This window comes from Prionailurus bengalensis, chromosome B1, assembly GCF_016509475.1.
Source record: "Prionailurus bengalensis isolate Pbe53 chromosome B1, Fcat_Pben_1.1_paternal_pri, whole genome shotgun sequence".
Lineage (NCBI taxonomy): Eukaryota > Metazoa > Chordata > Mammalia > Carnivora > Felidae > Prionailurus > Prionailurus bengalensis.
The window spans coordinates 73125141-73413498 of record NC_057344.1 but is presented as its reverse complement, the minus strand read 5'-3'; the positions used below and the strand labels follow the sequence as shown (position 1 = coordinate 73413498).

Here is a 288358-nt window from a genome sequence, read left to right as displayed (position 1 = left end):
AAATGCCAATAAATCGCCAGTCGCAGGTTTCGCTGCAATTATCCGTAATGATAGGTAGAAATTGATAAATGGCCTCTAATAAAGAATGCCTGAGGAAGGACTCTCTGCCTTCTTGAGAATGGCTGGTCGTATTTAGCAAATGGTTTCTGCAATTTTGCATTTAAGCCGAAGGGAAGAATTAATTTCCTAGTTACCGTTACTCTCCTTTAAGGAGAACCAAGAGCTCTGCGTGGTGGTTCCTGCCAGCAACAGTAAAATGCCTTTTTAATATACGATGGAGTTATATATAACTGCTAATCTACACCATTATCACTACCTCTGACAAAATAATAATAAAACTATTTTATAGCAGATATGTTGCATGTAAATGGAGACATCATTAAAATAAATCCAGCTGCCTTTCACCAGTGAAGTCCCCTTACCAGTAAGGAGAATGGTTATGAGCCTTTAGTTTTCTTTCACCTCAACCTTTGCGATCTTGAACTGGTTCCTCGGCCTCCACTCTTACCCCCCATAAGTAACTCTCAGCCATGCCTCTGGATTGTTTTTTTTGTTTTGCTTTGTTTGTTTACAGGTTTTTTTTTTAATGTTTATTTTTGAGAGACAGAGAGAAGGAGGGAGGGACAGAGAGAGAGGAGAGAGAATCCCCGCAGGCTTCACCCCCACAGGCTTCACGCTGTCGGTGCAGAGCCCAATAAAGAGCTGGAACTTTCCAACTGTGAGGCCATTACCTGAACAGAAATCAAGAGTCGGATGTTTAACTGACTGAGCCACCCAGGCACCTGGATTGTTGTTTTTAAAGCTAATTCAAATCGTGTCTCCCCCTGCTTAGAACCTGCCAATATATTTCCATTATACTTGGATTATAATTGAGACTCCTTCCAACTGTACAAAACTAACATGGCCCTTCTCACCTTTCCCACCTCATCTCATACCTCCACTCCGGATCCACTTCTACTGCTTTTTTTTTTCTAATCTTGGTATTTGTTACAGACTGAATGTTTGTGTCTCCCTCAAAATTCTTATGTTATAGTCCTACCACCCAATGTGATGATATTAGGAGGTGGGGTCTTTGGGAGGAGACTAGGATTAGATGAGGTCATGGGAGTAATGTTATGAGAGTCATGAGAGAGCTTGCTGCTCTCAGTCGTCCGCCTTGTGAGGACATAAAAGCGAGCAGTCCACAACCAGGAAGAGGGCCCTCCCCAGAACCTGACCAGGCTGATACTCTGATCTCAGACTTCCAGCTTCCAGAACAGCGAGAAATAAATTTCTGCTATTTATGAGTCACCCAGTGTGTGGTACTTTCTTATAGCGGTGTGAACAGACCAAGACAGTACATTCAAATTGTTAGAAACTTTCTCTGCCTGGGAGTTATTCTTATGCTTTGTGAAGATTTGTCTCTTTCCCATTCAGGTCTTTTTTTTTTTTTTAACATTTATTTATTTTTGAGACAGAGAGAGACAGAGCATGAACAGGGGAGGGGCAGAGAGAGAGAGAGAGAGAGAGAGACACAGAATCAGTAGCAGGCTCCAGGCTCTGAGCCATCAGCCCAGAGCCTGACGCGGGGCTCAAACTCATGGACCGCGAGATGGTGACCTGAGCCGAAGTCGGATGCTCAACTGACTGAGCCACCCAGGCGCCCCCCATTCAGGTCTTAATTCAAATGTCAACTGTTTGGAATCCTCCATTGACCCCTCTACTCAATAGTTTCTCCACCATAAACCATATATCCTCATATTGTGTTTCAGTCACAGCACCTACCGGTATCTGACATTAGTTCGTTTTATAAATTTGCTTATTAGTTTACTGTGACCTCAACCTTCTTCATGAACTTTAAGCATGGCTTTCTCCCAGAACCCAGATCAGTACCTGACACATAAATGGGTCTCCATTAACTAAACATGTGTTAGAGGACTGCATGGATAGTTGGTTTAGCTGATGGATGGATAAGTCCATTTAAGGAGGTGTTGGAAGCCATAGTTCAGAATTAACTGATCATGAAATCCTTTATTGTGATGAATTCTATCTTCACAACTTACTCCTTCTAATCATTCCATGGGGCTTCTTGAACTAATTTTTGAACTTCAACTTATTTTGCAAAGTGTATCGTTACCAAATATTTACTTGAGTCTAAAAATAAAGGAAAAGCAGCTAGTCATTCTACATCTTTCACTGACATTCTTTGTAAACAGTGGTTTGGTTTAGAAACAAATGAAAATTCAGAAACTTCAAACATCTATTTTCCCATTAGTTTTTAGGCTTTATAATTCAAGCATATGCAGTTCAAGGTCTCCTGCCCACTTCACCATACACTTCATTGAATGCCCTGGGCAGCATTCTAGATTGAGAATTCAATTTGGTTGGGGGAGGGGGGGGGAGCATTTCTCACATAGGTAAAAAAAAAGTAACTTTATTCTAGCACAGAAGCCAATAGCCTGCAAGAAATAGGTCAAGGTCTGACTCTCTGGAGAGAAGCATCATGGTATAACTCGCGAGAGTTGGGTTTTGAAGCTGGGTGACCCTGGTTCTGCTCTATAATTGTAGGCAAATTATTTCAACCGTGTTAGGTCTCTTGTTAGTTTCCTGCTCTCTAAATTGAGGGTTATACTATCTCATTTACAGGATGTTATAAGTACTAAGTGAGCCAATGTATGGGCTAGCACACAGAAGGCATCAGCAAACATTATATTTTTTGCCCATGTTGTTTGTGTGATTAAATATTTTAGGGGTGAAGTGTTTGGGGGTTCTCTGTCATATCAAACTCTGGCTTCTTAGCCCCACTGAATGTGTGGAGAGGGAGATGACAACTTCCTAGTATCACAGACAGCAGCTATCATGGGCAGAAAAGCCCAGAGGTAAATCTTCACCCAGTGTTACATGGTTTGAGTAGTACAGATAGTTCATCATCAAAAAACATTTTCTCCCAGACTGTAGATAGTCCTTAATTTCATAATAGTTAATTTAAATGGTCTAAATAGTTACTAAGTGCTCAAAACAGTGTTCAACGCATCTCATATCAACCCTTTAGGGAAGGAATTATAATCATTATCCCATGTGAAAGATGAAGAAACTGAGGTTCAGGGGCATTGCAAGTAACTTGGCCAAAGTCGCATCGGTGTAAGTGGTAGAATCAGAATTTGAACCCAGACAGTCTTGCTTCGGTGTCCATGGTCTGTGGAGCTTTTCACTGGCCATTTATCTTCTCTGAGATTTTCTGCATAAGGCAAACTGTCTTGCTTCTAAACTGCAGAAGGAAGAACTCTGGACAGCATGTTTGTGTGAATGGTAGGATGACATAGGACAATAGCCACAAGAAGTCACTACTAGAGAATGCAATGAAGAGAAATTATTTAGAAAAGTTTCCTAAAGCCAAGTGAGGAGGAGGCTCCTATGAAATATGGAGGGTTTCTTCTCACCTCCTCTCCCAGAAGAAAGACCCTTCGAGCTTAAGAAGGACACCTTTCCAGCAGGGAGTAACCCTGCTATTTTTCATTTATATGTTATCTCTCTGAAAAGATGAGCTAAGAGTGTTTAGAACTCGTGATGGTTACATTTTATGTATCAACATGGCCAGACTATGGTGCCAAGCTTGACAGGTACTACCAAGTACTAGTCTAAATGCTGTTGCGAAGGTAATTTATAAATACAATCAACATCTACGATGAGTTGACTTTAAGTGAAGGAGATCGCACTTGATAATGTGGTGGCCCTCACATAACCAATTGAAGGTCTAAGAGCAAATGGAGGCTTCCCACAAAAGAAGGAACTGTGTTTCAAGACTGTAACATAGAAGTCCTGCCTGACTTTCCAGCCTGTTGGTCTACCCTACAAATTTTGGACTTACCAGTCCCCACAATCATGTGAGCCAATTACCATGTATAGATTGGATCTGTTTCAATCAATCAATCAATCAATCCGTGATTGATACAGAGCTTTATAAGAAGAGATGATTTAATGTCTAATATCATAGTCTGTTATATATATATATATATATATATATATATATATATATATATTACAGTATTAAAATCAGAATCCTGGACATGATGGGGATCTCGCCCAGATAGGTAATTACATGATAGGTAATCAAATCTACTTCCTTCCTTAGGATCTAAGTGTCCAAAAGAGATGATAATATTTTCCCTATTTTTCATTTTGAGAACAGATTGTGTACACATCCATTGTATTTTCTGAGCCCAACAGAATATGATTAAACTTTATAGAGTATTAGTCCCTATCTTTGATATCAACATATAGTTATTTCCTCTGACTCTTTGAAAAGACGTAGAAAAACTTTATCTCAAGATTTCATCATATAGTTGGAGAGAAATAGGACATGGCTTATCATTAAGTAGTTTTAGATATACTATACCCAATCGTATTTTTCCAATCCAGTAGAAGCTGAAATGTAAGGGTTACGTAGACAAAAATTCTTGCTACATTTGAAGATTATAATATAAGTAGGTCTGAGACAGAACCCCTAGCTAAAGTAATTCCTGCCTGATTCTGGCCAAGTCCCCCCCTCTCTCTCTTAAATTGCTTATTCTCCTTCCCAGTAATTGGTAAGGCAGACCAGCTTCTCCTCACTCCCTCCACCAGACTCCAGATGGCCTACAAAGGCCAATCAAACCTGCTCAAACACATAGCCTTTAAGATTTGGCTTCTCTGACTCTGTCTTTGGCACACACACATGCACACTCACACATACACCATCTTGCTTTCCCTGAAAGCTTTTCTTCAGATAAAATAATCCCAGCTCCTTATTTCCCCAACCCTTTAATCATTTTGTTTCTGTTCTCTGAACTCCTTCCAATTTCCCTATATATTGTATAATGTGGAAACCAAAACCACACACCATTTTCTAACAGGGTCTACGAGTTGCCAAATGTAGGGGGGCTCACTTACTTCTTCAATCAGAAATCAAAGCCAAGTCCAACAGGTTCTTAACAAGTGGACGTTGGAACAGGTGTGACGCCCTCATTCAATAAAGCAACACCTTCTGAGTAGATAATTATTCAGTGTGGAAAGGAAATCGACTTGCTTTCACTGAAAGGGATTTTTAGAATATTCATGTATTTGTATAAAACAGCATGAAGGATAAAGTTAGTGAGGAAAAAGATAAATAGCAGTTAATTCAGGCCATGTTTTTCTAGGTGTAATTGCTCTTTGTGTGAAGTAAAGGAAACTGATCTGCTTCCTGGGACAAAGCAAAGTTCACTGAAATACATATACATAATATATGTTATAATAATTCCAAGCAAGAGAAAGCAAAGGAAATACCCAGGACCCTGCCAATCCCACAAATATTCAGTGAGAAAAACACCTGGATTCTCCCCAAGCCACAGCTGTTCAGTTGGAAAATGCCTGGATCCCATTGAATCAAGGCAGTCAGGGAAAAGAGCCACATCCGGCCCTGTGTGTCTCCTCAGTACGACAGGCACACATGAATCCTATTTGATCAAGACATAGTTATTTTGGAAATAAATAGATCCTGCTGGATTCAAGTGCAGTTCGCGACTAGCACACACAGATGGGGATGTACTGGGTACAGATACTATCTACAAGAAACTCCTTCAATACACAGACATTTGGTAAGAAACCTTATGCCACAGATTTTTGGTCATGTCAATATCTCGCTTATTTTTCTCGGGAAACATATGTGGATCTGGCAGCACGGCTCCCCGATTAAGTTTGCCTGGATCACACAGGATCTGAATGTCTTGCCCTGATGTCTTAGGTCTAGCAGGGTGTGTATGTAAAGAGAAATGCAAAAGTGAATCAGTCAGCTCTGTTTTTCCTAGTGCGATCACAACAGCAGCATGATCACAATAGGAGTGTTCCAGGCCTTTTGTTCCTTTCTTTCTTTTTTTTTTAAATGTTTTTATTTATTTTTGCGACAGAGAGAGACAGAACATGAGCAGGGGAGGGCCAGAGAGAGAGGGAGACACAGAATCGGAAGCAGGCTCCAGGTTCTGAGCTGTCAGCACAGAGCCCGATGCGGGGCTCGAACCCACAGACTGTGAGATCATGAACCTGAGCCGAAGTCGGACGCTTAACCGACGAGCCACCCAGGCGCCCCGTTCCAGGCCCTTTGAATGCATGTGAATTGAGAAAAAAATCCTATCTCTCTATTATCACAATTTACACTATCTACCTATTTCCATCTTTTTTTGACATAAACTTCTTTTGTATCTAACACAACATTTTCACTACACTTTCCAAATAACTTCTCAGCAATTCATGACAAAAATATCCCTACTGACTCTGAAACTAACCTAAAAATTAGGCAGATATTTACAACAATTAAATAATCATTGTATTTATCTGCTTTAAGTCATGCAGACATTTCCTATAGCTATTATAACTTATGAGGATGATAGCAATGCTCCATCCTTTTAAAGATATTTTTATTTTGCAATCTAAGCTAATCCTAAAGAGAGAAACTGTGCTTTGAAAAATCACAGAATTGGAGTTTGAGTGCCCTAAAATCCTTAGGTCTTGGGAGAGTCTCTTCCACCCAATAATTTCTCCCATAAAACAGGATTGCCATACCTGGAGAGGCAATACTAGAAACTGCTTAATGAATTCAAGTGTCCCTCAGATTTCCTCTGATGATTGCCAATTTCTTGTTTCCCATAACTATTCGCATCCATTATAAAAAAAAAAAGAGAGAGAGAGAGAGAAAAACAGAGGAATGAAATTCCAGAAGCTCTTGGCCTGGCAAGATGCATTCAATTAATAAACCACAGTCTTGCAGGAAAGCAGGCCTAAATCCCATGGTCAACGATATCCTTTCTGACCACTGCACACTGAGTGTTTTAGACATCAAACTGAGCTCCAGGGTATCTACAGTAAGGAACATTACTGAATTTGCAGAAGCTTCTCCTTGAACACAGCTTCCTGTGTCTGCAAATGTATGTATTCTTTTCCTCTGCCTTCACAGGCTTGTATCTGTGACCCTTTATTTATAAATCCAGCTTCCGAGTTTCTGCCACGTGCTTTATATTCAAGATCTTTTTTGAAGGCCTTCAGCCTCTCAGGTATTTTTATCCCCAGCTCACCTACTTCACCTGTGGGCTTTATACACCATTCCTTCTTCCCTTTAAGCCCCAGCCTCTCCAATCCAGGCAGAAGGGAGAAGCTTAAATTAACAGCGATAAAAAATGCAGTATAGAGGACATGCTTTAAGGACCCAACTGGATAAAGACCTTCTGAGGCACAGATGAATATTAAATGCCAAGAAGCACTCACCAGCAAACAGAGAGGCATGCCGCCCGTGAGGGAAAAGGCAGGCCTGTACAAAGCTGCACGGTGGCCACAGCGGCCAACCCTTGAACTCTTCAGGTGTCAGAGTGAATGATTCCAGTATCTCGGCCCTTCCTCTGCAAGCATGTCACCAGCATCAATGCCGTAATCACAAATCAAGGTAATCTGAAGGATTATTTGCGACCTCATCTTCCCTTGCTCCTAGACCTGCATCATCACGGGAGGTAAAATAATCCTGCCCCTCAAAGATGTCCACATCCTAATCCCCAAAACCTGAGAATGTGTTACCTTACATGACAAAAAGGACTTTGCAGATGTGATCAAATTATGAATCTTGAGATGGATCTTTAATGGGTCCTTATAAGTGAAAGGAGAGTCAGAGTCAGAGAAGGAGATGGGGCAAGAGAAGGAAAGGTCGGTGTGAAAGGGCCATGAGGGAAAGAATCCAGTCAGCCTCTATTAGCTGGAAAAGGCAAGCAAATGTATTCTTCTCAGAGCACCCGGAAGGAACACAGCCCTGCCAATGCCTTGATTTTAGCCCAGCAAGACCTGTGTCAGACTTCCAACCTTCAAAATTGTAAAATAATACAGTTGTACTGTTTTAGGCCACTAAGTTTGCAGTAATTTGTTGCAGCAGCGATAAGAAACTAATATTTCCCTCGAAAGTACCAAGGTCAGCATGACTTCTTTCCAGCATTCTCCCTAGTGAATACCTTTGTTCCCAGAGCCTCTGTTGTCTCTCAGACACCTGAGTTCTCAGTTGCAAAGAAGGCGGAAGTTATCACAGTGTTGGTTTTGCTTCCAGCCAACAGCATCTCCAGGGATTAGTTCCAGCTAGAAATGTGGGCAGGTTCATTTCAGAGAACATTTCTTACAATGTCAAGATGATTTTTTCTTTGATTTAAATGAATTATCCAAAGTTTTATCTTTGTATAAAATGTTTACAAAAGTATATCTGCAGCAGAAAAGCAGTCCTGTTGAAGGTTTAAAGGAACACTGTGCAAATAAAACACAATCATGACGGCTAAAACCTTAACTAGATGTGCATTTGGGGTACAAGTGAGAGGTAGCCGCAATTTATCTGGAGAAGGTAAGAGTCTTCGGGAAAGGACACAAAGGTTACTTTTAAAGCAAAACACATGACCCCAAAGCCAGAAAATGGGGTTCTGGTTGCATTGTGGAGAGAAATAAATCCTGGCTGTGGAAACAATGTAAGTGTTATATAATGGGCCATGAAATCTACTCAGTGGGGAGTCACCACCCAAGAGGCAGGAAACTTGCTAATGCGCACACAAGGAATGTTTCTTTTCATCTCCTCATACTCAAATGTAAAGGCAGTAGTTTTCAAACTTTTCTGACCTACTATAAGAAATACATTTTATATCATATGCCAACACACACACACACACACACACACACACACACACAGACACTGTAACTGGAACAACAGTTTCATGACACCCTACTTACCCTTACAATGTGAGATGTTCTCTGATATTTCCTAATTTTTATTGTTATGGTTCATTATTTTTTTAAATGCTGGCCGGGGGGCGCCTGGGTGGCTCAGTCCATTAAGTGTCTGACTTGGGCTCAGGTCATGATCTCATGGTTCGTGGGTTTGAGTCCCAAGTCGGGCTCTGTACCGACAGCTCAGAGCCCGGAGCCTGCTTCAGATTCTGTGTCTCCCTCTCTCTCTGCCCCTCCCCTGCTTATGTGCGCACGCGCTCTCTCTCACTCTCTCTCTCTCTCTCTCAAAAATAAACATTCATTAAAATAAATGAATAAAATAAATAAAATAAAAACACACCTGCAACAGTACACATTATTGAGCACTAAAATCAGTATTTTCTTCCCAATTAGTACTAACAGTTTTTTTCATTATTACCTAGTAACTTTAAAATGAAATACTGGTTTGGAACTGACTACCTTGAAGGTCTTTTCCAACTTTATGATTTCATAGTTTTTCCTCAAAAGGAACATTATTTTATCCAAAGTTTCATTTTTTTTTAATAGAATGAAGCTGGGACTGACAACGTGGAACCTTCCCTCCAGTAAGTTTGTTTAATAAATAAATGTTTTTCTTCTTCTCTTTTCTTTTAATAAATGTGTTTTTTTTAAATAACTCTGATACTTCTTGTTTTTCAATGATTAATTCCCAATCAAAATCAGAAATTATTGAAAATATTGTCACAGTTTGGCCACATAGGCATTTAGTGTTTGTGAATTTTGATTTCAGGAATTAGGGAAGCAGAATCACTGGTAAGGGAGAAAGCATTGTGAGTCATTCCCTGAGAGAGTTTTGATTTATGATCCTAGCCACCATCACCTTGAAAATCCCCACCTCTCCCCATTGCTAAATTTGCTCAAGGCAGGTAATGCTAGAATCCTAAGACTCACAGAAAACCGCTCACCTTCACTTTGTTTTCAACAATTATGCTTCACAACACACATCTCAGATTCTTGCCTGTAAAATAGGAGTAACACTAAACTCTCAGGGCTGAGGAACAGCTAATAAACTATGCTAACCCTACAGAGATGCAAAACAATAGCAATCACTCATCAGTTTGCTAAGCGGTGACAGATTCCAATTTCCCATTTTCCAGAGACACTCTCCTTATTACCAAGCAAAATCGGACCAGTTAACTTGCCCAAGATCTATAGCTTGCTGTAGTGATCTCATCGGTCTGCGTCCCTGATGGGGACTCAAGCAGGTGGTGCGGAGAGCAGAGAGCTGACATATGGAGACATATTGCCTAAATAGGCTGATGCACCAGACCAGCTAATTTTCCTTCTATTTTGAGAAGAGCAATTATTTTAAATTGCCATATATCAAAATGACTTTGCACTTGCTCCAAAATACAGCGAGTCAATAAACTGTAATGTAAATGAGTGACTCCAGCTATTTTGATTCTTAAAAATTAAAGGAGAAAAAAAAAAAAAGGAGAAGCAGAGTCCATATTGCTTCATTTAGAATTGAAGCAGGATGACAATTCAAGGCTTTACAATATTACACTGGTATGTTTAATGCATACTATTTTAGAAGTCTTTTGCCTATACAGTATAGAAAACTACTTTGTAACTTTGTTTTTAAATCCCATCAAACTGTTGAGAGTTTTTGTTTTATGGGAAAAGACACGGTCTCTTTTATGGAAAGTGATAGAAGGATATAAGGACAAAAAAGGGCTAAAAAATAAACATTGGCCATTAAGACGCAGCTGGGAAGACACCAAGAAATCTTTTGCCTATGTCCCACATTTACTTGAAGTCAGCAAAATACCAGTTGTGAGCCAAGGAAAAAACTCACCTGCCAGCTCTGTCCAGAATCAGATTTAAGTGATTCAAACGCTCCATTAAAAATGGGGCTTATAAAGAGAAATGCATTCAGAATTCCAAATAAGGATTTTAAAGGAAAATTTTAATATCTATATTTAGACTTAGCAGCTCTGAAGGGACACAGGGTGTTGATTTATGAAGCTGAAAGAAATTATGAGCAGCTGGAACATTAAGGACACATTGTCAGAGGGGGGCTTTCATCTCTAATTTGGACTGAAGCTTCAGAATCTTCCAGAGCTATGATTTGGACTCATAAGATCTTAGAAGTCCTTATCTAGTCAATTAAAAAAAAATTTTTTATGTTTATTCAATTTTGAAAGACAGAGAGAGACAGAGCACAAGCAGGGGTGGGGCAGAGAGAGAGGGGGACACAGAATCCAAAGCAGGCTCCAGGCTCTGAGCTGTCAGCACAGAGCCCCACGCAGGGCTCGAACCCACGAACTGTGAGATCATGACCTAAGCCGAAGTCGGACGCTCAACCGACTCAGCCACCCAGGCGCCCCTTACCTAATCAATTTTAAAATGAAGGTGCTATACCCAACCTTTGGACTCTGTGATTGATAGATCAGTTGAAGACATAGCAGTTAAAGATCAATACAAAAGGTAGTTAAATTTTGTTAATGTTATAGTTTTCCTCTTTAGAGGTAACTTTTTATTTTTTTAATTATGATGAATGAGTTTTGAAATCAAAAGACATTTAAAAGAATAATTGAAAAAAAAAAAAGGAAGTCTGAAATCTCTTTATTAATTCCAGAAAGTCTGGCTATTAGACTACAAAGCTGTTCCCAAGGCAAAGCATCTAAATGAATATAAGCTTCCTCTTGTGGGCTGAGCTTGCAGACAATTGGCGTAAAACAATAAGAATAATGTCTGAGGGTAGAGAAATACATAATGATCTTCTATATTATTGAATGAATAAATTACTGAGTGGTAAATTATCATAGCCTCTTTTTCTTCAGATTTGGCTAAAAATTATTTTCCTCACTTCTTGCAGAGGGCTCCCATGTATGCTGAATCCATTCCTGTTTGCCTTTTGGTTTCTTCCAGTAATCTTTAAACCAACAAAAAGATGACCGTTTAAATCACTGAATTCTGTTTTGTTGTTTTTTGAGGATTTCTCTAACATGACTCTTTGTATAGACAAATAAGCCTGCTCTTTTGGGGGGATCCGATCATCCACTCCTCACACAAGAAAATTATTGGGGGGCTGCTGTGGTACCCCAAGGTGGGGAGACAGTCAGATTTTTCCAACTGGCATTCCAGAAACCAGACAGACCTATTAAGTAGAAGGTATGGAGCCCATGGGTGGCTCAGTAGGTTAAGCGGCCTACCCCTGATTTCGGCTCAGGTCACAATCTCACGGTTCATGAATTTGAGCCCCGAGTCAGTCTCCACATGCAGCGTCTGCTTGGGATTCTCTCTCTCCCTCTGCCTCTCTCTCTCAAAATAAATAAACAAACTTTATTTTTTTTAAAAAGTAGAAGGTAGTAGGAATTCAAGGAAGAATCTTGTAGGACAAAATCCTTTGCCTAGAAGAATCCACAATCTCGTCACGGAAGCAGACAAGCATTCAAAAAATGAATGACATTGCAAGATAAATGATGCTACACGAACGTGTACGAACAAGCTTGCGGAACTCAGAGAACAGCTTCACTTTCGTTCAGATCCAGTCTGGCTAAGAGAGTCCATCGCTCTAACCATCTCTTAGCGATGACCATAACATCCTTGGCCCTTGATCCATCTGAGGTTCCAGGCTCCTCCATAGCCTTCTCCTTCCGCACCCCCTTGGGGATTAATACAAGTGCTGTTTAGCTTTGCTTCGGTCTTCCTTGAGCTGTTAACTGCCTGCCACATCACACTGCATGTAATCCTCTATCACTCGGGATCACATCACTGCTTGCGTCCTTATCACTTTGTGAAGTTAACATCTTTATTTGGTTACCTGTTTACTATTTGCTTTTCCTCTAACACGTAAGATTCTTCTGCATTGTATTTGCTTTTCCACCCCCAGTGCCTGCAACAGTACTGAATAACTGTACGAAGGAATGCAGATTGACACCATTGCAAATCTATAGGTTCCAACCTCAGCTGGGTCCCCATAGCTCTTCAATGAAGCTTTTCATTAGAAGAACCACGCCCCTCCCTCCCTTCACTTCAGTTAATGATCTGGTCCTGGCCACACTCCAAAGGCAATGCTCCTATGAGGGCTTCAGGGGGTTTCTAACAGACACATTTAGGGCACTGTCTGGTACATAATCTTATTTGACCTCTCTGCTGCATTAGACAAGGTTGACCAGTCCCTCCTTCAAATGTCTCCTTGTGGCTTTCTGTCCTGGTTTTGTTTCCTCAAACCTACTGAGTCAAAATCTCCATGTGTATTTTTTTTTTTTTTAAAGTCATAGGTAATTCTGGTGCACAGACGGGGTTGACAACCACCTCCCCTGGCTTTCTTCTCTTCTCATTTTCTCGTCCAGGGATGGCTTTCAAACTTAGGTAGGGAGGGCACGCCTGGGTGGCTCAGTCAGTTGAGCATCTGTCTGACTCTTGGCTCTGGCTCAGGTCATTTATCTCGAGGTTCAGGAGATCAAGCCCCGCAATCTGGCTCTGCAAAGATATCGCGGGGCCTGCTTGGGATTCTCTCTTCCTCTCTCTCTGCTCCTCCCCTGCACTCACTCTCTCTGTCTCTCACACACACAAATAAATAAATATAAATAAATAAATAAATAAATAAATAACATTAAAACAATATCCTAGATAGGGAGGACGTAAAGGTGACTGTCAGGATGGAAGGGGCTGGGGGGATTAGACAATTTGCCTTAAAAACGCTTTTGTATGCCAAACACATCATTTTTACTTAGATGACACGTTTTCAGAATGCTACAAATAGAAAATTGTAATCTAGAGGCCCTTGTACCCAATTTACATAAAAGCAATTACTGGAAAATACATGTATTCATGATTTACATAAAATTCAGAAAGTATTAGTTGCCATATAGAGAATATTGTTATTACCATGATGATTATTATTTGGGTGATAAACTGTCCCTCATTCTTGACACTCCCTTCACTTTCCCACTCGTGTGGTATCAGCCTTCTACCTAGACCCTGTGATGTCCCAAACTATAACTTTACGATCACACACTGTCCCAAGGACTTTAGGATAACTACTAAAGGTGTCACGGATACATAATGGGATTGCCAAAAGGAGAAGAAAAAAAAGAAAGGAACAGAAGAAATATGACTGAGAATTTCCCTCAAATTAATTTTGGACCCCAAACCTCAGCTACGGGAAGCTCAGAGAATATCCAGCAGCATAAATGACGAAAGAACTATGTCTAGGCATGTCATTTTCAAACTACAGAAAATCAAAGTTAGGAAAAAACTCCTGAAAGAAGCAAGAGAGACTGAGAGAGCTAGAGCGAAAAAGGGGAGATAGGCTAGTATGGGAAAGGAGAAAAGATAAGAGGGAAGAGGAGGAGAAATGGGGTAATGTCATGGCTGGAAAGAGAGATGGCCACAGACAGAAGAGATGGAATAAGGAGGTGGGAAAGAGGAAGACTAAGGGAGAGGGAGTTTAAAATGCCCTGACAAAGAAGGCACAGTGGCAAAGTCAAACCATATGGTTTTTAATGCCTTATCTCCTCCATGGCTCCTTGAGGTTCAGGGATTAATTTTTTCTCTTCAACGCCTGGTTTTGTGGTTGGCATATTATAGGTATTCAATCACTATGTGATGAATCAGTAGATGTTGGGAGATTGAGCTGGCTTTCTTACTGTTTCCTGAACATGTCAAGCACCCTCCTTGTCTTGTCATGCTCTCCCTCAGAGATCTACTTGGCTCACTCCCTCACCTCTTAAAAAAAATCACACTCTGTTTCTTCCCCCAAAATGAATTCCTCATTCTCAACTGATGACTGACTAGTCTCCTCCAGATGATATTATACAGACACCAGGCACCTCAATCCCCAGGTACCATTTTCTCTCTCTTACATATCTCATTTAGTTATAATGATGTGACTATCTACCCACTCAACTAATTTAGGAATCTCTCTCTCTCTCTCTTTCAAGGCTCCAAATAATCACTGAGTCCTATTGACTACATTTTTAAATATTGTTCAAATGTCTCCTCCACCTCTCTGACATTATTTTCATCTAGATAATTATGTCTTATTTAAATGATCGTACTGCTTTCTGACTAGCTAGTCTGCCTGCAGTACCTAATTATTCTCTCTCCCCTCCATTGGCAACCTATGAAATACCACCACAGTTATCTTTCCAAAGCAGAACCTGATTATTCCTACCCCTCCCCTTATTTAAAAACCCTTCAAATAATATAAAAACAGAGAGGGGGACAAAACAGAAGAGACTCATAAATATGGAGAAGAAACTGAGGGTTGCTGGAGGGGTCGTGGGAGGGGCGATGGGCTAAATGGGTAAGGGACGTTAAGGAATCTACTCCTGAAATCATTGTTTCACTATATGCTAACTAATTTGGATGTAAATTTTAAAAAATAAAATTTGAAAACCCTTCAGTGCCTCCTCAGTGAGGACCAGAATCAAATCTCCTTAGTTCAGGATGCAGTGCCCTTCATTATCAAATCCCAGCTTACTTCCCAACCTCATCACCTTTCTTTCCTCTTAAGGCCTCTACCAACTCTAATCTTTTGAGAGTTCCAGAAAAGGTCACTAAATTGTAAACATCCAAATATATACAAGACCTAGGCACAAGCTCACTCCTCCAGAAATGCAAATTCCTGAGCATCGGTTTGTTTTTCTTTGCTAGTTGGTTTTATTTTACATGCTAAGGTTCTTCCACATCATTTATTCTGACTTCCCTACAGCAATTCTGCCCAATACCATTTTAAGGAAAATTATTACAGCAGCAAAGCTCAGAAACACTGCCATCTTGTGATCGCAAGAGAGGGTGAAAAGCAAAGTGATCTTCCCTTTATAATTTATATATAAATACATGAATAAACACAAAAGCAACTAAGGATTGGAGAAATTCTCCTAATATTCCCTTTTCCAAGTCTTAAAATGAACAGCCACTCAATTGCCACTAGCAACCCTAATAATTTAGAGTTTTGTAATCAAAACTTTGTTTTCAATGTCTCTACTTTTAGCGACTCTTTTGTAGAGAGTTCTATTGATTTCCCTTAACCAGATTATTTGAGGATATCAAAGAACACATTTATTTAGGTGCCATTTGTAGGTTTAGGTCTCTTACTTGTTCAGAGAACTTTTTAAAGTCATTTGAGAAGCTAGTATGAGCTCCAGACTGTGGCTATCAGTTCTACATGGGCAGTAATATATTGACTCTATTTGCCAATATAAATGCAAAGCAAGACATGTAAAATGTCCTAGAGAACTAGTTGCTGAAAAAATAAGTGAATAACTAAGTGGAGAGCAGGTATGGTGACAACTTCAAAAGTGGAGGCACATGTTCTCTAATATTTTTTTAAAGCAGTTACTTTACTTGGAAATTTCAAGTCCATGTTGAAACGATGACATATTATATAATCTTGCTTAGCCAAGAGCCAGCGACACCTGGAAACATGCTACTTTTAAGGGGAGGTTGAAAAAATTAATAAAGGTGCAGAGAGGTGAAGTGACCAATTCAATAGCACACCAAAAATAGATTTAAAGCCATCGCTCAAGGGCATTGAAAAGAGCAAGTAGGTGTGAATGGCCATAAGGTAGATAAATGGAAACCTTAGAAATTCACAAATTTTTTGATATAGCTTCAAACAAAACTGCTTTGTTACGCTCTTGTCTTTCCTTGTGTGACTCTATTTCTCAGCTATTATTTCACTGCATGTACTAGCTTATTTTTTTTTTAAGCCTGTTCTAGGAATGATTTTTTTCAAATGACTTAGAACTGGATTTCTTATAAGAAGCCTGGTAGCCACGGGGGCCTGTTGTACTTAGGAATAAACTCAACTGTTTTGAAAAGTCATCGGTCATTCTAAAGCTCATTTGTATCATGTAACATCATAGAATAAATGCTTTATAAATAATTTGTTTTTCACAGAGTCAATAACTAATTACCAGTTCGTGCCCTATAAATAAATCAATATTGAAAAGTAAGTCTAAGTAGATTCATCATGGAAACGATTGGCTGACTGACCGGACAGCAAACTCTGGGATGGCTACTTGGCTTAGTTGCTTTCTTTATGGTTTTTTTTTTTTTTTTTAAACCACCTCCCACACCTCCATCATTACAATGATAAAGTGTGAAAATGGAAAATGTGAGGCAAGGGTAGTCAAAGATGTGAATTTAAAAATCACTGATCCTAGAAACTGTTTGTATCTTTTAAGTTGTGAAGACAAAGCAGGTTCTGTGACACAATAGAATTCACACTCACGGCAATAAGCCAAAAAGACATTTGAAGACTAAAATCATGGCATTGATCCTGCCAGGAGCTCCACTAGTCTAAGTGCTTGAGACAATTTAACCTTTTCTCTGAAACTCAATTTTCTTTCTTACTCTCCTTCAAAGATTTTTACCATTTAAAAAAAAGGCGGGGTGGTGCCTGGACAGCTCAGTCCCACTCTTGATTTCAGCTCAGGTCGTGGTCTCACGATTCCTCAGTTCGAGCCCCTCATTGGGCTATGTGCTGACAGCACAGAGCCTGCTTGCGATTCTGTCTCTGTCTCTCTCTGCCCCTCCTTGATCACTCTCTATCTCTCTCTCTCTCAAAATAAATAAGTAAACATTTTTTTTAATTAAGTTTTCAAGACAAAGGGACCTTCTTTGGCCACATGAGGACTATGACCAGGCTAATGGCAAATGCCAGAGAAAATTCAGTCCTTCCTTCCCTCCCAGTCTCCCCAAACCCCACCTGTGTCTGTTCCATTTAGATAAGTTGTCTGTGCTGTTTTTGACTTGCCTGTACACACAGTGCAATTCTGGCTGGTCCAGGGATTCTAGGATAATTAATTCTTTTTTTTTTTAATTTTTTTTTGATGTTTATTTATTTTTGACAGAGAGAGAAAGACAGAGCATGAGTGGGGGAGGGACAGAGAGAGAGAGGGAGACACAGAATCCGAAGCAGGCTCCAGGCTCTGAGCTGTCAGCACAGAGCCCAACGCAGGGCTCGAACTCACAGATGGCGAGATCATGACCTGAGCCGAACGCTCAACCAACTGAGCCACCCAGACGCCCCTAGGATAGTCTGTTCTTACTAAAACACCTCCAACTTGGGTGCAGCAAAACTGAGATTTTTATGACTACTGAGCGCTAGACAAAATGCAAGTATTTGTTGCCTGTAGAATTGAGAACCAAAATAAACTATCCTGGGACACAAATAAATAGGAGACCACAAAGCCAAAAATATCAAAATGACCTAGTTCCAGGACTTTAGTGATGCTCTGCCCAGATAAAGGGCCTGGGGGTCAAGAGCACCTACAAGACAAAGCTATTGGAGCCCGTGTTCCCTAACTGGGTTTTTCAATTCTTATCATACAATTTTTTTTACCACACTTATTGAGGTATACTTGACAAATAAAAATGTATATACTTAAGTGTACCACTTGATATTTTGGTATGCATATACATTGTGAGATAAATAAGCCGTTTAACATAATCATCACCTTATGTGGTTACCATTTTCTTTCGTGTGTGTGTGTGTGTGTGTGTGTTTGAGTGTGGTTGAGAATACGTAAAAGCTACCCACTTAGCTAATTTCATTACATAATAGAGTCTTGTTAACTATAGTTATAACACTATACATTAAATCATCAGAAGTTATTTATCTTGCATAACTGAAACTTTGTACACTTTGACCAATACCTCCCCATTTCTCCCTATCCCCAAGCCCCTTGCAACCACCATTTTACCCTCTGTTTTTATGACTCTATTTTAGGTTCTACATCTAAATAAGATTATTCAGTGTTGGCCTCACTTAGCATAATGAATATAGTACATACATGTCTTTATACATTCATCCATCGACAGACATCGAGGTTGTTTCAAAATCTTTGTGCTTGTGAATAACGCTGTGATGAACATGGGAGTGCAGCAGTTTCAAGATGCTGAATATACGTCCTTGAGAGATATATCCACAAGTGGGGGCGCCTGGGTGGCTGAGTGGGTTAAGTGTCCAACTTCAGCTCAGGTCGTGATCTCTCAGTCCATGAGTTCCAGCCCGCATTGGGCTCTGTGCTGACAGCTGAGAGCCTGGAGCCTGCTTCAGATTCTGTGTTCTCCCTCGCTCTCTGCCCCTCCCCCACTTATGCTCTGTCTCTCTCAAAAATAAATAGACATTAAAAACAATTTTTTAATTAAAACATTTTTTAATTAAAAAAAAAAAGAAATATATCCAGAAGTGGGATTGCTGGATCATCATGTATTTCTTTTTTAAAATTTTGGGAAACCTTCATACTGTTTTCCATAATGGATATACCAATTTACATTCCCACCAACAGTGCAGGAGGATTCCCTTTTCTCCCAGTCCTCAACACTTGTTATCTTTTGTCTTTTTGATAATAGCCATTCTAATAGGTGTGACACCTCATTGTGGCTTTGATTTGTATTTTTTGATGATTACTGAGGTTGACTACCTTCTCATATTCGTGTTGACCATTTGTACGACTTCTTTTGAAGAAGGTCTTTTGCCCATCTGATGGAAAATAATCAGATTATTTGTGTATCTTCTTGTTATTGAGTTGTATTAGCTCCTTATATATTTTGGACATTAACCTCTTACCAGACATATTCTTTGCAAATATTTTCTACCACTCTGAAGTTTGCCTTTTTTACTCTGTTGACTGTTTCCTTTCTTGTGACAAAGCTTTTTAATTTGATGAAACTCTGCCTAGTTTTGCTTTTGTTGCCTGAGATTTTGGTGTCAACTCCAAAAATCATTGCCCAAACCACCAACATCAAGACACTTTTTCCCTACATTTTTTTTTTTTTTAGTGTTTTTAAAGTTTCAGATCTTAGGAGCACAAGATGTTCACCTAAAATGCTAATTTTTCACATTTAGCCAATTGTTATACAGATAAAATTCCCGGCACAGCTTCCATACAACCCCAAGATGAAGTGGTGAAACCTTAACCCCCTGAGTGGCAAACTATGTAACTAATCACATTTTTATATACACACAAAGTAGACTTTCAGATATTTTCTTCTTCTTTTTTTTTTTCAGTTTTAGAGAGAGAGTGCATGTGCACAAGTGAGTAGTAGAGAGGGGCAGAAGGAGAGAGAGAGAGAGAGAGAGAGAGAGAGAGAAAATCTTAATCAGGCTCGATGCTCAGTGTTGAGCCAGTTGCAGTGCTCGATCCCATGACCTTGGGATCATGACCTGAGCCAAAACCAAGAGTCAGATGCTCAACCAACTAAGCCACCCGGGCGTCCCTCAAATATTTTCATAAATATTTAAAGTCACGTAATATGAGATATTGAAAAAACTTCCAAAGAGCCTTTGATTTTTTTAAACTATACACCACATTTATTTTTCCAAAGAACTTCCAAACGACCTCCTTGCTACAAAATAACAAACAAAAACATTAATAATATAGAGGTAGGAGTAATTTTTGAGGTTAAATTGTCATCTTAGTAGGCATCAAACCCTAGCTGAATTGCTTTGTGTATAATAAAAGATATTCTTATGCCCTGAAATAGATCATGAGATACTTGGGTGACAAACAGCCTTTTAATTTCAATGACACCTAGAGCCTCCCAGGATCTACTCTCTGTTCTCTGCCTTCTTTTATTTCCATGTTTCGGTTCTGTACTGAAAAGCAGCCACTTCCACATCCTTGATCAGACACTAACAGCAGACTAGACATGGTAACTATAGTTCTCTCCCTCATATGCTGTTAACATGCAGTTAATTAACATTATTCAGATCTCAGAGTTATCATTTTCTGCCAACTGATGGGAAAGTATTTCCTGGAAGTATCTCTTTATGTGAGCATAGAGGAGATATGGTCTCGAGTCTGTAAAATGGATTTGACAAGTCCAACTGTCTGACGTCAGCACAGTATAATAAAGCACCACCATAGGGCTGCTTTCCCGGCCCCGACAAACGCACAACCATAATATAACACCTTTTCACTAGAATGCTAAAGTTTTCTAGTTTACCTGTAGGAAATCCGGCACCATCACTTGGGAAATGCTATTGGTCATGCACAAAGCACAAGCCAGTGGTCTCTGTAGTAGTTACCCCTGTGTGTTGGGTACAGTTGTCTCTCTAAAACTCCAAGAAAGGCACTTCATTCCAACACATCAGATTCTCTCTTGCACATCCATTTTCACATTTACAAATCTCCCACAAAGCAGACAGTTTGCAGAGACCATGTGGGTAGAAAGACATTTTGTCTTATTTTTTAAAAGTCTTTTGCAAAACTGTGATATGCAGATTAATAATTTATCCAACCAAATAATGTCAAAAGATGGGGTAAATCTTCCAGATAATATTGCTGGCTGGATTTCACATGAAATACCCTTTTCTATTTTGAATATATTCTTGGCATTTATATGATAAATTAAATACTTATAATTTTTTTTAACGTTTATTTATTTTTGAGAGACAGAGAGAGACAGAGTGTGAGCAGGGGAGGGGCAGAGAGAGAGAGAGGGAGGGAGACACAGAATCCGAAGCACGCTCCAGGCTCCGAGCTGTCAGCACAAAGCCTGACGCGGGGCTCAAACCCACGAACCCTGAGATCATGACGTGGCCATCAATGGGTCAATGGATAAAGATGATGTCGTTTATATACACAATGGAATACTACTTAGTCATTAAAAAAAGAATGAAATACTGCCATTTGCAACAACATGGATGGACCTTGAGGGTATTATGCTAAGTGAAATAAGTGAGACAGAGAAAGACAAATACCATATGATTTCACTTACATGTGGAATCTGAAAAACACAACAAATTGACAAACAAAACAAAATGCATAGATTGAAAGAACAGCTTGGTGGTTACCAGAGGAGAGGGAGGTTGGGGGATGAACAAAATGGGGGAAAGGGGTCAAGAGGTACAAACTTCCAAGTACGAAATAAATAAGCCATGGGGACATAATCTAGCGCATGGAGAACATAGTAATATTGTATATTGAAAAGTTCCTAAGAGAGTAAATCTTAAAAGTCCTCATCACAAGAACAACATTTCCTGTAACTTTGGGGACAGAGGGTAACTTGGAATTATCACGGTGATCATTTGCAGTGTATAAATAGCAAATCATTATTTTGCATACCTGAAACCAATATAATGTTATATGTCAATTATACCTCAATAAACAAATAAACAAACATCCCAGACTGAATTTTCTAAGCTCTCACTTTTTATTTCCACATATTTTCTTGCCTCCTGGGGCCAGTTCTTGTCGTTTTCAATGTGTTGATTCCTAGTAGACCTGTCTCTTAAGAGATTCTAGATGAAGTCTTACTTGACTATGATAGGTGATTATTTTGTACTTGCTTGTACCTACCAAGGTATCTACAAATCTCCACAATTACGGCAATCCTGATAGCTCACGATTTCACCCCTAATAAGTAGAAGAGTCTTCTTTCATAATTAGAGAACACAAACTTGGAGATGTGAGTGCTAGTGATTGACAGGCGAACTCTCTAGTGGCCCTTGGTGACATCTTCTCATGAGCAGGATTCAGAATGTGTGGTGAATAAAATTGAAGAGAGCTACAGATCACACACTGCAGGAGATAGAGCTGCAGATTAAAAAGAGCTAATGAATTGTATTTATGAGTAAATATCTATACTCACGAGTGGTTTTAGTGGCAACTCAAATATTTTCAAGAACCAGCAAATAATATCAATGTGTGAATCGGTCGAGTGTAAGATAGTAGGGAATGGAAGAAACCAGTAGTGCATATCCCTGTTAATAATACAGACACCTTTAGACATATTGCAGGCTCAGGCAAGCACATATATGCAGGTCAAATACGGCCTCTAGATCATTAGAATGAACTGTACTGGAAAAGCCCACAGTTCTCTCTTTTGTTCTCTCAAATTTTTTGACATTTATTTATTATTTTTTGAGAGAGACAGAGTGTGAGTGAGGAAGGGGCAAAGAGAGAGGGAGACACAGAATCCAAAGCATGCTCCAGGCTCCTGGCTGTGAGCACAGAGCCCATGAACTGTGAGATCATGACCTGAGCCGAAGTTGGATCCTTAACCGACAGAGCCCCCCAGGCACCCCCAAACCCATAGTTGTCTTTGTATTACTCATACAAAACACTCACTCCTGGTCACCAAACGGGTGGGGGTTTTCCACCAACAACAAACCATTCTCTAGCATCCCAGCAGTGTCCTACAATATAGCTCATTCTGACGCTACCTGGAGATGGCGTCAGATCCCACAAGTTAAGTCCCGCAAGACGGTCCCCTCCTCACTTCAGATGCTGATCACAGGTCCAGGTTGTCATCTGTGCTTCTGACCAAATGGCTATAAATCGGAGGTTCTCAGGACACTTTCTTTGGGTTCAGTTAATTTGCCAGAGCGGCTCACAGAACTCAGGGAAACACTTATCTATGTTTACCAGTTTATTAAAGCATGTGATACAGGATACAGATGAACAGCCAGATGAAGAGAGAGTAGGGTCTGGGAGAGTCCCAAGCACGGGCGCTTCTGTCCCTGTGGAGTTGAAGTGCATCTTCCTCTAGGGGTATAGATGTGTACGCCCACCTGAAAGCTCTCAGAACCCTGTATTTTGGGATTTTTATGGAAGCTTTATCACACAGCCATAATGGACCATTAACTCCACTTCCAGTCTCTCTATCCTCTCTGGAGAAGGGGGGTGGGTTGTTGAAAGTTCCAAGTTTCTAATCATGGCTTGGTCTTTCTGGTGACCAGAAGCCATCCAGGAGCCATCCAGGGGTCACCACATTAACACAAAAGATGCTCCTAGTGCCCTTGTTACTTGAGAAATAACAAGGGTTTTTTGGAATTCTGTATCAGGAATCAGTGGTAGAAATATATATATTATTTCTAATATTATCTCATATTAAAAGTTTCTTTTTAGGGGCATCTTGGTGGCTCAGTTTGTTAGGTGTCCGACTCTTGATTTCAGCTCGGGTCATGATATGACAGTTCGTGAGTTTGAGCCCTGCATCTGGCTCTGGCCCTGGCTCCAGCGCTTGGAATTCCTGGAATTCAACACAACTTGCTCATGGGGTCCTCTCTCCCTCTCTTTCTGCTGGTCCCCTGCTTGTATGCATGCATTCTCTCTCTCTCTCTCTCTCTCTCTCTCTCAAAATAAATAAACACTTAAAAATCATTTTAAAGGTTTCATTTCTAGGGGCTCCTGGGTGGTTCAGTTGGTTAAGCGTCCAACTTCAGTTCAAGTCATGATCTCGTAGTTTGTGGGTTCAAGCCCCACGTCAGGCTCTGTGCTGACAGCTCAGAGTCTAAAGCCTGCTTCGGATTCTGTCTCTCTCTCCCTCTCTCTTTCAAAAGTAAATAAACATTAAAAAAAGTTTTTTTTTAAGAAGCTTCATTTTTAGACTATCTTCATCTGGTTCTTTTTTCATATTAGGGTAATGTAACTCCAAAAAATTGAGTAGCTTTCTCTCTCTCTCTCTCTCTCTCTCTCTCTCCATATCTCTATATCTCTATATCTATATCTATATGTAGGGGGGGGGGTGGAGCAGAGAGGTAGAGAGAGAGGAAGAAGCAGAATCTGAAGCAGGCTCCAGGCTGTCGGCACAGAGCCCCACACGGGGCTCAAACCAGGATCATGACCTGAGCCAAAGTCAGAGGATGAACTGACTGAGCCACCCAGGTGCCCCAAGTGGCTTTCTCTTTTTAATTGCTCTAATACAGTCTTAGCTAGGAAGTTATCTTTTCTTTCAAATTATGAAAGAGTGCATGGTTAACACCACGTGATGAAAATGCTTTAAGGGGCACCTGGGTGGCTCAGTCAGTTAAGTGCCCTACTTCAGCTTAGGTCATGATCTCACAGCTCATGGGTTCGAGCCCCACGTTGGGCTCTTTGCTGACAGCTCAGAGCCTGGAGCCTGCTTCAGATTCTATGTCTCCCTCTCTCTCTGCCCCTCCCCTGTGCTCTCTCTCTCTCTCTCAAAAATAAATAAACATTAAAAAAAATTTTTTAAGAAAATGCTTTAATAATTTTTAAAAATGTTTCAATAACATTTTAAGTTGTCCCTAGTCTGGGAGATACTCACGACACTCAGGGAGGAAGAAGAGTGTGGTGGTTCTGGGTAAGGGCCCCAGAGTCAGATGGTAGGGGTTCACATCCTCTCCTCTGGTTCCCAGCTGGACCACCTGGTCAACTTTCCCATGCTTCCCTAAGACTCAGCTTCCTCATCAGTAGAGTAGGATGGGGATAGTGCCTACTTCACAGAATAGATCTGAGGACTACGTGAGACAGGCAAAGAAATGTATCATAACAGTGCCTGGCAAGTGACAAAAGCTCAACGTGTGATGGATATCACCGTCATCATCATGACAGCCTTACATGTGACCTAGCAACTGACTTACAGTGTTCATTCCCAGTGATTCCTCAAAGCTTCCATTTCAATCAATGGCATTCACTGTTTCTGGGAGGAGGCTGGGTAAGACCTAGAACAAGACACCATTAAAGTGCTAAATTAATTCTTGTAAATCTATTACGGGAATAACAAACTAGAAAGCCATGCATTCGTTTGCAAGAGTCTGGCTTTGTTAAGAGAGACAAGGATTTGTGTTTCCAAAGGCCCAGAGAGTGGAGCTCTGGGGACATTGAGGTCACTCTGTAAACCACACTGAAAGGCGGCCTGTACAATGTTGTGCACGGTTTCCCTCTGCACAGAAATGGGAGGGCAGCCCTCTCTGCACTGGAGGGACAAGGGTTGCAAAGATGAGAAAAAGCAACAAAATGGCTGCTCTGTGTCCCCACCACACCCCATACCTTGTCATCAGCATCTCAATCTCAGAAAGAAGCAGTACTAAAGCCCCAAATATATTTAGGTACCCAAAAGCACAGGGGGCCCATTCCTCAGTTCCTCTTTAGAGCTGTAGGAGACAACAGCTTCGCAGGGGACCCTGAGACAATTTGAGCCACAAGAGAGAAAAAGAGCTGTGTCCCAGAGCTCCAGTATGGGAGGGAAGCTGCATACGTGTGTGTGCGTGTGTGTGTGTGTGTGTGTGTGTGTGAAGCGGGAGGGCCCAGAAAGATTCTACTCGAATAAGTTTAAATCCTGACCTGACTATATTTCAAACCAGAAATGATTGAGTTTTGTTGGATTCTCAAGATTACTTTTTTCTACTACTAGGCAGAAATCTGCGTGTGAGGACTAAGTTGATTCGCATAAAAATAGTTACCAAACTGAGTCTTATTTGAAGACTGTTTATCATTCTTCTTCTTTGATCACTATTTGTCAGTTGATTTCCAGGGAGATGATTTTTCTCCTTCTTTTCACTCTGCTCTGGATTTCTGGCTTCCAGCGCTGGATATTAAGGAAGCAAAATCATGAACCTACCACTTTCAGTCTCTCAACCAGGTCTGTGCTTCTGTTTACTCTCTGCCATGGTCTCCTCCCTGAGTGTTGCAGCCATGTGGAAAGAGAGGAGTGTTTTAAACCTCCACTAGTGCTATGAATCGATTCTTGCTCGAATTCTAATATACATTTGGTTCACCGTGGGCAGAAATACGGGTGCTGTATCATTTGCTGAGCAGGTCCATAAATACCCTCCCTGTTGGCCATGCTGTTCAATCATGTCGTGGCCAGTGTCTTTTGGGCACATAAACTCAGAGTCCTTACGTTTTGCCATTTCTTAATAATCCACACCTCATATATACTAGGTCAGAGTTCCAGAGATTTCTTGGTTTTCCTTCTACTATTTCATTTCTCAGTCTGACATACACTTTCTCAAATTAAAAGATTTCTAGAGATTTATATGTGAAAGAGTATTTTTTTTTTTTTTTTTGCAGGAAGAATTTTCAATTGTTTTTTTTTTTTTATTTTTTTTTCAAAGTTTATTTATTTTTGGGACAGAGAGAGACAGAGCATGAATGGGGGAGGGGCACAGAGAGAGGGAGACACAGAATCGGAAACAGGTTCCAGGCTCGGAGCCATCAGCCCAGAGCCCGACGCGGGGCTCGAACTCACGGACCGCGAGATCGTGACCTGGCTGAAGTCGGACGCTTAACCGACTGCGCCACCCAGGCGCCCCGGAAGAATTTTCAATTGTATAGAAAAGGAAAGATCACCCTCCAACTGATTTTTGGTAGCACAAATTTTTGTAAGTGTGGGCTTAATCATGAAAGCCCTGGAATGAAAATGAAAACTTCCGTGTGAAAAATCTCTTTGACCAATGACATAGAGATTCAGCTCTTATCCATTACAGCACGAGCAGAAGCCTCTCCATGCAAAATGAACAGTGTTGTCAAAACAGGGAGCGTCCATTTTGGACATGCACATATTGGCTGTGGTGGGCATCCCCCCACCCTGGCCATGTGGGAGTTAAGGCTCAGGCTGGGGGATTTGTGCTTGAGGTGGCCGGTGCTAGGTATTTCACTGATCAGTCTTGATGTCCAGTATCCTCAGGTGTCAGAGCAGGTAGAATCAGAATACAAGATCGCTGCTCCCCCCCCCCCCCAGCTTCATCTTCTCTCCTAAGGCTTTAAATTGTTTCATCGGATGTGGCACCAAAAGAGCGGATTAAGGTTGTGTATAAGGAGGAAAAAGAAAAAGAGAAGATGAAGAAATCCAAGAGAAAGAAAAACCAATTTGTCTTGAAATCCTTGTTCATTCCCAAGCATGAACGTCTGCACGACCTCACATGCTGGCCAAATAGCAGGATCCCAAAATAGGAACCAAAAAGAATCACTTGTGAGGTTCTCAGACTATCCTGTATTGAGTTAACCTGAGGTGAGGTGTGTTACTTGTGGCCTGCTCTTCCTCCTGCTGCTATAAACTTTTAGATTTAAATCTGCAGAAAACGTCAATGTCTTGATTGCAAAAAAAGTACCTGTCCATTCACGGTCTCCATGTCGGTAACCCTTAGTTACATTCATTACATAACTTAGCAGTTATCAAAATTACTTTTCCAGCTACAGAAAAGCACCAGTATCTTATATAGAAGTATGGTGAGAAAAATCTAAAAATGGAGGTAAAGCGCCGGGAGGCAATCTCAGGTCTCCTTACCCAGCCCAGCCATTCCTAACTGAAGTTTCTCCATCCGCAGCCTTCATGCTGACAATCTGCAGAAGGGCCCTGAACCCTGCAATGGGGAAAATGTTCTAAGTTCGAGCTTTCCAATATGGTAGCCATTACCACATGTGGCTGTGGAGCCCTTGAAATAGAACATGTGTGAATGAGAAACTGACACTTCATTTCATTTAAATTAATTACAATTTAAAATTAAGTAACCATAGGAGGCTAGTGGTTACCGGTCTGGACTGGGCCACTTTCAAAGATTTCCAAGACTTGCTTATAAAAATGCCTCTCTCACAGAAAGGGCAAAGCTCCAAGAGGCTGGGAAAGGAAGAGGCCCCCACACCGGGAATAGGCATAAGGTAGGACACTACATTTGACCTTGGTGGTGACCCCGTTTGCAGCCTCTAAGGATCCCAGAGGCTGACACTGGGAGAATGGAAATGGGCTAAGATACCCTTCCAAGCCCATGAGAATTCTACCCTATTCATTGTGTGTAATTGTAGTTTCTCTCTTCCTCCAGACATTTTTCTCATTTGGAGAAGTGTTGGTTGCTAGGAGACCGAATTGCCTTTTCAAGTAGAGTATTTTAGAGAGAAACAATTCACATGATTTTCTTCTTTAGTAAAATTAAAATTTGTGAAATGTTTGCAATGCACAGTGACAAAGTCGAGCTTTTTCATGTCTTTGTATATTTGTTTTAGCAATCAGACAACCTTTCATTTACTTTTCCCACTGCTTTGCACTGCAAGAAAGAAAACAAAAACTGGCTGCTCTTTCTGCAGACTTTCTTAAGAAAGAATAACATTCCCAGACCTTTTCCCAGGGATGCAGAGGTGATATACATCTTGGGTCCCTCCCAAGGGAGCTGTGAGTGAGAATCAAAAATAATAACACTTCTAATGGAAACGGAAATTCGAAAGCACCATCCACCAGAAATATATTAGTCTGCACTCAGTGGCTCACAGTTTTATCTGACTACTTGTTAGCATGATTTTCATAATTTATCTTTATATTTTTTTTCTACTGAAGTCTAGATGACACACAATGTTACATTTGCCTCAGGTGTACAACATGGTGATTCAACAGCTCTATAAATTATGCTATTTCCATAAATTTATAAAATCGGCCAGTCTGAACACATCATTTAATAAATGAAGAAAGCACAACTTGGAGAAATGACTATGGTCTCCCAGGCTTCTAAGATCTATGCAAAGAGTCGATTATACCACAGTGATTTCTCAGGGCAGGTGAAAAAAACATTTTTCAAGTCTTCAGACTGACTTTTATAGTCACTCTCAACAATATTTGAATCCCAAAAAGAGAAATGTGTGATGAAACGAGATTCCCTATATAATTGAACTAATACAATACCTGGTGCATAATAGGTGCTCATTAAAGAGTAGCTATTAAACAAGAATGATAGGATAATAACTTAGCTAGTAAGAACCTTTTCTTTCAAATTCCTTGGCCCCTGCTTTAAAAATCCAGAAGCAGTAATTTTTTTTACCCAGCGACAGAATTCTGTGTTGTTTGAGAAGTTTGACAGCATTAAATGACAGTCTGAAGCTATAAAGTTTTTTTTTTTTTTTTTTTTATTCTGAAGAGAGAGAGAGAGCTCACACATGAGTTGGGGAGGGAGAGAGAGAGAGAGAGAGAGAGAGAGAGAGAGAGAGAATCCCAAGCAGGCTCAGCATTGTCAGTGCAGAGCCCCACGTGGGGCTCGAATTCAGGAACCCTGAGATCATGACCTGAGCCCAAATCAAGAGGTGGATGCTTAACCGACTGAGTCACTTTGGTGCCCCACGAGTCTGAAGCTAAAAAGGTCTTCCTCCCTTTTCATGTATCTGAGCAACAGTGTTCATCAAAGGGTGAATAGGGATGTTGATTTTACAAAGGAAGATTTTATGGTGTAGAAATGATGTAGTTGAAAGAAGCTATTTGATAATTATACAGGATGCCATATTTTTCCAGGTTACCTATGACTCTCGAGGGGCCCAAAGGCCTTAGAAGATGTCAGAACATCCTGGCGGGCCTCTTCCTCAAAGGAACTAGTACAAAGCAGGTGCTTAGATACAGACAAGCTCCAAAGGATAACTGGCCTACAAACAGCATCCTGCAAACACAGGTTAGCCAAATGCATGCTGCCCTGTGTCCTCTCCAGACCTATCCTGAGGTTCTCAAGCCTGGCTGCACACTGCAGCCTCCACGTGAGCTTCTTAAAATACCCAGCCTCTCCCCAGGCCAATGGGAGCCTATCTCTGGGAGATGAGGCAGGTTAATGAAGTTTTAAAAGCTCCCAATGGGAGGCTATCTCTGGGAGATGAGGCAGGTCAATGCAGTTTTAAAAGCTCCCCCGGGGTGACTTTAAGGAGAGCCAGCGTTAAGAACAAGGGCCTTAAGCTTGAAGATTTCAGGCTTCTCTGACTTCAAACAAGCTTCCAGATCCACAGCCCCACTCTGCCCCCAGCTTAAAGAACTGGGAGATCAAAGTTCCTCCACACCATGGAACAAGAGATTGTCACCATAAGATCTGCACAGTCTCCTGCCTGAATTTTATGCCTCCATTCCTCCCGACTCCCTGTCTGTCTCCCTCCCCTCCCCCACTCTGCTCTTTCTCTTTCTCCTTTGCTCACACCTGTCTCTCCTGTTCTCTGTCTCTCCTCTTAGCCTCTCAGTTCTGCTCTGAGAAATCTTCCCCCTCAATATCCTCTTCAGTCCTCCTTTCTCTTCCTTTTCCCACTGTCTGCAAGTTTATCTCAGGAATCTACCTTTCTTTTATTATACTTCCTGATACCTTTTTTGTTCCATTTGTTAGTGGAACCAAAGCTTGGGGGGACAAAAAGGGCAACTGTGAAAATATTGAAAAGACACAGGTTCGAAAAGAATCAATGCCACTGATTGCAAAAACCTTTGAAAGTAGCCACAAGTGCCATCTTCCCCTAATTAGATAAAGAATCTCTTTATCCTCCCCTAATTAGACTGCCCTCTCTTTAAGCACCAGCATTCAAAACAACACACTTTTGTTTTCGACATAGTTTAAATGCTCTTCTCTTTTAATTAAGGGTATTGCAACATCACTATGATATTTTTCATTGCTTTCCATGTTCATTTCTCGGCTTCCCTGGCTGGATGCCCACAATCCCTGGGGTGATAGATGGGGAGATTGAGAAATTGTAGGCATTAAGGAAGAACTGCGTGACGTCATCAAGATGAGAGTACAGTAAAACCTTGGACTGCAAGTCCCTTGTTCTGCGAGGGTTCTGCAAGAGGGACAAACATTTCTAATACATTTTCACTTGGTAAATGAGCGATGTCTGGCAGTATGAGTAGTACGGGATGCCCAATGTCACATGATCACAACTGAGTCAATGGTTCTTGAGATTTGCTTTGATATACAAGTGCTTTGGATTACAAGCAGGTTTCTGGAACAAATGATGCTAGCAAACTGAAGGTTTAATTTAAGCCCATTAGTAATTATACGATTAATTTCCACTCGACATCCCTTGGCCTCTTTTAGGGACCTGGTACCTAGCCCATTTTAGGGAACTGCTCATAAATTTGTCTAGCTTTATGAAGGGTAAAATGCATACTGAAAGGCATTGGTTTCTGTGTTTTCCTATCAAAAATAATCAACGTATTTCTGAAATGTTCAGTCAGCAGTTGTTTGGGCCCATCTCTGCCTCTGCTTCCCTCAGTCCCTCAGGCTAGATATCCGCCTCCCCCACCTCGCCCCCCTACCTCCTCCCTGGCCCCACCAATCCTCCTCAGTTTGTCCCAAGAGGAGGCTTCTGAGGCTGAAGTTCACAGTCTGCCCTGGTTTTTGCCATCTCTATTTCTGCCTTTAGTTATCTCACCTAAACCTACAAGGAGTGGCTTAAAACTAACCTACATAAGAACTTAACTCCTTGAGATTAATACAATTGTGTGTAGAAAGGAATTCAATATACCAGAACTTTTTGTTTGTTTGTTTTTAATCAAAGAGATGGGGAGGAGTAATTAAACAATTACTTAATCTGCTTTTGCTCACAAACCTGGGAACTTAAATACAGGAATGCCAATATTTTTTTGGGAAAATGCTTCCCGACTTCCAAATAGCCAATCTACAGCAAATGTATGGCATGTAATCAGCATACAATGGTTACTCAATAAATAGTTGCTACTCTGTGATGCATGAACTGAGCCTGCCTAAGGTAATAGGAATTCAAGTGTGCTGTTTCTATGTGCTTTGTCCTGAAAAGCCATCTCAGCCTGTGGGATCCTTAAATCAGCCTAAGATTACTGGCAGAATGAACACTGAAGGAGGTGGGCACGAAAGAAGCCAAAGGAAAAGGACCACACTGGGAAGTGGATGGGTTTCAACACGTTCCACCTACAAGGTGTGGTCATTTCCTGCCACTGTAGATCTGTGCCTACAGATCCTTGTTGCTGTCTCAGGGATGCACCCGAAACTAATAATAACTCCATTCCCTCTAGGAAACCAAAGGTAAAAGAGAACAAAGAAAGCAAGATTCAATGTGCAAAGGATCAAAAGTTTAAGAAATAATCGGGGCACCTGGGTGGCTCAGTCGGTTGAGAGTCCAACTTCAGCTCAGGTCATGATCTCATTGTCCGTGAGTTCAAGCCCCACGTCGGGCTCTGCGCTGACAGCTCAGAGCCTGGAGCCTCTTTCAGATTCTGTGTCTCCCTCTCTCTCTGCCCCTCCCCGACTCATGCTCTCTCTCTCTCTCTCTCTGTCAAAAATAAATAAACATTAAAAAAAAATTTTTTTTTAATTTTTAAAGTTTAAGAAATAATAATCTTTAGTGACACTTGGGTGGCTCAGTCAGTTAAGCATTGAACTCTTGATTTCAGCTCAGGTCAGGATCTCACGGACCTGAGATCAGGCTCATTGGGCTGAGCCTATTTGGGATTCTCTCTCTCTCTCTCTCTCTGCCCCTCCCCTGCATGTACCCCCATGTGCACGCACTCTCTCAAAATAAATAAATAAACATTAAAAAAAGAAATAATAATCTTTAAACAAGTTAAAAATGGATGAAAAATTAACAAAAAGGATGTAAAAAGCCAAAGTAATGTCAAAACAGCTCAAAGATGACTAAAAGAACACAGTTTTAAATAATTCAGATAGGAGGTACCTGGGTGGGTCAGTTAATTAAGCATTTGACCCTTGATCTCAGCTCAGGTCTTGATCTCAGGGTCTTGAGTTTAAGCCTGCATTGGGCTCCAACCTGGGCATGAAGCCTACTTATTAATAAATAAATAAATAAATAAATAAATCAGATTACACTTAAAAATTTTATAAAGAATATGTGGTGTGGTGAAAGCAACAAACATTTATTGAATACCTAAAAATTTTAAAAGAAAAAGTATTTTCTTTAAATTCCAACTCTGCTAATGGGCACTTTGCCAGAAGAAGCCTATCATTATAAATATTGAATTCTAAATGCTTACTTCACCAGAATACATTAAGGAAGCACTATTAGCAAGCCTGCTAGATCATGAAAATTCTCTCCCTGTAACTAAATTTTCATAATGCTAATTAAAATAATTTTCTGCCTTTCTACATGCATGACCTTACACACACATCCGCAGGGAGACATAGGCAAACACTAAGTGACTATCTTGTCAACAATGCATGAATTCTAAATCCCCAAAGACCAATGCACACAACAATTTCATATTGCTTTTCAAGATAGCAGAAAGACGAAAATAAGTCTTGCTCACACGTATAAATTTTCTATGCAGGCATTATTCCCCGGTTATTCAGAGCTGCATTGTTAACGCTGTTTAATTTTCATAGCCTGTTCAGCTCTGAATCCTACTTGCAGAATGTGTGCTCAGTTCTTGCGATTTCATGCTTGACTTGTCCAAACACCTGGGAGAAATTTTTATTTGGATTTGCGTTCAGATTTAAAAAAAAGTCATTAATTTGGGAATAACTAATATCTGAAAGCACAACCGAATCAATCTTCTCCCCTTCATATCACCCAGGAAAATCAAGATTAGCAAGAATGAATGTGCTTTCCAAGCCTCGGTGTTTGTCAATATTTCCTTAGGATCAAGAAGGCTTTGTCTTGTATTTTTGCATATACATAAGTATAACCGAAAAGCACAAACACATATTCTACTTTTGCATGAAGTTTCAGGCTTCTTATACATTTAAAAAATATTCCCTTATCTATCTATCTATCTATCTATCTATCTATCTATCTATTTACGGTTTGATAGAATCCATTTCTACTAAAGGAGCTAGTCTGGGCAGGATAACATCAAATATGCTTTTAATGGTCATTAAATGAGGTCACAATAGTGAAGATATCAAAGAAGATCCAATTCCTGGAACGATATAGAAAAAAATGAAACTAAAATTGAAGTGTCTCTTTCATGGATTTAGTGAAAATTCACTTTGAGAAATTGACAAATTTCACTAAGGGGTGGTTGCTAGGATACTCTGCAAAATCTATTAAAGTAAGCTGTTTTCTTTCAAGGGTTGGGCAAGGTTATCCATTATTTCATGGATATATTATATATATATATATATATATATAATATCCATTATTTCAAAATGACTTTGAAACTCATAATGTGTGCTTTATTAGGTTTTATCTATGTGAATAAAACAGGTGAATGAATGGCCCTTAAAGGAAGGGGAAAAAAATTATTGTCAAATTTCTAAAATGTCATTAGACATTTTCATATGACTTATTTTAAAAGTAGACATGTCACAAAAGGTTCACGTTCTCACTCCTGAAGGGAAGAAGCAAAAATTAAAGGCCAAATGGACAATGAAAAATTCTTTGGGGGTAGTTAAAGGCCTACTACTGAAGGGAGCAAAAGAGGGAGTTCATGTTAATAATAGACCTATTATTTGCCAGGTATCATCATAAAAGTCCTTTTTCTCTGGAACTGAAAGTCACACAGGTGCTTCAAACGTTTCACTTTTTGAATTTCTGCCAATTAACCAGTAAAAATATTGGAAGCACTTCTATAGGAATGTTTAGATCTAGTTAAGAGGAAGGCAGGCTGGGAGAAAAAAGATGAACCTGTTGGTGAACATGGCGAGTTCCTAGTCACAAGGGCACAGGGTGAATGCTCTTTAATATTCATATCTCTGGAAAATTCATTGACCTGGCTGTTCTCCTTTTCTCCTTTATAAACTGGACAGCAATTCTGAAGTAGAGATTACTTTTGTGCCACCATTAATGAAAACTCTGATATCAATACTACCCAAGGTGATCCAGATATTTCAAATCCCAGTGATGTTCCTTTGTTTTTTTGTTTTGTTTTGTTTTTTATTTTTTGTTTTGCAGCAATACAAAAACTCATCGTAAGATTCATACAGAATCTAAAGGAATCCCAATGGCCAAACAATCTTGAAAAAGAACAACAGAGTTGAAAGTCTCGCACTTCCTAATTTTCAAAAATTACTACAAAGCTGCAGGAATCAAAACAATGTGGTACTGGCATAAGAAATACATCAATGAGATAGTATATAGAGAACAGAAATAAACCCTCATATACATGGTCAAATGATTTTCAACAAGGATGTCAAAACAATTAAATAGGAAAAGATAGTCTCTTCACAAATGATGCTAGGAAAACTGGGTATCCAAATGCACAAGAATGAAATTGGACTCTCGTCTTATACCATTTACAAAACTAAATTCAAAATGGATTAAAGACTTGAATGTAAGAACTAAAACTATAACTCTTTCAGAAGAAAGGAGAAGGGAAAGCTTCCTGACATTGGATTTGGCGATGATTTCTTGGATGCGACACCAAAAACACAGGCGACAAAAGTGAAAATAGATAAATTGGATTATATAAAAATTTATTTTTTTAATGTTTTTATTAATTTTTGAGACAGAGAAAGATGGAGCATGAGCAGGAGAGGGGCAGAGAGAGAGGGAGACACAGAATCTGAAGCAGGCTCCAGGCTCCAAGCTATCAGCACAGAGCCCGACACGGGGCTCGAACTCACAGACTGTGAGATCATGACCTGTGCTGAAGTCAGACGCTTAACCAACTGAGCCACCCAGGCACTCCAACATCAAAATTTAAAACTTAGTGTGTCAAAGGACACAATCAACAGAATAAAAAGGTTGTGGAATGGGAAAAAATATTTGTGAATCATATATATAATAAAGGGTTAATATCAAGAATATATAAAGAACTTTTAAAACTCAACAAGAAAAGTATTAACAATCCTATTTAAAAATGAGCAAAGCACTTGAACAGACTTTTCTCTAAAGACGATATACAAATAGCCGACAAGCACAGGAAAAGATGCTCGACCTCACTGATAATTAGGGAAATGCAAATTAAAACCACAATGATATACCATCTCATGCTCATTAGAATAGCTACTATATTTTTAAAAATAAAACAAACAAACAAAAACAGAAAAGAAGCGTTGGCAAGGATGTGGAGAAATCGCAGCGTTTGTGCACCATTGGCGGGAGTGTTAAATGGCCCCTTTGGAAACAGCATGGCAGTTCCTCTAAAAACTAAAGGTAGGATTACCATGTGATCCAGCAAGTCACCTGCTGGGTATATACCCAAGAGAACTGAAAGCGAGATCTCAAAGAGCTATTTGTACACCCATGTTCATCGCAGCAGTATTCACAACAACCCGAAATGGAAGCAACCCAAGTGTCTAAGCATCCATTGATAGATGAATGGATAAACAAAATGTGCCATATACATACTGTTAAAGGAAAATGCAAAATGAAGGTCAAACTTGAAAACTCCCTAGCAGACATTTGAGCCATATAAGTGAAACGTATTTTAGCTTATTCTGCAAAACAAGCAAAATTTAACTTGGGTCACTTCTTACAAATACCTCTGAAAACCATAAAGAAAACTCAAGCTGTTCACAAAAATTGGCATGAAGTAATGAGTTTTAACCAATCTTCTATCACTAGGATAACTCTAATGCTATAACCAATCATTAAAAAGAAAGGAATAATTGTAGTGACTCATGACATTTTCACTGTATAAAGTCTTATAACAATATACCTGGGAGCCTCATTCCACTGTTGATTTGAGACCTCCTAGTTTGCAAACTGTTCCTTCATAAACAATAAGCTTTTAGTAAACACTATTTTATTTATTGGATGGTTTTAATTTTGCTGTTTCAGTATTTTTGACTACACAATGGAATATTATTGAGCCTTAAAAAGGAAGGAAGTTCTGACATATGCTATAACATGAATAAACCTTGAGAACATTCTGCTAAGTGAAATAACCCAGATATAAACAAATACTGTAATATGCCATGTATATGAGGTATCTAGAGTATACCTTTAGAGTATATTAATTCTAAATAATTATAAGTATATTAGTATAAGTATATTAGTATATAAGTATACTAAGTAATTAAGTATATAAGTATATAAGTATACTAAGTATATAAGTATATAAGTATATATATATAAGTATATATATAAGTATATATATAAGTATATAAGTATACTAAGTAATTAGTAAGTATATTAATTCTAAGTAATATATAATAATAATAATAGAGTATATTAAATTCATAGAGACAGAAAGTAGAAAGCTGGTTTTTCAGGAAGTGGAGAGAAAAAGGAATGAGGAGTCATTATTTAACTGTTTAAAAGTTTGAGTTTTGTTGGGACACCTGGGTGGTTCAGTCAGTTAAGCATCTGACTTCTGGTCAGGTCATGATCTCACGGTTTGGGAGTTCGAGCCCCGCAATGGGCTCTATGCTGACAGCTTGGAGCCTGTTTCAGATTCTGTGTCTTCCTCTGTCTCTCTCTGCTCCTCCCCTGTTCACATTGTGTCTCTCTCAAAAATAAACATTAAAAACAATTCAAAGAAAGAGTTTGAGTTTTGCAAGATGAAAAGAGTTCTGGAATTCGGTTGCACTGTGTGAGTGAGTGTACTTCATGCCGTGGCCAGGTACACTTAAAAATGGTTAAGATGGTAAATTTTATGCAATGTGTATTTTACCACAACTAAAAGGAATTAAAATAACTGAAAATTCTTTTGGAAGTAGGGATGTTAGGGACAAGAGATCTCAACCATTGAAAACAAACATAAAACACTGTACTAAAAACTCCAAGGAGAGCAAAATATTGGGCACACCCCCTTGAACAGTATGATCCTGATCCACGCGAGCTAAAACAAGTCTAGCATGATGAAGTCTTTACAGATAGCACATGGTTATCGGGTATCACCAATAAGAATTGATTTTAATCCAAGAACAAGAAGTGGTGAGCCTGGACTCTCAACTATTTTCCCAACTTGCTTACTTTTCAAACAGAATCACACATATTACACTGACCTAACATATAAAAATTAAACCATACTATACATTTAAAATTTGTTACTTGAAAAAAGAGCAACTTAGAAAGAGGATGAGAACCAGAACTGGAGAGTGAAGGAAAGGGAGTTTCAGGAGACTTTATCTGCCAGGTCCTGGGAGGACCTAAGACACTGAGAATAAAGGAAAGGTTACAGCAGAGGATATAGAGAGGGACCAAACTTTTGCGAGTGTTTGAAACATAAAAATAACATTTTTCGCTTTGTGAGAAGAATATTTCTGAAATTTCTCTTTATGATTGCATAAAGTTGGGCTGGGATTTTTAACGGATAAAGCTGGCGTCAGCCTTTGATTTGGATATTATCACCTATATATGTGTTTCTGTCCTTAATAAAGTAGTAGGTGTCTATTTCAAGAGATAGCAAAGATCGCATATTTATTGGTTAGCATGACCAAATCAGAAGAATGTTGTGGTTGATTGATAAAGTAATCAAGCAAAGAGAAGATAGCTATCTATTTACCAGCCTGGTCTTTCATGAAAGGTCAGATGAAATGAGGATTCTGTAGGGATGGGCTGGAGCTGGGGAAGGGAGCAGCCTCCCGGTGCAAACACTGATCATAGACGTGGCCTCTGTAGAAAGCTTTACACCAATCCTATCAGGAGAATTCCCAGCTCTACAACTCCAACTCTCCCCAGGGCTGGAAGAATGGGGAACCATGCAGCATATTTGAGAATCAACATAAATCATGAATCGTATTTTATCCTGAGAACACTTATGTCCACTAGTCCCTTCTACCCTGTGGCTGGGGCATAGGACAAGGGTAAAAAAATGTGGCAGGTGGTATTTATATTTTACTTTATTTATCAAAAACCCTATAAATGGCACTCATCCTTTTTCATATATCATTGTCCATGAGTATAGACGTCGGAGACCTAAAATCAGCTGTCCGTGAATTCGTGAAATTAAACTAGAGTAAATTTTGCAAGTCAAAACCAAGTCTCACTTGCAAAGTATTTAACAGAAAGTATTTAAAGGAATATCTCACCATTTTTCAGCCCTGATTCAAGCCAATTTATGGAATAACACTAAAGTATTCACTCTCCTCCATACATATTTATTAATGTGATTTATTATTTAAAAAAATTGGTTTAAGTCTCAGTACTGAGCAATTCCAGTCTAAATGTGAAAGGCTTCTGCATTCGGACAAGTTGGTGGGTTCCACAATGAAATGACAATGTATGCATTCAAGTTTAAGTTTAGAATCCAATATATAAAACTAAATTGTGGTAAAATTCTTGAAGAATTTTCCCCTTGATATGAATTTCTAACCCATGCACCTCACTCTCCTGTTACTATACTTGATAAAATAGATTTTTACTGGCTAGAATGGACTGATAGCTGGAAGGTTCCATCATTTAAGAAATTAAAGATTCTTCAAGAGCTCCTGGGTGGCTCAGTCAATTGAGCATTCAACTCTTGATTTCACCTCAGTTCATGATCCCCTGGTCATGGGATCCAACCGCCAGCAGGCTCTGTGCTGAGCATGGGGCCTGCTTAAGATTCTCTCTCCGGGCACCTGGGTGGCTCAGTCGGTTAGACATCAGCCTCCAGCTCAGGTCATAATCTCGCCATCTGTGAGTTCGGGCCCTGAGTTGGGCTCTGCGTTGACAGCTCAGAGCCTGGAGCCTGCTTCAGATTCTGTGTCTCCCTCTCTCTCTGCCCCTCCCCTACTCACGCTCCCTCTCTGTCTCTGAAAAATAAATAAACCTTAAAAAAAAAAAAAAAAAGATTACCTCTCTCTCTCTCCCTCTGTCCCTCTCCCCTGCTCATCCATCTGTCTTTCTCTCTAAAATAACTAACTAACTAAATAAATAAATAAATACCTTGGTCAAATGAACTAGCAATATTACAAAATAATAAAATTTGAAATCAAATCTATGGCACATTTGGAAATCAAGTATAACTTGTTTCACCCACACTAATAATTCCTATACACGAGGATAATCATATTTGTTATGCTACCGCCAAAGCTTAATGATTTTTAAAAATTCAGCAACAGGGGGCGCCTGGGTGGCGCAGTCGGTTAAGCGTCCGACTTCAGCCAGGTCACGATCTCGCGGTCCGTGAGTTCGAGCCCCACGTCAGGCTCTGGGCTGATGGCTCAGAGCCTGGAGCCTGTTTCCGATTCTGTGTCTCCCTCTCTCTCTGCCCCTCCCCCATTCATGTTCTGTCTCTCTCTGTCCCAAAAATAAATAAACGTTGAAAAAAAAAATTCAGCAACATTTTTAGATAAATATGTACATATATATATTGTGCATTTAGTTCCAGAGGTTTCCAATTGAAACAACTAAAACAAAAAGAAACAGAAAAAAATGTGCATCTGTGCTGAAAGGGAGGACAGCATGTTAATAATTGTTTGATGAATGAATGAATGAATGAATGAGTCATGCAAAGATGTAATATCTTGTAAAAATTAGGTAGTAGAGAACCTGGGACAGCTAAGACCCAGCAATAAAACAGAGTTACTTTCATCACATCTGGAGTACATGCCTACAAGCTATTTCCTCCAGTATTTTTAACCTGTGTTGATAACAGATGAATGTCAAATTTGTCAACCCCTGGTGGTGAACAAAGCAGGGGGGCGGGGATGGCATTCTGATTGCAGTGAAAGTGAACTCTGGTACTTTCTCCAGGTCACAGACTCATGTCTGGAATCTTTTTCTTTTTTTTTCTTCACCAATATCTCAATCATATTGGTACTTGACACTTTTTACCTCACCCTGCTTCCCGTATTTTGCTCTGGTCTCCCCACCATCTCACAGATACTCTCCACATTTTGCTCTCGCAACATTCCCAATGTAAAGGATTGGCTGTAATACATCTCCACTTTCGTACCTTAAGAGAATAAAAAGAAACATTCTACAAGTAATTCCTTCTGGAAAACAATAATTTCATTCACTTTTAACGCCACCGAAGGCACTGGAAGCAGTGTGATCACAAATACTTTCTAAAAGGATAGCAGATAGGCAAGGCTCTGTCTTCAAAGAGCTGGTTTTCATTCATAAAATAATCTGTTACAGGTTGATAATGTCATACTTACTTTTGGGCAAGATCTACTGCATTCATGGGTTCTTCTTTTGAGAATTTTCTCTTAAAAAACGCATGCTCTCTACAAGACAATACTTCTTAGGACGTTTGATGAGCATTTTTCTTTTGTTAGTATTTTAAAAAAACAAACAGAAATCACACCAATTGTGATTTGCTTGAACAACTTTTTTTTTCATGTAATCACAGTGTTTGAAGACATTCTGGTAGCAAGATAGTATCATAAATATTAATCCTTGTGTTTTTCTCTCTCCTAGTTCCTTATCTTTCCACTCATCAGCCAGAAGCAGTCATATTTCCCAGGGGAGAATTAACATTGTTAGAGCAGAAATTCAAAGAGAAAGAAAAAAAAAACTGTTTATAGTATTATTATTATTTTTTTGACTCCCAAATTAGGATTTTAAGATTTAAAAAAGAAGCACCAAGGGAAACAGAGCAGAGAGTTTCATCTTTTCAAGAGGAAAGAGTCAGCCAAATGCCAGCTCCAGCCCCTGGCAGCATCAGGAAGGAACCATCCCTTGCCATTCGTGTGAGCTCATCACCTTGCCCCTGGCAGCGAAGCTACAAATTCCTCTCACTGTTGCCTGCACCCTGACCATTGGTCATTCAACAAAAGACCATTTCCTCTCCCTCTCCCTCTCCCTGCCCTGAGACTTTGATAAGTCTCCATCTGAATTGTCCCAGATGGGGACCCACTTCTCTTGGTGTTAAAATTCTATATATGGCTACGTGTAACAGAAAAGTCAAAGTAACAGTAGCTTAAGGAAGACAGAAGTTTATTTTTCTATCACCTTATAGAAGTCTAGAGGATATCAGTCCAGGGCTGGGAGAGCAGCCTTGTGACCAGAAGGACCTCAGGCTTCTGTATTTCTGGGGCATTATCCCAGCTTTGGTTACCATTTTCAAGGTCACCTCTTATCCAAGATAGAGGCTGGAATTCCAGCTATCACACTTGATCACTGACAAGAGAAGGAGTGAAAATTCCACACTTCCCAACTGAGGCAACATTTTGCAACCAACCTTTCTGGAAGTCCCACACAACATTTCTGATTAAATCTCACCGGCCAGGACTTTTCCACATGGCCACTCACAACTGCAAAACACATCTGAGACATGTAGCATTTCAAGTGGATGCATTGCCCCCTCCCCCTAAAATATAAGAGTTCTCTTACTCTTGAAGAAGAGAGGGATATTGGATATTAAGTTACAGTCTTTACCATATGCTTTCCAAAAAAAAAAAACAAAAAGGAATGAAAAAATCTTGGGTCTTTGAACGGGAGCTGGTGTGGAATTGAATGTACAGGCACATACTTGGTAGGAGGCTGGATAGTGAGGAAAATTCACCCTTGTTTGATTATAAATAACTAAGTACATGAAGTTCCATTAATATTTTTAAATTAAGAAATTAAACAGCAATTAACAAAGTAAAATATATCAAGTATATTATATATATATACGTATGTATACATATACACACACATATATATATAATATGTTTTACACATCTAGAAAGAAAAGCTGTGGAAGAAGAAAAACACGTGGCACGGGAAGGTATTGAAAACACATCTGCAAATAGCATAGACGCCCCATTTAAGACTGTGGATGGTGTTCAGGGATGTCTTGATTTGAACCTAAAGAAAGGAGCTAATTTGCCAATGGCCTTAGGAGAGATCAATGTCCTAGGGCCTAGAACTAATTTAGCAGCTCTAGCTGGAAGCAGGAGTAAAGAACCTGCAACATTTTTAAGCAATTATGAAAGACTTAGTCAGCAGCAGCTAAGAATGCTAGAAATCACCGTGTCCAGGGAAACTGTAATTAACACTTATAGACCGTTTCCTATTTGCCCAGCCCTGTTATGACCACTTTACCCTCACAGGCACAACCCTATGGGGCTGGTACTATTTTTATGAGGGAGGAAACCAAAAAACAGCAAAGTTGCCGATGGGCATGTGGCACGGTGAGTTCTGTGGCAGCACATTCACACCAGAGTGTGCAGTTCTAGAGGCTGGGCTCTGAAACATTACCCTCTCCTCCTCCTGAGGGGCAGCCACGTGGTCAGAAGACAAGATAATATATGAGAGAATCATCGGGAGAGTGCTGATAGTGGAAAAACTGAAATGTCTGAAAATGCTAAAGAAATTATAAGCATTGTTTTACAAATGATGTCAGAGACACCCACCAAGTAATTGCTCTTCTCAGTGGTGGGTCACTTTTATTCCAGTTTCAGAAATTTCCAGTTGCTATTTTTTATCACCACAAATGGTGGCTATAAAGAAAGGCTGCATGAAAAGCAGTCAGTCCTTGCCTTTTGTACATTTAATATATAATGAAGCCGCAGGGAAAAGATGTTTATCCCCAGGGGGGTCTTTTCTCCTCAGTGTCAAGTCACAGAGAACAGTTTTGTATCCAGATAAATGAAATGCTTAAACCGCTGGCCTTCATGAAGACCACCCTCACCTATCTGAATTTCGGAATCAAGACAGAAATTAGACAATTGTAACACAAAATGTATTTATCATAGTGTTTCAAGACTTCAGAGTTAACTTCTTCAGAAATGTACACTCGATGGAAGATGATATTGGACGTAAAAATCTTAAGCAATTTTGAATCATTGTAGGATCTTTAAACCACAAGTTATACCAAAAAGGGGCAGCAGAGGGTGGAATTAGTTCAAAGAGAATTGTCCGGATGGCCACTTCTTGAAAAACTGAGGTGTACAACTGCTGTGAGATTAGAACTCACACTTTCTAATTTCAGCTTAATGCCATCAAAGTGTCTCCTGAATCTGTGAGTTTGCCAAGTGGTAACTGTTAATTACATTTTTAAATTTATAAAAGTATAAATTATCCTCATTAAAATTACTTCCAATCCCCCATTGTTTAATAATTCATTCAATGGTTTACTTTCATTACAAAAGTAAAAAAAAAAAAATATCAGATCAGATCACTGGAAGGTGATTCACCCAATTTCCCAATTACTTGGAATATTTGACTTCAGTTATTTAACAAAACATATTGAGTACCTACTATGTTCCAGACACTGCTCCAAGTGCTGGCAATACATTGATGAATAATATATCCCTGCTATTAGGAGCTTTTTTTTTTTTAATTTTTTTTAACGTTTATTTATTTTTGGGACAGAGAGAGACAGAGCATGAACGGGGGAGGGGCAGAGAGCGAGGGAGACACAGAATCGGAAACAGGCTCCAGGCTCTGAGCCATCAGCCCAGAGCCCGACGCGGGGCTCGAACCCGCGGACCGCGAGATCGTGACCTGGCTGAAGTCGGACGCTTAACCGACTGCGCCACCCAGGCACCCCTAGAAGCTTTTTTTTTTAATTAAATTTTTTTTTTTTTGAGAGAGAGAGCATAAGTGGGAGAAGGGCAGAGAGAGAGGGGGACAGAGGATCCAAAGAGGGCTCTGCACTGACAGACTGATGGCACAGAGCCCAATGTGGGGCTCAAACTCACAAACCATGAGATCATGACCTGAGCTGAAGTCAGATGCTCAAACAACTGAGCCACCCAGGTTAGAAGTTTATATTCTATTGGGGGAAATAGACAATTTGAAATGAATAAGTTTATATTAAAAATGAAAACCAAGAAGAATAAAGCAGAGATATAGGATGGATAGGGAACATTAGGTGGTTTTAATGGGAGAGACGTCTGGGTTGCTTAGTTGGTTGAGCATCCAACTTTGGCTCAGTCATGATCTTGCAGTTCATGAGTTCGAGCCCTGCGTCAGGCTCTGTGTTGACAGCCCAGAGCCTGGAACCTGCTTTGGATTCTGTGTCTCCCTCTCTCTCTGTCTCTCCCCTGCTCATGCTCATGGTCTGTCTTTCTATATAAATATATCTAAAATAAGTAAACATTAAAAAGAATTTTTTTAAAAAATGGGAGAGTCACAAGTTTAAAATAGGTAGAAAGCACACCCACTCCCCCCATTGCAAGGCAGGGGAATTCAGTAAACTTCAGTTTTTACCAAATTAAACCATGATGTATGGATCTTAACTATCAATATTTGCATTTGATACAGTAACATAATTAGGTAACCAAATGCCAATATGCATTTCAAAACCAGTTTGTATTTTATGTATAAAAGAATTGAAAACAAACAAACAAGCAGAAAACTTTGCATACCCTACTTCACCAAAGTGTGTGAGGATGACCCAAGGTCTTTTTCAAGGACCCAAACACAAATGTGAGCATGAGATGTTTTTGTCTTTCCTAAAATGAAAGCGATCCATTCACATCTGGCAACAAACTGCACACAGCAGAAGTCTAGATGTGTCAAAGAAAAACTTTGCAGTGTTTGACATTTCTACAAGTAGACCAGAAAAAATAAATGAAACTGCAAAGTTGAGAGAGAAGTCTTGGCATTCCATTAAATGGTAGGCACGCATCCAATTTAGGAAGGGTTGCTAAGGATCCATTGGTTTTTGTGAGAAAATGGAGATTTAAAAATTCTTGGTAACTATTATTGTCCCAGTGCCATCAGCCATGACTATAACACAGTAAGCCATCAAAGAATGCTTGTTGATGAATGTAATAAAAAAAATTTTTTTTTTGCTCTCACTGTGAGGAATCCTGAGATGGGCAATAACTAGAATACTGTCAATTCAACAAAGCAATGATATACTTAGTGAAATATAAATATACTTGGTGTGTATAAGACATAAATACTACATATTACATTATATTGTATTGTATTGTATTATATTATATCATATCATATTATATTATATTATATTATATTAGACATGGATATACACACTTAGTATACATATACTTATATAGTTAGTATAAAAGTATACTTAGCGTGTATATCCATGTCTTATGCTTAGAGTAAGTGTAAGTATACTCAGTATAAGACATGGATATGCATTGAAGGATATGCATTGAAGGTTATGCCTTTCAAGATAATAAGAATGTTCCTTTGCTAAGATTCCAAGCCATTGGAAAGGAAAGTGTGGTCGAGAAATCTAGAGCTCAGATTTGCCTTTTGCCCTCCACCCTTCTCATCCATTCATTTCCACCACTAATTTATCTCTCTCTACCTCAAAATGCAGACATTCAGGAGAAAGCATTTTTAATTTGGTGCCATGTTATGGATTTCTTAAAAGGTATTCTCTGCCAAATTTCATACAAATATTAAAAGGTGGAGTGCCTGGGTGGCTCAGTCATTTAAGCATTCGACTCTTGGTTTCGGCTCAGAACACGATCTCACGGTTTTTGAGTTCGAGCACCACTTCGGGCTCTGTGCTGACAGTGTAGATCCTGCTTGGGATTCTCTCTCTCCCTCTCTCTGCCCTTCGGCCCCGCTCACTTGCTGTCTCTGAAAATAAATTTTTTTAAAAGCCAAAAAAACCCCACACCACAAATATTAAAAGGCAACAAGCATGCTTGTTCCTGATAAACAATAATACCCAAAGTCTAATCTTAACATTTTTCACAATAGTTTGGGGAGATTTAAGCTATCTCATAACTCTGGATATTGGCATAATCCTGGCAGTAACTCGTGAAGCAGGTGATCAAAAGCGAGCGCTGGAAACCTTTTCTATTTATCTACGTCTAGAGAGACTACAACCCCCGAATGGCTCAATGAGGTCAGTGTGGTTGGGGGGGGGGTGATAAAAACACAAAAATATCATTCAAACCAGAACCTGCTCCAAACACAATATGAAGGCAATGGGGTTATAAGAAACAAGATGACCAAGGAACCCATCATACCCTTTTGTACTCATGTTACTTCCCATATTAGCCAACCACTTATGCTGAAAATGACAACTCATGGCAGGAAAGGGAAAGGCTGGGCAATCCATACTTCCTCTCCCTTTCAGTTCTTCCTCATTGATCAGTACACCAAAGACAGAGTGTTGGTAAGATGTGCATGTAGTAAGAAATGGAATAGAACAATTGAGTTAGTTCTGTGCTGCATTTCCGCTGATCTGGTAAGAACAGACCATATATACATGTCTGACTTAGGAACTACAAATGCAATTTTGATGATTTTTCATGTGAGTTAAATGCTCATATGTTTTCATTGAAAATGGGGATTGTAAAATCTGAAGATGAGAGCTAAAATTCACATTAAGTTTTTTAATGTTTTACTTAGAATGACATTAAGTAGCAAATTTTCAAAAACACTACACACAAAGAGGAAAGAACAAAGCTTTATATTTTAGTACCTATTATTAATGGAACCTTCTCATTTTTAAACAGCAGGCTCTGCATTTTTGTTTTGCATGTTGGTCCTGCAAATTATGTAGCTGACTCTCATTTTGAAGATTATGATTTAATACATGTAAAATCACCTGGAATAATGCCAAGCAGATAGCAAGTGTATTATGTTTGCTTTTACCATCATTATCATTATTAAAAGACGCAGACATTGAGATGATTTCTTTTGAAGAAGACCAAATTCATCCATATGTTGCTTAAAAAGATATTATTTGGAACAAAATGTTTAAAGAGGGTTTAAGTAAAAATATTTCCTGGTTATTTGTATTTCTTGAATGGTAATTTTGATACAGTATAATATCCCTTTTATGTAACTTTAAGCATTTGCCCATTTTCTAGAAATCTTCTATTTATTTTTACCATTACGCTTCTTAACTTCTAACTCCTGTTAGGCAAACATCCCTGCTCTGTATCATTTGTAATACAGAAATGTTGGATTACATGGCTCAAATGGCTAACAACTGGAAATTTAATTTGCTTAGCAATTAAGTGTCCTAAAATACCTTGTGATCTTTCTTCTAAATACCTTAGCTATGCTCAAGCAAATATTTTTTTTTAATTTTTTTAACGTTTATTTTTTTGAGACAGAGAGAGACAGAGCATGAACGGGGAGGGTCAGAGAGAGAGGGAGACACAGAATGTGAAACAGGCTCCAGGCTCCGAGCTGTCGGCACAGAGCCCAACACGGGGCTCGAACTAACGGACCGTGAGATCATGACCTGAGCCGAAGTCTGACGCTCAACCAACTGAGCCACCCAGAGGCCCTTCAAGCAATTTCATAATAAATGGTTCCTGAATGTAGAAAAGTTTATCCACCAGAGTGTTCATTAATTGATGGATGGCGAAGTATATTGGTTCACTACCTTTTTGGGAGCTTCCCAGGTGTAACCTGAAACTGCCCTGCCCCCATGCAGAGGGCAGGGAGGGACAGAAGGAAGAGGAAGACCAGTCCAGATTGGTAGCTGGCAGGTTTAATAAACGAGGGAACTTCCTTATGAGGCTTATCTTGGGTGACCACAAGATGCGTAAACCTCGAAAACATTGTCCTCAGTGAAAGAAGCCAGTCTCAAAAGACCTCATACTAAATGATTTTATTTATATAAAGTATCCACATTAGGTACATTTACAGAGTCAGAAAGTTGAGTAGTGGTTGTCTGGGGATGAGGAGTTGGGGGAAAAATGAGGAAGGTCATAAACATGTTCTAGAATTAATTATAGTGATGGTTACACAACTCTGTGAATATATTAAAAACCACTGAATTGTATATTTTAAGTTAGTGAACTATATGCTATGCAAATTTTATCTCAATAAGGCTGTTTTTAAAAAGTTAATTCACCAAGAGAAGGTCCATATTAATTTTTCCCAATCCTATACCTCATCATGCATAATCATTATAAAAATATTATCTGTCAGAATATCATCAGTACACAAACAGAATAGAATTGAAATAAATTTGATATTTTTAAGAAAAGAGAATTCCAGAAGAAGCCCTACTATTTCCTGAAATGTTTCAAATGTTTTCTGTAACTGTCAGACACTTAGGATTTTCCAAAAAATGTTCCTATTGTTAGACACGAAAGATGTTCCACATAATCTGTTTTTGGGGAGGGAGAGAATCTTTCCACTGTTGTAACTTAACTCATTTATAAACTTTATAGAGCAGAAATAACTGAACCCAAAGGAATTAAGATAACAAAAGCAAGCTAAATTGTTGAAGGCTTTGGTGCAATTTGGTTGTACACATAAAGATGATGAGGGGTGATCTATATATGTTGATTTGGTAATTATATTGCCAGCTATTATCTTTAAAAATTTTTTTTAATGTTTATATATTTTTTGAGAGAGAGAGACAGAGTGTGAGCAGGGGAGGGGCAGAGAGAGAGAGGGAGACACAGAATCCCAAGCAGGCTCCAGGCTCCGAGCTGTCAGCACAGAGCCCGAAGCGGGGCTTGAACTCACAAACTGTGAGATCATGACCTGAGCTGAAGTCAGGTGTTTAACTGACTGAGCCACCCAGGGGACCCATATTGACAGCTATTATCTTATAGAAATATTCATTATGCACTCTAAGATCAAAGGTATTCATTCTAGCATGGTCAGTAATAGCAAGTTAAAAAAAGGAAAATTAAATTTCTTCAAGTGGAATATTTAAATTAGTAATGGCACACTCACACTATAGAATACAGTATCATTGAAAACAATGAAGTAATGTACAGATCTGGGTTGGAGGAGAGATCCTTAAGTGTACTGGTGAAGAAAACAAAGCAAATCTCAAGGTATATGGTATGACACCATTTATAGATATCATGCCTGTCTTGCTCCATTTGGGTAACTAGAGACTGAGTTGCTTAAAGAGCAAACTTTTATTTCTCACAGTTCTGAAGACTGGGAAGCCCCAAATCAAGTGGTGTCTGGGGAGGGCCTGCTTCCTGGTTTGTAGGTGACCATCTTATTGCTGTATGCTCACCAGAAAGTTCTCTAGGGGCTTTTTTTTTTTTTTTTTTTTAGGATACTAATCCATTTCATGAGAGCTCCGCCTTCAGGACCTAATTACCTCCCAAAGACCCCACCTCTTAATACCATCACTATGGGATTAGGAATTCAACATATGAATTTGGGGGAGGACACACACATTCAATGCATAACATTCTGCCTAAATATGTTACTAAGAAAGCCTGAATATATAGGTGCGCTTGCACGCACACACGCGAGAATAGGAAAAATAGTCCCATCAAATTGCAGTGCAATATAATTGCAGTGCAATATAATGTGCATTGTCAGAGTTTTCATGAAATAACTTTAGCAATTCGGGTTTACCTCAATAGCTTGTGAGTGTAGTATTAATATAATTTGATGAACCAAATATTTTTGGGATTAGGGTGTATTTTGTGTTTAGGAAAGAAAAATGTGTTACTGTTTTTCAAAATACAAGAAAAAGAAAATTTGACAAAATTAGTTTTGACTGGAGTAAGCAGAATGAAACGATGATTTACAGAAGGTGCCATAAAGATTGCCCATGGTAGATATCTCTGAGTGTTTATAAATAGGGGTTCTACAAGGTTAAGACCCAGCGCCCTGTACTTTCTGAGAAGTCTCATCCATTAACATGGCCCTGAAGGCGCTTGGTCTAGATCTAACTTTTTCTTTGGTGCTAGTATCCTTCAGTGGTTCCCCAGTACCCATGCATTCATTGGCAGAATAAAAGCCAAATTCTTAGCTCGATCAAGGCCCTCCTCCAACAAGGTGCTATTCCCACGTGACCAAACTCTCCCCATCATCTTTTCTACTCAGCAGCACCAAACCGTGGCTACTCTCAGAACACAGTACACACTTTCTCACCTTTAGTTTCCCTCTCACTGTGCATCTGGGCATGTCTGTTTCCCCTTCTTTCATGCAAATCTCATTCGAATGTTTCTGTAAAGCTTCTTCAAAGCTCCATCCTCACCCCTCACCCTAGTCAAAATGAGCAGTCTTTCTTCTTTTTTTTTTTTTTGTTTATTTTTTTTTTATTTGTTTATTTTGAGAGAGAGAGAGAGAGAGCGTGAGCAGGGGAGGGGCAGAGAGAGAGAGAGAGAGAGAGAGAAAATCCCAAGCAGGCTCTGCGCTATCAGCTTGGAGTCTGGTGCGGGGCTCAAACCCACAAACCTTGAGATCGTGACCTGAATCGAAGTCAAGAGTGGGACACCCAATCCACTGAGCCACCTAGGTGCCCCTCCTATGGCGTTTCTGAGTGGACCTTTCATGTGGTACTTGTTTTATGACATTTCACATTCCCCTTATCACTGATATTTTTCCCCACCAAAATGAAGCACCCAAAATGTTTGAGCACCAAAATAGGCAACCAAAGCATGTGTACAAAGAAATTACCCAGGATGCGTCTTCATATCTGTAAATATCTTAAGCCAAAATTATATATCATTCATATCAGAAATTGCTGGTTATTTACTTACTGTCAAGTCAGCTCCAGACCCATCCTTCTGTCCTCTACTCTATAAAGCTGTGTGACTGTGGGTCAAGAAACCATTTCCTAGGCTTTTTGTCAACTGGCTTCTAGTTATATTCTGCTAACAGGACGCACCATTGGCAAATCACAAGGCGGGCCGATGGGAGAAGCCAGTGTTTGTTCTCTCCCCTTCTCTCTCCCCTTCTTTCTTATAGAGGTGCTCCTGGGGGCTATGTCCATTCCAAGTAAGGTTGCCAGACTCAGCAAATAAATACAGGACACCCAGCTAAATTTGAATTTAAGGTAAGCAATGAATAATTTTTATACTATAGGTAATAACGTTTGAACATACTTATACTAAAAAGTCATTTGTTGTTTACCTGAAATTCACATTTGTGCTGTATTTTATCTGGCATCGCTAATTACAAGGTCTCAGCATTTTAATGATCTTCTCTTATGCTAGTTTCCACTGGATAGTGCCCATTTCTGAGTCTTTGAGGATCCTGCTCTATAAATTAGGTTGCTTTTTTACTTCTCTTGTTGATGGCTTAGGATTCAGCTTTCTCCAGTGTGTTGATTACCACTTGTCCAGATGGCTTCTTTTTTCTTTTCTAAGTTTTTTATTAAATTCTAGTTAGTGAGCATACAGTACAATATTAGTTTCAGGTACACTTGTTTCCAAATTTTGTTTCTCCTTTTTCTCTTTGCTTATTCCTGTCCTTGTGGTTTTATGACTAAAACAAAAACTACCATCATTTTAATGAGGTTTTGAGGAGAAGCAAATTGGATGTAGATGTTCAATCAACCACCTTTAAAGAAACCTATATACTTATTTAATATGTTCTTGCAAATTTTTCTTTCTATTTTGGCCATTTTTCTACATTAGCATGTTAAAAAAAAATTTTTAATGGCAGCATATTATTTCCTGTGCCACAGTATGCATGCACTCTAACTTACTACTAAACTAATTTTTATTAAATGAATTATAAATTATTGTCAGCGTTTGAGAACTGGGAGATAAAGACTAGCTTTTATTCCATGAATACGTCTGTACATGGAACAGTGATGTATCGGTGAGGAAATAACTAATAGATATGATTAGCTGGGTGATATTTTCCATTTTGACTTCAAGTAGTGACTGTTTCCAATGAAATGAAAGGTGAAGGACTCACTTTACCCTCTACTTTCTACTCCTTCATACTTTGTTTTCCTTCGAGATCTATATTAAGAAGATTTTTTATTAAGATGATGCTATATATTCTGAACATTTCCCCCCAATATTCTGTGGCTATCTTTCTATGTCAACTAAATGTCTACTATATTCTTTGCAAGAGAAGCATATTATTTATTCTTACTGAAAAACATGTATTAACCAGTCCTCTATTCATGGGCAGATGCTTTTATACCAAAAGATGTACATTAAAAGGGTCTATCATCTACCCAAGACCCTATCCCATTTCAAACAGGTATCAGTGTTGTTTCTTGTATGTCCTTCAACATGTATTGATGCAATGGCATTTATATTAGTAAATTACACATTTAGATGAGTGGTAAATAATGTTACACATTGACTAGTACACAGCTTTTTTATTCCAATATAATACTGAGATATTTCCATATCAGAGCCCATACTGAATTTCCACATGAAACCATATCTGTTTCTGAGCTGTCTATTCTGTTCTGACTTAATTTTTTATTTCTGCAATAAACAACTCTGATGTAATTATATGCATTTTATAACTGGTAGAATGGACACACCCACCTCTTACGATTCTGCTCTTTCAAAAATTTCTAACACATTTTGTTATCTTTTATCACATAAACTTGATCATCGATTTGTAAAGTTCTTCCCACAAAAGTCACTAAAAGTCTGATTGGGATCATAGTAAACTTACACATTAATTTTTATAGAAATGGCATATTTAAAATTTTGTGGGTTTTTTTCTTCCAGGGGCACAGTGTGTCTTTCCATGTATTAAGATTCTCAATAGGGTTTTATAGTTTTTTGTTTATTTATATAGTTTCTACATTTTCTGTTTATGGTATAGGTTGTGTTCATGGTGGAAGGTGATTGGTTTTTAGACGATATAAAACAGCTCACTGCTGTTTTTAAGATAAACTATTAATTTTCACATGTAATATTTTTCTTGTGTGGCATTATTTTACAGGGCACTTTCGTTTTAACAGTTTTTCTGTTGCTTGCTTTGTATGCTTTACCTATAAATCATTATCATTTGACTTTCCTTATTTCTTATTTTTTTCTTATCCCATTAGTTCAATTAGTTCCCAGAACCACACTGAATTTTTAAAATCGAGTGCAGACATTCTTTTATTTTTCCTGACTTTATTTATTCCTGTGCCTGTCTCTATGCTCCACTGTGAAAAATGATTTAGTGCTCCTTCCTAATAATTACTCTTCAAGGAATTATTGACATCTCTCCCCCACTCTTTCTCGCAGAAGTTTGGCTGACATTTTTCTTGAATTTTGTCAAACGATCTTTCTGCATGTTATTAGCGCGATGATCTTATTCATCCGAAGAAATCAAATGCTCATTTAACAACTGTTGCATTGCTGAAAATGGAATCATAGGTCAAAGTCCTTATTTTTTCCTATTTCTTTCCAGGCAAATAATCCTGAAGTTTCCACATCTCTTGCTTCCTTTTCATACAGAAGTCAAGATTTCACTGACACTGTGAGAGTCTGGCCTTAGAGCCCACAGACTACAGAGAACAGCCACCAAAGCCCCAGCTATCCCTGAGGTATGAGGCTCGGTCTGTAGTGAGGAACAGTGAGGCTCCCAGCACGGCTGGTGCTTTTTTAACTCAGTCAGTCCTTATTTTTGGTGGGTATCTATTATTCAAAACCTTCTCATGATAAAGAGTGTCTTATTAAAATTATCTTGCCCATAGGGGTGCCTGGGTGGCTCAGTTGGTTAAGCGTCTGACTTCGGCTCAGGTCGTGATCTCACAGTTCATGGGTTCAAGCCCTGCATCAGGCTCTGTGCTGACAGCTCAGAGCCTGGAGCCTGCTTCTGATTCTGTGTCTCCCTTTCTCTCTGCCCCTCCCCCACTTGTGCTTTGTCTCTCTCTCTCTCCCTCTCTCTCTCTCAAAAATAAATAAACATAAAAAAATTTTTTTTAATTATCTTGCTTGTCCAGGTTAACAGAAACCATTTTTTTTTTTGAAAGTTTATTTTTTAAGTAATCTTTGCACCCAAGGTGGGGCTCAAACTCACAACTCCTGAGACCAGGAGTCACATGCTCTTCCAACGGACCCAGCCAGGCATCCCTAACAGAAACCAAGTTGTTCAAGTATGTGCCTATAGTGTGTGCCCGCATAAAAATGATCATTTTCAAGGTCTGAACCAACTGTAGACTCAAAGAATTTCCCAGTTTCCTAGATTACATTCTCCAGTTGCAGTTGCCAGGCCAACTCTATTAAAAGGTCAAGCCTGTTTTCTTCTCACAGAGACAGAAGTAGCCGAAGTAACAGAAGCCCAGTTCGAATTCCAGTCCAGCTTATCTAGTGACAATGTTAGCGGGTTCATACATTCCCCACTTATCTATCTGCCTAAATACTCCCCATCCTTCAAAGTACAGTCCAAGACTGAGTTCCTTCACAAACATTGCCTTTCTAGATACGCTATCCTCCCCAACCCCCCAAACACTCCCAGGATATAACATCCATTTAACACTTTATTTATGATTCTGGTTGAAAGAAATCTCTTATATTCTTATTCAGTCCTTACATAAACATTTATTATTGTCATCCATGATTATAATTCAGCTTGGAAAGTAGATATCACACACTATAATTCTGGTATCTTCTACAACACCTTCTAAGTGTATATGAACTAAAAAAAAAAAAAATTGTTCAGCAAATATACAGGTCTCCTCAAATCAGTAATTTTCTCTCTTCCTAAAATCTCCCAAATCTCCAAATCCTTGAAGACATTACTAATTTATAAGAATTCACGTAGAAGATATTAATCTAAAAATATGCATTTCCTTAACCTCAAAGTAAATTTAGGCAGATGATTGATTGATAAACAGTAGACAGGTAGTGACATAGATATATAGATTTAAAAATATATGTGTTAAACACTGAATAGCTGGAAAAGGTATATGGACTGAAGCCATTGTTAGAACCAAGGCTACTTTTGGCTAGGAATGCTGTCAGTTCAGGAGAAACATAAATATTTGCTTTACTCTTCCCCTAAAGTGCCCTTTAAATCAATGGAAAGGCAACCCTTCTGGGAATTAATGAGAAATTATAAGAGCGCCACTTGCTAGCAAGAGATTAACACACACACACACCCTGGATTCTCACACTGGCTCCCCTGTTAATCATGCTTTGAGCCTATTAAAGCTGATTCTGCAACTGTAAAATGGGAGTCTTGGTCCAACTTACTTCTCAAAAGTCTTGGGGAATCGTATGCAATCGTGAACAAGACAGCTGTGTGTAAAATGTAAACATGCAAGGCATCATTAACATAAGACTCACTTTACCAGATCCACTTTTCTTCTTGAGCCTAGTCCAGTAATCACACACCTTTCAACATTTTTCCATTGTAAACGATGCATACACATACAAGCACATTTATGGCACAAATTCTTAGAACTAGAATTTCTGGGTTAAAAATCATATTCATTTGTAATTTTAAAAAGTATTGCTAATACAAAGTTCTCAATATGAATTTTCTGGGACAGCAAAATAGAAAATTAATTCCTACACTGCCTATACGTATATTATTACCTCTTTTTTTTTTTTTTAACTTTGACAGTCCTATTGGTGAAAACTGTACCTTTTATTGTATTTTTAAATTTGGATTTAAGTAAGATTGAGCATGTTATGCTAGGCTATCTTGACCATACACATAATTATCATTTGTTTTTGGGTCTATTTCTGGACTGTGCTCCATTTCATTGATCATGTATCCATACCAGACTAGTTCCCTCCCTCATTTTTTGTTCTTTCAGGATTATCTTAGGTGTCATTGCTTTTAAATTTTTCTATAAGAACTAAGAATCAGCTTTTATTCTATAATAGATAAAAAAATACTATGTGCAGTTTTACTGGGATTGAGCTAATTTACTAGAATTTAAAGGGAAATGACATCCTGAAGTTTCTTACCCAAGACCATAATATGCCTTTCATTTAATCAAGGCTTCTTTTCCATCCCTAAGGAGGATTTTCAAAATTTCTTCATACAGGACTTACATATTTCTTTTTAATTTTACTCCATCTTTTTGTCATTTTATGAGAGTTTTTTCTTTCCATTAGATTTTACTGCTTACTGATTTGAGTATCAGGGTTTTTTAAAAATGTTTATTTATTTATTATTTATTTATAATATGTTTATTTTTGAGGGGCAGAGAGAGACATAGAGCAAGTGGGGGAGGGGCAGAGAAAGAGGGAGACACAGAATCTGAAACAGGCTCCAGCCTCTGAGCTGTCAGCACACAGCCCAATGAAGGGCTCGAACTCACGAACTGTGAGATCATGACCTGAGCCGAAGTCCAATGCTTAACCGACTGAGCACCCAGGCGCCCCATGAGTATCAGGTTACTTACTGAATAGGCTTTACTGAATAGGCTATTGCTTTTAATAGTTTTCAATCAGTTCTCTTAGATTTTCCAGGTGCATAATCAAATTATCTGCAATGATTTTATTTCCCTACTTTCCAATTATTATACCTCTACCTCTACCTTTTTTTTTTTTTTTTAAAGAGAGAGAGCAAGCATGAGTGGGGAAGAGAGGCAGAGGGAAAGAGAGATAGAGAGATAGGGATAGAGAGAGAGAGAGAGAGAGACCTAGAGAATCTTAAGCAGACTCCTCGCTCAGCATGGAGCCTGACATAGGGCTCCACCTCATGACCCTGGGATCACAACCTGAGCCACAATTAAGTCAGTAGTTCAACTGACTGAGCCACACAGATGCCTCAATATACCTCTATATCTTCTAAAAAAAACTTCCAGAAAAGCTAGAAAACTCCAGACAAGTCTTAAAAACCTAATAGTGATGTGGATGGATATCCCTGCCTTGTTTTCGACATTAACAGGAATATTTCTATTAACAACTCATTATAGGGTAATTAAGTTTTTGAAATATCCATCTGTTCCTATGTTAGTAGGTCTTGTTTTTAATTAATGAAGTATGGATTTCAAATCATATTGAAATACCCCTTTACCATCTATGAAGACGCTCATTTTTCTCCTCATATAAACCAATATGATGAATTATACTATTTCCTAATAATGAAATTTCCTGGCACTCTTGGAATAAACTTCACTTAGGTAAGTGCTGTTTGACTCTTTTATTAGCCTTTAATAATGATTTTTCCATCAGTATTCACAAGCAAGATGAAATCATTTCCTTTACTTGTGCATCACTGGATTTGGATATCTTTGAAATACATTTTAAAACACATAAAATCTTTTCCTTATCTAGATCCTATAAAATTTATAGTGCATTGAAATTAGAATTCCACTTTGAAGCTTAATGCACTTAAGTGATATGTGCAAGTGGTAATGGTAAGGATTAATTCCTTGACAAACTATTTCATCTACAAGAATTTAAGTTTTCTGTATCTTCTGGAATCTGCCATAAAATATATTTTTCTTTAAAATTAACCATTTTATTTGGCTATTCAAATAATGGCATGGATGGGGCACCTGGGTGGCTCAGTGGATTAAGCATCTGACTCTTGATTTCAGCTCAGGTGTGATCTCACAATTCGTGAGCTCAAGTCCCACATCCAGCTCTGCACTGACCGCATGGAGCCTACCTGGGATTCTCTACCTTTCCCACTCTCTCAAAATAAATAAACTTAAAAAAAACATATAATGGCATGGAATTGAACAGAATTGTCTCCCTCACCCCTTTATCTATTTATTTTTTTAGGACATTTATGATTCTTGTGTTTCTTGATTGCTTTATCTAAATAATTGCATCTACTTTATTTTTGTGCCAAAAAAAAAAAAAAATCGACATTCAGGCTAACTTTGTGTATCTTTTTTTCATTGCTTTATCTCCTACCAACTCCTTCATACTACTTAAGTTTCTTCCATTTCCCTAAGAACAGTTGAACACATTTACTTTCACTATGTTTGGACTGGAATCAGTTGAGAATGGCAAGTGAGAGATCATGAAGTTACGACAACTCAAGGAGTTTGGCTATACAAGGGAATAGAGAAATAGGTGAGACTTAGGAGGGAACATTAGGTCTAGTAACAACGGTGTATTCAGAGTTGTTTTTTAGGTGGGTAGAGTTCATCCTTTGCAACAGGAGGCAGAAGGGATTAACTACAGAAAGGTGTGTGTCATCATTGTTATTGGCCCACTTGAGGTAAGAGGTCATAAATGAAACATGAGTCCAGGTAGCAAAGCTGTTTTCCTGTAGGAAGTTCTGCAGCTTGGGTATACACAAGACATAGGCAAGGTAAGAGACTTGAACTTACCCTGGGTTGGGGTTCCGTCAAGTGGGTAAAAAAAAGAGCAAATGCATTAATTCTGCCTGAAATCTCATGGGGGTCATAACACATATGGTGAATGAACTCTTTCCAAGAGGATCCGAGACATCATAATACAAGATAGCATGAAGGGAGATGGATTTTGTAAATGCTATTCAGAATTTGGTACTTGTCTAATAAGTAACAGTTGAAGCTTTGCTAGGCAGAAAAGAAGCTAGCTCACCTCCCTGTGCTAGCTGTGGTTTCTGGTCGGCCTTTAGGAATGTGACCCTCCTCACCTCTATTTTTCTTGTGCTAGAAGATATATGAGAATCTCTCAGGGATGCAAGTGTAGTGGATTTCTTTATTTAAGTTTACAAAATACATGCTTATAGAAAATTAAAACATTATAGAAATATATAAAGCCAATCATGAAAGTTCTCCCACAATTTCACTCCCTCACAAAGCCACTGACAACAATGTGGTATTACTTTTCCATTATTTTTTATAGCATTATCAAGTTATCCTACAAAAAAAAAAGCTTCCACAACTTTTTTTTTTTTTTTTTTTACATAAAAGTTTGGACATCTTATTGTTAATCCAGAGACATCCCTCACTCTTAATGAATAGAAATAAATTGCATGACGGTACCATAATCTATTACACCAGTCCCTTACTGGTAGGACCTCTGAGCTAGTTTTAATTATTAAACAACAAAGGTGCAATAAACCTGCTTGTGTACACTTGTCAGATTATTCCTATTAGGCAGTTTCCTAGTAATTTCATTTTTAATGAAGAGTTTAGCGAAATGGTTTGAGCATTTTCAATATACTCTGAAACCCCCCCCCAAAGGTTATAAAATTATACTCCCACCTATAGCATGCAAGATGGGATATGTATAATTCAGAAATACTTGTTCAAAATTATGGTGCAATATTTTTGATTTGAAAAAAATTTAATTGTTCTTGTAACTGTGTTTTCTAACTATGGAAAGTGAAGTTGGACTCATTTTCTTGACTGATGGGGACTCAGGATCCTAAGGGCAAGGATCAGAAAACTCATTTACAAGGCATAGGTATCAGAAACTTAAGTAACCCTTATGCAGAAAGTCTTCAAAGAAGACTACAGGGCTTGCCACAGCTTCAAATACCTCCACTGGTATCTTGCTATTTCTCCGGGATTTGATACCTATCTTGGTATTCCACTGCTTCTGGAATACAATCAAACTGCAAACATGCACATTCTCCAGCACCAACCAGCTGTTCTCATTACTCAACTGCAGCAGACAGCTCTTTGCTCCTAGAACACGTCAGAGTTTCCCACGTCTGGTTTCATTCACTTTATGCCTCATCTTAGAAAACTGTTTTCCCTCTGTGCCGTCTCAAGGCTCAGCTCAAATACCCCTGACTCTATGAAGTCTTCCACATGCTCTCTGGGAAAAATTACTGGCTCTTCCCTCTGTGCTACTCCAGCTTTTTGCCTGCCTCTCCCTTACTGCATTTCTGTAACATAAACTAGAGTCTTGGAGGCCAGATACAACTTGCTTGTCTATTTCCTGAACAGTATCCAGTGCAGAGCTTTGCAGAGCATACACTCAAAAACTGTGGAATAAACATACATAAATTATAGTAAGACTTCAAATCCTTTAATCCCAAATTATTAGTCACAGATACTAGTTCTTAAAGGACTAAAAAAAAAAAAAAAAAAAGAAAAAGAAAAGAAAAAAACACACACAAAAACACAACTGCTCCCCTCAAAACATATCCTTATTATAGTAAGCAGTTTGGTTAAGTTTTTTTAAAAAGTGTCTTTTAAAAAACTGACAAATATTCTATCTTTAGAATAGTTGTGTTCAATGAACCTGCGTATGCTTGATATCTGCATTTTCTTAGGATCTCAAATTATTTATTTTAGAAAATAACACGGGGGGGGGGGGGAGCAGTTTATTATAAAATACGAAGCAGGAATGATTTAAGCATGTGAGTTTCTGCATTCCTAGCCAGAGCACAAAATGACTGGATATCCTCATCAACACCAAGCTTTTTTTTTTTTTTTTAAAAGGGTGTGTGTGGGGGGGGGAACCACCATGAAGAGAATGTTACATTAAAATCTCTTTCTCTTGATAATTTCTGGCTTCCAGCTGACTGGATGAGTTTCTTCTGTCTGAAAACAGAAAATTAAATAAAACCAAATATTGTTAGTTTTTTAATTAATAACTCCCTAACAAAAACAAGGCCATCAATTCTAAATTACATTAGTTGGCATTACGTATTTAGCAGTTCTTTAACAATTTCAGAAACAGTTGATAAGGGAGGGAGGCAAACCACAAGAGACTCTTAAATACAGAGAACAAACTGTGGGTGGACAGGGGAGTGGGGGCGAGGAGAAAATGGGTGACGGGCACTGAGGAGGGCACTTGTTGGGATGACCACTGGGTGTTGTATGAAAGCCAATTTGACAATACATTATATTAAAAAAAAAAAAAGAAATAGTTGACAAATTTTTGACATTATCTGAATCTAATAAAGGACGACTGGTTCACTACAAATTCAGTTCATGGTTTTTCATCTCAAATAAAATTGCTATTTAGGTATTCTGGTAATACCAAAGCTTATGATTTTAGAATTTATCTGCATAGAAATTTATTTATTTGTGGTTATTCTTTTTTTTTTTTTAATGTTTATTTATTTTGAAGGAGAGAGAGAGAGAGAGAGAGCATGAGCAGAGGGGGAGACACAATCAGAAGCAGGCTCCAGACTTTGAGCTATCAGCATAGAGCCCAACGAGGGGCTCGAACTCACGAACTGTGAGATCATGACCTGAGCCGAAGTCATATACTTAACGGAATGAGCAACCCAGGAGCCCCAACATGTGGTTATTGTGGATGCAAGATTTCCCAAGTATAGTAAATAAGGATAATTCACTGGCATCAATGAAACCAATACAGAAATCTATGAACACTCACTACTCAAGATGACAAATTCTTTAATACTATGAAGATTATTTTCCCTTCTGATAATTTCAATACCTTTAAAATGAAAAAGCACTTGCTAAATTGGTATGATTTCTTTTACTTTAAAATATATGTGAAATAGAGAACTTACCGCTGTATCATCCTCTTTATACACTTTAATGGTTTTATCAGCTTCAGCGGTTAGTAACCGACTTTCAGACTGATCAAAAGCACAAGCAAATATTCCTGATTCACTATCCAAAGAGCCAGGCTGCACAGCTGCATGAACTCTCTGGAAATTATAGCCAGTTCTCCAGTCCCAAAGATGCATAGTGCCATTGTCAGCTTAAAGGAAAAAAAAATCTAATTAAACTTGATGTCCTATCAACAATTCAGCTTGACAAACATTTAAGTACCATCCGTAGGTCAAGTACTGTGACAATAAAGATTAAATAGTTATAAAGATATGTAAGACATAGGCACTGAAGCTTCTCTTAATACTGGTTCGTCTATTTTTTCAGCGTTTATTTATTTTTGGGACAGAGAGAGACAGAGCATGAACGGGGGAGGGGCAGAGAGAGAGGGAGACACAGAATCAGAAACAGGCTCCAGGCTCCGAGCCATCAGCCCAGAGCCTGACGCGGGGCTCGAACTCACGGACCGCGAGATCGTGACCTGGCTGAAGTCGGACGCTTAACCGACTGCGCCACCCAGGCGCCCCTGGTTCGTCTATTTTTATGTGTGAATTCAGAATTTAGTATAGAGCTCAAAAAGCACCACAAAACAATATCTAATTCCAGAATACACAACCAAACTTCAGGTGGTTCCCAGCATGAATTCCTTAGATTTATCATGTGGGAACTCAAAGATGGTTAAACTATGAAATATGCTACAGGTATTACAAATATGCATGAACACACATATGAACATCCAAATACACAGTAATTGGGCAAGTTCTGTTATAATACTTAGGTGGGATGGCTTAGAAATTTTATAAACGTTTACTCATTTACCAAAAGAAAAAAAATGAGACTAAAACACATTTATCTCTAAAATCTTAATTTACCTCCAGAAACAAGCACTCCATCAGAATTTACTGTCAGTGTGTTAATAATAGCATTATGACCAGAAAGATTTTGAATAAAACTTCCATCAGGGAATTTCCACTGTTTTATGTTATCTGGAGACCCAGATGCAAATGTGTAACTGAAACAAGATTACAAAGAATTAGTGACAAAGTAAACAAAGTTAAATAAAATGGTGAGTTCAAAAAAGCTTGTTAGGGCTGTATTCTCTACATGTGCATTTATGGGTCCACGTAGCTTTAGCAAAATATTATTGTCATACCAAGAGGTAAAAATATGAAGATAATCTGTTCCAAGTCAAATCAGATCTTCAAAATAAATATTTAAGTCAAATCAGATCTTCAAAATAAATAAAAATCCAAGATTAATGTTTTATTCTCATTTCCCCAATGCTCTACACTGAGTTAAAGCAACAAATGTACAAAACCTTAAATTCACATTAAGGGCAAGGGGTTATGAAACTATTCTGGATAGAGAGCAAGAGAAGGAGAGAGGGGAAAACAGGAAGAAAGGAAAAGAAGGAAAGAAACAGAGAAAGAAAGAGAAAAGGAAGTGGGGGGAAAAAAAGACAGTGAGTGAGGAAGACAGAAAAAGTGAGGGAGGGAGGAAATAATGGGTACAGAAGATATCAATGTGACCAGAAAAGTGTCAAGGTGATGTGATATAATAAACAGGCTGTGGTAATATGCTCACCTCTATGGATAACCTGATTATGAGGTCACGGCTCCTACTATTTTTTTCTATGTATATTAACTTAAAAATTAAACTACTCTATGTATGTCTCAATGCCCAGTAACATTTCTATCAAAACATTAAATCCATCTTCTATTAGCCTCTACTTTGACACGCAGATTTTAGCAATGATTTATTCATATTGTCTCGTTTGACACTATCCTTGCTCACCATGTAGAAAATTTTCCTTATCACATATAGGTCATGAAGCAAAATACGACATAGGGAAAATAAAAGAAATGCATGCTTGTAAGTGGCACAGGCCTGGAAATGACAGCTAAATAACTACAGAAATAGTACCAGTGTTGGTCTTTCCATACTTATACTAAATATTGAAAAAAGAGAAGTGAATTAGGAAAATACACTTACTGTTTAGGATGTAAAACCACAGCCCTGACGGATTTTTTGTGATTTGTTAATGTGACTCTTGTTTTTCCAGCCACCAAATCCCATAATCGTATTGTAGTATCATGGCTTCCTATAATAAAAACACACACACCCTCAAAATTCGATCAGAAAAAATAACGCAAAAATTAAACACAACAAAATATGAAGGAGTCTTGCATAGATACATATAGACTAAGTGAAAGTCCTATCAACTCTTGGCTAATTACTTTACAGTTCTAATTTTTAGGTTGGTTTTAAATTTAATTCTTAAAAAAGGCAATAAATGCTTGATGCACTCTCAACAGCTAGAACAAATGCGAGTAACAAAGCAAATACATGATGTTACTCCTCATGGAGGGGAAGAAAAAACTTGTAGTTAATAAAATACATCAAGTGAATGAATTACTTTCTAGTCTTAAAGATCTAATATTTTTTTTTAATTTATTTTTATTTTTTGAGAGAGTGTGCATGTGTACAAGCAAGGGAGGGGCAGAGGAGAGGGAGGGAGGAGGGGGGAGAGAGAGAGAGAGAGAGAGAGAGAGAGAGAGAGAGAAAATCTTAAGCAGACACCACGCTCAGCATGGAACCAAACACGGGGCTCAATCTCACAACTGTGAGAGAATGACCGGGCCGAAATCAAGAGTCCGACGCTTAACCAAGTGAGCCACCCAGGCACCCCAAGTAAAGATGTATTATTAATCTTACTGTAAGTAAAACAAGACTCAAACCAGCTCTAAAAGTAATTGGTCTCAGGGTATTTCACCTAATTTCAACTTCTTAGACCAGTAATTTTGATACTATGAAACAATGTCTAATTGTATCTAACAGAAGCATTTCTAATCAAACATTACATGATACTGAGATGTGATATATTCTGATATGTACACAGTTTGAGATAAAAACAATCAAATGAAAAATTACCAAATTTCAAATGCACACCCAATGTGTCTACAATACAAAGCAAGAGTCATAGTGAATAGGAAAAGTATATGCATAATCATAATGCATTCTGATTAAATACACTATAAACTCAAAAGCTATCAGTCATACCAGTAATAATTTGTGGTTCTGCAGCTTGACACCTCACTGTAGCAACTGCATTTGTGTGTCCAGATAATGTGTGCACACTGGCTTTAGTTCTCACATCCCAAATCTATAAAAACACAACAGACATACTGTCAGAACAGGTATTCATATCTCAGGCAGATAACTGGATCAATTCAAGGCTGGGAATTTACTAGGCAACCGTGCCTGAATATAATGAAAAACTGTTTAAAAGAAAGATAATGATCTATAAGCTGGCTGGGGAATGCAGACAGAAGGCAGATGATGGGAACAACAACAACAACAAAAACCTGAAAGATTAGGGTACCCAAAGTGTAAGAATGGGTATAATGAGACTATTGAAGGAAACAGCTCATGGAAAATAGTTGTAGTGATGGGAAGGGAACGTGCAAGTGTCACATTTCAGAGGCAGGGCACTCCCAATAATAAACACGATGAGGCCACAGAACTGAAAACGAAGGTGAAAAAACACAGAAGTCAAGAAACTCAGGGGCTAGGCTACCGACAGGTCAAGGCAACTATCTTCAATTCTCTTAAATCACATGTGACTCCATTACCAAACATGCATACTGTAAGATGCAATATATTTACAAATAAACACAAGGGTCTACTCCATTTACCCGTGCAGTTGAATCTCGACTACAGGTTACCAGCACATCAATTGTTGGGTGCAAATCCAAACCATACACTGCACTCAGATGTCCATGATAGTGCCTTATAACCTGAAAATAAAGCAGGAAAGTGAAAATCTCTATAATTAGAAAGAAAAACAGTGGTTCATAATGTTTTAAATCCTCAACTACAAGCTTACCTTATTATATTCAAGATCCCAGCATTTGACTTGTTTGTCTTCTCCACAGGAGAACAGGTAAGGGCTCCGTGTGCTTACTATCACACCACGCACTGTACTAATGTGCCCAGTTAATGACAGTTTTAATTTGCCACTAGCCAAGTCCCAGATCTGCAATCAAAGAATATTTAATTTTTTTCTTTTGGATTATTCCAAAGCAAATTTTTAGAATCTTGATATTAAAAGTAAGTCTTCAAAAACAATCTCCCACCAATCTTCCTTGTTAAGCAGGGAAAAAATAGAATAAAAAAAGCACGTTCAAACTAGGAAAGTATTTGCAATAAGTGACAAAATCTTAGTATATATAAAAGGATATCATAGATAACGAAAGTATGAATAACATTAAATTAGCCAAGGATGGCAACAACTTAAAAAAAAAAAAACAACCCTATGGAAACAAACTAAATGTCCATCAATGGATGAGTGGATAAAAAAAAAATGTATTGTGTATCTGTATGTACACACAAAAACACACACAATGAACTATCATTCAGCCATGAAAAAGAATGAAATCTTGCCATTTATGACAACATGGATGAACCTTGGGTGAATTATGCTATGTGAAATAAGTCAGACAAAGATACTATGTGATTTTACTGGCATATACACTCTAAAAACAAACATTAACAAACAAACAAAGCTCAGAGATAAAGAGAATAGATCAGTAGTTGCCAGAGGTGGGGTGGGGAGTAGGCAAAATGGATAGAGTCAAGGTACAAACTTCCAGTTATAAAGTAGATAAGTCATGGGGATATAATGTTCAGCATGGTGACTGTCATTTATTAATACTGCACCGCATATTTAAAAGTTGTTAAAAAAGAGTAGATCTCAAAAATTCTCTCTAAAAGGAAAAAACAATCTGTAACTATGTATGGTGACAGATGTTAACTAGATTTATTGTGGTATTCATTTCACAATGTATATAAATACTGAATCATTACGTTGTGTACCTAAAACTAATATAATGTTGTATGTCAACTATACCTCAATAAATAAATATATATGTATGTTGAAAAAACCTAAAAGCAGCTTTATTAGGTATCAAAAAGTTCAAACCCACCAGAAATTTTTTTATGTACAGTTTTCAAAAGATTAGATACCCATTTCTGCTTAACATTTAGTAGGTATTTTTAAAAATACACAATCAGTGTGCTGAAAAGGATTCTCTCATACACTGCAAGTATCAATTAGTCCATTTTGGAAAATAAGCTGTACTCTGAGTGTCAACCTCAAAAACATTTAACCCATTAATTCCATTTCTGGGAATCTATAGTAACAAAGTAATTTAAAATACAGCAAAAAGCTTTAGGCTCAACGATTAATTACGGCATTACTTGTGATGGTGAAAATCAAGAAACTAAAAAGTTTAATGTCTAACAACAGGAAAACAGTATAGAATACCTAAGTGATATATCCTTTTCTCACAGAAACATGCCTCTGATATAATATTGAGTGGGAAAAAAAACCAGAGTACAAAATTATACATCAAGCATGACTTTTTTTTTTTTAATTTTTTTTTTCAACGTTTATTTATTTTTGGGACAGAGAGAGACAGAGCATGAGCGGGGGAGGGGCAGAGAGAGAGGGAGACACAGAATCAGAAACAGGCTCCAGGCTCCGAGCCATCAGCCCAGAGCCTGACGCGGGGCTCGAACTCACGGACCACGAGATCGTGACCTGGCTGAAGTCAGACGCTTAACCGACTGTGCCACCCAGGCGCCCAAGCATGACTTCTTAAAGATACACATTTAAAAGGGCATCTGGGGGGGGGCGCCTGGGTGGCTCAGTCGGTTGGGCGTCCGACTTCGGCTCAGGTCATGATCTCGCGCGTCGGGCTCTGTGCTGACAGCTCAGAGACTGGAGCCTGTTTCCAATTCTGTGTCTCACTTTCTCTCTCTGACCCTCCCCCGTTCATGCTCTGTCTCTCTCTGTCTCAAAAATAAACGTTTAAAAAAAATAATAAAAAATAAAAGAATAAAAAAAATAAAATAAAAGGGCATCTGGGTAGCTCAGTTAAGCACCCGGCTCTCGATTTTAGCTCAGGTCATTGAGATCAAGCCCCGTGTTGGGCTCTGCACAGGTAGCACAGAGTTTGCTTGGGTTTCTCTCTCTCCCTCTGCCCTTCCCCTGCTCTCATGCCCATGTGCACACACTCTCTCTCTCAACCTCAAAATAAACAAAATACGCACTTACACACACAGGAAAAGAGCTCAGAAGTAAATATAATGACACATATGCACAGAAATAAATACTAAACAGAAATTCATGTTCAAATTATTTGACAGTGTTAGGATTATGTATGGGTCTGTATTCTTTTATATTTTTCTATATTTTCCACATTTTTTAATAAATAAGCATACTTTAATTTTGTAACCAGAAGAGAAAAAAGGTAAAAATCAAGGAATTAGTGGTAGGTAGTCAGTATGTACTGTTTGCAAAACTTGTTACTTAAATATCATTTCTCAAACATATTTATTCAGAACAGTGAATTGATAAATATAGTAACTTTTACCCCAAACTCAGGTCTAAGAAATCACAGAAAGTACAACAGAAATCTCCACCCAGGAAAATAAAAGATAAAATTTATATAGCAAATACAAAGTCCTATTTTTTTTTTCTTCCTTCTTCATTACCTTTATAGTTCTGTCAGCAGATCCAGTTACAAACCACTGGTTTCCAGGTTCTACAGCAATACAGCGAACCCAGCCAAGATGTCCACTGATCACCTGCATAAAACAAAAGGTAGAATGGGCAGACTCGTTACACATAAAAGTTTATTCAATTTCAACTCATTGCACATAAGTTTGAATAGCCCGTCCTCACATCTTCAAATAAGTTTGTAAAATTATTTGACAGATTTTACAATTTATCTTCAGTAAATGAATACACAAATTGATATATCTATACAATGAAATGTTACTCAGCAAAGAGGAATCTATTAATAGACACAACAACTTGGATGACTCTCAAAGACATTAAGCTGAGTGAAGGAAGTCGGTCTCAAAAGGTGCATACCATGTAATTCCATTATTTAACAAAATTGAAAAGGCACAACTATAATATAGAAAACAGACGAACAGTCACCATGGGTAGGAAAGGATATGACTGTAAAATAATAGCATAGGAGTGTTTTTTGAGTTGCTGGAACTTCTATATACAGACTAGGTGATTACCCAAATTTATGTATCTAATAAAATTTATTAGGTCTGTACACGAAAAGAAAGGCTATGTTAGTGTACAATTAAAATACCAAATTTAGCACATATAGTAAATTAAGTGCAGTTACAGTTTTTCTGCTATATATACTTCATTTTAGATCTGGTACATTTTGAATCATTTAATTTACTATAATTGAAAAAAGATCATCAATAGAGCCAAAGAAACAATGTCATATGCTGTTCTTCCTCCTAGCCTTCACACTAAACACTTTAAACACTTAGAAAATTTATTTCATCTGTTCTCTACACCTAATAGCTTTCTGTCAACATTTTATACTGTATTTTATAGGAAATACATACATGGCTTTTACTTAAAGAAGTCTTCCTAAGATCTATCTTTCAAGATTGGGGCCTAACCCTTCCCTCATCTGGTCTCAGACCACTTTACCAGTGCTCATATTCACTCCTTTTCCTCCTTATTCCACTCCTTCAGCTCTTGCAACTGGAAAGCAATCATCGTTTCTGTAATGGCATGATATACAGATTCACTCACCCTGTACAGTTTCCATGGTGGGTGCCACTGGGGTTTGGGCATTGTAGGGGCTTTTTTAGCCATCAGTGCAGAGTTCTTGGCATTGCCAGCCTCCATAACAGCCTAGACATAGAACAGATTACATTATTGTTAAAGACATACCTAACATTTCATGTTAAATCAAAAATGAAAAATTTTAAAAGGGGATTTATGAGGCTTTTTACCCCCTTTGATGAAAAGACAGCTAAAATGTTTGCATAACCAGAAAATGTCTGCACACCTAAGACTTCTAATCAGAATTATATTTTCTGTATGTTAATTTTAAAAATCAATTAAAAAATCTCAGAGGCAAAACATTAGAGTTAAGAGCACATATCACCAAGCATGGGTTCATGAACCCAGCTCTGCCAATTATTAGCTGACTGGACTTTGGGTAAAAATTACATAACCTCTATGCCTGCTTTGTAAAGTGGAAATAACAGTGCCTATTTCATACAGTTACTACAAAGACATTATTACTACTCTGTAAATGCTCTATATAAGCTCCTACCATTATTTGAGTGATTGCAAGTGGATTAATGTCTCCGCCTGTCATTGTTGTATTTTAACATTATTGATTTAATATTGCAAAGGAGAAACTACCTTCCAAAAATACTTAATTAACATTTTAAAAGGTACTCTAGGCACGCCTGGGTGGCTCAGCTGGTTAAGCGTCCGACTTCGGCTCAGGTCATGATCTCATGGTTTGTGGGTTTGAGCCCCACGTCGGGCTCTGTGCCGTGCTGACAGCTCAGAGCCTGGAGCCTGCTTCAGATTCTGTGTCTCCCTCTCTTTCTGCCCCTCTCCTGCTCGTGCTCTGTCTGTCTCTCTCTCTCAGAAATAAACACTAAAAACTAACTAAATAAATATAAGGTATTTTAGCTGATGTACCATCTACTATTAGCATCCATCCATGCATCCAAAACATACTTAAGCCATAAAGTTCCTGCCCTCAAGAAGCTTACATTACCTCCTCCTAAGGAGGCAGAAAGCCTAAGCAGAGATCTGTGAATGGAGGCAAAAGAAATGTGGTGGGAAGACCACAGATTAATTCATTTCATAAAGCCAAATAACTGCATAATAAATTAAGGAATCAAAGCCTGCAGTTATTCAAGTGATAGCATAATAAAACAAACTAGGTATTTTCAGTTATTCTTTTTATAACTACTTTCACCAATTTAGCTACCATTTACTTACACATAAACTTATGTATTTCTAAATGCTCATTTATAACATACAAGTTCTACAGCCTATGAATATTACATTACTAACAGCACTAAACTGTGTCAGCCAACTAAGGGTTTAACAAAAAAGAGATTTTCATATTTAAACCATATTAACACAAGTTTTAGAATAGTATTCCTTGCACTTTTAATAGTGGATAATAAAGGGCAACATCACATTATATACATCAAAATAAGCATTACGTACAATGTGTAAAAGACACAGAATAACAAAATGTTAAATTCTAAAAAATATATCAATTCACTAGCAACTTAAATTTTAGGGCCATGAAATACTAACAACTAGCTCAGTCAGCCATTATTTACTTTAGTAATTCCAAGGCAAATTTTCATTTATTTAGTATTTAACTGAAGACTCTTGCAATAAAGGAAAATAAGGCAACAAGTTCCAAAAATTAGAAACCTGCAGCATGATTTGACACAGAGAAACTTACTGAAGTCATCCCGGCAGGCTGTGAACGGTCAGCGGCCGCTGGATGTCGGTATTCACCTCCAGCAGGTGCATTACGATTTGCGTCAACCCTGAAGCAAAGGAAATAGCACATTCTAAGCAATTAATTGTCACGTCATGTGCTCTGCAGAACCAACTCTTCAAATTTTTGTAAGCAATGATAAAGGAAAACGTCACATAATACGTAATTATAAAGAAACCTTAAAATGAGAAAAACAGAAACAATGAATTATGTTTTCAAAATCTCTATAATTAGAAGCATAATACTTCATACCTGGTCTGAGAAGAAGGTAATGCCACAGCTAAGGATTGAGCGGCTGATTCACTTGGCATTCTTTGGATCTTAGTATCTGCAGTCAAAGCAACCCCTGTTTAAAGAAAAACATCAATTGCTTTCAGTAGCTATCTTTGATTTCATTTAGATAGGTTTAAAATAAAATACTGGAAGCAAACATGGGGTATCTCCAGGTGGTGATACTATAAAAATTTCCATTATGTTTTGTGAGTCTTTTATTTCTAACTTTTTAATAATAAATGTAACTTGAAATCACATAACTCAAATTTGATTTAATCACAGGCAGCTTGGTATTAACATACCCAAGACAGTAAAGACAATTTCTATTATTTTGGGGTATTACCTTCAGATATAAAAATTAAGCAGCCCCCAAATACTAACCGAATATTTCCAAGAGTAAATGTAAATTACTAAACAAGAAGTACTAATCTGTCTGGGCTTTCATTATGGTAAATCCTGTCTTCTAAAATTACTAAAACTAGGGGCGCCTGGGTGGCTCAGTCAGTTAAGCATCCGACTTTGGCTCAGGTCATGATCTCATGGTCCGTGAGTTCGAGCCCCACGTTGGGCTCTGTGCTGACAGCTCACAGCCTGGAGCCCGTTTCAGGTTCTGTGTCTCCCTCTCTCTCTGCCCCTCCCCTGTTCATGCTCTGTCTCTCTCTGTCTCAAAAATAAATAAATGTTAAAAAAAAAAATTTTTTTTTTAATAAAATTACTAAAACTAGATATACTAAGCTTTCTGTCCTCCACCCCAATATACTAGCCACTCCATCTGTGTGCCAATTTTCTACACACACAGACATCTAGTAGACACTTTTATCACACCTGATTCTACACTAACACTTCAATCACTTTTATAAGTTTAATGATAATAACATGTCTGTTTAAACCTCCATATAAGCATGTTTTAGCTTGGAGCAGTGTTACTGTCTTTGAATTCCTAGCACAGTGCCTGAAATAAATTTAGGTGCTTAGAAATGTTTGCTCAATGAATGTATCTGATACTGAGTATTAGTTTACTATCATCTAAAAGCTATGCCTAGGGGCGCCTGGGTGGCGCAGTCGGTTAAGCATCCGACTTCAGCCAGGTCACTATCTCGCGGTCCGCGGGTTCGAGCCCTGCGTCGGGCTCTGGGCTGATGGCTCAGAGCCTGGAGCCTGTTTCCGATTCTGTGTCTCCCTCTCTCTCTGCCCCTCCCTCGTTCATGCTCTGTCTCTCTCTGTCCCAAAAATAAATAAACGTTGAAAAAAAAAATAAAAAAAAATAAAATTAAAAAAAAATAAAATAAAATAAAAGCTATGCCTAAATAAATAAATAAATAAATGCTATGCTTGGATGCCTGTCTGCTAAGTTTATCTTGTATTTTATAGGCAATAGGAATCATATTATTGGTTCATTCAAAGAAATGACTACAAGATATTTTCAATATAAAATAGCTCACTTACCAGGTCCTGGTGGATATGGATGTGTACCTGTCACCAAATACTCAACTTCTTGTCCTTAAAAAAAGGAGAAAAATCATTATGATCATTGGCAAATTTATCATATGTACAAGTATCATCTCTTTTAATAAGTGTTAAATTATCAACTGAATTTCTCAAATTTTCCCAACTAAACCCAAATGTCAGATATAAGATAAATTGATCATTTTTGTTTTGGCTTCTGAAGACCATGGACACAGCTATTTCTTTTGACCTTTTGTTAATATGATGTCAAGAAAGCTTGTACAATTCTAATGGTATATAGAGAGATTGTTCGGTCAAGTAAAAATCAACTGTGGTTTTTCTTCCAAGCAAATGATTTCTCAGTGGAATGTTAGATTATTTTTATGCATTAGAATGCCAGTGCTTAGTATCATCTTTCTGAATTACAGCCAAGATACACAGATGGTCTCCCCATGGGTTAGAAATATTTCCTTTAGTCTCCACTGTGACCTTCTCTATATCCTAATAATTTCTGCGATTATGATTCTACCACTTTTTTATTTCCTATTAAGAAAAAACCTACCAACCAATAATCTCAACTCACTACTCCAATGAGGAAATCAAGACTTCCATTATAATACTGGTACACTAGTTCAATAGGGTTTGGCTCTAGTCAGTCCTTCCAGAACAGGCACTAGAACATTTCATTTTTCTATTTTTAAAAATTACATTTCTACTTTTAAAAAGAATCACATTTCTGATAATGCCACACTTACCTTGATTGGCAGGATATTGTTTATGACCATAGGAATCCGATGCATTCTGAGGACATTTCTCTTTAAAATTTTCTTTTGAAGTAGGCATATGCAACACAGGACCATACTCATTACGCAGCTTGATTGCCATTTTCCGTTTGTGACTATTTAAAAATTATGAACATAATAATGTATCTTGAGTACTTTAAAAATATGAACCAAAGTAAATATATTCATAGATAGCCGAGAAACACAAGTACTTAAATAGCTTAGGTTTGCCTAATCATGTAGAAAAAATTTCTATGAAGTTTTTAAAGTAGTATTTTGAAAAGCTCAAAACTTCCAAGTGCATTTCCACACTTTTGTTCATAATCCACCACATAGCATCCATTAAGTCTAAGTAACATTTTAGGTTGTTAACCAATAAATACAAAACCTTTCATGATAAGTTATCAAGGGTCCGGTTTAAAAATACATAGAAACTAATATATCCTTTTAAAAACCTAAAAGTCAATATATTTTCCTTCAAATGTGTAAGTATAAAAATATAGCAAAAGCTTCTATCATAACCTTTACTGGATGTATCTAAAAAGAGTAATTAGAACTAATCGAAGTACGTAATTAGTTCAGTATTTTTTAAAGAAATGCACTTATATAAATTTTAAGAATAGCTCACTTTATAAATTAAATATAAATGCTTGTTTTAGGAATTAAGTAGATTTTAAAAGAAGGGTAAAGGACAAAGAAGGAACACTGCACATAATGCAATCCCAGACTGGAGCTGGAGATGTAGAACCAAAAATATGCCACCACTCAAAAATCTTCATCATACTAACGAGAAAAGATGGGAGTAGAGGTACTGGCCAGGTACAATTTCAGCTCAGCAAGGCTCTGAGAGCAGCGGGAAGCTGAAAGCACATACAAAGTGATTGATTATAAGATATAACACCTAAAAGGGACTCTCCTAATTACTGGGTATTTATAAATGCAATTAATTAATGGGATTTTTACTGTAAAAGACAAGGCCAAAAAAAAGTTAAATCAGCTTAAATCATGCCCAAACACCATTCATTATTGAATAGATATCCTATGAGTGTTAGTATCACTCACTAATCTTTAAAGGTCCCCCTCTCCCTGCTCTCTTCCCCCAGTTATTAAGTAGTTAAACTATTCTAGCAACTGAAAAGGAACAATACCTACCTCTCTTCATCCAAAGGCACAGGTTTTCCATTATCAGCTACAAACATGTCATGGGTTCTCTTCAATGACCTGAACACAAGTGTGTGCACAGAATGTTTCTGTACCTCCTAGAAAGAAAGATTATAATCACATATCCATCTGCAAATTACACATATCATAACCTAAATTAAATTCAAATTAGTTATACACTTTACAAGTTTAAATATGTAAACTGCTTTCTACCACTCACCATGGCTATTTGTAGCAAGCTATAGGAGTCAAGTTTAGAAGAAGAGGAAGCTCTTCATTGGCCAGAGACCCACCCATACCAACTAGTGATGCCTGAGCTTGGTCATTTATTCAGTAAATATCTACTGAACTCCTGCTATGTGTCTGGCAGGTTCTGTGCTAGACGCTAACAAAAGAATGATGAAAAGACAGTCATGGTCCAGGTGCTCAAGAGAAAACAGATAAAAATAAGCAACACATTTTGGTAAGTGCTATGAAGGAAACAAGCAAGGGCATGAGACACAGAAAGAACTTAGGATAGTTATGAAAAATCTCTCTGAAAAGTTACAGAGAGGGAGGGAGGCAAACCATAAGAGACTCTTGGATATTGAGAACAAACTGAGGGTTGATGGAGAGTGGGGGAGAGGGCAAAGAGGGCATTGAGGAGGGCACTTGTTGGGATGAGCGGTGGGTGTTGTATGGAAACCAATCTGTCAATAAATTATATTTTTAAAAAATCCTCTCTGAGATGTCAGTTAAGTAGAGAGTTAGCTCTGTGCAGAAGAGTTAAGAACAATTCAGTAAAGAGAAAATGCCATGTACACAGCAGTTCAGTATCTGCAATGATGCCAGGAGCCGCAAGAGTTGTATATGCTCAGTAGGAAGGTGGGCTGTGATACCGAGATGAGGTTCCAAGGGTAGGCAAGGTCCAGATCAGGATAAGGGTTCTTTGAAGATTATTCCAACAGTCTGCATTTTTGCTCTAGTAACATCGGGCCAGTAAAGGATTTTAAGCAGAAAAAGCATGATCAACTTACGTTTTAAACAGATCAATTTACGGAGGGAGGAGGGTGTAACAAAAATGGAAGCAAGGACACCAGCAAAGAGCTAATGCTCTTGTCCGGATGAAAGATGGTGTTGGTTTGAATTAAAGTGAACGCAGTGGACACGGACAAGGGTCAAGAAATATTTCTGAGATAAGACGGACAAGGCTGTCTAACAGAATGGTTGTTCAAGACAGGGAAAGATGCAAAACTTCAAAATGGCAGGTTTTCCTGGGGAAGAGCTGATGGAAAGCACTAAGTGAACACCAGAGAATACTGCCAATCTTTTAGGACACACAACCACGAACTCTATTCTGCAGATGGGGAGTATCAGCGGTCCAGAAGCACCGCCTCCGGGGACACTGCCGAGCTCAAAGGCTCAAGAGTAAAAAGGCAGTAAGAATTCTCTCCGGCTTCATGCCTGAGGGTAACCTCCAACTAATGCTGCCATCCGGCTTCCCTCTATCCCTGAACACCTTAAGAAGAGACTACCCGGCCTCAGCCAGAGAGCCTCCTTTCGCAGCCTCTACCCTCTCCAAACTCCGAACACCTTTGGTCCCTCACGCCTGACGCCGAAGAAAAACATTCCAGAAGCGAACGACCCCTCAGCGCCCAAGTGCCACTTTACCTCGACCATGATGCCGCTGGGTGACCCGCCGCTCCAGCAGACAAGAAACGCTAGCCTGCAACACAGAAACCGCCGCCACAACTGTGCAGTCCCTTCCGGAATCCGGCGCCCTGGCGCCGGATCTGACGCAGTCCGCGCACGCGTGCTGGTGGCCCGCCGGCCTTGTGGGATCGAGGGGGCGGGTCTTTTTCTTCGGGGACGTAGTGTCGGGCCTGAATTGGCAGGTTCTTGGTACCGCGTACCTAAGGGTCTCGTTCACCTTCTTGGAGAAAGCTTGAAATAACGTTCTCTGCCTTATTCTGTGACTTAAATATTTTGGTTTGGGGTGTGGCTGTTTGCGTTGTATTTCCCGGAAGCTTAATCCTTTTTCTCAGCGAATCTAAGTAACCAGCTGTGGGGAGGATCTGGAGAGAGCAAACCTCGGTCAGCGCTAAAACTCTTTGGGGGTCGCCCCCGCAATTTATGTCGCCTGCTTCCGCTGCTTGGCTAATTTTGTCTGGAAGCATTCAGACGCCTTTGTAGCCTTAACTCCGAAAAGCAATCCCACTTACACTGTCCAGTGAACAGTTGTTGAGTCAATATTGCGGAATTGTTTCAATTTGAGAAATTTTGCAAAAGATTTTTAACATACGGCAAAACGCCAAACTTACTTTACGCTGCATACATGTTGTTTAATCTCTCAAAACTGCATAATTCTTGGCTATTTCCTAGTTGTCTGCTAATTAATGTGGCATCAACAATGCTGGGGTACAGCTTTCAAAGCTGGTGGAAAAAAGGATGCAATGGAAGACTTGAGCCACTTTTATTTATACACAGCCTGGTGCCCAAGTATTGAGATTTTGTTTTTTCACCCAGGTAAAATGCAATTTTCGATTAATCCTGCCCAATTACTTTTCTGCGTAAAAAGAAACCTTGATGGAGGTAGACATTTGTAAACTTGAATAGACCAGTCTTTCACTGGTCCTGCTTGCTCCTTAACCTACCCAGTTCCACTGATCTTGTCCCCAAAGCACCCCGCATATGCTTTTGAGAGGGGAAAAAATAATCTTATAAAAAGTATAGCGATGTGAAATGATAATCTCACTAGAAATTCACTGATTAAAAAAAGAAACTGATTTTTTTATTCACTAAAAACATTAAGATCATGTTCCTGCTTGAAAATAAAGTCATCTTTGAATTTGAGTAGCAGTTTGGCCTATGAACTGATCTTCTGTAACAGTGTCCACTAGTGGTAGGCCTTGCAAAGAAGTATATATGTACTTGGGAAGCTATATCAGATTATAACTTCCCTATAGGTGGCAATAGATATACAAAAGAGTATGATTTTAAAATGCAGTAAAATTATAGAGATACAAACAAGATTCTAATATAACTATGGCAATATAATAACTGTCTAGTTGGGTCTATTAACATGTTAATCATCCTAGAAAATTTTTATAAGCCCAAGGTCTTAAAAATATTGTAATAATTGAGGTAAATTGCACTAGATTATTCTCCTTTTAAAAGGCTCTCTTGAATCTATAGAATTATATTATCCACTTAAAAGTTTTAGGTAGATAAATAGAGCCCGGTGACCCCCTTATGTAGCTCATGGATCTATGAATTACGTATGTTATATATAAATTTTATATTTATATAAAACCTGATTTTTTTTTCTGGTGAAAGGTCTATAGATTTCTTTGGATTCATAAAAGGATTTAAAACCCATGAAAGGTTAAGAATCTGTCCTGGTGGACACCCAGAGATGCCTTATTTGAGCAGTAGGGGTCACTGCTGCTCTTCATAATGATAGCATTTTTCCCTAATAAGAATTTTCCCTTATCTTTATAAGGATAGAAGGATTTACCACCTAAATTATTGTGAGTGATTTATTAATGTAAATATGAAGTCTTTGTAAAACCAATAGTACAGATTTTAAGGAAGGCCTCTCTTTACTAACTGATCTTTTTTTTTTTTTCTTAAACTCACCAATATACAAGATACCTTTATTCTCTTTCAAATACTGTGTCCTTTGCCCTTGAGTAAGTGATAGGAGGTCACACAAATATGGATTCCAGTGTCATTTTCATCATATTTTTCACTGGAAGTGTTTTCTGGTTTTTATACTCCTAAAAAGATGGATAGTATTTCTTCTTGCTTCTCTCAGTTTAGAAGGTTAAATATGTAATCTCTCTTTCAGACACTACTTTCTTTCCATGCAATATTCTTTAGCCTTGTTTGACTCAAAATGTCCTTTGCCCCATGAATTTCAGATGTGTAATTCTTCACTAATTCAAAAGGCAGGAATGGTGGAAATTATCATGTGTTTTTGAATTTCTAACATCAGAACCAATTAAAAAGAATACTTGGACATTTCTTCAGGAGTTTGATCTTTGTTTATTGCAATGCTAAGAATGAGCCCAAATGCCAAGGTAGTGTTAGCAAGTGATTTCTGGTAACAGAGTTAAGAGGAAAGCTTCTGGGACCACAGGAGACAGGGAGCTATTCTTCCAGTTAATGCCTGGAAAGGCCTGGGACATAATGAAGCTGCACTGTCAGTTAGAAATATCTTAGTGAGGTATGTGTGCATGTGACAGAGAGAGAGAGAGAGAGAGAGAGAGAGAAGGGAAGTGTTACTTATCACAATTTCTCCTTCTACTTTGTGAAGTCCCAGCCCATGTCACAAAAACAAGTGTCAAATTAAACATGATAATGACTCATAATTTACTTTTTTGTGTGTTTCTATTTTGCAAAAATGTGTCAGTGTTTATGCTGACACAGAAAAAACAGCAATGTGACATTTCCAGTTTTCTTAGCTGAGTTCATATACTACCATGTTTGATGGTAATATTTGTTTAATTATCTGTGTTCCCCAATAGACGTATGGGGTGAGTATAGTGTGATATCCACATCACACACCCAGTATCTGGATAACTTGCAATTGGTAGGCCTTCAAAATTTGTTGAAAGATTGAATAAGTGAGGTGTTAAGATTTAGACACTTACATGTGGGGATGGAAGGCACTGAGACCTTAATTTTGATGTGAGTTGCAGGTATTGAGTCTGTATTACGTGCTCACTACTGAAAAAATTCTACTATTACAACAACAATTAATTTAATCTTAGCCCTCTTTTGTGTGTAAGGCAGAGAATTGCTTGTGTCAGGACAGTCTGTATTTCTGTTCATTGTAAATTTTATGAAAATGAATTATTCTCCAATATATTTAGGTAAGTTAATGCCACATTTTATCCAGGTTATATAAAAGTTATTTCTGACATTAAATTACAAGATGCTCTTTGAGGGCCGCCTGGGTGGCTCGGTCAGTTAAGCACCCAGTTCTTGGTTTCAATTCAGGTCATGATTTCATGGTTTGTGAGTTCCAGCACTGTGTCAGGTTCTGCAGTGACAGTATGGAGACTGCTTGGGATTCTCTGTCTCCCTCTCTCTCACTACCCCTCCCCTGCTCTTCTTCTCTCCCTCAATTGGAAAAACTATTAGAAAAATAAGAGAATTCAGTAAGAGAGCTGAGTACAAAACAATATTTAAAACTCAATAGCTTCCAGGGCGCCTGGCTGGCTCAGTCGGTAGAGCATGTGACTCATGATCTCAGGGTAAGTTTGAGTCCCACGTTGGGTGTGGAAATTACTTAAAAAAAAATCTTAATGGAAAAAATCAGCATCTTTCATATATGCAGTTAAAAAATATAATGGGAGAAATGATCTTATATATGACAGCAATAAATGCAAAATGTTTAAGACCTAGGAAAATATTTAAGGGACACATCCCTCCAAAAAGACTTGAACCGATGAAAATGCACAGTTATTCTTGGATTGGAAAAGTCAAAATCATAAATGTCTGTTATGCCATTAATCTAATCCTGAGCACATTTTATTGAAAATATTTTTAATTCAAGAAATAGTTATTAAATAGTGAAATATTTTTAAATGAATGTTCCTAAAATACTCTGAAATAAAATAAAAACTTTTATTTTCTACAGATTTTATTGCTGGTACTATACACTTAAAGTATAAAAACCTTTAGTGATTTATTGCATTGTTTGAAAACACAGCTTTTCCTTCTAATGTGAAATTTATGCTTAAAAAACAGTCTGATTTCTAAAAATTTGCTCTTAAGTTTCCCTTAACTTGGGATTAGCTCAGCAAACTCCAGGAGCCATCTCAGCCTAACTTACCAAAAGGTAACAGGGGAGTGGGTACTGTTAGAAGGACATCAGGTGTCTCACACATTTGACAGAATAATCAAATGAGCAAGTTTAGAGGTTTTGGTCACGTCTGCTGCCAACGTTGGCAGGCCTTCTCTTTCCAGAATGCTGCTATGAATGTGACACCAGGTCAGTCAACCTGATTCTTTGCTTATTTCCTCTGAAAATATTACATTGGAGGAGAGAAGCTGATAGGGCTAGCTCAGGGAAGGAGTCCACCACCAGCTCAACCATCTGTGGCTGGGGGATCAGAGCATCACTATACTATAAGGACCACTGGAGCCCTATGTTTTAAGGGTCATTCCAGGAGAAGGGAGCATCAGTCTAACAGGTGTCCGTTACAGCCTTGTGGTTTTGAGTCTAAATGTGACAGGAGCAGAAGAGCATCTCCGTCTTTTCTCTAGCTTTTCTTATTGGCACTGTGTTAAAGAAGAAAATGTTCTGTTTTCGCCTCTTGCCATGCTCTTTATCAGCTTCCATCAGAAAAGCAAACTGACTTCTTCCAAGTCAATAGAAAGACTCTCCATAAGACACAGAGCTAGCCCCTACGCTTCTTCCCTGCAATGTGCTTTCCCATTGCAAATGGCTGACCAATTACAACTGTCATTGGCATACTGGTCTCAAGCTTGCCCATCAAAGCTCTGGTCTAAGTTAACCTCCAGCTCTTGTTTATTAATTTCTTCTTGAATAGTGGTTCTCAAACTGTAGTTCAGGATAAGAAAAGAAAAATACAGAGACTAACAGCGATTTGGTATAGTTTCTCAAATGCCATGCCTATTTAGACAAAGGTAATCAGTATCTCCTTTCATTCATTTAATCATTTGTTCATTCATACATTCATAAATTTGTTCCACAGTTATTTATAAAGTACCTACCATGTGCGAGCTGTGCGATATAAACCATACAGTCATTCAAACAACAGGTTTCAAACCAAGAAGACTTTTCCTTTCGAATCCCTTTTCCCTCTGAAGGAGGTTAGGTCCCTAAGTTACAATTCCCCAAACCTCATCTTACCCTGACTTAGGTTCAGTACATGTTATTACAAGTAGTTCTCATTTTCTGTCTTCGACTGTAGACATAAAGCTTCATGATTAGAGGGCATTTGTCTATCTCATCCACCAAAATATCCTTGCCCCCCAGAAAACTACTTGCTGCACAGTAGGTGCTCTATAAATATTTGATAAACACAAATTGCCTGTGTTCTGTAGATGGGGCCTGACATGAATTGGAAAGGTATCAACGACAAGTATTTTGACAATCAGTGTCCACAAGTCAGCCCTTCATGCCAGAGAGCTGCTTGCTGGGCAGGACAGATTATCTGTATTCTCTGTCACTGATTTACTCTCCTTGACTTATGTAATGGTATCAGCTAATAGGAAGAACACAGTACTATTGACCTGAAAATATAACTGAACAAATTGTACTCCCTTCCTCTTCCACCAATGGCATCAACACTCTTAAAACTTTAAGTATTTTTATAAGCAGAATGTCTGCAAAACTATTTCTTCTCTTTGAAAATATGGTAATTTACTTTGTAATATCAGGCACTTTAGAGTGTTAGAGTAACTGTACATAACTCAATAGGAAAAATATCTAACAAGAACTAGAATTTTAAAAACTCTCATAGTTATTATCACTGCATTTGTCATACCTCTCATACCAACATGAATATCCACATCCACACCCATACTTGAGGGTGAAAATAAAGACTAAGTGTGAGTGTGCTAGTCTGAGACCTTATAGTCCCGAGACAATGAGCCGGCCAAAACAAGAACAAACCAACCAAAAAAGCTACTGGTAAATTCTTTATAATGTTTATAGTTCGTTGGGCCATGTAGTATAATGGGCCAGAGCATGGTCTATAGCATCAGACGAACTTGGGTCAAGTCCTGGTATGGTATTTACTACCTGTATGCCTTGGGTGTTAACTTAATCTCTCTGAACCTCAGTTTCATCATCTATAGAACTTAGTGGCTTCAAGAATTACGTAAGATAAATGATTATCAGGACTTGGCTTCTGAGGCATGTTTCAGTGAATGCTAGTTCAGTCATTCATTCTACAAATTTTTATTGAATTTGTTTATCTTGCTCACAAATGTGTCTCTAGCATACTGCCTGTCGCATAGGAAGCTCCCAAGATCTATTTGTGGAATGAATGTTAAGTCTCTACTATTATAGAACATATGTTCTAGTAGTTTTCATCCTCCACCTCCTGTTGCTGAGGGCAAGAATACCAGGGGAAAAACAAGTGGGAATTTAAAGGAATTTTCATTTTAATGTTGTACACGATTCTATTATATGCCAGAAGAAACTTAAAAATTAATAAGCTTCTGAAAAATAATGGTTCTGTCACTAGTTTCGGTGCTTGAAAATGAAGTAATAATATGATAATGTTACGTCAAAAGGAAAAAAATTGTTTTAGTCTTCCTATCAGATAGTCGTTTCAAATCAGCAAGGATCTGACATCATGAACATAAGACCCTGTCCAGATTATTAAAATGAGAGTTTTCTCAGTTACATTTTGTTTTTAAATTTTTTTTTTTTTTCAACGTTTATTTATTTTTGGGACAGAGAGAGACAGAGCATGAACGGGGGAGGGGCAGAGAGAGAGGGAGACACAGAATCGGAAACAGGCTCCAGGCTCTGAGCCATCAGCCCAGAGCCCGACGCGGGGCTCGAACTCCCGGACCGCGAGATCGTGACCTGGCTGAAGTCGGACGCTTAACCGACTGCGCCACCCAGGCGCCCCTATCTCAGTTACATTTTGAAGACAAATGTTCTTGCATATTATTTTAATGAATACATGCATATATTTGCTTTTATGGTTAGATGTGTATTCTTCTAAGAAAAATTAAAACTAAGCTAGTCTTAAAATACAGTACTTACTCAGTACTAGTAAATGGGACACAAATTTGAAAAAATCCAGTGAAGTAGTTTACTTAATTTAAACTCAATACCGAGCTTCATAAATTTGAGTTAAAAGAAATTTGGGAATGTAACCTATGGGAATGTAACCAAGAGAATAAAATAATTTAGTGAGTCTCGAGCCATTATCAAGAATCTGCTTCCAAGCATGGTTTATAGGTAAGGAATTAAGAGGTACAAACTTGCATTATAATTTTTTTAATGTTTATTTATTTTTCAGAGAGAGACAGACAGAATGAGTGGGGGAGGGGCAGACAGAGAGGGAGACACAGAATCTGAGGCAAGCTCCAGTCTCTGAGCTGTCAGCACAGACCCCAACACAGGGCTTGAACTCATGAATCATGAGATCATGACCTGAGCCGAAGTTGGACACTTAACCAACTGAGCCACCCAGGATTCCCTAAACTTGCATTATAAACTAAATAAGTCATGAGGATGAAAAGTACAGCATAGGGAATAGAGTCAGTAATATTGTAATAATGCCTATGGTGACAGGTGATTACCGTGGTATTTCCTAAGGTACAGAATTGTAGAATCACTATGTCGTACACCTGAAACTAATATAATATTTTATGTCAACTATACTTCACCAAAAATATACTCTCCTGATCCAAACCTGGATAACCTGCTATCTTTCAAATAAAATTATTTTTCAGATATCTTGAGAATGTCTCACTTTCCATACCCCCTCCCCCACCACACACACACACAGAAAATGCCAAAAAGCAACACATTTGCTGGGATTTGTGTTCTTGACTTTGAGTTCCCCACTGATTCTTGTAAGAATTGCTAATCCTGATTGCAACAAATAAATAGAAAGATAAGAGACATGGATTTGGTGGCTTACAGAAAATAATGAAAGCAAATGGACCACATTTATTATTTGGGCCGCTATTTGAAATAGATGTATGAAGCCTTCACTAATGGTAAAATAACATTGTTTATATAAACAATATAATATACTATTAAATATATATAATGTAATATAAAAAATAAAGTGTTAATTATGTATCCAATCACAATAATAATGCTTTGGTTTAGGAATCTTTGTTAATTATTTTAACAGTGTTTTGAATTTTGTGAACATTTTAATTTATATTAATAAAGGAAAAAATGTGGAAAGAGGGGAGAGCAAAAAGAGAAGATGGTATTTTCTTTTTGATATTTGTTTATCAGAGCATAAGGCATGAGTTCTAATATTCCTAATCTGATTAATGTCTCAAAGAAAGGATAAACACATGGTGATATACTATTATTCTTAATTTATTGGCCTCTTTTAAAACTCAATTACGTGATTGCTTCAAAGCATAAACATTTGTATACTTTTAGAGAAGTCACAGTTTTAGTGGATTCCTTGCGGGTAGGCCCAAATTTTTTGGTTGGATTAAAAATACTTATTTCTTCACACATTCTTTGTGAGCCTCTGCAGCATGCACATTAATTTACAGGAAAGGTGATACACATCTCTTTCAGGAATGCCCTAATTTTCCCTCGTATTGTCCAATTAAATGAATTGAAATACCCTGGTGTTTCTAAATTCAGCCTACAGAGAATAGTTTTATGACAAGTAAATAAGTCTTGCTGGGAAGATGTTGCTTAAGTGATAAAATGGTTCAGCCAACAGGTGAACCAACAAATTAAATATTAACTAAGAGGGGTAACCATTTCTAAAGTCCTACCTAACAAAGGCTTCAGCTATATATAGGATTGAAGATCTCCCAGTTAAGTCCATAAGTAAGGGACAATTTCTTGGAGCTTCTAAAAGTTTAAAACCATGAAGAATCTAATACTGCTACTACTGTGTGCTTTTATTATTAAGTCACAAGCTATTGGTGACTATGATGAGGTGACTATTTAAAAATTATTGTATTACTAATGTTATTAATATAAAATATAACAACATAATCGTATGTGAATATTTATCTTAATGAAATTAACATTGATTTTAGTTATGAAATTGAAGTGGGACCCATTTTATTTAAAGAATGTTACATAGTATTTCTTATATAAAAACAAAATAATGATTTCTTGTTTTCTTGTTTATCTATATTTCCCAGGGAGAAGAAGACAGAGCTGTGGTAAGATTGTTTTTCTCCTTGTTATCCTGAGTACTGTGATTTTCATTTAGTTCCAGCAACAAATTATTACAATTATGAGGACAAATCTAAGAATTTTGAAGACTATAAAAAAATGAAAAAGCAGTATTTTAAAAGAAAAAAGCTGTGGTAGCTTACTCTTTGGTGAAGGAAAGTAATATATAGCTCCTGAAATTACTGGCAACTTCTGAATGAAAATTATAAATGAATCTAAACGCAGAATAGACCAAATACAGTGATAGAAAATGAAATGATTGTTTTTTTCAAGTGTGCAAATCTAAGTCATAAGTAGTATTTATTGTTATTAAGAATATTTATGAAACACGTAGCTCAGTATAATTTATTCATTCGTAGAACAGTTTTTCTTTAACTACTATCTCTGTTGTTTTCTTTCTCTTGGTTTGAAGATAACAGATATACAGAAATGCATTTAGGGAGATAACTACTTAAAGAATTTTAATTGTATTCTCAAATGAATTATGATCAAATTTCTTGCGCACAACATAGTATGTCACACTAAAAATAAGAGTAAACTTCAAGGAAGGGATTTGTTTGCAACATTTGTTGAATTTGAGGGGAACCTCAGTTGTTTTAATTATCAAAGTATACAGATAAAGAGATACTTGTCTGGTTAATTGCATTAGCCAGGAAGCATGGAAAGAATGTATAAGAGTAAACTTTTGTAATACCTAGCTAAGCACTTTTACATTTCTACTCATCAGCTAATCCTTACAGATAGTTTACTAGTTTAAGCTCCAAAGTGGATTTTCTAGTTTCAGTTATTTCACTGAGTGATCTTCATGAACCCCGATATCCATATAATTTCTTTAAATATTTTTAATTCCTTTTCTCTAGTAAAGCTAGATGGTCAATGCTCTCTCTCCAATGGCACCCTGAAATAGAAAGAAAATATTTTTCTTCTGTTGTAATTTGATTTGTAATAAACAGGTGAATCACATTTCATAATATTCCTGGTAGAACAGACCAGCTCTGGGACCTCATGAAATACGTATATTTTCCCCAAATCCTCACATGTTATTATTTGTATTGCAATTACACATACTCAGATACCTATGATGATTATGCAGGGGAATTCGGAGCCAACTTGCCTGGGTTTAAAGCCTAGCACACTCTCACTAAATGTTAAGTGCTATTGTAACTTAATGAATAAATGACAGCAAAATTCAAAATAGAGTCATTGCATGACTTCTAGGCTCACTGAATAGCTGGAGAGCTTAGTCTTTTCATCAAATATAGTCATTTGTTAATTTGTAATTAAGCCCCCCAAAGTATAATTGCTGACAAAGACCACATGACAATTTAGTTAATCCAAGCAAACACTTTTATATTGCATTGCATATTTTCCACCTCATTATGTTTTAAGGTAATATTCTTTAAGTTAGCAAATAATTTTAGTCTCATGCCTTGAGAATTATGTTAAATATGAGAAAATTATGGTGTTTGATAAGCAAATCATGTAGGAATTTCATGAGAATGGTATAAGAAATAATTTTGTTGATATAAGATAAGGTTAGGATTGGAATTAGTATAGGAAAAGCCATTTAAACTATAGTATCTGCTGTGTGTTTGCAGTAGAAATAATGAGTACTTACTATGTGTCAGGAACTCTTTGGAGGGTGTGAGATGCAATGTCATTTAATCTTTACAATCATCTTAGACAGCAGATACTCTTATTATCCCTATGTTACAGATAAGGAAACTAGAGCACAGAAAAAAGAACTTGCCCAAGATTGGATAGCTAGTGAGTGGTAGGGTCAAGATTTGAACCCCAGCAGTCTGGCTCCAGAAGACCTTAGTCCTCTTCAAACACGTTAGCCTCAAAGATTGTCTGATTACAAATAAATCCAAAATAAATTTCACTTTTTTAAAAAATCTGTATTACCTCTTAAATATTGTTATATAAGATTTAGGTAAATTGATCGTCTAATTCATAAAAATTGAAAGTGGGAAAATAATTAACAATAATTACAGGAATTTAGTAATCCAAATAGCTTGAGAAAATTCCTCCTGACAGTGTAGATTTCTTACTATTTTATGTATTCCAGTGTATAGGTTTCAGGAATCTGATGTCATCGCTCTTCATAATCTGATGCAGCTTTATTTTAAGACCTCTTTTTAAAAACTCCCTCAGGTATACTTTTCACGCAGTTTTTCTATTGTTACTGAAGAGACCAACGACTAACCAGTTGATGGGCCTTAAAGAAACCATTAATTATGTGATAACCTAATTTATGAAATGAGAGTATTGGAATCGTTACATCTCAAATCTTTGATAACACTTTACATTTATTTCTGCCTGGTTCCCCAAGGGTGTTGTGGATGCCCGTGGTCATCGGCCCCTCGACAAGAAGAGGGAAGAGGCTCCCAGCCTGAGACCTGTCCCACCACCCGTTAGTGGAGGTGGCTATCGGGCTCGACCAGCCAAAACAGTGGCCAGCCAAAAGAAAGTAGAAAGAAAAGCCCCTGATGCTGGGGGCTGTCTTCATGCTGACCCAGACCTGGTGAGTGCATCAGTGTTTCTTGTCGGAATGGGTCTCCCATGCAGAGAAAGCCTATGTTCATTATGGTTTCCTAATGTTGCCTTGACTCCCATTATTATCATTATTTTGTTTCTTTATTTTGGAAATAACTACAAAACTTACTGGGCTTTGGGATAAGGGCTCCTTTCTAGTCTTCTTTAGTTTGAGCCTGAGATTGTGAATGAGGTACATGGATGTTGTTTTTAGCTTTGTGTTTTGCCCACCTCATTTGTTCAAGTGGTAACATTTTCACAGCCCTACTTATTTTTTCTGTGGTTAGTACTAATTTTAATCCTCAGAGGACTATGATGATGACTCTATAATTTCTGGACTTACATAACAGAAAATGAAATTGCAAGGTTTTATACTGGCTCGTGATATTATTGCGTTTTCACTGTGTGGTATTTTCACAAATACCTGTAATCCGAATCCTCTAATGCCTGCCATTTTCTTTGTTTGCAGGGAGTGTTGTGTCCTACAGGATGTCAGTTGCAAGATACTTTGGTAAAACAGGAAAGACCAATCAGAAAAAGTATAGAGGAGTTAAATAATAATGTGGAATCTGTGTCCCAGTCCTCTTCTAGCACCTTTCAGTATATAACACTGCTAAAAGACATGTGGAAAAACAGGCAGAAACAAATAAAAGGTAGGTATCCTGTGTTTTATGTTTGATTCTGCTCTAAAATTGGAACTTGTCTGACTGCATGGGAATGCATGATTCTGAGAAGATGAACCTTTCTAGATGAGCTTAAGTAGCAGTCTACTGCTTTCAGTATGAGCCTGAATACCCTCCGGTTCTCACTTAGGCCCCTTTACCTCCCACTTGTCATATAAGCATGATTCAGCACTTATTCTCAGCTAGAATCATTTTGTGTAGAAAAAAAAAAAATCTCTGTGAGTCCTTATTTTTATTCTAGAAGAAACCTGTGAATCAGAAGGCAATATTCAGAGCAAAATTTAGCACTTATAGATTTAATACTTCAGGTTTTGAATACAAAAGGGTAATCTATGGCATACTCAACTGTGTTGCAGGTAATGCTACCAGCTCTTTGAATCTTGAGATCTGAATGCTCTTGAGTGCTTGAGATCTGAATCTTGAGTGCTCTTGGCTGGGTGGTAGGAATAAGCTAGTGAGTAAGACTGGCGTAGGCATTTCAATGAGTAGCTTATCTAAATTTGGGCATTTTTCAAAGGTATCATGACATTCCTCTTGTAAATTTCAAGGCTCTAGTGTACTTTTGTGAGATGGATAAGTAAATCAAGGGTATCCAATCCATAGGATGTTGAACTTCTGAGATGGAAGGTCTAAATACTGCTTTCTCCTTTTTTCCTCACCAGAGAAATAAAGAACCTATTGGATTCATTATTAGGCAGAATCTTTAGCTTATACCTAAGGTAAATTACTAATACAGCAACTAGACTTTATGTTAATCTGTATGTCATGGGCCAAATAATTTCCCCTAAGTACAACTGCATATCATGATTTCTCTGCAGCTATTCGTTTATTCTCAGAAAATTGAAATTACAACTGTATGGATGAATACACCTAGCTTTTTTATCAGAAGAAAATGCTCATCATTCCTACATAATTTCATTTTTCCAGAAAATGAAAATGCAATAAATGAGTACTCCTCAGAGCTGGAAAAGCACCGACTGTATATAGATGAGACTGTGAACAGCAATATCCCAATCAACCTTCGTGTGCTCCGTTCAATCCTAGAAAACTTGAGAAGCAAAATACAAAAATTAGAATCGGATGTCTCAGCTCAGATGGAATACTGCCGCACCCCATGCACAGTCAGTTGCAATATTCCTGTGGTGTCTGGCAAAGGTAACTAACTAATAAGCATATTTCTAGAAAGTTCCAGAAGAACAAACACTCTACAAATATGAGGTAACTTTAAAAAGCTTAGTGGCTTTCCCCCAACAAATCCTAATGACGTTAGAGCACATCATGAGGATATCCCTACCATGCTGTGTTCAGACATAGCCTAATGTATTCGCCAATTTTTGATGAACAGGTTGTAGTGCAATGATGGTGGTAGCTCCACTTGACTAATGCACGTGCTTGCTTGGATAGATGGAAGAATGTAGGTGGATGTGGGTGTTTCTCCTTACCAATGTGTTCTGGAAGGCTCTGAATATCCTAGGACAAAGAAGGTGGAGAAGGGCTTTTCTCATTCCCTAGAACTCAAAACTGATGTTTCAAGGATGATTCAATTTCTACAACTTCTTCTCAGATGTCTGAAATAAAGCATTCCTCAGTAACTTATGTAATCAGTTATCTTACACAATTGATGACTAAAGACCAAGAAATAATGTTGTAGTTCCCTGAATATAGTATGTTATCTTATGTTTGCAGAATGTGAGGAAATCATCAGGAACGGAGGTGAAACGTCTGAAATGTATCTCATTCAGCCTCACAGTTCTATCACACCATACAGAGTATACTGTGACATGACCACAGAGAATGGAGGTAAGTATTTGATGATGGTTGACCTATCATGCTGTAATGATTTTGATGTCATAGAATGCCAAGAAATAAAACCTAGCTTGACATAACTAACAATGATCCATTTGATTCGGAATTCATCCTGATATTTTAAAGGTTATAAAATATCTATGATTCACAATTTGGAGTGAGATAAAGCACTTGCAGTCTCCAAAGACTTTAAGTTTTCCATTCATATTTATTTCCCTATTGTACACATTTTGAAGCACTAAACATAGCTGGGCATAAAATAAATTAAATAGATGAGGAATTTAGACATTCTCCTCAAAGTGAGATTGTTGTCGGTTAATAGATGCTATTTTTGTTTCTTTCAACCAAAGGATGGACAGTAATTCAGAATCGTCAAGATGGTAGTGTTGACTTTGGCAGGAAATGGGATCCATATAAACAAGGATTTGGAAATATTGCAACTAATGCAGATGGGAAAAAGTACTGTGGTGTACCAGGTAAAACTGGGAGTACAAAATAAAATCATCCTTGGGTAAAAAAATTTTTTTTTCATTACAAAAAAAAACATGGCTTTGGGAGTCTTTAGGAGTTTTGGGAGTTTGGGAGTCTTTGGGAGTTTTTAGGAGTTTTAGGAGGTTAAGAAGAGTTTACAAAAAGAATGTGAAAGTTAAAGATAAGGGAAGAAAAAGGTTTTATTTTATTTTTTTTTAATGTTTATTTATTTTCAAAGAGAGAGAGTGTGTGTGACTGCACAAGCACCCATACACACACACTCGCACACACACATGTCAGGGAGGGGCAGAGAGAGAGGCAGAGAGAATTCCAAGCAGGCTCCCCACTGTGAGCCCAGAGCCTGCCTGACCCGGGGCTCAATCTCACAACCTGAGCCTAATTCAAGAGTCAGACGCTTAACCAACTGAGTCACCCAGGCACCCCGAAAGGCAGTTTTTCATTTCCAAACGTTTTATTTCTATTGAGGCTTTACTTTATTTTTCCTTTAGGTGAGTATTGGCTTGGAAATGATAAAATTAGCCAGCTTACCAACATGGGTCCCACAGAACTTTTGATTGAAATGGAGGACTGGAAAGGAGATAAGGTGAAGGCACTCTATGGAGGGTTCACCGTACAGAATGAGGCCAACAAATACCAGCTCTCAGTGAACAAATATAAGGGAACAGCTGGCAATGCCCTCATAGAAGGAGCTTCTCAACTGGTGGGAGAGAACCAGACCATGACCATTCACAACAGCATGTACTTCAGCACGTACGACAGGGACAATGATGGCTGGTATGTATTGTGTTTTTCCCTCCTGCTTTAAAAGCCACTATGGATGTTGTTATTAGAATCATTAATGATAGCTCATGTTATTAATAGCTATCATTTCTTGGGCCCTTACCGTGTGTTAGCCACCGTACGAAGCTCTTTATATATCACTCTAAGACATTCCCACTATCAGGTTGCTATTATTATTCTCACTTTACAGATGAAGTGCAGAGAGATTAAGTAATTGACTGAAAGTTATACAACTATAAAATATGGAACTGGAATGAGAGCACATTCCCTTTACGTAGTGAGCGTTTCGATAAATTTCTATATCTATATATTCTCAAGTGTATATTGAAACCTCCATTTTGTTTTCCAGGGTTCTCTAACACTGAGGCGGCTGAAAGCTGTCATGTCAGTTTAAAGAAACAAATACAGATGGACTTGTCACATAGGCCCAATTCTCTCCCTTTCTTGCTGTAGGGCAGGGAAGACATTTTGCGTACTAGTGTGACTTTACTTACAGAACCAGCGTATAACTTGTGGTTCTGTACGCAGGATCCCTGTACGCAGCACTCTTCTGAGGGCACTTTGCAAAGAATTTACTTGACGGCCCTGCAGTTCTAATAACCCCAAACATTTTCTTTCAGGATAACTGCAGATCCCAAAAAGCAGTGTTCTAAAGAGGATGGTGGCGGATGGTGGTACAATAGATGCCACGCAGCCAATCCAAATGGCAGATACTACTGGGGTGGACATTACAGCTGGGACATGGCGAAACACGGCACAGATGATGGAGTTGTATGGATGAACTGGAAGGGGTCCTGGTATTCAATGAAGAAGATGTCTATGAAGATCAGACCCTTCTTCCCACGGCAATAACCCCCAAAACATAGATTTTTATTCTTCTATATGTAATAACATTTTTGTATATTATGTCATTGGAATATGCTTTCACACATTATATCCCTCTAAAACTATCAAAAGGTCGTGAGTGTGACTTTTTGGGAAAAAGTATTTAGGCTAAATGATATTAAAAATAGCACACGAGTTATTTTTGTATTCTTCCTTTGTATTTCTCACCGAGGAGTAACTAAAACAGTAATTGTGAACACTGTTCATAATTTCAATTTCAGTTGCGGAAAGTTTCAAATTAGGAAGAGGAATTTTCTATCCTTGTTGTAGAAAAGGTATTAGGCAAACTAAAAAGTTATGTTCAAAAGCCCACTTTAATACTATTTGTTTATATAAGATCCGTCACAAAAAAAAACTTTCAAAAAGACTTATTAGTTAAACTAGTCATTGTTGCAAATAAATTATTCTTACTTTGTAATCCACATGATCAATGAGTTAGGCTTTGAACCTGGAAGAAAAGAGAAGCAATCACAACTTTGAGCAGCTAGCAAACTGGCACTGAACACATGAAGATTCAAAATCTCACTCTGCACCATGGGAAAACCACTACGCTGCGCCTTAGCTAGACTTTGGGATCAGAGATCCCAAGAGGACAATGAGGGTCTGATATTCATCAATTGGTTTTTGGGAGGAAGAGTGGGGTAGGAAGCAACAGTTGCCTATTGTCCCTGGAAATTATGCCTACCGACATCAATTGGATCTTTGTTTTTTTCCATGATAACACCGGAACTAAAGTAGAAGTGAGTTTTGTGTTCTTTCTACTTCTTCCCAAGAAATGAGTATATATCAACTCAATACTGCCTTTATCCTCTGTTCTCCCATCATTTCACTGCGCTGGGCAACCCTATGCCCCTAGACTCTCCTTCCCTAACGTAGCATCATTGCCACTGATTTTCACAGAAACTTATTGTCCCATAGCTCAGCCTCTTAACCTTTGCATCTAAGCAGAGGTTATTAATTTTTTATCACAGAAATGCTGTCCTTCTTTTGATTCCTCATCAAATCCAATTTCAACTTTTACCTGGTTTCCCTGCCATAGGTTCTGTCTCACCCCTACCTGTACTCTATCTGTTACTCTGCCATCACATAGAGTGTCCTAAAATAGGAAATTCTGACCAAGTTACCTCCCTGCTTAATGTCAGCTTTGTGTAATCTAAATGTTAAAATCCCAATTCCTTGATTTGGGGTGAAAATGGTTTGCTACTTGGTCCCAGCACCTTCTCCTGCCCCCTTCACTACACATCTACATTCTCGTCACAGTGAATTTTCCACCATTCCCGAGAAGGTCAGGCCCTTTTATATGATGCTGCCATTATTAATAGCATTTTTCTCCCAACGCTATCTGACGATTTACTGTTCATTTTTTAAGCCTCACTTTAACTGCAATTTCTGTTTTATATACCTTTCTCTTTTACTAATCATGAGCTCTTATTCACCTTTGATTCCAGAATCACCAGCCTGTCAGAAAGCACGATTTTCATAAATTCATAAATCGTGGATGACTAAATCCACTGATTATCAAGATCTTGGATGACCCTCCCCCCACTTTTTTGTATAGAACCCATTTTCTAATAAAGTCACATGCAGAAACTTCACATGGTAAATATTTGAAAGTAGAATTTAAAAATAAATTTTTAACGTTTGTTTTTATTTTGAAAGAGATAGAAAGAGCAAGCTGAGGAGGAGCTGAGAAAAAGGGAGACTGAATACCAAACTGGCTCCCTGCTGTCAGCTTAGAGCCCGATGCAGGACTCGAACTCACAAACCCTGAGACCATGACCTGAGCCGAAACTGAGTCAGATGTTTAACTGACTGAGCCACTCAAGTGCCCAGAAGTAGAACTTGTGCAGCAAGGCTGAGTATAGCAAAAGTCCATCGAATCAAGGATGGGAAGATGGCAAGAGCCCAATCCAAGGGCAGTATCCCTCAGACCTTTGCTCAACCCCTTACAAACTCACAGAAGATCTAATGAATCCTTAGAGCTTAAAGTAAAGCCACAGATTAAAAGAAAACCATTAAAGTAGACAATCTGATAGTCAATTCTTAGCTAATGTGCAAATAGCAGAAACACGGAGACCATTCCTGGGTGATGTGTAATATCTATTTAGAAAGAAGTAAGCTTTCTTAAGTGATCATTTGATAAGATATGCTACATATCTGATCTTGCCCATTCAAACATCACAATTTTGAATATAATACAAAGGAAGTGTCCACAAGTTAAAATATACAAAACAGTTGCAAAAAAGACTAACTAATGACTTTTATGAAGATAATTAAAAAAAAAAACTGGTTGGAAATTATTAATCCCATGCTGTGGCATGAGAACTATAATATATTTTCTTATACATTTAAGACTGAAATTATGTAAAAAAAAAACTAGAAAGGATATATGTACTTGGGACGTCAACTTCCAGTTCCTCTGCATTTTAGGAACCAAGAAAAAAAGCTAATCAATGTAACTGACAAATTGTCTATTACACTGAGCACAGATTTTTCCACATGGGCCAAAAATGAAGGTATTTATTTAGTTAGTTAGTTATATTTTTTAATATGAAGTTTATTGCCAAAAATGACGGTTTAATGTGACTCGCCACCAGCTGCAGCAGCTTAGTTGATGTTGTTGTTTCACTTTTGCTCACCAAACATTACGTACGCTTATTTAAAATACAGATATCCTGGGGTCAATTCAGAGTTATTACATCAGAGTCTCTACATGGGAAAAGCCTCGGAGTCTGTATTTTCAAATAAATGTCCCCAAGAGATTCTGATCCCTGGCTGGAGTTTTAGAATACAGTCTAAAAAAGTCTGCATTTGCATTTACCTGAGACTCCCATCATTTTCATGGAGCCTTCTTTCACCCAAATGATGACCATGAGGCGATGTTTAGGACGAGTAGCCATCTTTGAAATTATTGTGATTTTATAGGTGGCCAATGCCTGTGTTTAAAACTTGACTCGGGTTTAAACAACACAGTCTCTAAAAGCTGGAAGCATTATTTCTACTCTGTTGTCTCTCAGCTCTAGTGATTCTCAGCATTGGACTTTTGGTTTTTTTCAGTGCAGAAACAGCTTAAAAATGCTACCTATCATTTGTACACAGAGCTGAAATTGATTTCTGAATTCTATCCCTCCCCCTACTGGGGCATGTGGCTTGGTGTTCCCTGCTTGAGCTTCCACTGTTGCTCAACTCAGCACAAAAGCACAATGTGTTGGTGCATAATTATGGCTAAACCAGCAAATGGAATAATTTCTGTTCATTTTAACAACATTGACTGTGGTTTTATGTAATTAAAATAGTACGCATTATTTGAAGAAATTTGGGGAAATACAGGAAAAGTAGAACCACTTATAATCTCAACACTAATAGAAAACAGCTATTATCTTAGTTTATGTTTTTCTTGTTATCCTGTAAATGTGCTAGCCTCGAATTTTTTACCTTGTGTCTTGGAAGATGTTCCATGTTACTTAATATTCTTCTATAATGTTATTTTTCTATAATATTCTATATAATAGACTATATAATATTCCATCATCTGAATGGACTCTAATGTTTTAAGCAAGTCCCTGTCACTTAAAATTTAGATTCTTCTGACCTTTTTCTAATAAAGATAATTCTGAAATTAGCATCCTTCTACATAACCTTATTTTGCATATATATAATCTGTATTCTATATGATACATATAGAATAAATTTTTAGAAGCAGATTATCTGGAGGAAATAAAGGGGTTGACACTGTCAAGGTTTTTAAAATATATATATATATATATATATATATATATATATATATATTGCCAAGTAACTCTCCAGAAAAATGGTATCAATTTACCTTTGGCAGACAGAAATACAGGTGTTTGTTTTTATTTTTCTTCTCCCTTACTAACGCTGGATGTTGTAATTAAAACTTTGATAATTGCTTTAATTTTCATATCTTAATTCCTAGAGCAAGTAAGAGATTTTTTAAATGTTTAATGATCATTTGTCCATCTTCTTTTGAGAGTTACTTTTCATGTCTTTTCCCTAATGCTAATTTTCTTTTAGCATAAATCACCCTTTATATGATTCTTAACGATTCTTTATGTGTGTAGGATAGCAATCAGGAACATGATATTACCCTCTATTTATTCAAATATTTTATTTCCTAAGTGATTAGACTGAGAGAGTCGTATGCAAATAGTCTTACTGGAACTAATATTAACCACTTTCTCTCCTTCTCCCAACCAAGCTGTGACCAACAGGCGATATGTTTTCTGTTTTGTTTTTTTACTGAATTATATTCATTTCTCTAAAAACTGTTTATTTTGAGAAGTTTCATTCTTACGAAAAAATTGCAAGGATAGTTTAATGAATACCTCTATGTCCTTCACCTAGATTCACCAATTGTTTGCTACATTTGCTTTATCTCTCAAAAGGAGATACTTTTAAGCAGTTTTGTAATAGCTTATGTAGGCCTGTGATCTTGAGGTCATAGACCTATTGTAGACAGAATCAAAGGTAGATTTAGCAAATATTTTCCAGAGTGCTATGTTGCAACCACCTTCAGCAATGAGCTGAAGAAGAGGGGCACCAGTGTTCAGTAACTAGACATTTCTTAGCTTAAACCTGGAAGGTTATCTTAAATTTTTTTTACCAACGTGGTTTTCAAGTGTTGCTTTCATGATGTGGAAATGGAAGACATATTTTCCAGCTCCCGTATATCGTTCATTTGAATCTCTTCCCCAGGTGCAAATTCCTCACCATACTACTCCCCTCTATGATGTTTCAGGCCCTTGCCATTCCCACCCCCAATTCACTAAGGATTTTTCTCCATAAATGAGATTTACAAAGTACTTGAAATTCAATTAAAAAGAGTATATAAATGAATAAATAAATGCATGAATAAATAGATAAAATATGATATCCCCAAAATGGTTTCTGTGCAAATTTCATTACCTACAAGCAACTTGTACAATATTCATGGCTACCAAATTCTAAATGGTGCTACTTCTTAAGCTGTTTCAGCAAATAGTAGATGTGGTATTATGTTACTCAAGCATAAAAAAAATCTTTAGTTTATGATTTTTGCATTCTGCTTGAACTTATATTAATATGCTGTCCTTTTCTTTTAGACTTTCCTATTTGAGGTTAGTGAACTTCCCTAGATCGATCTTGTTCTGATTCACCAGCTGCATCGCTAGTGTCTACTAACTAAACTGGAAATGTAAGGGGAGCCCATGACAGAGTATAATTATGTCAAAAATAACGCTGGGGAAATAATTAAAATTACATGGTGTATATAATCCAGTTGACCCTTGAACAATGCAGGGGCTAGGAGCTCAGACCACCACACAATAGAAAACCCAAGTTTAACTTTCAACTCTCCAAAAACTTAATTACTAATAGCCTATTTCTTTTTTTTTCTTTTTAATGTTTATTTATTATTTTTGAGAGAGAGACAGAATGAGAGTGGGTTAGGGGTAGAGAGAGAGACACACACAGAATCGGAAGCAGGCTCCAGGCGCTGGGCTGTCAGCACAGAGCCCAGTGCGGGGCTCGAACTCACGAGCCATGAGATCATGACCTGAGCCGATGTCAGACGCTCAACCCACTGAGCCACCCAGGCACCCCACTAATAGCCTATTTCTAACCAAAAACCTTACTGATAACATAAACAGTCAATTAGCACATATTTGGTATGTTATATGTGTTATATACTATACTATTACAATAAAGTAAACTGAATAAAATATTACTAAGAAAATCATAAAAAAATATTTACAGTACCGTACCATAAAAGATCCACATGTAAGTGGACCTGCTCAGTCCAAACCTGTGTTGTTCAAGGATCAACTGTCTTCCCATGTTTATCATGTTAAATTACAATATCATCATCCTAGAACTGATAATAAATGCTGTGTGGAACTTAGGTGGTTTAAGCCTATAAGAATATTCTTGTGAGTTCATTCCCAGATGTGCTCCTTATCATCACGTTATTTAATCTTCCTAAATGACTATTTCTCACTAGAAAAATAAACTTATAAAATGTTCTCACCTTAATTAGAGAAACTCTAGTAATTATTGACCAAAAGTATTCCAGGGGCGCCTAGGTGGCTCAGTTGGTTAAGCATCCGACTCAGTTTCAGCTCAGGTCATGATCTCAGTTTGTGAGTTCGAACCCTGCATCAGATTCTCTCTATCATGAGATTTTCTCTATCCCTCACTCTCTGCCCCTCCTCTACTCTCTCTGTCTCTCAAAATAAATAAACTTAAAAAAATTTTTAGTAGAAAAAATAAAAATAAAAAATAAAAATAAATAAAATAAAATAAAATAAAATAAAATAAAATAAAATAAAAATAAAATAAAATGCACCCAGGTGACTCAGTCAGTTAAGTATCGAATTCTTGATATTGGCTCAGTTTGTGATCTCACAGTCATGGGATCAAGCCCTATGCCAGGTTTGCACTGAGCATGGAGCCTGCTTGAGATTTTCTCTCTCTCCCCCTCTCTCTCTGCCCCTCCCCCCGTGTACGTGAGTGTATGCGCTCCCTCTTCTCAAAAATAAATGAATTAAAACAAAATTGTGCTTTAAAATTCATCTATTATTTTAGAAAAGTTTTCTAAAGAAAGTGACGTGTAAAGATACCTAGGTAAATGTACAGAAAAAGGATTGGGAGTGATGACGATATTAATATTTGACAAGGTAGAATTCTTTTCTAAAAGGATAAAATAAGTAAAAAAATACTTTAATGATAAAAAGTACAATCCATGCAGAAGATCTAACAGTCATAATCTTTCATGTACTAGACAATAAAAGAACCAATCATACAAAGCAAAATTCCTAGAATACAAAGAGATCACACACATATACGAAACCACAGACTAAGATCTTATTATGCACACACAGATGACCACATACAAAAATGTATGTTTATATAAGCATATGTACATGTAGATGTATGTATTTCAAAATATGATATAGAAATTACATAAAATAGGAAAATCTATAGAATATTTAAATAATACCAGCAATAAGCTTTTGATAATATTAGATTTCATAACCTACAAATGTAAAAGTATACATTCTTCTTTTTGCCTATGAAACATTCACAAGAATGAATATGTACTTGTCCAGGAAGAATGTCTTAAAAATTCTAAAAGACTTGGAATTAAGTAATTGTTTAAGCTAAATAGTTTATGAGATACATGGAAATTAATATTTAAAAGATGATTCACTAATTCCACATGAGGTCAGGGTTATAGAAAAAAAAGAAAGATGACTCACCCTAACTCCCTAAAAGAGTAACTATTTAGAAATTAAGAAAGACTAATTAAAAAATTAATTTAGAAATTAAGAGTAACTATTTAGAAATTAAGAAATTAAGAAATTAAGAAAGACCGTTGTAAAGCCCTAGAACAAACAAAAGAAGTAAAAATCTGAAAGTAAAACTTTTTTGGCTTAAAAAAAAAATAAGTGGAGGGTAAGAAGGATAATCACCAAAAAGCTATACTTTAAAGATGAGCAAAGTGATAAAAACACAGGAGAGTGTATATATATATATATATATATATATATATATACACATATATATATATACCTATATGTGTGTGTGTGTGTATATATATATATATATATATACACATCAATTTGTTTTTTTCAACAAAATTGGCATTTCAATTCCACTGGCAAAGAATGCTTTTAATAACTGATCCCAGCATAACTGACTATCCATCCATAAGAAAACAAAAGTAGACCTTCTTCATAACATATTAAAATAAATTCTAGGTAATTAAATATTTAAACGTAAAGAGAAAAACAGTAAAAATATTTGAAGAAACTTTTAAAACTTAACTGTATAATCTTGGAATAGGTGAGACATCCTGGAGTAGGGCAGGAAACACTACATACAGGAGCTCTGGCCTCAAGGAGTTCACAATCTGGTGTCACAATAACGTAAACAAATATGTTAGAGTTAGGGATCCACTGTGTTATTTTTGAGATAGAAACAAGAGCTCTGAGGGCCCAGAGTAAAATTCCTGGCTCTATGTTCTAGGGTGGGCATTAGGGAAGAGTTTGCAGAAGGAACACTGTGAGCTGGATCTTTAAGGATCAAGGGGAGGCTTCTAGGCAGTGTATGCAAAGGTGCAGACTCATTAAAGGATCTGATATTTCTGATACTAGTGAGAAGTTCAATGCAATCCAAATGCAGTGGATGTAGATGCTGAAAAGGGACCAATTTGTGAAAGAGCTTATATGCAAAGCAAAGAAGTTTCAACTCAACCTCAAGGTAGGCTGTAAGCAGGAGTGCTTTATTTTTTAAAAGGTAACTTTGTGGAGAATGAATGAGCAAAGCAATGGTGGTAAAGGGAGAGGTTAAGAGATGGTTAAACAGCCCAAATTAGAAAAGATTAACTCAAGGGGCACATGGGTGGCTCAGTCAGTTAAGCATCAGACTTTTGATTTTGACTTATGATCTATTGGTTGTGAGATTGAGCCCTACATACAGCCTGCTTAAGATTCTTCTCTCTCTCTCTTGAAAAAAAAAAAAGATTAACTCAAGATACCATAAGAGCATAAAAGTGCTCTAAGAGTGGTCATTTTTAGAGTAGAAAAGGGTTTGGAAGTAGATTGGACACAAGAATTAAAAAGTGAAGCAAGAAGGAGCTCAAGTTTTCTAGATTAGGAAGCTGGGGGTTAATGATGCCTCTGCTGGGACAAGAAATACAGAAGATGCAACAGGTTTTGATGAGAAGGTAATTAGTTCAATCTTCGACTAATGAGAAATATCTAACTGGAGGTGTTTGGTATGAGTTGAAGATATGGATATTAAAGGGCCAAAGTTTTAGACTAGGCTATATCATCAACCTATTGATGGTAATCGAAGCTACAGTGATTGTCAGGTCAACCAAGGAGAACATATACTCACGTAGAGAGTGAGAAAAGATGGGCTGGTTAAGACTTCTAATTGCCTACCTCAACATCTATTCTTCTGTTCCTCCTTATTAACAGAATCCTAATTTTAATTAGGATAGCCTTATATGAAGCTAACAGTCAAGGTGTCTCAGCCTCTCCTGCACCTAGGTATGTCCATGTGACAGAGCTGTGGCTGGTGAGATATAAGTAAAAGTGCTGTATGGAACATCCAGGAAAGTTCCTTAAAAGAGAGAAGGTACTCCATTTCCCTTCTGTCTTTCCTCTGTCTTCCAGATTGCCACAGGACATGGTTTGACAGGACATGAGGTAAATTTGAAGATGAAAGCCATTTGTTAGGATGATGGCTTCCTGAAGATACTTAGGAGACATATTACTATATACTTTTTTGGGAATAAGAAATAAGTTTCTGTCTTATATAAGCCACATGCATCAAACCTAATCCCAACTGATAAAAATTAGTATTAATGTTACTGTAACAAGAAACTCCTACATTTAAGGAGTGGTTAAAGAAGGAATTGCCAGTTAAAAAGACTGAAAGGGATTACTGGGTGGCTCAGTCAGTTGAGCTTTTGACTTCACCTCAGGTCATGACCTCACCATTCATGGGTTCGAGCCCCTCGTCCAGCTCTGTGCTGACAACTCAGAGCCTGGAGCGTGCTTTGGATTCTGTGTCTCCTTCTCTCTCTCTGCCCCTTACCTCTTGGTCTCTGTCTCTATCAAAAATGAATAAACATTAAAAAAAAAATTTTTTAATAAAGAATAAAAACCAAAAATCAAGAGAAAAATGCAGATTGAAGAGGTAGGGTGGGGACAATAACAGCAGATGTTTAAAACATGTCAAGCAGGAGGAGGTTTGAATGTAGGATGTTAAATTTAGAACTACAAAGCCCTTATTGACTTTAAAGGGAGAAATTTCAAGAAAGCAATAACAGTGAAAACCTAGTTGGGCTTCCCTCGTGAATGAGAGTCAGAGGAGCTAAATTAATATTTAATTTTGGGAATAAGGGAAATAGAGCAATAAGTTAAAGGCAAAATGGAAAAGAGATGCTTGGTGTCTTTTCTTACAACTAAACTATATCTCCAATGATCCACGATTCTGTTAATATTGGCCATTGTTTATTACATTAAAAGAGGTCACCCGTTCTTTGCCAATAAACTCGAAGCCTTCAAAATAAAAGAGAAATGAATGGCCTTTTGCATTCAGAGTCACTTTCATTTGGGGACCTCTGTCCATAATAGTAGGACATTCTGGAAAATAAAATACTTCCTACTCTCAACTCAAATTCTAGGCACGCATATGTGTGAGTGTAAATGGGGCAGGTATAGAGGTGACATGGAATGCCCACATCTGAAATAAATGAAACTTCTTTTAATTCTTTTTTAAAATTTTATTTACTTTTGGGAGAGAGCAAGCGGGGGGCAGAGCACAGAGAGGGGGACAGAGGATCTGAAGCAGGCTCTGTTCTGACAGGCTGACAGCAGCAAGCCCATGTGGGGCTCGAACTTTCGAACCCTGAGATCATAACTTGAACCAAAGTTGGATGCTCAACTGACTGAACCACTCAGGTGCCCTGAAACTTCTTTTATTTCTGAAAAAATTCTTCTCTGATTATTCTAATATTTGGAGGTGTATTTGTATCAAGGATTTTTTAAATGTTTGTTTCTTTTGAGAGAGGCAGAGAGAGTGAGAGAGAGAGAGAGAGAGAAAGGCAGGAAGAGAGGGAGACAGAATCTGAAGCAGGCTCCAGGCTCTGAGCTGTCAGCATAAATCCGACATGGGGCTCAAACCCACAAACTGCGAGATCATCACCTGAGCTGAAGTTGGCTCCTTAACCAACTGAGACACCCAGGCACCCCAGGGATTTTTAATTGCATGTAAGAAAATGCAAGAATTCTGGGGCTTCATATGTGACTCATTTTCAAGCCACTGTGTTCATCTTCTGTCTGCCCTCCAGGCTCTGGCCCCTGTTCCTAGACTGTCTGTCTGCTTGCTTCCTTCTTTCTTTTCTTCTTCTTCTTCTTCTTCTTCTTCTTCTTCTTCTCCTCCTTTTTTCTAGGATAAAGGGAGCTGTTACACTGGGGTACAAACTGTGCAAATGAAAGCAATATTTTAATACCTTTTCAAATGTAAATGGAAACTACTTCTCACTAGAAAGAAACTTGAGTTAAAGATTGGGGGCTGGAGGGTTACCTGGGTGGCTCAGTCGGTTAAGCAAGGTTAAACAACTGACTCTTGATCTCAGCTTAGATCATGATCTCATCATGGGTTGTGAGGTTTGGGAGATGGAGCCCTGCATCGGGCTCTGCACTGCCTACTTGGGATTCTCTCTCCCTCTGTCTCTCTGCCCTTCCCCTGCTCGTGTTTGCGTGATTTCTTTCTCTTTCTCAAAATAAATAAACAAACATTAAAAAAAAAAAAACGGGGGACAGGAGCCAAGTCCGCAAAGAACAATGATAAAACTGACATCAAATAAAATACTGGCCAATGTACATAAATTGAGTTTATGAATTCAACATATAGTAATAGTATTTTTTGAATACTTTGTAAGTATTGAAAGGATTTTAAATGCATTTTTTTCATGCCATGTGTTTTTGAAAGAAATCTGTTAGACTCTGGGGAAAAAATTAAGTAGGCATTATGGTCTTCATTGAAAGGCTAAAAAAACAGATTTGTATTTCTGTTAGGAAAAAATGCTTCTCCTCTCTTCCTGGATTTGCTTGCTAACAGAGATGATGAACATACTTCATAATTTGTAAGTTCCTCTACAAAGTGCAGCCATTGTTTAATTCACTGATTTGTAACTTAAAGTATCGGTTTCAACCTATTCATACCAAATGGATGAAATAACTTTTTTACTTTACAATGGCCCTTGAATGGTGTGGGAGAGGAGTTCTCAAAACGACACCCTTAAGCGTTGCAGAGAGGAGCATCCATCTGACCCCTTCTTCATGATGTATTGAATGTTCCTTGGTGTATCCTGACAGAAATGTTAAAACCCACAGAGCTACTTTAAGGATAAAAAAACTCATATAACTTTATTTTTTTAAGTAGTAAAATGTCTCAGTTACATTTGGATACAGTACAAAGAGTAATAAAATAGCACCTGTGAATTTTTTAATAGATTGTAAAGAATCTTGACTCCTTTATCTTCCTTACTCTTTCTCCACTTCACTAAACAAAGAAAACAGACTACTCTCACTTCTGCTCCGAGTGGGTCACCAGGGGCCTGATTTTCATGCGAACAGCCTTGAGGGAATAATCTGCACCTCTGAAGGGAACCCAGACCACTCCATTCTCAATCTCATAAGGACTGTTGTTCCTTGGGTCATAGGAGCCCCCAGGGTAGTAGATGCCATTGAGATTGGCTGCTTGGCAGCTGTTGTACCACCAACCTCCTCCGTAGACTTCTGCGCAGTTCTCTTCCCACAGGTCTGCATCCCTGTCATAGGTGCTGAACTGCATGCCAGCATGAGAAGTATACTCTGTTCCTTCCTCCACGGAACCCTCAATCAGAGCATCGCCTGCTGTGCCCTCATAGGAGGAGACCTGCAGGGGATAGCCTTCTGCCTCAGAGCCTACCCTCAAGTGATATTCTGCATAAGCCAGATTCCCAGCCCAGTCCTCTAATTCAACCCGAAGGACAGAGCCCCTTAGGGTCAGTAAGTGGAGGTATTCATTGCCTAGCCAGAATTCTCCTTCCCCCTTGTCATCCAGACTGCCGAAACCTCTCTTGTAGTCTTGCCAGGTCCGGTTAAAATTCAGTGATCCATCCATTCTTTGCTGGATCAAAAGCCATCCTCCCAAACTGGTCTCTTGATCACAATAAACAGAAAAAATCTTACTGGATCCGGGTAGCTTGATATTGAAAATACCACTTTGGGCACCTGCAGGATGTGTTTGGAGGACATCATCACAGTCTAAAAAAAAAATTAAGCTGGTTGGAAGAAGTTACTCTCATTTAACTTTACAAAGATAGGCATGGCCCAGATTAAATGAAGGCAGATACTGGCTTCCTTTTCCTTCCTTCCTTGCTTCCTTCCTTCCTTCCTTCCCTCCCTCCCTCCTTCATTCCCTCCAGGGGGGAAGGATGCACCTACACTGAGATGGAGATTAAGCAAGTAAGCGACATTTATACCTACAAATTGCAAGGGAGATGTTCCTCAATGGATTTGAAATTTTACTTGCCCGTACTGATAATAGCAAGTAACCAGCAACGATATCTAAGCATCATTTAGTGCTAATATCACTTGTTTTTAACCTGACCTTAATGTCAACTGAGACACACACTTAAAATATGATTAATAAATTGGGTGACAATTCCAACAGCACACATTTTGAATGGTGAAAGAATTCGGCTAAACAAATTTAAAATTGAGTTTCAGAGGGATTCATTCATTCATTTAACATGTTATTTATTGAGTGATGACTCTCAGCACTGTTAGGCATTTGGGAATACAGAGATGAATAAGATAGATAAAGTCCCCGCCCTCCTGGAACTTACAGTCTAGTGCCAAAAAAAAATAAAAAATAAAAACAAAAAACCAAAAGGTGTCATTTCCATAAGGTGTAATAGAGGGCTAGGGAAGAAGTTCAAGGTGCTATGGGAGGCACTGCGGGCGAATTTAGTCTAGGGGGTCAGGGAAGGCTTCCCCAAAGGAGAAGTGTGGATACCTCTGGCAGGGCGAGCTCTAGCATGGCCTCTTTTGGTGGTATATGCTCCTCTGAGGACTTCGTGTTCCGCTTCACTTCCGGCCTCACCTGCCACTTTAAAGCTCTTGCTTTCAAATGTGGAGTCTCCTCTGTTGTAAGTCTTACTAGTGGTTACCAACTGTTTGCTGTGAGTTGAAGTTTTACCACTGGAAGGGAGCTCGTGTTCCCCTAAGTGCGTGAATATGTCAGATTCCGAGCCCATACTTTCAAACTCTCTGAAGGTAGGTGTGAGTACACTCGAAAATTTGCTTCCAGTTGAGGCAGATTCAAAGAAACTCGCCAAGTCAGGGTGTCTAGAATGGAGATCCCCTAGGCTACCAGAAAAAGCATGGGACAAGTCACAATCAGAACCATCTTCGGAGTTTACCACTTCTTTGATCACTTCTTTGCGACCATCAGGACCTGTAACTGTCTTAGTGACAGTTTTAGAGCATGAACGACGAGTGGTGGTCACGCTACCAGAGGTGACCTTCTCATTACCAATAAGAAGCTCTTTATCTCCTTTAGAAGTGATCAGTTTGCCCGTGTGGTACTCTTTCTTTGTCCCTGGAGATACACTTCCTGACACCTCTTCAAACGTGCCCCACTCTTGCTTGGTAGGCCTGGTGTCCCCATGCCCTAAGCTATCTGGCCTAAAACTTCCAGGCTGAGGAGTTCCAGAGCTCCAAGAGCCGCCACTGCCAGTTCCAGTGCTCCAAGAGCTGGCACTCTCCGCGTTCCAAGTACCCGCACTGCTAACTCCAGAGCTGCCGGCGTTCCACGTGCTGCCACTGCCAGGTCCGGAGCTCCCGGGGTTCCAAGCGCCTGAGCTTCCAGGTCCGGAGCTCCCGGGGTTCCAAGCGCCCGAGCTTCCAGGTCCAGAGCTCCCAGGGTTCCAAGCGCCAGAACTTCCAGGTGTGGAGCTCCCAGGGTTCCAAGCGCCCGAGCTTCCAGGTCCGGAGCTCCCAGGGTTCCAAGTGCCAGAACTTCCAGGTGTGGAGCTCCCAGGATTCCTAGGGCTTTCAGGCACTGATCCCGTTCCATGCGATACAGAGTCTCCTGGGGCATTCCCATCTGTACCAGACCTCTCTAACGTTATTTTCATCTGCTGCGTTTCCATGAGTGCCTTCCACTCTGCAGGGGCCTTCTGAAGCTGGTGCTTGTACTCCCCAGGAATCATATCTGGAGCTGTGCGCATTTTCAGCAGTGGTAAATATTGCGTATCTCTAGAGGGAAGTAAGTCTTTGGCAATGACTTGTTCAAGTTGCTTCTGCTGATCTTCGTAGTACTTTAGATCTGTCCTACGTTCTAAAGCCCTACTGCACGACCCTTGGCAAGATCGGATCTTAATATCAATGTCCACCTAGAGAGAGGGGAAGAAAGATAAAGAAAAGAGGCAGATATAAATAAGGAAAATTATGTCTATTGAGTTCTTCGCATTTAATTTATTTTTTGAAAACTGGTTTCATTTCTTTACTTGGAGACCTACCAATCAATTCTGTTTTTCATTTATGTCATACCCTCAGTGGAAGAGATGTGGGTATTGTAAGGTTTGCCTGGATAAGCAACAGGAGCTATTTGGATTCATCTTAGTCTTAAAATAGATAAAGAGTAAGGTACTATTCCCTCTGAAAGGAAACACTAATGAATTGAGCCTCAGTGAGACTCAGATTGAAGATTCAGAGGCACAGTGGTGTCAGAGCTTTGCAACAAGACAAGCAGGGATTTAATATTTGCTTTTGAAATTTACTGTCTATGTATCCTTGGAAAATGTACTTAGTATCACTGAGCCTTTTTTTTTTTTCTTCATCTGTAGAGTGGGGAAATAATACCTACTTCATAGTCGGATAATGGATATAACACCTTGCTCTACATACAGTAGACATTCAATGAATTTGCTTCCTGCTATTCAAAAACAAGGAAATTCTGGTGGCAGAGCCACAAAGTTACTCACCTCCAGTCGTTTCATATCTATCAGTTGATCCCTGACATTTTTCTGCAGAAGTTGGATATGCTGTACTTGTTCCAAGACTTTGCGCTTCAGGATCTCAATTCTGCTTCTCAGATCTTCTGACACTTGGCTAAATGTATTATCATTGTCTGAAAAAAGAAAATATGGATGTTGAAGTATCTGCCAAGTGCTTTGCTTATAATAGCCAGTAAAGAAGGAAACTTGCTTATAAATAGCCTCCCCTTTTAACAATAATTTGTTCTCTGGACATTTTATTTGCGAGTTCCAAATCTGTTAGGCATTTTTGGACAATGTTATGTCCTCTAGTCCTCCATGGCTGTCCGTTAAGATGCCCTACTAGCAGTTAGTAATTCAAATAGATACAGAAGAAAAAATTTGGAATTTTAAAGATGTCATTAGGAGATTAAATAGTTTGATCACATTTCAATTGTTTCATCATATCCTTAGCCAAGAGACTTAAACATATTCATGGATTTTCTTACTGAGAAGTTTTTCTTCCAACCTATCCATTTGAAATTGTTCCTAAGCTTTTTTATTTACTTATTTATTATTATTTTTTTTAGGTCAACATGATCATTCACTTGCCATTATTGTGGTTGCACCATTGGCATTAAATTAGTTAAGTGTCTTCTAACGATATAGAGAATTACAGCAAGGCTTCAGTAACTGGAGCCTCAGTAAACTTGCTTCCCACGCCCAGAGGAAATCGAGTGTTTCCTAGTCCTAAGGCTTAGTCATAGTCCTATGAGAAAGAACATGGCTCTATATTTTGAATTAACCAAACCAAACAAAACATAAAGAGCTTGGTGGAGTCTGTGGATTGAACTCCTAACTCCATCACATGATAGCTTTGTGTCTTTGGTTGAGTCTCATGATCTCTGTTTCCTCCTCTGTAAGATAGAAACAAAAACATCTACTCAAAAGGTTGTGCTCATCTTATTTTCAGTATATACTCTTAAAAAAGAGCACACTTAAAGTCTACTCTTCACTACCAAATTCTGACTTTGTGACTTTAAACAATTCTAAGCTAACCTTTTTTATGTTATAAAAATAACAAAAAGAAGCCCCTCCTTAAAATTTAGGAATATCATAAAGGCACGTGTTTCTATCTTAAGTACTTTGGGATAAAATTGAAGTTGCTATAAGGAGACAGAATATTTATTTAGGGCTATTGTTGTTTTGTTGTGTGCTATAAAGTGAAAGCACCAAATCTGTAATGCTTACTGTTACCGGTGGCAAAATCCCCTCTCACAAGTTCCATTACATTCCCTGTCAGTAAACTAGAGTCCTTATTGTTCTTCTGATAATCAAATAGTGAATTTTTGAGCTTATTAATTCTGTTTGTAAAATCTTGATTGACTTCATCGATTAACCCTTTCATCCTGCAGCCAGAAGGGCATTTGTAGTTCTGGAAGTGAAGAGAAAAAAATTACATTAAGGGTCTGTATCTTGGATCCAGTATAATTTTGAAGGTTTCCATGCAGCCCCCGTTGCTCCCCCCGCCCCCCCACCCCAATATCTTTAGATCATCTATTGACTTAAAAGTAGTTTAAGAGGACTAGTCATAGGTTGTAGAGAAATCCTGGAATGAGGGTTCACTTAACCATAAAATAGCCACCAGAAAATCTTGAGGCCTGAACATGCAACTAAAATCCAATCTGTTAATCCCACTAATGACCCAGAGTTTGAGAGGTAATTTAAATAGTGCTTTCAGAGTGAAGTTGCTTTCCATTTGTCTTCTTTAATTTGGCATGTAATGAGCTATTAGATTATTTCCCACTGGAAAAGTTTTCTGGGACCTACTGGGCCGGCCTGTGCACAATTCTAGCACCACAGGGAAATATTCTCCCACTCCCTATGCCAACTGCTCACCCAGTCTTCATCAGAGCAGAAGGGCCAGTCTGTCTCTTTGCACACAGAGTGATGTCCTTCCACAATTCTTGGGCCACGCACACCTCCTCCTTCAGCTATAAAGTCACCTTCCTGGACATCTCCAGTCTTTAAGGATTCATTCATACACACAAAAGAGAACAACATTAGGCAGATAGGAGAAGACACCAACATGCCTGTAAATCCCAATTAGGGGGAAGGTTCTTACAGAGATTAAGAACACCAGTTTGGGGCATCTGCAAGCTTCAGAAATCAAGCTTTCTTCGATTTTGACCGAAAACCCTAATACCCATTTCATGGAGTTGCGGGAATTAAAGGAGATAAGGTGAAGACATTTTTTAACTGTGTTTGAGACAAAACAAGCATTTAATAAATGGTAGGAGTTTTAAAGGATTTATTATGTAAGGAAAATTATTTGAATCTACAAAATTAGTTAAAATTTACATTTTCATTATGAGTAATGTCTACAGATAGAAAGGTAATTGAAAAATTCAGAGTTCTTTATCCTGTAATTTCTGTTTCAGTAGGAAAAAAACAAACTATCTTAGCTTAGTGTCTCCTTCAAGTTTCTACTTTGACCCTATGGGTCTATTATTTGAGCAAGTACATACCAAAGATACAAAGACGGCCAATTCAGACTGGGAAATGTTTTTTAGGTTATCCACTCATGTAATAAAATTTCCTTTTTATTTGTAAAGAAAAAGAGTAGACTGAAAACAAAAATAATGGTCCATAGCTGACTTTTTGAATACCTTCTAATTAGAAATATAGATTTCTAAAAATTTTCTATTGTGATCTATGAGATAAAATAGGACATAAAAATATTCTTCCAGGGGCGCCTGGGTGGCTCAGTTGGTTAAGTGACCGACTTCGGCTCAGGTCATGATCTTGCAGTTTGTGAGTTCGAGCCCCGCGTCGGGCTCTGTGCTGACAGCTCAGAGCCTGGAGCCTGTTTCGGATTCTGTGTCTCCCCCTGTCTCTGCCCCTCTCCTGCTCATGCTCTGTGTCTCTCTGTCTGTCAATAATAAATAAACATTTAAAAAAATATATTCTTCCAACAGGACTTTGTATCAGTTGACATGGGTTTTAAGTTTTAACTATGTTTATTTTGTATCACCAACTTACAAGGATTTTGCTATAACTTTTTTAATCTCAGATAGTTTATTCTTTTTTTTTTTTTTAATTAATCTCTACACCCAACCCTGATATCAAGAGACACATGCTCTGCCTACTGAGCCAATCAGGTGGCCCAGAGATAGTTTATTCTTATAATTAGTTAATATTTGCTGTCTCATTTAAAAAATACTCTAATAATAATGATAATAATTCAAGCAATCAAGGACAGTTTATATTAAGGAACAAGTATAATCTCTTTGTTTAAGAAATAAAATTATAAATTCAAATATACTTCAAAATAAAATGGTACAACAATAAAAACAGGCAAAAATTAAGTATTTATGCCAATAGGTAAAAATAACCAAAAACGTATGCATTATCCGCAATAACCATGTTCGCAAATGAGGTTAGTCTTATTTTCCATAAAATTTTTTACTTATTAGTTTACTATAAGGAAGAGAATTAAGTTAGAATCCCTCTTTAGTTTTTTCTACTCTGGTAACAGGATATGAGTGGTGAAGAGAAAGAAGTAAATTGGAATAATTCATAGCCTGAAAGTAACAAAGTGTCTTAAACACATTTGTCACGTTTTTATGAGACCAAAGTGTTTCAAAAGCTTTTAAATTGAAGTCTTCTGTTCTATAGATCTCTGGAGTCAAACTTTAGAAATTATTGCAATATTTAATAACTACTTTAAAAGATTGCTTCCCAAAAAGCATCTTGCCTTCTCAGTTACTCTCTTCTGATTTTGCTATGTCATATGTTTTCAAAGACAACTAATTTACTTTTCTTTTTTTCTCAAGAAACATAAAAACCACCTTTCAGAAAAACTATATTAAACCACTGTTCTGCTTATTATGGACAAATAGCAATAAATTAACAATTAGGTTTTAAAAACTCTTATCAGAGGAATGTTTTGTTCTGTTAACTAGCATTAACTATCCAAAGTCTTTATTGGAACAAAGATGGCAAAGATTTCTTCCCTTCAAACAAACAATGTTGTAAGACTGTGTTTTACAGATACTAGAGTTTCCCCTATGAATTTCTGTACTTTGGTCCAGCTAAGCCTCCCTCTTACTCTTGAGGTCTCCGGCTCATCTAGGAACTTGCCTCCATGGCCTAAAACTGATAAAGCTAACAGTGTGTTAGCATACATAAGCGTGCTAGGACACACAGTGTGTGAGGACATACATAAGGCTGACTTAGACCTGCAAGTTCTTTGTGGAATAAACACCAGAGAGAAAACAAGAAGAGAAAATAAAGGTGACCATACCCAGACTGTGCCCACCACACTCAGGGCCAGGCAAAAGATCTTCAGGGAAAACATCTTTTCTAAGGGTGGGGCTGAGTCTTGAGGAGCACTCCCGCTGAAAGAAAGGAGGACAGCTTCCACTCCTAGTTCCCATCGTATTTAAATCTGCAAGGAGGTCTGATTAATCATTATCTTCGTCCTGTTTAGACAGTCGATATGCACTCCTACATCCCTTGCTCCTTCTCTAAGGTTGGTGTCCTAGAAGTTCTTGCTCAATTCTCCCAAGCTTGCTTGCTTTTGATAAGTTGTTGCCAAGGTAGAAGCAATTCCAGGATGATCTCACATTCCAGGAACAGGATGACTTCAGAAATGCAAAAGGAAACATAGGAAGCCGTATCTCTATACTTGAGACTTGAAAAAGTACGGAGAGTGGCTGAGGCAGACTAGCAGTAGCCTGTTGTGAACAGAGTTGGCAAATGATATTTCGCTTTATGTAGGAAATATGGTTGGATGATCTGACTTTTAAAAAATTACTTTGGTGACAGGCTGTCCCTGAAGTCCTTCTGTAAGTTACCTTGAACAGATTAGTTTCCTTCATCGAAAATGGTTAAGACAGTAGCCCCTGGAACCAAACATCTTAGGTCCATAATCTCAGTTACACCATTTCCCAGCTCTGTGCTTTTGGACAAATTACATGTTTTTATGAAGAATAAATGAGTTAATCCTTGTAAAGCCCTCAGAGCAGTGATTGCCACACAGTAAGTACTGGGTAAATGTTAACAATTATTGAAGAACATAAAGTGCATGAAAAATATCATTGCCTTTCTGTGTCTATTCCTTTGGACCTGCCAGTTTACTTTCCCTGCTCTTCTTCTTCATGTGAAAGTTTTCCGTGGCCTGTTTTAGCAAGCAAAAAAAAAAACAGGATACCCGGTTAAATTTGAATTTCAGATAAACAACAAATGCATTTTAAGGTAAGTGTGTCCTGTGCAATATTTAGGATGTGTTTATACAAAAAAAAAAAGTTTGTTGTTTATCAGAAATACATATTTAACTGAGCATCCTGTCATTTGTCTGATAAGCCTACCTTGCCTCAAATTGTGCTTCCTATGTGAAGTCAATTCTGATAATAGTAATAGTTAATATTTATTGAGTGTTTGCTAAGTGCCAGGCACTGTGCTAGAAAACACTTTACAGTGTACCTGATTTCATCTCTCCAATTGAAAGCAATTTCTTGGGGTGCCTGGGTGGCTCAGTCAGTTGAATGTCCGACTCTTGGTTTCAGCTCAGGTCATGATCTCACAGTTCATGGGATTGAGCCCCTTGAGTACAAAAGAAAATTAAGGGAAATTATAAACTACTCAGATTGTGGGTAGATCTTAACATAGAGTTGAATGAAAAAAATAATAAATACAATGAAGACCTTAGCAGTGTTTCTCTTTTTTTTTTTTTGTAGTTTTTTAAAAAAATATTTATTTATTTATTTATTTTTTATAAACTTAAAAAAAAAAAGAAATCTCATGAGAACATTAAAAAAAAAAAAAAAGCAATCTCTTGTTCTTCCATAGTGCAATACTTAGAGGGGACCCTAGAGTCCCATCCAGGTTTTGGAAGGCAGTGATTCTATGGAATGTTGTACTCATAGGCAATGACTGAACTGGCAAAATGCCAGGCATGGATAGAAGCTGGAGGCTTGACCTCTTTAGATGATTTTGTGTGCTTATTGAAAGTGTTCCACTTGGGAGGTGCGCATAGTCTATGGAAGAGAACACCCTGGTGGGCTTCAGGTGACTTAGTGGAACACAACCTAATTGAAAGTAAGTTAAGAGAAAACAGTCTGACTGAATGCCACTGCTCTGGGCCACATCAGGGCATTTCCAAGGCACCACCTTTAGCTTTTAGCCTTGCTGGTCCACAGTTCCCTCAAGTATCTGCACATCCAGGGCTCTTCTCAGATGACACCTTCTCAGAGAGACCTTCTTTAGCTAACACAAAGAGCAGCCATACCATTAACCCAGTTTTGTTTTACTTCATAATATTTTATCACTACAGGATAATGTATATTTGGGAAGCTATTTGTCTGTGTCTCCTTCGCACTAAGCTTCATGAGGCCAAGGCACACTGCCTAGTGCAAGGTCTGGTGGAGAGTAAATACTAGTAAGTATTTGTTAGAGGAATGGAAGGCTGTCACAGCACAGTATGGCAGAAGAATAATGGCCTTTGCAGAGAGTGAGATCTGGATTCTAGCTAAGTGACATGGACAAATTAAATTCTCTAAGCAGTTTACTTATCTGTATGATGGGGATGGCAATATTTATATTGCAGAGTTGTTTTGAAGATTATATAACATGGCATATATATAACATGTTGGATGTACACAGTAGGAGACCCAGATGGTAGCTTTTATTGTTCCTAGAATGTCCTAGTGCCACAGAATTGCAAGTTCCCGTGTTGTCTCTCCAGTACCAGAATTCCATAACCAGGCCCTTTTGTAGGACTGCAGGACTGGGCACCAACCACGCTGGGCCCTCCACCCATGTAATATAACCTACGGAGAAGCAGGTTTTGCTTCACCAGGAAGCCATGCAGACAAACAGACAACAAATAATACAAGGAGTACCATTTTTTTTTATTAAAAATTTTTTTAATGTTTATTTTTGAGAGAGAGAGAGAGACAGACAGAATGTGAATGGGGGGTGGGGAGGCAGAGAGAGAGGGAGACACAGAATCTAAAGCAGGCTCCAGGCTCTGAGCCTGATGTGGGGCTAGAACCCACAAACTGTGAGATCATGACCTGAGTTGAAGTCGGATACTTAACCGACTGAGCCACCCAGGCATCCCAAGGAGTACCATTTTTTAAAAGCATGTGACAATAAGGATGTCTTTACAAGTATATAAATTGTGGGCAAAATCTGAGAAATTTCATTTCTTAAGCCATAACTTCTATAGTATTGTATTTTTCCCAGAGATGACTATATCCTAATTTTTTAACACCAATGAGAGGGATTATTTATCCTCTTGAAATTAATATTATATTCCACAAATTACAATTATTTAATTGCAGGGATTCATATATTTGCTATCCTGTAACATCTGGCAGGCCTGGAATGGTATATAATGTATGTAAAAAGAATAGAAATTCTACAGCTGTCATTAGGTTTCAGGGCTTTTATTTTTTAACGTTTTTTGGTAAAATTTATTTTTGAGAGAGAGAAAGAGAGCATGAGTGGGAAGGGGCAGAGAGAGAGGGAGACACAGAATTCGAAGAAGGCTTCAGGCTCTGAGCTATCAAAACTTACGCATGAAGAGTAACATATATAGCCATTGTGTAAACATAACAAGTACAGACCAAACAAAACAAGACAAATCCTCAGCTTTCTTTTGAGTGAGATATTCGTCCTTCCCTGGGCTATATCCCAGGGAAGTAAGAGAACATCTCTTTCTTTACGCGTTTATTCTACGTGTATTGAATTCTCAAAGCAGTTCACTTATTCCTTCATTTGTTTAATTGTAATGACCATTTACTGCATGCCTACGACTTGTCAGCCCTGCATGCTGTGTTCTTGAAATAGAAAGGCAAATGACGTGTGTATAGTTTTGTACCTAAAATCGGTGAGGAAATCAATATGTAGCTAAGAAGTTAAGCCATATAAAATTGCCATCTTTGTAGGTCCAAATGATAAATATGTGCAGTTTCCCATGGTTTAACCTAATACAACACGAAAGGAAAAATTCTGTGATGTGTATTCAAAGTACTGTTAAAATACAGAGCAGAGAATCATCTCTGCATTACTTTCTGTTACATTTTGTATAAATGTTCCTTAAGATATCTGGTTTAATTCAGGTCTAAAAATTCAAGATGCTTCTGAAAAATATTCGCTATGTCTTCTAGCATAAATCTGTATGAATCTGTGTGCATTTATTATTGTCCTAATAACCAGAAGACAATGTTGCTTTGACAGGACATATTTTATCAAAACAATATTAAATGCACAGTTAGAAAGTACTAAAATTAATTTCTAAAATTTGAAACTCTTGGATGGTAAAAATTTAGGCAATTCTGGTACTTCACAATACTCTTTCGGGTCCTCTGCCTCAGATTTTACAGCAGTGACTAATCTATAAAGGAGTCACTGGAAAACACTGGCAAGGCTGCTTAGCTTTGTGTATCTGATCTTCTCTCTTTGTCTCCTGCATTTCAGGGCTGTTGCAAAAGTTTGTTTTTAACCAAGCTGTTTACTGTGAAAGGTGAATGAGTTGTTGATGATAACATGTAGGAGTAACTAATGGCACTTTTACTTTTGGAACTTATCAGTACCCTGATGGTCCCAAATAGTTTCCCTAGCAATTATAGCTCTAGAGAAAAGATGGGGATTTCCTTAAACACACAGAAATGATTCTGAACTGGATTTATAAAACGGAGGAGGGGGCAGGGGAAGAGCTTTCCTTGATCTTTGATTCTGTCACACTGCCTTTCTCCTTAATCTACTTAGCCAGGAAAGAAACCTACTTTATTTGTTAAAATTGAACTGTTTCCAGATTAATAGCCATGTAATTGAATAGTTTCTTGGTATTGTTGAAAGTAAATTTTATAATGTTCCAATAATAGAGTAATAATTCTCTCTTTGTTATGTTCTAATGCATTATTCTCACAGTCTTCTGCTTAAGCACTTTTAATCAAGTTTCCACTAAAGTAGTTCTGAGTGTGTGTATGTGTGACACGTGTGTATGTGTGAGTGAAGCAGAGAGGGAGGAAGAAAGGGAATGAGAAGAAAGGAGGGAGGAAGGGAGGGGAAGGGAGAAGGATGAGCGAAAATGAGGCCCCTGGATTTTTCCCGTTGCTTTACTTCTTCTCACTTTTTGACTGTGTTTATCAATTAAATAATTCATTTTCAAGATAAATTAATTTTACTTATGATGTGCTTTACTAAATTTTACTGGATGTATCAAATTGTTTGCCTTGAACATGCATTAAAGTATATAAATACTATTTTTGAAAAGTTAAACCATTATACAAATGAATAATCAATTGATGTGTTAATATCACCAACATGGTTTCATTCCTAATGTCATACACCTTAAATCCATTAAATTTGGCACACTTCTCTGCCGATTTCACTGTGGTTCTGTTAGAGATTAGCAAACAAGATGTATCAGTTGGTACTGATTTAATAATGATCTATTGAGATCTGGGGAAATAGCATTTGTAAGAAACTTAGATGTTCCATAGCAAGAAATTATATGAAAAGTATGAGTAAATTTAATTATCAAGAGCAATTTAATTCTTGGTGATTCCTATTGGAACCTATTTTAAATGGGTCTTTCTACAGTAACACCAAGGCAATTTGAAGAACGCATCTGGGTAAATTTTTGCTTAGATAAAATTAAACAAAAAATTACTGAGAATAACAGCAGAGAAACTCGAGGTGGAGAACAGTTTACAAAATACTACCAGTATACCAGAATATACTCCTCTAAACAGTCTATGTCATGAAAAACAAGGACAAACTAAGAAATGGTTACAAAAGTTGACTAAAAAGTGGCAACTAAATGTAATGTTGTATCCTGGCTAGGATCCTGGAACAGAAATAAAGACGTTAGTGTAAAAACTGGTGGAACAGAGAGGCACCTGGGTGGCTCAGTCAGTTAAGTGTCTGACTTCAGCTCAGGTCATGATCTCCTGGTCTATGAGCTTGAGCCCCTGGTCAGGCTCTGTGCTGACAGCTCAGAGCCTGGAGCCTGTTTCGGATTCTGTGTCTCCCTCTCTCTCTCTGCCTTGCACTCTGTCTCTGTCTCTCAATGTTTATAAAAATAAACATAAGGGGCGCCTGGGTGGCACAGTCGGTTAAGCGTCCGACTTCAGCCAGGTCACGATCTCGCGGTCCGGGAGTTCGAGCCCCGCGTCAGGCTCTGGGCTGATGGCTCAGAGCCTGGAGCCTGTTTCCGATTCTGTGTCTCCCTCTCTCTCTGCCCCTCCCCCGTTCATGCTCTGTCTCTCTCTGTCCCCCAAAAAATAAATAAACGTTGAAAAAAAATAAATAAATAAACATAAAAAAATTTTATAAAAAAACTGATGGAACAGAATAAATAGCATGTGACAGGTAGGGAATAAGAACTACTATAGTTGGTTTCTTAGTTTTGACAAATGAATCATGGTAATGTCCGGTGTTAGCGTTAGAGGAAACTGGGTGACAGGTACAGGGGACTGACTGTCTGTAGTATCTTTGTAACTTTCCTGCAAAAAAATTACAAAATAAAATTATAAAATTTATAAAAGTTATTACAAAAGAAAAACATTGCTAAAAAATAACAGCAAGAAAACATTAAAATTTTAAAATTATATTTCCAGACTTAAATGACATTGGATTCAAATCCCATGCAGCAATACCAATCTTAGCAGCAAGAAAAGAAAACAAAACAAAATATTTGTTTTTTGTTTTTATTTCTGAAGCAATTTCATATGTTCTCTCATTTGACCTTTACCATAGCTTTGTGATGTAAGGAGAGCAAGTTAGGAAGGAAAACATTGCCAGTCCAAGGTCTCTTAAACGTTAGGTCAAATTTTTTTTAAAGTCACACTTTAACTATTTGCCCCTGAGGATTTGAAAGAGCCACTTTCATCACAGAGTGGAATCTGCCCTGCTGTGTTTATTGAGGGGAAGTCAACACTTAGATTTATTTAGGGAGGTTTCCCATCCACCGCAGGTCATTTTGTGCTTTCAAAGTTGCCAGTAAAAGAAAACCCACGAGAAGTTTGAAATGAGAGTGAGGGCCAAGGGTACTGGATTTTGGATGTGGGAAACTCATTTTTGACCTAGTTGTAAACCTGATTAAATATCATGATCCAGAATTTATCTCAGTTTGTACCTTCAGTATTTCCCAATTAAATTGAAATAAGCAAGAGCTTGAAATTGTGCCAGACAGCCTTCCCAAAGTCTTTCAAACCTGACACAGAGGAGTGTTCTACAAGTCAATGGTCAAACCTACTATGAGTACTCATAGTTGGCCATGGCTATCGGGCCATTGGGATCAAGGCTTATGTTTATGAGGCTGATGACTGTATGTCTTTAGTTTGTTTTTCTCCTTAAGAGAAAAAATATTAATACTCTTCTGGTGTGTAGACCATTGTTGGAGAATGACTATGATTTATGTACACTCTTATGGGATCAGTTAATTCTCTGATAATTTCCTCTGTCCCAGAATAATTGGTGACTCTCTGAAGAACCAATATCAAGGAGCACCTGGCTGGCTCAGTCTGAAGAGCTTGCAACACTTGATCTTGGGGTTATGAGTTCAAACCCCACATTGGGTGTATAGATTACTTAAAAATAAAATCTCAAAAAAAAAAAAACAAAACAACTGAGAACTAATATCAAGACTATGTTCTCTGACCATAATGCAATAAATTTAGATATTAATTAAAAATAGATAATTTTAAAAAACCAAGTAATATTCACTTTATAACCCTTGGGTTCAAAAGAAAATTAAGGGAAATTACAAAATACTCAGATTGTGGGTAGATCTTAACATAGAGTTGATTGAAAAAAATAATAAATACAGTGAAGCAGTGTTTCTCTTTTTCTCCTTAGCGGTGTTTCTCTTTTTTTTTTTTTTTGTAGTTTTTTTTTTTTAATTATTCATTTATTTATTTTGAGAGAGAGAGAGAGAACATGAGCAGGGGAGGAACAGAGAGAGAGAGAGAGAGAGAGAGAGAATCCCAAGTAGGCTCTGTGTTGTCAGCACAAACCCTGATGTGGGGCTCGAACTCAAAAACTGTGAGATCATGTCCTGAGCCAAAATCAAGAGCTGGACACTTAACCAACTGAGCCAAAGGACCATTTTATTAAATATCTAAACAATCACAGACCTATTAGATTATAAAATGAAATAAAAATAATTACTAGAAAAATGAAATTTTAAAAAGGATGTATAAAATATAGGCCCAAATTTCTATTACTAGATTCCAAAGATATAAAATTACATTTCAGTGACTATAATCAGAGCAAAGATAATATAGGAAAAAATGTTTCTACATTAGAAAACCCTTAATTTTTCTACCTATCTTAACATGGACCAGTCACAAAGAATTTGGGGACCAGCCAGATAATACTAATTTATAACACAGTGCCTTTTATATAATTTAAAAATACATAATACAAAAGAATAATTCATGATTTATAAGAATGTATGCAAATAAACACATCAAATGTATTGAAATAATTGTCTATTAAGGAGACAAATGGAAGAAAAGGAAGTTTGAATAAAAGAATCAATCAAAAGAATGACCCAGCACAGATGAATGAGAATAGTGTACCAAGATTATGATTAACTCAGTCTCTGCCTCTGAGGGATATGCACGCCCCCCCAAAAGATACCTGAAACAATCTTTCCCATATTCTTGGTCTCTTTATCACCAACTTATTATTATCCATCTACTTTATCTCCTCTTACTATTTTTAATTCTTTCCTCTTCCCCAAACACTGTTTTGGAGCTACATCAAACTGATAAAAAACCATCAAGGAGCTATATTTTCCACAGGGTTACATGTGTACTTTGTTTTTCACTCTTATCAGCTGAATAACCAAAGCTCTCTACCATAAATACTTTGGCTAGTTTATACTGGTTAGAGTCCAGAGTCAAAAAGTTTAGATCTGGTCAAGTTGTCTATACTTAATATTCTTCCTTTCTCATTCATTTTCAACCCACCTACAAATCTGAAACATAATCTTTACAACTACTAAGCATAAAGAGAATTGAAAAAACAAAAAGCTACAGCACTTCAGAGGTAGGTTTGAAAATCTTGATATTTGTTCATGAATGGTTATTCCAGCCTGTTGATGAAAGAACTCTGCCTTGTAGTTTCAGGAACGGAAGTCATGGTATCAGCACACCTGTACAAGACCTTCCTTTTTGGAAGCTTCCCTCTGCAGGGTTTTCAAACGGTGGGACCATGCATGTTTGCTTTGCACTTAGCCTGCCTATTTTGCAGTGACCTGAATTTTTGCATGTCTGGGAAAGGGTTGAGTAAGTCACCTAATGATTTGAGCTGTGAAGAAAAATAATCTTTGTCTGTGAAGCCTCAAACTCTTCATTTCACTTAAAAGTAGACTTTTTAAGGTTTGTCAAGATAATCCTTTCGGGGCGCCTGGGTGGCGCAGTCGGTTAAGCGTCCGACTTCAGCCAGGTCACGATCTCGCAGTCCAGGAGTTCGAGCCCCGCGTCAGGCTCTGGGCTGATGGCTCAGAGCCTGGAGCCTGTTTCCGATTCTGTGTCCCCCTCTCTCTCTGCCCCTCCCCCGTTCAGGCTCTGTCTCTCTCTGTCCCAAAAATAAATAAACATTGAAAAAAAAAAATTTAAAAAAAAAAAAAAAGATAATCCTTTCTATTTCTATTTATTTGTGGAGACATCATCCAACTGAGTCTGGAAGTATTTTTAATGCTTTATTGCTGAAACTGTAGCCCTTTGATAATTACCATCGAATATTAGTAACTAAAAAAATAGGATTTTGTGGTTCATCTGTTTGTCTCGATCTCATTGGGTTTTAAAATTAACTTTAAATTTAATATGTACTCATTATAGCAAATCAAACAACACAGAGATATATACAGAGAAAGTTAGAATCCCTTCTCTACCAATCAGTCAGCCCCCCTCTAACAACCATTGCCGGTTTATCCAACATGCAGACCAATACATATTTGGGACACTCCCCAAAACAGGGAGCTCTGAAATGTTTTTGAAAGAATGTTATAATTGATATTTTAGAAGAAGCACTGAGTAAGTGATCATTTGAAAAATCAGAAAAGATTTTGGACTTCCTTATATGTATTTTGTGTTCTAGTATGTTTATTAAATTTTACATTAGATTGGTTGGGGAGAATAAATATGTACAAAGAATATATACATGTCAAGATTACATTTTGTTCAACATGTATGCATAGATACTTTTTACATAATTATTCTAGAATTTTTTTCATCTTAAAATTTCACTTATTTTGTAAATGTTTCCATGTTTACACAGAGATATTATACTTATTATGTAATCATTGCATTCGATCCTATTGTACTAATAAATCATCTTGTTCATTCTTCCACTGTGAAATATTTTCTAAATGTTTCACTTATTAGCTATATGGCTATATTATATTTCTCTACATGGCTATTCTTCAAAAATTATTTTTGGGGATAAATCACTGAGGTGATATTATTACAACAAAACTTACGGTATTAATCAACTCTTCTTATCTATGACCAAATTGCTCACCTAGAGAATTTTATAGATTCACAAAGGGAATGCAGTCTTGTATGCATTCTGAGTGTAAAAGTAGTTTGAAGCATGACGAGGTGGGAGCAGGCAAGGTTGAAGGCAAGATGGAGGAGAGGAAGGAGATGATTGCCATTATGCAGACAGGAGATGTTGTATGTCCCAACTAACATGGTGGCAGGGGATATAGAGAAGGAAATGAAAATAACAAATATTTAGCAGGTGGATTTGGCAGACTTGATGGTATGGGGGAGGAAGAACAAGGAAGACTGGAAGAGGAGTCACTGGGTTTTTTGGAACTTGAGAACTGGATGGAATAGAACAGGTTTGGGAGGAAGAAAAATACCACTGTGTGCAGTATCCCCACTATCCAGAACCGTGGCTAGTACAGAGAAGGCATTCAGTAAATGTTAATTGAATGAATGCTTCAGGCATACATAAATGAATGAGTGTTGCAAACAATGAATCAATTTTCTTATCCCAAAGCCTCACAGGTATTTGGTTGTATACCTAGAAGTTGACTTACTGTTTTTAAGTCCTCATTAGGATATTTAAAAATCAGGACTCATGGGGCACCTGGGTGGCTCAGTTGGTTAGGCAACTGACTTCTGCTCAGGTCATGATCTCACAGTTCGTGATTTCGAGCCCCGTGTCGGGCTCTGTGCTGACAGCTCAGAGCCTGGAGCCTACTTCAGATTCTGTGTCTTCCCCTCTCTCTACCCCTCCCCTGCTCACACTCTGTGTCTCTCTGTCTCTCAATAATAAATAAATGTTAAAAAAATAAAAATAAATAAAAATAAAAATCAGAACTCATGAAAACAAGGAAGTGAGAGAATTAGGAAAGAAATTGTGGAAAGGAAGAGAATCCAAAGCCAAAGCTGAGGACTACAGAACAACTGGATCTTCCTCTCATAAAATCAGTTACTTTCCATGGTCAACTTTATGCCAACTTATATAGACTTTGCTATTCCTTACAGAAAGTTGCCAGTTCCTATCTCTGGCTGCTAAAACCTCAACATCCCAGGATTCAGCATGAAGTCATGGCTCCATTCCACTCACCTCGTCAGTTACTAGGGAGGGACAGAGCGGAGCATGCCCTAAAGCTCTCCGTTCTGAGTCACATGCAGTCCTCTCAGGGTGCCCCACATCTAGCTGCAGGGTCTGCAACTAAACGTTTTTTCTGGGATAATTCCCAAACAGCCTTATATGTCCAGTTGTACTTTGGGTACCATGAACTTTAGTTATGTGATGGTGACTTGTGTTTATGTTCTTATACCAAATTTTGTCACTTAGGCTTACTGTATTCTCCTATAATTGTCTTATATCCCCTGGAGGACAAAAGCCATGATTTCTATTTTCTTCATAACTACCTAAGAGTCAAGATAAGGTTCAGCATACACTAAGAACTCAGCAACTACTGATGATTGCCCAACTGGAATTACTGAATTGAAGGAAAGTGATGGTTTTTCATGATCAATAAAAGATACCATGTATCTAGTCTTAGGAAACAAAATGTTTATTGAAATGACATGTAGATAAATTATCATCAGCATAAAACTGTTAGTGGAGTTCTCAACATGGGTTCTTCCTTACTCTTACAATGAAGTGAAGCTTTGCAAGTCCATTGTCCCATAGGAAAAATATTTTATTTCTCTGTTCAGATAAAGTCCTTTTAAAAAAGCAAATCACTTTTGAAATGGTCTTTTAAATGTCTCCAGCCTAAGACCAAAATAAAAATACATTAAAAAGATATAATTCTGTCCATTTAAAAAGAACAATTAAAGATGGATGATTTGGGGTTAATAAACATGGAAAAGATACGTAGGCCTTTGAAATGCTAGAATTTACTCTGATTTTATTCATATATACTAAAATATTTAAGAAATAATAAAAACAAAAAATCAAGACAAAATGACATGTTATCATTAAAATTCAAAATTTGGCAATAATTTTATTATTATAGATTTAGGAAATAAGCTAAAATGTTATCTTCTTAAACACATTTTAAACAACTCTGAGCTCAGTAATTTGGGAATATAATCCAAAGTGAGTGTTAATTTCCATTTAAGGCTAAATACTCTTAATAAAAGACTTAAAATTAATAAATAGGGTAAGAAAAATGAAACTTTCAGAAAAGTTTCTGAAACTAATAGAAATTAACAGTTAATTCTCAGGGTAAAACGATTTAGTCATATTCTATTTCAACATGGTGTTCTGGTCCAACCTGTTTGGCTCCCCCAAGATGGTGCTGCTGTCCTTCTCCAATAGATAATCTGTTGAATGGGATTATCTTCATGGTGGTTTTCTTCATGGAATACCACCGGGATTGCCAGGTGGCCCAAATAATGCCATTATCATAACCATTAGGAGTAGATGTTTTTGAGTAACTGCCACCTAAAATGTAGACGTACATATAATTACTCTTGATTATCCTTATCTCAGAAAGTCTATAAAGAATGGTTTATTACAAAATACATTGTCACTTACATCAAATTTATAGCGTTATCTACTATTAGAAAAATCTGTAAAAAATCATAAATCCTGATTTACAATTAAAATACACTCTATTATGAATCAACCCCTTATATCTGTATTCTACTTCTTGATCACATCCATACATAAATGTATTCCCTTACTAACAGACCAAGAATCCCAAATTTCCCCAATCTGCCTCTCTTCCTGAGCTTAGCCATCCTGGAATCAGCTATTACTGATCATCTTTCCACAAGCAGGTTAGAATGGCAGCAGTCACAATTTCTGATGAGATGACCTTGAGTCATCTAAAACCACAATTTCACTGGAAAGTACTTTAGAAAACAGTTTTGGAAAGTTTTTTTTTTTTCCTCCATTACACAGTGGAGACCACATTGATTTGCCTTCTCCTTGTCCTTGGGCACTAGATCCCATGTGATTTTGTAAAGGATTGTCTGAGTCCAATGCTGGAGTATACCACAAGCTATCAACATGGCTAGTCTGAGTCATGTGGATCAAACACCTTCCCTGAGAGTGTCTTCTAAGTGCATGGTTTGTAGGTGCAAAGATACGTTTAAAAGTGGGGAGGGGGGGGAGAACGTTGTGAAAATCAAAAGATAAAATAGCTTTTAAGAGGACTACAAATCATCTATTGGCTAGCACAGTGCCCAGAGGAGGTAAGATTGCTTATCTTAATAGAGCTTTTGGAATTAGTAGGGCCTCCCCAATACATAGTTGTTGAGTAGTAACAATAGTTTATCAGTAAGTCCACTGTTCAGAAGTATTCCAGCCTTCGAGCAAACTACAGCTCGCTACCCCCGCCCTAAAATAAGTGCCTGCACTTCTCAGGCTGTACTTTACTCTCAAGCTTTCATGGAACTGTGCCCTTACCATTATCTCCCTGATCTTTACTCCATTCCTTTGGACACCTGCTCACTGCTCACTGGTTATATCTGTCACACAGCTCATGGGAAGCCGCACCAGGCTAATATGTTAACAAGCATAAATATGATAATGTTAGCCCATCCAGATCATACATATGGGAAGTCTAGAAGAAATATCAACCGGGTGGATTTCTTGTAGTGGGGCCAATTTGAGGTATAAGTTTAGTATTATCCAATTCTGGTTTAAAATAAAGAGCTATATAATAAGCCCCCCAACGTCTTTACTAACTATTTCTTATTTTCTTATATCTGTTTTTTACCTTTTATAAAAATATAGACTATACACTAATTCATATATCTAAGGAAGAAATCTGTACCTTGGTAATAAACTCCATTGAGGTGGCCAGCATGACACTTGTTCATCCACCAACCAGATCCATCCTGTTCAGCACAATTTCCTTCATACTTATCATTGTCATTGTCCCAGGTACTGAACTGCATGCCATTGTGGGATGTGAAAAATTTATCACTAGGATCATCGCCAAAATCATAGCCGTCAAAGGCATCTCCAGCATCTCCACCAATAAAGTAGGCATATGTCAGGCGGTATTTGTCAGCTTCAGGTCCCACCCTGAACATGGCATAGTCTGCAGTACTATAAAGAAGGGAATAGAGACATCATATCTTGACCCTCATTAGGACCAAGGGACCTCAGAAGTTCCCTTTTCCATAAGAAAATTGTCTAGAATGTTTAACTTCACTTCGTAGGCCTGAAATGCGCTCATTGAGTCAAATTTTCTGCAAATCTGGCAACAGGCAATGGATGTGTGAATCAGTTCAGAACTCGTCAACACCACCCAGGATGGGTCTAGAAGCCTTCAGGGCATCCCAATGTAAACTAATGCTTTTTGCCTATAGAGTCCTAATATCAAACTCAGGTGTTTGGATGAATCTAATTTCATGTTTTCCACCTTTATCTAAGTGTTTAGCATTGCACATGGAGTTATAAACCATAGCAAATGACACTGAGTGATCATTAATTTAATGATCTTGAAGGAACTACACCTCTATTAGTCACTAATATCATCTGAAGGATGAGTTCCTAAAGGGATTCTTTCCCAAGGCAGTGTTGTAGTGGCAAGAAGGAGGGCTTCCTAGAGCATCACATGAATGAAATGGTCCCTGTGTGGCCCACAAAACATAAGCTGTATGATCAGAATCTTCCCCAGGGTGGCGGGGGGGAGGGAATTGTGAATAAGGGCCAGAATTCAATGGACTGCAGGAAAGAATGGGCCTTGGTGCATGAATAGAAAATTTCAGAAAATATTTAGCCTCTTTCCTAATCTCCAGTGCTTGGGAAATGGGAGGTGTTCTCCTAAGAGAAGATCTGCTGACTGTGGTAGTTTCTGATGAAAAAAAATTAAAAATACAAGTTTGGAGACAATATATTTCATTATTTTGTAGACGCAACAAAAGTATGAAATATTTTTGTGAATTTTAACTAGGAATACTATGCTCAAAGGTCCCTGATAGCTCTGGGCATAGAGGGGACTTTATGTTACCAAAGGAACTAGAAGATTTAATTTTAAGGTAGCTCGTGGATTTGACTGAATTGTTGTTGAACTGCCAGGAAATTTGAAAAGCCTGGATTCAGTTTTCAACCAAAATAGTCATTAGGAGGACAAGCTATAGAGTCAAACTACCTGAGTTCAAATCCAATCTTTACCATACACCAGCAATGTGACCTTGGGAAAGTTAATCTGTAAAATGAGATTAATAATAGTACCTTCCTCATGAAATAGTTATTGGGACTAGATTAAATTGTAATTTCACACTTGATGTCTAGTACATATTAAATGCTCAGCAAATATTAGCTATTATTCTGTATGGTTCCAGGGTAAGTAGATTGTACCAAAACACTACCCATCCTGGATAGGGCCTATGTCTTTGAACTGCCCGAGAACCAAACTGACTTCTGAGGACAATGGTTGGATGTGCTCTTTGCATTTGTCAGGCTGTCTTTGATGTTGGTCTATTGATTGTTGGAAAGTGCACATTCCAGACAGTCTCTACACCAAGAAATAGAAGTCCTTTCTAAACAGTACCTGGTTCTGCCATTCCAGTCCTCCAACTGTATTCTTAATGCATATGGTATGGCAGACTGGGTGCTTATCAAATGAATCTTCTCATTTCCCAGCCAAAATTCTGTGGTTCCAGTAGGAGACAGATGTCCAAATCCTTCTTTATATTGAATCCAATTTTTCTTGAAATCCAAACTGCCATCAAGCCTCTAATTACACAATTGCATGGACAAAAGGGGAGAGTGGATTATCAGTGCACACAAAGAAAATGCTATAAACATCTTGTTGAAAATATGGACGGTATGATTCCACCATTTACTAAGTGAACTTGGGCAAGCTGCCTTAGTTTCCTCACTGGTAAAATTGGAATAATGATGCCTGTTTCGTAGGGTTGCTGCAGGATTACACCAGAGGATTAAGAGAAATACTTTTTAAAAAGAGTGTCTGGTGCACCTAGAGGACTTCAGAACCCCAACTTGATATTGCTGATTTTTATACTGATGGTAGAAAGGTCAAGCCAATTGCTCAATCTGTATCTACCAACGAGCGCTTCCATCCCTCACTCTGAGTGCCCCCTGCAGATTAGTTGTAACAGTGATCAAAGATAAGCAAAAAGTGGGGCGCCTGGGTGGCGCAGTCGGTTAAGCGTCCGATTTCAGCCAGGTCACGATCTCGCGGTCCGGGAGTTCGAGCCCCGCGTCGGGCTCTGGGCTGATGGCTCAGAGCCTGGAGCCTGTTTCCGATGCTGTGTCTCCCTCTCTCTCTGCCCCTCCCCCGTTCATGCTCTGTCTCTTATGTCCCCAAAATAAATAAACGTTGAAAAAAAATTTTTTTTTAAAAAAAGATAAGCAAAAAGTAAAAGAATGGGCAATGAGTGCCAGAGATACCAGATGGGCTTGTCTTGGAATAACCCAACCGTATCCTCTGGGAGACTTTCTCTCTTTGTGATGGGCAGCCTTACATCTTGTGCTGCCTCATGAAAGAGGTCTCTTCTAGTTCTTTGTCATTCTGATAGTGGTTATATGCTATAGTGAATCTATAACAGCAGTGCCAACATAGTGTAGAGTCAAAGCACAGACTCTGAAGCCAGACTGCCTGGGTTCAAATCCTGACTCTTTTACTTATTATGTGACCTATTATGTGTTACTTATTATGTGACCTTGGACAAGTTACTTAACCTCTTGTGCCTAAGTTTCCTCCTCTATAGAGATAATGATTGTACCTACCTCATAGGGAAATTGTGGGGACTAATTGAGTTAATGTTCAGCAAGCGCTTGCAAAAGTTTCTGGCATATGGAGGATGTTTATCTGGGCGTTCATTAAATATACAGGGTGAGGGAAAAAATACCTTCTGCAACACAGTCCATCCATTTCCAGATCCATCAATTTCACAGTAGACTAAGAACTGCTGCTTAGCTTTCAGAGGTTTGATAAAGTAAAGCCCACTCTCTTTGGCTCCCTTATTAGCAATGTCTTGACAGTCTGAAGGAGGAGAAGGAGCAGAAGAAGGTTTTACTGTGGTTTGAAATCCCTGTTAGACTGTTCCAGCCTTCATAGTGAGCTTTTAACATGCTGCAAACGATTCATGTCCCAAGAAGCATTTTCTTCTCTCATCATCATTCCTTTCAAACTCTTTTCAACTACTCAAGAAAGGTCTAAGCAATTGGACACCTTAGATTTAATGGCTAAACACTTTCCGTGTTATTCCTATTCATTCCTATAAACACCTTGCAAATTATTCTAAACACTTTCCAAAGTATACATTCTTATACATTCTCCTTGCTTTATGTATTTGCTGTGATAAAAATAATCCCAATATAAACCTTTCACATACCTTTCCCAGTTGTATCATGTATTTGTACTGTGTCTTTGCATGGTTCCTGACACTTTGCTTCAAGCTGGGCTACCTTCAGTTTCAGGTTATTGATCTTTTGGTTATTTGAATTATATATTTCCTGCAAAAATCTATAAGCAGAAGAATAAGGTAACAGAATATTCCCTCAGAGGAGTAATTTTGTATTTTCATTACAAAATACTTTGTGGTCTCCAGAAGTACTTCCTGATAAATGGCTTCATTCTTGGAAGAAATATAAAATTATGTTACCGAATTGAGGTGTATTAGAGTTCTAAGCTTTTTGGAAAGGAAAATAACAGAGTGCTTATCGATAAGCAGTATCATGGTAAGTGGTCATCCTGATTTTTACCTTCTGCATAAAGGGCAGCAGATAACAGCCTACGTGAGTGTTGAGCCTGGTTAATAGGAAGACTGCCTGATGTTTTTTTAGGACAGAATATTCCTAGGGAAGGAAAGGTTCTGCCTAGCAATTCACACAGGTGGAAGCTATTCCTTTTCACTGTAGATCTACTGAGGATCTATTTGTGGACTGCAGTCTATAACTTACATAGGAAAAGTATCTGGAGCATTATCTTACATAAAATAACAGACACTTTCTCTTTCTTCTTCACGTTTCTGTTTACATAGTTTTGGAAAGAGTCTGAGGGAAGTAAAAAAGCTGTTTTTGTGGTTTCTCACAGGGTTGCTTATACATATTCAGAAATTATAGAAAACCATCTATAATACACAGACTGTTGCATCTTTCTTTGAAATAAAGAAGGATAGACAAACTATTTGACCACTTTTTTCCCTCATGCACCTTAGAAAATTTCTGCACAGTAGTCTCCTTTAACTTCAATGATGGGCAATCATAATGCAAATTACAATGTTAGTAATAACCACAAAATAATAGTAATGGCCTCTGATGACAAACAGAGGATAGATCCCTTCTGGACCACTGCTCTCCAGTCACTGTTTCTCTCAATATCCTATGCTACTTTGAGAAAAATCTAGGAAAATAAATTGTGTAAGAAACTAAACTGTATCCGAGACCCTCTGTTCAGAAAGTCAGTGAGTCCCTGGGAAGTTGTTAACAGACACATTTTACTTACAAGTGAAGGGAGGAGAATACATGACTGCACGTTCACTGTGCCATGATCAACATGTTGCTCTACAATGTTTGTTATGCTTAGCTTCTTAAAGCACATTTTTTTTCTGCTCTGCCTTCAATATATAATATACTGTTGTAGCCAAGATCCTCCCTATACTTCTGCTTACTAATTCCCCACCACCTCTTTGTTGGCATTTTTATTAAAGGAATTTCATTTTCAACAACCAAATTCCCATCAGTATGAATTTATGTAGTAAGCCAAAGGTGGGTGGGTGGTGACCATTTTGATGAATTCTGGTCACAACAGCATATGAAGATGTCTAGAACACCTTTCTCCCATACGATTATTAAAAAGCAGTTATAACCCAATGCAATTGGTAATGCTCTAAAAACTTCTACCTCCACTGTGTTCAAGATAGGCATAATGTCAATTGGATATTATAATAAGTGGGGGAAGAAATAAAAGATTATTTCCATCGAAGCTTGGAATATTGAATAAAAACTAAGTCAATCTGGGAGAGTAAATTAACACAAAAACGCTTACCGAATATTTGATTCATGTGTTCCAATTAATGCCTCGTATTTTAGAATTTCTTCCATCATTTTCTTGGAATCCTTAGTAGCGCTCACTATCCTGTCTGTAATACAGGATCAGAGACATAGAAAGACGTAAGCAAGTGGAACCACTGAAACAACAGCAAAAGAACGTCACAAATCATTTTCTTAGTAGTATTTAGTTGCTCACTTGGCTTTGGTGGCTCATTGGGATTATAGTTGACTTGGATTGATTTGATCAATTCTTTGGCTTCTGAGGTTTTGTTTTCAATTCGACTTAAGATGTCTTCCAAAGTCCGCAGATCATTGTCTACATCGGTTTGGTAAGTAGACAGGAAATCTGCAACTCCACAGGTAGTTGGGCAATAACTACCCTGAAAATGCAACAATTAAAGTGATTAGAAATCTTGATTTTTAAAAATTGCACAGGGGCGCCGGGGTGGCTCAGTCGGTTGAACATCCAACTTCCGCTCAGGTCATGATCTCACAGTTTGTGGGTTTGAGCCCCGCATCAGGCTTTGTGCTGACAGCTTGCTCAGAACCTGCAGCCTGCTTCAGATTCTGTGTCTCCTTCTCTTTGTCTCTGCCCCTCCCCCACGCATGCTCTGTCTCTGTCTCTCAAAAATAAATAAATGTTAAACTTTTTTTTAATTGCATAACTATCTGCTAATAAAAATAGGTAAAACCTAGACTATGTTTTTTGTTTTTTAAAGTTAAAAATGCCAAATGAGATTTGTGAGAGAATTCCTTCTATTCCTCTGCCCCTCCCCACTTCAAACACAGTGAGAAACATGAAAACTACTTACAAATCTTTCATCTAAGATGCAGCAGTTGTCTCGCGTAGCAACATACTGGAGGGGGGAAAAAAACCCAGAAATGTCACTAGTTTATCAGCTGTGTCCTCACTTTTCAGCTTCCCATGTAAAACAACTATGTTCTATAAACAGCACACTTACTGCCAGGCATGTTGAGGGGAGCAATAAAAGAGTACAGAAGCAGAGGATTAAACCCTGGAGGTTCAAGGACCAAGTCATGGTGTCTGGGTACCGGTGCTCCGAGCCCTGAAGTGTCAGCACAGTGGCCTCTCCTTGTCCCTTGGCTCCCCTTGTCCCTTTAAGTAAGCTCCAAGGATGGCCGGACTGCCAGTGGCTGGGGCTGATCACGGGGCCTTCTTTCCAGAAAGGCGGGGAGGTGTTTCCCGTCTTTTTCCTCATCCTGGCTCCCACCCTATGCTCGGTCAGGTGCTCAGATTTGGCACACAGGTGTAAGCTCCTCCTTTTTGGCTCAGCTCAAACTTTCTCCTCTGAGGCACCTTCATCTGCAAAGGCTGGTGAAGCATTAGCCATGGCGGGGAGGGGGGAGGGGGCCTGGGAGGCTGTGTGACGCAACCTCTTCCAGTACATGGCTGAGAGCAAATACAGAGAGCTGACCTCGACGGGAAAACCCACCTCAACCTGAAGATGAAGCCTGGTGCCATAAACCAATGTAATGCAAGTCCTTTCTTAGCCAGGGGATGAGCTAACAGACCTTTTTTTTTTTTTCAACGTTTATTTATTTATTTTTGGGACAGAGAGAGACAGAGCATGAACGGGGGAGGGGCAGAGAGAGAGGGAGACACAGCATCGGAAGCAGGCTCCAGGCTCTGAGCCGTCAGCCCAGAGCCTGACGCGGGGCTCGAACTCCCGGACCGCGAGATCGTGACCTGGCTGAAGTCTGACGCTTAACCGACTGCGCCACCCAGGCGCCCCCAGACCTATTTTTAACCTGTGGCCACGGCAGAAGGAGACCGCCTGCCTGGTGGAAGCAGCAGGTCCCAAATTGACAGTATTCCCAAGAATGAATGATCTGGAAATACATTCCTACCCCTCTTTGTTGACCATTTTCTTCCTTTTTTTTTTTTTTTTTTGTGTCAGTTGCGATACAATTGATATATTACATTACATTAGTTTCAGGCGTACAACGTGCTGATTCGATATTTATATATTGCGAAGTGATCACCACTAATAAGACTGGTTAACATTCACATGTAGTTACAAAATACTTTTTTTTTTTTTTAACTTGTGATGAGAATTTTCAAGATCTGGTCTCTCAGCAGCTTTCAAATATGCAGGGCCGTGTTATTCACCCTAGCTACCACGCTGTGCATTACATCCCCAGGACTTATTTTATCACTGGATGTCTGTACCTTCTGACCACCTGCACCCATAGGCTGACCACTATCACAGGTTCTCCATTTGCAGTGGGCTTTGAAGCTCCACCCTTCCCTTCGTTTGGAAGAACGAGCTGGTGTGGCACCACGTCTGCCACAGAGGGGAAACAGGAGCCTACTCGATTTTCCTCGAGGATCCATCTGGTTACCTCAGAGGAAAGCCTGGATACAGGGGCTAGGGAAATCCACATCCCGTATACGTGACTAGAAGCATGGCTGGAGGAAAATGGGGCAAAATGAGATGCACGGCAGAGGCTGTCCTTTTCACTCTGCCCCAGAGCTTCCTTGTATATTGGGAAAACATGTTTGTCACCATCTCCCATAGATTGTTTACAATTGTGCATTGCCACTATTATTAGTATCCCTGTTTTTTTATTATTTCCTCCTCTGAAACCAAGCTTACTGCAAATTGTAGCTAAATATAGTAGTGGGGGAAATACATCTGGATTGAAAGAGATACTAACTCTTCGATGTTTCATCCTAAATCCTTACAAAAGAAAGGATTGTTTTGAAGTGGTGAAACAGAAATAAATGCTCCTACTCAATAAATAATCCATAATTATCATAACAAAGCAAATACACTAAAACCTCATGTATTGCCTTTTCTTTCCTCCTTAATAGTTACCTTCTGTGACTTACCAGTTATTACCAGTCACATCACCATACCTTCAGCCAATGAAAGCCTCATAATCTTCCTCGACCTCCTTATCTATTCATCTAATTAGTTGTCAAAACTAGTTATTTAAAACTATTTTCACACTGTCACTTGTATTTTCTTCCTACTTTGTATTTTCACAGACATCATCCCAGAGGAGGCATTCTTCTTCCTTGTCTACACTGCTTGTCTACACTGTATGTTAGAACTGATTTTTCTTCCAACACCCCAGTCACTTCTGGCTCCAAACCACTTGTCACACTGTTGACAGATTAATCTTCCTATAAATATAGCTCTGATTGTGACATTCACCTGTTCAGAAACCTTGAATGGACTTCCTATCTCCCATCATAGTGAATTTAAACATAATAAATGTCCTTCCTACCTTTGCTTCATTTTCACTCTTGATTCTATTTCCTACACCCTCTAGTCCAACTGGATTGACTCGCGTTAGCATCCCCTTATGGCGTACCATGTAGCCCTAGCTCTCACATGGTGTTTTTTCTTATTACGTGTCGCCCTTTCTGCCTGGATTGACTTCATATGCACTCCTGCATCTCTGGGTGTCAAAATCCTACACAACCATAAGGTCCTGTTTTATGATTTCTACCCTTCCAAAAGCAAACCCCAAATTCTGGAGGCCAGCTCTACCTCTTCCATAGCACTTACGACAATCTTCTGTTGTATATATACATTCTGTGGCCACCTCATTATTGTAAACTTAATTTCATGGGTACTGCACATAGCATAGCCATGTTGAACACTCAATAATGATTTGATGATATTGACTCGAACTGGGCTGAAAGCAAGCCTTCAAAATTATTCAATTATGGCATTAACCTGGTGTTAGGACAAGTGGGAAGCTACCTGGGGAAAAGAAGTGTCGTGCGTATCTAACTTCTTATGCCAAAATAAGTTCCAGATGAAATGCATCTTTAAATATAAAAAAGGAAACCACATGGGGTGCCTAAGTGGCTCAGTTGGTTAAGTGTCTGACTTTGGCTCAGGTCATGATCCCGTGGTTACTGAGTTCGAGCCCTGCATCGGGCTCTGTGCTGACAGTTCGGAGCCTGGAGCCTGCTTGGGATTCTGTGTCTCCCTCTCTCTCTCTCTCTCTCTGCCCTTCCCTGCTCATACTTTGTCTGTCTGTCTCTCTTTCAAAAATACGCATTAAAAAATAATAAAAAAGGAAACCACAAAAATACTAGAAAAATAGTATGAGAGAAACCATTCATAATACTTGAGTATGAAAAGTCTAGCTAAATATGACACAAAACATTGTGGAATTTTGACTACATAAAAAAGCTTTTTTTCCTAGCCAAACAAAACAAACACTGTATACAAAATAAAAAGCAAAATACAAAAGACAACAGAATGTATACACACGCATGTCCGCATATACACAGAATACGGTTTCTTTTTTTTTTTTTTTTCTCAATGTTTATTTATTTTTGGGACAGAGAGAGACAGAGCATGAACGGGGGAGGGGCAGAGAGAGAGGGAGACACAGAATCGGAAACAGGCTCCAGGCTCTGAGCCATCAGCCCAGAGCCTGACGCGGGGCTCGAACTCCCGGACCGCGAGATCGTGACCTGGCTGAAGTCGGACGCTTAACCGACTGCACCACCCAGGCGCCCCCCGAATACTGTTTCAAGATTACCCACTAGAGTCTACAGAGGTATGAGGTAGAAGGATGAAGGACAAAGTTGGAGAAAACGCTTCATTTTTTCTATATACTCTGTCTTTAGAATTTTGAATATATGTACACACTATTTACCCAAAGTACATATAATTAAAACACGTAACTATCAATCATGCACCATGATTTATTTGTTGCACTAATAATTATTTCTTGATTTTTAAAATTTAAATATAAAAGCTGACGAAAGCATTGCCTTTTAAGGAGAATGTAGCCCAATTGAGAAGAATACGCATAGATAGTTGTTAAGAGTGCTGGAGTCCATCTGCTTGGGTTCGAATCCCATCTCTACAACTCACTAGTTATGTCACTCAGGGCAAGTTACTTAAGCTGTCTGTGAGTTTCAGTATCTGTGATAGTAAAATAGAAATCATATTTATAATATAATACTTACTTCATAAGACTATTACCGGGATTCAATGAAATAATGTGCTGAGCACATTGCCTGATTTATAGCAAGAGTTAAGTAAATGTTTATAAGGATTATGTATTACCAAATATTTTCAAGTGAAAATTGGAATTTGTAAAAATAAGTACTTCATTTCATAAAATTGTAAGATTGACCATTATTGGTAGATTTGGTTTGTGGGGAACAAGCTTTGTTGCTTAGGCTATAGAACATTTTCTGTAATAAGGGATCTATTGTAACTAACTACAGGCTGATGCCTTAATGCTACCTGGAGAAGAAAGCATCTGGTTGTCTAATTTAGATGGAAATCCCGCTGAAATCAATTCCACCATTCAAAGATGAAATGCTAATGGAACTGGACTGGGTGCCTTGTGAGAAGGTGTACTTCCTACTAGTGAGAGTTCATGCACAATGTGTTCTGAGAGAGCATGTCATCACTGTGGTTCTTTTTGCTAAAAGACCATAAAGTGTTGTTTTGTTGAATTTAGGGTAATAATTCATACCTTTGTGTTAAATTTTTATATTTGTAAACACACACATAATATATAATCATATATATATATATATATATAATGTCATATGCACAAGGTTGATAAACACTTAAATTGAAGAAATTGGACAGTCTATCTTATCCAATTTTAGAAGTATAGTACTTGTGTTCCTGACTTTTACTGACTTGCATTGGAATCTGACATGAATAATCAATTTTAAAGAAAAGACTTGCTTTGTACCACAATCTCAAGCAGAATTTTATTAGATAAGATGCTCTTTGGGACAAAATGGCCAGCCCTGATTTAGTGACCTAGACTGGCCCTGTATTCAGTCCGGTATCTCTTAGGTTGGTTAAATTTTAACTAGTTGTTCTCTTCCACATTTAAGCCAATTATTTTTCTCTGGTAAATTATAAATGATTAATGAATTCTGGGAAAGAAGAATATTTGTTAAAACAGATTTCCTCCACTTCTAGGTTCATTTTTCTGAGAAAATAGCTTATGTGGTGTTTAAGCCAAAATTATTATTTAATTTAGTTCAGAGATCAATGGGTCTGTTTATTGAAATAATAATCTCCCAAATTGCCTATTACCCAATTGTGTTCTGAATGGAAAATACGACATCTACTGCTAATGGTGTTCATATGTTGGTAATTTACTCTGTGAACCACTTGTCTGCTGCGTTCACCTCTGCTCCAAAATTGTTTGCTGAATTTGAATTTTATTACATAGAGCTAATTTAAGACTTTTTGATCTGGTGACAATGATATAGACCTACAGGAATAGTAAAGAGCCACAGATGTTGACCATATTCTTTGTGCTGGATGTCGTGCTGTAGTTTAGCTGTTGCCATTTTGTATGTTGTCTCATTTCAACCTCATAAAAGCCTAGGAGGTAGATATTATTATCTACATCTTATAAATGAGCAAAGAGAGTCTTTGAGAGTTTGTGGTGGCATATGCAAGGCCACTATGCTAGAACAGAAATTCAAACCCGTGAGCCCAACACCTGAGCTCTTAACCATGACTCTAAATATAGTCATGAAGCTCTTCTTAATCTAAGGTGATACACCGATACAAGATATTATTATGAGAATCAAAACTGTTCACTGATGGAATGGGTTGTTAGTGAAGTTATTTAAAAAAATAATGTGTGTGCACATGTATCTAAGTACATGTGTGCATGGTTGTATGAACATATATTTACCTCTGTCATATCTATCTAATCTGCTTGTCTTCTCTGAGTTAGAGACAAGGTTGCTGGATGGTCTTTTATAGTCTTTCTCAAACCTGAGTTTTTACTGTCTTAAGACAATCTGGAGTCCAGTTTTAAGGGAAGCCTTTTTTCCACGTTGACTACATGATTCAAGTTCAATAGGACTTGATGAGCTGAATTATCTCTGTAGCTTAAAGGAAGATACATCCATTAGGTGGTCCAAGAAAGCTTGAAACGATGCTAACAATGATATTTCTATTTGTCTAATAAATAAGCCATTTATAGGTATAAGCTAAATTTGTGACCTAACTCCTCAGAATTGGATTTCCTCAAAATAGGTAGAAAAAAAACGACCTATTGACATGCTGAAAATCAGTCCAATCTAATAGCAGAAATATCCCATTAAGGGAAACAACCTTGTCTGTTAGGCTATTTGCTTTGTTCATAAAAATAGCCCAGGGAAAGTGAAAATGAAAATGTTTACTTGATAGTCTATAAACAATGTGCTTTTAGTTTCACTATGTAAATCAAAGACAGAAAAACAACATGAGTTCTCATTGGGGGCTGGGCAGCAACCACAGCTTGGGTTTTGAGCTTCTTAACTTCATAAAGCTACATCAGATGTATAATTGGGACATCTGGCCTAGGGGCACGGGGTGTTCAAAAGTGCTATAGAGGGGATGTTAGAAAATTAAGCAACCTAGTGCTTAGAGAAAGAAGGATTATCCCAATCAGCATTGCATTCAGAGCCAAATATGGCCAAGAAGCAGCCATTTTTAATACAGCTGGAGATTAAGAAATGTTCTGAGACTGCTCTGAATTGAGACAAATCGATGTTAGATTTAAGTGCCAAATTAGTCTCTATTACTGAGTTCCTGGTTTGTTCCTTTCTATCTTCATGTAATCTACAATATGAGATCCCTCACCCCATGAAACAGGTCTCACCACTAAATGTGATTGGCAGAAGAGAGCAGGAGAAAGTGAGTATGGTTAAAAAAAAATTACAAAGGGGCCAATAATATTCACAAAAATATGCTCTAGAGAAACAGGACCTTTTAACTCTCTGAGTAGAGATACCAGCCTATGGTGAAAGGAGCAGTACAATGTTTGGGGGAAACTCTGGTCATTTTGTCAAACAAATTATCTTTGTAGAAAAAAATTATACATTCCTAAAGAAGGAGAACAGGTAGAGAGAATAGAAAATGCTATCAAATGAACAAAATGATGCATCTTATCTTACCTAATGCCTGCCTTTGCTCTGAACTTCAGTCTTGAATGAGAGCAAATACTGATTAGACTTGTGTCTTTGTTTTAAATTCTAACTCCTTGGGTTAGTTTATGACCTTAATGTGATTGCAGCTATAGTCCTTTCAATTCAAACGTAATCCATAAAGAATACACCGTATACAAAGGGTAACTTTTTATTGACATTTTGGAGGACCTGGCTTCATCCGTGAGAGGTGACATACATTAATTACCCTTCTTTAAACATAGATAGCTGTGTATGCTTTACCTTGAGTGGTAGAACAGTGACCTCCACTTGCTAAACAGAGATACGATTTGCAAAAGCCCAAATATTTACTGTTTTGCAAGGAAGACCAGAGTGTAAACCACATTCTTAGTTGATAATTACTGGGCCAGTAGGTTACTGAAGAACAGCCTTCGGAGCTAACTTAGGACAGGCTCATCCATAAAGAAACAAAATCAGTCAAAAATTCAGAACACTGTGTTTCATCTGTTATAAACACAGAGGAAATCCATTTACCAAGATCCCGGAAACCAGTTGCTTAATCATGCATCCCTCTGAGTCAGAAAGCTACCTGACATTCTCCTATCAATACTTTTTCTGGATCTCACCCAATACGTTTTTAAAGTTAATTCCCCATTGGCACTTCATTAATATGGAATACTGCATCATCTCATTATGGGTATGGAAGGCCTCTTCCTCACACTTCTCATACCTTCCTGCTCTGGTAAGCTACCTCTGGCTCTGACCACAGATACCATCTAGGATTTTCCTTGGAAAATTCTCCAAGTAACCCTTAATCAAATATGCACCCCAAACTTCGGTTAAACGATGACTGCACACTGTCCCCTGATATTCCTCCACTGGCTGCTCAGACTAAATGTTTATTGACCGTTTACCAGGCCCTCCTTGTTCAATCCAATGAACAAAGCAGACAGTGTCTCTGCTGTCAAGAAGTTTCCACTGTAGTGGAAAGAAAGAGGCAATAAATAGTATATAGTATTGATTAGTAATAAAGCCTGTGAAGAAAAATAAAGAAGGGTAGGGGGATGAGAGAGGCTGAGCCAGTGCTAGTTGGGATTGGGTGAGCCTGGGGAGCCCTCTGTGATAAGGTGAGGTTTGCTGGGGTTTGGTGGGGCTAGTCACCAAGCTCATGGCTGGCTCACCATTGCCACCTGCAGGCCCCCCAGGTATCTGGAGGGTGGGTGGTTTGAAGCCAGCATACGTAATTTTTTGATGTAGGGTTGTGAGAGATTTGACCAGCCCAAGGAAACGACAGAGTGAGGGTAGAGTAGAGGAACCCTGTGAAAGTTAGCCCCCAAACATGGTGAAATCCATCTACACGACTGTTGTGTCTGGTACCCTGTGAAGGAACTCTGATGAGGTCACTCTCTTCATCAAAAACCTTCTGGGACTCTCTTCTTCCTAGCCAAGAAAATACAAACTTCTCAGACCTGTATTTACGCTTCTCCACAAAAATATGCCCAAATGTAGCTTATTAGGCAGATATGCTAAATCGGATTAAAGTATTGCAATCCCATACAATTTTTAAAACAATATTATAATCATGTAATAATAAATTAAAATAAATTTTATGTAAGCCTCGTGAAGGTAAGGATTTTTATCTGCTATTACCTGCAGCACTTACAACAACGCACCTCCTTAATGAGTACTTGTTTAATGAACAAAGTTTATTTTACTGAAATATTACTAAATACTAAATGTTATTAAAGCACTAAAATAAAATATGAAAGTGCAGTTTGAAGAAGAACATATCAAAAGTAAAGGGTTTACATGGGGCGCCTGGTGTGGCTTGATTGGTTAAGCGTCCGACTTCAGCTCAGGTCATGATCTCACGGTCCGTGAGTTCGAGCCCCGCGTCGGGCTTTGTGCTGACAGCTCAGAGCCTGGAGCCTGTTTCAGATTCTGTGTCTCCCTCTCTCTCTCTGCCCTCCCCTGTTCGTGCTCTGTCTCTCTCTGCCTCAAAAATAAATAAACGTTAAAAAAAATTAAAAAAAAAAAAGTAAAGGGTTTACAAGATTAGTCAGGAAAAGACAAATTACCCCAGCCTTTGAAAGTGTTTGTCCCAGAGAAAAATCTGTTCACAGTTGTAGCGAAGGAATCAGATATACCACAGGGTGGATCAGGTTAACAGTGTAACACTGTAACAATAGCTGCCCCTGCACGAACCACAGTGGTTCTTCTGCGACCCCATCTGAGTAGCATCAGTCCAGAAGAGAGACATTCTCTGTCACTTTTTGACCAAAGGAGACCGCATGGGGCACCCACGTGGCTCAGTTGGTTGAGCGTCTGACTTCTGCTCAGGTCATGATCCCACCGTTCATGAGTTCCAGGCCCCCGTTGGGCTCTGCGCTGACAGCTCAGAGCCCGGAGCCTGCTTTGGATTCTGTGTCTGCCTCTCTCTGCCCCTCCCCCCAACCCTCAAAAATAAACAAACATTAAAAAAAGCCAGTGGAGACTTGACATGTGTTTTATTTTTGGAAAACAAAAGCAAAACTATGTAACACTTTAAAACAAATCCAAGTTGGAATGATGTCCGTTAAAACAGGTTGGACAAGTCCCCGTGCCACAACACTAGGAAGAATTTCCAAGAACCTCGGATCCATTCTGTGAAGTACAAGGGAAGAAGGCTGCACACAAGCCTCTGATGTACTCACACTTGTCTAGAACCTGCTCAGAGGGCCCTGAGCAACAGCACAAGCTTACCAAAATTAAAATACTTGAAGGTGAGAAAATAGGGGAATTTATGAAGCTTTGTGTGTTGGAGCTCCGTCAGGCGTTTGCACTGATTTAAGAAAAATGTCTCTAGCACACAAGTCTGGGGTTCACATGCATGGTAACGAAAGCCAAATGACCTTCATCTGCCCCTTTCCTTCGGCTTGTCCGTCCTGGTCCCGTGCTTTAGCCCAGCTCACCCATCTATGTCCCAAGCTAGCACCAGTAAGAGGGGTCATAGCCGACATTTCGGAAACTCTTGCAGGGTTTTGGGTCCCCCACCCAACTCCACTCCTCAACCACAATTTGCTGTTGAGCCCCAGACTGCAAATCTCTGTCTGCTGTAAGGAGTTGCATCAGTGCCTCCCAGCCTGGCTCCCGCACCCTGCTCTCCTTGGACGTGTTGTGGCATCTTTTTTCTCCTTTCAGCAATCCCCACCTGTTCTCCCAAGAACAGGATCTGATGAACACAGATGTGGTAAGGTATGAATGATCTAGACTGAGGTGTTACTTTTACCAAGATGGAAACTTAAACCTGAGAGAAAACTGAAAATCAAAGATACGAGCTTCTAAAGATAGAATTTTAGGTAACAGCTATTGAGAGAGAATTATGGGATCAAATAACACAAATCAGGCATGGTGGTAGTCGTATAAAGCTGTTTAATGATGTACAGACCATGTTTCATTTCTGTATCAAATACTTAGACTTTCTTCTACGTGACTATTTCTTTAAAATGCTCCTCAGATTTTTGTTTTATTTTAAAATGCAGATTCCCCAGCCCTTTTCTAGATCTACTGAATCGGAGTAACCCGGGGAATGGACATTTTATTAACAGGCTTCCCTAGATAATCACTATGCTCATTTGTAGGAGAACCAGGACTGTAAACTGTACTGGAGAGGAATCACGCCTAATTTACACCAGGAGGTCTGATTTCTGCTCAGCAATTTCAAAGCTCATGTAATTCCTCTTTGTTATGTTTTATACCAAAGGTGTTCTGGAACAATTTGTTGTCGCAAAAAGAATTGGAAAAAAAAAAAAACCCAAAACCCCAAAAGGTAGGAGTTTCTGCTATGTAAGTTAAAAATTAGACTTTTGGTAATTCAACTTGTTGATATGTATCGCATTATGAGCATTGCCTCCATGCTGCCACGAGAATGAAAGATAGACTGGCACCTAGTCCAATGCTTTAATGCAGCACAAGAAGTGGTTACACGTAGAAGATGTTCAAGAAACAACTTGGGGAGATTCAGGCACCTTACAGAAGTACACTAGAAAGGATTTAGGGAAGGACTGATGAAATGGGGAGGAGAGGGCCAAAGGTAATAGTTCTGGAGAGTAGGAAAGATGGTGACCATGAACATAAAGAGGAAATGAGAAGGAACTGGTTTAGGGGAGAGGGGGAGGCCAGTTTCCAACATTTTCCGTTTGAGCAGTAATGAGACCTCTAACAGCTGATGCATCGGAATGCTAGAGACAGATTTGGGAGTGAGAACTGATGTTGAGTCAACGAGAGACAACAAGAGTGTCCAAGAAGAAAATATGGTGTGAAAATAAAAGGGACAGAACTTGGACCTGAGTTTAAAGATAACAGAACAGAGAATAAAAGAAAGGTTCTGTCCCTGTCTCCTGCCCCAATCTTACAGATATGCCAAAGACTTTCAGATATCCAGAATGAAATCCCCTGTGGACTTAATTAAGTTCACCTATTTATCTGGGCCTCGAATGCTTTTGAGTTAAAGAATAATAAACAATATATGGGGCGCCTGGGTGGGGCAGTCGGTTAAGCGTCTGACTTCAGCCAGGTCACGATCTCGCGGTCCGTGAGTTTGGGCCCCGCGTCAGGCTCTGGGCTGATGGCTCGGAGCCTGGAGCCTGTTTCCGATTCTGTGTTTCCCTCTCTCTCTGCCCCTCCCCCGTTCATGCTCTGTCTCTCTCTGTCCCAAAAAAAAAAAAAAAAAAAAGAAGAATAAACAATATAAACAAAAGAGAACCTTTGCTGTTGGATAGTAAGTCCAATAATATGAAATGAGTAGTAGAATAGTCATTTTATTTATTTCAGTTTATGGAGCCAGAAGCAGATAGACTGTCTAGTAAGTTGATTTTTTTTTATTGACATTCTCTGTGCAACTAACTAGTCTTCTAATTCTGCTGAATTTCCTGAGGGACTTGGGCAAATCTGTTGGATTGAAACGTGAATAGCTTTAATACAGCATATTTCATTATAGATATCCAATTTAGGGCTTACTAAATCTAGTGACCAGAGTATGAGGAATTTAGAAATATGCTTTTTTTTGAGGCCCTATTTGGAAGGGAGCTCCTCTCTGATATGTAAGGTAACAGAGCCACCTGCTGGTGAACTTATTTCACCATGAGGCAACAATAGGCACACTTCTGTGGGTATCTCTCCACTCAGACTGCCTCATACATTCTTGTAGGTAAATATCCTCCTAACCCATTCCTTTTGTATGTACGTAATGTATTGTCTGGATGTTAGATTTTTCTCCTTTTCTGATTAGGAAGGGATTGTAAGGTAGGAACCAGTCATCAGCCAGTGTTGATCACCAGCATTCAAACTGGACTCTTAGGTCAGAACACTGAACACAGAATGTGGGTGTGAGACTTGCCTGGGAGACTTTTTGGTATCAGTCTGGGCTCGGTGGAGCTGTGGATTCTAGATGTGTGTTTGGCTGTACTTCCTAAGATCCTTCTTTTGGGATGTTACGTAAAAAAGCCAAAGATGAGGGTGCCTGGGTGGCTCAGTCAGGTAAGCGCCTGACTTCATTCAGCTCAGGTCATCATCTCATGATTCATGAGTTCGAGCCCTGCATTGGACTCTGCTGGCAGCTCAGAGCCTGGAGCCTGCTTTGGATTCCGTGTCTCCCTCTCTCTCTGCCCCTCCCCCATTCGCATTCTGCCTCTTCCTGTCTTTCAAAAATGAATAAATATTAAAAAAAAATTTTTTTAAGCCAAAAATGGCCCCCATATATTCACCCCTCGGTTGCTGATTTCTTTACAACAGGCTGGGACCCATGAACTCAAAAGCCTATGGGCACCAAAGCCAAATCTTCATATTTAAAACATATTCAGTTGTTTTAAACACACCCAAAATAAGCATATTTTAAAACTTATTTAGAACTGGCCTGCTTTGCAAATGCCAAGAAATGGCATCCAGCATCTGCTAGCCGTGGATAAAATAAACTTTGTAGCTCTTAAAGACCTCTACTCTGCTGCTGCCCTTTGGAGTTCCCTGATCAGAGGCTCCCAGAGGGGCTGCTGAGCGGCCTCACTTAGACCTGGAAGTCTCCTTTCCCATGAACGTGTCCCCCAGGAGTTCCCTTAGCTTCCCACTCTCCCAGGTGGAAGACCCTGTGTTGCCATAGCATCCAGAAGGCCCCCCCATACCATGTCGGACACCCTTCCCCACTTCCCACATGCAAACCTGTCAAAAGTGTTGCCCAAATAAAGCTTGCTCTGTGCTACTCCCTCCTCAGGGTCTTATCTTTTCCTTGATCAGCCCCAGATATCTCCAAATCACTATATTGGGCAAGATAGGCCTTGTCTCCACAGGGAGAAAGAAGTGAACTTCAAAAACTGAGAAAAGTCAAGTTGTTTATATGGCCATGGCTGTGTCTCTTCTTTGACTGTTCTTGTTCCCCCTTAGAAAGCAACGTTGTTTCTCAGATAGAAGCAAAGGGGCGCCTGGGCGGCTCAGTCGGTTAAGCGTCTGACTTCAGCTCAGGTCATGATCTCGTGGTTCGTGAGTTTGAGCCCCACGTCGGGCTCTGTGCTGACAGCTCGGAGCCTGGAGCTGCTTCAGATTCTGTGTCTCCCTCTCTCTGCCCCTTGCCTGCTCACGCTCTGTCTCTATCAAAAATAAATAAACATTAATAAAAAAAAAAAAAGATAGAAGCAAAGAGGGCTTGGAGATATTGGTGTCCCTAGTTGTCCCTTCCCAAAGTGTTCTGGAGGACTGGCCCCAAATGGATGAAAGCTCATCTCTTTAAATACGTTGTGCTTTAAATATGCTGTAAATATTCTCCCCCCCCCCCCCCCCCCCCCCCCCCCCCCCCCCCCCCCCCCCCCCCCCCCCCCCCACCCCCCCCCCCCCCCCCCCCCCCCCCCCCCCCCCCCCCCCCCCCCCCCGCCAAGGGAAGAGTTGTCCCAGCTGTAGGCAAAATGGCTAGGCCTTAGTCTGGCTCTGAGTTTGGTCTAGGACCCCTATGTTCTTGACCTCACTAGTGGAGTACAGGAACAGTGGAGCTACTAGGAGAGACATTTCGGCCAAGTTAGGCCCGAAAAAGGACATCGAGGGACTGAGCCTAAAGCCCAGGGGCTCAAGTATTGGAAGGTTATAAAAGCTTTACACACTTTCTTGGTAATTCCTTCTCCCTCTGTATAGTTGAGTGTATGAAAATAGCATCTCCCCTCCTGTGGTCAGTCAAGGGTCAGACTGACTGTTACTGTCTCACAGCACCACTCAGTAGCTCCGATACCCTGGACAGTTATTTAGCCTCTCTGTGCCTAAGCTGCCTTGTCTGTAAAACAGAGATAATAACAGAACCCACTCTGTAGGTTTGTTGTGAGGATTAAATGAGATCAGAGTTAATTTTTCTTCTAACAGAGGCAGTATAACGTAACAACTGAGCGTATGGATACTGGAGCCAGATTGCCTGGCCGGTTTTGTTTGTTTGCTTTTAATTTTTTTAACGTGTTTTTATTTTTTTTTTAGAGAGAGAGACAGACAGACAGAGCATGAGCAGGGGCAAGGAGGGTGGGGGGTGCAGAGAGAGAGGAAGACACAGAATCTGAAGCAGGCTCCAAGCTCTGAGTGGTCTGTATAGAGCCCAGCCCAGGGCTCGAACTCATGAACCGTGTGAGATCATGACCTGAGCCAAAGTCTGTCGCTTAACCGACTGAGCCTCCCAGGCGCCCCAACTTGGGTTTAAATTCCAGCTTTACAGCTTACTTCTAGCTGTGTGACCTTCTCTATGTCTCAATTTCCTCAACCTTACAGTGGGGATAATTTGGTGGCTCTCTGCCCCTCACCCACTCACGTTCTTTCTCTCTCAAAAATAAACAAACATTTAAAAAAAAATTTAATGGGAATAATTATATTATCCATCTCATAAGGTTGTTTTATTTAATGTGTTAATAAATATAAAACATTTAAACATAAAACAGCATGAAGAACCTATTTTTGTTATAAAATAAATAAGGCTCTTAGAACAGCTTCTGGTAAATAGTAAGAACTCAACAGATGTTAATTCTTTTGTTATTAGTCATGTAACTGCTCAGATCCATAAACTTTATTAATTATCCTACAACAAAGAAAGGATTGGCTTCTGTTTTCTTCCTTTTATTATAAAATTTTACTTCCAACTTAAATTCTTGCTTTTTAAATTCCATCCAGGAGGAGAGCCAGCAGCATTGGACTTGAAAGAATGAGAAGTGCATTACTGGAAACTAAATGACTTAGACATTAAGTGTAAAAAAGGAGACTCACTGCTCTGTCTACCAGAAATTAACTAGCTTGTAAACACCCTCCACGTACTTCTTTGCATCTCTCTTATACCTGTGTAGGAATGTTTGCTGTGATCCTGTGTTCCCAGCAGCCTTGCTCAGATGGTACTTATAGCTATAGGAAAACCAGGTTCTTCGTGGACATGGCTGGAAAAACAAAGCTGGCCTGGATACAATTCTCTAGCTCCTTGGAAGAGAAGTTGGAGGCTGCCATAGCTTTGTCTTGTTGGATTTTTCCTTCTCAAACACAGACTTTGGAAGACGGTGGGGAATGCGGGAAAGTGGGGGGGTCGGGGGGCAGGAGAGGGGCAGAGAGAGAGGAAGACAGAGAATCCCTAGCAGGCTCCTCGCTGTCAGAGCAGAGCCGGATGCAAGGCTCAGTCCCAGGAACCTTGAGATCCTGACCTGAGCAGCAAAAGCCAAGACACTTAATCGACTACGCCATCCAAGTGCCCCAGGATCTTTAAATCATTGGTACAAACTCCAAAAAACAGAAAAAAGGAGCCGAGCCAGCAATCCTAAACCATGTTTTGTGGTCATGGTTGATACAGCTCCAGCACTGGGTGGGAACCAGTGGGGAACGAAACCGCCCGGTTGGGCGCACAGGTGGGGCCCGGCCAGCAGAGGGCGCGCAAGGCGCCGTCCACCCCGCCGAGCGGCCCGCCGGGCGCTGGGACTCCTTCCTGGCGCGCAGCCTGCGGCGGTCCCTGGCGTGGCGACTGCTGCGGGCGACTCTCCCGCTGGGACGCTGGCACCTGGCCACCGGGCAACCCGGCCGAAGCCGGCGCGGGTGATGGGCCGGGATTGGAGAGCCCGCCTCCGACTTCTGGGGAGACACTGAGGCATCAGGTAACCGAGCGGCAGCCTGCGCCCCGCGCTCACTCCGACCGACCCCGGGTCCCCTGGCCACCGCAGGCTCCTTTCTGCGCTGCGTTCTCAGAAGAAAAGGCGGGAAGGGAGGCGCGAGGAATTGGCTGCAGCCCTGGAGGGAGACCCTAGGTGTGGGGGCCAGAACAGGAGCGATGACACTTGGACTCTACCAAATTTAGAGACGCCCAACTGTGCTTTTACTCGGCCACGTGTCCTAGCTTTGCACTGACCTTTCCCCTCCCCGGAGAAAGAGTGGGCCTGGCACCAGCCTTTGCTCAACCCCTCCCATGGAAAGTGCCCGCCTGCCTCCCTTTCCCTTACCCTGTGCTACTCAGTCCCTTCCTCCTGACCTGATCCTAGTGCCTAATAGCTTCTCCATTAGGAGCTTGGATGTCTGATAGTTGCATCCCCAGCTCTTCCAACCTTTGAAAATCTACAAAATGGTTCAGAAGACGTTGGCAGCTGTGAATTTGAGGTTCGGAGTGGAGACAGTTAAAACTGTGATTTTTGTACCTTTCTTGTGCCTTTGGCCCCCTCTAAGATTTGCCTGATTTATTAACATCTGAAGTAAAAATATGTTCTTCCTCTTCCCCTTTTTGAATCCTTTTATAAGGAGGAAATCAAGTGATGAGAAGAGGGTGGGGAATCAGTTCCCCTTATTCAAGTCCTGACTATAGATATACACTAACATATGATCATTGGGCCTGGGGGTTTTTATGTATCTGTTTATTTACATATAAATCATCTGGTGACATACAGTGAACATTCTGGGGAGATTCATTTTGAGGAGATGTAAACATTTTTTTGAATCGAAATGTGTTTTGACACTTGGGTCTGCCCTGGTTGCAGTGTGTATATCGTTTGATTTGAAGGCCCTTGTCCCTGCCCTGAAATACCAAACCCTTGTCTGTCATTGTGCCCCCAAATTCTACTATCGATGTTTATTTCTTTTTGTTTACGGTCTTAAAAGTCTTTAAGAGTTCCCCCTCAGGAATCAGTTACCAAGGGAATGATGACATCATAATACGTTATTGAGGAAGAGCCTGCTCTGGGATTCAAGAAACAGGGCTCACTGCTGAAGGCCTACGTGGAGTATTTGGCTCTGAGCCCAGTTCTGCTGCTAATGGGCTATATGACCTTGATTGTTCAATTTATTTAATCTCTTGGAATCTTGTTTACCTCACTTCAGGGAGGCTGGAACTAATAACCTTCATCTGTTGGCCAATGAGTGCTAAATATGGCGATCAATCTTCGTCCCCATCTTCCTTGACCTACTAGCAGTACTGGACCAAACTGGTCATTCCCTCCTTAAAATGCTTTCTTCTTGAAGTCTCTTGAAGTTTCCCTCCTTCCTCCCTGCCTACATCTTCTCAGTCTCCTTGACTGGTCCTCTTTATCTCTAAAAGCTAGGGTTTGCAGTGTCCCAGGCCTCTTGTTGGACTTGCTTACCTTTAAAAAAAATTTTTTTTTTTACATTTATTTATTTTTTTGAGAGACAGAGAGAGACAGAGCACAAGTGGGAGAGGGGCAGAGAGAGAGGGAGACACGGAATCCGAAGCAGGCTTCAGGCTCTGAGCTGTCAGCACAGAGCCCGACTTGGGGCTTGAACCCACAAACCATGAGATTGTGACCTGAACTGAAATCAGACACTCAGCTGACTGAGCCACCCAGGTGCCCCTGGACTTGCTTGCCTTTTAAAAGGCACTCTCTTGGGGCGCCTGGGTGGCTCAGTCGGTTGGGTGGCCCACTTCGGCTCAGGTCATGATTTTGCAGTCCATGAGTTCGAGCCCCGCATCGGGCTCTGTGCTGACAGCTCAGAGCCTGGAGCCTGTTTCAGATTCTGTGTCTCCCTCTCTCTGACCCTCCCCCATTCATGCTCTGTCTCTCTCCATCTCAAAAATAAATAAACGTTAAAAAATAAAATAAAATAAAATAAAATAAAATAAAATAAAATAAAATAAAATAAAATAAAAGGCACTCTCTTCCATGATATTTAACATCACTACTTTGATGGACTCCACATTTATGCCTCCAACATGGACTTGTCCTCCTCTGAAATCCATATTAAGAAACCTGGCTGCCTTCTTGGCATCTTCTGTAAAAACCATCTCAGAAACATCATGTTTAAAGCTGAACTTACGATCTTCACCCCCAAATCTGCTGCTTGCCACCCTACCCTTCCCCCCACTCCCCCCCCCACCCCCCATCTTGTCCATCTCAATGACAAACCTGTCTTTCTCTGCTCAGGCCAAAACCCTTGCAGTCAAACTTGCCTTCCACCTTCACTCCAGTCTATACCACTGTCCCTCTAGTTGGACTATAGCAATAGCCTCCTACCTAGTCTCCCTGGTTTTTCTCTTGCCCTTCTGCGGTGTATTCTCCTCATAGCTGCAACAATAATTCTGTTTTGTTTTGTTTCATGTTTTTATTTATATTCTAGTTAGTTAACCTGTAGTGTAATATTGGTTTCAGGAATAGAATTTCATAATTCATCACTTACATAGAACACCCAGTGCTCATCACAACAAGTGCTCTCCTTAGTACCCATCACCCATCTAGCCCATCTCCCACCCACCTCCCTCCAGCAAACTCAGTTTGTTCCCTATCATTAAGAGTCTTTTATGGTTTGCCCCCTTCTCTCTTTTTCACCCCCACTTCCCCTATGTTCATCTGTTTTGTTTTGCAAGAGTAATGCTGCCAGTCAGTCATGTCCTGTGTTGGATGAAGACTGTCCAATGGCTTATCTCATTCAGAGTAGAATCCAAAGTGCTTAGGGCGACCTAAAAGTGTGATATATTTTCAGATTTGTTTCTGGCTTCATCTCTTTCTTGCCCCTCACTACTTGCTCACTAGCATTGCTGGCACACTGACCTCCAATATGCCAAGCACATCTCTGTCTTGGGGACGCTTATTAGTGTAGACACTTACTAGTCTTTCCATCTGAAACATTCCTTCTCCCAACAACCCATGGTTGGCTCCTTCACTTCCTTCAGGTCTCTGCTCACTCAAATATCATCTTATCAAAGACACTTACCCTTGATTACTTGATATTCAATAGCCACATTCAACCCTATCCTTCTTGGTACTCCTGACCCCTCACCTTACATTATCTTTCTCCACAACACTGTCCAGCTGACAAATACTTGGGCTTTTCTCTCTCTCTCTCTCTCTCTCTCTCTCTCTCTCTCTCTCTCTCCTTGTCCCCTCCACAGAATGTAAACTCCAAAGAGGGAAGAGATTTGGACAGTTTTTATTGCTGCTGTGTCTCTAGTGGCTAGAACAGAGTTTGGCATATGTCTTAGTCCCTTTGGGCTGCTATAATAAAATACCACAGACTGGGTGCCTTATAAACACCAGACATTTATTTCTTACGGTTCTGGAGGCTGGAAGTCTGAGACCAGGGTGCCATTATAGGTGAGTGAAGGCCATCTTCCAGGTCACAGACTTCTGCTATGTTTTCACCTTTTGGAGCTCTGGGGGGGCCTGTTCTATAAGGGCACTAATCCCATTCATAACCTGAGCACTTCCCAGAGGCCCTACCTAATACCATCACCTTGGGCATTAGGACTCAATGTATGAATTTTGTTGAAGACACAAACATCAGCATGAAAGGTTATCGACACATCTTTATTGAATAAATGAGTCTAAAAGGTGATGCTTGTAATATTTAGATCACAGGGCTAAACTGAAGATCATATTGTGAAGCCATTTTGTATGCTTAGTAGCATACAAAGACCTTTGGCTTAGTAGTTAGAGAAACTTTGCTTCAGACCCAGGTTACATACGCACAAATAGTGTGAACTTCTCAGAAGGTCCATTTTCCATATTTGTGGAATGGACAAAGTATAATACCTCGAAAGTTTATTGTGAGTATCAGGCAAAACATAAGTGTACGTGAAACATTTGGCCGTGAGGAAGCTAAAAAAACAAGCAGTTTTGATAACTTATGTGTGAATGTGTTTTGTAAGCTATAAAGTCACACATATACATATAGCATTAATATTACTGAGGACATTGTATGCAATGTAAAAAGTTTACTGTAATAAACTTTTCAAAGTGAATGATTTCAGTGTTCATAGCATAATGCAAATTAGAAAATGAAAAATTAGTAGCATCTATACCTCATACCTGTAGGTTCTAATGGAAATGATTATCTGACATCCTATTGTTCCTGCGTAACTTTCCCTTATCCTTTGGCCCTGCTATGCCTAAGAAAGCAATATATATTCTTATCATCTCAGTCTCAAAAAACCACACAAATTCAGCCGCTTAACTCACAAGTAATCCAAGTAATGATCTGGTGAGAAGCTGTCAGATTGCCATTTCTTCAGCATGGTCCTGCCCTATGAGTACTATTTATTTTATTAAAAAATTTTTTTTAATGTTTATTTATTTTTGAGAGAGAGAGAGAGACAGAGCGCAAGTAGGGGAGGGGCAGAGAGAAAGGGAGACACAGAATCCAAGGCAGGCTCTAGACTCTGAGCTGTTGGTACAGAGCCCAATGCAGGGCTCCAATTCATGAACTGTGAGATCATGACCTGAGCCACCCAGGTGCCTCTGTACTGTTTACTTTAGTTCAGCACACAATAATAGAACATAGAGATTTAAAGGGGAATATGACATGTCCTTGTGTTATAGTGTAATATAACTCAGTCTCTTGTGGTATAGTGTAGGCCAGTTTTACAAGGTGTATAGAATACAAACTGTTTGAGGACAAGAAGTAAGTGAGTTCCTACCACAAATAGAAGACAGCAGGAAGTCAGACAGATCGCATACTGATTATTTTTTTTCATCTTGAGTTATTTTTTCCTTGAAAATCCAAAGGTGTAGGCCATATTCTTGAGACTGGGTTAGCTCTGAGGCCTCTAGGGCACAGAAGGTTGTGAGGTGGGGAGACCCTGAGACCCAGGCCCGGTTCTGAATTCTTGTCGTTGAGATTTAAGAATTATAGATTACAGGACTGCTAGATAAATGAAGGCAACTTCAGAGCTTCCCTGGAAGTTCCTAAGCAGTCCTGCTTTGGTTGTGATGTACCTGTTCCCTGGTTTGCAACCCCCTTCTCAGTAATCTTACAGGCTCAGAATGACTTTAAGAATCCAGGTAACGTGTTAAGCTTTTCCTAGGTCCACACCCCCACCAATCTCACAGCCCCGCCTCCCAGGAAGCCCCGCCTCCCCGGAAGCCCCGCCTCCCCGGAAGCCCAGCTCCAACAAGGCTGGGTTCTTGAGTGGATGAGCAGGGTGGACCATGTGGTCATGAGGACATGATCCCAACGTTTGAGGTCTCAACAAAGTAGAGTTGTCCTAGACCTGCAGTGTGCTTGACAGTGCATTTGAAGAAGGGATTTCTTCACTGAAGTTGGCTGTGGCCTGGAAATGTGTTTACTTTTCAATGAAGTATAAAGGCCTTGTAAGCACTCACAGGACTGGACCAGGTTTTTTTCATATTTGCCTGGCACAATATATCAGTTATTTATCAATTGTACATAGGTTTATTCCTCAGGAATATCTATTAGTCTCATATTTATTCATCAGGAATTCTGGAATATCACCATTGTTTGAACTATTTTAGTTTGACATTGACTCATCAATAAATATTTCTTGAGCAGTGTGCTGGCCCTTGGGAATATAAAACAGAATACTACCTATTTCCTGAACCCAAAATAATTTCTATTAGTCTTTATTTATTTCCAGACTTACACCAAGTCCAACATGTTGTTTACCTTAGTTAAAAAAAACCCAGGGCTCTCAACAAGAGACGAGAACTTTTGTTTTCTTTTCCTTTTTTTTTTTTTTTTTTGTAAATAGAAACCATAGAAAAACAATTTAAGATGATTATTTCTATCTTCTCAACTCTACTTTTTTTTAAAGTTCTGATTAACAGTGTACGATTAAGTTCATTCATTTAGTTGTTCAGTAGACCTCGGGCTCACAGTTTGAGGGGGCAAAGTTGAAGCAAACTCTGACCCCACAGAGTCACAGAGGGTGACTTTAGTGAGGACATCTTGCAGCCCTTGGGGGAGCGTCCTCCAGCGAGGTCCCCTGCTGCTTTGGCTTCCTTTTACCTTCTCTTTGGGCTTTGGGCTGCTTGCAGGTTCCCATCACTGCAGGGCAGACAGACTGACAGCCAGTTCTCCTTCTGGAAAATTTCCACTGTGTTTTATACTTGTCAGATGACTTTTCTCAAGAAAACAGATTTCATGAGCCACTCTCTTTGCTCCTGGACTGTTGAAACCCTGGCAGATATGATTTAAGAATCTGAACAAAGAAACATTTAAAAGTACATGACTAATTTGCAATGCAGCGTACGTCTCCGTCTTGGATTTTACATCGTCTCTGAAGCCTACGGTGGTCATTTGAGTTATCCATCAGCCACAAAGCGGGCTTTGTCTGATTTTTGTCGTATCCATTTGTTCTTGTCTTCCTTGTCTCTCTTACCACAATATTCCCACGATCACAAATACATCCACTTGGGCCCTGTTTGAATTTCACACTTTTACTGAACATCTTGACATGAAATCACAGAGTGAGATTTTTCTTCCTTCCCCGAAATCACTGATGAAAAGATTCTGTTCTGTGTGTGGTCTATAGAATGGCTCAGTTGGAGACGGGATGCACAATGTTTCAATGGATGGTACAGCTCTTCATCTCAAAGCAGTTGCTGGTGACTTCTCTGAGCTCAAGTGTCCTGGAGAAATCACATAAAATTAATTATAAGACCATTTATCTTTCATCTTTGTCTGTCATCAATTTCTCCTTTTATTTTAATGGGTTTTCTATGTATACATCACCTCATGTCTGTTTACTCTTTCATAGTTGTAAAAACCATCCCTCTCTCTTGCATTATATGGGGGAAAAGTATAAATGATTATCTCAGTAATTATTTAATTCTTATTCTTCTTATTTCTTATTCTTAATTAAGAATTAATTCTTAATTATATATTTTATGTATTTACATAAGGCTTTGCTGTGCCAAGGTCTCTGATCTAGTGAAACAGTTTCCATCTGTGAAAACCTTGTAAGCCTTTATAAATTTCCTACAATTTTAGGACTTTCCACATGACAGAATAAAGGATTCTATGGCAGTTAGTAAGAAATTAGAGGCTTACATAATCCTTGGGTATGAAAAATGAGAGATGTGATGTGAAGAAACCTTTAGAAGAAGAGCTGTTTTGAAATGTACTTTCTTACTCGTTCAAACATTAATTCAACCAGCTTTTGTTAAGTGCCCGTTAAGTACAGTGCTGGAGACTAGGGACACCACACTAACACAAAGCCCCTACCTTTAAACATACCACTGGTGGGGCGCCTGGGTGGCTCAGTCCGTTGAGCGTCCGACTTCAGCTCAGGTCACGATCTCACGGTCCGTGAGTTCAAGCCCCGCGTCGGGCTCTGGGCTGACAGCTCAGAGCCTGGAGCCTGCTTCCGATTCTGTGTCTCCCTCTCTCTCTGCCCCTCCCCGGTTCATGCTCTGTCTCTCTCTGTCCCAAAAATAAACGTTGAAAAAAAAAATTTTTTTTAAATAAAATATTTAAATAGCCAATGGTGTTTATATATATTTTATAGTAAATATTTTAAATATTAAATAATCTTAATTTCCTGTATTCAGCAGCATATCAAATATTAAGAATGAGAAGGTATATAGATCTGTCTATCTATATATTCCTATATCTATATATCTTTATTTACAGCTATAACTATATAGAACTACTTGACTGATGTAGTCACTAGAAAGTAAACAATTACATAACTCAACATTTGATAGAGCCTTATGAGCCATCTGGATATGGTTCTGAAGAAAGGAGGCAGTTGTCGTAGATGAAAGAATATTTTAAAACATAGCCCCTGTTAAACCCGCCAGCATATTTGGGTTGATTTCCAGTCAGAGAGTTAAAATTGTACTGGCTGTTTGCTCTCCTCCCCCTGAGTCTTCTGTGGCACAGGGCAGATCTTATTAGGACATCTTCCTGGAGTCAGGATAGAATTTGTAGCTGTGGAACCATAAAATCTGCTGACCATACTTGAACCAAATCCAAGACTCTGGCCTCATTTTCATGGTGCTGTGGTTTATTGTGCTAACCAAGAAAGCCTTTTGCAGTTGGATACTAGGTAACTTGAGGTGACATTACTGAATACCTCTTCTTTAAGTATTAAAAATGTGTCTCCAATTAAAAAGGATAAATCCCTTAGAATTTGTTATTGTTCAAAATATTTAAGATGAAGAGCTTTGAATAGTAGTCTGTATGTAGTTACTACGTACACTTTAGTTTTATTGTTGATGCATTTCACAATACTTGAAGAGTTGGGAGGGTCTGTATTTTAAAATATGATTGTTATCCACTAGGAGGAGCTATATCCTCTTTTAAAAAGTTAGTTACCCAGAGAAAGAGTAAAGCAAAAAGAAAGCAAGGTGTCAAGCGAGACTTACCCAAGCTTATATGAACCTCAAGTACTGGTGATAAAGATGTTACTTGTATATTATCTTTCACTTTGGAATCATGAAATGTCAACTGATCCACAAAAGTTTATACTGCTCTTGCAGACATGGAGCTAAAACATCATAGGGCCAAGAGCCCAAGAGCTCTAAAACATCAAGAGCCAAGACATTAGTGCTTCTTAGATGAGAGGGTAGAAATACAAAGGTTTAGGGGAAGGAGTTTCCTTCAGCAGAAGTAACAGTTGAAGCTAGGATTGGGAAGGATTTCTGTTAAGAAGGATGCGGATGAGTATGAAGGAGAAGCAGGGTAAGTTAGGAAAGAGGAAAGAGGAGGGGTGCTGGAACCAACAGATGAGGGGTGAGGGCAGGGGAAGGGGTGAGCTGTTGCAGAGACCGGGGAAGAACCTGGATGGTGCCATGTCACCGGAACCCACAGAGGGGGGACTTTTTTTTTTAAATTTTTTTTTTTCCACGTTTTTATTTATTTTGGGGACAGAGAGAGACAGAGCATGAACGGGGGAGGGTCAGAGAGAGAGGGAGACACAGAATCGGAAACAGGCTCCAGGCTCCGAGCCATCAGCCCAGAGCCCGACGCGGGGCTCGAACTCACGGACCGCGAGATCGTGACCTGGCTGAAGTCAGACGCTTAACCGACTACGCCACCCAGGCGCCCCCAGAGGGGGGACTTTTAAGAACATGCTAGTGGAGTTGGGGGAGGAGAGCGGGGGTGAGTTCCGATGTACCTGAGTAGGTAGAGGAGAGTGAAAACACAAAGAAAGTGTTGTGCTTGGTTAGAAAGAGGACTAGTGGGTATGAGTTAGAATTACGTACACCTAATAATCATTCTTTGGCCGGTTAATAGGAGTGGTTTAGCTCTCCAGATACTGTCTGGTGACCCTTGTCATTAACCACACATACAAATCCACACAGAGTGTGACACCACAGATGACAACAGACAAGGAGTGGGAAGACAGGGTCTTCATTCTGCCTGTGTCACTAACAAGCTTAATGACCCCACACAAGTCACTTGACCCTTGTGTAGTAGTATAAAAATAAGAACCCCTTCTTTAAGAAGGATACAGACGAATAAAAATATACAATCTAGGGGTGCCTGGGTGGCTCAGTCAGTTAAGTGACTGACTCTTGATTTCTGCTCAGGTCATGATCTCCTGGTTGACAGATTGAGTCCCACGTGAGGTTCCACACTGGGCATGGAACCTGCTTAAGATTCTCTCTCGCCCTCTCCCACTGCCCCCACAAAATAATAAAAATTAAAAAAAAATTTAAAAATACACCTTCTTCATAGAAATAAGACAGCCCTCAAAGCTTTGTCCACAGTAGGGTCACAGCTCATAACTCTGAACGTGTATAGACAGTACCTTTAACAGGCCCACTGTGAGAAATGCCAATGGCTCTAGGAAGATAAATCTAATTATAATTAGCAGATCTGTTCTGTCCATGCTCAAATAGTCAACTGATTTTGTGTGTGTGTTCCTGACAGCTAGTGCTGTTATTACAAGTATCCAGGGACCTGCAAACATGTTTGTATTTCACAAGTGGGATTTGCATCTTTCACATTCCATAGGGAGCCAAACTCAGATAGTACGAAGGAAATGGCGCCAGTAAAAAGCATGATGTTCGCCTGAAACGTGTGGCTTTTCAAATTGAAGGGTTAATAAAAGGATTTCTTTATTTCATTTCTCTTCCTGTTATGATACAGAATGTATCACCTGCAGCAAAATCCATCAGCTGGAACCAAAATGTTGGTAAGAGTAGAAAGGTAGGTACTGACTTATACTAAATAACCTCATGTTTGTGAGCAGCACAATTTCGGTGTAAACTTCTGTGTCCAAAGAAGGGTCCAGAGTCATTTTATTTTTTTTAAAAGAATTTAAGGGTCCAGAGTCATTTTATTTTTTTTAAAAGAATTTTTTTTCCAACGTTTATCTATTTTTGGGACAGAGAGAGACAGCACATGAACGGGGGAGGGGCAGAGAGAGAGGGAGACACAGAATCGGAAACAGGCTCCAGGCTCTGAGCCATCAGCCCAGAGCCTGATGTGGGGCTCGAACTCACGGACCGCGAGATTGTGACCTGGCTGAAGTCGGACGCTTAACCGACTGCGCCACCCAGGCGCCCCTCCAGAGTCATTTTAAACACTGCCTTCAGTGAATCAATAGATCTTCAATACCACTTCGGTAGTTTATAAACATACTACTGAAAAAGTAACTGCCACGAATGAATTTGCTGCCAGCACTATTCATGGATATATATTTTTAAAATATTTTTTGAAGTTTATTTATTTATTTTGAGAGAAAGAGAATGTGTGTGAGCAGGGGTGGGGCAGAGAGAGAGAGAGGGAGAGAGAGAGAATCCCAAGCAGGCTCCGTATTTTCGGCATGGAGCTCGATGCGGGGCTCGAACTCACGAACCCAGTCACCCCAAATTCGTTGATATATTTTAAGTATGATGTAACATTAGCATGTGACAGTCTTCAGCATACATGATCCCAGTGTGGTGACAACATGTTAACTCTTGTCCAGGAGAATTCCACTGTAAACCTGTTTTTCTCTTATGGAAAGGAAAATATCCCTAAGGAGATTTTAATCTGTTTAATTTGTTTATAGAAAACAAATATCGCTCAGGTCACCATCTCACCATTCATGAATTCGAGCCCCACGTTGGGCTCTGTGCTGACAGCCCAGAGCCTGGAGCCTGCTTCAGATTCTGTGTCTCCCTCTCTCTCTGCCCCTCCCCTGCTAAATAAAAAAAAAAAAAACAAAAAACAAATATCAAAACAGTAATACCTTGAGAAGCAGGTCCCCGCCTGGTAATATCAGTTTGACCTTTGTTGCCTAAACCCTGGCTGTTCCCTGTTGTAATAGTAACTGAACACAATATAAAATTTACTTGTCATGTATGTTGCATATATGTTTTATATTCCATATTCCATAATGTAACACCAGATTTCCCATTGGTGACTTAAGAATGGAGCATTCCCAGCTTTAACCTTTGGTGGTGAAGTTGTTTTTTGGCTTTGGCACCACATGTGCTGTGGGCAGACCTCAGAGTGATAGAAAGTTTCCTCTGCAAGGTGATTACGTGCTCTTTTCATGAGTAACCATATCTATGTCACTTCAGCTGGTGCTATGGTAGCTGACACAATTTCAGGTGCTTTGTTTATATTCTTCAACTCTAGCCTGACCTCCTTTTTTGGGAGGCCATAGAGATCACCCTGTAACCATGTTCTCTCCAGTGTTTTGGTGCTTAGCCTGAGGAAACATGCCCACATCAGGAGTCCCTGAGTACATAATTTCTGGGGGGAGAAAAACAAAACAAAACTCATGTATTTCAGGAAAATGTATTGGCAACTTTTATTCTTAACTTTGACTTAATGGGAAGCGTGACTCTTTACTGGACGTAAATTGCCAGGGTCCAAAGCCCACGTGTTTCACCACTCGGCCTCACTCAGCCTTTCATTGGTTCAGGTTCCTTGCCTATAAAATAGGGGTTATAATACCTGCTTTACAGGGTTATTTGGAAAACCAAATGAAACATTGTATGAAAAGTGCCTGAAACAGAACACCTTTTTCAATGCATGTTATTAATTTCTTTATTCCAATAATGAAATGTATAGGATTCTCCTTACATATTACGTGTTTTTGTGTTTTAGCACGTATAATAAAGAGTAAGCTCTCCATGAATGAAAGTTTAACATAGTTTTTTGCAAAATATTTATAGAAGGAAACTCTGTAAAGATCTGTTATCACAGATATGGAGAGTGGGAAGAAATTGCCAGACACCATTAACAGGGTGAGTGTGTACTTTTGGTAAGGTCTCTTCTTTTATGTTCTTTATTTGTCCCTCCCTCCCCCTCTCCCTTCCATCCTACCTTCCTTTGGCATGTAGTTGGACACATGTGGCTTCAAAGCGTTGATAAAGCCTTTCTCCCAAGTTTCCCAGTAATAGCAGAAACTCAGGAGTGTCAAAAGGACTTTCTCAAGAACCACCATAGTTTTAACCTCCTGGGTCTAGAGTAAAGGAAGCAGAAATTCTCTGAGAACCATAGCTACTACAGTGGTGTCCCTCTGGTATATCTAAACCAATAGCAAGACAGAAAAAGGAATTCAACTTTAACCCTTGGTGGTTAAAGATTGTTGGTTGTGAGAGGTTCGAAGGATGGGGTCTCCATGTACTTCATACTTTGGTTGCTTTATTGAGCACAACCTGGAAGGTACAGGTGTGTGCCATAGTCTGGGGACACACAGGTAAGTAAACATCTGCTCCAGCCCTTGAGGAACGGATCATGTAGCTAGAAGGGAGATGTACTGTGATCTTCTGTCTGCCTCTCCCTGCACCATGAGCTGCTTGTGAGGTGGGGGTCCTTCTTCTTGCTTCCAAATGCCTCGTGCCTGTCTGTCACAGGGCCTATCCACAGAACGCTCGCAATAAACAGATACTGATCAAAATAACTAACTAGTGATTTAGGCCGAGAAACTGAAAGTAGATTTCGGAGCGGCCAACACTTGGCTTGTAGAAAGCCTCCGGTCATTTTTCAGTGCCATTCAACTTAACATAACACATATGCCCTACCTATTTCTGTCTCTGTTTAACCACAGATGTTACAAGGTCTAGTGGAAATTCTTCCTCTTGCACCACCTCTACAGCATTCATGCAGCACTTACTTCATTCCTGGGGCACTTGGTTCCCAGCTAGATGACATAACCAAACACATTCCCTCCACCTGTGTCCCTGGCTTCTGGTCACAGCATCACTGTGCCTCATTGCCGTGCAGTACATGTTGAGCCTAATGAAAGATGGTGGGTGGATCATGGAGATATGATATCAAGAGAGGCTGTAAAAATGCAGTAAGGCAGGAATAGGATCGAGCCAAGAGCAGACTAGCAGGTGTTTTGAGAATAACAGTTAACTTCATTTTACATAGAGGAGCTCCTTCAAAACAATAGTGATGAGCTGATAAATAAAATGAGACCTGAAATAAGTGGACATGTTAGTTCTCAAAAACAGTTTATTTATTTTTTTTAAGGAAGGGAGGAAGGAAGACATCACAAGGAAACCTTTGTGTCTGAGCCTAGGGTTCATTGTGGGGGAACAGCATCTCCCCTGAGAATCTGTGATTATAGACCTGCCTTCACACAGGTTGGTGTTCAAATGTATACTGCTTTCATAGGTGGGGAAAATTGTAGTCCAAGTAATTTATTTGGTAATTTACTTAGAGGAGTTTATGGTTGCTAGTATCACCAAGGCATCTGGCAGAAAAAAAATCCAAATCCGGGATGTCTCCTTAAAAGAGGCTGCTCCACAAATAAAGCCTCATCAAACCTAAAAGGAGTCCAAAATTTTAAAACATATGTAATAATGTCTACAGAAGTCATAAATTGGAAAGATTCGATGCAGAATGGAATATGCATGTTAAAAATGCTTAAAGAGGTAAAGATAGTATAAATACCTGAGCAAGGAATAAGGAAGATTCAGAGAAGGTCTAGATGGATTTGAATAAAAACCAAATGAACTTCTATTAATTAAATGTATAATCACTGAAATAAAAACTCAGTGGATCAATTAAACAGCAGACTAGATACAATTAATGGAAGACTAAAGAACTAGAAAATGGATCTGGGAAAATTATCCAGAATGCAGCCCAGGGAAAAGAGATGGAAAATGGGAGAGAAGTTAGAGATATGTGAAAAGAATGACAAGGTTTTACATTCTCCAGTTAAAAGCTCTAGAAAAAGGGCATGTGAAGAATGGGGAGAAGTAATGTCCAAAGAGCATTTTTCAGGGTTGATGAAACATATATATCTGCAGAATCCAGGAGAATCACTCCCAAACAGATTAAACAAAAAGAAATCCATGCAAGATATATCATAGTGCAACTGTCTAAAAACCCAAAACTAAGATCACAAGAGCACATAGGGGAAAGGACAACACACAAAGGTCAGCAATTAAACTGATAGCAAACCTCTCAGTAATAAAGTTGAATGCCAGAGATTTGAGATAGTATCCATGAGGTTTATAAATGAATGTCATTCTAGAAATTTGTGCCCAGATAAACTAGCATTATAGAATAAAAGTAATGCTGATACAATACTGGGTGAACAGACCTATAGGAAAAGATGATTTAAAAAAAAGTAAGGGATGTGTGTAGGAGAGTGTTTTTACCCACATTACTTTATGCCTGGAATTACTTGAGACATAATTGAGTCATTGAACAAAATGATACGTTGGCAGTTGTTTGTTTGTTTGTTTGTTTTCATCACAAGCTTTAATCTGACCTGGATTAAAATACCCATGTCCTGTTTCCCTAAAAGCAGACTAATAAGCAGGGCCCTGGCCCTTGGTGCTGATATTCTGATGGAGTGTTGCGTTTATCACCTTTGTTTTACTTACTAACACACAGTTAATTTTCTTTGGCCATTACAGAATGTGTTTTCAGATGCCAGTTTGTTGACTTTAAAATATTAAAAGCAAGTTGAAATAAATAAATTGCTTACCTATTTGAGGTTTAATAAGGTCTACCGTGTCAAAAGGCACACAATGATTTTCTTTAATGTTTATTTATTTATTTTCAGAGCGAGAGAGGGAGGAAAGGGGAGAGGCGGGGGGGGGGGGAGAGAAAGGGGAGAGGCGGGGGGGGGGGGGGCTCTGTCAGTGCAGAGCCCAACTTGGGGCTCGACCTCACGAACCATGAGATCACGACCTGAAACAAAATCAAGGGTCGGACATGTAAGCAACTGAACCATCCAGGTGCCCTCCACAATGAATTTTAAATCCCATTCCATAGAACTGTGATGTTCCATCAAAAAAGCGTGGAATATTTTGTTCTCGTTAACTAAATTATTCAGAAATGGCAATATGAAACTGATTTATAAACTGATTATTGTTGGTGTAATAACTTCTGTACCTTTATATTGGAACTTCTGGGGTTTATATTCAAAACTTGGGAACCCTTTAGAATTTTAAGATGATTAGAAAAGTCTTTGCAGTTTGAGGACCCTTCTGTATGTCTGGGGACCAGTTTGGCCCTATTAATTTTTCTAGATAGTCATTTTTTTCTAAAATTGGGTGGATTAAACTTTTCCTGGTCAAATTCCCAACTTTTCATGTAACTCTAATTTCTTAGGACCTTGAGGTTCTCTGTTGTAATATCTTCTCAAGTCAAATCAGGCTTCTCAAGGGTAGTGGAGCCTCTTTCCCTGCACATGGAGAGAGAATGATGATAATTGTGTGATAAAGACAAAAAGGAAGGTCCATATTGAAGGCTTCTTGGATCTCCATCCTGTTCACCCATTCAGACCAAACCCAGTGCACAACTTTGCCCTAATGAGTCGTGTTCTGTAGTTTCAAGGCTGCACTCTGCCATGAGAGGCAGCTACCAAAGCCAGATCCTCTCACATTGATCCTCAAATCCGCGTCCCCTTTGGTGCTTGGTTCTTCCCTCAGCAGACTCCACCTTCTCTTCCTTTTCAAATCTGTTTCTCTCTTGCAGGTAGCTCTTACTGAAATTGACTTATATTTTCCTCTTTCCTTCCTCCCACTCGTTAAGTAGTGTCCTTTGTAATCTTGGTTTTGCAAGTATTCTGAGCAAAGTGTATCCTATGGGTACTCAAGAGGCTGCCAGTATTTATCATTATCTCTTACTAATTGAATGACTTTGGGAAGTTACATGATCTCTCAGCGTCTGCTTTTTCATCTTTGTATTCACATGGGTTATTATGAGGATTAAATAAGAGAATACAGGGGAAACACTTGGCTCAGTGCCTGAAAGACCTCAACAAACATATTAATTGTTACTTGAGATATGCTGAATTTTATGAAAGGGGATGTTCAGGGAGCATAGGAGATTTACAGCTGGGGGCCTTCACTTGTACTGAAGGGAACAACGAATGTCCTCCAGAGGAAGTGACCTTTAAGCTGAGACCTTCAGGGTGAATATAATTTGTGATCTGGAAAAAAACGAAGGTTCCAAGTAGAAGAAACCACCCCGCACATTCCAGGGCCTGAAGGCATATGCTGGGGGAATGCAGGAGCTGAGAAGTCCCAAATGGTGGGACGGAGAGAATGAGCTGGGAAGATGGCAAAAGGTGAGCCTCGGAGAAGTAAGCAGGTGCCAGAGGGCAGAGGACTCTGAAGGTCATGGTTAGGATTTTATACTTTACCTTGACCACAAATTAAAAAACACTAAAGAAAGGTTAGAGAAAGGAAATGACATGATCAGTATAAATTCTGAAGAGACCATTCTCCCCTGCATTTGGGCAGGCTGGTAAGAAACACCTGTTGCTTCCTTCTTTGGCTCCAGGAGGAAGTTCAAAACACACAAGGTCCAGTCCACCTGTGGAAACCCTCACCCTAGCCCTGTGCCTTAAATTGCCATAAAATCCAAGTCTCCTTTCCTGACTCTCAAGCCATTTTTGGACCTGCTTGAGAACCTTCTGTGCACTTCCAGAAGGCCTCATTATGTGAATAATAAACCTTTTCATATGCTCTTGTATGTGTGTGGCCTCAAAATCAATCTCTACATCTGAACCAAATTCAGATGGTGGGGTTGGGGTGTCCGTTGTGCCTCCTGTGGTAACCACACAATATGGATTATAAATATAAAAACTTTAACATATCTATCTCAAAAAAAGAATGAGATTATACTATGAACATCTGATCTTTAAAATAATGTACTTTCAACAAGGATGTTATTAAATGTTTTTCACAATATCATTTTAACCACAGTATATTATACTAGTATATGTATAGTACAAATGATCTAACCAACTTACAATTAGACATATGTGTTGGTTATAATATTTTTACTACTGCTGTAGCAGATATCCTTATAGCTAAACATTTGTTCATTTTCTTGGTAACTAAGATAAATTCTAGTTTTAAGTATTAATGAATCATAAGCACGTTCATCTCATTAGAGTAAACATTTATGGAGCACCTGCCACGAGCAGTTATTGGGATCCTAAATACAAAAGACATCAAAATTGTTTTCAGAGAAGTACTCTTACAATAAGGGATTCAGAGGAATATTTGCAGGTTAAAAACTGATTTTTTTTTAAATGAAGACAGCTAAAGCCAAGAAATGTAGCCTGTATAAAATTTTATAAGGTGTGAAGTTTGCCACAGGGTGGCACTAATACATTTCTATTAAATTATGATATGTTAGAAGTTTTTTCTCTGTTGATCTGTTTTTTTAGTGAATTATAATTAGGTTTAATTTGATATTTTAAAAATTAGTTTACATTAAAAAACACAAGACAGGGGCGCTGGGGTGGCTCAGTCTGTTAAGAGTCCGACTTTGGCTCGGGTCATGATCTCGCAGTTTGTGAGTTCGAGCCCTGTGTCAGGCTCTGTACTGACAGCTCAGAGCCTGGAGCCTGCTTCAGATTCTGTGTCTCCTTCTCTCTCTGACCCTGCCCTACTCCTGCTCTGTCTCTCTAAAATAAATAACCTTGAAAACACACACACACACACACACACACACACACACACACGACAGCTTTTTTATTTAAGAACCTAAATATTATACATACCTTCATAACCACAGAGCCTGACAGGTGATTTCCGTTGTTTTTGTTTTTGTTTTTTTAATGTTGGTTTATTTTTGAGAGAGAGACAGCATGAGCAGGGGAGGGCAGAGAGAGAGGGAGACACAGAATCCAAAGCAAGCTCCTGGTTCTGAGCTGTCAGCACAGAGCCCTATGCGGGGCTTGAACCCACAAACTGCGAGATCATGACCTGAGCTGAAGTCAGATGCTTAACCAACTGAGCCACCCAGGAAGCCCCCAGGTGATTTCCTTTTTAAAAAACCAAAAATCAAATTATTGAACATAGTGTATATACACATACACACACATACATATATAAATGTTTATGAATATTATAAACACATAATATTTAGGTTCTTAAAAATCCTGTTTTACATTTTTTTGGGGCGCCTGGGTAGCTCAGTCGGTTAAGCGTCCGACTTGGGCTCAGGTCATGATGTCTTGGTTTGTGAGTTCAAGCCCCGGATCGGGCTCTGTGCTGACAATCAGAGCCTAGAGCCTGCTTCGGATTCTGTTTGTCTTCCTCTCTCTCTGCCCCTCACCTGCTCACGGTCTGTCTCTCTCTGTCTCTCAATAATAAATAGATGTTAAAAAAAAATTTTTTTTTAAATCCTGTTTTGCATTTTTTAATGTAAACTAATTTTCTAAATGCGTGTATGTGTTTGTGTCTTATTGTATGTGAAATAAGAGAGTGAAATACAATTTACAGAATTGGGTTTATTTTCTGATCTTGTGTCTAACTGAAATTTTAGCTTTTATATTTTATATGAGGGATCCTCAATAGTCCGTTTCTTTGCTCGCCTACACCAGAAAAATTTTAGGGGCAGAGAACTTTTATAAAGTATACTCTACCATTTACCCCTGTTTCTTCTCTTAACCATTCTGAATGCACCTGGGGGGCATTACTTCCCTTCCTTCTTAATTAGTTCTCTAGTGAGCTTCTGTTAATGACAATTACATTAACATAATTAATTATTATGTCTTTCTGGTAAAATGACTTCTGTATCATTATGAAATGACCTTTTTATTCCTGGTGATGTTTTTTTGCTGTGAATTTTACCCTGTCTGATGCTAAGGAAGCCATTGGTACCTTTTCTTTTGAATCTTGCTTTTTTATAAAATCCGAATTCACCATCTTGTTATTTCTTACCTATTTGTCTCATCTAACTCTTGGTTCCCCCTTTTCTCTTTTCTGCCTTGTTTGAGATTAAAGTTTTTCTTTTTCTTTTTTTAAATGTTTATTTATTTTTGAGAGATAGAGAGAGAACACAAGAAAGAGGGCACCTGCCCTGTGATCTCTAGTCAGCTTTGTCTCCCTAGACTCAGCTTCTCAACTCGGGGGTACCTGCTGGGCTCCCCTTGGCTTTCCCCTCCCAGCGTGTAGCCCTGGAAACTCAGTCATAGACTCATCTCATTTGTTTTATATATCTTAGGGAATCACTGTTCTTTGTTGCCTGATGTCCACTGTCTTGAACACTATTATTTCTTTTTTTTTTTTTTTTTCTGGTTTTTTGGTTGTTTCAGGCAGTAGTATAAATTTGGCCCAGGTCATTCCATCTTGTCCAGAGCAAAATATCTACTTCAAGTTTTTACGAGAGGTTTTTGTTAGTTTCTTTGTATAATTTTTTAGTTAAGTCTATGCAATAATCTTGAACTGTACTTTATAGATTAAGTAGGGAATTAATTACTTTATCTCGAACACATACTATTTAAAGATTCTACCTGTAAATGGATACATTATACATTAAATAATTAATTTTTGTAGGGTTTTTTCCCTCATAGTTTGGTTAGAAAAGCAATGGCTTTGACTTGTTAACACCTGGAAAGCAAGTCTAATAATGCTAGTTGTAATTTTATTCCTTTAATTACATTATAGTAAAATTTACTAAACTTAAGCTTTTTATAAATTAAAATATATCTGGTAGGTCATCTTCAACACATTTTAAACTGAACATAATTGCATTTCTTTAATACTGGGGAGTTAAAAAGCTAAAGAAATATGTCTCATACAAAGATTCAAGAAATTTTATGAAACAAAGTTACAATCATTTCTTGAGTGCCTACTATGTGAGAGGCACTTCACAAAATTATTTTTTATACTCACAATTAATTTATTAGACAGATGTTGTTGTCCCCATTTGAAAGATGAGGAAATTTACATACAATAGGATTATATAACTTGCCCAAAGTTACAAAGTATTCACACAAGCTGGATTCACACAAGACAAACAACTAAAACTCAGAAGTATTTTATTATCCCATGCTGATTAAAGCTCTTCACTTTGTAAAGAGCTTAAGTTCTTCCAAACTTTAGGAGAATGAGTTTTAATAATAGATTTATTGATAAGTTTTAGTCCAGTAACATGTCAAATAGTAATATCTTATAAATTTTGCCTCCTATCCTATAAATAACATAATGACAACTTCATGTCACATTTCAAGTCTGATAATAACTTAAATTTTGAAGCACTTTGCAATTTTCATGGCTTTCACATATTTTTATCTCAATTAATTATCATAACCACACTGGTTAATGCATTAGCCCCATTTTGTTCAAAGTCTATCACTTGGCTTAGGTTCCCGTGATTCTTAGACCAGTATTTTTTCTATTATCCCAAGCTAGCCTTTCTGCATCATTAGATTATTTTATTAAAACAAACAAAACCAAAGTGGCACCCATGTAAAGTAACCAAGTTTTTTCCCAATTTTATGACAATACTTCTGAAAAATAAGGCTTGATTTTTATATTTGGGAAGGTATTGAAAATTTTGCTTGCCATATTAGTGTCATTTTCTTTTGTTTTGCAGCCTTGCAGGACACCTCACTGAATGTGATGCTCAGAGTATTGGTGGAAAATTCATAAGTTGGGATTGGATGCCAGACTGGTAGGTTATCAACACACATATATATAAAGTTTATATAGCATTTACATTTTAGAAATTTTATTATGTGTTTATTAAATTGTATTTCATTATTTTCTTAATTTATATTGTTTATTTGCATTATATATTGTTTTCATATTGTGATACACAAACTATATATCCTAGCCATCATTATCTTATTAGGATCCAGAGCTAAGTTTTAAGAGAATTCTTTTTGGCACCTTAAAAATCATATTTCCCTGAGATAATATACAATATTTTATATTACTATTATTATGGTCTCTGGTTTATTATTAAGCTGACCTTTGTACCTGTTAATGAGTTGAATTGTGTCCCCCAAAGATATGTTCAAATTCTAACTCCCAGGACCTTAGAATGTTACCTTATTTGGAGAGAGGGTCTTTACAAAGATAGTCAAGTCAAAATGAGATCATTACAATAGGCCTCAATCCAATAGGATTGGTGTTCTGATAAAAAAAAAAAAAAAAAAAAAAGAAATTTGGACAAAGAAAAAGACACACACAGAGGGAAGACAATGTGAAGACACACAGAGAGAACAACATGTAAAGACAGGACTAGAGTGATGCATCTATAAACAAAGTAACACCAAAGATTGTTGACAAACCACCAGAAGCTTAGAAAGGAAAGGAAGGATTTTTCCCTAGAGCTGTCAAAGAGAACATGGCCCTGCTTGTCTACACCTTGATTTCAAACTAATAGCCTCCAGAACTGAGATAGTACATTTCTGTTGCTTTAAGACACCCAGAGTTTGGTACTTTGTTACAATACCCCTAGGAAAATAATATAGTGCCTAAAATAGAGTCTCTCTGTTTAAGGACAAAATATACTAAATATGTATTACTGGAACCTTGTATAAATATATATCTAAATATACACTGGAACCTTGAAATACCAGTATTCATCCAGGGCTATACCCTATTCCATCCAGGGCTCTGCTGTGAGAAGGTTCTTGGTCCCAACTCTAAGAAGCTCCTGCAACAAGAGCCATCTTACCAATGTGAAACTTACAATACATAGGCCTTTGCCTCTAGTAACAATTAGGGATCTATACATGACATTCCAGACCCCAATCTAGACAGTGGTCTTTCCAGGCTTGACTCTCATTCTTTCTCTGATCCTTGTCCAGAGCCAAGCAGGTGCTACCACTCTTCTCCTCCTCTTTGGCTGTCATATGGTACCAGATTAGTAGGAAGCAATAAATACATGAGGGTTACGGCAACAATGGGAAATGTGTCCTTAGCCCTTTACTCATATTTGTCTGTATTTTATCTCTGAGAATGATCGTTTGCAGGGCCAGTGTTTGCCCCTACTTGGTAACAGATGACTTATCTGATAGTTTTTGTTTGTTTATAATTGTATTTTTGCCTCAAATTCACTAGCTTCTATTAGAGACTTATACATTTCTGATGGTGATGTGGTCAATCTCTTACTGACCTAAACTCAGGTCTCTTCCATGCTCTCCCTTATCTCATCAATCATCAGTAAGGTCAATTTTTACTCCATAATATCCTTCATTTTCTTCCTTTTATATTCATCCAAATTTTCCAGTTTTCTTATCTAGCTTCTAAAGGCTATTGTAGAATCTTATGTGGATTCTGAAGGCTATGTAGATTCTCAAGACCATTAGCTGGTCTCCATGCCTCTTGTTTCCAATGTAACAGCTTTGCAACTGTAAAACAAATAGTTGAAGTACAAGAAATCTGACTTCTTAGAGTTTATCATCTTGGTTTTATCTTTTCAACCAAATTATAAACTCTCTGAGGGCGTGGATCTTTGCATTCCTACAGATTTATCAGATGCACCATTCAGCCCAGAATAACAATGAGAAAGCATGAACTTTAGAGATATTGCCTAGAATCCTGGTTCTACCACTTATTAGCTCTGTGAGATGGGACAAGTTACTCAACCTTTATGTTCCTCAATGTCACTCATCTGCAGAGTAAGGAAAATGGTAATATCTACTCTGAATGGATTATCATGGAAGGTGAGTGAATAAAGCACTTAAAACAGTACCAAAAATGAATAGTAACTTTTCAATAAAATGTTCATTATCTTATTGTCTTACACTTCGATGTTCACCAAATATTTGGAGACTAATAAAAGATAAGTTGCGTTAACACAAGAATAGAAGCACCTATCTGAACCTATTTTATCTGAACGTGTGTTGCACCTCTCACTTAAGGTGGTGTAGTCCTGAGTCTTGTTGAGTTCCATGAGTATAAAATAAGGGTAATAATACCTACCCATAGGATTGTTGTAGAGATTACTATAAATAGGTTGCTCTTGGTCAGGGCTGAATCCAGTGTCTGACACATGGTAAATGTGTAAGTAAATGGTACCCAGGAGAAAGAGTGATAATGGTAGTATTAGTAGTAGTGAGGCAGCAGTAGCAGTGATGGCGTGGCAGTAATAATAGCAATAATGGTAGTAACAGGAAGAAGCAGGATTTTACTTAGTTTTTGGTGTGTGTGGAACATATCAGCAATTGGAAGTAGCTTGGGGGTTGTGAGGAAAAGGCGAAGATTTTCTTGACAGTCCAAGAGAGGTGATGGTTGAAGTCATGGGAATGGATGAGGTGCCTTTGAGTGTGAAGAGAACAGTACTGGGACAATCAGGGCATCTAGGGAATGCAAGGACAAGGGGAAAGTTGAGGATCGTGGAGAGAGTATAGTTCAAATTCTTACCCATCAAATCCAGAGAGTGTGGGAGGAAGAAAACAACTTGTAAGGTGGGAAGCTGTGATTAGAGAGTGCCAGACAGTCAGAGAAAGTAGTCAAGGAAGTCAGTGACCTGCCTCGGCCACTATTACAGTCATTTCTCAACCATTTCCTCATCTTTCCGTCTTACTCAGAATTATCTTCCCTTTAACAGCTAAATAAAATAAATATATACATACACTAATGAAATTAAAAACACTGTATTTTAATGCTATGGCTGAATGCTGTGGTCCATTAAAACCAGTTGGCAATACGTCATGAAGAAAATATGGACATGCTGGAGAGAAACAAATATGCTTTTCATTTTAAGAAGCAAATTATGGCCTGAAAGTTATATTGTGAAGCTGAGGACATACATTTGACAGGAGAAATTGAGAAAGCATGGAATGTGCCTTTACTCAATATATTTGGAATCCTTTGCTGAACTCTTAACATGTACCAGTGCTTTAGAGAAAGAAACATTTTTTAATTGGTGAACCCAAAAGTTATGTCCTAAATTATTATATATATATATATGTATATATTTGAACACATATATATGTTCATTGTGACTTTCTCTGAAAATTATTTTCTAAGTATTTTTTTAAATATGAAGGTTTTATCAAAAAGCAATTTTTGCTTCAGCAATTCAGATAATATTGGTTAATGTCTATTTGATTTTGATGTTGTCAATGCTTTAGTCAGTTTGTTCCAAATGAAACATATTTCTCTTGGCTTCCTGCTTTTGCTGTAAACAGCCTGAAAAGCAATTACAAATTCAAAATCATCCCTATTCAGGTAAATAGTAAGATTATATTTATTTATTATTTCGATATTTCTCTCTTTTTTGTCTCTATATACTGTTTTTAAATATATTGTTTAAACAAAGTATTCAATACAATATAAATATAGCAACTATTATACCTAGAACAACCAAAACTGATCTACAGCTTCTTCTCTAAGAATAGTTCCAAGGATACTATCTTAGACACCTTCCTTATAATGGTTGCTGTTGCCATTAAGCATTGCACATGGCCTTTTAAAATTTATACTTTTTATTTATGATACTTAAACATGCAGTGGTCATAATGCAATATAAAATAGCTTCAATTAGTATACATATTCTTTTTCCACTTCAATCTTTAAAATAATAATAATAAACTCCCAGTGAACCTTTACCCTGCAAATGACCTGATATGACATATTTGAACTTGCAGTGAACTTTCACATGAACTTTCAGTTATCCTCTGAGAAATATAACAGATGGAAAATAGGCAGATTTTTCAAATATTTTTAGATGCAGTGCTTGGACATGTTTAACAGAGACAACAAGGCCGACTATCTCTTTCCAGTGTTTACTTTGCTGACTTTATTGTACTGCATGCTGTTTACTTACATTATATGCATGAATTAAGAGGTTCAGTTATAGTTCTGTTTGACCAGCATCTTGATTTAAAAAAAAAAATTTTAACATTTATTTATTTTTGAGAGACAGAGACAGAGCACGAGTGGGGAAGGGACAGAGAGGGAGACACAGAATTGGAAGCAGACTCCAGGCTCTGAGCTGTCAGTACAGAGCCCAACGTGGGGCTCAAATCCACGAACTGTGAGATCATGACCTGAGCTGAAGTCGGAGGCTTAACTGACTGAGCCATCCAGGTGCCCTGACCAGGATCTTGATTTTAAACCAGCACTTGTATATGTGTTTAAAGATGAGGCTAAGAGGGTCATAAAATATAACAAATTGTGAGAGAACTTTATCGAACTTATTGAAATAATACTGCTTCAAATCATTTAGATATGAGGGACTTTGAAGGATCTATTTCAGATTTTAGAATATGAATCAGCTATAATGTCTTTCACTTTGAATGGTTTGTAGCTGGAAATTCAGTTCAAAATACACATAGTTTTTGAACGGTTATTTGGGAAAGGAAGAGGAAAATTAAGGGAGCACTAGCTATTGTTTATAACTGCTATGGTATGAGATAGGCTTCTTGGAGGTATTTAATCTTAGCAACTCTCTTCCCTAAGTAGTTATCTTATTCATTTTGCACAACAGGAAAGGGAGACAGAGAGGTTGCGTAACTTGCCTGAGAAGACACAGCTAAACTGGGGAATTAAATCCGGGTCTCCAAGACTTTCAACTCCTTTCTCGGGCAACAAGTTTGTGGTCCCAAGAACAAAATATCTTGTTTGGTCAAATGAATGCTAAAGATAAAAGTGTGATTATGCTGTAATACTTCTATAATCTTTGTTTTGAGAATTTAAAGAGTTTATTTCTTTGTATTTGTTGCATAATATTGCTAAATAAGTTAGGTATAAAACTTTCAGACTGCTCTCAGTGATATAAAGATAGTAACTGAGACTGTTGCTTCTCTTGAAAATTTCCTATTGTTTGCAAAAAAACTATACATCTATTACATGTACCAAATAATGCAGGCATTTATATTATTTATCCACTGATATGCATCTCCTTGCTTAGAATCAATTCTTATTAACGCCCACTTTATTCTCAGACCATAATTTATTTATCCTGAATAATGTTTTAGATGTAGTTTAGTTCAGAGAGAGATTATACTTAATGGACATAGACATGTATAAAGTAGCGCACAATTGCATTTATAAGATCAGAATGTGAACTGTATTAAGCTGTAATTAGTCCCTCTTTCCTGACACTTCACTTAGCAACAACAGTATCATTGGTGAGGAAAATAAAGATCTTTCCATTTCACAAGGATGTACTCAGAAGCTTGAAGGACCTGTTGTGATCTTGTCAGTGACATAGTTTAAATGGATAGCAAGTTAGGGGCACCTGGGTGGCTCAGTTTGTTAAACATCTGACTTCAGCCCAGGTTATGATCTCACAGCTTGTGATTTCGAGCCCCGCATCGAGATCTGGGCTGACAGCTCATAGCCTGGACCCTGCTTTGGATTCTGTGTCTCCCTCTGTCTCTGCCCCTCACCCCACTCACATTCTGTCTCTCTCTCTCTCTCTCTCTCTCTCTCTGTCTCTCTCAAAAATAAATAAACATTAAAAACCTTTTTTTTTACATGGATAGCAAGTTAAAGTAAGTTGTAATACATTTGTAATACATTCCTTTCTTTAACTTTTTAGCTCATTTATTAAAAACAGCTTTTAATGAAAAGTAATGAACAGTTTTCATATTAAAATAAGTGATCCTGTTTTTCTCTCCAGTGTTTAGGTATTGAAGGTGGAGCAGTGTAGGTTCAAGGAGCAAAGGTCTCTTCCTTCTTCCTTTTACAGCTGATCCTTCAACAACATGGGTTTGAACTGCACTGGTCCACTTACACATGGATTTTTTCCGATGAATATAGTACAGTACTGTATATTTTCTATTGCTTATCATATTCTTAATGATATTTTCTTTAGCTTTCTTTATTGTAAGAATACAGTATATAACACATATAACATACAAAATATGTGGAATTGATTATTTTGTTAGTAAGGCTTCAGTAGGCTATTAATAGTTTATTTTGGGGGGATTCAAAAATTATACATGGATTTTTGATTGCATAGGGAATCAGTGCTCCTAACCCCTGTGTTGTTCAAGGGTCAACTATATAATGTCTTTTCTCTTGTGTTATTTTGTTATTTGTTTAGAGGTCAGGTGGAAAGCACATAAATTTCCCTCTGTATGATAGGGTGATTTAGTTAGGGACAAAGTTATGATTTCCTGTAGAAAGTAGGCAGAAAACATGGTAGAGAGATAAGCCCACAACTATCTTTGATTTCTTGATATTAGTTAAGACTAATTGGTATATGTAAACTCTAAAACTTACATTTATAATATTGCAATTCCTTAGATTTAGGGTAATCATTATCTGTACAAAGATAGTTGTGTATGGTGGCACCACAATTATAAAACATCATAGAGAAGGACTGTGGAGTAGGTATTGAAGTATCAATATAGAGAATATATATCTGTATATTAAAAATAATGTTTCATTTTTTGATATGGTGTGTCCAAAACTGTGATATGTCCATGACAGAAAACATAAAATTTAGGCATACATGCTTTTTTATCTTCTTGCTTTAAAATAAACTCTGAAAGCTACAAAGCGATGCAACCTCTAAAAATAAAAGTGTCAAATTTGGGGGCACCCGGATGGCCCAGTCAGTTGAGTGTCTGACTCATGATCTCTCAGCTCAGGTCTTGATCTCAGGGTAGTGAGCTCAAGCCCCGCGTTGGGTTCCATGCTGGGCCTACTTAAAAAAAAAAGAAAAAAAGAAAAATACAAAGTGTCAGCTTAAAAAAACCAAACTGTTTAATATAGTTTTTACATTAATTTTTTAATTAATAATCTACATGTGTACTATTTGGGATTTTTTTTATTGCAAGTGACAGAAATGTAATTCAAACTGACATAAAAAGGAGTGGCAGTCACATGCAAACTTGAACACAGATTATATTGTATACCGTTTTTGCCTCTTTTTTAAATATAACATTAGGAGCATTTCATCATAATTAATTTTACTTTTTACCGTTTATTTTATTTACTTTCTTACATTATTTCAAAAGTGCTCTATAGCATTCCATTATCTGCGTGTATCATATTGTATATTTATTTTTACTTTTTTTAACGTTTATTATTTATTTTTGAGAGACAGAGTGAGAGGAGGGAGGGGCAGAGAGAGAGGGAGACACAGAATCCAAAGCAGGCTCCAGGCTCCAGGCTGTCGGCCGAGAGCCCAATACAGGACTCAAACCCGTGAGCTATGAGATCATGACCTGGGCCTAAGTCAGATGCTTAACCGACTGAGCCACCCAGGCGTCCCTATTGTAGTGTATTTAAATATTCCTTTCTTGTTTGACATTTAGATTGTTTCCAGTAGAGTATTTCCAAAGTCTCTGTCCATGTAGAAGAAAAAGCTTGATTGGACGCTTAACAGAAATAAACTTTAAAGCCCCCAAAATATTTCTCTAAATTCAGAAATGTAATCTTATACCCCCCCTAATTTATTAAAGCTTTCACTTGACTTCTATGAAGGTCATTATTTCATATTAGAAAAGATAACCTTATTTATGTATGCACTCAGAATAGATACAGTTGTTTCTGATAATAGTTATGTGATCCATTCTAGGGCATATTATTGTTGGCATAGATTAATATCATTGTTTATATTTATAACCTAAGTTAGCAGGTAGGCAAGTGCTTGTTACCATGATGATTTCAGAGCAAGTGCTGTCTGCACAATGGAAGGTCCAAAAAGCAACTAAAAAGGGAAGGAGAACAGCTGAAAGTTTTTTGAAAAGGTTTGCACGTGAAACAAAATGATGGGTTTTCCAGTCTATTTTAAAGCACATTAGCGATCAGATTATTTCACAAGGATCGTTATTATAATGACTTAACATTTTCCCCTAATGTATCTATACATTCACTCATCACGTTATGTATTAAGTGGAGAGTGATCTGCCCCAACAGTTTTGTAGTTTAGTATGCTCAGATAAGCAAGTTTTAGTAAAGTTTTATGGATGTTAGCTTCTTTCTCTTAACCTAGAGATGATGTTTAGAAAGATAACAGGTGATAGAATCAAAGCAACAGACCCTTTGACAGGTCAAATGGTACATCCGCCTGTTTTTGTCTCTGGAGGAAACTTCATTTGTCCTAGAAATTTCTCTTTAAACATATCCAAATAAAGAAATATTATAATTTTGTAGCCAAACTTAATTATTTAACAATTTTTATAAAATTTCTGATGCTAGAACCAAATCATTTACATGTTATTTACACTAGTGATGCTTCCTACCATGTAAGTACCCCCAAATTATTTCATTTTTATCAATAGTGATGATCAAAAACATTTAATAGTAAAAAACAACATAAACAGGAAACTGAGTGAAAATAACCTGTGATCCCTTAGCAGAGAGTTAGAGTGTTTTTAAATTAAAGATTTGGGGTGCATGGGTGGCTTAGTCAGCTAAGCATCTGACTCTTGATTTTAGCTCAGGTCCTGATCCCAGGGTCATGGGATTGAGCCCCATGTTGACCTCAGTGCTGAGCATGGAGCCTGCTTGAGATTCTCTCTCTCTCTCTCTCTCTCTCTCTCTCTCTCTCTCTGTCTCTCTTCTCCTGCCCCTCTCCCCCACTCACTCTTTCTCTCGAATTAAAGTGTTTTTTAATTAAAATTTAAGATAATTACAATCTGAATTTTTAAGGCTATCTATATAATTAATTAATTAACTAGTTGTCTCTTTCAACATTTGAGTCCCTTACTACATAGCCGTGACTTCTGGGCCCTGGGTATATAGCTGTGAGCAGGACAGACAAGGTAGCTATCCTCATGGTGTTTAGTAATATGGATAGACATTAAACTAATAACCCACAAATAAAGAATTGAAAAGTACTTTGAAGAAATATTAAAGGGTATTATGAAAAAGAATAATAAAGAAGCATAATTTCAATTTAGCAGTTAAGGAAGGTTTTATTTTATTTTTTTATTTTTTTAAAGTTTATTTATTTATTTTGAGAGAGAGAGACAGAGCACACCAGTCGGGGAAGGGCAGAGAGAGAGAATCCCAAGCAGGCTCCTCACTGCAAGCGCAGAGCACAACGCAGGGCTTGAACTCACGAACTGTGAGATTATGACCTGAGCTGAAGTGAAGAGCCAAGACCCGGATGCTTCACCGACTGAGCCACTCAGGTGCCCCAAGGAAGGTTTTATTAAGTGATGTTTGAACAAGGCAACCTGAATGATGGGTGCCTTCTTAGGCACCTACATAAGATAAAAGGCATGAAAACACAGTTATATGTCACAATATCTGGCACATATTATTCAGTAAATATTGTTGAATGAATGAATGACTATTCCAAAAATCAGAAAATAAAGCAAACGTTAAAACGGGAAGTGTAAAACAGTATTTTAAAAGTTAAGTTAAAATCACAGTTGTGCAAATAAATGTAAATGCCGTAGACTGCTCAATTGAAAGATAAAGTCTCTTAGAATAGATTAAAATCAAAAGTTCAACTAAGTGTTATGATGCACAGTGAAACCGAACAATGCAAGAAAGTTGGAAGAATCAGTAAGCAAGGAATAAGAAAAAGAAGGACAAGGAGACGTAGGGGAGAATGAGAAGGGAAAAAATAAGAGGGAAATGATATTGACAGTAAGGTAGGATTCAAATGGCATAAAATGTATCATTCACAATGAAGATAATGTGGTCATGCCCTTTCATGTGCTAAATAACAAAGCATTAAGACATTTACGTCTCTTTCGAGACGTAAAGAGAAAAAGAAATACAGGATAAAGAGAAATACAATTGCCGTGGAAGATTTTAACATCTTCATATTTATTGAGTTAAATAATAATGATTATTTATTTTTATTTATTATTTATTATTAAATAAATGATTAAAAAGAACACAGAATATTGGGATAATACAAAAGTTGAATTAAAAGCTACAGATAGAACATTCTCCCCCACACAAGACAAGTATGTACCTTGTTTTTAAGCATCCTCAAAGCTACCTTAATCTGTTTCAGAAAGTAGCAATTTTATAGACCACATTCTTTGATCATATGTTCAATACACCAAATTAATAACAAAACTTTCAAAAACAACCAAACCCCAAAACTCTAGTCTCTAAGAAATGTCAAAAGTACTTGTACCCTGTGGTGCCAGAGTGGTGCAGTCAGTTAAGTGCTTTGGCTCAGGTCATGATCTCTCGGGTTCGTGAGTTTGAGCCCGGCATCAGGCTCTGCGCTTGGGATTCTGTCTCTCCTTCTCTGTCCCTCCCGTTTGTGCTCACACGTGTGTTCTCCCTGTCTTTCAAAATAAATACATAAACTTTAAAAAAAAAAAAGTATTTGCACATGTAATTATTGTATCAAGGAGAAAATCTTCAACATTAGACTATTTAGAAAATAAAAGACATTGAGGCTATTAACATATCAAATGTTGTGGTTTGAAGCTAAGGCTATATTCAAGAGTGACTTGATAGACTTAAAGGCCCCAGATTACCCTAGGGCTTTAGCTGTAATTGTTGTTGACATCCAAAAATGGGTGACCTTGATCAAGAACGAAAACTAAGGGAATGTTGGAATGGATCCACTGTAAATTCATGAATACTTTTTTCTTTTCCTTCTCTTTTAATGATTCTGATTTTAAGAGGGAAAAAAAAAAATCTCATTTGGTCCTTGAGCACGTGCCAACCTCCCTTTTTTATCGTGGAGCCAGCTCGCTATCGGCAGGCTCAGACGGTCCCACCAGAAACAATATTTGGCTGGAATCTGGTAATGCTTGTTTTCACTTTATTTATTTATTTATTTATTTATTTATTTATTTATTTATTTATTTATAATTACTGAAGTATAGTTGACAATGTTACATTAGTTGCAGGTGTGCATCGTAGTGATCCAACAATTCTGCACGTTACTCAGTGTTCGGCACCCTCAGTGTAGTCATGGTACAGCATTATTGCGGTATTTTTGCCTCTGTTCCCCATGCTGTACTTTTCATCTCCATGACTTATTTAGTTTATACCTGGACGTTTGCACCTCTTAATCTCGCGTGCTTATTTTTATCATATCCTTTGCTGCAGAACTCATGTTTGAAGACGCTGGTGTGGAAAATTAGAGTGGGGTTCGTCTTCAAATTTTAGGATATGAAGAAACATATGGAACATAAACTGAAACAAATTTAAATGGAGTAAGTAAAATACAGGATTTCTTATTCCAGTGTAAAAGAATTGGTTTTGCATATTCTTAATCACTTATATATGAAAGTATTTATTATAAAGACCAACCTAGCTAAGTTTTAATGGGCTATGAATTTTGGGTTACTTCTGTTTTATAGTGTGTATTGTTTTTAATCGATTGTTCTATAACACGCTCATTAATTCAATTTGAAATTTCTGTATGCCTATGGCAAAACTTTATTCATTTCCTTTCTCATTATACCGTTAATGGTGTAGCTGTTATGGTTAGGCTCTCTGGGTGCCACATATATGGTTTTCTTAAAAAGTTTTTAGAAAGCTATGAATATTTAAATTTTTAACTTCCAGCTAGTTAGTACATGTTGTTCCTTAGCAGTGAAAACAAATGATGTTCCTTCCATTCTTGCTGGAAAATTTCTAGCTATTCCCTGGAAAAGGAATCAGAGATTCAGAATTGTTTTTTGCTTACACTGAAAGCATTCAACATATAAAGTATGTCAAAATCTATTGTGAGCACGCATTAAAAATCAATTGCATTAATCTAATACAAGGCATTTTGAAATTTTTTTTGAGAGAGAGAGGGTGTGAAGGAGTGGCAGGAAGAGAGAGGAAGGGAGAAAGAGAGAGAGACAGAGAGAGAGAGACAGACAGAGAGAGGCAGGGCTCAAGCTCACCAGATGCGGGACTCGAACCCACGAACCATGAGATCATGACCTGAGCCAAAGTCAGAGGCTTAACTGACTGAGCCATCCAGGCACCAAGATTAGTTTTTAAAATGTAAATGACCAAATTAAACAAAATGAAGTATGGTCAATGTCTCATTAAATTATGGATAATTAAGTTGACCTTGCCTAGGAACTTTCTTTCCCTCTCCATATATTTATTCCAAGCAACATTATTATAGGTGTGTCTTATATAAACTTTCTAATTACAAGTCTAACCCTTTTGAATAATTTTTTTAGGACTTTTTAACTCTGACAGTCTTATTCACAAAGGTTTGACCATATTATTATTCTGGATTATTTGTAGATATCTTGGTGTGTAGTGACTTCTGTCACTTAAGAAGTATTAACCAAAGATGGGAAGGTATATGGGAAACATCAATTACAAAAACAAAATCACAGTAACACTAATTGAGAGGGTAGTGCGTGGCAGGCACTGTTCCAAGTTTTCTACTTGTATTTTTTTCTTTTTTTAAAGTTTATCTATTTATTCTGAGAGGGAGAGAGCAAGCACGAGTGAAGGAGCAGCAGAGAGAGAGGGAAAGAGAATCCCAAGCAGGCTCCACACTGAGCATGGAACTCGATCTAATGACCGTGAAATCATGACGTGACCCGAAATCAAGAGTATGATGCTTAACCCATCGAGCCACCCAGGCGCCCCTACTTGTATTTTCATTTAGCCCTCACAACAACACTTTTAGGTAGATCTGTTAGTATTTCTATTTTATAAATGAGGAAACAGACGCAGAGAGATTGAATAATTTGTCTCAGGTCAAACGGCTTATGAGGGGCAGGGCCAGATTTTGAACTCCCTGCAGTCCAGTTCTAGCTTCTGCACTTTTAACCTCTAGGAGCAAGAGTTTCATTTTAGTGTAGAATCAATGGAAAAGATCTAAAGCTTCTGTAACTGAATTATTAAGGCTTGAATGCCATAAAAAGATAATTTATTATATTTTAAAAAAGGAAAATAATATTGTTCCTTATAATCCCAGATATGTTAAAATAGTATGGTTCAATTGTCTGTGTTACAGTCTTTATTGACACTCTTCTCTATTTAGGAATTTTCTCTTTTGTACAAAATAGAAAGCTCAACAAGATATTGGCCAAATATTTTATTTTGACAAAATTTTTAGAGAATTCTTAGTTGCATAATTTTTGCAGTCTGTTATTCATTTCATTTTATGAAGCCCCACTCCACTCCCCAAATGCCAGGAACTCCTGTGTTTTATTTTGTAGACTAGCATGTGGTAAGGTCGGGATTTAAACTTAGGGACTATTGAGAATTATATGGGAAATTTTAGGTGCCTGATAAAACCCAGAAGCAGGAAGCAGGTGTCAGAGTGTAGTTATTTCACTACCTAGGAATATGTGCTCTATGAGTGGCTAGGTGGTTTAACTGACATGCATAATTCACTGAATTAGAATTAGTGAATGTAGAACTTAATATGAAAGGTTATTGTGAAAGCCAACTTTAAAACATTTTTAATTAATTGATTCGTTTTTATTAATTTTTTTGAGCATGGGCCACACACAATGTTATGTTAGTTTCAGGTGTGCAAATGGTGATTCACCTTCTCTATACATGATGCTATGCTTACCACAGCGTAGCTGCTATCTGAAAGCCAACTTTTAATCTGTTGTTTGGAAGGTGCTTTGTATTAAAGGCTGCTTGAAAACAGTACATGTGTCTATTTTTCATGATGTATCCATAAAGCTCAATTTAGTCACATAATTAAATTGTCAAACAGATTCATTAAGTTGGTTTTAGACAGAGAAATTGATAGTAAACATAATGGGAAAAGTAGAACTTTACTTTAATTATTGGTCATTAAAATAATTATGTCTCGTATTTGTCCTTGAAGAAATGTTTCACATCTGATGCCATATTGTTTCATCATAGTAGCTCTGTGAAGTAGTTAGGAAGCTGATATGATCTTCATTTGACTAAAAAGGCAAATTAAGTTGTGGGGAAATGAACTGACTTAATGAAGGACAAGCAGGTCTTTAGAATAACAGGCAGAACTAGACCTTAGACTTCCACTCCTTTCTAGTGACCTTTCAGATGACCACACGTTTCAGAGAAGATCATTGCTAAATCCTTAAAAAGTCTCAAGTAAGACATTGTTTATTTATATATTTATGTATTATAACTCCGTTTCAAACTAGGATAACTGACTCATTCTATAATAAACTGTCCAATGGCTATAGATCATGTATGATGTAGATGTCCTTTAAGAGGAATTGAACTATAGCAATGATACCCATATCATTTAAAATCATCTGTCATATGAAGAAAGTAATAGGCCTCAATTAAATAAAAGACATAGAAAATGGAAAAAAGTAAAGGGGTTTTTCAAATAGAATTTTAGCGATTTTTTCAAGCTATCATTCCCATGTGTCAAGTTATATTCCTAAGATAAAATTTATTATTAATAATTTATGGAGGACCAAGAGCGTTATCGTTTAATAAGGTGTTTATTTTTGTGGACAAGCATGGCATAATTGGGAAAACCTATAATAATAAACTCTTTATAGTGATCATGCAAATCAGAGATAATTATATGGTCCAGAAATATATCTTCTTTCATGGTGTGCAAATATAGGCTTGTTTCATATTTTGCAGTAGACATCTGTTAATTTCTACTCTTTGTTAATAGGGTCCTGGAGAAGTAGTCCTTTGACTTTCAGGACATCATAAACAGAAGAAGGCATTAGAAATTTTTTCAAGAGAAATTGCACAAGCAGGGCCTGCCTGGAATGGGTAAATATGCATATTTTTACAGTTAAAATATGTGCATATATTTTACAGGTATAGCTGTAAGAACCTCTTACTTTCTTATCACTGACATCAATTATAATATTCATTATTTGACCCTTCTGAACTTGGCAGTGTATGCCAATGGTCAAGCCATATTCATAGCCCTTTTGCCTTTGAATACCTTTAAACATTTGTTGCGTATATGCCCTTTCTCATAATACTTACTTAAAGTTTATCAAAAATTTTAAAACATCTTGACGTTAAGTATGGGCATATATATTTGCCCATTACGTGTATGCCAAATGATGGATTTAGGTTATAGTCCCAAACAAAGCAACCTGGTAAAGTTTATTTTGGGTTTGCTCTGCCGAAGCAGCACACCCATCCTGTGTCCCATTTCCCCCACATCAGGATCCCATTTCCCCAGAAAACGGTCTCTTCTTTCTTAGTACCCTCTGAACAGGTCTCAGGGCGACCTGTGCCATGCTACCTCCAAGCCTACAGGATTTCTTTCCTCCCTTGCTCTTGCTCTCCTCTCACAAGTGAAATAGACCTGCTGTGACCACAGGACCAGGCTTCTCAAGGCTTCAGTTTTGCTAATGCAATGAGCTCATTCATTCATTGGCACATTACATTTGAAAGGCTTTGAATTCCTACATTTTGCATATGGAGAAATTGAGGCGCAGAGAGGTGAAGTGGGTAAAATGAGAGAAAATAAGAACCTTCCTTTGGCTTCCAAGAAGAGAAGTAAAATTTTCTAGAAATGTTAGTGTCATGGGAAAAAGTTCTGTTCTATTTCCACTTTTTTCCTCATTCTCTACCAATGTTTAAAAATGGAGGGGGAAATGAATTTTGACTAGGCAAGACTTACATTTTAAAATTAAAACAAAGCAAAAATCAGTAAGTGGGACTACATTAAACTAACAAGCTTCTGCACAGGAAAGGAAATGATCAACAAAATGAGAAGGCAATCTATGGAATGGGGGAAGTTATTTGCAAGTCATATTTCTGATAAGGGGGTAATATTCAAAATATATAAGGAACTTGTACAACTCAATAAAAAAAAACGGCGCAATTAAAAAATGGGCAGAGGACTTGAATAAACATTTTCCAAAGATGACATATAAATGGCCAATAAATACATGCAAAGGGGCTCAATATCACTAACATGAGAGAAATGCAAATCAAAACCACAATGAGGTATTATCCCACACCTGTTAGAATGGGTATTCTCAAAAAGACAGGAGATAACAAATGATACAGAAAAAAAGGGAATCCTTGTGCACTGTTGGTGGGAATGTATATTGTTGCAGCCACTCTAGAAAACAGTATGGAGGTTCTTCAACAAATTAAAACCAGAACTACCATATGATCCAGCAATGCCACTTCTAGCTATATATTCCAAAATGAAATCCCTATCTCAAAGAGATATATGCACCCTCCCATGCTCATTGCAGCATTATTTACAATAGCCATGGCATGGAAACCACCTAAGTGTCCGTCAACAGACGAATAGATAAAGAAAATGTGGTTGGTATATATACACAATGGAGTATTATTCGGCCATAAAAAAGAAGGAAATCCTGTCATTTGCAACATCGTGAATGGACCTTGAGGGCATTATTAGTGAAATAATTCAGATTGAGACAGACAAATACTAAATGGTTTCATTTATATGTGAAATCTAAAAACACTGAACTTCTAGAAACAGAGACTAAAATGAAGACTGTCAGGGGCTGAGGTGTGAGGGAAATGGGGAGATGTTGGCCAAAGGGCACAAACTTTCAGTTATGGTACGAGTAAGTTCCAGGGATCTAACATACAACATGGTGACTATAGTTAACAATACTGTATTGTATACTCCAAAATGGCTATGAGGGTAGAACCTTAATATTCTCGCCACCGTAACAACAATAAAATGGTAATTATGTGAAATGAAAGATGTGCTAACTAACCTTATTGTGGTAAACGCTTCACAATATAGACATAAATCATCATATTATCCACCTTAAATTTATACAATGTTGTATGTCAGTTCCATTTCAATAAAGCTGGAAAAAATTAAAACGAGAAACACGTTATGGAAATGGAGGCAACCAAAAACCATTTCGAAGTGGTATGAACTTTGGGAAGGAGTTTAGGAATTCTGGGGATTGCTCTTAAATGTCCTCATTCCACATCCTTTTTTTTTTTTTGTCTCTTCTAGTGGAAAGTAGGGCACACGATAGTCTATTTTTCCGAGGCACAACATGGGGACAGGTCGACAAAATTTTATGTCATGCCTATTAAGAGTTTCCAGCTTTCCGCTTTCAGTATCTGTGCCTTCACTGCTCAAAGCCCACCTTCAGCAACCCAGTTCCACATCTGAGATTGCAGCACGCCATTTCAAGGTACCAAATTCTATTTAGGTGAAGCTTCTTGGTCTCAAACAGAATTCTAGCTAGTTTAAGTGGAAAGAGATTTATTGAAGGATATTAGTGGCTCCCAGAATCTTGCGAGAGCCATAGAACCCAGTTTTGGGTCTCACTCAGTCAAAAACAAACAAAACAAAACAATCAGGCAAAAAACAGTGGTTTCAAATGATGCATGAATAGATAAAAAAGATGTGATATATATATTATTATTAATATGTTCGATATTATTAGATATCAATATGTTAATATATTATATTAATTTATATATTATGTGTTAATATAATACATTATATTAATTAATATATTAATACATTATATTATATTAATTAATATATTATGTATTATTATATATTATTAATTATACATATATATGTGTGTATATATATATATATGTATATATAATGGAATAATAGCCATAAAAAAGAATGAAATCTTGCCATACATGACAACATGGGTGGGCCGTGAGGGTATTATGCTAAGTGAAATAAGCCAGACAAAGACAAATACCATACGATTTCACTTATATGTGGGATCTAAAAGCCAAACAAATGAAGAAACAAACAACAACAAAAGAGAGAAACAGACTTATAAATACAGAGAACAAACTGGTGGTTGTTGACAAAGGGGAAGGGGTGGTGATGATAACGGGTGAGGGCGATGAAGAGTTACAAATATAGTTATAAAATAAATAAGTTACAGGAATGAAAAGTACAGCATAGGGAAGGTTGTAATACACTTATCATCGCGAGCATTTCATAATGTATCTGATTGTCGAATAACTGCTGTACCCTTGAAACTAATTTAATACGATATGTCAGCTACACTTCAACTAAAAAGAAAAAAGAAAAACAGTGGTTGTAGGGAGCCTGTAGGGCACCAGGCAGGTAGGACACTAAGTGGCAGCGAGCCTACTTCATTGTCTCAGAGGAACCGCTTGGCCACACCACTGTGCTCTCCGGAAGAGACAAGCTCCTGGCATGCAGCGGCCACCTCTCGTTGCTCATTTCTCATCCTGCCTGCCAGGAACTCAGATGCCTCTGCCTGCCAGGAACTCAGGCCACCTGCCTGCACCCAACTGCAAGAAGACTGGGGAATGCTGGTGTCAAAATGAGAGAGAATGAGCCAACCTGCAGAATCTGCCACAGTTTCCTGCGTCCTTACAAATTCATTGTGAGAATTCAGGCAAGGTATTTAACCTCTCTACTAATCCATCTTCCTAATACTTAACGTGAGGATTTTGGACGCCATGAATTCCAAGAATCCTTACAGTAATACAAATCTGTCCCTGAACTAGTTAGAACTCTGGCTTCTGGTGACAGAACCTTACATGAACTAGTGAAGGTCGGTGCATGATGTTTGTTGACTCTTACAACCTAGATGTGGGAAGAGTAAGGGTGCAGTTAGCTTTAGGAGTGTCCAGCTCGTCTGGCCTCTCACTTGCTCCCCTTTCTGTGTCTGTATGTTATTCTATGAAGACCAGTTTCTTTGGGAAGCTGGAGAAGCAGCCAAGGCTTGTATCCAAACTATCCTGAAATCATAAAGGAAAAGAATTCTCTCCCAGAATCTGTTTCTAAAGTTCCGAAGGCCTTTTTAATTAGCCACGCTTGGTTTGTATGCTGACTCCTGTGGCCAGAGGAGTGGAGTCTTTAACCAGAGAAGACACCTCACACAGGTATGGCCATCAGATAATTTGTTCTGAGGCAGTCAGGCACCCAGTGTGACCAGGGCAGAGTCTAAGAGCTAGTGTGCCACAATATGTGATGTGGGATTTATTCGTTTGTTTTCATTTCAGATACTCCAAATGAAATAAAATTCAATTATTTTTGTGAATCTCCATGTTGTGTGGGGCTTGATAAGAGATATGAACACCACATATGATTCAGAATCTGCATTCAGGGAACTTAAAATTTAATGGTAGAGATCAAAACAAATAGAGGCACATGAAGTCCTGACGGTAAACAAACAATATAATGGCTTTAGGGAAAGATCTGAATCCTAAAGCAGATGAATATGGAACTTGAAGGTCATATGGAAAATAGTTTTGCCAGCCATTTTGACCCAAATCATATTCCCAAGCCAAATACAATTGGTATTTGTATTTTAAGATCAACCGATCTTATGATCAAAACTTCATAGGTGAAAAAGAAATGTATATTTTTTCTTGAACTTTTGGCCTTTATCTTTTTTTCTTGGATGTTGTCTATGTTGGTTATATAGACAGCCTTTTCTTTTCTTTTGGAAAGTCACAGAATTGTACCGAAATATATTTTGCCTTTAGCAATAAATGTGATAGTATGGTTCTTTGGTCTTGTGTTTTCTGAACATAGCTTGTATAAAAGAAAAAAAAAAAACACGTATTTTGTCCCTACACTCAAGGAATAGGTAGCTATCTCTAAAATTTATCTGGACTGAATTTTGCATATTAAATTGTATTATGTTGACAATTAGATTGTTGGAAAAGTGTGAAAAGTTGCAGTCAGTCTGTGTTTTGGTTCATCATACAAATGAACTTCTTGGTTTTATAATCTGAAGCACATGCATATTAAGTAGATAAAATTAATTGCAGTAAATCCTGGCAATAATCCGGATGTTTCAATAATGTCACATTGTTAATTCTGAGTTTACTTGTAACACTGTTGCATAAGGGTCTTACTTTTACATTTTTAGTTTGGTTGGCCCCTGCTTCTCCGATCATTAATTGCACTGATTAGATTTCATTTAATTAGATTGTATACTTCGATGTCATGTCAAACTTTTTTGAATGCATTTTGCACCCTTTTCACTATGGGCAATCTATATAGATTTAGGTAGTGGTTTATATATACTCTGTTTATTTCTTTCTTGGAATTTTTATTGTAATAGGCAATAACCAATTTGTATACTTTAGTGATGACCGAGGATCCCTCCTTGCTTTTAGAGTGGATATATCCATCCCAATAATATTTTTAGCGATTACCAAAATCATTTTAATGACTGTTTACTCCAGCATTTATGTCCCTTTTTCATTGTAGGGTAAATGGTCCTTAAAACTAAATGGGAATCTTTAACATTCCAGGGATTTAACCCACAATTTTTGATGAACACCAGTGCTCTAAAAAGAATTGCTGTCTTGGTGTAAATAAAAATCAGAATCCTGGCATTACAATCTAATTGAGAAATCTGGAGAGACAAGTTATTAGAGATCAAATGTGCCCTCATGGAGCAAAAGAAAACAAAAACAATGGCAGTGAGGAGTTGGGGCACCTGGGTGGCTCATTCAGTCAAGCATCTCACTCTTGGCTTCAGCTCAGGTCATGATCTCAGGGTTCGTGAGTTCGAGCCCTGAATCAGACTCCATGCTGACAGTACAGAGTCTGCTTGGGATTCTCTCCCTCCCTCCCTCTTTGCCCCTCCCCTGCTCATGTGAGTTCTCTCTCTCTCTCTCTCTTTCTCAAAATAAATAAATAAGCTTAAGAAAGAACAAAAACAATGATAGTGAGGGGTATAGGATGTTGTGGAAAAATACGGCAGGAGCACCCAACCCAGTCTCTGCATATCAGAGCAGTGGCAACTTAAACTGAGAATCAAAAGATTCCTAGGAGTGATACTTAGCCTTGTGAAAAAAATTCTAGTCAGAGGAAACAGCACGCGTGAAAGTCCAGAGGTGAAAGAGAGGTTGGTGGTTCTGGAAAAACTAAAGTTCTCTTCAGCTGCAGCACAGACATGGGGTCAGCTCGGGGAAGAGGGGTTAGGAAACCGATGCCAGGAGAGGCCTAATGTGGGATAAGATTAGCAAGACTAAGCAGAATGGGCGGATCACAGACCTCTATGAGGCTGAATTCCCAGGATTTACTGTTTAACTGGATTTGAGAAACAAGGGAGAGAAGGACATGAAAGATCATTCTGGGTTGGACCCTGGGTGGATGGTGGTGCCACTCACAGAGGAGGACCCTGGGGCAAGAAGCAGGTTTGGGGGAGTCTGTGGGACTTTTCAAGACATCTAGGCTGCCAGGGAGCTACCAAGGAGGCGTCAGTGTGTGTGTGTGTGTGTGTGTGTGTGTGTGTGTATATATATATATATATATATATATATATATTTCATATCAATATGCAGGGGATTTGCAAATGACTATCCTTTAAGATAAGCTTACAGAGATCTCCCAGAAGAGGCAATAAAAACTAGGACAGAATGCTTTGAAAAATTCAGGGAAAGAAAGTATTTCCAAAAGGATTGAATGGTCATGGTGTCAAGTGCTATACGGAGGTCAAGTAAGATAAAAACTGAAAAATTCCCATTGGATTTTGCAATGAGGGTGCTGTTGGTGACCTTGGCACAAACACAGTCAAGCCGGGGACAAAGCCAGATGCCCCGAGTTGAGGAATGAATAGGAAAGAAGGAAGTGGGAGATAGTGAGTGTAGACAGCTCTTTTAAGAAGAATGTTAGTGAAAGGGAGGGTAAAGATAAGGCAGTCACTAGAGGAAGATGGGAGGCTGGGGGACACTTTAATTTTTCATTTAATATGGAGAGACTTGAGCGTGTTAGACACTGACGATGTAGAACAATTAATGGAGAGAGAAACGTTGAAGGTACTGAAGGGGGGGTGCAATCAATAGAGAGAGGTCTCTGGGAAGGTGGAAGAAGAAGATGGGATGCACAGTACTGGATAAGGGGTCTCTTTTTAAAAGAGGTGGGCTCATTGTCAGGAATGCTTTCCATTCAGGCAACAGAACCTCAGCTGCTAATAGTGCCTCACTCCAGCAGAGGTTTATGTTTTCTCACGTGAGAATCGGTTTGAGGTGTACAACACGGGCATGGCTTCTGTGTCAATGGTGTCAGCACTAAGGGCTTGACATCACCTTAGTCATCTTGGCCTTTTCCTCTAGGGCTGTGATCGAGGCCAGACAAGAGTGGGCAGAGGCGATGTTGGCTGCGCCTGGTCCTTTAGTCAGGAAGTGTTGCCAGAAGTTTCTGGGAGACTTCTGCTTATGTCTGATTGGCCAGCACTGTGGGGGAGGCTGAGAAAGTTTTCTTATCCTCCTGGTTGGAGAAGTCAAGGGACGCAAGACTTGGGAGTGGCAGTTGGACCAGCCAAGTGGCAGTGTCTACCACAGAGCAAGTGCAGATATTGTTGTTGGGTAGTGTGCAGGTGAAGGGCTTCCTATCTGAATTTCTGTTTTCTTTGAAGTTGGAAATAAATCCATCTGCTAGGAGAGTACTAGAACAGGTGAAGGTGGTGAAAATCGGAAACGCCCCTTTGGACAAGTGGAGAAACTGGGGACTGATGAAAGTCAGTGATTGATTTCAGAGCAACACTGAGATTCGATTCAGATTAGAGACCATGGATTCATGGGACACAAGACTAGAGGAAGGTGTGGTTGCTCAAGGACTATTCAGTGTGTGACCACGGGACAATGGAAATGTTATGTGTCACTGTTTAGTACACTTTTGATGCATATAAAATGATTGTACCGTTTAATCATTTTTACTTTGAGGGGCTTTTCAAATGTTTATTTATTTATTTATTTTTAAATTTTTTTTTCAGCGTTTTTATTTATTTTTGGGACAGAGAGAGACAGAGCATGAATGGGGGAGGGGCAGAGAGAGAGGGAGACACAGAATCGGAAACAGGCTCCAAGCCATCAGCCCAGAGCCTGACGCGGGGCTCGAACTCACGGACCGCAAGATCGTGACCTGGCTGAAGTCGGACGCTTAACCGACTGCGCCACCCAGGCGCCCCATCAAATGTTTATTTTTGAGACGGTGGGGAGGGACAAAGAGAGAGGGAGATAGAGAATCCAAGAAGGCTCTGCCCTGTCACCACAGAGCCCGATGTGGGGCTCGAACTCATGAACCATGAGATCGTGACCTGAGCTGAAGCCGGACGCTTAACCGACTGAGACACCCAGGTGCTCTGAGTTGTTTATATGAAATTCGTATAGTTTTCTTTTTAAAAATTCTTTATTCATTCTGTAAAAGCCATCACTTAACATGTTTTAGGTATGTCTCATATATTTCTGTGGAATATTTTTCCACAGCTTTTCATTTTGAAAATTTTTGAATCTATAGAAAAATTGAAAGAGTTGTAAAATGAACATCCTTATGCCATTCAAGGACACTCACTAATTAACATTTTCCCACGTTTTCGGTCTTTTTCTTTTTTTCTGTTTCTCTTTGTCTCTTTCTCTCTCTCTACACAAACACACACACTTTTTTTCCCTGAGCCCCTTTGAAACTTTGAGCTGTAGACAATAAGACACTTCAGCTCTAAATACTTCAGCATGTATCTCCTGGTAATTGGACATTCTCCTACGTAACCACAACAGCATACTTTTTTGCCTCTTGGAGAATTGTTAATATCATCAACTAGTCTTCAGTATGTTTTTATTTCCCACTTGTCCCCCAAAATGCCTTTCCACCCAGTCTGAAAACTATATATATATATTTTTAATTAATTTAATAGATTTTGAAGTGCCCTTTAGCAGTAGGCTTAATGTTGAAATTTTGTTGCCATCTGAAAGAGGCCAACTTAGGGGACTTAGGGCACAAAAACATTAAGGAGCCCATACTCAAAATGATCTTTAATCTCAGTTTTAAATACTATTGAAAGTTATATTTATATTTCCAGCCACAACTCCTTTTTCAGCTAGTAAATTCCTGTGTTCACCTGCCTACTCAACATTTCCTCTTGGATGCCCCATTAGTACCTCAGACCTGCCTTGTTAAAAACCAGGTTCCTGAATCTCACACACTCCCCAAACCTGTGCCTCTTAATAGTTTCCTCCCCTCAGTTGGGCAAATCTATTTTTCTAGTTGCTAAGGCCCAAATCCGTAGAGTCAGCCCTGACTCCTCTCTCTCATAAGCCACATCTGATCTAGAGACAATTTCACTGACTCCAAATTCAATTCAAAATTGAAGGAAAGACATCGCTGACGATGTCTTATAATGGAATCCTGTCCATTATGAATTTTTTTTGTGTGAACCTAAAAAATGATTTGTCATTTTGGTATATTAGTATGTTTATTGAAAATACAGCAGGAAGCATTGATGGCCACTGTTGATATTCCCAACATTCTGTGCTTTCCCCGATTGTAGCCTATTCAAGCCAGAGCAAAAAAGAGATAGATTATGTTACTCTGTGATCTTTAACGATTCTAATATTCTGTGATTAAATCGTGCCAATGAGTAAAGTGCTTTTAGAGAAATCAGATTATTCACATTTAGGAAAAAGTAAGTGGTGCTTTTTGTTTGCTACCACTAGTTTCCTTCTTAATAAAAGTGCATGTAGGAAGTATTAATCCTCTTTAAGCTTCCGAAAGAGCCCTATCAGTGCTACTTCCAGGTCTGACCACAGTTTACCATGTCCGGTGCTAAACTCCAACCTAAATCACTGTCCTCTCTGCCTTACATCATTGCAAAAGCCTTCTAACTTCCCAGAGTCACAGTTCTTTGCAATGCTCTGCATCTTGTCTCCACGTAGCAACCAGTGTGATCTTCCCATGGCGCTTTCCCACTGCCATTAGACCAGAATAGAAGCTCCTTCCATGGCCACAGAGCCTCACCTGTGGCACCCGTCCATCCCACTGACCTCACCTTCTACCTCTCAGCCCTCATTCACGGCTTTTTTTCTGCTTCTTGAGCTTGACAAGCCCAGACCTCTTGTTTATGCTGCTCTATCTTGACGTCTTTCCTGGAAAGCTCTATCCTGACATCTTCTGATAAGTTAGGTATCAGCTCAGATGGGACCTTCCCAGAGAGGTCTGTCTTTATCACCACAAATGAAATAGCACCTGCCCTAGCTGTTCTCCAGTCTGTTACTCTACTTCTTTGTATCATTAAAACTTACCACTATGGGGTGCCTGGGTGGCTGAGTTGGTTAAGCGTTTGACTTCAGCTGAGTTCATGATCTCACGGTTCATGAGTTTGAGCCCTGTGGCGGGCTCTGTGCTGACAGCTCAGAGCCTGGAACCTGTTACGGATTCTGTGTCTCCCTTTCTTTCTGCCCTCTTCTGCTCGTGTTCTCTCTCTGTCTCTCAAAAATAAATAAACATTAAAAAAAATAAAAAACAAACAAACTTATCACTACCTGCAATTATACTATTTATTTATCATGCCTGTACTGACTCTCTCTTGTAAAATTAAGCTCTGAGGTCAGGTTATTGTTACCATTCAGACCAACTTGCTGGCACTAAGAGTAGCCTAGCTCATGTAACTGGCACAGTATCTTTAAGTGCAATAAATGGATGAATGAATTAGGTGAAAATGACAGCAAAAACAAAAATTACAAGACTGTATCACTCCAAAGGGCTAAACTTACACTTACAGGGAACCCAGTGGATATCTTCAAATCCTTTTCCTCATTTGTCATGAGTTGAATGTATAATTCTAAGCACTTATTCTTCAATATGTCGGTTAACTCTTGTAATAAAATAGTTCCATACAATTCATTATCCTGATACACATTAGCAAACATTTTATAAGGTGAGAGTAAAAAGTCTAGAAAAAGCCTGAAAATAGATAATGGTCAAATATATATACATATATATATGTGTGTGTGTGTGTGTGTGTGTATACATACACATATATATATATATACACATATATGTATACATATGTGTATATATATGTGTATGTAGAGTATATATATGTGTGTGTATATATACATACATATATATACATACATATATACATACATATATATGTATATATACATACATTCATATACACATATATATACTATACATACACATATATGTGTGTGTGTATACATACACACACACATATATATATATGTATATATAGTTTTTGTGTTAAACAATAAACTGAGAGAATAAGCTTTAGAAATAAATGATCTATTTTTTAAAGGCCAACAATTTAGCAAAATTTGGAATGAACTTTACCATCTAGTTTCTGGAATGAGCAATGAAAGAATCAAACTTTGCCATCTTATTTTAGGTGCAAGAGTTGAATTTGTATTATGTATGTACTAGATATCAGTCTTAGAGATAAGTGTTTCTTAATAATGCCAAACTTGTATAGCCCATACTGATTGCCTATATTTTTGGCTGTTGATACTACTTTAAATATTAATTTGACACTTTCACATTTCTTCATTTCTATATATTTTATTTGTGAACAATCATAAAATCCCAGTGACTCAGATAACGGGAATATGCAATAAGGACTTGCTGTTGGAGGGTTTAGCAGAGTTTGATAACAATAAAGTATTTCACTAATAGGAAAAGAATAAGACAAACCCTCTGTTGACCTTTGTTTCACATTAAAATGACCGGAGTTTGACACCAAAATGACAGCTGGTTAAAACAGCTTGAGATTTCAAAGTGCTTGAGTATATATAAATATTATGACTGATCTCATAAGTGTGTTGGAAAACACTTTAAGAAAGGTCCTTGGCTTAACAGTTTGCTACAGTCTCCTCTGTTGGTCAGAGGGAAATATCACACACACACAGCCCACCAAAGAAAGTTTTATGAACCTCTAGATTTAAAGAAATAGAATAATTAAAAACGCGTAGTTGAACTCAACAGAACCAAGGCTGGAGATTAATACTTTGAATGTAAGTTACTAGTTTGTACACAAACCTAGGATTCATATTCCTGTAGTTTGGTAATAGGACAGATACTGCTCCAGATTAACTTTCTGTGATGAGATGCCGACAGCAGTAGTATGTGGAAAATTCATCAGTAAGATTTATTTCTGTCACTTCCTCTTCTACGATAGAACATGTTAGGACAAGGAGAACTCGCAGGGATGAAAAGATGTCATGGACAGACCATTCCTGCTCACAGGTCTCACGGCATTCCAAAAGGCACATCTACTGGCAACTCCTTAAAATTGTCTCAACTTTATTTTTAAAAATCTTGAGCAAGCTACTGTTTATTGTAAACCTTATAGCGACTTGGATTCTGTGCAGTTTTCTGTGGGCAAGAAACATTTGGGATGACAGGAAAGAATAGGAAGCAAGAGTGATAAACAAAAGTCAGAATGATATAGTTTGTTAGTGGACAGAATAGATTAAGATTATCAGTAGTGCAGAGTTCAAGCAGAAGCTTTCCCATGAGGTTTGTAACATTTCTACAAGGCATTAGCATCAATTAGTGAAAAATTAATTCAGGACAGTGGAGGCTGACCAGAGCCATGTAATCAGGGTGGGGGTGCAAGTTTGAAGCACAGAGAAGTGTCTATGCAGATCTCCAGCAGGTGGGTGAGGGAAAGAAGAGGCAGAAGGCATGGTTGCCATAGGTTGAGGTGAATAATTTCATTTCCGTGTTTACTTTTTAATTTTTAAGGGGCGTCTGGGTGGCTTAGTTAAGCGGCTGACTTCAGCTCAGGTCATGATCTCAGGTTTCATCGGTTCAAGCCCTGTGTCGGGCTCTGTGCTGACAGCTTAGAGCCTGGAGCCTGCTTGGGATTCTGTGCCTCCCTCTCTCTCTTCCCCACCCGTGCTCGCTCTCTCTCTCTTTCTCAAAAATACATAAACTTTAAAAAGATAGTACATGCACATGGTACAGAATTCAAACAATGCAACAGAGAATTGATTGAAAATTAAGTCAGCTTCCTACCTCAATTCCCAAACCCCAGGTCCCCGCCAGAAGGTCAACACTTTCTTGTAAATTCTTCCATGCTCTATGCACAGACAAGCATTTATATATATATACATATATACATATATATGTATACATGTATATACATATGTATATGTATACAATTCCTTTTTTTAAAAATGCCAACAATAGTATTACTTACAGCGCCTCCATTTTCCACACAAGTCAAATTATTCTAAACCTTGCTTTTTTAACCTAATTCCTCCTAATTTCCTCAGTTCCTTTTAACAACCACATTATATTCTGTCCTATGGGTGTGACAGTCTCCTATCATGGACATCTGTTTCCAGTCCTTTGGTCCCACAAACAGTGCTTCAGTCACTGCCTCATACATATGAAGTCATCTCTTTTCTATATTTCCACTGAAAGATATTAGAATGGGGCTGGAAAAATCAGGAAATAAAGTTGTCCTAATTAGATTGAGATATTGAGGACAGGCTGATTTATTCTGGGACAGAGAGAAATTACCACGAGGTGGTACTGATAAGAGAGTAAAAGTTAACTTAGATTAACAGGGCTTCATTGCCCATAAACTGATTTGAGGCGAATAGCAAATGCTTTTTGGTACATTAGTGTTACTCTTCTTCACAAAATGCGAAGTTCAAGGTTGGAGTAAGTACTCAGTGAAAGTGATTAAAGAGCAAATATACTGATGACCCGTGTAAGACCTGCTATTCTTTTAAGGAAAAACAAGCTATTGTTGAGCAGATATTTTCCCCCAGCTTCAACCAGTGATTTCAAAAACTATTGGGGCACCTGGGTGGCTCAGTTGGTTAAGAGTCTGACTTCAGCTCAGGTCATGATCTCACACTTCGTGAGACAGCTCAGAGCCTGGAGCCTGCTGCAGATTCTGTGTCTCCCTCTCTCTCTGTCCCTCCCCCACTCATGCTCGCTCTCTCTCTCTCTCTCTCTCTCTCTCTCTCTCTGACTCTCTCAAAAATAAATCAACATTAAAAAATTTTTTTTAACTTTTAAGAAAATAAAAAAATAACATTAACATATAAACATATAAAAATAACAATAAGAATGTTGAAATTTGAAACCTCACTTCAGAACAAAGAAATGAAAATGAAAAGGACATCCTTTCTGTTCAATCCAGAAAAAATTATTTTTTAATTACAATGCACAGTGATAGTGGTTAAATAATTAAAGAGCCCTCTGCATGGGAGACCATCTTGTTACAGTTTAAAATATATTTGTAGGGGCGCCTGGGTGGCGCAGTCGGTTAAGCGTCCGACTTCAGCCAGGTCACGATCTCGTGGTCCGTGAGTTCGAGCCCCGCGTCAGGCTCTGGGCTGATGGCTCAGAGCCTGGAGCCTGTTTCCGATTCTGTGTCTCCCTCTCTCTCTGCCCCTCCCCCGTTCATGCTCTGTCTCTCTCTGTCCCCCCCAAAAAAAATAAACGTTGAAAAAAAATTAAAATATATATATATATATTTGTAATTTTAAAAATATATAAAATATTACAAAAATAATTTTGAGATAAAATATTTTGAAGAATACTGATACATAAATTTCACATTGTAATGTTTAAATTAAAGTCTATGCCTAGAATTATATATATAAGTAAATCTATGATACAGACTCATGTATGTCAGAGAGGGAACACCAAAAAGAGATAACAGTAATGATCTCTGGATAATGGGACTGTGGGTTTTTGTTCACACTTTTTTGCATTTTCTAAATGTGCTACCACAAGTCCTTGTATTTTAAACAAACATTTACTTTTTTAAAAGATTAAAAAGTGTGGAAATGGAGACATGGCTTATTTTTAATAAGAGCTTTTCAAATCATGTATATTCCTTTTCCCAAAAGATGTATCCTTCCCGTGCTTAGATTTATGGAACAGTTATGGAAATACTTGAATCAGGTCTTAAGGAACTCACATTATAGATTTTATGTTTCGGTCAAGCAGTGTCACGTTGAGATTCAGTGTGAGTGATCTTAAACCCTTCCCCCACTTCATGGAGGGAAAGCCTAATACAGGGGATGACTGCCCTCTCCAGCCTAGACCTGCCCTTTGAGCTTCAGCCTTGTGACATCCAAATGCCTCCAGGCACTCTGCTGGCACAACCTCACATTCTTAAAAGGTTCCTTCTTAACATGACTTCCTGGGCTTCCCCCAGTCTCCTGTCGCTTCCCAAACTCCTCCTTCCATGTCATTGAAAAACCAGAGAGTCACCCTTGACACTTCCCTCTCTCTCCTTCTCCACATCCGGTCCGTGGCCAGATCCCATAAGCTCTACCTGCACTGTATGCTGTGCCTCTACCGGCACCTCCCCTCCCCCTCCCCCAGCCACCTCTCTCAGGGCTTGCCGGAGCAGCTGTCATTCTCGCCCCCTTCCAGTCATTCTCCACCGGCAAGGTAAATGATCTCTTCTCATCGCAAGACCGATGCAAACTACAAATTTATCTGATTGGCAAATTTCAAAAATGTTGATAACACATTGTGTTAGCAAGGAATAAAGCATAATAGGCCCTTGAACATTGCTGGTGGGAGTATAAATTAATTCACTCACTCCGGGCCGCAATTTGGCAATACCTATCAAAATTAGTATCTTATAGAACCTTTATGACCTGCCTGTTTACTTCTGGGAATTTATCCTTCAGGTGTCTTACAGAAGGGCAAAATGATATATGTCTGTGCATATTCATTGTGACGTACATATATGTGTGTGTGTATGTGTGTGTGTAGCCTAAATGTCCATCAATGGACAGAGCTGATATAAAATAAGGAATTGTAGGTCCATACAATAGAATACACATACATAGCTTTTGGTTAGCTCTAAATGAGATGATGTGATATGTGCTCCAAGGTGGTTAAGGAAATAAAGCAAAATGCAGAAGAATGTGTATATAACTATTTTTGTTAAAAAAATAAGTTGGGGGGTGAGGGGGGACAGTAGGTAGTTGTGTTTGGTCTCAGACAAACTGGGAACTGGGACCAAACTGAGAACTCGGACCAAACTGAGAACTAGGTGGTTGTAGGACAGGAGTGAGAAAGAGATGATTTTCAATTGCTTACCCTTTTACTGAACTTGATAATATATATAGTTCACACATTCAAGAGGGAAAAACATTTCTTTTACAGAGTGATCTTTAATGAGTCAAAATATGGGCATATGGCCCCCCCTGCTTAGCATCTTGCTGCGAATTCCTTTCCATTTAGGATAAAACCCAGTCCAGGATCATATGTCTCTGTGGGGGCCAGCTCCTGTCTGTCTCCCCAGAGAGCCTCTGGGGACTTGTTTCCTTGCTCCCCACACTCCAGCCCTGCTTTCAGTTGCTCTAGCATGTCATGTCATGTCCTTTTTTAACTCAGGAATAAGACAGCATATGCACCTTTGTTTATATCTCACTGCTGCCTGACATGCCCATTTCCCTTTTTTCATCAGTGACGCACAGAGAAAAATGCTCCAATCTATATTAGGTTCCTTTACTAGTCTCTCTCATAGAAGGATGAAATCACATACTTATCTGTGTGGATTTCAGTTAGTGTCTGCTCTGTGTACCACTTTTTAATTTTATCAGATGGGGGTCAAAGAAAACATTTTGTTGAGATTCAAGAGATCTGAGTTTTGATCTTATCACTGTATAACTGTGGCGTTCAGCAAATCACTTAACTTTTCTGGGCTTGAATCGTCTCATCTGTAAAGTCAGAACACTAGACTAGTTGATTTCTAGGGCCCTACTATTTATTAGGATGCTATGAGTATATTGTATAAAGTGAAATGCACATAAACATTGAATGCTGGTGCACTCTTTATATAATGTGAAATACATCTAAATAATGCCTGCTTGGATAAAAGAACTTTATGTTAAAAATGAAAGTTTAGTTAACTGTTTTCTTCAGAGTAATTTAACTTTTTGATTATTTCCCACAGCATTGTTTCTTGATTCCTTCTTTAACTTTTACAATTGTGTCAAAAGCTAGAGATCCAGATAACACTCAAAAATGTACTTAATGTACAGATAGAATATGCTTATATGCCAAACCCTAATTGTCTTCTTATAATACTCTCCTTGCCATGTTTTTATATGGCATTATTTTTATGCAGTGTCTATAATTTATTAGATCATATAACCCTTTTCTCATTCCTGTTTTTGTTTAAATAATAAATCCACTAGATGGATTTATGAATAGAGAGAAAGAAAAGTTAGTTCCTTTTTCTACTTTATAGCTCAAGTTCAACAATTCTGTTTAAGAAAGGAAAAAAAGGGGCGCCTGGGTGGCTCATTTGGTTGAGCGTCCGACTTCGACTCAGGTCATGATCTCGTGGTCTGTGAGTTTGAGCCCGGCGTCAGCTCAGAGCCTGAACCCTGCTTCAGATTCTGTGTCTCCCTCTCTCTGCCCCTCCCCCACTCATGCTCTGTCTCTCTCTCTCTGTCAAAAATAAACTTTAAAAAATATGTATTTAAAAAAAAAGAAAGGAAAAAAATTTCTGAGTACATTTTGGTTTGAGGAGCAAGGGAAAGATGTTCCCAACAAAAAAAACACAACCAAAAATTGATTTTCTGCGATTTTAAGGTTTCCATTAGCTATTATAATTGTTAATTCTAAAAACTGGATATATAAATTAGAAGAATATGCTAAATAAATAATATTTGATTCAATACATGTGATTAAAATTATTTGCCTTCTTATCTCTTTCAGCTTTCTCAGTTGTAATAATAACTTCACTCTATTCCATAGAAATTTTTGATTGTCAAATTATTCCTCCATTTACTGATTACTACTTATGAATTCTGGATATTGTTTTCACCCGGATTTTCTGAAAAGCTAATAAATAGCACCCTATATTACAAGTTAATTCTTTGTTATAATGGACCACACTGGGGTTATATTATAATTTATCAAACCCTTATATTTTAAGAAGGAAATTGTCTTAATTATTTCTTTTCTCTTTAGCACCTGATCTGATGGCAGTGGGTTGAAGGTCATCCAAAAGTGTAAGTTTACTAATGATATGCTAAAGCCAGTCTTTTATATATTGTTCCTCTCGGCGTAGTTTTCTGGGTAGAGATGAGAGCAAAGCAGGTCTAGGGATCACAGGCCTATCGTCCTGACACATCTTGTTCATTAACAAGATCCATGAGGTGCCTCTGTGATTCTTGAACAGCAGGCTGGCCTTATCTGAGAATCCCCTGAGCTGATCCTGGGTGAATCAGACAGGTGAATTGGTCTCTGAGGTTAAAGTTCTCATGAGATAAAAGGCTTTTAAAGTTGAACTAATAGTTGCCAACCACTAATATACATTGGGGGAAATTTGATTTATTGATAATTAAGGGGGACTAATTTGGCTTCACATAACAAAATTAGAGGAAGGTGGCCACTTCATTTAGGATAGTCCCTCCCTTACCAGAATCCCTAGTTCAGTTTCTCCTGGTAGTTCTTTCTGTTTGTAGAAAATGAAGCAAATTCTCATACATGAGTGGAATTTTCTAGCAGCTTTGTGCTCTATTCTTTCAAGATAAGATATATGTTTAGATTACTGGATTCCAGTATGCATTTGTGTCAGTTTAATTAGGAATGCACGGCTTCTCTTTTTGTTTAAAAGTCAGATAAAGCAGAAAAAGAGCCTTGAAAGAGTTGGCTTTCCTGTTTATTCGTTTTTCTCCACTCTCCTGAGCCCTCTGCAAGAAGGGTTTCAGCCCCCACCGATCCTCCACAACTGGCCTTGCCAAGGTCTCCCACAACCCTCACTTTGTTTCATACAAAGCTCTGTTATTGTCATCATCTTATGTGGGCCCCAAGCATAATTTGATGCTGGTTAGTCATGCTTTTCCTCTTTTAAATACTTCCTTAACCTAGCTTCCAAGGCATTAGCTTTTCCATGGATGTCTCCTACCTTGTTGGCTGAGAGCTCCCTTGGCTAGATCTCCCTCTTCCCTCCTGACTTCTAAACACTGCATTGCCTTATCACAAACCGTGAAATCCTGACCTGAGCCAAAATCAAGAGTCAGACACTTAACCAACTGAGCCACCCAGGCGCCCCTTCTAGCTACTCTTACTCCCCTGATGATCTCATCCTGTCTTTAACCTTTCAATACCACCTATATGCTAATGGCTCTCAAGTTTATTTCTCCAGCTTCCTTGTCTCTCTTGACCCTCAAGCTCCTATACCAACTGTTTACTTAACAACTCCATCTGGATGCCTAGTAAACATCGCCAGCTTGACATGTCCCATGCTGAACCCCTTCCTGCCCCCAGCCAGCCAGTTCCCTGTCTTCTCAGGGAACTGAGTCAGTGGCAACTTCAAGCTAAAAACTTTTGTGTCATCCTTGACTGGTCCTTTTCTCGCGTCTCATATACAGTCCATCAGCAATAGCTCCGTGCTTGTGTCTTCAAAATTTGTCAAAAGTCTGACCACTATCATCACCACTGCTGCCACCCTGATTCCAGCCACCATCACCTCTGGCCTCAATTAATGCAATAATGTCTTAACTGGTCTCCCTGTTTCTACTTGCCACTATTATCTATTCCCCAAATAGAGTGATCCTTTAAATATGTAAGCCAGCTGATTTCTGTCCTTTATTCCAAGGCCTTAAACGCACCTAAGGTAAAAGCCAAAGTCACAGGCTCTGCCCAATCTCTGATCTCCCTCTTCTCCCACCCCCTCCCAGGCACTCATCCGCCCCCCCTCCCCCCCCCCTCCCAGCTATCCTGGCCTCCTTTCCAGGCTGCCTCAAGGTCCTTGTGCTCTCTCCTCCCTCTGACTCAACTGCTCATGGCTCTCTGTCTCCCTTGCTTCAAACTTAGCTCAAAGGTCACTCATTCAAAGAGAACCTAACTACCCTGTTTAATATTGCCTAAAATCGTTTAACACTTCTGCTCCCAGCTTCATTTTTCTTGAGGGCTTTATCCCATCTGACTTACTTTCTATTTTACTATTTATTTTCTTCATTAGTAATACTCCTCTGGGTTCTCCCCTGCCACCCTCCCCAAAACACATACTCAAATGTAAGTCCTTGGAGGGAACGAAATTTTGTTTTACATGTTCACTGTTGTACCCTTAACTCTGGAGGAGTGCCTGACATATAGTAGGCCCCTAACAGATATTTGTAAACTGAGTGCATGATTAAAAAAAGGTTTGTGTTACTGGATACGCTGAACTAGTGGCATTGAAGCATTCTGTTTATGTCTAAGAGTTAAAACTGTACTATCATATGAATTTTGGTATGTTTGGTTGACTATTCAACCAACATTAATTGAGAATCTTCTCTGTGCCAGGCACTTTGACACTAACCTTAGAGAGGTAAGCAAAACAGTACCCCTTGCTGTTAGAAGCTCATGAAACACCTTCCATTTAAATTTTTATTTTGCAATATTTATGGGGCGCCTGGGTGGTTCGGTCGATTGAGTGTCCAACTTCAGCTCAGGTCATGATCTCGTAGTCCGTGAGTTCGAGCCCTGCATTGGGCTCTGTGCCGACAACTCAGAGCCTGGAACCTGCTTCAGATTCTGTGTTTCCCCTCTCTCCCTGCCCCTCCCCGACTCGTGCTCTGTCTCTCAAAAATAAATAAATGTTAAAAACATTTTAAATTTTATTTTGCAATATTTAATATCTACAAAAGTGACACAAAATAATGTATATTCTTTGTAAAAAAATATATAAATAATAATGAATCTTTGTGTGTCCACCTTATATCTGAAGAAATAAAACGTTTTAAGTGCAGGTAAGCCCCCATTTCACTCCTCTCCAACTGCATCTCTTCCCTTGCTGCCAGAGATAACTGCTCTCCTGAATTTGGTGTTTATCATTCCCATGCATTTAAAAAATATTTTTGCTACATATGGATCCCTAAATAACACATAGTATTATTATGTTCAATGGCAGGTCATATATATATATATATATATATATATATATATACACACACACACACACACACACACACGTGTGTGTGTGTATATATAAAAGGTTATATATGTGTATATAAAATTATATATATATATATATATATATATATATATATATATACACACACACACACAAATAATTTGTTGTCAAGTTTACTAACATACAGTGTATACACTGGGCTTTTGGCTTCAGGAGTAGATTCCCATGATTCATCTCTTATATACAACACCCAGTGCTCATCCCAACAAGCTCCCTCCTCAATGCCTATCACCCATTTTCCCTGCCCCCATCAACCCTCAGTTTGTTCTTTGTATTTAAGAGTCTCTTATGGTTTGCCTCCCTCTCTGTTTGAAACTATTTTTCCCTTCCTTTCCCCCCATGGTCTTCTGTTAAGTTTCTCAAATTCCACATATGAGTGAAAGCTTATGATATCTGTCTTTCTCTCACTGATTTATTTCATTTAGCATAATACCCTTCAGTTCTATCCACGTTGTTGCAAATGGCAAGATTTCATTCTTTTTCATTGCTTGGTAGTACCCATTTTATATATTTATGTGTGTATATATATATATGTATGTATATATATGTATGTATATATATGTATGTATATATATATATGTGTATGTGTGTGTGTGTGTGTGTCTGTTCATGTCTTCTGCCCATTTCTTCACTGGATTATTTGTTTTTCGGGTGTTGAGTTTGGAAATCTTTATAGATTTTGGATACTAACCCTTTATCCGATATGTCATTTGCAAGTATCTTCTCCCATTATGTTGTTTGCCTTTTAGTTTTGTTGATTGTTTCCTTTGCTGTGCAGAAGTTTTTATCTTGATGAGGTCCCAATAGTTCATTTTTTGCTTTTATTTCCCTTGTCTTCAGAGATGTATCAAGCAAGACATTCAAATGTAGGTCTTTTGATTTTCTCAGTGTTATTTGAGGGATTCATCTGTGTTGATACATGGAAGCGTTCATTTCCATCACTGTATATAGCATTCCAGTTACTTTTCCATTCCCCTTATAATGAAAACATAGGTTGCTTTCAAGTTTTTGATATTATAAACATTGTTGCCCTAATATTCTAAACCAATTCTGTCCAATAGAAATTTGGGTACTGATGGAAATATCTGTGCTCTACAATACTGTAGCCACTAGCTACATATGGCTACTGAACACTTCAAATGTCAATGTGACTGAGGGACTTAATTTTTAATTTAATTTTAATTAATGTGGTTAGTGACTACTCTGTTGGAGAGCAGTTCAATACTACATTTTTTTTTTTTTTATCTCTTTGGTTGCATAGGAGAATTTATCTAGTGCAGTAATTCTCAGTACTGTCAGACCCAACGTGCTCTTCTTATAATAAATATATTTTATTATTAACAAATATATATAACAATATATCACCCCATTAACTATCTTGAAATGAAATTCATAATTAACTCATCTACACATTTAAAACAATCAAATGTAATGCATTTACAGTGAAATAAAGTAGAAATATAAGAAAACAAACTTTAATAAAATAATTGTATTCAATACGTCAATGGCTACAAATACACTATAGTATATTAGGAGACAAAATGAAGTTACCTACAAATGCAGACTCATAGAAGCTTGTGATATTGGAAACTCAAAACTCAAAAGTGGTGTTGCCATTGGTGATGTGAGCAACGGGGTTCCGAACAAGACAAAATACAATCTTCACTTTTCCAGTAGCTGCATCCCTGGAAAGTTGATATATATTAAAATCTTACCAAAAAATACTTGGTATTTATATCTGAAACAAAGTTGTTATACTCTTAGGTAATTATAAACAGACTTCTCATCTACATGAATCCTCTATTAGGCCTTGTAAAGTCATGGAGGATCCGGGACACTTGTTTTTTTGTTGTTGTTGTTTTGTTTTGTTTTGTTTTGTTTTGTTTTGTTTTGTTTTTTTACAGGACATAGAGGATACCTGATCCCCACCCCCTACATGTGGTAGTAAGCCTCCCATCACTATTATAAACAAAAATGCCCCTTCAGGTGAGGCACCATTGGTCTCATCCATTACCAGATTTACCCAGTACCAAATTACTGGATGTTAAAATATGAGCATCTTCAACATTATTTAATATGTACTTGTTCTCCAAAGTAACCTCCAGTTACTGCCAAGTTCTCTGAAGCGTTAGATCAACTTACAGTCTCACCAGGAGGATATGAAAGTTACCATGTTTCCATGTACGTGAAGTATTAAACCCCTAAACCTATACTTGTCCTAGAGGATAGCTTTGTTGAGCTCAACAGTTAGCTATTAAAAACCATAACTGACCTATGCCCTAACCCTTTGTATACCTCACACCAGAATAGGACTTCTCCCACCTCTCTGAATAAGCCCAGAACAGCATACCTGCTATGTGAATGCAGTTGTAGTCTCTTCTGTCATTTTCCCAAGGGGTATAGCCAAGGCTCAAAAAGTTCCTAACTGATGCTAGATCCTTTCCACTGACCCCAAGCTATCTATTTCCATCTCCTACCAGCCCCTTCTTCAAATTCCGAAAGGATCTGGTCATAGGTCTCTGGGAAGTAAGTATTTAAGCTTAAAAAACAAAACAAACAAAAAAAAAATGGGGCACCTGGGTGGCTCAGTCAGTTAAGCATCCGATTCTTGACTTCTGACTTCAGCTCAGGTCATGATCTCACAGTGTGTGGGTTCAAGCCCCTCATTGGGCTTCATGCTGACAGTGAGGAGCCTGCTTGGTATTCTCTCTCTCTCCTCTCTCTTCCTCCCCACCCTCAAAATAAATAAATAAACTTAAAAAAAAAAAGTGTTGAAATCTGAATCCCTGGTTTTATGGAGCAAATGTAGATTGAGGTAAATGGAGCTCCATTACTATTAAGGAGTGATAATGGCCTGATCTTTACAACTCTGACTATAGCTATAAAACAGTTTTTGTCATTATAATAGCAAAGTAGTCAACACTCAGTGGCTCACAATAACAAACATTTATTGTTGCACTGGTCACCTTCAGCTGGGCTGACGTAGACGCATCTGGCGTGGGCAGCTCTGCTCCAAGTTGTGAATTGGTTGGCTATGGTGTGGATTCAGGTCTGCTCCACATTTTTCCTTCTGGGGCCCAGGGGAGAAGCCAACCAGGGCTTGCTTTTTTGGCAGATCACTGGAGCACAAGAGCATGAGTCCACCAGTCAAGCATATTTAGAGCTGCTATTTCTATCACACCTGTTGATTTCCCAGTGGCCAAAGCATGTCATATGGCCAAGCCCAAAGATAGGAAAATATACTTCATTATAAGAGAGAGGTGGAGGAGGGCTGAGTATTTGCTGAACAATAACCCAGTCCAGTGCAAGGTAGCAGCCCTTGTTTGTAACAAGTCTGTGATTACTAGAACAGTTCTGCTTTCATGACCACCACACAGCAAATATATCGAAACCAGTATCAAGAATTAATGGAATGACAACTAGAATTGAAGTCCTTTTGTGCATGTGTACATGTACATGCTTTTTCTCTCTTTCATATCAAGCACATACTCGCTGGCCATGTAGCCATGTTTTTCTTGCTCCTTTTTCAGTGACAGAGGACAGAGCTATTTGGTTTGGAACATGGCCTCAAGTGTTTCTCCTTTGCAAAAATTGGGAAAAGTAACCTCCTTGGATCTCCTTCCACCTTCCACCAGCCCAATCAGAATCAACTCTCTCCAATTACCCCTTTTCTGAAGCACACTGAATTTAAGAAACTTTTTTGTTTCTCTCCCTTAAATTAGCCAATTTAATAAGTGAAAACGATAGTCCATATCTTCACTATAATGAGAATCTATGTAGTTAGAAAAAGAGATTAAAACTTCTTTGGCTTTTAAAACATCTAAGAAGAGAACTGGGAAATAAGTTGTAGTATATTATTTCAATGGAATATTATACAGTAACTAAAATTTACTGTACAGTATTTACTTTTTGTAACTGAATACATTATAACTAACATTCAACAAGATGTGTCAACCTTACAAATATAATGTTGAATTAAATAAGTAAAGAACAAGAGAATATGTATAAATTCCATTTATATATGAAGTTCAAAAAGCAGGCAAAAAAAAAAAAAACCAAAAAACCAAACAAACTAGTGTTTGGGGATGCAAACTTGGGTGGAAGAACTATAAAGAAAAGCAAGAAAAGGGCACTTTGGAGGCTCAGTAGATTGAGCGTCCAACCCTTGATTTTGGCTCAGATCACGATCCCAGGGCAGTGATATTGAGCCCTCTGTCAGGCTCCACACTGAGCGTGGAGCCTGCTTGAGATTCTCTTTGTCTCCTTCTGCCCCTCCCTCCCACTCGTGCTCTCTCTAAAAGAAAAAAAAAAGAAAAGTAAGCAAATTATTTTCATCGAAGTGGGGATAGTGATTACCTTTGCTGGGGACATTAATTATTGGGAGGGGGAGAAGGAGTCTTCTCAGTTGCAAGCAACAATCCATTTCTTGACATTGGTGGTGATTACATGGATGTTGATAAGTCATCAGAGCTATACATGTCTGTTCCTTGAACTTTTTTCTATAAATATTATATTTCACTGTAGAAATGCCTCAGGATTCCAAGATATTTGGTCTCATAAACTTAATCTCACATGCCATAAAATTTAATAACAGATTTTGTCTCTAGTTTCAACTCTTGGTTAATTCTGTCCACAAACTTTCAGTGCCTTCCCTGTGTCTGTGTTCCTCTTGATAACTTTTGTGGACACATTGTCTGTCCACACTGGATAGGTAGATTTCCTTCTGACCCTCATATTTGTGATTAAAGTTAAATGTTAGATGACATCAAAGCCCATTCACCTTTGTCCATGTCTAGTAATTGTGCCCTAGCCATCTACATTTCTTTTAGGTACTCATTTGGTCTTAAGAGAGACTGAATGAAGACATGCGCTGGAAAAAATCCATAGGTAGTACTAGAAAAACAGTTCAACTTTTAATGACTCAGTAATGCTTGGTTTTCATGTATATAAAGACACTCCTTGATAAAAAAAAAAAAATCTCAGTTCCTTGGTAGGATCAAAGAAAAATGCAAATAAGAAACAGCTCAGTATATATGGTCAATAAGAAAACTAGATAGGGTTGCCTGGGTGGCTCAGTCGGTTGAGCTTCCGACTTCGGCTCAGGTCATGATCTTACGGTCTGTGCGTTCGAGCCCCGTGTCAGGCTCTGTGCTGACAGCTCAGAGCCTGGACCCGGCTTCAGATTCTGTGTCTCCCTCTCTCTCTCTGACCCTCCCCTGTTCATGCTCTGTCTCTCTCTGTCTCAAAAATAAATAAACATTAAAAAAAAAAAAAAGAAAAGAAAACTAGATAGAGGTAGGTCAGGCATGATAAGTGAGCAGAGGTTCCTCTTTTCTGGGCCCCCAGATTTGTAAACTTAATGTTTATTCTCCCTTCTTTTGTATCATATCTCTAGATCTCCTGTTTTACAACCAGTTTTCTTACTGTATCTCAAAACAAGGTTAAGGTAAGAGAGACTCCTTAATCTGCTACCACAGTATCTTAATTACACTTTCACACATAGGTGTTTTTGTGAAAGGTTAGTCTTTACAAGCCTTTTCAACTCTATTGTTTATAATTGTTAATGGGTGTGAATGGGGAATGGGTCACCCTAATTACCTGATTGTTCCTACTGAGTGACAGTTAACCCTCCCCATGAGTTGGATCTGTTAACTCTAGACCAAGTATATGACTACTCAGATAGACAGACTGCATGCTCTTGCATCTGAATTTTTTTTTCCTCAGGGCTGTAAGATCATATTGGATATTGTCTCGGTTATTTACTTCTAAAAATATTGCATTTTACCAATCATCTGTAGTCTAGGAATCAGGATAGCATTCACAGTGACAATATACTGATAAAAATATAAATCTCTCTGATAATTTTAATTAAACAGAATAAACCAAAAGGAAAAAAATAAACGTTTCTGAACCTTCACACATCAAATATAAAACTTCTGAAGTCATACGTACTCCTGAAAACACTGAGTTTCTTTAAAAAGTGATTGTCAAGATGGGGCACCTGGGTGGCTCAGTCAATTAAGCATATGGCTTTGGCTCAGATCATGATCTCATGGTTTGTGGGTTCGAGCCCCGCATCAGGCTCTGGGCTGACAGCTCAGAGCCTGGAGCCTGCTTTGGATTCTGTGTCTCCCTCTTTCTCTGTTTCCGCACCCCCCCACCCCCACTTGTACTCTGTCTCTTTCTCTCTCAAAAAATAAATAAACATGAAAAAAAAATTTTAAGTGATTGTCAAAGTAATCAAAGTCCTTCTGAATTTCTTAGAAAAATTAGGAAAATTTGAAACTAACATTTATTGCTAATAAATTATATGAAGGGAGGGATCCTGTCTATCTTATTCACTTCTATATCCTGGGACATAATGCCTGGCACATTGTAGATGTTCAAAAAATCTTTTTAAATGAATGAATGAATGTTCAGTGTGGGTTAGCAACATTATATATGTGATCTCATTTAATCTTCATAATAATGCTATATAGATGAGGAAATTGAGTCTTAAAAGGGAAGAAAGGTTGCCCAAGGTCACACAACCAGAAAATGGCAAAGATGGGAATCAAACTATAATGTGCCTAATGCTAAATCTACATTTGTTTAGTGATGACACACGTTTTAGCAAAGACTGCCAGTTGCCTACACAAACAGCCATTTCTCTCCTCATCCTTAATTATAACTATAATTTTGTTTTAGTGCGCTTTCCCTTCAGGTGACTCAGTTATATCCTGATGGTATTGGTCTAAGCCAAAATAATGCCCCCATTCCCCATGTCTGTGACCAGTTTAGGGGTTTGGAATTTGATCTGGCTTTGGCCCGTGAGATTGGAAGGAACTATAGTAAAACCTTGGATTGTGAGTAACTTGTTCTGTGAGTGTTCCGCAAGATGCGCAAACATTTCTAATACGCTTTAACTTGATAAACGAGAAATGCCTTGCAATACTAGTAGTACGTGATGCCTACTGTCACCTGATCACAACTGAGCCAATGGTTCTTCTCTCTCTATCTCTCTCTCTTTCTCTCTCTGTCTCGCTGCGGGATTGTGGGTGATCGTCTCCCATGCTTGGGTGCGCTGTCTCATGCTGCAGTGTTTGGCAGCAATGAGTGATTTTTGAGAATATTGGAAGGTGCTCACAACGGGCGCTAGTGTATTTTTGGTCACTTCAAAGCACCTATGGACAGTTCTTTGCTTTTCCATACAAGAGTAAGCTCAGGAATGCTTTGCTTCATTCTAGGTCAGGCTGCCTGCAGATATAGACCCTTTCCTCTGCTGCCTTATTGCCCGTTACATTAAATACAGTACATGACAAGAGTTTATTAATGCTGTACTGTAGTCAACGTCTGTGTGAGCATATACAATGGTCCCCATGCAGAAAAAGATTGAAAAGAAAGTCAGTAAGAAGAAGGACATGATTATGGTGGAAGTTAAGAAAGAAATCATTGAGAAGTACGAATGAGGTATGTGAGTGGCCGAAATTGCAAGATTTTATAAGAAGTCTATGTTTGTATCTCCTCTGGAGAGGAGGAGGAGAAAAAGGTGAAGGAATCCCCCACTTCAAATGAGATTAGGGAGATGTGTCAAATGTGGGAACAGTGCAAAATTTTGTAAAACAGCACCCCCCGAATAAGGCTCTGGCAGTGAGAGTAATTAATCTGTTTAATGACAATGCAATGTCACGTTTCCATGAAATCCTCAAAAGAAGGAAGAAGCAAGTGTCATTGGATAGGTTCCTTGTTAAAGTTGCAGGAGAAGAAAACAATTCCACTCTGCCAACAGATAGCAGTGATTCTGTTAGTGATCATGAAAGTCGTCCTACACAACAAGCTTCCTCTTTCTTGTCTCCCTCACACTGGCCGTAAAGGTTTTTAAAGGTAAGTGCTGGTTAATTTGTTTGTTTTTTTGTATTTTGTATTTTGTTTACTATTTTGTATTATATTACAGTATTGTAATTTTTTAAAAAAATTTTTAATGTTTATTTATTTTTGAGAGAGAGAGAGACAGACAGAGTGCAAGCAGGGGAGGGGCAGAGAGAGAGGGAGACAGAGAATATGAAGCAGCCTCCAGGCTCTGAGCTGTCAGCACAGAGCCTGAAGTGGGGCCTGAACTCAACGAGACTTCTTCGAGCCATGAGATCATGACCTAAGCTGAAGTCGGCAGCTGAACCAACTGAACCACCCAGGCACCCCATGTAATTGTTTTAAATGAATATTTTTGGGTTGTGGAATGAATCACCTGAGTTTCCATTATTTCTTTTGGGGAAATTCTCTTAGATACACAAACGCTTTGGATTACAATCATGTTTCTGGAATGAATTATGTTTGCAAACCAAGGTTGTACTGTACTGTGATGGTAGGGGTGGGGGAAGGTTCTGGAAAAGGATTTTTGTTGCCTTTTTAACAAAGAAATAGAAGAGAGAAAGACCTTTCTCTATTAAGCGTTGGTATATGGGGATGTGATATGTAGAGCTGCTAAATCCACTCTTGCCTCCAGAAGAGCTAAAAGACAGTCTTAGGTGTTTAATATATTGTTGGGCTTCCAGTAAGTGGTAGCAATCAATCAAATTCTCGGTTTTGGTGAGCCAGTTACTTGAGAGCTTGAGTTGCCAGCTACCTGGAGTGTCAGTCACTCTGTAATACTGACCCCATCAAAACTAACTCCACTAGTTTTAAAAACCTGTATTCTAAATGGATGTATAAAATGAAATGCTACTGTAGTTTTTACCATTATTTTATGGAAATGGGATGTCTTTGCTTATTCATTAATCCATGAACCATTTACTGGTGCCAGGAACATGGCAAGTACTTAAAAAGAGATAACACACATAGAAGAACAAAGAGAGACACCCAGGCAGCCTACTCAGGAAGAGGAAGGGTCAGGGAAGTCTCTACCCCAGAGTTGACGAGAAGTAACACTTGAAGTGAACCATAACAGATCAACAGGAGTTACCCAGGTAGAAAAAGAAGAAAAAGGGCAATCCTTGCAAAGGAGGTAGCATATGAGATGCATGAGGTCTGAGAGAATATGGCACATTCAAGGAAGGACAAGTAACTGAGTGTGTAAGGTGCAGGCTGGAAGAATTGGGAAAGCAGTTTAGAGAGGTAAACACGGCCTAGTCACAGAGGGCCTTGGGGTCAAGCTATGGGGTCAGTCCTCCATCAGGAAGCAGTAGGGAGTTCCCGAAGGGAATTAAGTATGTAGGGAACATGATGGTACTTGAATTTTTAGGAAGATTACTTTGGTAGCTGAGAGGAGAATGTTTTGGAGATGGTAAAAGAGATGGGTAGAGATGATGAGAGAAGAAATCAAGCAGGGCTTTTAGATTCAAAAGATATTTAGGCAGTGGTTCAGGTGGAACTTGGTGACTTGATATGAGAGAAGAGCAGGGGAGCAGGAGGTTTGCAAAGAAATGCAGGGCTCGCGAGGGGAATGGCGAGCTGGGCTGAGAAGCGAGACCATGAGTTAATGGTTCCTATACATATGGTTGAGTGATTTACTTAGTGTGGTGTTAGAAGCAAAGAACGCTGAACTGATCCACATTTGGGTAAGTATTGCAGAAGGAAAAAAAGGGCAAGAAGAGTGAGAAGCTGAAGATGTTATTTAAGAGGTTACAGTGCTGAACCAAAGCAAGATGGCAATGGAAGCAAAACCAGAAAAAAGCACGTGACATGTGGAGTGAGTGGGATAAGACTTCAGTCACAATCCTGATGGATAAGCAGGCATTATTGGAGCAATGAGGATAATGGCAGTTTGTGGTAAGAAAGTTGAATGGTATGGTTTAAGATCTTACAGGTGGAGTAGCTGCAGGTACTAATAAGGAAAAGGGGTGAGTTGTCGATATCTGTGTGGAGATGAGGGGCATTGGAGACGAAGAAGCCAAAGCACTGGGTGTTGGAAGGGCCATCCGCATGAACTCTGAAGACAGCAGGATTATGGCAGATTTGGGGTAGAGAGAAAAATCATAGGCCATGCTCCAAAATCTCTGATACTAATCAGAGAGTGATGAGAGGAACAGCAAGTGATGGAGGATAGAAAATTTGAGAGGCACAAGTTTCAGAGGAAGAATTTTGACAGGAGATTGGCAGAATATTGAATAGGCAGGTGGTAATTGTTATTTAGCACCTACTGTGCGCCAGGTTCTGTTCTAAGTGCTTTACAGATACTAAGCTCATTTAATTCTCACCTCTGAGGTAAGTACTATTATTAGCCCCCATTTTACAAGTGAGGAAACTGAGGCTCTGTGACATTTAATATCTTGCTCAAGGTGCATAGTCATGCTTCCATCCAGGTGATTTGGCTCCATAGTCCACACTCTTAACAATGTCATTGTACTGCTGATTCTGTTGAACAAACCCAGCCAACCCCTATTGTTAGGTGGAAAGTTCAGGAACAAACAACCTCTACTTAAGGGTGTAGGAAAGAGGTAGTGTTTGTGGTAGGGAGCCATTCAAAAAAGGCAGAACATGACTGGTCCTTGATAGCATCAACTTCTTTATGTTTTCCAGAGTTTATTTTATTTTGCATTTAAACATAATAGTATGCCTTTGAACTATGGGCTAATACGTAAACTCCCTCAGACATTTTTAGAAGTGGCAGTAGACTTTTAAAATAAATAGCTACATTAATATTAACTGTAAGGGCTCAGTTACGTAAAGGAATTAATTTTTCATGTTGCAGAGAACTGAGATACATTCTGAGAATGGCAATGAAGACAAGAAAACATGTAATCTTGAAAGATACGTGGTTCCAGTTTTTTCCCTGGTGTTACTAAGCTTTATAGCAAACCAGTTTATTTGAGGTTCATGCTATTTTTTGGAAGAAATTCTCCCATTTTTCTTTTTTTAATTTTTGTTACCTACCAGGCACTAACATAAAAACAAAGAGCCCAAGAATGTTAGAAGGCATTATAATCCAAAGGAGAAGCCTATTTTGCTTGGCTCGTATGAAGTTCTATTTATTTTCTTAGAATTAAGGCCCAAAGAATCTTGAATAAAGTGCTAATCCTACAAAGCACTGACAAAGCAGCTTCCTTGTTTTACAGAGCTGCTACTCTTCATGACAATTCTGGCTTTAAGAAGTGTAGACATGAGGAAAATACGGATTTATACAAAAGGAAATTTATGATGTAATTATAGAGAGAGATGGAGAGAGAGACGGAGAAAGAGAATCCCAAACGGGTTCTGCACCATCAGCACAGAGCTGGATGTGGGGCTTCATCCCACAAACCGTGAGCTCATGACCTGAGCTGAAATGAAGACTTGGATGCCCAACCAGCAGAGACACCCAGACCCCCCTAAATTCTTTTCCTTTTTTTCTTTAAAAATTTTTTTTGGTTAATGTGTATTTATTTTTGAGAGAGGGACAGAGCCCAAGCAGGAGAGGGCAGAGAGAGGGAGACACAGAATCCGAAGCAGGCTCCAGGCTCTGAGCTGTCAGCATAGAGCCTGACATGGGGCTCCAACTCACAAACCATATCATGAGTTGAAGTTGGATGCTTAACTGACTGGTCCACTCAGGCGACCCCCTAAATTCTTTTCTTGAATTAGTTTTTCTAGCCATATATTTCTAGGACTTTGTTGTTGTATTTTTTCAAATTTACTACCATGAGTGAATAATTACATAATCATTCTATATTTTAATCTCTTTTGCATCTAAAGTAATGCCCCCTTGTTGTGATTTTGTTTGTCCTTTCTGGGTTTTTCTCATGATCTAGCCTTGCTAAAGTTTTGTTGTGGTGGTGGTGGTGGTTTTTCATTTTTATTATTCATTCAAAGACTAATACCTGGGTTTTTAATTTATTTATTGTATATTTACTTTTTATCTCATTAATTTCTGCTCTTGCCTTTATTACTTCTACTTTTTGTGTGTCTGTTTTGCTGATCTCTTCCTAACTTCTTATGCTGAGTGCTTAGCTCATTAATTTTCCATCTTTTTTCTTTTCTCATATAATGAGTTGGGGCTATAAATACTTCTCTTAGTGCTGTAATGCCAACATTCTGCATGTTAATTTTATGGGTTTTTTATTCTTTTATGTTCCCTTTTTACTCATGAGTTACTTGGATTTTTTGTATATTTTAAAATTTCCAAATTTTTATGGTTTCTACTTATTTTGCTATTGGTTTCTAATCTAATTATATTATGATAAAAAATAATAAATGATACTGGGTTGTTTTTTTTTTGAAATTTGTTGAGATTTACTTTATAGCTTAGTATGTGGTTAGTCTCCTAGACATTTCTTGTATGCTTGAAAAAAATGTGTATTCTCTAATTGGCAAGTGTAGATACATATATGTGTGTGTTTTCTAATAGGCAAATGTGTATACACACACAGAGACACACACACACACACACACACACACACGCACACACAAGTTCAAACTTGCTGATATATTGTCTAGATCTTCTGTGTTCCAACTGATTTGATTTGTTTTGTTTTCCTTTTTGGCTGTTTGAACTATTATTTGCTAAGAGACTATCATAGCATAATAGATTTTTCAATTTCTTGTTATAATTATTTCAGTTTTTCTCTCCATACTTTGAAGTTGTGTTTTTAAATGCACATTTCCAAACTTGTGAATTTAGCCTTTTGTCATTATGCAGAAATTTTACTTTTATATCTGTTGATGCTTTTTTTCATTAAGAGAGGAAATATTTGCAAAATACCTGTCTGATAAAAGATTGTTATCCAAAATATACAATGAACTATTAAAACTCAACAATAATAAAACAAACAACCCAATTAAACTATGACCGAAAGACCTTACAAAACACCACACCAAAGAAGATAAACAAATGGCAATGAGCATATGAAAAGATGCTCAATATCATATGTCATTAGGGAAATGCAAATTAAAACAATGAGATACCAGAACACTGACCACACTAAATGCTGGTGCGGATGTCTGCAACAGGAACTCTGTGTCGTTGCTGGTGGGAATGCAAAATGGTACAGCCACTTTGGAAGACAGTTTGGCAGTTACTTACAAACTAAGCATACTCTTACCATATGATTCAACAATTGTGTTTCTTGATATTTACCCAAATGGGTTGAAAACTTATGTTCACATAATATCCTGCACACAGATATTTATGGCAGTTTTATTCATAGTTGCCGAAACTTGGAAGCAACGAAGATATCCTTCGATAGGTGAATAGATAGGTACACTATGGTCCATCAGACAGTGAAATAGTATTCAGTACTAAAAAGAAATGAGCTATCAAGCCATGAAAACACATGAATGAAGGAACCTTAAATGCATATTACTAACTGAAAGAAGCCAATCTGAAAGGGCTACATACTGTTACGATTCCAAGTATATGCATTTGGCAAAGGCAAAACTATGGAGATAGTAAAAAGATCAGTGGTTGCCAGGGCTGAGTGGTGGGGGTGGGTAGGGATGAATAGGTGAAGCACAGAGGATTTTCAGTATTCTATATAATACTATAATGGTAGATACATGTCATTATACATTTGTGCAAACCCATAAAATGCACACAAGAGTGAACCTTACTGTAAACTATGAATTTTGATTTTGGTGATAATGAACCACTGCAGGTTTGTTGATTTTTAAAAATGTACCACTCTCGTACAGGATATTGATAGTGGGAAGGCTGTGTATGTGTAGGGGTAAAGGATATATAGAAACTCTGTATTTTTTTTTGCTCAATTTTACTGTGAACCTAAAACTGCCCTAAAAAATAAAGTCTGAAAAATTAACTGTCAGTTTGGCTGTCCTTTAATGATAATGAGTCTTCTCTTTTCTGGCTTCTTTTGTCTTTGGTATTCTATAATTTCACCATGTTATGTTATGTTCACCATGTATCCATTCCTTCTTTGTATGGAATTCATTGGATTTCTTATATCAGAGAATTTGTTCTTTCATTCTTTCCAGAAATTTGTAAGCCACTATCTGTCTAAATAATTTCTTTTTCCTTTTTCCTTTCTTCTTTAACTCCACGTGGAAGCTTTGAGACTCTTACTCTTCCCCAAAATAAGAATCACTTGTTAGAGTCACTTCATCTTTATCAAAAGCCATAGTATAAACATATTCTGTAGAGGAGTTTCTGGACTTGCCCTTATAAAATCCACCTGGACCATGACCTTCCTGAATTATCCTCTGTTGTGAAAATACAATTGCTTAGAGTTTTAAAAAATACAATAACACAATATAATATTTTACATTGACGGATTCATTGGTGGTACTCGAGGCAACCTGATATTTAGCAATATGGCCAAGTTCTCAATTATCTGTAATATCACTGAAACTTGAGATTATCCAGTTTTGTTGGTCATGGACAATGCTAGAATGTTCCATGATGGAAAAGGGGTGAGTAGTGTCACCAGTCAATGCTATCTACAGATAGTTACTGGAAATTTTGGCCATCACAAATTGATAACTAGTTTCTAGAACTGCCAGTGTATAGCATGAGTATAAAACTAATATTTAAAAGTGATTTACAATTCAGATTTATCATTTGATTTTAAAAATCCTCCTTTTCACTCATTAATAAAGAGACAAGATGACTAATCTGCTAGTCATAGGCCACTGTGAAGTCATAAAAAATAGAGAAATGGATAAGCTGATTCATAGCTAGTGAAGGTCCCCATCTGGAAATACTTGAAAGATTATCAGAATAAATATTCAAATGCCTCTGATTTGGTTTATTTCTTATCATTTGGAAGAACATATCCTGAATTAGAACCTGCAGGTAAGTACCTAGTAATAGCATTCAGTATGGCTGCATCTATTTTTGCCAGATCACCTGGTAAAGTGAGTGAAACCTGTTATTGCCAAAGATCTCAGTTTTACCAAGAACTTGCAATAGCAGGAAGCATGGGCAAGCTGTGAACCCTCTGTATGCTAAAATAACAGTGGCACAGTGTAATCAGTAATTTTTGCCTTGGTAACCTTGAGCAAGAAAAACTAATCAGCAGTTTTAAGCAGGCTGGACAGGATGGGAGGAGAGTGAAGATTTTTTTTTTTTTAGGATGGGACAGCTTGAAGGTAAAATAGTCCTATCCCAGAATATATGCAGAATACCATGCCAGTTGATATGTATTGCCTACCTACTCTGTGAAACTTGGTTCCAGTTCTCACAGCACTTACATTGGTCATGAACAGGAACAAGAGTAATTGCAAGGGCAGCTTTGAAAAATAACAAATAATAAAACTCTTAAGTTTAATACATTTACTGAGAGCTTGTATGTTGCAGGCACTGACTGTGCTAGGCATTAGGACACAAAGAAGAAAAAGACATGGCTCCACCCTCATATAATCATGTAAACTAATGCAGTCATATAAATCAGTCTGAGACATGCTATTCTAGATTTCCCGTCATAGTATGAGTTGACTGTACATTGGTGTGTGAGCCAGATTTACCACACCCTGATTTAAAAAAAAAAAAAAATGAAGCTGACATTGCTTTTGACACAGAAAGCTCCTTTGTAAGGTGCTGGCAGTTGAGAAAAGGTGTGCCTCACACCTGATTCAGTTCTGAGACAGGGTGAGGAAGCTGGAAATGCTTTTCCAGGGAGACTGTACTGATGAGGCAGCCATCAGTCATCAATCCAGAAGAAACAAAGAGTCTTTGATTTAGTGTCAGCTACAAGGCCATACTTGTTTATGCTTCTTCAACTTCGTCTACCCAGACTACCAGATGGAGTTCATTGCCACTCATTCCTCACCAACAGCAAGCAGAAGCAGGAACTGCTGAGAGAGAAATGCTTGTGCAGAAGCAGAGGAGAAGAGAAGTTAGAAGAAAGTTCTATGGTTTTTGTTGTTGTTTTTTAAACTAAGAGATGACAAACCATATGCTCCATGTAGTTCCAAAAAAGCTTCAGAAACAGAGCTTCTAAGGTGGGAGTAAAGAACTGACCAGTTAATATTCCAATTAAACCAAATTATAAGCACAAACTTCCTTTTTCATAAAATCTTTTTTTCTCATTTCCTGGTTTAAAAATGTTTTTTTTTCAGGTTGCTATCCACATTAATGAAGAACACGTTGAAACCTTTCACGAAGATCTCAATTTTTACACTGGACACATTGGCTTCACCAAATTTACCCAAGATAGGTGATGACCTAAAGGTATGTTCATTTTCTCTATCTGATATTTTCTGCCAAAGCTGTTGTTCTATTTTTCATTACTTATTCTTTCTTTTTGGTATCTACAAAGATGATATGGCAGGTATGTAGGATATTTTGGCAGGAAATACTAATGTGGTTTATTTGAGGTCAGTGCATGGAAATACCTGGATATGACATACAGGGCAGAGCTGGGAGTATAGTTCATGAAAAATACTGACTATAATAGCTCCTACTCTTATCCGTGGGGATATGATCCGTGGGGATCCGTGGGTATGTTCCAAACCCCCTGTGGATGGCTGAAACTGCGAATAGTACTGAACACTTACATGTACTATGTTTTTTCCTACATATACATACCTATGATAAAGTTTAACTTATAAACTAGGCACAGTAAGAGATTAACAACAATAATAAAATAGAACAATTGTAACACTATATTGTAATAAAAGTTAGGTGAATGTGGTCTCTCTCAAAAATCTTACTGCACTGTACTCACCCTTCTTGTGATGATGTGAGATGATAAAATAGCTATGTGATGAGATACAATGAGGTGAATGATACAGACATTGTGAAGTAGCATGAGGTACTACTGACCTACTGAAGACAAGTTGGAAAGAGGATCACCTACTGCTGGATGCTGGGGTTGACCACAGGCAACTGAAACCATGGGAAGCGAAACCAGAGATAAAGGGGGAACTTCTGTACACTGAGATTAATGGAGAAAATGATGAGCCTACAATTCGACTTGGTCTCTCTTCTCTTTCTTTTTTTCTTTTTTCTTTTTAATTTTATTTTTCAAATTTACATCCAAATTAGTTAGCATATAGTGCAACAATGATTTCAGGAGTAGATTCCTTAATGCCTCTTACCCATTTAGCCCTTCCCCCCTCCCACAACCCCTCCAGCAACCCTCTGTTCTCCATATTTAAGAGTCTCTTATGTTTTGTCCCTCTCCCTGTTTTTATATTATTTTTGCTTCCCTTCCCGTATGTTCATCTGTTCTGTGTCTTAAAGTCCTCATATGAGTGAAGTCATATGATATTTGTCTTTCTCTGACTGACTAATTTCACTTAGCATAATACCCTCCAGTTCCATCCACGTAGTTGCAAATGGCAAGATTTCATTCTTTTTGATTGCCGAGTAATACTCCATTCTATATATATACCACATCTTCTTTACCCATTCATCCATCGATGGACATTTGGGCTCTTTAATACTTGGGCTATTGTTGATAGTGCTGCTATAAACATGGGGGTGCATGTGTCCCTTCAAAACAGCACAACTGTATCCCTTGGATAAATGTCTATTAGTGCAATTGCTGGGTCGTAGGGTAGTTCTATTTTTAGTTTTTTGAGGAACCTCCCTCCATACTGTTTTCCAGAGTGGCTGCACCAGGTTGCATTCCCACCAACAATGCAAAAGAGATCCTCTTTCTCCGCATCCTCACCAACATCTGTTGTTGCCCGAGTTGTTAATGTTAGCCACTCTGACAGGTGTAAGGTGGTATCTCATGGTGGTTTTGATTTGTGTTTCCCTGATGATGAGTGATGTTGAGAATTTTTTCACGTATTGGTTGGCCATCTGGATGTCTTCTTTAGAGAAGTGTCTACTCATGTCTTTTGACCATTTCTTCACTGGGTTATTTGTTTTTTGGGTGATGAGTTTGATAAATTCTTTATAGATTTTGGATACTAATCATTTATCTGATATGTTGTTTACAAATATCTTCTCCCATTCCGTCAGTTGCCTTTTAATTTTGCTGATTGTTTCCTTCACTGTGCAGAAGGTTTTTATTTTGATGAGGTCCCAGTAGTTCATTTTTGCTTTTGTTTCCCTTGCCTCCAGAGGTGTTTTGAATAAGAAGTTGCTGAGGCCAAGATCAAAGAGGTTTTTGCTTGTTTTCTCCTTGAGGATTTTGACAGCTTCCTGTCTTACATTTAGGTCTTTCATCCAATTTGAGTTCATTTTTGTGTATGGTGTAAGAAAGTGATACAGGTTCATTCTTCTGCATGTCCCTGTCCAGTTTTCCCAGCACACTTGCTGAAGAGACTGTCTTTATTCCATTGGACATATTTTCCTGCTTTGTCAAAGTTTAGCTGGCCATATATTTGTGGGTCAATTTCTGGGTTCTCTATTCTGTTCCATTGATCTGAGTGTCTGTTTTTGTGCCATCTCTTCTCTTTCTTGATGAGAGATCCAAGCAAAGGCAAATGTTATTGTTGCATAAGTCAAGAATATTTTTGCACAAGTGGAAGGCTAGAGAAATAGCCTTTCAGAAAAATGATCTTGGGGCGCCTGGGTGGCTCAGTTGGTTGAGTGTCCAACTTCAGCTCAGGTCATGATCTCGCAGTTCATGAGTTTGAGCCCCACATCGAGCTCTGTGCTGACAGCTCAGAGCCTGGAACCTGCTTCAGATTCTCTGTCTCCCTCTCTATCTGCTCCTCCTCTGCTTGCACTCTGTCTCTTTCTCAAAAATAAATAAACATTAAAAAAATTTTAAAAATATTTTAAAAAAAGAAAAATGATCTTATCCTAGGGAGGGGAGGAGATCTAACACTCTAATGAAGGTAGGAAGAGCACAAAAAAGATAGTCATTGTCATGGAAAATCGTCACCAATGGAACACTTGAATTAGAAAGAGAAGGACAGTTTTGGAAAGCTCATCCCACCTTTTAGAGATTTAGTTTCAGGAAACTAAAATAAATGTGCAAAGTAAGGACTCCCTATTCAAAGGGTTTACCTTATATCTACCCATGTGCTTCTTGGCCCAATTTTAATTTTTGTATGTTTATAAAATTTGTTTTAAGGATAACTCATAATTGAAGATTTTCCCCCCATTTGCTGGGAATGGTTTTCTTACTAATTCATTTTAAGGTGGTCTTACCGGATTTGCTTATTCTTTACCTTCATCTTGGTGAACTGTATTTATTACATGATTCCATGCATTAAATTAAATGCTGTTCAACCTTAGTGAGTATCTGCAAAATTTTGGTTTCCCATGAAAATGAGATGTGGATTTAGAGTCTGACAACATCATCATAAAAAGAAAAATTCTGAAATATTCTGCTTTCTACTTGCTAACTGAGGCTGTAGATCTTTAGTTTTCTAACAAATTATGCAGGTACATTCATTTAGAATGGTGTGAATATCTTGATAAAAAGAAACAATAGGCCCAGTCCAAAACCTTTGGGATGCAGCAAAAGAGGTCTTAAGAGGGAAGTAGATAGCAATACAGACCTACCTCAAGAAGCAAGAAAAGTCTCAAATGTACAGCCTAACCTTACACCTAAAGACACTAGCAAAGAAATACCAAATAAAGCCTAAGGCCAGCAGAAGAAGGGAAATAATAAAGATTAGAGCAGAAATAAATGACATAGAACAAAAAAACCCAGTAGAACACATCAGTGAAACTGGGAGCTGATTCTTTGAAATAATTAATAAACTTGAAAAGCCCTAGGGAGCCTTATCAAAAAGAAAAGAGGGGCGCCAGGGTGGCTCAGTCGGTTAAGCAGCTGACTTTTGTTCAGGTCATAAATTTACAGTTTGTGAGTTCGAGCCGTGCATCAGGCTGTGTGCTGACAGCTCAGAGCCTGGAGCTTGCTTCGGGTTCTGTGTCTTCCTCTCTCTGCCCCTCCCACACTTGTGCTCTGTCTCTCTTTCTCTCTCCAAAATATATAAACACTGAAAAAATTAAAAAAAAAAAAAGGACACAAATAAAATCACAAATGAAAGAGGAGAGATCACAACCAACACCACAGAGATACAAACAAATTATAAGAGAATATTATAAAAAATTATATGCCAGAAAATGGGGCAATCTGGGAGAAATGGATACATTCCCAGAAACATATAAACTACCAAAACTGAAACAGGAAGAAATAGAAAATATGAACAGACTCCTAACCAGCAAAGAAATTGAACCAGTAATCAAAAATCTCCCAACAAACAAAATTCCTGGGCCAGAGAGCTTCCCAGGGGAATTCTACCAAGCATTTAAAGAAAAGTTGATACCCATACCAGGGAACCTGGGTGGCTCAGTCAGCTAAGTGTCCCATTGGGATCTCAGCTCAGGTCTTGATCTCAGGGTCATGAGTTCAAGCTCCACACTGGGCTCTGTGTTGGGCATGAAGCCTACAAGGAAGGAAGGGAGGGAGGATGGAAGGAAGGAAGAGAGAGAGAGAAAGAGAGAGTTAATGTGTATTTTTTTGAACTATTCCAAAAAAATTGAAATGGAAGGAAAACTTCCAAACTCATTCTATGAGGCCAGCATTACCTTGATTCCAAAACCAGACAAAGACCCTACTAAAAATGACAATTACAGGCCAATATCCCTGATGAACTTGGATGCAAAAATTCTCAACAAGATACTAGCAAATCTAATTCAACAGTACATTAAAATAATCATTCAGCATTATCAAGTGGGATTTATTCCTGGGCTGCAGGGCTGATTTAATATTTGCAAATCAATCAACGTGATACACCACATTAATAAAAGAAAAAATAAGAACCATATGATCCTGTCCATAGATGCAAAAAAGCATTTGACAAAATACAGCATCCATTCTTGATTAAAAATCTCAACAAATTAGGGATAGATGGAACATACCTTAACATCATAATGGCCATATACGAAAGACCCACAGTTAATATCATCCTCAATGGGAAAAAACTGAGAGCTTTTCCTCTACAGTCATGAATAAGACAGGGATGTCCATTGTCACCATTGTTATTTAACATAGTACTGGAATTCCTAGCCTCAGCAATCAGATAACAAAAAGAAATAGAAGGCATCCAGATCAGCAAGGAAGAAGTCAAACTTTCCCTATTTGCAGACAACATGATACTCTATGTAGAAAACCTGAAAGACTTCACCAAAAAATTGCTAAAACTGATACACAAATTCAACAACACTGCAGGACACAAAATCAATGTACAGAAATCTGTTGCATTTCTATACACCAATAATGAAGCAACAGAAAGAGAAATCAAGGAATTGATCCCATTTAGAATTGCACCAAAAACTGAGATATCAAGGAAGAAACTTAACCAAAGAACAAAAAGATCTGTACTCTGAGAACTATAGAATACTTATAAAAGAAACTGAAGATAACACAAAGAAATGGAAAACATTCCATGCTCATGGATTGGAAGAACAAATATTGTTAAAACGTCTATACATCCCAAAGCAATCTACACATTTAATGCAATCCCTATCAAAATAACACCAGAGCTAGAACAAACAATCTTAAAATTTGTATGGAACCACATAAGACCCTGAATAACCAAAGTAATCTTGAAAAAGAACAACAAAGCTGGAGGCATCACAATTCCAGACTTTAAGTTATATTACAAAGTTGTAATTATCAAGACAGTATGGTACTGGTACAAAAACAGACACGTAAGTCAATGGAACAGAATAGAAAACCTAGAAATAGACCCACAACTATATGGTCAGGGAATCTTCAACAAAGCAGGAAAGAATATACAATGGAAAGAAAGACATTCTTTTCAACAATTGGTGTTGGGAAAACTGGACAGCAACATGCAAAAGAATGAAAGTGGACCACTCTCTTATGCCATACACAAAAATAAATTCAAAATGGAGGAAAGACCGAACTATGAGACAGGGTACCATCAAAATCCTAGAGAAGACCACACAGCAATCTCTTTGACCTTGGCTGCAGTAACTTCTTACTAGATACGTATGTCTCTGGAGTCAGGGGAAACAAGCAGAAATGAACTATTGGGATTTAATCAAGATAAAAAGTTTCTGCACAGTGAAGGAAACAATCAACAAAACTAAAAGCAGCCTACAGAATGGTAGATATTTGCAAATGACATATCTGGTAAAGGGTTAATATCCAAAATCTATAAAGAACTTACCAAACTCAACACCCAAAAACCAAATAATCCATTTACGAAATGGGTAGAACTTGAACAGACACTTTTCCAAAGAAGACATCCAAATGGCTAAGAGATGCATGAAAAGATGCTCAACATCACTCACCATCGTGGAAATACAAATCAAAACTAGGATGACCTACCACCTCACACCTGTCAAAGTGGCTGCATTTAACACAGGAAACAACAGATATCGGTGAGGGTGCAGAGAAAGGAGAGCTCTCTTACACTGTTGGTGGGAATGCAAACTGGTGCAGCCACTCTAGAAAACAGGATGGAGGTTTCTCAAAAAGTTAAAAGTAGAACTACCCTACACCAGCAATTGCATTACTAGGTATTTATCTGAAGGATACAAAATTACTGATTCAAAGGGGCATGTGCACTTCAATATTTATAGCAGCATTATCAATGATAGCCAAATTATGGAAGAAGCCCAAATGTCCATTAATTGATGAATGGAAAAAGAAGATTTCATTGTATATATACATATATACAATGAAATATTACTCAGCCATCAAAAGAATGAAATCTTGCCATTTGCAACGACACAGATGGAGCTAGAGTGTATTATGCTAAGCAAAATAAGTCAGTTAGAGAAAGACAAATACCATGTGATTTTACTCATGTGCGGAATTTAAGAAACAAAACAGATGAACATAGGGGAAAAGGAAAAAAAGAGAGAGGGTAAGGCAAAACATAAGAGACTCTTAACTATAGAGAATAAACTTAGGGTTGCTGGAGGGGAGGTGGGCAGGGGATGGGCCAAATGGGCAATGGGTATTAAGGAGGGCACTTGTTGCAATGAGCACTGGGTGTTATATGCAAGTGATGAACCATTAAATTCTAGTCCTATAACCAATATTACACTATATTTAACTAAGTAGAATTTAAATTAAAACTTTGAAACAAAAAATAAAATGGACAAAACAAAAACAAAACCCCACAAGCACAAATCCTACGTGGTAGCACAGATACTCATGACCACAGAGAAGAGAAACACTGAGACTATGGGGTGTCAGGCCCAGTGTCAGTCCCTGGCAGAGTGGGGGATGCAAAGCCTCCCTTGAAGTTAACACTTAAGGGACTCAAACTCATTTTGAATCAGTGTGTGTTTTACATCTGTTCCCACAAGTTTGTCCTCTGATGAGAAAACACATCATTCAAAGGCAGTTGGGTTGGGACCAAAGCAGTAGGGACACACATAGAAGTCAACCAGCAGAGCATGGAGACTGGAAGGAGTACAGAAACCCAGAGTGAGCCTCACAGACATTCCTCCCTTCCCAGGGCCAAGATTCTTTCTTTTTCTGTCAAAATGTTGGTGTAGAAAGAAAGAAGGAAAGGGAAAGGATGGGAAGGGAAGGGATGGGAAGGAGAGGGAAAGAAAGGGAAGGAAACAATTGGCCCCAAATGGAGTCACTTTTGCTAAGCTCAATCAAGACTTAATTCCTAATCTAATTTCAGTTTCAATCTTTCCCAGGAGTGGAATTTTAAACCAGTCTGTCTGGAAGGTCCTGATCATTACTGGTGAGGTAATCTTGATAAGACCCCTGCCTTCCCCTACAGGAAGGTAACTTACCTGAAATAATCCATTCTTTTAACTTCCTTATCCTGCCCTCTTTCTGCTTATAAAATCCTCCATTTTGTATAGCCCCACAGAGCTCCTTTCTTCTTACTAGATGGGTTGCTGCCTACTTTATGAATCACTGAATAAAGCCAACTGGATCTTCAAATTTAGTCAGCTGAAATTTTTTTAACAATTCAACTAATATTGTCACTAAATCTCATTTTTACTATAGGTTTTACATAAGTGGAATTTCTTGTAAAAATTGTTTAATTTTGAGAGAGAAAAGAGAGAGAGCCCATGAGCAGGGGAGGGGCAGAGACAGAGAGAGAGAGAGAGAGAGAGAGAGAATCCCAAGCAGGCTCTGCACTGTCAGTGCAGAGACCAACGTGGGGCACGATCCTACAAACCCGTGAGATCATGACCTGAGCCGAGATCAAGAATCAGACATGCAACCAACTGAACTACCCAGGTACTCCACAAAATTGGAATTTTTTAAAGCAAATATATGTATTTATGCCTCATAAATGTTAAGTGTTCCTAGAGGTCTAAAGAAACATGAGGTGTATTCAACCTAGAGTGCTAAGATTCCTCCAAAAAGGGATTATCTAATTTTGACCAATGAAGCCGTTCTATGTAACTTCCATGTCAGAACAACCACATTCCATATGACCATCTTTTAATTTTTTTATATATCTTTTCAATTTTCTTCCATTGGTAGATCTACCAAGTGACTCGCTGACATATCACTTAGAAGGTCTGGCCTATTACAAGTGGGACAAAGGTAACCCTGCAAAATAGGTGTTTTTGCTTAAAAAAAAAAAAAAAACATTTATATCTCTAAACTTGATTTCAGTCATTTAGTATGTTTTCATTTGGATTTGAACAAATAAGGTTTTTGTTCACTGTATTGGTTAATTTATATTAGGTTGTTCAGTGCTGTATAGCTTTTACTTTTTGACATAACAAAGAAAATTCTGTGCTTAAAATAAGCTGTGGCTCTCCATACATGATAATTAGTTTTTGCAAAAGTATTCATATTTTAAACATTCTTGGGGCTAGAAAATCCAGTCCTATTTTATAGTATTTTGATACTATATTCATATTCTATGAATTAATTGGCCTTTGCCAAGAGCTGCCTTTCAATCTTCTTTTTCCTAATGTACCTAAATAGTATAATACTTCATTATATCACCATATTTCTGTTTTTCCTTATTCATATATATTTTCTTATGTATTTCTATTTTAATCTAATTTAATTTAATTATTATTATTATTATTATTATTTTTTTTTTTTTTTTTGAGAGAGAGAGACACACACAGATGGGTCGGGGAGGGCCAGAGGAAGGGGCAGAAGGAGACAATTTCATGCCCAGCACAGAGCCCCATGTGGGGCTTCATGCAGGGCTTGATCCGACTATGGTGAGATCATGACCTGAGCCAAAATCAAGAGTTGGAGACTTAATGACTGAGCCACCCAGGTGCCCCATGTATTTTTAAAGAATATCTCAGGGGCGCCTGGGTGGCGCAGTCGGTTAAGCGTCCGACTTCAGCCAGGTCACGATCTCGCGGTCCGTGAATTCGAGCCCCGCGACGGGCTCTAGGCTGATGGCTCAGAGCCTGGAGCCTGTTTCCAATTCTGTGTCTCCCTCTCTCTCTCTGCCCCTCCCCCGTTCATGCTCTGTCTCTCTCTGTCCTAAAAATAAATAAACGTTGAAAAAAAAAAAAAAAAAAAAAAAAGAATATCTCTTCATCTCCTAAAACTCCTTTCTCCTTTTTTCCTCTCTAGAAATTTCTGGATCCTTTCCTTCTCCTTAGAATGACTTTCCTGGTTCTTCTTCCTTTTAACCTCATGGAATGCCTTTGACTCATCTCTTTATTGAAATCCCAAGAATAACTAGAATATGTTTTAATGAATGCCTTTTAAGTAGACTATAAAATCATTGTCCCTTCATAAAAATATATGTAAAAATCAGAGTGGACCTAAATCTCTATTGTCAAGTGAGTTTCTAATGCAAATGTACACATTCCTGTTAAAGGTGCCTGTATCTGAAATCTTTTAAACAATGACTCCATTGGTGCTTTGTCTATACTTGCCAGCTATCTGGATTATGGCCACAGCCAGTTTATATACTTCACTTTCATCATCACCTGTTGTATGTATTTGAGCTATTTGAGCTGAGGTGATTAAAAGGAATGCATTAACCAGCTTTTTATTCCTGATGATAAAAGAGAAGTGTTTGCATTCTCAAAATAAATTGAGACATTTATATCTGCCATCTTTCACTCAAAAAATATTTAGTACCTTCCATTCCCTAGAACATCAGTTGTGGGCAGGAATAGAACAGCAAGCATTAGCCAAGGTCCTTGATCTCTAAAACGTAGCCTTTTAAATAAACTTAATATCCCAATATGCTTCCTTTGATTTTACATCAATCTTCTGTACTCTCTTGGCAAGTTGCCATTTTTTATGCATTTACGTGCCTAGTTTCAAAAATTAAAGGAATGAAATAAATTTTCTTAGAATTGCATAAAGCCCCTTGAGATAGCCAGAGCAGAGTTACCAGATAAAATAAGGAATGCCTTGATGTGGTTTATATGTACAATGGAATACTACTTGGCAATGAGAAAGAATGAAATCTGGCCATTTGCAGCAATGTGGATGAAACTGGAGGGTATTATGCTAAGCGAAATAAGTCAGGCAGAGAAAGACAGATACCATATGTTTTCACTCATATGTGGACCCTGAGAAACTTAACAGAAGACCACGGGGGAGGGGAAGGGGAAAAAAAACGTTACAGAGAGGGAGGGAGGCAAACTATAAGAGACTCTTAAATACTGAGAACAAACTGAAGGTTGATGGAGGGTGGGGCAGAGGGCAAAGTAGGTGATGGGCATTGAGGAGGGCACCTGTTGGGATGAGCACTGAGTGTTGTATGGAAACCAGTTTGATAATAAATTATATTTAACAAATAAAATAAACATCAGTATCTCAAATATAAAATAAAATAAAATAAAAAAGTAAGGAATGCCTTGTTAAACTTGAATTTCAGATAAACATACGTAGACATTGTATGTCCCATGCAATATTAGGGATGGCCTGAATTTGACATACCTAAGTATGACCTAAATTAGAGAAACGGACATTTGGAAAGCAAAGAGAATGATATTCACCACCAGGGGATTCACTTCAATGGCAACAATTTGTCCACTGTATCCCCCACATCCTCTACCCCCACATCCATCCCCATGCACTACACAATATTCCCATAGAATCAGATTAAGATACTTCAAATTAACTAGTCATCTTGATCAATCTTTAGCATATGTGCTTATTAATATGATGTCTTGTACACAAATAGGCATCGCAGCATGGTACCCTCTCTCCTACCCATACTTAAAAATATTTCTAATTATTCAAGCCATGGATTACTTCCAAAAGATTCTGCACCAAGACCAGCTGGAAGGGAATTTAGTAATAAGGTGTGGTTCAACTTAAGTGATTGGATCACCATGTTTATATCTGGGGCTCATAAGTAGTTAAGGATATTTTGAATCAGCAGATCAATGGCTTTTATTTTAATTCTAGGACTTTTATCTTTTGCCCACATTATAGGAGATATGAAAGGCAGAATACATGATTGTTATCCTTCAAAATGAACAGTCTTACTAACTTGACACTCCTTGTACACTTGTTGAATTGACAGGATTTGGAGCATCTACAGGTCAGTATGAGACCCTTTGATATAGGCTAAATTGGGTGGTCCAAACACTAAATCTAGGAGATAGGAGAGAGGTGTGTGACATGAATTAGGGAGAAACTTGATATAAATCGTATGTTGGCCTTTCAAATATTGCCTCAGTGTCAGAATCTTAAGTGAATCATATGCCAGAGAAGGTTTATTAATGAAATGCAAGTCTCTTTGGTTGCTCACTCTAAATGGACTATAAATAGTCCAATTTTCTTAAAATTAAGGAGTTTTATAAGAGTATAAGAAATATATTCAAAATATGGAATAGCATATACATCTTAAAGCTCTAAATTACATATGAATTGTTTGATATGACTACATTATGTTTTCTTTAAGGATGATTAACATTTTTAATGAAAAACTATACAATTAAAAAAAATTTTTTTTTACTATTTATTTATCTTCGAGAGAGAGAGAGAGAGAGACAGAGCACGAGCAGGAGAGGGGCAGGGAGAGAGGGAGACACAGAATCTGAAGCAGGCTCCAGGCCCTGAGCTGTTAGCACAGAGCCTGATGCAGGGCTCGAACTCACAAACCCTGAGATCGTGACCTGAGCAGAAGGCAGACGCTTAACCAACTGAGCCACCCAGGTACCCCTAGACAATTTTTATTTTAATCAGTTTACCATTTCATTATTACTTAACTTCTTTTCATTTTCTGATAGCTACCTTTTAGAAATTCGTATACCTTAGCAGCCTAAGACCAGAGGATTGCAATAAATAGATTAATTTATTTACCATCCAAAATCAACAATAAGAACAATTAAAGCTAAAGGTAGTATAATAGATGTTCCTACTAATGTATAAATAATCTTTTCTGTAGTCTTTGATTTTGGAAAATGTTCCTTCTTAAATGCATTCTTTATTTTGGTTCATTGGTGTTTTATGCCTAGAAGTGACAGTGAGGCTATACATTATTTTTGGCATTCCGTCAGCCCCAAGTAAAGCCATTGTTATTACTTCACACTCTACGTGGGTTTTATCAAAAGTCTTAGCCTGTTTTAGGTGTTTGGATATATCAGATCAGTAGCTATTAGAGCCTATCAGTGCCACCACACTTTGATAAACAAGGTGAGAAGGCCAGGCATTGCAGTTGGAAGGTTTATGCAAGAGTTTGGGGAAGACAGGCAGGGACCAAAACCAGACAGATCACCATCAGTGTTTTGAGTGGGAGTGTTTGAAATGGGCTGGGATTGCAACCTGAAGAATCACTCAGGCAAGGCTTAATTGAGAGCCATGACCCAGTAGACTGGGGTTACAGTAGGGCAAAGCTATTAGCAGGTTGAAACCCATTGGCTTCGCCTTCCCCAGGGAAGCCTGAGGTCATGATCAGGCATACTGAGAATTTCTTAAGGAACAGCCAGATAAGCTGAGGTCTAGCTCTGAGATAGTACTAAGTATCAGTTCCTGTGAATTATTTTGGTAAGCTGTATTTAACTTGCCTTTTCTCTGTCTGGACAGGTACAAGTCTTCCATAGAAAGCTTTGCTACTATGTCAGTATTTCTGACTATTGGGGCAAATCAGCAGCTGTATTTTCAAACTCCCAAGACCTGAGCCATGTTTGTGTGGGATAGCAGTACTCTTCTGGGAGACCTTGGCAGGAGCTCTCTTAGAAGCCAGGTCCTCTGATTTCCTTTTAGCCGCCTTCATGGGACTTTTATTCTCGTCCCTCCCACCCCTACATTCTGGGCCAAGGGCCAGGCTTATAAAACCAGGCTTAGGATCAGGATTTAGACAAACGTTGCTTATAAAAATGTCTCTGAATTGCAATAATTAGTCTCCTGTGCAACTGTATTTGGCTTTAAAATGCTATGTGTGATTAGCAATTGCTGTTACTAGAACTAAATCTACGGAGGTTAGGTTGGGGATGATATAAATATTCTCAACCAAGGGAGTAAAATAATCTAGGAACGTTTCTTTTACTGTCTCCTTTTAAAGCTTTTGAAACTATTTTACTCTGAGCTCAGGTTCCTAAGTGATAATGGGGAAGGCTATATACTAGTGTGATTTGATTCTGCTGTAGAGTCAGGCTGTCTGATGTCAGCTAAATGATTCTCCACCCAGGGCATTTAGAAAAAATGAGGCTATTTTGGGTTATCACAATGACAGGGGAGCAATTCTGACATTGAATGGATAGGAGCCAGTGATGTTAAACTTCCTACAGTACACATGATAGTCCTGTACAACCAAAAATTACCCTGCACAGAATTCCCATAGCACACTCATGATTGACAAATACTTGTGATCTTTAGTTGATTCCTAGTTGCATTGCCACTGGTAACTGTACCAAATTATTTGTGTTTCTCAAAACCACTCAGTTACCTCCCTCATTTCATATTGTTTCCTCACTCTTCATTCACCAAAAACTTACCCAAATTCCCTGTTTTCCCCTTACTATTTTCTCTCTGTGCCCACCCTGTTCTCCTTCCTGCCCTCTCAGCAACAGGAGTCTTTTGTCTCCTTTCCAAGGATAAAGACAGCTTCACCTAAGGCTTTGGTCCCTTCCCATCCCACGCTGCCCCACCCCATCCCCAACTCTTGTCTCTTTCATTTTTAATGCCTTGCCAGTCCTTTCTTCCCCTTAGAAAAGTACTTGAGTTTTTCTATCCTAAATATCAAATAAAAGCAAAAACAAAACTCTTAAACCTGGTACTTACCCCTTCACATTAACATTCCACTTCATTTCTTCTATGTAGGGCCCAGGGTCTATGAACCATTTTTCACTCACTGGTTCTATTTCTTCACCATCTACTGGCTCCTCAAACCCTCATAAAATGATTTCCACTCCCCCAGTTCTGCTCTCCTGAAGGTTACCTCAGTGGCCTGTTGCCAGACCACTTGCTCTTCAGATTCCTTGGATTTCTTTGCAAGATGGGATCCTTGATAAACCACATATTAAAGATCATTCCTCCTCACTTTTCTTCAGTTTGCCTCTTGATTGTTCCCAAGAAGACTAGGGCCCGCCACACCATATGACGTTCTTGATTTTCCTGTACTCCTTTTTAGTATTTTCCTATTTTCCTTATTTGTATATGTCCAAGACTCTGTCCCATTTGGGGGGCTCCTTTTCATCTTCGCTTTCCCATACACTGAATGTAGGTGTTGGCCACCCTCCACTTACTGTCCTTAACCTTCTTCTCAACCATGTGAACAATCTGCAAATCTACTAATACACCTAGCCATAACCCCACTCCTCAATTTCAGGCCAGACAAAAGTTACCTGACAGATAATTCCACCTGGCTGGTCCCCTGACACTCTCTAAATTTAAAATAATAACAAAATCTAACACATTCTGGTATATTTCTTTGATAGCACTTTAAGCTTGGTGGTCATTTTTATAGGTCTTCACTACCAACCTAGGAACTCCTTGAAGACAAGGACAGTTTCTTACTTAATTTTTGCTCCAGTATCTGGTGCTTTAAAAATGTTAATTGAGGGGTACCTGGGTGGCTCAGTCAGTTAAACATCTGACTCTTGATTTCGGCTCAGGACTTGATCTCACGGTCATGATTCATGGTTGGTCATGAGCTCGATCCCAGCGTTGGGCTCCATGCTAAGCTTGGAGGCTGCTTCAGATTTTCTCTCTCTCTCCTCCTCTGCCCCTCTCTCCACCCTCTCCCTCAAAAAACCTATTTATTAGATAGCAAAGAAATTGATGAGTGACTGAGGACTTGAGGTTCCTTAGAAAAGAGATGTGTCTTTCAAATCTGTAGTCCAGTGCTGGCCTAGTGCTTGGCACATAGTAGGTACCAAGCAAATATCTTGAGTGAATCTATCTTCTCTTCTTCCAAAATCAGGCACCTTCTATTTTCTTTCCTATCGATGTCAATGATATCCGCATTTTCCTACTCAACCAAGTTGCAGACCTCAATATTCTCTGATTCTTCCACAGTCACTAAATCCAATGAATTACCATGTCCGGTAAGGCTCCGTCAAAGATTTTAAATACTCCCTTTTACAGGCATACCTTGTTTTACTGTGCCACACCTTATTGCACGTTGCAGATACTGTGTTTTTTTACAAATCGAAAGTTTGTGGCAGCCCTGCATGGAGCAAGTCTATTGGTGCCATTTTTCCAACAGTATTTGCTCACTTTGTGTTTCTGTGTCATATTTTGGTAACTCTTTCAATATTTCAAACGTTTTCACTATAATTATGTTTGTTAGGGAGATCTGTGACCAGTGACCTTTCATGTTGCTATTGTAATTGTTTTGGGGCACCATGTGCCCACATAAGACAACAAGCTTAATCAATAAATGTTGTGTGTATTCTGACTGCTCCATCAACCAGCCATTACCCTATCTTTCTTCCTCTCTCTGGGCCTCTCTCTTCCCTGGGACACCGCAGTGTTGAAATTGGGCCAATTAATAAGCCAACGATGGCCTCTAAGTGTTCACGTGAAAGGAAGAGTGACACTTCTCTTACTTTAAGTCAAAAGAGATATGATTAAGCTTAGCGAGGAAGGTGTGTCAAAAGCCAAGACAGACTGAAAGCTAGGCCTCCTGTGCCAAACAGCTAGCCAAGTTGTGAATGCAGAGGAGGAGTTCTTGAAGGAAATTAAAAGTGCTACTCCAGTGAACACACGGATGATAAGAAAGTGAAACAGTCCTCATGCTGGTATGGAGAAAGTGTGAGTGGTCTGGATAGGAGATCAAAGCAGCCACAACTTTCCCTTAAGCCAAAGCCTAATCCAGAGTAAGGTCCTGACTCTCTTCAGTTCTATGAAGGCTGAATGAGATGAGGAAGCTACAGAAGAAATGTTGCAAGTTAGCAGAGATGGGTTCCTGAGGCTTAAAGAAAGAAGCCGTCTCCAAAACATCAAAGCACAGGGTGAAGCAAGTGCTGATGTAGAAGCTGCAGCAACTTATCCAGGAGATCCAGCTAAGATAATTCACGAAGGCAGCTACACTTAACAACAGATTTTTCAATGTAGACTAAATAGCCTTATACTGGAAGAAGATGTCATCTAGGACTTCCATAGCTAGAAAGGAGAAGTTGGTGCCTGGCTTCAAAGCTTCAAAGGACAGGATGACTCTCTTGTTAGGGGCTAATGCAGCTGGTGAGTTTAAGTTGAAGCCAGTGCTCACTTACCATTCTGAAATCCTAGGTCCCCTAAGAATTACACTAAATCTGCTCTATAATGGAACAAGAAAGCCTGGATGACAGCACAGCTGTTTAAAATGTGGCTTACTGAATATTTTAAGACCACTGTTGAGACCTACAATTTGGAAAAAAAAAAATCCTTTCAAATATGACTGCTCATTGACAATGCACCTGATCACCTAAGAGCTCTGATGAAGATGTACAATGCGATTAATGTTGTTTCCATGCCTGCTAACACAACATCCACTCCGCAGCCCATGGATCAAGGAGCATTAGACTTTCAAGTCTTATTATTTAAGAAATACATTTCATAAGGCTGTAGCTGTCATAGGTAGTGATTCCTCCGATGGACCTAAGCAAAATAAAGTAAAACCTTCTGGAAAAGAGTCACCATTCTAGATGCCATTAAGCACATTTGTGATTCATGGGAAGAAGTCAAAATATCAATATTAACAGGAGTTTGGAAGAAGCTGATTCCAGTTCTCATGGATATGACTTTAAAGAGTTCAAGACTGCAGTGGAGGAAGTAACTGCAGATGTGGTGGGGACAGAGAGAGAATTGCAATTAGAAGCGGAACCTGAAGATGTGACTGAATTGCTGTGATCTCATAGTGAAACTTTCACAGATGAGTTCCTTCTTATAGATGAACAAATAAAATGGGGGTTTTTTGACATGGAATCTACTCCTGGTGAAGATGCTGTGAAGACTGTTGAAATGACAGCAAAGGATTTAGACTATTATATAAACTTAGTTAATAAAGCAGCAGCATGATTTGAGAGGACTGACTCCAATTTTGAAAGCTCTACTGTGGGTAAAATGCTGTCAACCATCAGCCCAAGCTACAGAGAAATTGTTTGTGAAAGGAAGAGTCAATGCAAACTTCATTGTTGTCTTAATTTAAGAAGGGGCTGCAGCCACCCTGACCTTCAACGGTCACCACCTTCATCAGTCAGCGGCCATCAACATCAAGGCAAGACCACCAGCAAAAAGATTATGACTCATTGAAAGCTCAGATGATGGTTAGCATTTTTTTTTTTTAGCAATGAAGTATTTTTAAATTAAAGTATGTACATTGTTTTTTTTTAGACATAAGGCTATTGCACACTTAATAGACTACAGTATAGTAGAGAGAATGAAAGGAAGGGCATTCCAAGTTCAGGGAACAGAGAGAGAGAATTTGCAAGTAGGAAATAGGAATCGACGAGTCCAAGGACCAAGTGGTAAAGCTTGGACTTTACCATCCCCAGAGTGTAGGCTGTCCTGTCCCAACTCCATGTTTTGGATCACATGATTTCTTTCTATCATCCCGCTCTTCTTCCCATCCATCTTTCACCACCAAAATACTCATATCTACCCTTATAAATCCTAGCTCAAATAATTCTTCCCCTATGAACTGTCCTTAATTCTTCCAGGCAGAAAGAATCTCCTTTATTTTTTCAACCCCTTCTGCTTTCCTTTGGCCTGTGTGTCTCTCAATCTTGTATTAATGTTGTTGTATCCATTTTCTGGCACCCTCAGTTCCTTGAAGTATAGGGACTATGTTTTGTTCTCCCTCTGTGCTGGGCACCACGCACACAGTAAATGCTCACTAAATATTTGTGAGCCTTGGATCACTCTTTTAAAAGAGTTTTAGTATCAATTTGTAAGCTAGTATTTCATGGTAAGCAAAATCTTTTTTTTTCTTTCCAGAATATCCTTTCAATAAGAAAATATCTTTAGTGAAAGCAATCATTAAAACAACTTCTTTTTTGAGAGTTTTTTTTTTGGGGGGGGGGCATTTAAAATACTTTCAGTTATTAAGTTATATCATTTGGGGTCCATTTTATAATTGGTATTAGAATGAATTTTTGAGAATAGAAAGTAAAAGCTACTGGAGGAAAAGTAAGAGAAATTTCTAATTTAATTTATGGGAATTTTAAGGATTATATTAAGATGTATTAGTTTCTAAAGGTTTACTTTTTTATGTTTAAATGTTTATTTATTTTGAAAGAGAGAGAGTGAGAGAGGGCAAGCGGGAGAAGGGCAGAGAGAGGGAGAGAATCCCACATAGGCTCTGTGCTGTCAGCACACAAACTGTGAGAGATCATGACCTGAGCTGAAATCAGGAGTCAGATGCTTAACCAACTGAGCCACCCAGGCACCCCTAAAGGTTTATTTATTTATTTTTTTTAATTTTTTTTTTAATTTTTTTTTTCAACGTTTATTTATTTTTGGGACAGAGAGAGACAGAGCATGAACGGGGGAGGGGCAGAGAGAGAGGGAGACACAGAATCAGAAACAGGCTCCAGGCTCTGAGCCATCAGCCCAGAGCCCGACGCGGGGCTCGAACTCACAGACCGCGAGATCGTGACCTGGCTGAAGTCGGACGCTTAACCGACTGCGCCACCCAGGTGCCCCAATTTTTTAAGTTAGTTTTATGTAGGTGGGAAGATTCAGTCAGCTGTTTTTTTCACATACATTGTAAATGTCACTTATGAATAGTTATGTAATGACATAAAAGTATTTCAGGACTAGTTACATTTTTCAGGTTTCTGAATTTTTTTTGTTTTGTTTTAAAAAAAACAAAACTTTTGCCCCAAAGAAATTAATTTGCATCATAACAGAGGTATGTAGTCAGAAAAAGCAAACCTTATATATTCTCTTGCTTTTCAGTTTATTTCAGTGAATATTCAGTATTTGAATAAAGCAATAAAGTACATTTCTTAAGAGTATAATAGTTCCTTAAATATTCAGCATTAAGTTTATTCTTTCTTTCTTTCTGTCTTTCTGTCTTTTTTATTTTTTTAAGTTTTTTTTTTTTTTTTTTTTACATTTATTTATTTTTGAGAAACAGAGTGAGACAAAGCGTGAGCGGGCAGAGAGACAGGGAGACACAGAATCTGAAGCAGGCTCCAGGCTCTGGGCATGCGGTCAGCACAGAGCCCGATGCAGGGCTCAAACCCACGAATTGTGAGATCATGACCTGAGCTGAAGTCAGACGTTCAACCAACTGAGCCACCCAGGCGCCCCAAGTCAAGTTTATTCTTGTGTGTCAGGCACAGTTATAGATTTATGCCCACATATGGCTTTTCCCCAGGACATGGTTATTTTGGACCACCTAAATCCACCCACACTTTAAGTATTTAAGCAGATGTGATATATTCATTGATCTCTAAAGATGCTGATAGAAATTATCCTTACCCTGTCACCCTATCCCCTTTGTTATTTGTAGGATGTCCTGAGATTAGAGCTATTTGCACTAGGGACTAAAATACTAATTACCTTGTGTAATTGCAATTTAGTACTCATTAAAAATCTTCCCTAATCAATTGGACTAACTAGCATCAATAGCATGGGTCATTGAATTTAAACATTACTTCAGTTGTGCCTGCTTCGGTAGCACATATACTAAACATTACTCCAGAATACAATATTTTAAAATAATATGGCATTATCAATATTTGGATAATGGAATCTATACTTGAAGAACCAAATCCTAGGAAATGTGTAGACCTAGGAAAGCAATTTCTGATTCTGTTAACCAGAGAAGCATATGGCTACCACATGGCTTACCTTCTGGTCAGTAATACAGCCAGCCACACACACACACACACACACACACACACAGGGTGTTGCAACTTTTCTGAGAACAAAGAGCATGCTTCGTCATTCTGCCTAATAAACTCATGTTTCCTATCGGTACCAGGGAACGCCACACAAAGCATGTCTTTGAATATCTTTGAATGCCTTCATGCTTAGATTGGTTCCTAAAGGGTTGGGGTTTTCTTGGTATAACATCATTTCCTCAGTGTGTACAATCACAAGGAAATCATGAAAGCTATAATACATTAAATTTAAGATTTTTATTTTCTGGATATGTAGAATTGGAGCAAAATCATATCCTTTTCTTGGGGCCATCTGGTAACCTCACTAAAAAGGAAAAAGTAAACATGTTTCTAGTTGCTTTGAACAAACCCATATGCTGCCAGTCGTTACTAAAACTGGCCAATGAGAGAGTTGAATTTCACTAGTGTATTCTGAGATACACTCTGATCATCCTGTAGTTTCTATAGCTAGATTCTGGATGGATATATTTTCTTTCTTGTATTTTCATTTCATACTTTCCAAAGATGATCTATAATCAATTGATATGTTCTATTTTTCTCTATAATTCACCAATAATAATTGAGCCAAAACAAACAGGAAATTCTCCTGGAAGTCTGATCCCTAATGAATTCTGAAACTAAGCTCAGCATATTAAAGGAAGTAATTAAGAAGGCACCCCATTGTGTTTAGATATGCTGGGTCAGCCAAAACAGGATTTTTCTATTTTTATGAGCTTTTGTCAAATTTAAAGTATGTTACATTTTAAAACAAAAATTTAAAAGAATTTCTCAGTAGCCTTACTACTCTGTAAATATTTTTTAAAATTATTCTTCGTGTAATGTAAAGATGACTTTTTGAAACAAATGACCTAGATGTGCCAATAAAAGTACCTATTCAATTTGCCAAAAAAAAAAAAATACCACAAGTATTTTCTAGTTAATTGTGTGCACACATTCCATATAACATAGCGGCCACGTACTAACCATTAATTGTGAAGGACTATAGAGGTCATCCGGTTCATCATCTTACTTCAGAAAGGACTGATCCTGTATAACCCCTGGAACATGGTTGGTTAATGTGCTTTTATTGTTTTTTTTAAGGTTTTTTTTTTTTTTTAGGTTTATTTATTTTTGAGAGAGACAGAGCATGAGCGGGGGAGGGGCAGACAGGGAAACACAGACTCCAAAGCAGGCTGTAGACCCTGAGATGTCAGCACAGAGCCCAAGGTGGGGCTTGAACTCAGAACCGCGAGATCATGACCTGAGCCCAAGTTGGACACTTACCCGACAGAGCCACCCAGGCGCTCCAGCTAATGTGCTTTCTTATCTCTTGCTCTTACACTTTGTTTTTTTACATCGCAGTCCTAGTCCTAACCCGCCTTTTCATGGTGCTCATGGTTTGCCAAGCAGCGCTGCACTTTTCACACTGGTGCCTCTAACCCTTCTAGCGGCTCCCTTGGCTAGCGACCGCCAGACTTTTTCTTTTGTTCTCTTGCTTACTGAATTCAACTCTGACTTTAGATAGACTCTCCTCTCTTTCTTCTCATATTCTCGTGTTCGTACTTCCTTCGCACTCTTTTTCTTTTTCTACCCTTGTCCCCTATTTGTGTCACTGCATTATCTCCTGCCATTTTTTCCCCTTCTCCTCCTATCACCTTTTTCTAGCACTTTCACTTATCCTAAAAATCCTTAGCTGGCAGTCTTTGCTGGGTCCTGAGCTCTCAAGGTAAGCAGAGGGAGTGCCTAGAACTCCCAAGCCTGCACCACCGACTTGTTCCCATCCCTGTTGGGGGCAGAAGTCTAATGGGCTCGCAGGCAGCAATTGCAATCATCAGTGCGCAGTGCCAGTTTGGTCTGGAGATAATCACTCAGTCAGTTACATTGCCATTCAGATTAGCAGTCTTGTGAGAAATAAAAGCCCGCCCTCTCTGATGAGTGTTTCACGTACATTCTTCCCAGTAAAGATCTTTTAGAGCAGTGTTTAAGAAATGTGAGCTCGGGCCCCTCCCCCGTTCATGCTCTGTCTCTCTCTGTCCCAAAAATAAATAAACGTTGAAAAAAAAAAAAAAAGAAATGTGAGCTCGCATCAGTCACCTGGAAGGCTTGATAAAACAGATTGCTGGGGCGCCTGGGTGGCTCAGTCGGCTAAGCGTCCGACTTCGGCTCAGGTCATGATCTTGCACTCTGTGAGTTCAAGCCCCGCGTCAGGCTCTGTGCTGACAGCTCAGAGCCTGGAGCCTGTTTCAGATTCTGTGTCTCCCTCTCTCTCTCTGACCCTCCCCCGTTCATGCTCTGTCTCTCTCTGTCTGAAAAGTAAATAAACGTTTAAAAAAAGAATTAAAAAAAAAAAACAGATTGCTAAACGCACCCCTTTCTGCAGTGGAAATTGGACATTGGCAGTTCTGGCTGACCGTGCCGACACTGCCTGTCTGCAGGTCACTGGTGGAGTAGCACTACTGCTCAGTTCTTTTCAATTTTCTGATCACGAACTTAAATGATTCTGGCTCATTTCAAGGCCAATTACCTGTATTCTTCTTCCTTCGGAAATGATTTTCAGACAGTCCCCGGGGAGTGACTTTCGGTCATGACGTTACGTTCTTACGGCTAAGGAACGCAAATCTCTTCAGCTTTTTACAAAATGTATGCTGTAAATCTGTTATCACTGTTAATTACCCTCTTCCATTTCTCCTACCGGTTGTCTGCGCCATCCTCCGGTTGCAGATAGGCAAAACAAACTTAATAATCTATACAGTGTTTCACTTGAAAAGAGACTTGTCTAATTTAGACTTTGGTATGTGGGTTAACTTCTGGTTTCCGTGTATTTTATTTATTTATTAATACACATGTGTATAGGTGTGTATTTGGCACCTGTGAATAGATGGCACCAACACGTACCGTGCAAAGTGAACTAGGATACAAAAAATTTAACCCATGCATCTAGCAGTCAAGTTGCTTTGCAACTCTTTAGGGATATAAAACAAAACAACAATATGACAACAAAACAAACAAAATCCCAGTGAAATAGAACTTTTAGAACTGGAGTGGACCAGATAAACATCAAGCCTTGAGTAGCAAAACAAAATTAAAACAGTAATTCAAGGGAAAATGGTTGAGTCAGTCATGCTTAAGTGAAAAAAGGGTGACCCTGATAATGATTGTTCCTTTGAATATCAGTACCCATACAAATATCTTGATTTATGCCACCTTTTGTAATCATTGGTTGTGATATATGCCATCACTTGATATAGCCACCTTTTGTAATCATTGGTTGTGTATGTCCTGTCTTCAACTACCATTGATGGCCCTCCAAGACCGAGATGATGTCTCATGCATTTTCATATTACCAACACTTAATATAGCATAAGTATGTGTTTCCAACTTACTGTTGATTAAATAAGGGCAAGTGGACACAGGACATAAGCTGGTTGGCAAATAGAATGGTCATTGAATCAGTTTTGTAAAGCTTACTAGGTAATTTCACATCAGCCATATTAAAGATCCTTCTAGGAGGCACCGTCTAAGCCCAAGCACAATGTCCTGCGTGTAGAAGGACCTCACTACATCAGCTCATTCAATGGGTATTCATTATTTATTAAAAGTCTGACTGACCTACTCAGGGTCTTTAGCACTTGTTAATTTACTTTTTCCTCCTGACAACCTAAGGATACTGGGTAGGAGGTACAGCACACAATTAAAAAATAATTTACCTAAGGTCACAGTGGTTGAGCCAAGATTCAACCAGGGAGTCTCCCAAGTCTGTGCTTTTGATGACTACACTGTATTATCTTACCTCTCAAGGCATGCCCATCACAGTCTTCATCTCTGCAACAAGGTGACACTCTCCCTTGCATTATTTCTTTTTGCAGAGTTGGACATTGTTGCTTCCAAGGTATAATGGGATGTGTGGTACCTGTGGGTTTGAGGTTTCACTTTGATCTAGTGCTAATACACTTAAAGTGATTCAACTTTTAAAAATAGGAGTCAATCTTGGCCAACATTTCATCCTTCTTTGAGCTCCTAAAGGACTTCATATTATTCTCTTGTCAGACCAGGATTATTATGGAAGACTGGTATACATCCTGCAGGGCAGAAATGTTTGTTCAGTAAATCAGGAAATAGATAAAAGAAGTCTGGGGAGAATTCTGGATCCTCCTGAAATTCATGAGCAGACTTTTCTTTTTGAATGTAATCACAGTAATTATAAAAGTATGGTTAATAACCGTTCTTACATAATTTTCCATTTTTTCATTAAGCCCGCAGTCCACCTGGTTATGTGTACAAGGAAAAATGGGTCAAATTTATATTAACAGTCATTGACTTACAAGGGAAATAGTAACCTAGGGCATGTTCTCTTATTTGAAATTAATCTTTGCTTGACATTACACATCTAGACATTTCTCTTAAAAATGGCTTTTGAGTAATAGTGAATATACTTAATACTATGTAGAATTGGTAGCTGAAATTGCACAGTGAAAAAACAAATCAAAGGCTAGTTGTTTCAATTCCTCAAGGTAAAGTTTAAGAGGAAATAAAAATTCTCCCTGATACCAGTCTTCTGATTAACATAATATATGCTACAAAGTGAACAATATATGAAGAAAATGCAAAATTGTTTTAAATCATTGATGGTGAATCTATCTTCTGTCTGTCTTATTGCTATAGCACATATTGAATGTGTAAATTCTCGTATCAGTGCCTATGCAATCAGGATATTCTACTTCCGTAATAATTTTATTTCTTATCCATCCTTGCATAATTACAATTACATTCATTTTTCCATGTTATTATTCAAGAAATTAACAAAAACAATGCTTAAAATATCAGGAAAATATTTTGTTACTAGATGACAGTATCTATACTATATCCAAGCAATTCAGCTCCCTTTCCCTCTTCATTTAATTTCCCCATTTCTGCTTCTCCTTTCACAGATACACACTTTGGTCACAATACTCTTTCACACTGTCCTGGACAGTGTTACAGTGTTGATCTTCTCTGAATTACTTCCATGCATGTATACATAAATATTACATATATATATATATATATATATATATATATATATATATCTTCTGTCCAGTGCTCATTAGGCTTAGAGCATGGGAAAAATAGAGATATGTACTAGTAGTACATACATGTTATTATTAATATACATGTTTGTTTGTATACATATCTATATTTTTCCTATATATATGTATATAACAATCCATTAGAACATACTATTAATATATGTGTTGTTTGTATACATTTCTATATTTTTCCCATGCTCTAAGCCCAATGAGCACTGGACAGAAGATACAATTCTTATATCTGTCTTGTCATTAGTAAATCTTCCCTGGAAACACTCATGAACTGTCTGTTGAGATATTCTGACTTCAGCGTATACTTTGTGGTATATGGCCTGGTCCGTACTCAAAGGCTAATATTGCTTGAAGGCAAAAAATTTTAGGGGGAAAATATGTCTTGCTGGCATCCTCATGACTAACACAATATACGCTGTGGGTAGACTTCCTGCTTTCTACCACCGATTTTGCCTCCTGGCAAACAGTTTTTGAATTTTAAGGCTGATAGCAGTATGCCAGTGCCAGTGCTGTAGCAGAGAAACTGGAAAGGTGTTTCTGTACTTTAAAGCACAGGTTTCACCGTGGCATAAGGCATCTTCAAACTAATTGTCAATGGAACAGTGGGGAAAACCAGCTGAGGATTGGTGGAAGCCCATTGCTGATACGAAGGGTATCATTGTCATTGCTGACACTTGGGAGGACAGACCAGTAACTGTAAGGATGGCGGCTGGATGAAACTATGGCTAGACTTTAATCAGAGTGTTAGGAAGAGGGATTGCTCCTATACAGCGCGGGGCATGCTTTTCCATAAGGACCATACTGTACCTATCCTGTAAAATGCTCTTCAGTTAAAGCCACTGTTGTTGAGGACATGCTTTTTACCTTTCATCTGTCAAAGAATGATAGAGACAAATCCAAAGAATACACGGGCCAGTTTGATGGAGCTTCCACAAAACAAACTTGAAATAATATGACCGTCAAAATAAATAACATATTAACGGATTATGATCGATGGAATAAAATAAGAATACAGTGAAGTCCAAAATAATGTCAGTAAATAGGGGAGAATGGAAAGCTTTTCCTTATGATAGAAATCTAACTTCTTACTGTAGAAAAAATGATGCAAATTGAAAAAAATTACCATTTGGCAGGATTTTGGATTCCTGGACCCCATTTCAATGGGGCAGGATAGGGATGCAGTTTTCCCTTAACACCAATGGTTCTCTGGACACCAACTCCAAATGGATGTCCTACAGTTCAACCTATTCTGACACCATCTACCTCGAGATAGCAACAGCTTGCTGGTCATGGGCTCAGTTCTACAGGACTTTTCTTCTCTACCCCCACTTCAGATGCCAGTCTAACGCACAGGTTGTTGTTACCTGTACTTCTGGCTGCCTGGTTATAAATCAGAGGTTCCCATTATTCCCTCCTTGGGTTTGATGAATTTGCTAGAGCGGCTCACAGAACTCAGGAAACCCCATTTATTCACCAGATTGTCTATCTGTTATAAAAAGATACAACTCAAGAACAGCCAGGTAGAAGAGAGGCATGGGACAAGGGATGTGGGAAGGGGCACAGAGCTTCTCTGCTACATCTCCCTACATGGCAGTCTCCCTACATCTCTATGTGTTCACTAACTTAGAAGCTTCTACGAACCTTGTCCTTACGGGGGCTTCACGGCATAAGCATGGTTGATTAAATCACTGGCTTTGGGTGACTGATTTAATCTCCAGCCCCTCCCTCCTCAGCGGAGGTCAGGGGAGGTAGGACTGATAATTCCAACCCTCTAATTACATGGTTTGTTTCTCTGGTGACAACCCCTGTCCTTAGGTGGTCTAGGGGCATTGCAAAAGTCACCTCATTAAAATAACACAAGATACCTGTATTGCCCTCCTGGCTTAAGAAATTCCCAAGGTTTTAGGAGTTTTGTGTCAGAAATGGGAGGAAGACCACATGTATTTCTTATTAGAAATCAGAACCATCTTAGTAATAACTGATTCAGGCAAGAATCATCCGTGGATGCTAAAACTGGTAGAAAGGTGGATATTACCAGGATATGTAAGTAGTCTCAACTGAGCAATGTTATCACTTGCATCAGTTCTAAGCATCTAAGCATCAGGCTAAGACCACCAGGAACGCACCTGTAGTCGAGCAAGCTGGGATTAATAATTGTTGCAGTAAGGAACAACGCACACCATGAGAAACCATGGGACGGTTCAGTGAAAGGAAGTTAGAAAGGACTTACAGGATTTGGGGGTGGTTAGGTAACTCTGGAGAGTGGTAAAGAAAATGGTTCTGAATTGGAAGCTGTCAGGAAGTACGGGTAATTCTATCATTGGGTATCTCAGGAAATCATATACAGAAGGAAGGAAGACTAGACTGAAGCTAGAGCTATAACTGGCAAAGCAGCCACAGGCATACATACTACCCAAGATAGAGGGAGGTTTGGCCATTAGTGCAATAATGACAGTGTTCATTGTTTTGTCTGTGTTCAGACATGATAATGGAGGGGTCTTGTCACAAGGTCCCAGAGTGGCCTTGACTAATACTGATATTCTGGGAAACAGTTTCTGTTCAACACAAGAGCTCTGAGTGCCAGTGCATCTCCTAGCAACACCAAGGCCTAGATGGTGGCATTCTCAGACAGCAGAAGTCAGGGACTGCTTTTCTTTTTCTCACTAGTAACCCATTAACCAGAACCAACCAAATCAACATCACGTGCCTACTGATATGAAAAGGAAAACAACATCACTCTTGGGGCATTCCTGCCAAAAATACATACCTGAACCTAATCAGGGGGAATATCAAACACAAACTGATTGATAGGCTACAAAAGAGCAGGCCTGCATTCCCCAAAAATGTCAATATCATGAAAGAGATTGAGAAATCGCTCTAGATTACAGATGAGCGAAACATAGCAGACTGCAATCTACGAATTGGAATTTTCTTTTGCTACAGCAGACATTACTGGGATAATTGGCAAATCCTAAATAAATCTGGAGTTTAGATGATTGTAGCAGCATTAATTTTCTGATTTTGATAATGATACTATGATATTTAGAACTCTTTTAGGAAGCACAATGAAGAATTTAGGGGTAAAGGGGCATCATATCTACAAATTATTCTCAAATAGTTCAGAAAAAAATGTGTGTGTTTGTGTGTGTGTGTGTGTGTGTGTGTGCGCGCGCGCGCAGAGAGAGAGAAAGGATAAAGTAAAATTTGGAAAATCTGGGAGAAGAATACATGGGAATTCTTTATATAACTTTTGCAACTATTTGTAATTATATCAGAAGTTAAAGAAAAAATGCCTTCCCCTTCCCATTTACCAGTGCTTTTCTTTTTTGAGTAAACGTTATCTTGGTTGATGGGGGATTCAGCCTTGGTGTTTTGGTCACCGCATTCTTGAGTGAAATATCTATTATATGCATATTTACATCTAAATCTCCTTTCTTAATTTTTTATGGCTATTATAAGACTGACAGGGGGTTTCCTTGGGGGGTAGCTAATTCCTTTAGCAGTCCTTATATTTGGTAAAATGTATTATAATTCATCTTTTCTTAATTCCACAGATATGAATTGCTAGGAACATATGCATTCAACTTTATTTTGAAAAATTCTCTTGGCGGTGGAAGCACCACCTCATTGAGGAGTGATCCACGGGTAAGCATCTAAACATTGCATGTTTTCTCTTTTGTGTCTTTCTTCCATGTGCTGTTGACATTAGCCTGTATCAACACATTCTATAAAACATAGCATATACACTAATACTACAGGGCTTTCAGTTCAGAATGAGGAAGAAAATAGGAGTGAAGTCTTTTTGGATAACTTAGTGAAAAAGTTATCTTCATTATGAGTGTTGCTTAGAAAACTATCTCAAGATTTAAGAAAAGAGTTCATTTAGACTTAATCTTGAAGCTAAAGAGTATTTGGTCTTCCATAGATTAAGGAGAGCCATTATTTGAGGTAAAGAAAAGTATTATTTTATTATCATTGTTGAGAACAAGCTGCAGCCACCCACATACCATGGAACTGTGTTGAAATATGCCTGGGTCATCCTAAGAAGGAGCTAAAGTCAGTTAACTTAAGCTCAGTCCAATGTATCACTTAGCCTTAAAATTTTCCTATTACTTTGTAATGTTGCTATGTTTAGATCTTCTTAATAATTGACAACAAGTGGTGTCTCTGTAATTTTGAGTAAAAGCGTTGTTACAATATCTCATTTAGTGGGAGTTTCTCATAGGTTCTCACATGTGTATACATATATATATATGATATATATATATATATATATATCATATATATATATATGTATGAGTTGCCTTACTGAGGACTCCACTGTATCAACCTCACTCAGCATCATTACTTTTGTCAATAACCTGAGATTTGGCACAATTGTTTATTGATTGATTTTTAATTAGAGCACAGGAGTAGGGGGAGAGTGGCAGAGGATTGAGAGAGAGAGAGAGAGAGAGACAGAAAGAGAGAGAGAGAGAGAGAGAGAGAGAGAGAGAGAGAGAATCTCAAGCAGGCTCCACGCACAGTGCAGAGCCCAACTCGGGGCTTGATCCCACAACCCTGGGAACATGACCTGAGCCAAAATCATGCATCTGACTGAGCTACCCAGGCACCTCTTTCTTTTCAATTTTTTTGTTTTTTGTTTTTTGTTTTTGTTTTGAGAGGGAGAGATCAGCTTTGGTAAAGGTGGTTCTCAAGATGTGAAGGACACTTGCCTGAAAATCACCTGCGGTGCTTGTTAGAATGAAGATTCCTGCCTCCACCTCAAACCTATTCATTTGGAGGCTCTTGATGGGAGGCTCTGAAGCTATAAATAGGGACTTTGAAGTTCATTCAGAAAGATGACTCTTTGCCTAAGGTAATACAGTCTTAAACACAGAACTAATTTTGAAATATTAACCAATGGATTTAAGGTTCTTAATTAATTAATAAGTACAACTTCATAAATAAAATGGTAAATATAATTATTAGATAAAATTTAAGTGGGAGTTTTATTGAATGCCCACTGTGAACTCAGAACATTTATGAATACTTAAGTTTTAATCAAGGATGATGGATTTCTAGACAATGTTGCCAAAATGAGTTTTTTTAAGTCACATTTGTGGTCAGTAATCTTGGCAATAAACTTTTTTTACAATATCAATAATTATTCTTTCTTATTTATTCTTCCTGAATTTGGCATTCTGAAAAAAGAACAATTGATAGATATTCTACATTGAAGGTTTAAATATGTAGAGAAAAATCTTCAAGATTTCTTCCATTTAATCTATACAGCAAAATACTTGGTTAAATTATACTCACTTTTTAAAAAAAGACGAAAGGCAGAAATTGTTATTTGAAAACCAAATGGTACAGCCATAAAGGACATTCAGTAGTTCCCCCTCATCTTCAGGGGATAGTTCTAAGTCCCCAAGTTTGCAGATAGTTCTGTGAAAACACAGATACTACCAAACCCTATATATACTATGTTTTTTTCCCATACATGTATGCCTATGATAATGTTTCATTTATAAATTAGGCACAGTAAGAGATTAACAATAATAACTAATGATAGAACAATAACAATGTACTATAATAAAACTTATGTGAATGTGATCTTTCCCTCTCAAAATACCTTATTGTACGGCCCTCACCCTTCTTCTTGTGATGATGTGAGATGATAAAATGCCTGCATGCCTACATGATGAGATGCAGTGAGTTGGAAGATACAGACATTGTGACGTAGTGTTAGGCTACTATTAACCATCTGAGGACATGTCAGAAGGAGGATCATCTGCTTCCAGACTGTGGTTGACTATGAATAACTGAAACCAAATGAAGCAAAGCTCGGATAAGGGGGTGGGTACGGGATAAAAAAAAATCTGGTCCCTTTCATCAAAAGTAAAGACAAAGGCTGGGAGATCCATAATTTAAGGAAACAAAAAAGAGTTTAGACTGTCATATTTGACTTGGCAGTGAGGTGTACAGGATGATTACCTCTAGTTATTGCTCAATTGAATTCCAGGAAGTTCAGGAGGTAAAAAGACAATGAGGGTCACCAGCAGGGAAGGTAATGGATACTGTCACCCCTTCTGTAGATGAACGGACAGGACATGAAGAGTTGAACCAATTTACTATAGGTTCAAGCGTCCAATGCTTGATTTCATCTCAGGTCATGATCTTGCAGTTCAGTAGGTTCAAGCTCTGCATAGAACCTACTTGGAAATCTCTCTCCCTCTCTCTGCCCCTCCCCTGCTCTCTATCTGTCTCTCAAAATAAATAAGCTTTAAAAAATAGTTATTGAATTTATTTTATTTTTTTAATTAATTGTGTGATTCAAATTCAGTTCCACTCACACGCTTTTTTTTTTCCTAAGTAATCTCTACACCCAGTGTGGGGCTTGAACGCACGACCCCAAGATCAAGAGTCACATACTCTGACTGAGTCAGCCAGGCGCACCCCCCACTCATGTGCTGTCCATGTAAAGAATGGGTGTGAATAAAATGCAAGTAATCCGACTTAATGGGATGTCCTAGCAGAAGGCAACCAGGATAAAAAATCAGTGAACTTAATTCAAACATAAAGGTCTGTACCTACAGAGAACACTGGCGGCCTGGTGCTTAGAGAGAGCTGTCCACTTGGACTTCTTCCAGTTAAGAAATTTGAGACAATGTAAAATCATATTTCCCTTTTTTTTTTTTAGTGTTGCTTAAAGTATTTAGTTATGAATCAGCTTTAGCTGAATCACACTGAATTTTGTTTTAGTGTGGAGTGGGTTAAGAGTATGTGTAATTACAAATATACCAGAATGGTACACTTACCTCCCTTCAAATTAAGTTTAGAAATGAAAGAGATGTTATTCTTTTCAAAAACATAGCAATAATATATATTGCTACAAAATATTGATGAAACAGTGTGTTTATATCATTTAAAGTTTCTGTACCATTGAACATGTGTAATCAAAGGAACCACTGATTGCCAGGACCAACTGCTTCTAAACTTTTGCCCCATTTTTCCTGTTCTTCTTGTGTAATTACTTCTTCACTAGTATGAGTGATTTCTTTCTCTCTTTTTTTTTTTAATTCAATGAGGCACTGCATTGTTTAAACAGTTAAATAGTGAATCCTATTAAGATTTTCTAAGTACCAGACAATAATTCATCTTCTGTTTCCGGTAATTGCTCACTGTGAAAATTCACCAAGAACCACAGTTAAGACTCTCTGAAGGGCCTGAGTAATTTGATTTTCATAGGCCCCAGGACCATTCACACTTGGAGAGTTTAGAGAACATGTCATTCTAATCCAGCTCACGACACTTCACAGATGAGGCCTTCTAGGCCCCAGGAGTCTCCGAGATCTCACACACCATCAGAGAGGAGTATCTGAAGCTAGCCTGATACTAAGAAAGTTCTGCATTCAATTACCTGTCATTATATCCTTAGTATGTCTATGCATTTACAAAGGATTTTTGAAATATAGTGAATAGGATGGCATTGATCCCCAATCAATTATTATTATTGTTATAATTGCCAATGCTGTCCTGCTTGGGGAACAGCAATACCTCATTTCTTCCTCTATCATGGGTACGATTACAGTGGTGGCATTTCAAATATGTGGCCTTTCAAATATGTAGCGCAAGGCTATTCTTACATGTGCTTTTGTTAACAAACCTGGGTTACCAAATACGCATATTTACTATTGCCTTACAATGATAAGTTAGAATAAAAAGGAAATAAGATGAATTTATTAAGAAGTAACGTGACTTGCCATTTATTATTTGTATTTTAAAACGCAATATGCTTTGCATGTCGTGGGGCATCTCGAAATTCTTAGTCATTCCTCAGTATGTCCTTTTATCATTTCAAACATGGACGTTTGGGGGGTTTGTATGTTTTGAGAGGCATCTTAAAACAAAAGACTGGTCTTTACCTTTGTTTTTACGGATTATAAAGGACTTCACTGGTGGTGAGCAGCTGGAGGACCAGAGCTCTGCCGAAGCTTCCAAATCTCCTAAGTGTGATTCGTTCCCTCTCTGCCCGCTGCCTACTGACCGTGCCTCTGTGGGCGCACTCAACGCCCCAGCTCTAAACGTGCCTGCTTTCTGCTCCCCACTGTGGCGAGTCCTTAGCAGGGGTCTACGAGTAAAAGCATGTCCTTTGTCTATACCGCATTCTTGGGTGACTGTGGTATCAAAGCAGAAGGGAAAAGCACCTCTGTCCTTGTTTCTCTGAAGATAGTACCGATGATGCATTGTGTTATGAATCTCCATGCAGTGATACAGTACGTTCAGTACATTTGATTGTGTTTAATCCTCTAAACATTCCTTTGAAATATTCCCGTTTCAGAAAGATGAAATCGAGGCTCAGAGGTGGCAAGTGACTTGTCTGAGTTCATTTAGCTGTGAATGACACCACAGGACCTTAAACCCGGGATTTTTGCCTCCTTCCTCTATGTCCCAGCTGCCTCAACCTGTTGTTAATTTATGTGACGCCTGGATTTACTTTGGTCGTGATTTTTCATAATTTTAAATGCACATTCTTTGGTTTTGCTCAATGTTATTTTATGGTTAGCACAACAAACAAGCAAACAAACCAAACCCCTAAATCCTGTCTGGCTGGAACTGCAAGCTTTCATCTTTGTAAGGACAATAGGCAGGATTGAGGCCCTCATAATAAAGTGCTAGCCAGCCAGGAAGGAAGCTGGGGAAGTCTTCCTCCCAGGAGGTAATTGATTCCTAACACCCTAGGTAGCACTGAGTTTGAAGGCTCCATGAAAAGGTGTCTGCTGTTTTCTTCTGCTTCCAGGGGGATGTGCACAGAGCCTTTATTCTCCCCAGTCCCTTAGAGTCAGCCAGTGAGGGTCTCTGTGTCCACTGGGCCAGACCTGAGCATATGTAAACGAACAGAAGGCAGAGAAAAACAAATGTCATTATCTATGTGCCCCCAAATGTAATAACCTTAAAAATGTAAGAACAACAACAAACTAATTCTAAAGGAGGACAGTAATTTTAAAACATGAAGTTTAGGGGCACCTGGGTGGCTTAGTCAGTCAAGCCTCCAACTTTGGCTCGGGTCATGACCTTGTGGTCCCTGAGTTCCAGCCCCTTGTCGGGCTCTGTGCTGACAGCTCAGAGCCTGGAGCCTGCTTTGGATTCTGTGACTCCCTCTCTCTCTGCCCCTCCCCTGCTCATGCTCTGTCTGTCTGTCTCTCTCTCAAAAATAAACATTAAAAAATAAAATAAATCTTAAAAAAATAAAACACGAAGTTTAGAAAACCAAATTTATCAGGCTTAGGGGCCAGGGGAAAGAAGGTGTAAGAAGTAGGAAGTCTGGGATGACCTAGGTTTTGCTTCTGACTCTGTGCCCTTGAGCAAGACATCAAACACCCATGTCTAAGGAGGGTATGGGACTTCGTGGCCACTCAAGTGCTGGGGCCTTTCTTGTGAGGGAATACTAGTAAGCAGAACCTTAATCAGATCTTTCTCACTATTGCAGTTTTAAAATAGCTGATGCTAGAAATTAGACCCCATGGCACTAGAGAAGCAGGGAAATGAATTCAAATTCAAAAGAAAAGGTGTGAGATCTAAGTTTAGGGTTAGGTATTTCATTGAGCTGAGCACAGCACCTGACATATAGCAGGCATTTAATAAGTGAATGGATGACAGGCGGATGGACGGATGGAAGGTCAGTCCTTCCCTGGGGGCGATGGACCTGGGGACAGAGAAACCTGTAGTCGAGTCCTGATCCACATGAACACAGTGAAGGAGGCAAAAGTATAGGCCTTAATTTCTTCCTGTGTAAAATAAAACCGAGATGGCACTTCACAAGGTAATGAGGATTAAGTGAGAAAATGCTTAGTTCAGGTCCTAGTACGTAGGAAGCACACAATTTTGTGATCAGAGCCTCTAAGGACTTCTCTGAGGAACAAAAAGGCTCCAGGGGCAGGAAGTGTGCAGGTCGGAAATCTGTAGCCTTCCAGGCTTCTGCTGGACTCTGTACCTTGTCTCTGAGAGTGGGACCTCTTTCTCCCGGGACCCACGATGAGCTCAAGGACTGTAAGATGAGGCCCAGAAGTTAAGTCTTTCTTAACTTCTTTCAGCCTCCTTTGCACAGAAAACCAGCAGAGTCTTGGTCTGTGCAGCTGGGAGAAATGGACCCAGGCCTGAGCACTGTGCGTGGGGCTGCTGTCAATGTCCTTTCTGCAGGAGGATGGGGAAGCAGTGTCTGAGGTGAGGCTCAGTTGACCTTCCAGTGAAGTCTATGTGTTGACCAGGAAAGCCTCAGCTCTTTCAGAATTCCTAGGCCAGACCTGGCAACACATTTGCGTGCATTTAAGGTATCTCATGGAGACTTGTTGAATGTAGCTGACTTTCATAAAATCTGGAAAACAAGAGGTCTTCCCAGCAACCCATGGGGATGGTCCTCCCTCTAAATGAACAGTTTCTGGTTTAGGAAGGAGAACTTTCTAATGTTAGATTTCTCTCGGGCCTTTCCTTCTAGCAGCAGTTTTTCCCCCATAGTTCAGCTAAAATTGATGCAGGCAGAAGAGTATTAGTGGGAGTGTACCTATTAGCATACAACCATATATTTATTGGTTATGTGCCTCTAGGAAGCAATCAAAAACTGACTGCTCAGCCACAAAAATATATGCAACTCAGAGAAGGGTGAGGGTTGCCTTTTGTAAGGTGAAGTCACCATAGGGAGGTCATATCCATTGGGCCAACAAGAGCTCATTTTAGGACGCTGTGTTTTTTCGGTTGAGAAGCAGCCTAATCTTCCCTAACCATTCCCAGTTTAAGAGGTCTGAGAAGACTTCAGAAGTAAGACAAAGGAAAATGTTCTACAGTCTCCTCGGGGTTACCCAAGGCCGAATTCCCGCAGGCGGGCAGGGGAAACGCAAATCAGCCTGGCACTCTCTTTCACAAAACCTCCAGAGGGGATGAAGCCATTGAAGGTCTAGGGGTGATTTCTCCTTAATGCATTTTTGCTCTTAAAGAATATTCTGTGGAGCCGTCCAACAGTTTTCCATACTTCTGTCTCTGCAGATTCCCCAGGTGGAGACGGTCGTAGGCCTTAATAAGCCGTATTAGTGACCACCAGAGACGGAAATCGCTAATTACGAAGTCCCCTTTGATCTCCCCCAGCCGTTTGGTTCCCGACACTGGAGGTTCAGGCATCTATGCTTTCTTAGAACTGGACGCGACTAGCGAGCCTTAGAGTCCGACCTCGGGCCTGCAGTTTAACTTATGCGCCGAGGTCTGGATCAGATTTTTAAAAATTTCCAGACTGCCCAGATTTTAAAACCAGCCACAGAGCTGGTGTGCGGCTGGAAGTTAACAAACGCCCAAGTGTCTGATTAATTTCAGTAACTCAGTACCTCCGCGCTTTAAATTTTGGGGGCAGAGTGGGGAAATAAATTATTTAAAATTTCCAATTCACTGCCTTTCTCCCCTTCTCCATCTTCTGCTTTCAATTCGTTTGTGGGAAATGGAGTTTTCTCCTCTATGCTGGGACTGTAATGTGATTCGGGATCATTTGTGAAATGAACAGAAGTCACCACCGGCAAACGGGACCACTGGGGCAGAACGCTGACGGCAGGCCGGAGGTGAGAGCAAAGGCTGGGCCTCCGAGGATAATTAGAAGCCAGCCTCCTCCCCGCCTGGTCTCCGTGGCCCCCCTTCATCTTCCAGGTAAGATGAATGGCCCTTCATCCATCATCCACAGCCCAGCCTCCTCCCCCAGGCAAGCGGAGAATCTGCTACCCTAAGAAACCTATTAGCCCCGAATTGGGCAGCTTTGTGGAGCCAACCGAGGCTCTCTATTGTGGCCTTTGTCTGCGGAATTTAAGCATTTACATGACGCATTAGCACGGAACTCCGCGCAGGGTCAGAACACCGCGTGCCAAACCTGGCGCGGACCGCGAGTTAGCAGCTCCCTCACCCGGCTGCTCCCGGGGACCACCCTCGCCGTTGCGCCTGGGTCACGCTGTAGGCGCTCTGGCAAGGAACGCTGTACCACATCCTTCCTTGGCCACCTCCGGGCGGCTGCGCTTTGAAAGAAATCGGCAACGTTCTGGTGGGTGAACCCGAGCTGGGTCCATCTGAGCCTGAAGCCAGAGAAATAAACTTGACTTTAATCCGGTTCTCCAGGCGGTCGTTGGGGGCTTCGCCGTTTTTCAGCTTACCGTTCGGAGCCGTGCGCTCAACGGTCACTGGTGCCTCCGAATGCAGAGGCTTCTTGGGTTCTATTCGCCAGTTTGCGGGACCTGGACGCCGACCCGCGCGCCAGCGGAGAGCAAAAAGGATTGGAGCAAAAAGCATTTAAAGGGGAGAACGATCCGCGGCGAGTGGGACTACGGCTCTAGGGAATTTAGGAAGGAATCCGCAAGCTTTGGAGGCACGCACTCTTCGCAGAGTAAATGCAAACATTTTAGTAAGGTAAGGTCTCTGGGTATCCAATCCTTTAGAGGGAGGTGGTTCCGCTCAGAAATCTCGAGGGAGAGGGCTTTTGCACCGAAAACGTTCCCGAAACGCCCAGAATGCACCCCAGTTCAGACAGGTGCAGGAACTTTTTGTGTGGCCACGCCTCGTTCACTACTTCAAACGGCTGCCCAGCGGACGGAAGTGCTTAGGTCGCGAGCGCCAGAGGGAACCTGCGTCTGGAAGGGGCTCTCGAGAAAGAACCCCGGACCTGGGGGGCCCCAGACGCGTTCCAAACACCCCGCAGCCCCGCGCGCCCCTCGCCGCGAGCGGCGCTTGTAGCCGGTGCCCAATCAGCGCTCTTGCCGGGTCTGTGACGGCGTTCATCCCCGCCCCCCCTGCCTGGAATAAAAGGCCTCGGAGAAGGCTCCAGGCTAGAGCTCCGCGGTCTGCCCTGTGCCCCGCCGCGGCCCCCAGGTGCGTTTGGTAGCTTGTTGCTCACAGCGCCCGTCCCACTGACCCCGCGGTCAGCCGCCGTCGGGTCCTCATTCTCCTCAGTCCCCAGTGCGAGGCGGCCGAGCCAATTTCCAGGCTTTCTGCCCTTTCCTTTTTGCTCCCCCTTCCTCCACGGCAGCTGCAGTCCCCCGCGGCACTGGGCCGCTAGCCTGCAGGTGAGCAGCAGCGCCCCTGTCCGGCGAGCTCGCCTAGCCCTGCCGGTGCCGGAGCGGCGGCGGTCGCCCCTGCCTCGGCCCACCCCACCCCCAGCACTCCCTTTTCCCTGCAGGATGAAGAACCCAATGCTGGAGGCACTGTCCCTATTGCTGGAGAAGCTGCTCCTCATCTCCAACTTCAAGCTCTTCAGTTCCGGCGCCCAGAGCGAAAACAAGGCGAGGAACAGTTTCTATGAGATCAGCCGTTTCCTGCGCGGCGATGTGCTGGAGGTGCCGCGGACCCACCTGACCCACTACGGCATCTACCTGGGCGACAACCGTGTCGCCCACATGATGCCCGACATCCTCTTGGCCCTGACCGACGACAAGCGGCTCACCCAGAAGGTGGTCTCCAACAAGCGTCTCATCCTGGGCGTCATCGGCAGGGTGGCCAGCGTCCGCGTGGACACAGTGGAGGACTTCGCCTACGGAGCCGACATCCTGGTCAATCACCTGGACAGGTCCCTCAAGAGGAAGGCGCTGCTCAACGAAGAGGTGGCGCAGAGAGCGGAGAAGCTGCTGGGCTTGACTTCCTACAGCCTCCTGTGGAACAACTGTGAGCACTTCGTGACCTACTGCAGATTCGGCACCCCGATCAGCCCCCAGGCTGACAAGGTACACGTGTGACTTGCCTGTGGGCTCAGTGGGGACGCCCTTTCCTATCCCTGACTTTTTTTCCATACCCTGGGATCAGGGAATGAGTTCTAGAATGAGTAACGACCTCTTCGGTGTCCCTACGGGAGGCCAAGTAAATAAATAGAGCTGTCGCTTGCAAGATAACCTCGAAACGCGCGGTTAAAAAGTGTGGCAATGCGGTACCGCTGCCAGCGATTCCAAGAGATCTACCCAGTTACTGCTGCAGAGGTCGCCAGGGTGTCCACCCAGCTAGTCGAAATGATAGAAGAACAGGTGGGGGGGGGGGGGTCAACAGAAAATCTGTCGCCGTGTGCTGACAGATTTCCCCAAGAATTGCAATAGGAAAAAAGGCGTTCAGAGTTTGTAATTAAGCTGTAACACTGTGTGCAAATTGTTGTGCCTTTAAAATTAAGCAAGCTATGCAGGTTTTTCCGTCTGTAAAATGCAGAGAGTGAATTCCCTTTGCTTAATATAAACTATCAAAATTCCCAGTAAGAAGACGTCCGTGGTAGATCCCTTACTCCTGCGTCTGGCTTCACAGAAGTCATTTCCTTGGTATTCTGAATTCTTCCCTTGAAGGCTTTAATCCCCTTGTGGACTTCCTCATTGTTAAGCATCCTTTAAGGATTAGTTCCGAAGGTGGGTCAGATTGTTTATGGGTTCCCCCAGAGAGCAAAACAATTGGTTTTCTAGAAGATTCATTAAATGTTGTAATTTTTATGGGTGCTTTTAAAAAAACAGTATTAGCATTCAAGATGATTGAATCCGTCACAGAGCCAAAGGAGGGAAAATGGACTTTTTCTTTCGTTTCGAAACCTTAATTTAAAGGTAGTTAACATTTTAAACTTGCAACTTCATTCGCAATTAGAAGCTTTCTCAGCCTTCACTGTAGTTGTTAAAGAGGTTATTGTTAATGTTCGCTCTTAATGGAAACCTGGGCTATCATGTAATGAGCTTCATATTTTAGTCTTCATGTCTAGATATTTTTCAGACCAAGAGAATGAGTCCATGCAACCACTTTTGTTCTGCTCCACATCTTGATTAATTTTTTGACCTATATGGGAAAAACCTTTCTCTCCTCTGTGGCAGAGCATAAAAGTATCATGCTTTTTATACACCGGAATATGAAACCCTAGTAGATTATTTATTGAACCGCAAAAGACTCAATCTAAGAATTGTTTTCTAAGTTAAATAAAAATGTAGTTAGAGCACTGTGCAATGATTTAAGAAACACAACTCCAGTCCAGGCCTGGTTGGAAATGAACTCCACGACATTTACAAACACTGGCTCCAAAAGTGTACAAAAGGAAACGCGTCAGATTTACTTAGGAACCAAGCAAGTTATTTCTCTAAAGGAAAACAGTATTTCTATCCAGTAATTAGGAGTTACCCTTTCATGGAACACATAGGGCACTGTATTGCATACTTCTACAAAAAAAAAAAAAAAACCAGTACAAGTGTTTTTTTTTTTAAGGTAGCAAAATATTTAATCTGCATAAATAACTAGTTGGAGTAGTTTTTCATCTTTGGAAACTTTGTAAGGTTTTACAGAAGTGGAGAAGTGTTTCAATTGCCGTTGCCGCATAGCACCTCTTGTGAAACTGAGTTTTTGTCTTCACTTTGAATGGTGTAACAAACAATTTGGCCAGAGTAGATTTCCCGGGAAATAAAATTCCCATCCCAAATTTTCCAATTCTAAGAACCGGTTTTTGGACATGTCTTGCTTGAGAGAAGAAGATCATTCATACTGAAGGAGGACTAATTTCTACTTTTCAGAATGTAAGGAATTACTTGGTCTGGGGTCTGCTTGTTGAGTTCTTTAATTACATACACTAGTATAAGCCTAACACTGAGAGTTACAAGTCGTCTCTTAAATTTGTGTTTATAAACACTCTGAATAGCACTTTCCCTCATGAAAAGCCCTGAAACTAATTTGAAAATAAATTGGAAGAAAATAATTTACTTTTTTGTAGTGAAGTTCTTTTTAACAAGTTTAGAAAGCCTAAAACTAAAGGGGGTTTTATATTACTGTTAACAATTTCAGTGTTTTGTAAACTATAAAGCCCTTTAATTACTATTACTATGCCTTACGCTTTTTCAACTCTTTTTTTTATGTTGCTGGTACTGCTTTTCATTGCCAAAAAATGAATGCAAATACTCCTTTTAATTTCCAGGGACTCAGTGCTCAAAAAGTGCCCCTACAAGTTTCTTAACACCTTCTAGGAATGCCGGACATTCCCTCCTGTTGAGCACCACCAGAGATGCCTCCTAAGCTCATGGCCAAGTGAACACGACCAGGACATTAGAAATATGATGCTCCTTGAGAAAATCTGCTTTTGCGTGAAGGAGTCACAATGATTCTCTGTTTTTCGTAATTAAAAATTATTAGGGAAAAGATAAAAAGAAGCTTAACTGTATGAAGACAGCTTACTCTTTTACCCAAATGCATATCCTCCCATTATCTGTCAAGCCCTTTTTCTCATTGTCCCGAAAACTTCATTTAGTTTGATCCTCACTTTATGATTGTGTATTTGGGACTCGATGTTTTGTTCCATAAAAGGAGACAAATCATCCGTTTGACACGTAAGGAAAACAACATCGGGATAACTGACAGGAAGTTTTGTATTTGTCTAGCAATTGTATAAAAGTATGGATAGAGACAACCTTATGGTCAAGATAGCATGTTAAAATATGTTGGGTTTGTATACTCTGTCCATTAAGAATTTACAAACCTAGGGGTGCCTGGGTGGCTCAGTGGGTTACGTGTCCAACTTCAGCTCAGGTCATGATATCACGGTTCATGGGTTCGAGCCCCGCCTCGGGCTCTGTGCTGACAGCTCAGAGCCTGGAGCCTGCTTCAGATTCTGTGTCTCCCTCTCTGTTTGCCCCTCTCCCACTCATGCTCTGTCTCTCTCTCCTTCAAAAATAAAGAAACATTAAAAAAAATAAAAAGAGAATTTAGAAACCTAGCTTTAAAATAAAAAGACATTGGGGTGCCTGGGTGGCTCAATTGGTTGAGCATGTTGAGCCTCTGACTCTTGATTTCGGCTCAGGTCATGATCACAGGGTCGCGGGACCAGGTCCCAGGTCTGGCTGCTCGGTGCTCATAGACTCTGCTTAAGATTAGCTCTCTCTCTCTGCCTCCCACCCCCTTCTCTCTCTCTCTTACAAAAAAAAAAAAAAAAAAAAAAGAATTTAGAATTGCTAAATCTATCCAGGACTGTATAGTAGGAGACCCTCAAAGCATATACAATGTCATGCCTAGAAAAGGAGCTGAAAATTAGTATGAGTAGCAAAAGTCATATGTAAAAATTGAACAATTCATTGCTAAATCTTGCCCTGACAGGGATGGGGTAGAGAGAATTGTCAACACATGTAGCAGTAATAATTATTACTGTAAGGCCTTACATTTATGCAGCATGTAGAAGAATACAGAGTACTTTTGCATGAAAGACCTCATTTGAGCCTCACAACAACCTCAGTATTCCCATGGAGGAGAAGAGGGTAGTCTGGACAAGTTCAATGATTTACATGAGATTTACTCAAGCTAATAAGAGGTGAGCCAGGACTGAAGCATAAGCCATCACTTCTGCATAAAATTAGTTTTTATATTTATATATGAGAAGAATGCCTTCCTCAGGGCTATGGATCATATTTATCTTTATCTCCAGCAGCCAATTTTATGTCCCATAATTGACTGGATTTAATTTATTCGGGTAATGGGACCTGACAAAAAAAAGACTTTCTATGTCTTTAGATTCTGAGACATATAAAGAAAGTTATCATTGGTATCATCAAATTTTCAAATGAGTTGTAGGAACTGAATTCACCAATAATAGGCTAAATTCTGTTCTTCAAGGTTAGAGATTCTTTTGCCTATATAATTTTAGAATATGTTATTGTTATTGACAAGCAGTATAAAGTTTTCACCTTTAATCCCGAATAACTTTTATGTGGTTACACTCTCTGTAGTTTTCTATAAAAATGCTGTATTTACAAAGGCAAGTGCCATTATGAGCTCAGTTGCCTGAAGCATCATTTCAGCTACTATGGGATGTGAAATCAAGAAACTGAACTATTTACATCTTAAATTCTTTCTGAAGTCATAATAGAAATTCTAGTTCTTTTGTTGGACAGAAAATATTTGAGAAAATGTTGCTTTACTGTGCTTCTTAGATTTAACTACCTTTTCTAATATTGTTCAATTTTATTTTTCAGTTCTGTGAGAATGTGAAGATAATTATTCGTGATCAGAGAAGTGTTCTTGCTTCAGCAATCTTGGGATTGGCGTCTATAGTCTGTCTGGGCTTGGCATCGTATACTACCCTTCCTGCAATTTTTATTCCGTTCTTCTTATGGATGGCTGGCTGACTTCATATCCCCGTGTCAGTGTGTGTATTCTGTGTGTAAATATGTTTATATTTATAGAGCACAAATCAGTATAAGCATCTTCAAGAAAAATGTGACCTGTAACACTGTGTTCTGGATAAAAATGTGATTAAGAATCACACAGAGTGCTTACTGTGTAAGCCCAAGAACAAAGGCTTTCTCAATCTTCTCAGGCAGTTGCATTTCAAAGCACTGTGCAAATCTTGGAAACATGGCAACTTGTAATAGAGTTCAGCATTACAAGAGAACCAGCCCGTAAGGTGATGACCACAGGAGATTATTTGCATGTTTGTTGTTTGTTTTTTTCCTCTTGTAATCCTTGCTCTTCTCTTGTTAGACCTGAATTTGAAGACTATAAGACTCCTTGATTGAAATCACTAACTTTATTATAAATGTATTCTTTTTCATTGAAAAACTTATATTAAACTGAAAGAATTTCCCTCATTCAGTTGAAAACATGTTTGATGATTGGCAAAAAAAAAAAATTCATAGTCTTTTTTTTAATGTATTATATGCAATTCCCACTAAGTCAAGAATATTTTCATTACTTGAAACCATGTTGGCAAAGTTAGAGTTTAATGATAAAATAACGACTGGAACTGTAGAAATTTGTGTTTTCCTGCAGAAAAAGCTCCTATAGCATCAGTTGACCAATTCGATTTGACTTTACTCACTAGGAAGCCTGGCATTCAATTTTTTCTTTTCCTTTTATGTGTCACTGGGGTTACTTTAAACCACTCTGAGAAGTAAATGGATATAGGATTGAAATAATTCGGGTATTTGGAGTGTGTATGTGTCAATCAAACATGCAGATGTCCACATATACATAGACGGATGAGAGACCAGTTTTGTTCTTGATTGCTTTATTATCCACCAGTGTGGTTACCATAGAGCATCTGCAGAAGTGAGTGTAAAAGTAACTTTAGTCTGTTTTCTCATGTCTGTGGTATGATTTGCATATATGTCATTGGATGGTTTACCTTTTTAAGCACTTACTAATGTACTGTATAATTTTTAAAAGCCGTCAGAGTTGTCTGCTAACAGGTTTCTTCATTTCATTGCAAAGTACAGTTTATATCCTTAAAAGAAGGATACCACAAAGAAATAACTATTAGAAGTGGTTTTTGAGTGTCTTAGTAATGCCAGGCATGTACAATTGGTTACACTGAGGCTGTGTTAATATCAGAGTTGAGATGTAGTCCTGTTAAAGCAAGCGTTCAAGTAGTTTTGCAGAATTACCAAATTGTAAAAACTAAGCCACAAGCTAGACTTGCATTTCAAATATTAAAATTTCTTTGTAAACTATCAAGAATCACAAAATAATGAGTCACATGGTGAGCGTTAGGGGGAGAGTGGGGTCAGTCACTCGGTGATCCAATCAGAACAAATTTAATAGCAGATTTTACATTCTGTTGGAATTTAACATTCAGTTGGAGTTTAATAATAATTAAACTTTGTTTAATTTAAATGTTTTAAATAGTTAAAACATGAAATGGTAACACTACAGAATAAAGTTTCTCTGGGCATATTCCAACCACTTAAAATTATTTTAAGTATGTATACACTATGAGAACTCCATTGTATTAGTGGTTTTTCACTTACTGTTATTACCCTCGGAGCAAGTGTTTAAATAAATTGATCTTTTAAAAACACGATGTCCTTCTAAATAAATGCCTTTTTTTTTGTGTGTGTGGATTTCAGTATTTTGGGTAGTGAAAACCACTGTCTGATGTTAAATCTGTGTTCAAAGATAATGATCCCTTATTAAATGCTAAGGGAAGTACTTAAGGTTGGAATTAACATAATTAGTCTTACTTCATATCCTTAAAGTGAGATCCAATTCCTCATTCATTTGAGTGTTCATTACATGCCAGGCACTGACCTGTTATAATTTCATGGTCTAGAATTAATATTATTTTTAAGCTACCTATATTAGAGTGTATACAGTGCTATGGTAATACAGAAGAAGGAAAAACAAAATCTTCCTGAAGGTCAGAGAAATCTGAAGTAGGCAATGCTAACATTAGGCTGAGAAACAGCAAGAGGTGATTTTATCACACTGATGTATTTTACTACTTATTGGAAGAGCGTACTGGAAGGAGGTTTTATTTATCTAATATTCCACAACACTAGAATTTGTTGAGTTTAGGATATAGGGAAATTTCGTTTTGTTGTGCTCCGTGTGATGAGCTGCGTCTGGAGGCAAAAGAAACATAATATCCTTGATTCTGGCTGTGGAACAAACTGAGCCCTTCCTGTGTCTCTGCTGAATGTCTCTGGGCTTCATTAGTTAAGACTCATGCTTAAGATTCTGCAAGTCCTTGCACTTATAAATTTCGCTTCTAACCTGTGGAATGATACATAGTGTCTGATACAGCTTTTTGTTGCTTCTTTTGTCGCCATATTGTCACCATATTGTCACCATATGGTTGCCATATGTAGATGAAGGCCAAAGAACTAGCTTGGGCTAAGATGAAATAATGCAAGTGTCGAGTACTATGCAGGTATTAGGGATGAAGAGAAGAATGAGACATGGACCTCAAAGTTTATTGCCTCCTTGACATAGAAGCATTAAGACTATGTAGAGCTGATTTAAGGCACAGAAAAAGACATGGTTTTACCTGATGAAGCCAAAACTATAGGGACTGTGTCCTGAGACTTGGAAAAATGGGATGTGTTCCAGGGGGACGGATCTGGGCAGGATATTGTACACATTCTGAACAGTATGGGCAAATGCAGTAACACTGTTCACAACACGCCTAGCACGTAAGTGTGAGGTACTCGACTGTTGGTTGACTGAAGCACGAAACTGTATGGGGCATTCAGGCAGACGCAAGTGGTTCAGAGGCTAGAGTGGAACAACGGTGCTGAGGGGAGGTACTGGAAAACGAGAGCAATGATCAGGTGGTTCAAGTCCTGTGTAGACCAAGAAGGTTGGACTTTATGAACAGGCAATGGAGGTTTGAGTTCAGAGAGGTAACTCCAAAAAGTATCAAGGAAGGATGGGGCATGGGGCAAGACAGGACAAGGGGCTCTATTAGGAGACTAGTTATGGTCCTTAATCTCTCAAACTGTAATTGTGAGGGTGGGGAACAAACATGTTAAGGAAGTGTCAACAGACTAGCCAAATTCTTATATTCGACTCATGAGTAACTATTGGTACAGTGTCAGGGAGGAGTCATAAATCTTTCCTGCCAGAAAATCGGTTCCTGAAATATAACAATGTGGTGACTGTATGTATATTGGATATTCCAGATCTTTGGTCTGCTAGTTCTATGTCTTGGCAAGGACAAGCAAATAAGTACAGATTTGTAGTTTAATTTTTTTTTCAGAATAGAGATATATTTATTTTTCCATTTTCTATTTCATACTATTACTGTCAAAAAAAAAAGTTTTTTCAAGGGGCACCTGGGTGGCTCAGTTGGTTAAGCGTCCAACTCTTGGTTTCGGCTCAGGTCATGATCCCAGAGTTGTGGGGTCAAGCCCTAAGTTGGGCTCCGTGCTAAGCATGGAGACTGCTTGGGGTTCTCTCTCTCCTGCTCTCTCTGCCTCTCTTTCTCTCTCTCAAAATTAATAAAGAATCATTAAAAAAAATGTCTTCCAGTAATGTCACAGGTATGTCGATGACAAAATCTTTTTATAGATGAGAAGCATATAAGAAATGATGATTGCTAATATTGTGTTTTGTATGTTCTGTTTAGAGAATTTTATCTAACCTAGATCTATTAGTTCAATTAGTTTTATATTTGGTACATATGTGTATTAAATAAAATCAATTTGACGTACATCCTGTCCTCTCTTGTCTTTGAATTTGATATCCATAAATATTTTTCTAAGCTTGGTAGCCTGAAAAATTTTGTCTCTTAAAGCTTCCTTTACTGAGCAAAGCTAGCTTTACACATTTGAAATTAAAACTGTGTGAATCTGCCTTCAGACTGATACGATCTATGTTATCTGCATCTTGAAGCCTACCTTGATTATGTAGAAAAGGTTCTGCATCATATTAAATAACAATTCTCCATTCCACAAAACCAAGAAGCAACAAAACAGAGCTATAAGCATGAACTCAGTCAGCAGATGTTTAATACTACCAAGGTGGCCTGCCATTTTACTCTGGCTATGGGTTGAGTGCGGATGAAGTGTGAGTAGGAGCGAATCCCAGGGCCAATCCTGAGATGTATTCACAGCTTTGCAAAGAACCACAGAGGTTACTGGGCCAAACCCTTAAACAACTCATCACATTTCAGACATGGAAAATCAGGCACAGAGGTTCAGATACTTTGCAATTACACAAATAATCAGAGACAGATCTACAATTTGACTCCGGCTCTCTTTTCTTTCATAGGACGTTGGCTTCCTAAGGTCTCCCATAAATTGGACAATCTTTCCACCAATGAATGTATTAATTTCTTGCAGACCTTTTGTGTATTCCAAGCAGGGCCACAAAAGAATGAGCTAGTTAGAATTTTAGTCCTGCAGTCGCTCAGTCTCATGAGAAAGAATGGCAAGTAAATAGATTTCAAAACAATGATAAGCTTGTAAAAGTGTCAGAAGGGCAGAGACAAAACCCGTAGCTGCCTGCTGGGGGCCAGTAAAGAAGAGAGATGGGAAAGAAGTTTTCAGTAATACCTTAACTGAGTTGTAAAATGTACAAACATTTGAAGTGGAAGAGACTTCCCTTTTCCATGCCATTACAGGCGCCAGGAGCAGTAAATACACAGGCAACAGGGTCGTGAGAACCCACATCACAGTTGGGATTACTGCCAGTCACTAAGAACAATGACTTGTGTTTATGTTGTTGCTTTAAGAGAAAGGCGCCATACTACTCCACCATTTCTTTGAGGAAGACAGCTCTTGACCCAGGTGATGTTAGAGACAAGAGGCAAGATCATGGAGGACTTTATAAAAGTCTGAAGTGGAAAGGAAGTGTTTCCTAAACTTTCCAAGGACCTCAGGTGAGACTTGTGAGCATGCCATTTTGTGAAACGTGAGGAATAGGGGTGGCATTAGCTTGTCTGGAAAAGAAACATGAGTTTTATGGGTGGAGGTTTATTTAAGGGCACATGGAGAAGTGGGAACTACATGAATCGCATCTCCCCATACAGCTCCCAACTTCTCCCATGTCCCAACAACAACCCTAGTGCCATCCTCCTCTTGAGTCTAGATCCCGCCCTGGACATTTCATTCTCCTGAGCTTAAAACTGTTACCCATATTGCTATCTGGCTACTGTTCCTAACCTTCAGTGTATCATTGCCTCTGCTGCCTCATGGTTTTCCTTACACCTTTATTTTGTGTTTCTTCTACTTCTTCTCCACTCTGCTGGGACGCTGTCTCTCATTTACAATTTCCAAAGGATCTGGAGCACCTGGGTGGCTCAGTTGGTTGAACGTCTGACTTTGGCTCAGATCATGATCTCACAGTTCATGAGTTTGAGCCCTGCATCAGGCCTGCTGCTATCAGCATGGAGCCTGCTTCAGATCCTCTGTCTTTCTCTCGCTCTGTACCTTTCCCCTCAGGCACTCTCTCTCAAAAGTAAACATGAAAAAAAATAAAATTTCCAAAGTATCAAATTAAACTGACCAGTCATGAAGCAGTATTGGTGGTCATGAACAAAGTTCTCTAGCAAGAAGACCTCATGGCCATTGGTCCTCATATCCTGTAGGTCTGGTACTTTCAGATCAGGTGACATCCTTGGGCCAATCATTTGTTGCCAAGTTGTACAACAACGTGGCCCAAGGTCTGGTGATCTATTCTAAAGGAGCTACTTGTAACTGATTTTCCTTTGAAGATAGCTATCTGTTTTATTTTAAAGGAGAGGGAAACATCTCATTATCATCTCAGCTCATTCTGCAACAATGTAGAGAATGGATTAGGTGAGGAGATGTAACTTAAAGGACATAAATTCTATCACCAAAATGTAGGAGAAAAATGATGAAGGCTAGCCCTAATTCAATGGCAATGAGGATGGACAAGAGAGAATGGATTGATTTGAGGGGTGAGAAGGAGGGGGTTTCATATAGGTCCAACATAGAAAACAGAAACCATTCTGAGTATTGTCTGGCAGGATGTGTATGTGTATGTGTATGTGTATGTGTATGTGTATGTGTATGTGTGTAATGCCCTGGTTTCTCCTTTTCCTCTCTCCCTCCAATCTCCCATGAGTATCTCACATTGGCCAACTAAGCCAGAAACCAACTGGCAGAAGAGCCTGCCAGGAAAGGCAAGAAATGCATCTGAAGCATAACAGGCTAAAACTGGGCACGGGGATAAGTGTGACTGATTGTATGTGACATACTGGCTAATTTGGAGGAATTGGTCTTGGGAAAAGCAAGACAAGCTTGGTTTGGAATATATAAGTTTGAGTAGCCTTGGGTCTCATAGGTGGCAATACAGACAATTGGAAATTGGAGTCTCATGCTCTAGACAGAGCTCAGGGATGGGGATATATTTAGGAGTCGTGACAGTGGTGGTTGAAGCCAAGGATATGAATTAGACCATCCTGAGGGAGTCTATAAAGAATTTTAAAAAGTGGAAGGATTTTTGGGAATGCAAGCTGGTGCAGCCACTCTGGAAAACAGTACGGAGGGAGGTTCCTCAAAAAACTAAAAACAGAACTACCCTATGACCCAACAATTGCACTACTAGGCATTTATCCACGAGATACAGGTGTGCTGTTTTGAAGGGACACATGCACCCCCATGTTTATAGCAGCACTATCAACAATAGCCAAAGTATGGAAAGAGCCCAAATGTCCATCGATGGATGAATGGATAAAGAAGATGTGGTATATATATACAATGGAGTATTACTCGGCAATCAAAAAGAATGAACTCTTGCCATTTGCAACTACATGGATGGAATTGGAGGGTATTTTGCTAAGTGAAATTAGTCAGAGAAAGACAAAAATCATATGACTTCACTCATATGAGGACTTTAAGAGACAAAACAGATGAACATAAGGGAAGCGAAACAAAAATAATATAAAAACAGGGAGGGGGACAAAACATACGGGACTCATAAATATGGAGACCAAACTGAGGGTTACTGGAGGGGTTGTGGGAGGGGGGATGGGCTAAATAGGTAAGAGGCACTAAGGAATCTACTCCTGAAATCATTGTTGCACTATATGCTAACTAATTTGGATGTAAATTTTAAAAAATAAAAAATAAAATTAAAAAAAAAAAGTGGAAGGATTGTAAGACTAAGCTCATAAAAAAAAAAAAAAAAAAAAAATGGAGGGAAGAAGAAAGATCAGGAAGAGCTCCCGAAAAGGACCGAGGAATAAGGCGCACAGGTTGGAGCAAACCAAAGAGACACTGGGTGAAGAGGCCAGGAAGGAGTGAATTGTAGAAGCTAAGAGTCCGAGTAGCATCGAGATATAGAAGAGAGCACGGGCCTCAGTGCTGTTCCCAGCAGATTTGACAAAAAAGGAGACTGAGTGGCCTTGATGAATAAGCATCCCACTAATGCCAGGTACGGGGGTTGTTAGGAGGTTAGGGGAAAAGGCAGATTGTGGGTTGAAACGTAAGTGGAAAATGAGTGCGGGCTTACTTTTGTAGTGGTTTGGTGGGAAAAGGAAGGAAACCAATAAAGCCCGAAGACTCAGAAAGCAGTATAATATATGACATTTCTGCTTTCCCTTGAGTATTCTTTGGAAGGGAACATACTGTGAATACACTCTGAAAGGCTTTATGTCTCGTTTAAAAAGCATAAGTTAATTTTTCATAATTGTTTCCTAAGGGACAAGCGCTGTTTTTGTGATAATATCAGAACGGTGCTTTTCTTTCAGAGCAGTGATTATCATCAGAGGGTTAAGTCAAATCAGTGAACATTCCCATTTCTATTGTCTTCTTTGAAAATAACCCATATTCAGATGGAAATTCTGATAGGGTCAGGAGAAGGGGGAAGGCGTAGAAACAAAAACCACACTGCATGGGACTCTAGAGCCTTGGGCTCTCATTCAATCTGTTGAGGGGAGTCCATCACCACTTCTTCCCTTTCACAGAATGATGGAGACGTCAACACACAGTGCAAGACTCAGATTCAAATGCTATTGGAATTTGGGGGGCCATCACAGCCTCATAAGTACTTCAGATTCTCTGCAATTAAAACAGTCATAAAAAATTACAATGGAAGGTTAAACAAAGCCAGGTGGCTAACACGTTCAACGGATGTCATGCAAAATAATGGCTTCTTATCTGTTAGTTCTGTGCTGACCTCAGTACTTGTAGAATTTTGAGATCATTTCATCTGCTACTTGGCTGAATCACCTATTCTTTGAAGAAGAATGTGTTGGTATTCCTAAGTAAGTCTTCTTGTTTATACTGAGTCAAACAATGAGCCGAAACTCCAAAATTTATCAGATAAACGGCTCTTGTCTGCTAGGCCTGGCTCAGCCTACAGCCATCTCCTAAGGATCTGCTCAACCAGAAGAACCAGGACTTAAGCTCCGTGTTGGTCCAAACATCTGACCTGACCGGGTGCCTCACTGCTGGGTGGAAACAGAAAAGGTAGCAATTGCTACATGCTTGAGCAACATCAAAATTTACTTCCTCTTCAGGACTCCCCTAAGCCAGCTCCCCACTCCACCACTGCACCCACATGTCTCTCCACTTCACTTCTGGCAAGTCAGAGACAAATAACCCCTGGGGAATTTAACCATGGGCAATTCTTTTCATTTTCCTGGATAAGGAAGGACTTCAAGTGACCATAACATTGGTGACAATGCTCTTGAAGGCTACAAAGGAATTTAAGGCAGAAGACAAGACAGGGGGAAAATCTAAACATAAAGAGAATGGAGGAAATGAATTTAGAATGCCACAACAGTCCGAGGGACTAGCTCCTCAGGGGGGTGAGTAGCCCACTCCTTCCGTGCTTCTTTCTGCGCCTGCTCTGAGGACTGGTACCCCTCCTTCTGTAGCTCAGATTTCTCTGCTTTTGGTGCTCATTCTCCTGACCCCTCTGACAACAAGTGCTACGGATATCTTTTCTCAAAAGAGCTTTTGAGAAAATATGCTCTTGGCGTTTATTCTCTGCACACCTCAGCAATAGGTGGAAAAACCAACAAGAAGACTTTCTTTTTTCTTTCTTCTTCTTCTTTTTTTTAATGTTTATTTATTTTTGAGAGACAGAGAGAGCATGAATGGGAGAGGAGCAGAGAGAGAGGGGGACACAGAAACCAAAGCAGGTTCCAGGCTCTGAGCTGTTAGCACAGAGCCTGACGCGGGGCTCGAACCCACGAACTGTGAGGTCACGACCTGAGCAGAAGTCGGACACTTACCCAACTGAGCCACCCAGGCTCCCCAGGAAGACTTTCTTTTAAAGCAGTGATTCTCTGAATATGGTCCTTTACTTGATTTTCCTGCCGGGCCTCAGACTGATCTCCCCAAAGTAGGTCCGTCCTTTGGTTTGTACTAGAAAGTGGGAATGGGTGGGATGGATGAACTTTAGTCTTCGTCTTCTTTTAAGGAGACAGAAATAAAAATTGAAGTCACTGTGCGAAAGGGCTACATGGCTTGAGTGGGCATGACCTGAAAAAGCTGTAGTCAGGACTTCACGTGAGCACTTGGAAGTTTACCCCTTTGCAGTACAATTAAGTCTAATTAAATAAGGGCGCTTGATGGCTCAGTCGGTTAAGCATCCAACTCGTGATTTCGGCTCAGGTCATCTCATGGTTCCTGAGATGAAGCCCCACGCCAGGCTCTGCACTGACAGTGAGGAGCCTGCTTGGGATTCTCGGTCTCCTTCTATCATTGCCTCTCCCTTACTTGAGTGCTCTCTCTCTCTCTCAAAACAAAAAAAAAGTAAAATTGAATACAATTTGTAAATTTGCCGGTTTCCTTTTTATCTTTTATCTATCATCTTTATATTTCCTTTTTATCTTTTGTCTTTTATTATTTTATTTTATTTTATTTTATTTTATTTTACTTAGGCAAAGATGAGCCCATTTTCATTCTTGGAGCTTCATCTCTATTTTTCCCTGTGAAAAAGGCAGCTAGGTGTTCATCTTTCCACCATGTCCAGACTCAGGTGCTACGTACGGCCGTCAGCGACTTTGCCTGTTCGTCGGGACTTTTTCAGCTCAAGGTGAACTGATGCAACATGCAGAATGGACACTCACCAAGAGACCAGAACATGAAAGTTGTGGGGTTTTTTTTCTCCTCTGTTGTTTATTTAGCGCTGATTTCATAATGTGCAGGAATCAGACAGCCCTGATATTTCAAAATATGTCACACTGAGTAGAAAACAGCTATATAAACACAGCTCAAACTTCATTGGCTTCTAGAAAGTACCATGGAACTACCTCAAGTGAGAACAGATTAGAATACTTTTCGCATCAAGGCATACATCGGAAATTATGTTTTTAGCCACCTTGAGGCTGGGGAGGACCTGGCTTACCATTCTTGTCCAACAAGCCAGGCAGGCAGAAATATTCCCTCTCTCAAACAGCTAATGCCAACTGCACTGCCTCTCATGGTTGCCCATGTCACTGAGAATGTTGCTTCTGTCACAGCTTTTTTTTTTCTTTTTAATCAATTTTCACTGCTTTTCTTTTGCTCTCAGAAAACCCAAGGCTAGAAGTCCCAACAAGGGGTTAAGCGACTGAGAACCTGGCTTAGGAGAACATGAAAGTTTTAAGATTTATTTAAGTAGTATGCTGAAACTGTGGAACGTTAACCACTTCTGTGCCAAGCTGATTTATAGTCAACTGCCTCCAAGTGGCAGTTGACTTGTGGTTACAGTGACTAATAGTGAACGTCATTCACAACATGTGCTCCTAAGTCAGTATGTTAGGATGTGCTCCTAGGTACAAATTTGTCCTGGTATGAGGGAGACGTGGTGGGGTCAGGGAGGTCTCTCTTAGGTACCCAGAATCTGTGAGGCTCACTTCCCAACCACTCCGCATTTGTACTTACAGGCTTAGGATCCTAACTCCTTTTTGGCAGGGCAAGGCAGCAAACTCATTCCCACGGCAGAGAATTCAGATTCTGCTGCATGAGTCTCATCCCGCTCACTTGTACTGAGTGTCCACTGTAGAATAGTCACTGAACTTGGTAAAGGGGCTACAGGGTGAAAGATGAGTTTTCACTCTCAACGTGAAGGCATGCTATGACCGTAGGGTTAGAACTATCTGAGTTGAGGGGCACCTGGGTGGCTCAGTCAGTTGAGCGTCTGACTTCAGCTCAGGTCATGATCTCACACTCTGTGAGTTCGAGCCCCGCATCGGGCTCTGTGCTGATAGCTCAGAGCCTGGAGCCCGCTTCAGATTCTGTGTCTCCCCCTCTCTCTGCCCCTCCCCTGCTCATGCTCTGTCTCTCTGTGTCTCAAAAATAAATAAAAGCATTAAAAAAAAACTGAGTTGAAAGTGGCTTTCGAAAATATCTAACATTCAGGGCACCTGGGTGACTCAGTCGGCTGGGTGACTCAGTCTGTTAAGCTCCTGATTTCGGCTCAGGTTGTGACCTCACGGTTTGGGAGTTCGAGCCCTGCATCTGGCCCTGTGCTGATAGCTCTGAGCCTGGAGCCTTCGGATTCTGCGTCTCCCTCTCCCTCTGCCCCTCCCCCAATTGTACTCTGTCTGTCTCTGTCTCTCAAAAACAAATAAACGTTAAAAAAAATTAAGAAAAAAAAATACCTAACATTTTCTCATTTATTATTTTATAAAGTGCTATCACACACATTTGCTTATTTAATAATTATTACTTTGTATGGGTACCTGGGAGACTCAGTCAGTTAAGTATCTGACTTCGGCTCAGGTCATGATCTTATGGTTCTCATAGGTTCAAGCCCAGCATTGGGCTCCACACTGATAGACAGGAGCCTACTTGGGATTCTCTCCCTCTCCCTCTCTCTGTGCCCTTTCCATGCTCTCTCTCTCTCTTTCTCTCTCTCAAAATAAATAAACTTTAAAATATTAAAAAAGTTATTACCCTGTAAGAAAGAAACTGGGCATATAAATATTAAACGATTTAGTTTTTAACCACGAAGTTGTTATTCTTGTTTTATAGTCAAGGAAATTGACACTAAGCAGGTCCAATGTTCATGATCCTGAAGTCAGCAATGTAATATCAGGACTCAAGCCTTGGTATTTTTACTCCAAGTTCTATATCATATCACATTGCCTTAATTGTGGACAACCAAATAAATGAGATGATCAATTTCTTTCCAAGATCATACTGCTACATCTAACCAGTGTCTTGTCATGAGAAGGGGACACATTCACATGCCTACTCCTTACCTGTGCTTTTGGGTTGTAGAGTTTGAAGTTCAATAGGATGTAACAGTTCTTAAGATCTTCAGCACAAGAAAGGTAACGTCCCTGTCCCTGGACTAGCAAAGTTCAGCCTACACAGCTGATGTGTGGTTTTAGTTCTGTTAAGGTATGTAAAGTGTGCCCAGTTACACCAGATACTGTTCATACTTGGCCGTCCTATGATTTGGACAACATGGAATTCATAAGTGGACAATACAATGAACACTCTGTATTCCATAGTGAGCTGTTTATAAGGCAGCTTCCCTGGGGCGTGTGGGTGGCTCAGTCAGATAAGCATCTGACTTCAGCTCAGGTCATGATCTCATGGTTCGAGGGTTCAGGCTCTGTGCTGACAGCTCAGAGCCTGGAGCCTGCTTGGGGTTCTATGCCGCCTTCTCTCTCTGTCCCTCCCCCGCTTGCACTCGATCTCTCTCTGCCTCTCAAAAATAAACAAACATTATAAGGCAGCTTCCTTTTGTGAAGCAATGCCAAGACAGACATTAAGATAAAACAAAAGACTGTAATAATAATAACAGGGGTGTCCCTCTCCCATCCATTTGTTGGTAAGCACACAGATGCACACACCATTCTCTAAACTGCACATCTTATTATTTGGGACGTATTATTTGGGTAATGCAACTCACATTCCAGATTATAGCCCTGGAACTCCACTGGTGAACCCTGAAAAGCTGAGAAATGGTGGTGGCAAATGAACTATGCTGGCTTTCCATCAACGGGAATAGTGAAAGTCCTTCTCCAATAAAACTTCCAGGTTTATCGTGAGTGGTAGAATCACAATGACAGACCTGGGTTCCAGACTGAAGGACGTTAGCTGCAGGTGTGATGTATGCAATGTTGTTGACTCAGCAGAAATCTGTCTTGGCCGTCTTCCGAGAATGGACAGGATTGACTATCCTCCTACAGTTTTAAACATTTTTCCTCTAGCCTCTGTTCTTGTGAACCATGGCCTAGAATCCCTGCTGATGGCACCATTGAGAAGGCAAGACAGGGGTGACAGGTCTGAAGGGTGAGGCCTTACAGAGGAAATTAGCCTAGGAGATGGGCATGTGTCAGGAGACAAAAGTGGGAGACATGTTGGGCAATGGCTCAGGATGGCACCAGTTGGAAAGCCGCACCATTGGCCTACTTGCATAAGTACAGGCCTCCCAGCTTCGTGTGGCCCCGCTGGGCACCCGTTAAGTCCCAGACCAAATGTTCACAGCAATGTGAGAGAAGAAAGAGAGAAACAACACCTGCAGGGGAGCTGAACTGGTGGATGCAGGCCCAGCAGCTGCCTTTGTGATTCTAAAATGGGGGCTATGGCCAAGCTCAAGAGGCTGAGATGACCCACAACACCACATGCTGCAGGTTTGAAATCAGTGCATTTGCCTAGTTGACAGCTGGTCTATCCAGCTCCTAAATTAAACTATATGCTCTTTTAAAGTATTTCAGGGGCGCCTGGGTGGCGCAGTCGGTTAAGCGTCCGACTTCAGCCAGGTCACGATCTCGAGGTCCGTGAGTTCGAGCCCCGCGTCAGGCTCTGGGCTGATGGCTCGGAGCCTGGAGCCTGTTTCCGATTCTGTGCCTCCCTCTCTCTCTGCCCCTCCCCCGTTCATGCTCTGTCTCTCTTTGTCCCAAAAAAAAACAAAAAACAAAAAACAAAAAAAAACCCACAAAAAAACGTTGATAAAGTATTTCTAAGTGTCTGGTATAGTGTTTAATAAATTGTAAAAAAATGAGTACAATTTCACTGTCTCCCAGGTTGTTTTTTTCCCCTATGGATGGTCAGCCAAAGCAAGAAGGTTCTCTCATTTTCAGATCCTCAGCGGATTTCCATTCAAGCATTCTTTCATTCTTTTTCTTTTTACTTTCTTCCTTTCAACACGTATACATTGAGTACAGGAGTGCAAGGTGCTTTTATGTGCTATGGATGTGGACAACAAGGCCCAGGTCTTTCTTTGCAACCAGAAGGCCAAGGATGGCTCTGTGTTGCCTCTCATAATCTCATGTCTGACAGCGTTAATGGTGATATTTGGGCTGTGGTTTATGGGCATAAACGTGGCACTCATCAGTAAGTGTTGTAAATTTCTTGTTTAATCCTTTGCTTATCTCTACAGACCATCTCGTGTCATAGTTTAAATTTTTGTTTAATATTTATTTGAGAGAGAGAGAGAGAGAGAGAGAGATCACATGAGCACGGGAGGGGCAGAGAGAGGGAGACACAGAATCCGAAGCAGGCTGTAGGCTCTGAGCTGTCAGCACAGAGCCTGACGCGGGGCTCGAACCCACAAACTGTGAGATCGTGACCTGAGCTGAAGTTGGACACTTAACTGACCGAGCCACCCAGGCGCCTCTCGTGTCCTAGTTTAAAATCTTCGTTCTTAAGACTTGGTTCTGGGTTGAAGGTAGAAACGATCTTTCTTTTCTCCATCTTGCTAAATTTCTTCTGTTGTCCAGATAGCTAACTAACGTATTAAAAAAAAAAAAAAAAAGTTTTGGCAAAGCACCAGCCTGAGGCAGTCCCAGAATGTGGGCCTGTTGTCCACCTAGCTGCTGTAGCAGGCACACCTGTTGGTGTGCGTGGCCTTGCAGGTTGGCTACATGACACATTCCCATAAATACTCTTATTATTGGTGAAACAACCTGTTTTGTCTCACAAGTCTTCCTGTCTGTCCACCATCTAATTTATGGGAGATTGTCAAAATAATTGTATTTCTAGATTTAATAGGAACAAAATGTATTTATATTGGAAATGCTGGTTTTGTTTCATCCTTTGATTTTTCTGTTGTTTCACGAAGAGTATCCCATTAATTTGTGGTTCCCCACCATCATTTCACTTTCCCCCTATGGTTCTGTTCCATCTCTATCAGGGAGCCTCTGTGGCAAATGGAAAGGTCTGGCTTTGAGTCTTGCTCCTGACCGGCTGAGAGTCTTTGGCGAACTATCTCATTCTTAGTTTTCTCAAGTATAAACGGCAGATGAAATGACTTACCTCTCAAGATAATTGTGAAGGTTAAAGGATGTTGAGCCTTTCAGTGAGCTTGGCACAGAGATGTGCTTCACAAATGGTAACCCAGAGGCTATAGTTAGTATTGCCTGTTCCACACTCTGAGCAGTATTTCTAGGCTTACAGTTCCTTCTGGGACCTACACACCAATTCTTTCTGTTAATGTTTACCGAAGGGATTCCCTTTCCTCAGTTCCTGCACAGCAACTTGGCTCTCAGAAGCCGAACAGCTGTTTGGCTCCCCAGGGCCCAGCCAGTGGGGTTCTGGGGTGCTGCATGAGGTTCCTATGCTGGCAGAGCGTCAGGCCCCAAGGTCCACAGATGGTTGTTTAGTTGGTCTGCCCGTTCCAATGACCTTTTGGAAATCCCAGCAGTGGCCAGGCTGGCCTGGCTTCCAGCAACTGGATGTGCTGGCTGTTTTAGAGCAAAGACTTCATGAAGAGAAAGGGCTACTGCCAGTGAAAAGCTTTTTATGTAGAATCTGGGTAATACAAAAAGTTTGGAAGCAGCCAGGGAAGGGAGGAGGGGGGGAAAATGAAAGTGGAGCCTTAACACAGAGGCCACGAATGTGAACCGCAGCTTGTATCATAAACGAACAGAACCTAAAATCAGAACCTAGGAAAGCAAAAATAACTGTCGAGTTGTAATTAGCAATCAGATTAATAGCTCTGGGATTTTACAGCGTTCAAGATGCCACATGAGAGAAAGATTCAATTATGGTCAGTCTCTGGGGTGTGTGTATGTGTGTTCAGGGTTTGTTCTAAATACTTGGAAATAATAATCCATATATGATAATATGACAATACTTAGCCACCTAAAATTTTTTTTATTAACAGTCGCACCCCATTTTCCAACATTCTTAATAAATGCCAGTTCTCTTTTCAAGGTATACATTTTGTTAGACCTGATTGCCTCCATTAAATGGACTGCTTCTTTTTTTTAAACCTCAATATCATCCATTTCTATTTTTTCTTTTGTTCTGATTTCCTAGAGTGTGGTTCCCTAATGCATACTCCACTGGTCACTTGCATCAGGATCACTAAGGAAATCTGTTAAGATTTCAGATTCCTGGGCGCACCTGGGTGGCTCAGTTGGTTAAGCAGCTGACTTTGGCTCGGGGCATGCTCTCGCAGTCCGGGAGTTCGAGCCCCACGTCAAGCTCTGTGCTGACAGCTCAGAGCCTAGGGCCTGCTTCGGATTCTGTGTCTCCCTATCTCTGCACTCCCTCTCTCTCTCTCTCTCTCTCTCTCTCTCAAAAATAAACATTAAAAAAATTGCAGATTCTTGGACAACATTTCACATACAGTGGAGCAGGGATTACTAGTTGGTGATCACAACGGCATTGTTTCTATCCCTGTTAGTAACATGATCCTTACTCAGTTGGGGCTAGCAAAACACCTATTTAAATACTACATTTCTTGGCTGCCTTTTCCATGGCACAATGTTCTGACCAATCTACTGAAGACAGATGTGTTCGTGCAGGAATACCAGCAAGACATGTTGAAAGGAAAGGAGTACCCTTTTTCTTTCCCCATTTCTCTTGCTGCCAGCCTGGAAGTGAACATAATGGTTAGAGTGCCAACAGCCCTTCTGGGTCATGAGGTGACTCTGTGGATGGAAGCCAGGCACGTAAAGTGGTAAGGCAAGAAGAAAGAACTCTGAGTCCCTGTGGTGACACCATATCAGATATGTACAGTGTTCCTCCAGAGAAAGTAAGCTGTTAATTTATTCAGGAAGTTGGAGTTATTTTAGAATATTCTGTTCTATGCAGCTGACCTCATTGCAATTGCTAAATTTGCTGGTTCAAAAATCTCGATAGGGATCTTGAAAATACACATTTTTAACAACTCCCTAAGACAATTCTTTTTTTTTTTTTAATTTTTTTTTCAACATTTATTTATTTTTGGGACAGAGAGAGACAGAGCATGAACGGGGGAGGGGGAGAGAGAGAGGGAGACACAGAATCGGAAACAGGCTCCAGGCTCTGAGCCATCAGCCCAGAGCCTGACGCGGGGCTCAAACTCACGGACCGCGAGATCGTGACCTGGCTGAAGTCGGTCGCTTAACCGACTGCGCCACCCAGGCACCCCCCTAAGACAATTCTTAAACACAATCAAACTTAGGAACTACTGCCATGATAGTTTTACAATTATATCTTAGACCAGCCAGAGACTGGTTATACCTTTCTACCTTTGCTTCGATTGTTCGGGGTTTGGTACTCTGACAAACAAACATGGAGATGGTCCATCAAAGTCTACAGAATGAATAATTTTCTTCCTTTAGCTACCAGAGGTAACATTTCTTAACTGTGGACAGTCTTTAGAAACACTTAGAAGGTAAACCTTGTTCCAGGGCTTTGCAAGTCCGAAGCATACTTCTCTACTGCAACACAGTGAGCAGCAGCTTTGCAGGGACAAGTTTCTCAGCATGGTGGCTATTCTGTCTCTGGAGTCCCTTCCAGGTTTGCTAGGAGGATAGCATGAGGTCACTGGTCCCACTTAGTCCTTCAATTTTGCTAGCCTTAGGGGCAGTAAATCCAGTTCTAAATACAAAGCAGTTAAGTTCTTACCATATGGCTTTAATGATCTGTATCTTCATATGGACATACACATCATTTTATGAATAAAGTAAACTTCCAAGTTCTTAGCATTATATGTCCTTGATATTATGGTAATTAATAACTATGATAATCACCCTAGTGAAAATGCTGGTTATTTGAATGAAAAGTTACATCTTTTGTTTAGAATGTGGTGCTCAGAAGTCAACGATGATGCATGTTCATGACTTATGGGATTCTTACTAAGAATTTTGATAAAAATTCACCTCATGCTTCAAGACAACATTTACCCAATGTTTCTAAAAGGGTATAAAAAATCCACCTCTCTGTTTTTATATCCATATTTCTATAACACTGAGTCTATCAGCTTACCCAAGTTATTGTCTTTTCTTTTGGCTCTGTGAGTACTGGAATATGCTACTAAGAGCTAGTTCCAGAGATTCCATAATTATTATCATTGGGCAATGTTTGAAGACAAAGTGGCTGCTAAATTCTTATCTATACATATCAGCAACACCAAAGTTAATTAAAAAAACCCCAAACAACTAAACTTGATAAGCTTTGGTTTTCTTCCCTGTAAAATAGAGATAAAAATACTGTTTTTTTCATCAAATTGCAGTGAAGAATAAGTAAGATAATACATGTAAAGCTCTGAGCACAGTACCAAAACAAAGTAAGTGCTCAATAAAAGTTTGTTGTAATTGGTAAATTTTCCTTCTATCAAATGATTCAGCCTCATTGTGTGTTTCTGACTAGATGATAAAATATCTGTGAAACTTTATTAAAGACATTTTCTTAAACTTATTCTCTGAAGTTTTTAATAAAAGGGAAAAGCAAAATCACTTTCCTCAAATGTAACCATTTTCCAGAACCTGGTTCTAACATTTCCAAAATTAATAACAGAATGGCAGCCTATGTTCCTGGGAGGACACGGGAAAAACTTTGGGAAGAGATAGTGTTATATCACTTCATTCATTCAAATTCTACTGGGAGGAATAGAACCTTCTACTCTGATGCTGTGATGCAGAAATATGGCAGCACCAACCAGGGCACCTAATGGGAGGATTGTATCAGTCAGGGAGGTACTGGCTGTGGTGTAGAGTAGACAGCAACAGAATTGGTCCTGGAGTTATCCCTGCTTCCTCCTTTACTCTGTAAGCACTGGGAGTTTATAACCAGAAGCCTCTCTGGCCTCTGCTAGATGTCAACTCCATATATTCATCAGCAAGGGTACAATACAAGGACCCGGCCTCAGTTCACGTTACTAATGAAGAATGCCAATGTGACTAAGACCTTACAAGGAACACTGTAGCACTGAACTACACTGAACTAGCTGTAGTGGATGAAATTACATTAATGAGACTATTCCAGAATGAAAGAAGAAAGATGAAATGTCCCCTGAGTGAAGGCGCTCATAGAGAGCTGAACAAAATGGATGAGAAAAAAAAATCCATACCTACACACATTATGATAAAATTTAAGGTCAAAGAAACAAATTATAAATGCTTCCTCAAAGAGAGAATCGTATACCTTCAAAAGAACAAGATTAATCGACATCAGACTTCTTCACGATAACACTGGATTCAAGAAGAAAATGAAGTACTATTTCAAGGTGTTGAGTAAGAGAACTGAGAAAGTAAACTTTTATATACAGCAAAACTATTATTTAAATATGATGGAGCAGGGGCGCCTGGGTGGCGCAGTCGGTTAAGCGTCCGACTTCAGCCAGGTCATGATCTTGCGGTCCGTGAGTTCGATCCCCACGTCAGGCTCTGGGCTGATGGCTCAGAGCCTGGAGCCTGTTTCCGATTCTGTGTCTCCCTCTCTCTCTGCCCCTCCCCCGTTCATGCTCTGTCTCTCTCTGTCCCAAAAATTAAAAATAAATAAATAAATAAATAAATAAATAAATAAATAAATATGATGGAGCAAGAATGATAGTGTCAGGCACTCAAGTCTCAGACTGTTTTCAAAGGCCGACTTTGAAAAGACTATTGGAGGAAATATTCTAAGAAAAAAAAATTAATCTAACCAGTCATTATGAGCTATATGGGCATTATGATTGAATAAATAACTTACTAAATAATTTATAAGAAAAGAAGTTGTGTGTCTGTGCACATGTCTACGTGCACGCACGTGTGACAATCCAGAGTGAAAATTCCATGTAACAGCAACAAGTCATGTGTGTGATTTGGTTGGGAGAGCAGGTAAAAAAAAAAGAGGGAGCTGAGAGAGTTTTAGAGTCCTTGTCTTAATCAGAGAAAAAAAATACAAACGTTGTTAAGTATAGGTCTTAGTAAGTCAGGCATATAGAATGTATAACTTTCATATCAACAGAAAAATAATCTATAATAGAAGTTGGAAAAGGGAAGGAATAAAAGAACCCCATCCTTTTCTTCTCCATTGTGTTAAATCCCTACTTCCCTCATTCTTAATTTCATCATGTACAAATTGACAACCTCATTAGGAGTTAACAATTGGTCATATACTAAATTTGGTTATTCCCTCACTTTAGATAAAATCAGGCTAAATTACAGAGGTTCCTCAAAAAATTAAAACTAGAATTACCTTACAACTCATCAATTGCACTACTAGGTATTTATCTAAAGGATACAGGAGTGCTGATTTGAAGGGGGCACATGCACCCTAATGTTTATAGCAGCACTATTGACAATAGCCAAAGTATGGAAAGAGCCCAAACATCCATCAACTGATGAATGGATAAAGAAGATATGGTATACATACAGACAATGGAATATTACTCGGTGATCAAAAATAATGAAATCTTGCCATTTGCAGCAATATGGATGCAACTAGAGTGTATTACGCTAAGTGAAATAAATCAGAGAAAGACAAATACATGATTTCATTCACACATGAAATTTATGATATAAAACAGATGAACATAAGGGAAGGGAAGCAAAAATAATATAAAAACAGAGAGGGAGACAAACCATAAGAGACTTTTTTTTTATAAATTAAAAAACATTTTTTTAATGTTTATCTTATTTAATGTTCATTTTTGAGAGACAGAGAGACACAGCGTGAGTGGGGGAGGGGCAGAGAGAGGGAGACACGGAATCTGAAGCAGGCTCCAGGCTCTGAGCTGTCAGCCTAGAGCCCGACACAGGCGGGGCTCGAACCCACCAACTGTGAGATCATGACCTGAGCTGAAGTTAGATGCGTAACCGACTGAACAACCCAGAGGCTTCCATAAGAGACTCTTAGAACTTTTTTTAAAAATTATTTTTGAAAGAGAGGGAAAGACAGCATGCACAAGTGGGGTAGAAAGAGAGAGACAGGGAGAGAGAGAGAGAGAGACGGAATCCCAAGCAGGCTCCACACTCTCAGTGCAGAGCCCAATGCAGGGTTCTAACCCACAAGTTGTGAGATCATGACCTGAGCCAAAGTCAGACGCTTAACTGAGCCCCCCAGGTGCCCCAAGAGACTCTTAAACACAGAGAACAAACTGAGGGTTGCTGGAGGGGTTGTGGGTGGGGGGTGGGCTAAAGGGCAATGGGCAATAAGGACGACACTTGTTGGGATGAGCACTGGGTGTTATATGTAAGCGATGAATCACTAAATTCTATTCCTGAAAAAAAAATTAATTTAATTAAAAAAATGAGGCTCAATTATATACCAATAGACCTTACAACCTCATTAATTCAGAGCAACACTTTGTATTCCGTGACACTACTGACAAAGATGATTGAGGCTTAATTCCACTTGAAGTTAAGAAAACTGGTAATGTATTCAAGATTCCAGATTACAAAAGAGAATATTTAAATTACTTGAGACAATCATTTTAAGGATCTCAAGTACTTCTCAAGCTACTCACACCCATTTACTTGCAAATACACTCAGGTAAATTACCCTGATTTGTCCATTAAGTCTGTTCTCAAAACAATTCTTTCAGTCAGTATTTTATGCTCAAGTTTCTGTTGAAAATAATAAATGTTTATTGCAAGTCTGCACATATAGAACATTTGAATTTTTCTTAAATTAAGATGAAAGCTTTTTCCTCTCTTTTGATTATTGAGGTAGATTTCTATTGTAAAGAGGAATCCAGCATTAAATCCTTACTAAATGCAACACAAGGCTCTAGCTGACCTCCTGTTGACCTTAGGTGACAGCATATACTCCATAGTAAGAACTATCCCCATTCAAGGTGATTCTAGTTCTCAGAGTAAGCAGAATCTAGATTTGTTTTTGCACTTTACATTTATCAGAAGGGTGTGTTCAGACAAGATAAATGGTACATAATGAAGAAACAGACGGCTTACTAAAGCTACACGCAACACACGTTTCTTTGGCTTATTACTAAGTTCTCTTTTTTCTGTGGCAGATAAAGGCTAATTTTACCGAGCGATTGATCTATGTAACTGCCTAGGTTACAGAATACACACAAAAGAGGGGCCAGTTTATGCCTTGATCTCTTCTGAGACAGATAGCTTCGATGAGCTCATCCTTGGTCTGAGGGGACTCCTCAAGGCACCGTGTGCTTCCTTGGCCTCAGCTCTGCTGGTCTCAGCCTAGTTGGAGATTCCTGGGGGCTGCTTCTATTATCAACTAGTGATGTGTTTGTTGCATGAGAATCCACCTGCTTTTGGACATGCTCCCCTTCACTTACGGGTACAGGCTGTGATACAGGTGACCGCTAGTCTTAAGATTTGCAGTGTCTTCTGAGCAGCCAGCACAGAGTTCTCATTCTCCTCATCCACATAATCTCAGATATTTGAGCATTGGCAGTACGCTTTGGGTTACCTGTGTCTGGATGCTTGCCCTTTTCTAGCATCAGGCCTGGGAATGGACAGTCATGGGCTTGTAGATGATCAGGCCATCCTCGATCAGCTTTGGGATCTGCTGACTAGAGTTGGTATTGGCTATTTCACTGGTCTTATAGGGGTCCAATCAGATCTTCTTCTCACCATAACAGAGGATGCCGGAGGCCAGCCTCTTCTGAACCCGGTACATACTGACGGCTGCTACCACAGCACAGAGAAAAAAGTAAATTATCTGATTTTTTAAAAAATTACATTATCTTTTTTTCTTTTCACAAAAGAATTATATTACATGTTCACGATAGCAGAATAAAATATGATTTTTAATACTTTTGTTAATATTACATGAGAACATTTTACTTTTTTTTAATTTAGATTTTTTAGTTTTTACTTATTTTTGAGAGAGAGAGACAGAACGTGAGCAAGGGAGGGGGCAGAGAGAGAGGGAGACACAGAATCCAAAGCAGGCTCCAGGCTCTGAGCTGTCAGCATAGAGCTCGATGTGGGGCTCGAACTCACAGACCTCAAGATCATGCATGACCTGAGCTGAAGTCGGCCGCTTAACCGACTGAGCCACCCAGGTGGCCCATAGGACACCTCTGAACTTCTAATAAGCTACTAAGCGATGACAATTTTGAAGAAGGGATATAGTATGTGGTGTTTCTCAAATTAATTTGATCATATAATTATTTTTCCATGGAGCATTTTCTAGCTCAAGCATTGTACTGAACTCACCTAGCCCACTTTGGTCCCCAAAAATACTGCCTGTGGGAGTTCATCTGCGAGGTAGAAGAGCAGGTCCCCTGCCCAGGCCTGATGTCATCACCCAAGAT

The 288358-nt window shown here is 38.9% G+C and overlaps 5 protein-coding genes and 1 long non-coding RNA gene across 13 annotated transcripts; 3 read left to right on the top strand and 3 right to left on the bottom strand.

The window, feature by feature from the left end:
- Window positions 1–59102: 59102 nt before the first annotated feature.
- On the bottom strand, window positions 59103–76721 carry PLRG1 (pleiotropic regulator 1). Of its 2 annotated transcripts, none has more exons than XM_043567049.1 (15): window positions 76589–76721; window positions 74930–75036; window positions 73751–73893; window positions 72996–73049; window positions 71529–71622; window positions 71238–71325; window positions 69542–69643; window positions 68464–68556; window positions 65792–65941; window positions 65601–65702; window positions 64966–65068; window positions 63898–64006; window positions 62778–62917; window positions 61863–62056; window positions 59103–60921 (listed from the first exon to the last, which is right to left on the bottom strand). In XM_043567049.1, exons 1-15 carry the CDS (start codon window positions 76595–76597, stop codon window positions 60862–60864), a joined length of 1548 nt encoding a protein of 515 aa, XP_043422984.1. In that variant the 5' UTR covers window positions 76598–76721; the 3' UTR covers window positions 59103–60861. The 2 variants fall into 2 exon arrangements, with proteins under 2 accessions (XP_043422984.1, XP_043422992.1); XM_043567057.1 differs by lacking the exon at window positions 76589–76721 and adding an exon at window positions 74566–74637 and having other exon boundaries at window positions 74930–75041.
- Window positions 76722–85427: 8706 nt separating this feature from the next.
- FGB (fibrinogen beta chain) lies at window positions 85428–93128 on the top strand. The gene is made up of 9 exons (XM_043567039.1): window positions 85428–85560; window positions 85772–85792; window positions 88141–88332; window positions 88813–88996; window positions 89954–90181; window positions 90713–90826; window positions 91183–91308; window positions 91813–92098; window positions 92725–93128. The coding sequence occupies exons 1-9, from the start codon at window positions 85489–85491 to the stop codon at window positions 92954–92956; spliced, it is 1455 nt and encodes a 484-aa protein (XP_043422974.1). The 5' UTR covers window positions 85428–85488; the 3' UTR covers window positions 92957–93128.
- Window positions 93129–104907: 11779 nt separating this feature from the next.
- On the bottom strand, window positions 104908–112970 carry FGA (fibrinogen alpha chain). The gene is made up of 6 exons (XM_043567027.1): window positions 112840–112970; window positions 110433–110558; window positions 109785–109968; window positions 108543–108688; window positions 106571–107951; window positions 104908–105816 (listed from the first exon to the last, which is right to left on the bottom strand). The coding sequence occupies exons 1-6, from the start codon at window positions 112891–112893 to the stop codon at window positions 105095–105097; spliced, it is 2613 nt and encodes an 870-aa protein (XP_043422962.1). The 5' UTR covers window positions 112894–112970; the 3' UTR covers window positions 104908–105094.
- An 11603-nt stretch (window positions 112971–124573) lies between these two features.
- Window positions 124574–133122, bottom strand: FGG (fibrinogen gamma chain). Its single transcript, XM_043567013.1, has 10 exons — window positions 132974–133122; window positions 132824–132868; window positions 132208–132391; window positions 132007–132100; window positions 130352–130482; window positions 129866–129999; window positions 128542–128726; window positions 126814–127091; window positions 125305–125474; window positions 124574–124799 (listed from the first exon to the last, which is right to left on the bottom strand). The coding sequence occupies exons 1-10, from the start codon at window positions 133049–133051 to the stop codon at window positions 124785–124787; spliced, it is 1314 nt and encodes a 437-aa protein (XP_043422948.1). The 5' UTR covers window positions 133052–133122; the 3' UTR covers window positions 124574–124784.
- Window positions 133123–158613: 25491 nt separating this feature from the next.
- Window positions 158614–162659, top strand: LOC122475230. The gene is made up of 3 exons (XR_006295123.1): window positions 158614–159285; window positions 161247–161318; window positions 162553–162659. It is a non-coding gene; the product is annotated as an uncharacterized LOC122475230 (long non-coding RNA).
- A 3173-nt stretch (window positions 162660–165832) lies between these two features.
- LRAT (lecithin retinol acyltransferase) lies at window positions 165833–266613 on the top strand. Of its 7 annotated transcripts, XM_043566951.1 has the most exons (11): window positions 165833–165985; window positions 169879–169956; window positions 177835–177946; window positions 181233–181339; window positions 184726–184829; window positions 221383–221590; window positions 221708–221819; window positions 250354–250444; window positions 258270–259213; window positions 259980–260520; window positions 264760–266613. In XM_043566951.1, the coding sequence occupies exons 10-11, from the start codon at window positions 259981–259983 to the stop codon at window positions 264910–264912; spliced, it is 693 nt and encodes a 230-aa protein (XP_043422886.1). In that variant the 5' UTR covers window positions 165833–165985; window positions 169879–169956; window positions 177835–177946; window positions 181233–181339; window positions 184726–184829; window positions 221383–221590; window positions 221708–221819; window positions 250354–250444; window positions 258270–259213; window position 259980; the 3' UTR covers window positions 264913–266613. The 7 variants fall into 7 exon arrangements, with proteins under 7 accessions (XP_043422886.1, XP_043422894.1, XP_043422904.1 ...); XM_043566959.1 differs by lacking the exons at window positions 165833–165985; window positions 169879–169956; window positions 177835–177946 and adding an exon at window positions 180782–180924; XM_043566969.1 differs by lacking the exons at window positions 165833–165985; window positions 169879–169956; window positions 177835–177946; ... (2 more) ...; window positions 221383–221590; window positions 221708–221819 and adding an exon at window positions 232892–233005.
- The last annotated feature ends 21745 nt before the right edge of the window (window positions 266614–288358 follow it).

Coding starts and splice junctions, on each gene's coding strand:
- PLRG1 (XM_043567049.1), bottom strand. Junction 69,644..71,237: donor AGCCTGCCGGGATGACTTCA/GTAAGTTTCTCT, acceptor TTCTATGTCTAG/GCTGTTATGGAGGCTGGCAA. Junction 62,057..62,777: donor TGGAGTGCTTGTTTCTGGAG/GTAAATTAAGAT, acceptor TTTTCCTTTAAG/CTGACAATGGCACTATGCAT.
- FGB (XM_043567039.1), top strand. CDS start 85,489: ATGAAGAATCTAATACTGCTACTACTGTGTGCTTTTATTATTAAGTCA. Junction 88,333..88,812: donor TTCATGCTGACCCAGACCTG/GTGAGTGCATCA, acceptor CTTTGTTTGCAG/GGAGTGTTGTGTCCTACAGG. Junction 90,182..90,712: donor TCCTGTGGTGTCTGGCAAAG/GTAACTAACTAA, acceptor TTATGTTTGCAG/AATGTGAGGAAATCATCAGG.
- FGA (XM_043567027.1), bottom strand. CDS start 112,893: ATGTTTTCCCTGAAGATCTTTTGCCTGGCCCTGAGTGTGGTGGGCACA. Junction 109,969..110,432: donor TCTGCTCTGATGAAGACTGG/GTGAGCAGTTGG, acceptor CTTCACTTCCAG/AACTACAAATGCCCTTCTGG. Junction 105,817..106,570: donor TAGAGCTCGCCCTGCCAGAG/GTATCCACACTT, acceptor TTTTTTTTTTAG/ACTGTGATGATGTCCTCCAA.
- FGG (XM_043567013.1), bottom strand. CDS start 133,051: ATGACTTGGTCCTTGAACCTCCAGGGTTTAATCCTCTGCTTCTGTACT. Junction 132,869..132,973: donor TCCCCTCAACATGCCTGGCA/GTAAGTGTGCTG, acceptor TCCCCCCTCCAG/TATGTTGCTACGCGAGACAA. Junction 127,092..128,541: donor GACTGGAATGGCAGAACCAG/GTACTGTTTAGA, acceptor CCTTCTTTATAG/TACTGCAGACTATGCCATGT.
- LRAT (XM_043566951.1), top strand. CDS start 259,981: ATGAAGAACCCAATGCTGGAGGCACTGTCCCTATTGCTGGAGAAGCTG. Junction 260,521..264,759: donor TCAGCCCCCAGGCTGACAAG/GTACACGTGTGA, acceptor TTTATTTTTCAG/TTCTGTGAGAATGTGAAGAT.